This window comes from Nomia melanderi, chromosome 10, assembly GCF_051020985.1.
Source record: "Nomia melanderi isolate GNS246 chromosome 10, iyNomMela1, whole genome shotgun sequence".
Taxonomy (NCBI): domain Eukaryota; kingdom Metazoa; phylum Arthropoda; class Insecta; order Hymenoptera; family Halictidae; genus Nomia; species Nomia melanderi.
The window spans coordinates 1,251,141-1,498,986 of record NC_135008.1 but is presented as its reverse complement, the minus strand read 5'-3'; the positions used below and the strand labels follow the sequence as shown (position 1 = coordinate 1,498,986).

General features: G+C 41.9%; 11 protein-coding genes and 1 long non-coding RNA gene across 21 annotated transcripts; 8 read left to right on the top strand and 4 right to left on the bottom strand.

Moving 5' to 3' along the window:
* The first annotated feature begins 19,903 nt into the window (after positions 1-19,903).
* LOC116433588 (chymotrypsin-1-like) lies at positions 19,904-21,489 on the top strand. Its single transcript, XM_031991829.2, has 4 exons — positions 19,904-19,971; positions 20,345-20,643; positions 20,880-21,125; positions 21,252-21,489. The coding sequence occupies exons 1-4, from the start codon at positions 19,932-19,934 to the stop codon at positions 21,393-21,395; spliced, it is 729 nt and encodes a 242-aa protein (XP_031847689.2). The 5' UTR covers positions 19,904-19,931; the 3' UTR covers positions 21,396-21,489.
* Positions 21,490-25,425: 3,936 nt separating this feature from the next.
* LOC116433679 (chymotrypsin-1-like) lies at positions 25,426-27,581 on the top strand. The gene is made up of 4 exons (XM_031992041.2): positions 25,426-25,543; positions 25,828-26,132; positions 26,701-26,946; positions 27,345-27,581. Exons 1-4 carry the CDS (start codon positions 25,495-25,497, stop codon positions 27,486-27,488), a joined length of 744 nt encoding a protein of 247 aa, XP_031847901.1. The 5' UTR covers positions 25,426-25,494; the 3' UTR covers positions 27,489-27,581.
* Positions 27,582-28,671: 1,090 nt separating this feature from the next.
* LOC116434676 (chymotrypsin-2-like) lies at positions 28,672-30,334 on the top strand. The gene is made up of 4 exons (XM_031993269.2): positions 28,672-28,742; positions 28,996-29,300; positions 29,568-29,822; positions 30,191-30,334. The coding sequence occupies exons 1-4, from the start codon at positions 28,694-28,696 to the stop codon at positions 30,332-30,334; spliced, it is 753 nt and encodes a 250-aa protein (XP_031849129.1). The 5' UTR covers positions 28,672-28,693.
* A 1,746-nt stretch (positions 30,335-32,080) lies between these two features.
* On the top strand, positions 32,081-40,302 carry stmA (Protein EFR3 homolog stmA). 2 transcript variants are annotated; one of them, XM_076371792.1, is made up of 17 exons: positions 33,162-33,381; positions 33,473-33,730; positions 34,896-34,972; positions 35,409-35,524; positions 35,745-35,907; positions 36,132-36,284; positions 36,360-36,466; positions 36,548-36,691; positions 36,792-36,870; positions 36,941-37,076; positions 37,173-37,444; positions 37,520-37,692; positions 37,793-38,153; positions 38,231-38,430; positions 38,519-38,618; positions 38,693-38,848; positions 38,940-40,302. In XM_076371792.1, exons 4-17 carry the CDS (start codon positions 35,430-35,432, stop codon positions 39,090-39,092), a joined length of 2,292 nt encoding a protein of 763 aa, XP_076227907.1. In that variant the 5' UTR covers positions 33,162-33,381; positions 33,473-33,730; positions 34,896-34,972; positions 35,409-35,429; the 3' UTR covers positions 39,093-40,302. The 2 variants fall into 2 exon arrangements, with proteins under 2 accessions (XP_031847153.1, XP_076227907.1); XM_031991293.2 differs by lacking the exons at positions 33,162-33,381; positions 33,473-33,730 and adding an exon at positions 32,081-32,378.
* Positions 39,708-41,609, bottom strand: Fkbp12 (peptidyl-prolyl cis-trans isomerase Fkbp12). The gene is made up of 4 exons (XM_031991347.2): positions 41,376-41,609; positions 40,993-41,040; positions 40,513-40,699; positions 39,708-40,304 (listed from the first exon to the last, which is right to left on the bottom strand). The coding sequence occupies exons 1-4, from the start codon at positions 41,410-41,412 to the stop codon at positions 40,247-40,249; spliced, it is 330 nt and encodes a 109-aa protein (XP_031847207.1). The 5' UTR covers positions 41,413-41,609; the 3' UTR covers positions 39,708-40,246.
* A 165-nt stretch (positions 41,610-41,774) lies between these two features.
* On the bottom strand, positions 41,775-44,451 carry LOC116433337 (DGAT1/2-independent enzyme synthesizing storage lipids). Of its 3 annotated transcripts, none has more exons than XM_031991344.2 (6): positions 44,016-44,451; positions 43,457-43,595; positions 43,286-43,380; positions 42,841-43,202; positions 42,567-42,770; positions 41,775-42,496 (listed from the first exon to the last, which is right to left on the bottom strand). In XM_031991344.2, exons 1-6 carry the CDS (start codon positions 44,020-44,022, stop codon positions 42,389-42,391), a joined length of 915 nt encoding a protein of 304 aa, XP_031847204.1. In that variant the 5' UTR covers positions 44,023-44,451; the 3' UTR covers positions 41,775-42,388. The 3 variants fall into 3 exon arrangements, with proteins under 3 accessions (XP_031847204.1, XP_031847198.1, XP_031847189.1); XM_031991338.2 differs by having other exon boundaries at positions 43,478-43,595; positions 43,821-44,446; XM_031991329.2 differs by having other exon boundaries at positions 43,821-44,438.
* Positions 44,452-44,976: 525 nt separating this feature from the next.
* On the top strand, positions 44,977-48,483 carry LOC116433333 (E3 ubiquitin-protein ligase MARCHF5). The gene is made up of 7 exons (XM_031991315.2): positions 44,977-45,231; positions 45,906-46,127; positions 46,240-46,393; positions 46,489-46,697; positions 46,775-47,093; positions 47,169-47,334; positions 47,409-48,483. Exons 2-7 carry the CDS (start codon positions 45,947-45,949, stop codon positions 47,565-47,567), a joined length of 1,188 nt encoding a protein of 395 aa, XP_031847175.1. The 5' UTR covers positions 44,977-45,231; positions 45,906-45,946; the 3' UTR covers positions 47,568-48,483.
* LOC116433371 (2-aminoethanethiol dioxygenase) lies at positions 47,931-50,744 on the bottom strand. The gene is made up of 3 exons (XM_031991372.2): positions 50,358-50,744; positions 49,813-50,149; positions 47,931-49,724 (listed from the first exon to the last, which is right to left on the bottom strand). The coding sequence occupies exons 2-3, from the start codon at positions 50,110-50,112 to the stop codon at positions 49,332-49,334; spliced, it is 693 nt and encodes a 230-aa protein (XP_031847232.1). The 5' UTR covers positions 50,113-50,149; positions 50,358-50,744; the 3' UTR covers positions 47,931-49,331.
* A 483-nt stretch (positions 50,745-51,227) lies between these two features.
* LOC116433365 (uncharacterized protein C2orf42) lies at positions 51,228-55,113 on the top strand. Of its 2 annotated transcripts, none has more exons than XM_031991358.2 (7): positions 51,228-51,378; positions 51,803-52,191; positions 52,264-52,587; positions 52,671-52,890; positions 52,960-53,165; positions 53,246-54,164; positions 54,270-55,113. In XM_031991358.2, the coding sequence occupies exons 2-7, from the start codon at positions 51,805-51,807 to the stop codon at positions 54,428-54,430; spliced, it is 2,217 nt and encodes a 738-aa protein (XP_031847218.1). In that variant the 5' UTR covers positions 51,228-51,378; positions 51,803-51,804; the 3' UTR covers positions 54,431-55,113. The 2 variants fall into 2 exon arrangements, with proteins under 2 accessions (XP_031847218.1, XP_076227908.1); XM_076371793.1 differs by lacking the exon at positions 51,228-51,378 and adding an exon at positions 51,436-51,728.
* A 567-nt stretch (positions 55,114-55,680) lies between these two features.
* On the top strand, positions 55,681-58,736 carry bic (bicaudal). Its single transcript, XM_031991905.2, has 4 exons — positions 55,681-55,947; positions 56,523-56,894; positions 57,219-57,345; positions 57,428-58,736. Exons 1-3 carry the CDS (start codon positions 55,870-55,872, stop codon positions 57,327-57,329), a joined length of 561 nt encoding a protein of 186 aa, XP_031847765.1. The 5' UTR covers positions 55,681-55,869; the 3' UTR covers positions 57,330-57,345; positions 57,428-58,736.
* A 110-nt stretch (positions 58,737-58,846) lies between these two features.
* On the bottom strand, positions 58,847-246,773 carry 5-HT7 (5-hydroxytryptamine receptor 7). 6 transcript variants are annotated; one of them, XR_012999549.1, is made up of 9 exons: positions 245,810-246,773; positions 188,369-188,927; positions 174,308-174,635; positions 166,090-166,385; positions 164,708-164,951; positions 161,752-161,976; positions 75,750-75,794; positions 71,040-73,136; positions 58,849-65,642 (listed from the first exon to the last, which is right to left on the bottom strand). XR_012999549.1 is itself a non-coding variant. In XM_031991850.2 (8 exons), the coding sequence occupies exons 3-8, from the start codon at positions 174,434-174,436 to the stop codon at positions 72,501-72,503; spliced, it is 1,575 nt and encodes a 524-aa protein (XP_031847710.1). In that variant the 5' UTR covers positions 174,437-174,635; positions 188,369-188,927; positions 245,806-246,773; the 3' UTR covers positions 58,847-72,500. The 6 variants fall into 6 exon arrangements, 5 of the variants coding, with proteins under 5 accessions (XP_031847710.1, XP_031847701.1, XP_031847714.1 ...); XM_031991850.2 differs by having other exon boundaries at positions 58,847-73,136; positions 245,806-246,773; XM_031991841.2 differs by having other exon boundaries at positions 58,847-73,136.
* LOC143174998 (uncharacterized) lies at positions 168,418-208,877 on the top strand. Its single transcript, XR_012999550.1, has 3 exons — positions 168,418-168,511; positions 168,616-168,677; positions 208,789-208,877. It is a non-coding gene; the product is annotated as an uncharacterized LOC143174998 (long non-coding RNA).
* Positions 246,774-247,846: the final 1,073 nt, after the last annotated feature.

Genomic DNA, 247,846 nt, shown 5'->3' with positions numbered 1-247,846 from the left:
GTAAGAAACCAGAGGACTGTGATTTTCGAGATTCGAAACGTCCGTGATTGTTGCGTCGCAACCCGGCAAGTGGAAGAATTTATTTTATAATTCCTCAGAAAAGCATCCCGGCGATTTTAATGATTGTAAAACACGAATTTTCGAATGGGTCGTTCTCACTCGTCCGGTAGTTCTAACGTTAATGCACACGTGAGTGGATGCACCGCCGCGGTCTCGGATGGGTATTACGTATAGAGCGCATTCACACTATTGAAGGTACGCCGGCGTGTTTCGCCGGAGAAAAATGTTAAACGCAAGAGGGATAGTTTCGGTAAGGAATGTAAGACGTCCTCTTACATTCGACCGGACGTTCTTCTCGGATTTAGTATCATTGGCGGCAAATTAAACGGCAGCTCTCAAAGCGACCGAACGGAATTAAAAGCTCCGCGGACTTGGTACACGCAAACGAATTCTAATCGAACCAATTAAATTCGCGAAACGACTCTGTTCGATTTGTTTTGTCGTCGGCGCTGTTCAAACGTTTCTGTTTCTCACCGTCTCCACCTAATTTCCGTCGATTTAATGCATCGGTTCGTGCTCGAGTCAATTAATCAAAGAATTTACGCGCAGTCCCCGTGGTTTCTTTGCCCCCCTTCCTTCCTTAAACCTTCGAACGCTCGTCCCCCGACGCACGTTGTTAGATACCGCAACGCATGAATTTTTAAGTGCACAACATCGGCGCGGCTTGTTAAATTTCACTCGAACGTCTCGTTTATTCGAGAATTCAACGGGATTCTTCGCTTCTGATGCAGAATCACGTGAAGATTTTACTGAATTGTCATTTGTATATTGAATTAGGATCTGTAATAAATGTCTTAGAGTCTTTCTAGATCTTTACGAAACTCGTAACAATGAAAAATCGTATCTAAAGGCCTCTTCATAGCTTCTGAAGATTTGAACGTTTAGCAATTCGTTATTGGCAATCGATGAGCGCAGTTGTCGGTCGACTCGTTAACAAGAAAAGTGAAAAAAAATCCCCGTAAAAACGGCGATCTCTCATCGGAGAAAGTCGGGCCGAACAATAGCGATATCTTTACATAATCGATGCTCGTATCGGTATATAAGAACCGACTCGTCGATAGCGCGGAACGTTAGTCACCGGCTACTTGTTACTTGGCCGCGTAACCGGTGACACTGCAACGCGTGCACGCGCTCGTGTGCGCGCACGCTCGCAAACGAATCCTAATTAGGCCAGTTAAATTAACCTGAATGGCCGGACTCATTAACGGCGACAGCGCGTATGACTCGCGCGTCGTGAGAACCGCTATAACGGCTTGAGCAATGAATGGAATTCGTGATTTATTTCGTCGCGGATAGCGTTTATTAAATCGCGACGGATAAAGGAGGCGGGCGAGATAATTATATTGTGCGAATTAACGAAAGCAACGGGAGCGAAACACGCGCGCGCGCGCGAGCCGAGCGTCTCGTCTCTCTTTCGTTCTCTCTGTCATTCCCTCGCGCAGTCCGCGCCCGTCGTTAATTGAGGTAAATCAGAGAGCCAGTTCGTTCGCGAAGTTGCACTTTCACGCACGAAATTTCCACGGAACGTATAAAACCTCGGGAACGACCGTTATTTGCAACTGTAACGATAGCTTATTCGAGTGTCCACTCGGGAGAGTTTCTTTTAACGTGAATCGGTTTGTACAAATGTTTCACGGTACTCGTTATATTTAATCTCTTCAACTATGATCATAATAACACTGTTATCTCTAGCACAAGTCACCCCGAAACTTCTAACAATCGTTCAACCGCTAACAAAAATACCTTACACCCCGAATTCCTTAGACAATCCAGAAGAATTCTCCGCGTTCAACGATCCGCGAAGACCTAACGCAACGAACTTGATTCTAGAAAGCAAGGTCAAAATCACACGCAAAAAGCCGGACAGAAAACATACCATAAAATCCGTCGCGCACCGAATCGTTCCTAAGATAATCCCGTCGAGACATATTCCCAGAAAACCTATCCGCTCCGATGAAGCTAGAACCGTCCCGTCCGTCCGTGAATCACCGTTTCCACTTGAGGTCTAAAACCAATACGAACGGCCCGTGATCGTCGATTATCTCGCGAACGGATCGTCCGACGAGAAAACCGTAGCCCAGATTTTCGACTCGTCCCTCGGTGTGCTATCGGTACAGAACACTCCCGTTTCCGGCGCGATCATCGCCGCTTGGCCGCGAAGCGAGGAAAGATCGAGGCTCCAAGGCTGAGCGGCGAGAGCCATTCATGGTCCGCTGAATAAGACGAAACAAATGCAATCGTTACGTATCCGTGGAGGCCCGCTTCCGCCAGCTAAACAAGAAACTCATACAGAATCCGTGCGGCGAGGATAGGCGCACACAATACACGTCCAGGCTGTACCGGCATCTCGGGGCTCGCGCGAGGCGCTGCGCAACCGGTGCGCCTCTCCAGAGGGCATAATTCTTTGATCTCGATTTTTGTCCACTCTCCCTCCCACCCTGCCCACCTCCGCCTCCTCCCCCGCCGCATCCCTCGCCGAGGAACCCTCGGTTCGCCGGCGAACGTTGCGCATCGTGCGCCACCCTCTCTCCCCGCACAGAAAATTCAAGACCGGTTAATCCAGATTAACTTTGAGCCGACGTGTACATTCGTCGGTGAGCGCGCTCGCGTGCGCACACCCGGCACAAACGCGGCTCTCCGTGTGTCCGTGCACGTGCGCGCATGTCCGTAGAGGCGAGCCCGAGCCTCGATCGGGAGTAACGATCTTCCGCGATCAAAATGCAACGATACTTTCCCCCCGGAGCACTCGCCGGACCTGTCTTACCGCTGCGCCGTACTCTTCCTCCGCGTACAGATCGCGGACATCCCACACGATCCCGACGATATTCGACGGAAAAATTTGTTTTCGAGTTCTGGGTCACGTCTGCGACGTGACCGCAGGGTTCGTGGGGTTCCAGGCTGCGTTTCAATGGTTTCGGGGAGCGGTCGTGTTGGTACGGATCGTTAACTGTTCGCCTGCTCGGCTCTTCGGCGCTTTCGCGCCGGTTATTTCTTTGTGATAGGGATGAACGATGTTGAAAGGGATTATTGGTCATTGAATGTTCGATATTCTCGATTGATCCTTCGAATTGGAATTGAGTCGCTGAGAACCTGATGCAGATTGAGTCTAGAACACAAATTGGGAAGATTCCTGTCTTGACTTGTGAAATGACTACAACAGGAGCTATGAAGGGCTTTCTCACCTAGATCAAACGAAGACACGAGTTATCCTTTAATAACTGACAGGAATGTTATTTATTCTATTAAAATTTACCCCAGTCGACTGCGTTGGTTTCTGAGCGACTCGATTACTTTCTCCAACGGAATATTAGAAAATTCTAAACCGTAGCTTTAACTTTGAACGCGTGATGTTAATAGGTGTCTTATTGTTCCGAATTCTCATCGCACTGATATATTATATATTTCAATGGATAGAATTTGGGTTTTACCAATCATTCTTCTAATGCTCTCAGATGCGTGATTCGGGTATTAAAAAATGTTCGATTGCTTTCGGACAAATCGTTCGTTCGAAGATTATGGATTAATTTAATTAGGGACAGGTCGTGGACGGCAATGGCGACCTGACCCGAGCCAGCCACGGCATTAATTCAATTGATCGAGACTGAAATTTCCGTTTAATGTGTGTGCGCCCGGTGTGCCTATCGCGTATAAAGTCGCTGTATAAGGCATCGTTCTCAATATTAATGATGGCAACGCATCGCCGGTAATGAACACATGCGCAACCTGTCCCGCCCACGTGCGCACTCCGTTTTATACGCATGAAACGACATTATCCGGGCAGTGCTGTATCAAGGCTTTCCCCCAAGTTCGCGGGGAATTGAACTATTAGCCTGATTACAATAATCAAAGCTTCAACTCCGGTTCGTCTTGTTACGCTGAACTTTATATTGTTCGATTAATCTCGGCGGGGACCATTTAATCGCCAATAAACGGCGAACCGAATTCCCCTCGGGAACGACGTTCACGGGAAGACCAAAACGAACAGTCAATTGATTCGAAATTACCGCTTCAATCCCTTACCATACAATGACGAGTAACACTCCGGAAACTTGTCCCTATTACTATTCTTCCCTAACAAAAACTTCAATATTTACTTTCAAAACTCCATCGTAACAGCTGTATTAGTTACCCTATCTAGTTACCTTACTGAATATTTCCATTCGACATCAATCTTATCACAACTGAGTCGCTCAGAAGCCAATGCGCTTAACTTCCTGACATTTCCCAATTTCCTAAATTTTAACCAAATAAATATTATTCTTTCTACTTATCAAATCTACTCTTCATTTTCTCCAGATCATACAGCCCTTACAGCTTCCGTTGTGCAATCATTCACAAGCCAAAACACCTATTCCCGATTTTTCTTTATAGAACCGCTTCCGAAGCCAGTTGAGACTCAATTATTCCCAAGCAACGACCGACCGTCGATTACCAACCATGGAATCCTACTGCCGGTTCGCCCCGCATCGAAACGCAAACCTTCGTCCCCTCGTTATCAAAATTCTGGGCACCGTGAATCCGCGAACGGCGCAGTGCCGCTCGGCCGAGAGGAGCACTCCTCAGCGCAGCGAGGACTGCGTGCGCGTCGGCCGGATTTTTTGCCCGGTCGGATCATTTTTCCGATTCCGCGGTGGTTGCGTGTATCCAATTTGCGATTTTTAAATTCATCGGAACGCGGCCAGCCGCAAAAACGCCTTTATTGCCAACAATGCGGGGTGATTACGGCCGGGCATTACAAGACGAATCAAATAAAATGGTCTCCCGGATGGCCAGCTTGTCCGGGGGGCTGCCTCGCCCGTCGCCGCCACCACCCACGGTATACACGCGGGCCCCGGTCTATCATAAAAATGGCGGGCGGCGGTCTGATTCGAGCCGGCGACAAGGCAGCCGCCTCTGGGCAGCCGTTGCTGCTTCGGCTCACTCTCCAGACTTCTATTCCGCCTTTATTATTTTCCGCCTGCGCTCGTTGATCGATGTTCCCGGTGGACACTGGGCCAAGCACGCTGAATGGCAGAGCTGCGCGGAAAGGTACTCGGCAGTTCTCTGTCGGGATTGGAACGAATTTCGAAGAAACATGTGTAGCATGGTTCGCAGAGAAAATTGCAGAAGTCACGGCAAAAGTCGAAACTCTTTAATTTCTGCTAGTGGAGGTTATTCGGAAATTTGTAACGTAGAACGGACCATGTGTCTTCCAAAAATTATGCAAATACCTACCGAGTTTTCGGTAAATCAAAGCGCTGAATAGGAAATCTTCGCGTCTTTGGGAAAGAAAGTTTGATGAGTTTCCATTTTCCTCGAAAACGAAGGACCATTGTCAAGAAAGCCACAAGGGTGTTCCATTTCTAGAGTTTTTATTTGTAAAGCTTCATTCAAGAACTACTTCTATGTCTGGCCCTCTGCTTGTGAGACGACTATAGGTAATCATATCAACGACAGATGTCTCCTAAGTGAAACCGACGGAGCCGAGGGTTAAACCAAACCTATCATTTACCAGGATTCAATTCAAAGCTACTGGGACCGATGTCGAACAGCGTTGAGCTCGACCGTGACGCGTCGTAAAGATCCCAACCGGCATACACGAGTCGTTAGTGAAAATGCATAGCGTCGATCGGAAAGTATCTATGCGTAATTTTCCGAGACGACATTCCCGTCGAGTTTTAACTCTAGCTTATTCCGTGCGCTTTAATCACTGCCGTTCGTGTCCTCCGGAATACCGCGACCCACTTCATTACCCTCAAACGATTCATCGGCACGGATGTCTACGGACATTAATGCTAGAGTTACCGAGCAGTCGAAGTGCCTTCTTTTAATTTCTGTTAGAAACTCTAGAAGTATCACCTATCGAGATTTCGATTAATTTATAATTCAGTTCGCGTATTACGAGAACAACGTCTGATAATTCTCGCGAGCGATAAAAACGCGTGCAGAAAGTGAAAGGCCGCGTTCGGCACACGATATTCCTGGAAAGTACATACCACTTCGCACGGTTTAGCTAATATTAAGCGACACTGATTTCCGTGTACATCGATCAATTAGAATCGCGCGTCTCGATCTTCGATATCGAGCACCTTTCGAATCATAACAACGTCCGAAGCGCTACAGCTTTCTCCGGCGTCGGGCAATCATGATAGCGCATGACGAAATAATTAGCATCGATGGACGCGATCGCTTAACGCTCCCTTAACGCGTTAACGCTGTCAGCGCGCGGATTGGTCGTGAACTAACGAGGGACGAAAAACATTCGCCTGTAATCCTGGAAGTAACGGTTGAAAATTCGAGTCTGGAGATCGGTTCGCTCCGTAAAACAGAGAGCAGAGAAAAGCGACGCATCGGTTGTACATTAAAGGAATGTTTGTTATTTTTATGAACTTTGTAAAGTCTAAGAGTTACCGAAGCGCATTAACAATGATATTTTGAAAAATTCAGTGGAGTTAACCGATTTGAACGAACGACTCAATTCAGAGATGTCGAGTCGGATGATCGTTATCATCTGCCAAATGTATTGCACAGTTATCGATCAAGTTGTCTGCCTCATCCCGCAATCACCGGTGAAACTTCTATCTACAGAGCCGATCATTTCGGTGACGTTACCTCGTCCAGCCGAAAGTTGAACGGTGGCTTCGACTTTGACCTCCATACCGATATCACCGAAGATACTCTATTTATACTCGTCGCGGAGATGTCTCATCGAAATCTCGCGGCACTCGAGACAATTCTATTACGCAATGATTCCGAGAAACACTCGAATCGCCGTCGCTTCGGTAACAAGCGAAAATAAGATCCACGCAATATTCCCGCTACAATATCGAATTACGGCGAACAAGTCTCTGAATTTATCGATGGAAGCTCGCAAATCGATAAAACTCCGTAGTGGCATTCAATCGACTGATCAAGCTGGTTTCCGCCAATAAAAATGTCAGCGAATCGAGTAAATTGCCGTGCACGCGGTGGAAATAAGTTCGAGCCCCACTATTCAGGGACGAATCTAAACGAGCCGGTTCACCGGCATAAAGGAGACATCGGAAAGCGTTGGTTCATGCCGCGGATGTAGAATCCGGGGCGAAGATTGATGCGCGGGAACTGAATTTCATCGTCGGTGGATTCTTTTCAGCACGGCGCGCGCGCGCTCGCGCGTCGACGAGTCGAGATTCTATTTAGACAGCATGGGAACGTTCCTGAATCATCGTTGATCGACACCCCCGAGCGGAACGGCGCGCGTTCCTCCGGCGCTATCCAGCTCTTCTTCCGTTACGTTCGAACGGTGCCAATATACAATCAATCGCCGGTATTCGCGTAATTGATACCCATCCACGGTGTAACAAACGACGTTGGCCACGGTATTCGAAAGCACTTTCATGACTGGGCCGATCGTGGATCATTTCTCGAACTTCGAGATAGATACCACTCCCGCCGGGCCCGGCCGGTGCATCGAACCGTTGATATCTATTTCTCTTTTGTGTTCCGGCTAACGTCTAATCATCGAGCCAGACGGATCACCTTTTCCGATCGCTTCTTTTACGATGGTACATCATCGTGCCGTTCTATTTCTACATTGTTGCCGATAGACGGGTTTTCCTGTGTTCACGGGATATTTCAGAGTACTGCGCATGCGACGCGTGTGGATTTTATAGTGTTCGTCAGAGGAATCTAGATTCTACAGTAATTCTATTTTTCCGATCGTGTTCTAGAATATTTGAATTTCCACGGAGATTCGGAGTGTAGTTAATCACGCGCGCGTTTCTCGTTTTACATCCTCCTGTGCGTACGCATCCTTTCGATGTACATATTCCGCGGTCGAACACCTGGAAAACTGGTTTGCACATTGTGGACAGTCCCTCAATCGCGCATTCTAGAAAACTCGGGTTTTTCACGGTGTCGGGAGATAATTCCATAAACACCGCATCCGGAACGGACGCTAAACATGAAGGACGTGCTTAATAATTCACATTCGTAATTACGAATCGAATGGCGGAACGTTCGCCAAACTCGCACCGGTCGATACAACGGGTTCCGCGCAAGACAAAACGATCCCTCCGCGGCGGCGTCGTTATTAACAAATTTCTCTCGCGTTCCCCTCGATCGACCCTCGATCCCTCTCATCAGGGACGGCGTCTCGAGGAGGAGAGGAGAGAGACCGGGCAACGAACGGCTTAACGAGGATTCGCAAATAAATATTCGCCCGGTGCAACCATAAATAACGGGATGAATTAATTAGAATTCTCCGGTCGAGCGGGTGACGCGACATTAATCAAGCGACATCAATCAATACCGGTGCCCCAGCCGAATAATAGCGCGGCGAGCGGGGATCGCTCTCCGGCGCTCGTCCGTCCGCTAGGAAAATCGTTAATTAACGCGTGGCTAGTGTGGCCTTGTTGGGTGGTCCGGGCTGAAATAAAAGCCCGCACGTCGCTCGTTTATATCTAAGATATTAATACGACGCTAATTACCCGACGGTAGCTTCGGCAGCAGCCGGGAACAGCTGCGTCGCTGCCGCTGCCGCTGCCGCTGACGGACCCCAGCGTCGGTAATCCTGCGGAGTCGTGCAATAAGGTAGAGGAGAGGAAGGAAAGGGACGAAAAAAAGCGGGACGGAGACGGAGAAACGGACGGAAAAGGAGGAACAGAGACGGAGGGAGGTAGAGAGTGAAAAAAGAAACAATAACGCGGGGAATACTCGCAGCGATAATCAACCAATTCACTGGCCAATCAGTGTTACTCAATTTTTTACGAGTAAACTGGATATTCCGAAGGTGGAGGACGCGCGACCCTCGCGCGAAGTGCCGGCCAATCAATGCCGCGCACAAATTGCCAGACTGTAATGACAATGCAACGGACAACGTTCGAAGGTATGCTTTTCTTTATACGGTTCTCTTGCCCGCCGTGAACAGCCTCGCTAAACAGCCGTGCAACATTCTCACCGCTTCCATTTAAAGCGACGCACGCGCGCGACAGGGCTTGTCCTTTGGCTTTCGGTGAAATCCTGTCGAAAACCTTCTGTTTTCAATTTAGAATAGGAATATTTCTACTTGTTAGTAGCTTTCAGATATCGTGATTGATATTTTTATTCTTACTGTCGTTTAATAATTCTTTGGTACGATTCTCATCTCCATTACCTAGTTACTCTGAACATTCCTATTTGACAGTCGCGTTGCATGCTGTAAGTTTCCAAGCGATTCGAAGATAACCGCAATGGCGAGCGCCATGTCGATAAGCCCGTCTAAATCCGAGGCATCCGAGGTATTTGAAAGCTCCGGTGTAAAGAATACAACAAACTTGCGCGCACGATTGTTTGCCGGACGCATCTGTTCGACGCGCGTCATCCGCTCACGAGCGCCGACAGCGTTTCGGAATTCTCTGAATTCAATGACGATTCAACGGGGACTATTAGCCGGGAGATAGTCGCGTCGCCGGGGAATAAAGAATACTATCAACTCATCGTTGCTTTTAACAACCTTGCTTTGTGTTTCCCCGGCATTTTTCCTCTGTTCGATCTGAAAGTGGCTGGCGCATGATACGATTCACCGCGCGGAATGACGTGGACAGTCTTGCTGGTCGATTGGCTCCGGCCTTGCATCAGGTTGAATAGCAACAATGATAATGATGACATTGTGCGCGGGCCGGTATGTTGGTATTAAAGCTGTTACGACGACACGATTTGGGTTGGCGCCTTGTCCGGCAACACCCGTGAGCAATGACAATCGTTATTGTGAGCGCCGCGGGCCGCATAGTCGTTAACAGACCCGTGACTAGAATCGTTCAAGAATTATTCATCTCCTTCGATTTTTCCAATCGACGAGCTTGCCGTTTAGCGAACGAAGGTAGCCTGGTAATTCGCGTCATCGCGTTGCTACTCGTAAATCGATCCGATTCGAGCGAATCCTTCGATAGAGAAATATTCCTAAGACAACTGTAGATAACTGATAAAACCTAAGAAACTGAAACAACTAAAGTAGTAAATGATAACATTGTTCAGAAGACGATCTCGGAAGAAATACGGGAACTTTCTATAGATACTTCAATAGCAACCATGAAATAATCCAATCGAAACGACACGAAACGAGTACATTTCTCAACACTGGAACAACCAGCATACCGATTGAACATGACGGACTTAGCATAAAAGAGGCATATGACCAACATCAATGAAAGAAATCGTTAGTTCCCATGGCAAACGATTCTACACGATTCTACGATAGATGCTACAGAATATCCATCGCGTTTATCGAAAGCTTTTACTCGCGTATTTCGACGAAACTAAACCGAAAGTTCAACAAAAGCTTAACACTGGCAACAATAGGCGTTGTTTTACTCCCGGTGAAAGTATCCGCTCCCTCCGCAGCCGTCCTAGAATTCGTATCCTCCGCGTGCAAACGTGCGCGAACGATGTGTATAGAAATCTAGCTTCTTTATCAGTAGTTATTAGCAATTATCTTGTTGTTTATTACGGAAGGCGGTCTTAACGCGGCGGGGCAGGGGTGGCAGAGGGTTAGGCAGAGCTATCGAGGAGCAAGAACATAATTTTTCGCGTTGGTAAAAATCGGCCGCGAACAAAACCTGTATTCTCGCGGGCATGTACACCGCTAATCCAGGTTACACCGGCTTACCCAAACGGACGTTCGTGCAACATTTAATCGTTACCTTGGACTTTAAGAAGCTACCCGATTTGTCCCGGTCGGGCGATCGATCACTCACCGGCGCGGCTCGTTGTTTCGCAGCCGAGCCGGATGATCGCGGGTGTAATTACGCTGATCGCGCGGCGCGGCGCGGCCGTTCTCGGACTCGCTTTCACACCGCTAGGGCATCTCTCCCATCCCATTCGATCGGATCGCTTCGTATTGCCGCGCGCTCATCGAACGTATCACGCACCGGCCCCGCGCGGCGCGGAGAGGAGCGGTTATTCAGCTCACGTCCCTCATGCTGCCGTGTATGAATGATAATTCGTTGATCCCATAAACTATTAATTTCAGCCGCCCCGGGGCATATCGATAATCGGAACCCGCGCCGCGCGGCTATCAGCTGCCGCTCGTCGGCGTTTCTTTTCCGCGGCGCGCACGGAACAGGTAAGATTCTTTCGATCAGCGATGCCAGAAATTTCGCTGTAATACCGCCGAGGAAAAATAGAGGAGCTCGCGTATCAATTTCGCGGAGTGAGCCCCGACAGGACGCTCGCTGGCCGCGGACCGGCGCGGGCTTAATTGATTTAGTAATCCCCATAAATTCCGAGGGCTCGTCTAGTCACTTTTCGAGCTGTTTATTAGTCCGCCATTATTACTATGCTGCCGCTATTATTATTTATTAGGCTGCTGTCCTCCTTCCTCTCGGTTCTTTTGGGTACTCGTTCCTTCGATATTTTGGAGTTCGTTGTAGCTGCGATTTATCGAGATCGTTGGGTGTCTTAGGTGAGTATTAATTAAGTGGAATGATTATTTGAGAAAAAATGACGCTGGAATGGAATTAGAGCAAAGTCGAAATCAGAGCAAATCGCTGATGCAGATAATTGATTGGAGAACTCAGGAGAGAATCGAAACCTTCGACCTTCTCGAGCGTATTTTTCTATGTCGTGTTTGAGAAAATGGAAAGTCTGGTTGCGATTGGATGAGTGTTTCATTAGCGTTGCACAGTGTACTCCAATGACGCGGGTCATCATGTATTTACATCCGGACACGTTTCGCCTCGGACTACGGACGACAATGAATTCCATCGCAAACAGTCGTCGGCCATCGCTCCGTTTGCTTTGCTACAGTCAAACTCAATTTGGCGGGACACGCTAATCATCCTTTATATATGCAGTTTAGGATCGGCACACAATGACCGGTCACGGCGAATTCCGCGAAATTCGACTCGCGAGTCCATATTTAGCCGCTGATGGCAGCTCCTTTGTGGAAACGGAGACAATGTCGACGGTTTAGCGTCTTGACCGTCGAAGAAGATTTCTTAAAAAAGAAATCAAGAACAGATTTTGACCCGTCCGGTGGTTCTCCCGTTAAATTCAGTTGACCCGTCAATGTCCCCAGCGTTCGAATGACCGCGCGTCTCTCGCGACAAAATGGCAGGTCTGCCGCATTCCTCCGTAGAACAGCGCGAGATGCGATCTCCTTCGCGGCGGCGCGCAGCTGGAAAACCACGGAAACCTTGAAGCGGTTCAGTGAATGAAAGCTCGGGAAAGCCGACGAGAATGGAGCGTAATGCGTCGCGTTTATTGCCGGTGTTTATGAACTGTCGCGGAGGCGATAATCTTCAAAAAGATGCCGACGCGTCGCGACTCGGCGCGACAGAGGATGCCGGTAGGTAGGTTCCGTTGCGGAGGGGAGTTGATGGTAGGTTGCCGTTTTCCGGAAAATACATGTATTAAACGGCCACGCGTTTTAAGTAGTGAAGACGTGTTCTCGCCGGGAGATATACCGATACGTCTTCCTCGTTTTATAACGCGCAGATAAGAAAGTCGTGAGGAATCGTCGGTGTACAGGCCCGGCTGAAAGTATCCGGCGGCCGTTCCCGCGAATTTTCGATGTTCCCGGCGACGATCGCGCGCCGTGTTTCGTGTAAAACGATCCCATTCGATTTTAACGGGCACCTCGGGACGGCCGCCGATCGAACCGCGAACGACATAAACACTGGAAGGGAAACAGGAGAATCTTTTACGGCGGAGTGTATGATCGCGCCATTACGAAAATAGTAATCCTGAATAAGACGTCAGTTAGCCGGAATTGCGCCTAGGAAGACGTTCCTTTGATCAAATTGCCAACTGCGCGCCTGTCCCGGGGAAAACTTCCTCGCCGAGATAAACATCGAAGTTTTATTTAGAACCTCTCGTAAAGATCGGTATCTTAATGCACAATTTTGTACGGCGAGCGTATTAAAGGCTCGAGGATGCGGTGGTGCTTCTTTCTTTGACTTCAACTTCATTTTTCAGCGAGCACCGATTCGACGCTCGGTTAATTGGCCTCTCGCCGCAGCGACTTTCAATTCGACGCGTGATCCGTTCTTTTCTTCGATGGGAAATCTTATGGGACTATTGTTCTCTTTTTGCAACAGCGGGAATTGAGAGCGAAGGTGTTTGGAGCGTAGAAAGTGAAACGATAAGTAAACGATAAGTAGTGTTCATGGTAATCGATTAATGGACAGGTGATTCTGATAATAATGAATCAAAAGTAGTTTCGACAGTACTAATTGGTAATCACGATGGTAATAGATTCGGAAAAGTAGCTTCGCTAATAAATTAGTTCGAGTATCAGATCGTTCCGTCAGATGGCTCGAATAGTTTTACAGTCGACCTCGACTCGTCTCTCGGAACGCAACGCGTCCAGTCAGAGGTCATCGCTGATTGATCTCGCGAGAGCAGTCCAGGAAGGGGTTGCGTTTTCTGGCCTTTCGAAAGAATCCGATTTTTATGGCCGGTTACCGCGAACCTCTGCAGGAATCCCGTGGATTCCACGGAGAGGAGTCCCCGGCGAAGATTACCGTCGACCGGGAATTTCAGCCGCGACGACCGCCTGAATGAGTCCACCTCTCGGTTCTCGGTGTTTAGGCCCGAGGCGCTATAGGTGGTCCACGGTCGGCAGGTTGCGCGCTATCTTCGCTGGAACTGGTGCAAGTTCATTCACCCACGGTTCACACCTCACTGGACACAATGCCGGCGTGTACCCGAGCCCCTCGGGCACGCTAAATTTTTCTCCTACTTTCTGGATTAATTGACACGTCCGCCGGTGAATCGCCGCTCGTCAAAATATGGAAATTTTCTCGGTGAAATGGAAGGTCATTTTCCATAGTTCGTTTCATCTCGAATCTCGGATCTAAACTTCAATACTAACGACTTCACGTCATCGAGAGAATTAATTTAACAGTAATTGACGACTTGACTGGCGAATCAGCACTCATCAAAATACAGTGGAAACAATGTTCTCAGCAGAAAGGAATCTACAAAGATTTCTCATAACGATTCGAGCTTCTCAAATCTGAGACCCAACAGATCTAACTCGCAGAATCTCGACGTTCGATTGAATTACTAGAACAGTAACAGTACGAAATTCCGTTTTCCTATTATTCAATCAATTCACGTATAATTCAACTTCACCAACGTTTTCTATATTTCAAAGAATCAAAAGAATTCAAAGAAACCTTCAAAATCATCACGGAAAACAGGTATTCCCTCCATCGACCCCGCCATACGATTCAAACCGATTACCATTATAAACACACCTCGCATCTCGGCGTCGAACACATAGTATCCCCTCGTACGCTTCGCGAAAGGCTTAACAGCCCAGAATTCTTCGCGGCGGCGACCTCTATAAACGCACAATCACCCGCAATCTAATCATCGCGCGTAGAATTCCATTTGGCATTTTTCGCCGGTTCGGTTCGTGTGAAATGATCGCCTGCCGGTTAGCGGTACGCGCGGGTAGCCGGGTATACTTGTTAGGTGCATACCCACACTTCGCTCTGGTAGGCCGGGGAAGAGGGTTCATCGCATCGCGCCGACTTCATTGAATAAAGTATCCGTCGGCCAGCGCGGCTCGGCCGACTCCGGAAGTCGGTAACACGTCTGATTCCGCTGGTAGGTTGCATAATCGTAAATCGACGGCGGCGGAGAGAGGCGCAACGGTAACCGGGGCCGCACGGTCGATTTCAGATTTACCTCGGTACAGATAAACAGGTGTAAAATTCGATCGCGCGCGCGTAGAGCGGGCCGGCGCGGCGCGGCGCGGCCGTATTAAATTCGACGGGGAAACTCGTTACGGCGCAGTCGGCTTAAAGGTGAGCGTCATTAACGACACGGTCCGTAACTCTGCTCGAAGCACCTCGCGTTATTCCCTTTTCCGTGGGTCTCTCTGCCTCGCTAGGACACACGCACGCGCGCACGGCTGGCGCGAGGTGCGAAAGGTTTGAGTATTTCCTAATGAATGATTATCGCGAATCGGTTCGCGAGTGCCCGTCCGTAACCCCCCGGTTATCGGCGCGGAGTTATCGGCTAACAAGTTGTACTCCATAGAAACATAGTAATCCCCATTCCGGTGGTAGAGATAAGAGGCCCCGGTCGAAGTAACGCTATATACCCGTTGCCCTATCTCACCCCTGGCGTAGCGCTGTGCTCGAGACGATCGTGAGCCCGGAACAATTACCGTCAGTTCCTGGGAATCTGGCACTCGTGACGTCATACCGCGGATACAGTCGCTCCGAGAATACAATTTTTGGTTGGAAAATTCGCGGAGTGCGCCTTCGAATCTGACCACTTAGAGAGTGCCAGGTTCCTTGCAACGTACGATATGTTTGACTGGTCTTCGAACGATGGAACAATGGGATTTAGTTGAAGAAGCCTTGGGAGATTAGAGGTTGCATAACAAAGTAGGAAGATGTGCAAGACAGAACTATCGCACCAGTCGAAATCGTTAACACTAGAACTACCGAGCATTTAATACGACTAATATGTGATCCATAAAAAAATTATAGCAATAGATTATTGCCTGTTCTTTTAGGCATTCATTACACTATTCAAATGAAACTATTTATCTTCAAGATCATTTGAATTATTGAATGCTTTTAACGGTAGTTCTAGTGTTAAAAGCGTTCGGTATCCGAAACGAAAACCAGTTCCACTCGAGTAGTACCATAAACACCTCTAGAATTCGAAGACAACATCGCTACAATGTTTATAAGGATAACACGTTAATCACGCTAAACCCTGGGTAGTTCCAGCGTTAATTTCCAATTGAAATTCATCTATTTCCACCGCGTCACGCGCTATCATTCAACCGCGAATAGAAAATTCAGGATGTTCCACTGCGCGTCAGCAAATCACTCGCGAGCAATTCCAGGTAGACCGCGATTATTCAATTACGGGAACAGTAACACCGCGCGTCCGCGACTAGATAGGTCCGCGACGGAGGAGAATCGAGTCTTTGACGGACCGTTGGGCCCACAATGCCCTTGTCTAGAGGGTGGACGCGCGGAAAGGACGCTTTTCACTGGTCGCGCGTGAACGGTGGCATCGGGGCTCCAACCTGTCCTCCTAATGAGCGAACGGCCATTATGCGCCGTCGCGGACGCGTCAAACCAAATGTTTGAGCACCGTTTCCTAGTAAAGGCTCAATAGAGCCCGTCCATCGTTCTGTCATCTCCGGCCACTGTGAATGGAACTGGCCCCGCGCGCCGGCTTGCCGCGGCGTTCGCGTTATGCTGCGTTTACGCCGACCGAACGACTGTTCGCTTTATTCAGCTTCGAGGAAATTTTACAAGCTGAACGCTCCTGCTTGCTACCCAATTGCTGCTCGTCTGGGTTTAAAAACGAACGAATGCTGCGTTGTAACGCGTCTGTTAGGTGCAGAAAGAAATTCGGCGGCCTTTCGACGATAACTTAGTGGTTGGTCAGATCGTCTGATTTGAACTTTGAACTTTGATCGTTTGAATTTGATTATGGAACTTCGATCATTCGAATTTGGTTATTTGGACTTTAATTGTTTGAATTTGGTTGTTTGAATTTTCATCATTTGAATTTGATTGTTTGAACTTTGATTATTTGATTTGAACTTTGACTTCAATTATCAACTGTCGGCTTCCTGCGGTGAATAACCGAAGCTCCTCTGATATTCTGTAAGGCTTGCGGGCCGAGTAGAGCGAAAAGCGCGAGGGTAGGGTGCGTTCGCACGTTTTCCTCCGGTTTGCTCCACCTAATCGTCGATATTTGGTTTTGTTATGGCGCGGCGCATATTCCCTGTCTTAAAGGAGGAGTTACCTTCCTTTCTACGAGTGGCTATAAAATCTATGCCTTATCCGCCGCGGGATTGGTGCTCATTGGCGGAACAGTGTAAAAGAACTGTCGTAAAACCGAATGCAAAGATAGATAAGGCTAACGGCCGATCGGCGTGCCGCGCGTGTGTCATCGAAAGTTCAGCTGAATGAAAGGTAACCTGCGTGAAGGAATGATCGTTCGCGTCTGCTTTATACTTAATTAAACCGATCGAAACGCTCGGTTCAATAGTTCCCATACATTGTTTCGTGGTCCTTATAAGGAAAATCGTTAAAGTTAGTTAAAAACGAGAGTTTTTCTGGGGTGAACAGCTGTGCACTTCGCTTAATAAATATAGAGGACACAACAACCATTGTTATCTTTTAATTTATAGATTATTCACAATGCCTCGCGATATGACTGGCCAATGAGCTCCAATTTCTGAAAGAGCGCGATGCGTAAAAGCTTATATAAGGATTTCATTGATAAATCGGATCTGATTTCATTCATTTCGTGGTACTACGGAGTACAAAGATCCTTCAACTAATTCGTTTGTTAAATCACTGTCACGGAATGAGCCGAAATGCATTTCGAAATAGATTTTCCTCTGGTTAATCGAGTTCCCAGCGTCCCTCTCGTTCGCCGGCCATTTTACGGGGCCGCGTTTGGATCGTGCCCGCGACTGACACCGTTCTCCACCGTTCTGTGTATCTAACAATATTGCCAATCGATTATCTGTGAGAATCGATGCGTGATTAATTACCGCGGAGGCATTGATATTTAATGAACCCAGCGTGCACGATATATTGAAACGTAACACTATTTCTTGACAGCGATATATTACTAATTGCTCGCGTGTAATGGATTCTCCCTGGCCGAGTGGGTGTTAGATGCAATTGTTCAGATAAAGTTCAATCTTCACATATCCGGAAGAACATTAGAGGATTGAGAGTTCTATTGATTGCCCGCGATGAATGTACACGGTGACTTTGAAGTAACGTATCGCGCGGAGAACACCGTTCGCACGCTTCGCACGAAATTTTCTCGAGAAACGCGCGTTCCGTTACAACCGCCATTTTATTTTTTGCGTAATCTTATCCTTCTAGGAACCGTGTATTTACTTGACTCAGTTTCGTGAACATTGTACTTACGTGCCAATGGAAATCGAGGAAATGTCCGCCGAGACAGAAACACTTGAGAAAATTAATCCCACGTCTCGATCTTCTTATCCGTTAATTGTGGCGTTGAGATAAGAATTCCAATTAACGAGCTATTCAACTTGAAAGAGGATAAATCTGTAATGAATCATAGATACTTAGTCGTAGATACAAAATTGTAAAAAATGAATAATGTGAAATAGTATTTATTATTAATCGAAAAGTTATTATCCTTTTTTTTTATTGAAAAGAGGCTTAGAACCTTTTATGGTCTATTGTCCAGTATACATGGTTACAATATCTTATTACTAGCTTACTATTTTTAGTGGTGTTTTGTTTCTCTTAGTTGTCAGCCGTTATTTGGGGAGTTTGGTTTTATTTTGTTTGTTACATCTTGATGTTGGTTTCTTTCCAGAATTTATCTATTATTCTTAAATGTTTGAGATTTGGTTTTTCAAGGATTGAGTCTATTTGTGACGGAAGTTATTATCCTTCCGAATATAAGTAACGCGTGCCATCTAGCGTCCCAGCCGTGCACCCGCTGGATCAACGATGGGATAAGGATACTAAACGAATCCTATCCTGTATCTGTAACACTTAATTAAATCATTCGTAACAATTACATCTATCAATTTATCCGAACAACCATAATATCTCAGAAAATTACATATTATTATATTTCATCGTTACTGTGTCAGTAATATTTTCCTTTCGCAATTGACACGTTAATAATTATTTCTACTTAACTCAACATTAACAACATCCTGTCGTTCCGAATTCAATGAAGCAAGACACTAACGAAGCGAAAAAAAATCGTGTCTCTCCTAAATGAGTCATCTCCCGTTCATTCGACACTGTTATCGCCGACACGCACTCGCGTCAACCATTTTGCGGTCTCGCACCTTTCGCAATTGACGCGTTAATAAATATTTCTACTCGATTCTACATAAATAATGTCCCATCGTTCTTAATTCAATTCGCCGCGACATCGACGGAACAAGAAGACCGTGTTCCCTCGGAATGAGTCGTCTTCCGTTAATTTGATATTATTATCGTTAACACGCACTCGCGCCAACCGTTTTACGGCCTCGCAAGCCGAACACCTTTCGCAATTGACACGTAAATTAACAGTACTACACGGATACGCGTCCCTCCGCTTTCCCACGTGTTTACCTAGAGTCGCGGCGTCGATTTATCGTTAATGCGTCTGTCAACGGACGCGGACCGAGTGGATCATTAATTTAAGAACCGCCGCGGCCGCGGACGATATCAGCGGCGAAACATGTAAAACGAATAGGCTTAAATCATTCCTTCCCACGATTATGCAAGTATATCTGGGCTATTGCCAACCGCACGCGAACTATCGTGCTCGGCATCATTATTTCCCCCCGGTCGAGCATTTTAAACAAGAATTCGAATGCGTTTAACGTCCGATTCCTTTCGAGAATCATCGACATTTTTACGCCTCGGACACGTTTCATCCTGAACAATGAGATGAATCATGCCACGGGAATCTGATAACTATTTAAAAAAGCAATCTGACGACTTCATCCTTTACAGACGAACATCGACATTTCGGCGAGATGAAATGAAGTTGCAAACGAATGATTTAATTACTCGAACAGCAAGAGAGCGTGTAGTTTCTGTTTCTTTCTATTGTTTAAGCAATTGATCTATAAGTTAGCTTTTCTGCTGAGAGTTTTGTATATTTCAAGAAATCTTCGTTCCCAATGGCTCACGAATGATACGTAAATATTATTAGCGGTTTAAGGAATATTTCCTTTTGTCGTAGACAAGTGGTTGGTGGGGCTATCACTTGCCAGACATCAATGAATCGTCTGGCCAGTAGGGTATATTTCCGGTGTTATCACTAGAAACCATGCGCCTCTCTCATGATATTATAATCGTACAAGGAGTATATAAAGACTTCCTTCATGATTCTTGTCAGTATTACTTAATATCAAACTAACAGAGTCGGTGTTAATCACAACCATGTATTCTCTTCTCTCTTTATTAACCTTAGTCGTATTCGGTGAGTGTCGCAAGTCGATTTTTAATTATTTTAGTATAAAATGTACAAAAACTTGTATAAAATAAGTTAGTTAATTAAATATAGAAAAGATATATGAACTTTTCTTTTAACCATTGTTTTATATTTTTCTTTGTGACTATCTAACGCTAGATTTACAGACGATTAATCCACACTTCATTATATTGTTCCTAAGAAATTACGTATTTATTCATATAAATCGCGAAAATTGTAGCTTCGAAGCCAGAGTATTACAATGCTTATTCGTATAATTGCACGAGTTGAAATCAACTTAAACTTTCCTAAATAATGTTAAAAAAAAATTGGATATCTAAAGGTTCAATCGATTCTAATGATTAAAATTGAACTTTTTCAGTAACCGCGGACGGTCGCGAGCAGCTGGTCGGTGGCAGAGACAGTCAACCCGGTCAGTTTCCGTACACCGTGTATCTGAAATTAAAGGGCAAACCATTCTGCGGTGGTGCTATCATCGGCAATCACCATGTTATCACCGCTGCGCATTGTATATTGAATGCAAACAATAAAACGGAAGATGTGGAAGTGGTGACTGGAACCATCCATCTGAACCAGGGCGGCGAGACTCACCGTGTGGCTGGCCTTTACCCTCATCCCTACTACCCTGACTATCTCGACAAAGATGTCGGCGTGATCAAGGTATTTATCGTGCTTTCCAATATCAGATCAACCCTTTACTAAACGAATCTTTCGTTCGAATATCCGTTTTACACATCAAATTCCAAGAAAATCGAAGTTAATCTTCGGGACTAATGAAACTGAAAACGCAATCGCCGAATTTGATAGGACGTGCATCTACGAAAGCTCGAAACAGATTACGTTGATTCAGTCGTTAACAATTTCTTTTAATTTTGACAACTCGTCGAATGTTACAGCTTGCCGAGCCAATCAATTTCAACGCGAATCAACAGCCGATCGCGCTTCCCAGCGACAGAACGCCGGCGTTCGTTTACGGCACTGTGAGCGGATGGGGTGGCACGTCTTCCCCGCCAACCGCGATGTCGAGCTCCCAGCAACACCTGTCCGTCAAAGTAATCGACACAATGGTCTGCAAACAAACTTCTGGCTTCATCATTAGCGAGATCTGCACTTTAAACGGCCCCGACAGCGGTACATGCCTCGTAAGTGTGAACAAATCCTCGCAATCTCGGCTTCTAAAGCTTCGCTGATAGAATATGTTACTTATAACTATACTGCAGACTTTTATTATGAAATTTAGCTCATCCTTGTGTTTCTGTTGATTTTAGGGTGACAGTGGCGATCCATTTGTTTACAACAATGCAGTCGCTGGTGTCGCGTCAAGAGGAGTTCCCTGCGCCCGTGGACAACCGGATATTTTCACTAGTGTCTACGACAGTCTCGAGTTCATTCAAACAGCAATGGCATATTAACGACGACAGCATCATTCGCGTGATTCATTCACTATTTAAATATTTATTTCCAAATACTGTACTCATCGCATATACAACCGTCCAGTTTACAATACTTTCTACATAATAAAGTATAACTGATCACAACTTCGTATCATTTAAAATCATGTTATCTTTACTATCTTCCCAAATTCTTCGAATAATTGAGTCGCAGAAGTCAAGGCGGTTAAGTCTTAATATTTTCTAATTTTCGTCAGTTTCCATGGAAACAAAATTCTTTTCGATTGTTCAAGGATTTACCTTCGTTTTTCTCTAGATCAGGAAACCCCTCTTATCGCTTCCGAATACGTTGTATAATCATTTGATAAGCAACCATAAATTTTCATGATTTTTACTTTCTGGACTTAATTATATTGGCTTCTAAGGGACTAAATTATGTATTATAAATAATTGAGCATAAAAAGAGCACTCAAACGAATGAAGTAAATCTATAGTTCATTGAACGACGTTCCTAAAATCCTGTCGCAAATATCGATTATCCGTATCGCCGTGTATCTGTTAAGATTTCAGCGCGTTGTAGATAAAGGCCAGGTTGTCGTAAACGCGTACGAAAAGATCTGGCCGGCCTTTCTCGCAGAAACCGCGCGATGTTACGCCAATGACTTGGTCGTTGAGAACCAGTGGGCTCCCGCTGTCGCCCTGGTTGAACAAATAAAAGCAACATTAAATAAAATGGAGTCTAGATATCGGTGATCATCGGATTACGGTTGGTTCAGTATGAATCGCGATCTCTTAGACTAGAATGAGATCGTTACTGACTAGTGACAAACTTTCACAATTTTACATATGTGGCACAAAATTGTATGGATGACAGAGATTTCTAGTTAATCAAGGAATCAATTAGTTATCATTTTAACAACCGGTTTCTTGTTTGTTTCGCAATTATTGATATCTTAGAAGCATTGAACGTTCCAAATGATTTTGAAAGTAAATAGTTTCATTTGAATACCGCAATGAATATCTAAAGAAACTGAGCATAATCGATTGCTACAATTTTTATGAGTATTACATGCTAATCGTATTAACCCTTTGCACTCAAAGCAAAACTATGAAGTTGAATATTTGCCATTTTAAATTAAACTTTGTATTGCAATGTGAAATATTTAATTAAAATAGCTTTGTTGCTTAATTTATCTGTGAATTATCTGTGAATTAATTCATCTGTGAAAAACTTTGCAAAGGGTTAAATGCTCGGTAGTTCTAGCGTTAATCTCAAAGTGAATCGAAACAGAATTTCTTTCATACGCCGCTGGTCTGTAAATTTAATGATATAAAAAGATATATAAATAACAATCACGAAGAATTGGTGATTTCGTTTACTCACTGGACAAACGCCGTAATTCGACCTAGTCGACGTACAGATATGTTGTCCATGCTCGCGCTGATAGTACGCGTTGCATTTATCAGTGTCGATGATCCAAATGTACACGTACTGCTGTGCGTTCGTTAGTCGTGGTGGTTTGGAATTAGGAATTTCCCCCCATCCGACCAATAACGCGTAAGTGTTCGTCGGCGGCTTGACCTGGCTGAGTGCGATTCGGTGCTGATACTGATTCTCAACGATAGGATCTTGCAGCTGAGATAAGAGAGCATTTATATCAGTAACCTACTATTTTTAAACGTTTATCGTCTAAATTTAACACTACTATCGAAAGTGCCGAAGGACACCTGAAATTTCAATTTAAAATTACTCTCTCAGTTTAATCTCCTCAATCGAATTTTGCACATGTTCTATAATTAACTTCATACTCGTCATTGGAGAAGTGGAAAGAATTCAGAATATACGACTAAACTAAATAATTCTGAGTGAACATTTCAAAAGGTTTTACATTCGATAGAAACATTGTTCGATTATCTTCTCTGTGTATCTTCTAAATGCATTATATAATCATTTCAAGAGCCGAACATTCTGAGAAGTGGAAAACTCAATTCAGAGTATACGACTAATCTAGATAATTCTTCGTCATTATTTCAAACTCTGTCTACCTTCGATAGAAACAATGTTCGATTACCTTCTTTGCATCTTCTAAATACATCGTACAATCATTTCAAAAGCCATTCACTCTCAATTATTCCTTCTTACTCAATCGCATTGGCTTCCCAGCGACTCGATTACAGAAACGATTCAACGATCGAACATCGAAATACGTGAAGGACACACCTTGATCACGGCTATGTCCAGTTCGTCGACTTTAGGGTAAGCCGGTGGAACGACGAAACGAGAGGCGCGATGAAGTTCGCCACCCTGGTCCAGGAGAACAGCGGAAGTGACAACTTCCACGCTGCCGGGGTTGTTCACGTGTTCCGTCAGGCAGTGCGCGGCAGTGAGTACGTGAGTGCTGTCGAGGATAGCACCGCCGCAGACATGTTGGTTGTCCACCCTGACGGATACCACGTACGGGAACCAGCCGAGCTGAGAGTTCACGGGGTCCTTCGGCTTTGTGTCGCCCGCGTTCACTGAAAAATCACTCGTAAAACTGTTACAAACGTGACCTATTACGATTTGAACTGTATTCGAAGCTGACCTGTCCTTGGATATCGTATTACACGGTGTGAAATGTTTCTGGAAAGGACAGAACGGAAGATAAACTGAATACAGAGAATGGTTGATTAACCCTTTGCACTCGGGAGGTGATTTCCCCTTGTCAAAAAATGTTAAGGATTTCTAGTGAGAAACTCCCGAGTGCAAAGGGTCGAAGATCATGCTTCAAAATGGTTAATCAATCGTTGATTGATTCATTCGTTATCACAAGGCACATTTGTATTTGTATTTGTAAATAATCGTATATTTAACGGTTGGAAATATAAAATGAGAGATCTGTGTTTTTTATAATGAGACTACAGAAAAATTCTGTATTATTCGCGGATGGAATATATGTTTCGCCTTCGAGATGTTCCTAAAATGATTTTCATTTTTGGATAAGACATATTCGGTGCAAAGTACGTACCGCAGACGATATACAAGAGAAAAGTAATCAGCATAATGCCAGACTATAGCGTCAACGAGAAGCGCGATCGCAGTTAATGAAAATGACCAGTGAGAGCTTTATATAGTATTATAGTGAAGCTGAACCTTGAGATGCAAATGGTTACTGATAACGGTAGACGTGCTAGATTGTCGATTGAAATAGCATATTGTTCGATGGAACTTAAAATTTTATTGATTTTCAAGCGAAACGTATTCGTCGAGTCTAATTAAACGACGTGTCTACCTACAGTTGCGTTAGCTGTTACTAGGAAAATTCATGCTTGTTCATTGAAAACAGAAATAAACGTTTTTACCAATGTTCGTATAATAAGTCCGAAATACAGGGTCGAAGATTTCATCTACGGACGTGTACGAGCAATCTGCTTAATTAATTTTGAATGCTAAGTACTGATAATGCATCTGTAATTCTCTGTATCCGTTTCGTATCGATTGATTTCAATTGCATGCGTATCTCAGTTAAAATTCGTACGATTTTCCCCAATATTGGGATACGTGGTTGTTAATCAACTTTGTAGCGACAGCAATTTAACCCTTTGAACTCCATAGGCGCCTCTCAGTCGCCATTCGATTTGGCACAGAAAATTATGAGGTGTAATGTGTAATGTTAAATTTTGCGCGATGCATTAATATGTGAAACATTTAGATAAAACAGTCTTTTTATATATCTCAGCAGAAAGTGTGTTGGGTATTTTTGGCAGAAAATTCTTGGAGTGCGAAGGGTTAATTATTAACTAACGTTAATACGGAATCCATGGGAACATTGTAATTACAGTAGCGTAGATAACATGCTGTACATAATAAATGAATCTTTGTGCATAGTTTAATCTAAAAATTAACTATTGGAATAAGAGAAACTGAATTGCGATTGTGACAGAAATCTGACGAACGTGTTTATTTATATGAATGCAGAATATTGAGTGTTGTAATCAAAACATGATTTTCCTGATACAACTAAAGCAATCTAATCGTTAATCGATCCTCAGATACCGCGCAATCTCTGCTTTCTGTACCAATGCAGTATATAAACTGACAGCGATCGAGTTCGGTACGAGAAGCCTGACAATATCCGCCATGTTCTCTTACTGGGTGCATCTATTTTTATTCGGGCTCGTGGCGTTTGGTAAGTTTCACTATTCATCTGGAGATTGAAAATTAAAGACAATCATTTAAACCATTTGTCTTCAAGAACTCGTCATAATTGTTTGCTCTAATTGTATCGTACTTTGAAACGCGCAAAAATATTATTAAAGGAACTCTGTTTCTCAAAGAATAGACTCTGCAACGATAGAATATCATTTCTTCCATGGAAATATAGGAAAATCAGAAAATATCGAAAGATTTTGATATATATAGGAAAATCAGAAAATATCGAAGGATTTCGATGTGTCTTCGTTTCTTTTCCAGCCGATGCCAACGACCGGCAGCGCATAGTAGGCGGAAAGAATGCTTCGGTTGGCCAGTTCCCTTACATGGCGTCCCTGAGGGTGAAAAACAAGCATGTCTGCGGTGGCGCGATTGTTAGCCCCAATTACATCCTCACTGCAGCGCACTGCGTGGAAGCTGCCAACAATAGGGGGAAGCTCAGCGAGGTGACGATCGTCACCGGAACTATCTATCTCAACAGCGGCGGTGACGTCCACGCTGTCACGGCTATGTCCTATGACCCTGGCTACAAGAACGACCTTGACAAGGATGTCGGTATAATCAAGGTAAAGACGTCCGCACATTTCACGCTAGATTTACGGATGTTCACTCTACAATTTATTATTCTATCGATCCTAGAGAACTACTCGCGTGTACGTTATAGATCGCGACAGTTGTAGCTTCAAAATGCATTGCAATGTAAATTTTCGTAAACTTGAAAGCTCCTTTTATAACGTCTGAATATACTGTAGAATATTTCAGAAGATTAACACTAAAACTACCGAGCACTGCAATTGACTTTAAAATTTCGCTACAGAAACTCCGAGAGTGCGTCTCTTCAGACTTCAATTGATTCACAATTCAGTTTGCGTAGTGCTAAATGAATTTAATAATTTCTCAGAGAAACATCTGTTACCTTTCTAATAATTGCAAAAAGAAGACATCAGGCATGGGTCATTTGACTCCTCAATTGTTCTCTTTTGAATTTAAGTCAATAACACAACAGAATTCAACGGAATGATTTATAAGAGAATTCAGCTTAGCGATTAATACAATTCAACCTACAATAATTCATTTGCAAAATTCTACGAAGCTACTCAAACCCAAAGTGTCTAACCAACGCGTTCGTTGCAGCTCGCCCGTCCGATCACGTTCAACGAGAACCAAAAACCCATTGATATCGCCACTGAGAGACCACCGGAAGGGAAATACGTCACTGTAAGCGGATGGGGCCTTACGGCGTACCCCTCCCCTGCTCCCCCAGACAATATGCAGTACCAGTTCATTAAGGTGATCAAGTTCAGCAAATGCCGTTTCTACTTCCCAACTATCACTACTGCGGTCTGCACGTTCCTCAAAGTGGACGTTGGCGTATGCTTCGTAAGTATCAAAAACTTAAGCTTCATCGTCATGTACACATCCCAAGGAACTCAGCTTTGTAACATCGAGTCAAACTACTAAGAATTTCTTGACTTTTCAATTTAATGAACATGAACATTAACGTTTCTTCAATCGAAATGAAACGTTGCCTTCTTACTAGCATCTACTAGGTGAAGTAAACATAGATCTATGAATATAGCTGCCTTTCCAATGAATTTTCAAGTAGTTTTGGTAAACGTGGCTGCAAAAGAATCCATAATGGAGGTTCAACCTTCTGCACTCGAGTTTAGTTTTACCGCGTCAAATCAAAATGGCGACTGAGAGTCACCTCTCTAGTGCAAAGGGTTGATAACTCCAATTTTCACTCTCGATCAACGGTCCGACCTTATTTTCTTCAGGGAGACAGTGGCAGTCCATTGGTCTACAACAATCAGGTGGTCGCCGTGGCGTCTCGCGTGGTACCCTGCGCGAAAGGATATCCGGATCTTTTCAGCAGCACCGCCGACAGCATGGGCTACATTCGCAAAGCGATGTCCGAATGATCTCCTCGAACCAATCACGAAATCGACGACACTGCGAACACGACGAACCTTTGTATTGTACTGGAAATATGTGAAATATAACGTTGACCTTAAGATGTTTGCCTCCGCTTCGATTGTTCGATTTAATCGTGCTCCCTGTGCGTGTTAATGGCGGATAAGACGTAACGGGAGTTACGTGATCGATCGTATCTAAGCTGTTTGTTTTGGAAACTTCGCATACTGTCGAGATAAAGGAAATATTTCGCCGTTGGCAGTTAGCTCGTTGCTAAATCCGAAACACTCGTGGCTATAAATAAATTGCGAATCGAGATGTCAGATGGAAATCTCTTTTGTCGAATCGAGGATTTTAGATATTGCTAATCAGAGCTCGAAGTTTTGTAACGCGTAATCTGTGGAGCTTTAGAAATCGACGGTTCTTTCATTTTTAATTGAAATTATGACGATTCAATGATGTCGACGTTATTTCTAGTTAATAGACATAAATAGAAATCGACGGTTCTTTCATTTTTAATAAAAATTATGACGATTCAATGATGTTGATATTATTTCCAGTTAATAAACATAAATAGAAATCGAATATCTGCTGAAATCTGAAACATTCCCCAGAGTGGAACCTCTCGAAGCAATCGTTGCGTTATCGTTTAAAGAATCTCCGATGCAGAAACAAAATACCTCATTATCATTTCTGATTATTTTCGAATGTGAAAAATTGGTACAAATTCCAAACTCGTCAACACTTCTCTGCACTCGGAACAGTTGTCTTAAAATGAAGAAGTCAAGGTTCTTGATAAAGATTGTATAAATTAATGTTTAAGTTTATCTAAAAACTGGTGTCAACCATATTTAAATGACGAATTAGTCAAACTGATATACTTCCCAATGAGTTAGGAAAGATATCAAGGTCGCAGGAGGTATCTGGATCAAATGTACTCACCTTGAAATTATCGCATATTAATGAGTAGTGAAAAATAAATAATCAGTATGCATGTACTAATTGGTTCGCCTCATGGTTTCCTCGATTTCGCGCACCTGGTGATTTCGTCGTTTCGCCTAAAACATTTGTCTCGCTATCTGCCTCATGCATAATGTTATCAATCCCATCTGCCACTCAAGGTTCAGAATAAACATGCTAGTACTATATAAATGACCTATCTTTCCGTCCACATCGTCACAGTTGTGATAGGTTTTCCGTGATAGTCTCAACCATGGCTCGCAACTTCCTCACTCTTTTGTTACTCGGCAGCGTTGCCGTTGGTAAGTGCACTATACCTATCACTATTGACAGCTACTACATAAATATTTCAAGTCCTCTATACGAACAGCTACTAACGAGAAATTAAATATTCATTTTCCATCGATCGATTTAACCCTTTATGAACGAAGATTCTTTGAAGTATTCAAAACCTTCAGCAGATGAAATTCGATTATGCATCACTCGCGTAATTAATAGAAGAAAAAGGAATGCTGTTATGAAATAAATAACTGTCGAATTATTCTGTTGCCACAGCGACCGCGCAGAGCCCCGAAAAGTTATTGGGAGCGAGCGACGCGCAGCCGGGCCAATTTCCTTACATGGTGTCGCTTCGTTTAAACGGCAACCACATGTGCGGCGGTGCAATTATTAGCCAGTACCATGTTCTCACCGCCGCGCACTGCGTGAAAGCCCTCGTCGATTACACGAACTACGTCTCTGTCGTTACCGGCACTATCTACCTTCACGAGGGTGGCCAGAGCTATGGTGTGGCCGCCATGTTTACTCATCCAGGTTACAACCCTGGCAGTCAGCCGAACAATGACGTCGGTGTGATCAAGGTGGACACTTCTGTTCTCTAATGTTCATGGAATTCGATCGAATTATTCGATAATTTTACAGTCAAATTCTATAGTTTCCTAACTTTATTTAACTTTATTTTGTAAAAACAAGAACCGTATTTGATGAATTGCAAATAATCCCACTTCAAGACTTACTAAACGACAAAAGAAAAAATAAGCAGAATAAAAGGCAACACGTTGCTAAGTGAAAAGTGGGAGATCTCCCCATTCGGTTGGCATAGTGTTGAGAAACTCTTACCTTTACAGCTAGCCGAACCCATAAGTTACAACGAGTGGCAGCAAAGCATACCCCTTCCCACTGCCGACCCACCGGCCGGCAACTACGTCGTCGTGTCCGCTTGGGGTGAGACATCGCCACCCCCGTACGGACCTCTGCCCAACACGCTGCATTACGTGTACCTGATGGTCATCAGCTACGGGGAATGTTCTCGTTACCATGAACTCGATGTGTCGAGGAAAGTGGTCTGCACGTTTGACGGCGTCGGCATCGGCTTGTGTCCTGTAAGTACCGGAAATGACACGATTTTGCAGAAATTTCAGTTTTGAACAATTGAAACGTTGAGCTTATGGTGTTCCTAAGTCAATGTTTCGGAGAGATCAGTCCTTCAGCCTATTTTATTTTATATTTATATTTATATTTATATTTATATTTATTTTATTTCAATATTTCTCAAATTGATGCGTTATACAATACTAAATATCAAATTTTATAGTTTTGCAATGTGAAATTAGGTGGTGAGAGTCACCTCTCGAGTGCAAAGGGTTAATAACGAAGTAGTCAGATCGATCAGAGTTCAGAAAGAGATCACAGGACAAGGGGTTGAACGTTAAGAATAAATAATGATTCTCGTTTTGTTGCTGTTTAACAGGGTGACAGCGGCAGCCCGGTTGTTTACAACAATCAAATCGTCGGCGTGGTGTCCCGTGGAATTCCTTGCGCGCGCGGCGTGCCCGACGTGTCCACCAGTGTGTACGACACCCTCGATTTCATTCGCGCAGCGATGGAATTGTAATTAAAACTAAAATTAAAATTGATGAATCATAATGGAAGTTTCGTAATTCTTATAATTTAATTGTAATCTTCCGATCTTATATCAGGGAATCATTGGTAGGGGGTTTTACAAGATTTCAAGAGCGTCCAAGTGTTTCCATAAAAATTGGCTCGTTAACGAGCTGAACTCATCGTAGCTCTAATTTATACAGTTCAAACACCGATAGCATCGTCTAAACATTTTACCGATAAGTCAGCTGGTTAAATAACGGGGGCATCAAACGCAAACGAAACGCCTCGTTAAATTGCTCGCGAAAGTGGGTCGTCTACAATGGAAACAAAAAGATCGATCCGTTACGCACTTCAGTTAAACAATAACAATGCACGATAGACATCGTTCTCATGATAAATACATGCTTCGCTATCGGTTCGAACGATAATGGCGCAGAAAAACTTCAATTTGTCGCGAAGCATTACATTCTGAAAGGCTTTCAACGGATTGGTTTAATTAACTGCGTGATCTGGCCGAGGCAACGGCGATATAATCAGATTAATTACTGTCGTCGGCGAGCGGTGACGTAATCGATACTGTTCCAATGTCCTCGCCGTCTTTGGTATGGTAGAACGTGTGGGTCAGCCAGATGGGCCCACTCGTCTGCGGTGCCCATTACGGAACCTCTACCGCGTGCTCATTGACTCACGCGATATCTGAATTTACGATATCGTACGTACGAATGACCGAATAAAAATCTATCTGCATCGAGCGTCGATTATTTCAAGCCCGACGTCCAATCGAAACGACGATGCTCGAATTCTTTAGCTGAGATTAACGCTAGAACTACCGAGCATTTAATACGATTGATATGTAATCTCTATAAAAATTGTAACAGATTATTTTCAGTTTCTTTGGATATTCATAGTACTCGAGTGAAACTATTTCCAAGATCATTTCAAACATTCGATGCTTTTAAGGTATTAGTAACTGCGAAACGAACAAATCGAAACCAGTTGTTGAAACGATAACTAGTTGATTCTTTGATTAACTAGAAATCTCAGTTATCACAAGCATCCTATTAACACTAAAACTACCAGAGGGGTCAAATGACCCATGTGATGTCTTCTTGCAATTATTAGAAAAGTAAACGTTTCTCTGAGAAATTATTAAATTCACTTAGCACTACGCAAATTCAATTGTAAATCAATTGAAGTCCAAACAGAAACACTTTCAGAGTTTCTATAGACCATTGTTCTATAACACCATTCTTCTTTCCAATAGCAACTTGTTGCTAATTAGCTCTAGCCACCGTAGAAGCTCTATCAACCATAAAAACACCGTAAAAAGACCGTTAACGCGTTAAACGCTAGAATGTTTTATCGCATATCTCCATTTACGAGTCGCTTACGAATTCATTCAACATTCCTCGCGCATTCAACCATCTCTAACATCAACAATCTCACAGCTCTCAAATCTTCGAAATCGATCTTAGTATCTTTCGACCTAGAATCGGCCACTGCGTGATCTCGCAGATTGCGATTCTTTTCAACCAGATGAAGCGCTCGGTATCTAGCGCGGGGCTGAGCGTTCCACCCCATTTTGGCATTGATCTGACGGACCGCGGCCGTGGGGACGGTTCTCGTTCGCAGAGTGGCGCCATGATCTCGGCCACCCTCTCGCCCTCTCGCCCTTTTCGCGCTCCGACGACCCTTCGCACAGGCGCGCGCTCGCCCCGTGACGTAGTCAGGGAAAGTACTGTCAAGGGTGCCCTCGTGCGCCGAATGCGGGTTAGTGGGGCACAGACGTCCCGACGCCGAGCGTCGACGTCGCTCCTCCATTGTCGGAACCGATCTCCCGGACGCTTCATCCCCCGTCCGGAAGCCCCCGCGCGAACGAGTCTCGTCGGTTCCATACGGAAAGCAGTGATACGTCCGCGACAGTGTTACCACCGGACAAAACCACCCATGGGATACGCGCGGAGTCGGAGCCATGGCTATGATCAGATGCTGCTTCGAAGCGGAGGTGCCGGACGTCTTCGAATCCGTCATACTGAAGTGCACTGACCCTGGCTGTGAGTACCAATCGCGGTTCAATCGAACGGTCGGGGGTGGTTTCGCGTCGACACGTCGACTCGCGCGATTCTCTGGGGTTTTCTATGGTGTCACTGTTGCTCGATCGTGTTAGGGGTAGTGGGAATTCGTGACGATGGTAGAGGAAGCTGCTGATTTTACGAGTTTCTTATTGTAAGTTTTGTGAACGTTTCGAGAGCTGTCTTGCGACGTTTCTCAGTGTTTCTCGCGATTCGTTGAAACTGGACACATGTGACGCCTTTGGACGTGATTGTCAGATTTCATTGTAATTGCTGGATTGGCAGTGCATGAGATGTCTTCTGAGAATTAAAGTATAACGCGAAGTCGAGTGAAAAGTCTAAGTGACATGTACGTTCTATTCTGGTTCGTTCCTAAGGATGTATTCGAACATCTGTAGACTCTGTTCTGAATTATTTGTCATTAGTTCAAGAATATACACGATCAATGAAACCGGAGTGGATCGTTCCGTTCTAAATGCTTTCGGAATCTGTCTCAAGAATGCGAAAGTATGAATTGACATATCAACTTTAATTTCTGAACGTCACTTTGCGGATGCTGGCGCTGATGCTACAGTAGCAGTGCTTGCTTTAAGATTTTCAGAGAGTTGTATGTTTGATGTGAAATTGTAGCTGCAATCGGTTCGAATTATCAATTATACGCGAGCGAGAATAATGTCGAGATAGAATTTATGCCGTCGCCACGTGTGATTCTGCGAACAGGCCGTTATTATTGATTTCCGAAGCCCTGTGTCAACATCCGGCATGTCTTGCCTTCTTATACTCCTTCGGCTGACGGGTGTTCTCGCAGTTCCCTTGGAAATGTTCCATTGAACGTCGCGAACGTTACATTACACCGGGGAAAATACAATCCCACCCACTCGTGTTTCAGGACATTGTATAACACGCAACGGGAACAATTTCTGATACACTATACTCGGCATTCGTTGCATATTTCGACGAATAAAAGAGAAACGAACGGATGCTGGTATTTATACGATTTTTTCAATTATTCCTGTACGCCCACTATACTGTTACGTCAAATTTACTTTATTCTTCTCAGACTGTTTCCCTTTCAGTTCAGTGTCATGCAGCGTGATTGGATAATTTTAAAAATAACTTTATATTTAATTCGTTTTTATCGATCCTACGCTAGACATCTAAAAGTTACGAAAGATTCGGAATAATTTGCAATTAAAAGTGCATCTAATGGATATCAGATTAACTAATAAAGTTTAACGAAAAATGTTAACAATCATAAACACAAAAGTGAATGGTGGCGCCATCAGTGTGAACATACAAGAACACGCTAGAGATACAATTATCCACTGAGCAGGGTAATTTAGATTTTAATTAAAACTTCATTTAAAAAAGATGTGTATAGATATTAGTACACATCAGTAGAACTCGATGGAAGTCGATAAATATCAGTGAAAGTCAATGATAGCGTACATATGTCGCTGGACGTCAAGGTCACTGAAGGTCAATGGATATCTATGGGTATCAAGAAATATCAATGAGTATCAATAGCTTTCACTTTGATGCCAGATAGATTTCAATCGAAAAACTTAGAGGGGAAGACTCTCCCTTGTAGATGCTAAGGGACATTTTTTTTACCCCTGAAAGATTCAAGAAAGTGTCTTCATTATAGATACTAAAAGGTCAGATGAGATACTGATGCTGAATGATCTTTAATGTGAGGGAAAACATGCAGAAACTCGTAGATATCAGAGTATTGACCATAATCCCATATAAACTTGAACTTCACAGTAACTGGGAGGGAAATTTACCCTACAGATGTCAAAGGGTCAAGTAGGGCGCCGGCGCCAAGTGACCTCTGACATGGGAATACACGTGGAGATATTTATGGGTACTAAAATTTGACCCATGTTAGTTTAAGGTCTTCAATTTAAGTACATCTGAAGTTCTGAATAATTCATTAAATATATTAGCATGAAAATAATATATAAATATTGTAAAGTTATCATGAAGATATTTACGCAAGTGGAATAGCGGCATAATATAATAGTTTCATGACGCCATCTATAAAGAGTTGCTTGAAACTGTTTGACAAATAGTTTCCAGTTTTTTGTGGTAGATAGCGCTATGGGTTACTTCTAATGTTTCTATTATTTCGGGAAATATTTAATTATACAAAACCTGCTGTATATATTAACGTCGTAATAGTAATAGGACTTCGTAAATAATTTCTTGATGTTCCTTCAATTAATTAGGGATGTAGTATTAATAGTTTAAGGCACGTTCTCACTGGTTGAAAACTACACTCTATTGATATTATCAGTCGATCGAAGTCCTTTCGCGTGTGTGTAGCGATTCGATCCTCTTGAAATGTTTGGTAAATATTGTAATTTTGCATTAAAATTCATAATTCTTTCGTGACGTAATCTTCTTGGTTACGTTTCACTGTTGTTCGTTGACTGTTTCGTACAGTTCATTGAATTGTATCTTCTGTCAATTATATATTTTTTCAAATATTGTTAGGTTGTTGCTGGTGCTGTTCTGCTTTACGTCCACGATACAAAAGACTCGTTGACAATATTTTCCCAGTGAATCCACAGGTAGAGTTCACTATTATTTACCTACTCCTCGATAGTTGCACAATTTTCAATAATTAAAGATATAAATACATTGTTTTATTGTTATGTAATTCATCACCTATATACAGTAGACTAATGTCAACAGAATTGACAGTTCTATGCAAATTTGTAGCACATACTAGTAAATACAATTATTTCTCTACTTATGATAACATATCTATCTTTTTGATTCATTTGTTATTTGGAAAAGAAACACTTTTCTTTGTGATTTATGTGACTAATGTGCCTTTATAAGTATTGCTGTATCGTAAATTTGCAATGTAAAGTTGACCGTCAACTTCGAGTGTTACCTATATAGGTGTAATATATATTTATTTTTCTCAAATTTACTATTTATAAATATTAAATTATAATAATGTTCACTACAGTAGATAATATAATATTCTTCTATAACTAGGATGGACTAGTCAAGAACAACATGGAAAAATTGACCTTTTATTCATTAAGTAGTCCTGAAAAACTAGATAGGATTGGAGAGTACTTGTTTCAAAGGGCTTCCAGAGACATTTACAGGTATGACAATGATCCAAATGATAGATAATCATGCATTATTGAGCCAATAATTACAAAACATGCATACTCATGTGATTAATGTGAGTTGTTTGTTTCTGTTATGGGCAAGTCATAACAATAATTGTATATTACAATCTTGAAACTGTATATTTACCATCAAGATATATGTATCTTTCATATTTAAGCGATACAATTAATATATGTTTGTATCTACTAATAGGAGAAGAAATGGATTCGTTGTTATTGCTATGGAAGCAATGGATATTCTTTTACTAGCATGTCATGCCCAAACTTTAAACTTATTTGTTGAAAGCTTCTTAAAAATGGTACAGAAGCTGTTGGAATCTACTGATCCACAATTACAAATATTAGCTACACAATCTGTAAGTTCAAATAAGTACTGTTATAATAATAATTATTATTATTTTTGTTATTATTATTGTTGTTGTTATTTTTATAATTTTTATTATGATAAAGATTGATTTATGATCATTAAAATTAAATGCATTTTGATGTGTTGTAGTATTGTTATCTTTTGTTGATTTGTAAAGTAATTATATTTTCGACATCTTTGAATTCAGTTGAACAAAGTGCTGGCTTCTTCCAGTTTGTCAGATTTGCCAACATCGAACAAGATACGCCGTCTTATCACACACGTTACGATTTCTTTGTATCAAAGTTCTCTGCAATGTGCCACTCCAATAATGATGACCCTGCGATCAGGAAACAAATACAGTTAGCCGGAATTCAAGGCTTACAGGCATGATTTTCTATGCTATTTAGGTACATAGGTTGTATTTTAAAATTCATTGATTATTAAACATTTTTTATACAGGGCGTTGTTAGGAAAACACTTTCTGATGATTTGGTAGAAAATATTTGGGAACCTGTTCATATGGATAAAATAGTTCCTTCATTATTGTATAATATGCAAAATTCCAGGTAATATATTCAAAGAACATGAGTTGTATATAATGTCATTTTATTCTTATGCTATAATTCTATATCTATCTTTTCTAATAGATATTCTAATAAAGAAGATGCAACCCCCGATAATCCAACAGAAGAACGATCCGACCCACCACAATTTGCAGAAACATGTATGCGAGAACTCGTAGGGCGGGCATCATTCGGCCACATTAGATGTGTTATTAGGCCTGTATTAAGGTTTGTGGATGGTTATTTCAAAAATTTAAATTGTCATTTACTTTTCAACATGATAATAACTTACTTATGTATATATTCAAGGAATAAAACTTATTTACAGACATTTAGATAATCATCAATTATGGGTTCCTAATTATTTTGCAATTCATACATTCAGAATAATTATGTTTTCCATTCAGGTTAGTAAAAATATATTGAATAAAATACAATGTTCAGCAATGTATAAAAACATTAATATATTTGTTTTAGTCTCAATATTCTTACACAGTTGTAGAAGCCCTAATGATTCATCTTGATGATCATTCTAAATCATCTCCGAAAATTCGAACCAGTATTGCAGATACTTTATCCAAAATTATTTCAATTGCAGCTGGTGAAAGCGTTGGTAAATATCAATGCATAGAAGAAAAAGGAATATATTATTCAAAACGTATTCTAGCCTATTAGAGAAATGTTTCTTAACGCATAAATTCTTTTCAAGGTCCATCTGTTTTGGAAATAATAAATTCTTTGCTAACTCATCTTCGAATTAGTGTAACAAGAAATCAGTCATCCAGCTGTGATGAACAGTTGTATCAGGAAGCTCTCATTAACGGTTTGGGAGAATTCGCAAATCACCTTCCAGATTATCAAAAGATAGAAATTATGATGTTTATTATGAGTAAAGTTCCATACAGTCAACCAGATCGTGCAGTCTCAGTTGGGAAAGGAGACGTGTTACTGCAGAGTATTCTTTTAAAATCTCTTTTAAAAGTAATCCACACATAATGTAATACATCCAAGTAATAAGTGTTCATGTTTAAATACGTGTATTTTATTTGTTCCCAGGTTGGCACAAAATATCAAACAATACATTTAAATACAACATTCCCGCCTAGCTTCTTGGAACCATTATTAAGAATGTCACTCGCAGCAGATGCTGAAATGCGACTTTTGGTACAAAAGATCCTTCATACATTAATTGATAGACATTTAAATAGCCCGAAACTTGCAAAACCTACGTAAGTCACTCTTAACGTACCTTAAAAAATGCTTATTATTTACAATTCAATTTTATGTGAATATTTATGAACATTCAATTATCGTATACTTATTAAACAGGATAAATGTTGCACCCCTTGATCTTACCATTGAGAAAGCATCTAGACCAGACGTGATCTTCATTCGAAAACATGGTCCAGAAATTTATTTAGCATTATATGAATCATTAGAATTGGCAAGTAATATGGTCGAGAACGTGGAATCTATATATACAACATTGGCATTACTTGCTGTAGAATTAGCTTCAGAAGAAACGATATTAGAGCTGTTAAGACTGGTATTGAGTCTCCAAGATTTAGCTTTAACGAGTGGCCAAATCAGTATTTCGCTCAAATTCAATTTGCACAGCATTGTCATCAGCTTATTGGTACTCATATCCTATGTTTGTAATATTACATCACTCATGGATTATGCGAACAAAGTGAGTTACTATTTACTTAACACATATTATATATTTTGCTGATATATTATAACTTGATTTTATTTTAACACTTTAAGCTTGTAGAAGCACGGCGAAAGGAAGCTCCACATCTTTTGCCTGATTTACAATCTCAATACGATGCCGGTTTGTCATCTAGAGTAGCACCGGCTTTGTTAGTTGATCAAACTATTTTAAGCGAATGCTTAAAAGGAGCTGGTCTCGATAGCGGAAAACTGCAACAAGGATCTGGTTATAGCAGCACGTCTCTTCAACATCGGTAGTACAAATAATTTTAAATATCCCGGCTATTTTCTTATGGCGTTCAAATTTATTATTATAAATTCATATTAATTAATTACTTTCAGACATTCGTGGGTTGATAGTGCTGGACGGAACTCGTTGGCCGATATTAATTCCGGCGGTACAGAATTGGACAGCGGTGGTTCATCTCCAGGTGTCCAAAAGGTATGTTCTTTTTATTTATAGTTGTAACGTACTTTAAATTCTATATTGATTCCGTTAATGTTTGTATCTTATAGAAACTGCCAGGTGAAGAGTTAACTTTCGAAAGTATGAAGCGGATTCTGACAGAGAATAATAATAACCACATCATGGAGGAAGAAAAACGAATACAGTTGTCACACTTCTTCAGAAATGCACCATTTCAAGATTTGGTATCGAAAACACAGCCAAAGGTATGGAAGCATACATTTGATTAGCATAATAAGGAAATGCTTTATTTATAAAATATGTAAACTGCGTCTGACATGTCGAATAATTTCACAGCATGACGTTCTCCAAAGTAAATTGTCAGAAATATTCAACACATTATCTGTTGATCCGCGTAATACGTCTCAACCTGGCGGGCCACCGACGGATACCAAACCAAATCAAGCACCAGCTTATGAAATACATTTCCCAGAATTATTTGTTTATTAGATCAGCAATGCATTAAGTCATATATTATTCTAATTGTTACGCGTTAATAATAATTTTATTAAGTTATTTATATATTTACATTGAAGGAACATAAAAGGATTCTTATTTTTTACGGATAGAACATTTTAGTAACTTTAAATTATCCACACAATTAAAATATAAATGTATATATTTATTTTTAATTTATGAAAGAGTTAACAATTATTTTTATATTATAATTTGTAATAGTACTTCAAACGAATGGGAGAATGTAATTGCGACATGAAATAATTAATGATGCGTAACTCGCACCATATTTCTATTTACGTGACTTGCGTGAAATAATATTACTGATATATTTCTGCATTTCTGACATTACTGATAAGATGAATACCGACACACTGAAACATCGTTTCATCGGAAAGTTTGCTTATCGTTGCACACTGCTTGTGTAAGTTATATACAGCTTCATCAAAATTACAGGAAATGGGAGTGTGTATATAAAAACATACCATTATCACAAAAGTGTTACATACTCATATAAATTGTATTTTAAACGAATTAAGCTTGCGCAAAACCATTTGGATCTTTTTGAAGGATAAATGTTAACTATGGACTAATAAACATATTCACAAATCAAAACAAGACAATTTATTGAATTTTTGCGTGTAAAGGTCCATCTATTACAATATCAGTACAATTATTCTTCTTTGCATTATTGCAAGATTTTGTACAAAATATCCAGGTGATTGTTTACCAAGTACTAAGTTATTGGAATGAACACAGATGTCAGATTATATATATCAAATGTTTCAAGATTTATTTAATTCAATTACTCATAATAAGAATGCTATTATGTTAGCATCGAACAGAGTAATATAGTTGAGGATAATTTTATCCAGATATAAAAGAATACAAGAGGTATTCATACATTCCATATCAACTGGTTGTTGGGCATTTGTGTATAATTGTAATTTATAGCTTATATAATCGTGCAATAGTGGAACATAGAATTAATGTTTTAAACTTTTTCCATTCTTATGAGCAATCGAATTAAGGTTAGTATGTGAGACATACCACTCGTACAATGACTACTTAAGGTAATGCAATTTGAAGCGTTTAATTATCAGTGGTTCTGATGTGTGTAGTCAATTTGGTATACCCTGATAAACTCTTCAAGGTTCCACCTTCAGTAACTCCACATCGAAGATAAGAACAGCATTTGGTGGAATAGTGTGCCTTTGTCAAGGGTAATATAACAGAATATATTTCGTATTAAATAAATCAAAAAGTCTTCCATGATACTGAGACAAATACCAGAAAACATTAATACGAATATAAATTTACTAATAAATTACCAGTCAATTTGTTGCTATTTCTATCTAAAAAAAATTACCAGTACCAATAATACTATAAAGATTTACTTTATATTAAAGGATATACTCCAGGATGTCCTCGGCTACCATAGGCAAAGTCTGGTGAGCAAGTTAACCTAGCACGCTCTCCAACACACATTTGAGCAACTCCTTGGTCCCACCCTTTAATAACTTCTCCTTTACCTATTTTAAACTTGAACGGCACCCCACGGTCCCTGCTAGAGTCAAATTTTTTTCCATTGTCAAGGGTACCTATTGAACGTGCAACAAATATATGATTACACATTTTTGTAATGGGTTTGCAACAATGATACATAATTCTACTGTTAAATAACATATACATTTATATAACTTTTTATATTTTCACTTATAATCATGACTTGCCTGTTTACAAGCAATTGTACAACTATATTATACGAGAAGTTCAATATTTTATTTTCATTCTCAATATTCGTCAGAACATTAAAAAAAGATATTGATTAGTTTTACTGTTTATTTTTAACGTATAACGCAATATAAAGAAGTTGATAAACACGTTTACCTACCTGTGTAGTGAACAACTACAGTCTGTCCCTTTTTCGGATATGTCTGGCCTGTACATATGAAACATTGCTCTGAGAAATTTTACACTATAAATGAAAAGTATTAAATACTAAAATTTTATACAGTCGTCGAGCATATTAACAAACGCTCGAAATCACCTTATTTGGAAGAGACTGTAGACGAGACATGCTTTTCATAGAATTTCAGGTTGTAAATAAATCCGCGTCGATGTGACTGCGGCATATTTTAACCAAGCCGCGATTTAAAAAGATCTCATCGAAATAAAATAGGAGGTAAATGAATGAAAGTATAAGAAAAACAAAATGCTATGAAAATCGTACAAGAAAAGTGAAGAAACGTAGAATATCGAATACAGAATAATTACCGTCCCCAGGAGAAAGAACTTCTACATCCACGCCCATGATTACGTATTTTCTGCCACTGAAATTAGTTCCTCTGTGAAGAGGCGAGTAAATTTAGTTACGAAAAGCCGGGCGGTTTGTACCGGTAAGTAGAATTCACATAAACGTGGTCCTTGTGGCTGTAAAAAAACGATGCCAGTCCAATGCTGTTCGTTGAATATAACAATGTATCCACAGATACCCTCGGGAAAGAAATTTTAACTGAAAAAGCCGCCGGTAGGTTCTCTGCTGTCTCATTACTTCCGGTTAACATACTGCGATCAATGTCAATATTTCCGATTGTGGCAAATTTAAAATGCGTTCCTCTGTTCACGCTCTATTTTGCTCCCTTTAAACAGTTCTCGGGAAACTACCTTACTTGTTTCAACAAATGAATTAAATGAACGTTTACAAAACTTATTTTTATACGTTTTATTATCGTTTTATCGTATAAAATTAATAAAAAGTATAATTAAGTTAAGTACAATATGCGACATTGTATGGAATTGTAGACAGATCACAACTTCACCACATAAGTAAACAACAGAAAACATTTTTGAAATAAATAAATAAATTTCTATAAAAGGTCCCGTGGATCATATAGTTATAAATTATAAATATATATGTATATGTATATATTACTTACAATATGTTCAAAATTGATCTAAATTCGAGTACATTAATCCAGTACTTTGTATCATGAGTTAAAGCAGAATTTGTAAAACACCTATTTAACAGTTAAATAGATAAATAAATTCTTATACTTTAAAAATAAGTATTACGCAATTTCACCGGTGTAAGTTAATACCATGTAGCCTATACAAACGTAACTTAAAATGAAAACAGAACGTTATCGATAATTAATATAAAATGATTAGCTAGCACCGTAGTTAAAAAATATAAAGTTTGGAACCTTAAAAATGGTATAACAATTTTTAAATGCATTTCCGCGTCATATGGTATAACTTAGAGAGATAATACTGAAGTAAATAAGAATCTATGATTTCTTTTTATCTACATCGCGTATTCTTTCCAACAAAGCCAGTGATATATTTCCAGGTATTCTCTGATGTTCTTTTATTAAATCATTAAGTGCATCAGCAACCTGAAAATAATGATACATTATTGCATCATATTAACTATCAGTTGCAAATGAGTTTGCATTTTTTCATTACCTTCAACTGTAACTCCTCTGGTGTAAGACTGGCGTCATACGGGATTGGTTTGCCAACATATGTTGTTAATTTAACCGGAAATCCTCCGTAAATAGGTACAAAAGGAAATCTTGTTGCAGCGTATATTCTCAACCACATTCTCCTACCCAAACTTATGGTTCTAAATGCTTCTCTAACATTTTTTGTAAATAAAGGTATAATGCACTGTTACAAAAATGTTAGTGATTCAGCACAGTGCAAGTAAACACAAGAAATATAAAATAAAATACCATACCACTTTGGCGTCTAGTGCAACTTTTGCAAAACCTACTCGTTTCTTCCACATCAATTCATAATAAGAGTCTCCAAACTGAGCTTCATAGACACCTCCTGGTGAGATAGCAAGCATGTTTCCTTCTTTTAAAATGTTAGAACATGTTTGTATAGTACCAGGAATGACTTTTAGTACATCAGAAATTATGGACCATCCAGGACATTTAAAGAGAAATCTATCTGCTACTGTATGAATTAATTTTGAATTTAAAAGTAAAACTTTTGATATAAAATAATAAAGGTCTATTGGGATTGCTCCATGGTAATATACAAAAAGTACTGGTTCATCTTTTGGTATATTCTCCAATCCAACAACTTCATACCCTAAAAAACAATTTAAATATTAGAATATATAAATACATACATGAATAGCAACATTAAATAGTAACATTAAATTTATAACATACCATACCATATCCAGCCATGAGCATCCCAAACTGCAGCTACCACATTGCGAGCTGCATTTCTCCAATCAGTTCCATACGCATTTCTTAGTGTGCCTCTATTAAAATAAAACACCATAAGCAGACGTTTAAACCTTTAATTCGTTAAACACATTTGAATTAATAAATACATACCTATGTAACTTATATACATACAAGATCAATGCTGTCAGGTATAGTAATACAACAATCACAAGTGGTAGTAAAAATGTTATCAGAAGTGGCATCAAAAGCCATGATAACCAAAGTGTAAAATCCAGATCAATATATTCAACTAGAAATATTTCATACATTAATTATTAATACGAAATGTGATAACAAAATGTAAAATGTATAGATAAATGAAATGTATGAATAACATTAATAGAATTGAATTATCTAAACATGCATGTCACACTCTATAATATTATTGCTAATAGTTCTAATGTTTGTGTTGTGTTCTGTATACATTTATAAAACAATGTGTCTCTCAGTAATATATGTAAAATAACATTTTTACCTATAATATCCTCTAAAGTTTTTCTTAAGTCGAATACCATAGAAAACATATTTAGATTGTGAAAAGAAGTGAAAACGGGAGTAAATACACTTTTATAATTACAAAATGCTTGGTACTGCTTTTAAAATCAGCCACATATTTACTAATGTCAATGCAGAAATGAAACTCCAATTCTTAACTCTGTTCCCTTTATACCTCTCATTTATACTCTGGAATAATTATATCCAGCCGTTAATTGCATATGTAAATATCTCACTATGTTTGAACTGTCATCCTATATTATTTTCCATAGCTTATTGTTCTATACTCCACAGAATTATTCGTAAGTCATTTCATGTATTTATTCATTGATTTTTGATTAATATTTTCCTTTAATATGTAGTATTACATATATGCCAATCTATTTATTAAAAATTTAGTGCAAACAATTACAGTTCCCATAAATCAGTAAATGCTAAGTGAATATGATATGCCACTGTCAGTGCAGGTGTTGGGTTACAGCTACCTTCACACATGTCAGATTTGATTAATGAATTTAGTAGATAATCATTTTACAATAATTTCTAAATAATATACCTTAACATTTATATTTTTACATTAACATATCAAATTACAGTAATTAAATATTTTTTTCTTGACTATTTCGTAACTTTAATGTCTATAATTTAAAAAACTTTGTGAAATTGATTATTTTTATTAAATTAAACATAGTACCGTGATTAATACAATATTCATTTATATTTAAATAGTCACTAATTTTAGTAATTATATTTTATATTCATATTAAATTGTTTCGAAAACATTGTATGATATACAAAATAAGGTAACAAGAAATCAGTGGTGACTAACAAAAATTTGTCCTAATATGCTTTTGAGATAAGGAATTTTAAAAATACATAGCATGAAATTAGATCATCACAGAGAAAATAAGATATTTAAATTTTACAAATTAGAAGTACCCAATTTTAAAGTAACGCAGAAAAATAATATAGTCATGAGTTACTAACTATCAGAAAAGCTAAAGTGAATTAAATTATTCTGTTATGCTTATTTTCATACACGGTAAAAATTATATAATACATATTAAAAGAGCTTAAACCAATGTGAAGTTTGGCAATCTATTTCAAAAGCGAATTTTCGCTTTAAAATATTGGCAGTACGAACAGCAATTCACGTAACTTTTGACCATTGCCAATATTAGTACAAAAAAAAGAGATGAACCTATTTGTAAGGTGAATTTCAAAAACAACAATTTTTTCAGAATTGTAAAAAATCAATAAAACCTTCTATATATGCAAGTTTTTTATATTGTTATGCAGTCACTCCTCGTTGTTATTTTGCAATGATGTCAATGATTTCGTCATTTCGTCGTAAATGTGCAACAGTGAATTACATGTGAATGTTACTTCAGGTATAAATTAATGTTTTTTTTTAATTTCGATACATATTTTTATTGTCAGTGGCCTACGGTATTATTAATTTTATTTTTGAGTTATACACAGAATAATACATACTCAATCGAAGAATTTCTTCGTCATAAACAAATCGTTTCGATACGTTATAATGTAGTTTATAATGACATGCGTTTAACCAGTCGGTAAGCAATTTTTTAACAACGTATTGCTGGTTAAAAAAGTGATCCTGTATTTAATATTCCCGTATCGTGCTTTGATGTGGCAAAATCAATTGTTTAACGCTACAGTAATTTTGTTTAAATGTACCTTCTCTATCAACCTCTAAATTTAATTTCACCATTTTGTGATAAAAATAACAATGTATTTACTGGTGAATAAAAATATGCAAAAAGGTAAATGACCTTTAAATTAAACATGTTTTAACATACTGCAAAACCATATAGTGTATGTGCATAGTATCAAGAAATATTCTTGCAATTTAATGCAAGTACCTGATATCATAACATATGTATATACATATATGTAAAAGTACTGTGTTACTGTATAGATATATATGTGTATTCTGAATATTTTATTGGTTTCTTTTAACGTACTATCAAACATATTGTTAATTCATGGTGTTTTAAAAAATATTAGACAACAAGTGTCTTAACATATGTTCCATTTACAGGTGTAAAATGATAACAAAGTATTGAAAAACTCTTAAACACAATGTCAGACAACGATTTGTTTCGCATTTATCAATCACGTGGGCTTGATCCGCCTGAGAGAGTAATAAGCATAGGGTATTTTCGTATAAATGAGCCTAATGGTCTTCCAAACATAGAAGTAACTCTAATAAGACATCTTTCTAATATAAGGTCGGAGAGACAAGCCAATGCATTGAGTAATGGTAAAAATTATTATTTATATATTTATTAATAGTTTTAATAGAATAGGAGTATATACAATTAAATAAAAATTTGGGTTTAATAAAGTCACTAATGACTGTTTATTATTAATAGAAGTACCCAATGCTCAAGCTGAGGAGGTTGTACCTACTGAAGAGCCATTAAGAGAACTTACAGATGGCACACAGTCAGCAAGTGATGTAACTGATGGAGCATCTTCGCCAAATCATCCAGAAGTCAGTGCACCAGCAGCAAATTCAGATGATGAGTACGTATAGTACTTTATATCAATGTAAAATGTAACATTGAAGAAAAAAGATTTAAATATACCTATATTGCATAAGTAATTTTTATTCAATATAGCAGGAGATATTGTTGGGTATGCTTTGCAACGGATGAAGATGATGCAACTGCTTCATGGGTAAAACCATGTCATTGTCGTGGTACAACAAAATGGGTTCATCAGGGTTGTATACAAAGATGGGTTGATGAAAAACAGAAAGGACATGCGGGCGCTAATGTAGCATGTCCACAGTGTAACACAGAGTACATTATTGTATATCCAAATATGGGTTTGTTATTATTCAATTTTGTTTTATTCGTCATTAATTTAAGTGGTATTTATAATAAATGTATCATAACATTTCAGGACCGTTAGTAGTTGTGTTGGATAACATTGATGGTGTAATTTTCCGAATTTGTCCATACATAGCAGCCAGTATAGTTGTAGCATCTATATACTGGACGGCCGTAACGTATGGAGCAGTAACTGTAATGCAAGTAGTTGGATATAAAGATGGATTAGCTATGATGGAACAAGCTGATCCTTTAGTGTTATTAGTTGGTTTGCCAACAATTCCAATATTATTGGTATTGGGTAAAATGCTAAGATGGGAAGACCAAGCTCTTAGCCTTTTCAGACGACATGCATGTAAGGTTCCTATTCTGAGATATTTACTACCCAATAGGTATGTGCAGATATAACTATGAATATTTTAAATAGATATTGAATACTTTAAATTAATGTATACCTGTTACTTTAGTTATTCTAGTGATGATAGAGCTCAATTTGAAGACATACCACCTATGAGCGATCCAGTATCAGCGACGCGTATTCTTTGTGGTGCACTTTTACTACCCAGCATTGCCAGCATATGTGGCAAAATATTCTTTGAAAGCATACACTCCAATTTTCAAAGGACGTTACTCGTACGTGTTAAATACAGATTTACTATTAGTAAATTGCTTGATAGTTAATAATATTCTTGCATGAAATTTTACAGGGTGGTATAGCATTCATAACAATAAAAGGCGCATTCAAAATATATCATAAACAACAGCAGTATGTAAAACAATGTCAGCGTCGTATAATGGATTATACGGATGACAACATTGCATTATATAGAAGACAACAAAATTCCGACACCAATCAAACAAGTTAAACATAAAGTTCAAAAATAATATGCTATACTAAAAACATTTACTTCCTCAGATTTAGAGGATTTAAACTTCTTAGTGTACTTTTATCGTAAAAACAAATGTCCACTGTATAACTTTTATGTAACAATGTAAGTTTATGGGTACTATGATCAAATTTAACAAATACGTAAGATATATACATATATTTATATATTTATATACATGAATATATAAATACATATATATATATATTTGCATATGAGAATGGGAAACTGTCATTACATACATAATTCTGAGAAGCAAATTATAATATGTGTCTGACATGAAACAATTAATTGTAAGAAATGTTATATCTCTTAAATGTGTTAGTAGAACAACAATGTCTGTTCATTCTTCCTGGAATAGTAAATAAGGAATACAAATTGACTTATACTGATGATGATTTTTAGTGCAATTCTGTTTTTTTTTTATTGCTCCAAACTAAATGTATTCACTGCAACATTTTACACAATTACGGATGTCCATGGTTCAATTGGGAAGTACATTTTTATAAATAATCGTATTTGCAAAGATGAAAATTAACAATTGAGAAAATGGTGAAGTATTATTTACTATGCCAAAATTTTATACTTTTTGAAATCTAAAATGCGCATATTTTTTCTATATTCAGAAGTACCTAAATTTACTGTTTAAAAATTACTCAAAAGTTTCCAGCTATGGAGAAAGAGAACAGATTTATGATTCATATATATGTGATCATATGGATCAGATATTAAATCATATATTACTGTATGCAGTATAGTTTTATAAAGGGAGCATTATTTTATGTAAATGTTTTATTTTCTGTAGACCTACATAGGGTAGTGAAGATTGATGCAAATCAATAAATTGTATTGTTTTTCTATACATGAATAAATATAATGTCATTTTAAACATTAATCAATTTACTTAAATTTTAGGCATATTTACAGTAATTACTTCCAGAAATGTTATGCCTGTTTAAAAAGAATTAATGTACAATATTAATACTTAGATACTAAGGGAACTTCTTAAAAAAGAATTGTATAATATATAAATATATTTATTATTATGTTACTTTTTCGATAATGTAAGTTATGAATAAATTAAGTACAATACTTATTTGCAAAATACTTTACCTAATTATCTTTGAACATTGTAAGTATCCTTTTTCTTTTATAAGTACCACATAAGAAGTTAAATTAAAAAAAAAAAGGTATAATTTTTACATCATATAAAGAATGTATTCTGTTGTACTTAACGCATCTACCTTTGTACAAATAGAATTTTTGTCATTTTTCTATAACTAGCGTATATTTTTTTACCGCGCTTTGCACATCAATCGTATGTACTATAATACATTTTTGTTTACATTTCAGTTTTGTGTGCCAAGGAATCAGTAAATTTAATATAATTACTTAGTTATAACTTTTTTAATAATTAATAGGTAAATAAAAATGCAAAACAAAATGCATGAGATTTATAAGAAAAAGGAAACAATTTTGGTACATTTCAAAATATCAGTAAATAAAATTGAAAACAACATCATAAAGTAAAAAGTAACTTCTGTCATATAAAACTTATGCTTTACTTCTAACTTATAATGAGTTCCTTATTCAAAATAAACAATAAGAATTTACATTCAGTTAGAAGTTAAATAATCATAACAATTCTTAATACAATCAAATTGTTCTTGAGTTGTAAATCATTGTTGGGAAATGTACAAATTTTTAACAAATAGAACAGAGGACATGTTTTGATGTTTCACGTCACATTAAAGGTGGTCCTGTGTATTTCAGACTTTCAGAATCAAAGTTAGGTGGGCCTTCAAAAGCTAATAATTTGACTTCTTCAATAATATCTGGTAAATCAGTAGATAATTTGGAACTAATAGTTTTGAAAAATGTACATGGTCTTGGACCATTTCCAGAATCATCCTCATCGTACGGTGGACTAAGAATATCTAAAAATGCAGCAGGACCTTCAATGCATGAAATTTCATGTAAATTTTTGTCTTGTGGTGTAAGGACACAAGCAGGTGAATTACTATGTAAAGATATTGGTCGATGTCTAAATGCTGCTATTTCTTTATTTAATTTGATTATATGATCATCATTTGTCTTCAAAGTATAACTGTTCACTTGAACTGCACCACTAATTACCTGGATATACATACATATACATAATATAATTAGAAGCTATCGGTTTACATAATATGTATTTATATCAGCTTACATTTAATTCACATACCTTTAAAAACCCATGCATTCCCGGGTGATCATGCATTGGCATTGTAACTCCATGTTTCAGTATGAAAATTGAAATAGTTAAATCTTTATTTTCAAATATATCAATAACACACATTGGTGCTGCCTGTATTTGTATAAAATCAAGAATTTGCTTGTTTAAATTTACATCTTCGGCTGTGATTTTATTCATTAAATTCCACAATTTATCAAAATTCTTTTGACAAAGCTTAAATCCAACGTTCCTTCGTCCGTCGAATGTTTTCAATGCTTGTTTCCATAATATTTCAATTGCCGATGCCATATTTATCGAGTTTAGATCACTACTTTTGTAAATTCACCTTAGGAAAATTATATTATTGTTTCAATGGTTTATTGGCGAATTATTTAAAAAGTAATAGAAAATAAAATATAATCCACGAAACATCATTAAAGGATTAATCGTACGTAACCTTAACTATCATAGTATAGAATTTCGAATTAGCGTACAAAACAAAGGTTAATGAAATTATCGATGATTATAATTAAATAAAATGTTTCAATAAATACCGTTAAATTACTATGCACGAATTCTATTCACATTCAATGTTCTGCCCAAAAACTTCATTGAATAAGTATTGGGAAAATTGATGAAATTGTCGCTCTTGGAGGTTACAGAAGATGATAGATTTCACAGTCACTATGTGTAACAATACGTTCATTGATATTGCAATTTTTCAACAATAATAAACATTACTGATATATACACCAGTCTTTTTGAATACTTAATATTTGGTCCGTACTGATACCTTACATTTGATACTTGACTACACTATGCTAAACATGGCTGTGTGATTTGATATCAACACAACTGATAATGTAAACATAAACAGAAGCTTATCTGTCTAAAATCACTTCTGTTTGACATTTTTATAAACAAATTTTATACATTTTACATGAAGATAGTAGCATATTAAAGAATTACTTCAAAAAATATTGAAACTATCGTTACTTTCATTAATTTTTGATATGGAAAATCATATTTCAATGAATGCATTTGAAACCTATTTAAAAAATAGAATATTTTTGTAAATATTCGGCAATAGGTATATACAAATGTATGCTGTTCAATAAAGTATGTAAATATTGTTCAATCTATTTATTAATACATTTATTTAATTTTTACTCAGAGGCTAAAAAAAAGACATTCCCACCTATGCTATTACCTTGTTCTATGGTGCAAATCATTTAAACTTCTGTCTTTGATTTTAAAATAATATTTTTAGCTTTTATAATAAATGATATTGACGAATGCAATTATAAAAGCAATGTGAATATAATACCGCGAAGAAAATATTCATAAATTATTACATATACTGTTAGAAATGCATTTTTCAACCTATATGTATTGGATTTGTAAATTTGGATTAATGTTTCAAGAAATAGTGCCCTCTATCGTAAATGTTTGCAATTTAGTACTGAGATGAGCTTTATTTATTTACTATCGGAAGCAAACTATCCTGGAATATAATTTATTAGTGAAAAGTACATAAAGTTTTTACGTATTATAATTATTGATTATCCTGCAAAGGTAAGAAACAATTAAAACTTCGTAATACTTTTAACTTTTATATTGCTCAACATTTACAAAATGTGTCATATTAAACAATATTTAGACATTTAGATAGGGTTTTACTAATACTTAAAAAAAATAAACAAATAAATTTTCTTCTGTTTTTTATAATTTTTTTAATTTATTTATTGTTTTGGAACCTTATGTATTTCTGTTTATAAATAGACTTCTTGAAGTAGACATAATTGTAGTTCAGCAATTTATATTAATATTATTATAAACATGTTTTCAGTAGCTGATTAAAAAAAATAAATAAAATTATAGAAATAATACATTTATAATATTAAATTAGTAGAACATAGTATTAGGTATTAAATAGTTCAGCTATATAATAATTGATAATATTTTAAATGTTAATAAATTGATATCTAACTTTCAACAGCTATGTCCAATGAAGAGCGTTTAAGGAAGCTTTTATCAGATTTAGGTAAAGCTACATTACGTGGAGTTCGTAAATGTCCAAAGTGTGGCACTTATAATGGTTCCCGTGGCCTGTGTTGCAAAAATAAGTACTGTGATGCAGTGTTTAAAGAACCTGGTGAAAAAAGGAAATTATCTACAGAAGCATGTAAACTTATGACAGGCACAACAGCTCAAGTTTTTTCTGTTCGAGTGCGTGATAAAGGTCCAGATTATCGTGGATTTGTTCAACTTCCATTAATAAATGCAACCATTTCTAATGAAATGACAACCCTAATTTCACAGTCTACAGCATTATGTTTTGTTGATAGTTGTGAAAGAAGTTTTGATACTAGTGTCCTTAAATGTCATGTAAGTTTATCAAATAATGTATGTTCTCCTTAATTATATTATGACCAAAAATTGAAGAAACTTTCATTGCAGGAAAAAAATTCATCTGACATGCCTGTTTCTACGTGCCAACACATACAGGCAGCTTTAAGGTGTTATGCGGAAGCACAACCATTAACATTAAGGAATTCTATTTTATCAACTTTAAATGTAAACAATGAAATGAAACAAGAAATATGGTTATTGGCTACAGAAACATCAGGACCTTTAGTGCAACGTGTTTCTAAAAATATCATGGCTGTGAAGTGTAAAGCTTCACCAAAACATCCATTGGGTTATCTTCATTTTTCTCTCTTTGTTACAAAGTTAAAAGATAGAATGGAACATCGTTACTTTTGTTCTTGTTCCGCTTTTAAGGCAAGTAGAAAAAAACCAATAGTGTGTTATATTTTGAAATGCATACTGAAATGGATATCATTAAAGGTGTTTGAAATTAATAGGGTGTGGCAAAAACAGCTGGAGAGAAGGTAGATTTAGGACCATCTTCACAGAGTAAACGTTGTGTACATTTTTATGCATGTATATGTGCATTTGCTAGTGATGAAAAACTGTCAGAGGAATTTAGTTATTACATAAATTTAGATCAGACTGATTTAAGTATACCAAAACCATTGACAACAATGTTACAAAATAGTGAACAAGAAAAAATAGTTGGTATTGGTAAGAGAATTAAATCTAATTAAATTTTATGTTTAATGTAAGAAGTATCTGTATTGTCTGAAATTACAGATCTTGATGGGTTGACTACTGATGATACAGATACACATCTTTTGATATTTCGAGATGATACTTTAACAGTGCAAAGTTTAGATGGAAATAGATTGGATTTAGATTCAATGAATTTGGATTCTACAATATTACCACATAGTATTGTTGAAAATATTGAAGTAGAATGTGATCGTACCTTATTAGAAGATAATAATATGATACCACAGGTAAAACTTTTGTATTTGAGTAAATAAATACAATGTTATTTAGAAAGTGGAATATAAAAATGGTTTGTTTTATTTTACAGGTTCACAATTTGGAAGTAATTAATCAAAACAATGTCCAAATTGGAGGAAGTACAGTGAAAATATTGGAAAATCAGACGGCTATAGACTCTAAATATAACGTGCTTAACAATAGTCAGTATATCTTAAACGATAATAACATAAAAATATTAAATACTGGAACTTTAAAAGTACTCGACACAAATGCAATTTTAGACGTGAATAATATGAAATTAATTGATACTAATACAGTTTCAAACACCACAAATATGAAAGTATTAAATAAAAATGTACTAATACAGTATGATACTGGTAGTGTATCAAATACTGAAGGCAGTAATATACAGCAACCTATTTCAACGAAACGTAAGAGGGATGATAAACCTACAAGCACAAATACTACAAGTTTGAATAACTTAAATTCGATAGAGCCTCGGAAAGCAAAAACAAAATTGCAAATTGTTAAAAAATATCAAAATCCTTGTGAGGATTTAGATGAAGCCAACATAAATTTGTCTTTTATTAAATGGTTGGCGTCTATAACTGAAAGAATAAATCAGACTATGCACTTCCAATTCGATGGGAAACCCGATCCTCTAGTATTTCATGTACCACAAATATTTTTTGATTGTTTACGTGAAAGGATATCTTGTGGCGGTAAAAAGAAACGATTGCCAAATTCGACGACAGCGTTTGTCAGAAAAGATGGAGTACCATTGGGTACATTTACCAAATACACCTGGCAAATAACTAATATTCTACATGTCAAAAGTATTTTTGAAACACCGCTTATACCTTTAGAAATAACAAGAAGTTTTGTACAAAATGCAGATGGTACATATGAATTGTATAAACGAGAGGAAACGGAAATAGATCGATACAAGAAAACTAACAATAATGCACTGATTAAGCCACTAGAATTAAAAACATATTTGAAAGTTGGTAAGAACCGTATATATTTGATGAGCTATTACTGTACAAATAAGTAAATATTGAGGATATTTATTTATTTTCAGATGTAACAAAATTTATTGCTTTATTTTACAGGAAATACTTCTCCTAATCAAGTCGAACCAACACCATTTTTAATTGAGTGGATACCAGATATATTACCAATATCAAAAATTGGTGAGCTTAGAATCAGATTTGAATTTGGTCATGTAAAAAATGAAACAAATCATAGATGGAGGAAAATAGCCTTACTATAAAATTATTAAATGAATAATTTTGTGATAATTGACTTTGTATTATGAAATTATTATTTTCCTATTATTAACGATTGTATAGAATATTTTGGACGCGATTTTGTCTTAAAATGAGGAAAAGCAAGAATAAGTATGAAATATAATTACAAATGTTGTTTGATATACTTCTCGTACTAAAGAATTCAGTTGTAAGAATTCAGTTTCCATTATAAAGGCAATAAAAGAGATAAATTTTAGATAAAGTTGATGTTTAAAAGGAATACATATTGCTTTTATCTGGAAACAATTTTTAAATTGTTTTTAAAGAATTAAAGACTGATCTAATTTTATTGTATTTTTCTTTTTTTTTTGTAAAAAATTGAGGAAAAAGTGGCTTTTCTAAGTATAAATACTTTCTTGATATTTGGTAAATATCAATTTTACTTAACATCGTACGATCAGTATCTCCTGTTCATTGCTTAAGAATGATGCAATATTTTTTTAAATTAATTTATTGAAAGTGACCATCAAGGACTATGTTAATATTGTTGTACTAAATTAAATATTATTGTATAAGAATGTGACATATTGTAAATATAGATTTTAAATTGAATGCGATTATGTGAAACTGAAAAACAAATTTGCATTATACAATAAAAATTCACTTGTTTGATGAACTTTAAAATAAATTATATATCTAAGCATGTTATTGTAATTTTTTCTATGGATAATTTATTTAAACATTTTCATCAATCGAATGATTACATTCTTTCACATTTTTATACGTTGAACATGCAGATTACTATTTTATTTTATGCAAGGAGCATTAACTTTGTCGCAGTTTAAAATTTCGGACATTTTGTTCGCGCCCTAATTTTAAACAAGTTTGATCAATTTTCAAATAATTGTTATAATTTTTATTCGTCGATTTATTAAATTTCTTACTTGGAAATAGTTCTCATTATCTTTTCTCGTGTCTGTAATCTACACATTTTTCATTCTTAGTGAGAGTCTTTATGAAGTTTTTTGTCTAAAATCGTATATCGTAACATGATGGTATTCATAACCTCCATGCTCAGGCAGACTGTTATATAAAATCATCATTTCTGAATAAAAAGACTGTCCTAACGAAGCAAAACTTCTCGTATGATATTCTGATTTATTTAATTAACTATGATTGACTTTAAGTCCTAATGGTATTATTAATATTTGCTTGATGCAGTGTTTTGAGCCAAGTTTCGAACGGAAGTGTTGCCCTTCCGGAAGCTGTCTCTGACGTAAAGAGCTAGAGAAGCGTACACTTCCATTTTCTCGACCCTCTCGGCGAACAGAGAGCACGTGTTTGCTCGCCGGTCGTGTTCAATTCATTTTATCGTATAAAACTTTGCGTCAGATTTGTAATCTGCTTGAGCGTGGTGGCTAAGGATCTCTGAAGCTTCTGATCTCCGTAAAGACAGGTTAACATGAATCCTGAAAAGTTGAAGAAGCTTCAAGCTCAAGTACGAATCGGCGGTAAGGGAACACCCCGACGCAAGAAGAAGGTATGTAGATATATTTCAAATGCTAACATGAATATACCAAATTCACATTGATTTCGATAGATCATGAGTCTTCGTGTTCATGGAAGTGCACGTTTTAAATGTCATTCGTGCAACTCGTGACTTTGCCCATTTTTGAAGATTGTTCTTTAATTCGTGATCGCTGATTATCGTTTTTCGCATGACATCAAAATTTTTCCAGCGTACTCGGCAAGACACCCTACTTTTATGTTTATAAATTGTTCACAAATGTTCCCCCGTTCGTGACGCTGGTTCTGTGATTATCGTTTTCCATTTTTTACGTGTCAACTTACATCGTTTGGCTTTATTGCCCGCTCGTGTACAGAATTTGGGATTCCAATTCTGATTTGCACTTTGTTATCAAGTTTTATGTAAAATGTTAACTTCACGATGTTTATGACTATAATAAAGTACAATGTTTCATATGTCCCGACGAAACGGTATGTTAAAGATTATTCATTTCTCAGAGACAAAATTGTATTGTTGGAAAGTGATTGTTTAGGCTAGATACTATTTTTCAGATCATTGTCATTTGAATATGTCCAATACGTTTTCAGGTTGTGCATGCTACCAATGCTACAGACGATAAGAAATTGCAAAGTTGTTTGAAAAAACTGTCTGTAAACACAGTTCCTGGTATCGAGGAAGTTAATATGATTAAAGATGATGGCACTGTCATCCATTTCAATAATCCAAAAGCTCAAGCTAGTTTGTCTGCTAACACATTCGCTATCACTGGACATGGCGACAACAAACAGATAACTGACATGTTACCAGGTATAATCAGTCAGTTGGGACCTGAGGGTGTAACACAATTGAAACGACTAGCAAGTACAGTGTCTGGGAGTACGGTTGGTAAAGCAACATTGGAAGAAGATGACGAGGTGCCTGATTTGGTGGAGAATTTCGACGAAGCCAGTAAAGAGGAGGTAATAGAACAGTACAGTTAATAATAATCATATTTATGTTATACATTTCATACAATACACTTTCAATGTTGTAGGCACAACTTATCATTAATAATTAGATATGTATCAAATGGGTATAATTTTGGGCTGTATTTTTAACAATTATGTTATTTGATTCTTTTCTTGATAAATATTATTCATGTATAATGTAAATTAATGTTACCGATTATCTATTTACTCTATTGAAAATGTTTTCCTATCATTATTGGTAATTTCTAAAATTATTTTAGCTAATGAAACTTTTCCAAAGCTATTTGTAAATTAAAAATTCATATAAACTTTAAGGTTGCTACAAAAAAGGAAGCCGATGAAAGTGATAAAGCGGCTGGTGATAAAAAGGAATCTGTTACGAATGATGAAAAGAAAGAAGCTCCCCTAGCTACACCTGAAGCTTAAAGCATTCAGTGTAGAGGTAACTTTATAGTATGAGTATTTAAAACTGTCATTTGAAAGGGACAAAATGAATGACTGTTCTGCATCTTCTTCTTTTACAGATGTTTCATACAACTAACAGTTGTAATTGACAAGTTGAGAAATACAAGTTGCAAAAGCAATGCGTAAACAAAGTATCACCACTATACATACGTTATAAATATTTGTCATACCCTATGATAATGCTATATGAGTAACAGTTATCAAGAAAATAAAAACAGCTGTTACAGAAATCAAAAGTTTCTATGAACGATGTTCTTTTTTTTTTGTTGCATTTGCGGATGATAGATTTTGCTCTGAGTCAGTTACAAAACTCTTGCATTTCCCAAATTAAGATTGTGTGACTGTCATGAACCGTGTATATGAGGTCCAGTGTTTCAGTTTTAGACATTTAATTCAATTATTCATTCACACGAGATGCGATGTGAAATTGCAATTTTTATCTCGATCTTATTCATAGTACACTATTTTCACTATCACGTTGTGTTCACATGTGTTCTAATTTTAACGGTAAGAAACTTAAAAAATTTATAGGAATATCGGTTAATAAAATAAAATCAATTTCCCGACTAACGATAACAGTAATCTTCCACCTATTCGCAGCGACGTTATATAGGAGGAGAAAATTTATATAGAATATAGAAAGAGTAAAAAAAAAAAAAATGTGCGGAATATTGAGGCACCTCTATTTTAATTGACGGAATTAATAGCGACTGCAAATAAGAGTAGTTTTTCGCTGCAGCTTTCCAGCATGGAAAATGAGGTGTAATATTTTGTAATGTAATCTATGGAATAAATTCATTTGCTGGAAATGCGGTTTTCTACTTAAAAATTTCATGTTTTTCTGATACAATTTAGTCGTAATTTGTCGATATTTATATTTTCATCTATAGAATAGATCTGTAATAACAGTGTAATTATGGAAATATATACTAATAAGAGCTACCCTGTATAATAGTATCAGTTTCTCAGCATTTCTCATTAATAATTTGTTTCTCATATATTTCCTCGTGTGAACCTGATTACGTTAATCTATCCTTTTTTTCATCCGATGCGTTTATATTCGTTCCATTTAAAAGAAGAAAACAAAACACACACACAATGAGTCGCACATTTAAGCGGATTTAATTAATAAGGTGACTGTTGGAACGTGTTAGATGTGTCTATATTAAGAAATACATCAATCATAAGGCGATCTTAATTCTGTATTGCATCTTTTTTTTTATATCCATCGATGAATAGTGGAACACGCGTCACAAATTTATTCTAAGTTATTTACCTTCACCGATTAAACGTTTACTATTAACCAATGCTGTATAAAATTATGTTATACAATGATATCAAAATATATGGTAACAATTGCAAGACAAACGAGCTGTAATTGGTCTGACGAGGCGACGTCTTTATCCACTTGAACCAATTTAAGTGTTAGGTAGATTAATCAACCTCAAACAACGAATAACTACCGTTTCCAAGTTCGCCGTACTATCTCTGGAGTAATTATCAAAGGTAAACTTTCGCATCTAATTAATAAATATTCTATGAATTATTTATTCCCAATTTACTCATTCCACTTACAAGTGTACAATTTTTCTATCGTACAACGGTACAGTAGATTTCGACTTTCAAACTTTCAAAACAAGGGCGAACCATTTTGAATTTTAACATAGTTATTTATTTTACTTTTAGAAAATAAAAATATCAAATCCGGCATTACTTACATTCGTCAAAAATTAAAATAATCGTCTGATCAAACTGTGTCCGACGAGGAACACTTTTCTCCCCGATACTTCGCGAAGTTCACATCTCTCGTCGAAGAGAAACTTCCGTCGTTTTTTCTCGGCTTACCGCGTCTTTCGTTACGAACTTTTTCACTTTACTTATTCTTGTCCGCTCCGTTCGCCAATGAAACGAATTGCAACGGAAAAACCCAGGGGACGGAAAACGGTGATGGATGCTTCGTTTTCCTTGATCATTCGTGTAGTTCGTTTTATTTTCAACCATTCTTTTTCCCGGTTAATTAGGCAGTCCTTGTAAAACGCGAATTCAAAATTTCAAAATCCTCGAGTAGCCGTTACAGAATTTTCTCCGAGTTTTTTGCTTCAAGGCCAAAAAGAACTTGGCGCATTGAAAAACGAAAGTGAAATACGGTACGAGATGCAATATTAGACGCATTTTTTCTTTTCGGTTTGCATGTATGCGACACGAGACGACCAATAGCAGAAGTTGCGGACGTGCATCTTCGGCGCTCATAAATTTTCAAAAAGTTTGTTACACGAACGCCCCGTGCCACGTAAATACAGGGCGAAACTCCGTTACCCGACGTTCAGCAGCATGGGAAATTGAGACGTGAGTGCACACCGCTTTCGTCGAGCGTTACAAATTTAGGGCGATCAGCTTTGAGGGGTTTCCCTCGGATAATTTTGAAACCGGGCAAAAACACGAGCCGCCTCGTTCAATGTAATCTACCGATACTAATCGCCGTTCAAGTTATCCGAGAATCTCGCTCGTGTTCGTTCGGCCGGAACGGAAAAGAAACCGATCGCAATCACGGCGGGCGTACTTACGCACCGCGAAATTGCCGTTTACAACGCGTGTTTTCCTAACCAGATGTCAACAGTCAATCAAAACGCTTGAATCACAGCCGCAATTTGTCGTTCGCAGTTCCCCGCAAACGCTGCGTTTGCTCTCGAAATACCTCGAGCACCCTTTTGATATATTATGGTCCGCTGTATGGTGCCGTTGTGCCATTTTACTCGCCTTGCCGCAATGCGCGCGGCCAGTGGACGCACATTTTTGAATTTTCAGTCGTGGGAACCTGATGAAAACCGCGTAATGATTTTACAGGTCGAATATAGGATGTTCAAGGGATGATGGGAGTACCGGAAGTGACGCGTAACACGTGAACTATGAGAGATATTAGCGGATCCTCGATCTCTTAGAACCTTTCTACCCGTTACCTTTCAAGCGAATTTTCTTTTCGACTTGTTACGAAGTAATCTAGTTTCTCGCTATTAACTGCTAATAGAAATCCACGATCGTCGCAGACGGGGTGTGCAATTAGTCTTTCAGATGGTCCATTACCTGGCGTAATTCGTCTGGAACCGGCGAAACAGTTTTCCGGCGAACGTCTCGAGCTGCTCTCAGGGGAAAATAGAAGGACAGAGTTTCGTTCAGTCATTACGATATTTATTTTAGAATATTCGTAGACCCTCACATCGACCCGTTTCTATACGCTGGCGCGACATGAGCACGAGGTCATACATAAAAAGTTTCTGCTTGTCTTGATGTATTTACAGAGAATTAATCACGATTGCGCTTCGAGAGTTTGACATTCACGTGAGAACGCTCGGCCGTCGCCGCCACCGACGCGACCGGCCGGAAATAATCGGTCCAATGTTTAATTTCATTCGCGCGAGGTTAACTTTGATCTGTCTGTCTCCGTCTCCACCCTCCGACCCACAGTGCGGCCAAATGGCCGTTCGCCGGACAAAACTCGATAACTTCGAAAGTACCAGTGATGCGAACGAATGCTTCGGACAAAAGTTGCAAGGTATAGAGCTACATATACAGTAATTATATTTTTTTTTACAATACAGGGATATTATAAAGTGTTTTCGATGACAGAAAGATACTTTACGTTTCGATTCCAACGTTACGCGAATAGAGAAAGAGTTCATTCGCGCGAAATGTTTATTTTTCAAATGAAAATCATGTTGGCAACGCATCGGTGACCTATTTTAGTTATCCCAATAGTCGAATTTCAGAGTTTTGCCCACAGGCGACCGCACTGTGCGACTAGTCCTGCGTGTCGGCGAACACGAATCCGGGAAAACTGAAACCGCGTCACGACTCGCGCGCACAGTGACACTTTCGACGCCAACTTAACGAAGTTATCGATATAGTATCAAAAATACGCATTGACAAAATTATACCCTTTGTGACTCTTCTATTGTGCCGTTCTTTTCGTCTCCTTTTTGCAGAGGGAACCTCGTTCGAGCCTCGGGCAGAACTTCCGGATCAACGCCGACCCCGAATGTAACAGGAACCACGGTTCGTCGTCGTTTTTCGACGCGAGCGTTGCTCGATTGTCTTCCGTGTTCCACTTTTCGGACTTTTTGTTCGACTTGGAACGGTGATATTGATAATTCTTACCGGGGAAGTATTGTCGGCTCCCGGTAATCTGATAACGATGCATCCGGCTCTAACCATTCAACGTTTCACTCGAATATTCTTCCGTGTCGCTGTATTATCGTGGTTTTTATAGAAGAATCGTGATATTGTTGAAGATAGATTTTGTTATATCGAGAATTTTGGATTGGACTGATTTGAACGAGTGATTTGTTCATTTGAAATTAGGAAATTTCGGAGCCTACCTATGTTATTTGGTATATTAGAACTTATGATATTCGTTCTTAAGTGAAACTGTTACTCAAATTTCCCCAGTAAGTTGCTTTTGTTAGAACGGAACTCGACTTCGGGATACCACCGATCGAACATTGATCGTTCCTTCTGTTCCGCCGTCGTTCGAGCGTCCGTAAATTTTGCCCGATTCTCCGAACGATGGAAGAATGTAAAAAAATATAATGTAAATGTCCCGTGAAATGATTAGACACTGTAAACGTCGATTTTAGTTTTCGGCAGATCTTCACGCTTACGTACGAAAGCAGAGATTTATGTCCGAGTTCCTACGTAGACATATCCTAAATGTAACGCGTTACCTTCTAATTTTATTCCCTAAAACATCATTAGCTATGACGACATCGATGACGCGCGTGTCTCGTTTACACCGCACGCACGCGAATCATTCGCAATCCTGCTAGTTCATTGACAATTCCAACGGAAGAAAGCCTACGGAAAGTACAACTGAAACACATTCGAATAATCGTTTCGGCTACCATCATTCTTGATCAATCGTGCTGAGGACATCAGTCGTCTCGTGTATTTACATCGAAACCGTTTTCATTAGCAATCACCGATAAATTCAGTTACGGGACAGCGTACAGTTCGCATTTCGCTATCGTGATCGGAAAATCATTCCATTATTTAGGAGAACGAAATAATAAAACGAGCAGTTATCTTCATTTGAAAGTGTTCTCATCCGGGGATTAACATTAAATTTGTTTGAAGTTCCCGATTACCCTGCTACGGTAATTTTGTTGAGCTTGAAACAGGACATTTTTACGTATCATTGTTGCGTTCGTTCTTCCCTTCGCTTTATTGCTATTCGGTAGCGATCGATGCTTTTACAAAACGGTCGAATCGAGTGAAAGAGCAAGCTTGACCGTGGAGAGTGCTTCGGAGCGCGTCGAATCCTCCATTAGGCGTGCGGTGGAAGCCATTTTGTTTCGTTCGCGGCCGGAGTAGGTCCGTCCTCCGTTTCCCGCCAGCGGATATCGTCAGCACTACTGAAGTTGATGATTATGTTAACTATCTGCCTAGGTACACCTAGTGTTTTTTAAAAATTACATCGAGTTCACCGAGACTTCAAGGAACAAATGTACACCCAATCGATCGTCGAGGACTTCTCGCGGCGAACGTGTGTCCGCCGCTGTTGTTTCGCGTAAAGCGAAGCGTCCGTTCGCGTTCTTATTTAAATACATAGTCGAGTTATACACATTTAACACAGCGATCTCCGATCATACATGCTTTGGTTTTAGCGGTTTAACTTGTTTAATACTCTAAATTCTTTCTTGAGCCTCGTCGAATTCTCTAGGTGCGCGCCGGCGAGATTGTCTCCGTTACCTCCCCGTCGACGGGGATCACGAGAACGCCGTTCCCGCCGTGCCGGCCGACTTCGATTAAACACTTTAATGTAACGTACGTACTTTTGATTTGTGTCACATACAAACAGCTCGCGTTAGAAACGTCTAGGATTGTCTAGCTAGTGATACGTCTTCCTTCCCTGGTTCGGAACGGTACAGTTCTACTGTGAGATTGTACGGTCGGGCGCCATTGTTGTGGTTTCAGGGATGCAAAGCCAGGCCGGAGACTGTCTGAGTAACTCGCGTTTCCTAAATCTAATGAATACGTTGTTGCAAATAACAATCCGTTCTCGAGTCGGGCACGTTTGAAAAGCAACGCTGTCGTTTGTTACCCGAACAAAAGAGTGCCCTGGAAACGCGTTACTTGGACGATTCCGAGCGTAAAGTCTTCTCGCCTGTTCTTTTCGTTCGCCGCGGAAGAGAAGTTGGTATTCGGTAAATTTTACTTTATATCACGTTATGTATATCGATAGGAATTATATCACAATTACCTCCGTTCAATAGCTCGATTGTTCATGATTTCGCGACAAAACCGTTGTGTTCGTAGTTCGAGGCGAACGTTCGATCGCTCGATTGCTCTTACGCGGGGAATTTCGACAGACAGTCTCGGTCCTCAATTTAACCCTTCGTTTCTTACAATTATCGATATTTCCGCCTCGCGTGCTTCATCTCGGTTTGTAATTTCCTCGATATACGGCCTCGTCCGTTTGGACCGTCTAAAACATTCGAACGGACTCGGAATTAAAACGCCGGGAGAGCTGGAGCGAACGGGCCAGTGTAAATTAAAGAAATTTAAAGCACGGTATAACCAGGCTAATCTGGCGCAAATGAAGATGAGGCTGCAGCAGGAGGTCCAAATGAAAGAACACAGAAAAAACCCCGCTAATCCGGAATAATCGGGAATGGAAGGGAGACGTTTGAATTAAGAAAATCTTCGAGCAGAGAGGAATCTTGCTAATTCAAATGCAAGCAATTGTTCTAATGGAGCAACGAGGTTCCGGAGATCCAATTCTTTATCCTAATAACTAAGCGCGGAGCCAAATGAAAAAGTTTTAATTACGTGAACGCGTAATCTGCGTCGAGACCTCGTCGCCATGCATTCGTTATCAACGAGAAGAAAGCGAATTATCGTAAAACACGAAATTATATTACATATACCTCTACGGAAAGTTTAATTGTTCTTTACTGGATGCGATATATCGAAACGAGGGGCTAAATGAATAGATCAACACGCTAATCATCAGGGCAGATTGCGAATAATTTTCTGACTAACGAGTGAAATTTCATCAATTTTTCATGTCGTTCGGAACCCTTAACACTTTGAGCAAGTAGCGTTTTATTTCATTATCCTTTATCTTTGTTATACTAATATTAAGCGCGTCACTGAGTAATCTACCATATCGTGTCGAGTTCAATCTGTAATTTTCTGCAACGCCGCACGCCATTTTGTCGGTCGAAGCGCGCGAAAGATGTTCCAATTTTGAATCTCGTCGCCAGCTCATTAAACGCAATCGGTGTATTACTCGTCGACACGCTCAATACTCAGGTTCCATTTACAAACTATACGAGAACCAGTATCAGAAAAATATTTCTTCTATCCTCCGATAATTCTTTGATGCGGTTTACACTGATTTGCGCGCGACAGGTCGGAGAATCATAATTCTACACTTACTCTTTCTACGACTCCTAGGCAACGCGTCCGAGAATCCGCTTAACGCGCCTGACTATTACCGTGTTAATTGATATTACGTTTAATCCTTCATCGGGTCGTAACTTTAAAGAGACGTCGCGTCGCCTCGCCGTTCGACGCGTTATTCGATTTAACGGCACGCGTGACGCGCGCGATAGATTTAAAAGTGTCAAAGTGGAAATTACCTTTAACATTGCACACCACGGAAACGATACACACTTTGATCTCCGGAATATATATATATACGCAACAAATGAACCGACAGCGACAGCTCGCCTCGCACGCAACAATATCCAACGTACACCTTAAACTCCGATCACTTGCCACTCTCAGGTAAAATAGAATTTCGTTCAAACAATACTATCTCATCGTCGAGTGCAATAAACGTACAATAAAATATTCAATTCTAGTGCAACAATATATATAAATATATGTATACTATGTATAATTATACGTGTAACATTCCTATGGCTGCAGGATGAAACTTTACAAGCCGCGTTTCCCAGAAGTTTTCCTACGCGACAGAAATGAATCGCTTTTGAAAGATTTCTTCTCGCAGAATGAGAAGACACGAATATCGAAACCGGGAAAGCGACACTTTAAAATATCAATTTCAACGATTTAACAGGGAAAACTCGCGACTTTCATCGTCTCGGCTCGCAACCACAGGAACACCGGTTAACATTCGTAGAATTCTCCGCAAAGTTTCGACCCGACTTAAACCATACACTCCTCGCACTTCGAAGAAAATCATCCCTTTCTGGAAACGATGGCCGTCAACTGGAATTACGTTCTCCCGTGTAGCACCGTATATAGTTGTACCTACATATTAATACAATATTTATATAGTTCTTAGAGTGTCACGTGTCTACCAGCGACGCGATTTCCCCCGACAGTCCATTTATAGCTCGCGTTACGATTTTTCCGCGAATGGAACTGGTATTTCAAGTATCCGCCGGTGCAAACGAGTTGACCCGCGGGCGTACAAAGAAACTGCGCGTCCCTGGATCCGTCTTGTGTCGCGTTCAGCTCGATCGAAATCATTCCAGTCTCGTGAAACGTTTACTTTCCGTGTAACGCTCGCGACACGAGTTTGCCGAAGCTCTTCCAAATAACGGAGTTCTGTTGAAAAGGAAACGGCTTCGTGAAATAATTTCCCGCGAGGGAAGCGTTCGTTTATGAATCGACTCTGAAAGATTCATGTTTAGAATTCGAACGGAGTTATCGCTTTCCCTGCACTTGCTTTGATTTTTAACTGTTGTAACACATGAATATCAGTACTAAATATCTTCACTGTCACTCAATTGTTACTATTACAAACCTTTAGCCCAAAATGTCAGAAAGTGTCTATTCTTCGTGGTTCAAAGAATTTCTATTTCCGAAACTGTCTGTTAAATCGTTACTATTAGCAAAAGAATGTTCTAGCGTTTATAGTTCGTCGTTTAAACGAAGAACCGATCTCTTCACAAGTTCAATTAACCGCCGAGGCGATTCCCCGCATCGAACCGATGCAAAAACGATCGCGCCGCTCGGGTCGCTCGAAAATTCGCCTGAAAATCCATCGAACGGCCATTACGGCGCACGCGGTTTTGCGCTCTGTTCGATGGATCGGGCACGGTTGTTTTGTCTCGCATACGATTAACGTGTATTGCCCTGGTTTCGGAGCCAGCTACACGTTTATGGCTCTTCAGCAGCGCGGCTTTATTACCCGCCTGCCCGCGAGCCTTCCCTTCTTTAGCTGCCACCTTAAAAAGATCCAGGTCAGGACACCACGCGTTCCGCGGCACACGCGTCGCGTCCGTTTTCCCGTTTTCACCGTTCGCTTTTTCGCCGGCTGCCAATTCCACGATTGGCCGGACGCGTCCCGTACGCACACCGACACGCGAGGGCCGTTTCGCACGTTCGAACGATTTTTTCCTATCAATCGCGAGGCTTTTCTCGCGCTCTTTTATTCTCGGCCAAGTTTCGTCGGAAACCAATCAAACACCTCCCGCGTATGGAAAAATTCCGATCGCTGTTTATTTCGAGAACAATTCTGGAATGTAGAACATGGTAATTGATATTATTTGAAACACGTGGCGACTAAAGGGGATATTTCATCCATTTCGCATCCCGAGATTCCTTCGGTCGCGATCTGGTTTTGAACATCTTGGTCTGTGACCCTGTCGAACAATTTTATTGTTAAAGATTTGTTAGAACAAGTGAAGAATTACATATTTTTCCAATGGCTACATTTATATCGGAGATGATAATTGATAGAGAAACCATGGTTAATCTCGAGTCGAATGAGTGGAATGAGGTTTACGTTTGCTAACTTCTATTTGAAATTTTCCTCGACAATTGCTTTCAGTCGTAGATAATTAACAAATCACCTTTTCCATGCAGATGGGCTCTCGAAAATACGCGATTCCAGAAGTGGCGGCGAGCCGCTATTATCATTATCAGGTTAATTGATTTCCCTCACCTTCGGGCCGGTTATTCCAGTTCTTTAATAGAAGGTTCGCAGGACGGTAGTCATTTCCTTTCACGGAAGAATTTCAATTGAAAGACAATATTGTAAGATTGCGTGCCGCCGGGAATGATATTGGACATGCGATCGCGAGAGGGAGAAGAGTGCACCCGTGATTTCCACGGCGAAGAGTCAACCTCGCCGGTGTACAAACAACATTAACACATCGCTGACCGCGCGTTTCTCGCGAGCGTGTAGTGAACTTTTCAAATTAAAAGTTTCGCGAACCACGGAAGACGTTCCAAGCGAATAAACAACGATCCGACGGTGATGACTCTTTATTTCCCTTTAGTTTCCATGGAAAGTCTAGTCGTTTCACTTTTCAATGCGTCGTTCACGTTACAATATACTGATAAACATTGCGAACGGGTAAGCCAAAAGGCAATAGAAAGTTTTCGAGTAAAACACGCAAGGCATCGAAATTGTTCTTTGAACTCTGAAAAATGCGACGAGATTTTCCGATCAATCTAATGTAACTTGACTATAAGAATTAAGAGACAACGCGTTGTCGAGAGAAATTGGACCTCTTGCCTCATTTTGGTAGTTTGAAACTAAATCTGCTTTAAATCGAATGTAAATAAATTAAGTTATTAAATTAATGAAATTCTTAAATTTATTTTGCTCTCATGAATATTTAATCGTCGCAGTGAATATAGACCGACAGTGAACATAGAAATCTTCTCTCCGATGAATAATTAACAACAGGGCTCCGAAGAGGGCAGGTGCCAAAGAAGCCGCAGGATGAAGGGTCAAAGGACACAGCGGTTTTTCTTGTTCGGTGTTATTTCTGGCGTTCACCTTGGGCGGCCGAACGCCTTAAAAATCCGAGCCGCAATCGCGATCGTAAAGCGAGCCTCCGACTGTTCTTATCGGCGAGGTTTTCGTACAGCCGCGCGGCCGGATTTCACGCGACCGCGTTAAAATAGTTTTATCCGCGGGAAACTTTTGCTTTCCGTATCTATGCGCAACTATCGTTATTACCTTTTAAACTGGACTTTAACTCGTACACCGTAAAGCAACGCGCTCGGAACAAAGTTTTACGCAAGGTCACCGCGATTGTTGTCCACGATAAACTATATCGCGCTTTTGTTACGACAATAACGCTGTTTCTACTCCTATCGCGTTTTAGGCAGTCCTTTGCTCGAGAATTCCTTCGTTACGAGCTGTTCATTTGCCAAATCGATCGAACCTACGGGATATAACGGAGAAATCGGTAAAAGAGATCGCGTGCCTTTGCTATAGGAACAAAAGCAGTTTAGCTAAGCAAGTCGAGCGATATTTGTCGTAAAGATTGTCGAAATGCATGAAGGTTGCATTAGCAATGCATTCTTCGCGAGAAATTAGTCGATTAGCAGCAGTTTTAATAGAATCTCTTTTTCCTTGCGTCAGGCCGTATTGCTTCTAAGATGGAATCCAGCAAGCGACGAGTTTAGCGATTAGCAATGAGATTGACGATTGAACTGACGCAACGCGAGTGAGAGGTGTTGCGCTCGTTTGATGCATACGCGCTGGAAACGATACAGCGAGCTCGTAAATTAGACACCGATAGCCTCGTTCGGACAAGTCCATCGGCAGTGGGAAGCTTTATTATCCGAGTATGCATTTTACAGTGTGCTCGATAGAATAATCATCTAACTATTCTGTGAAACTGAATGTTCGATCATCAAGCGTCTAATTCGGTTTCCACGGAATTTATAAACAGAATCACGGGAGAAATGTTCTTTTATCCTTCTTGTCGCGTAAATTACCGTGCAAAAATAATTCCACGAACATTCCAATGAAAACACCGTCGAGGATACCTTCAATATTTATCGTAACGAGTGTTCGAGGAATTTCCGTTGTAACGGTAATTCGTTTACTCCAGGACGATGACTGTTCGCCGGTCGCTCGGAGCAAGCGCGGACGCGGCGATAAATAAATGGCGACACGTTTCATATTTGGATATATATGTTTTTTATGGACTCTGTAAACTCGGTTGTTTGCCCGGAGAGTGGACTCCCGTGGACAGGTACGGCGCACCATAAACTTTTCATTCCGGCGGAACGAAAAATTCGAAGTTCACGCCGGTCGCATTGTCTCGCTGGCGACGCCGAGGATTCAATTCCGCCGGCTTCCGATCGATCGTGGTCCCTGGCTCGAGGACCCATTTCCTGAAATTCCTCGACGTCCTGTTACCTTCTATCCTAAACGTCTTCCGCCGGTTCTTGTTGTCGTCCCAGAATTACCAAGGCAAAGGCAACGGCGATTGACCCGGTATCGGTGGACGATTTTTCAGGGAAAGGTAAGAAACAAGGTTTTTAGCGGTGATAATCTTCCGACGAAGGCGTGATTGATACGCCGCAGCATCCAGCGACCCAATTACGAAACGCTTTTACCTGAATTAAATCGTTTATCGTGGAAACTAACGATTTACTTCAGTGACGTCGGCTGTGCGCCTCTAATTTCTAACGGGGAATTAACTAAGACAATTTTTCTCGAGTGCTCAACTACCGGTGCTTTACCTTAAACGTTTCCTTTACATCGACTTTCTCTAAATTCTCGATTATACTTCTTCAACGCATCGTGTCGATGAAGATAGGTGCGAAAATCGGTTGGAATCTCGGGAAACGCGTTCTTGCAGCTTCCGCGAGAGTGTGTCACTTTTTAATGAATTTTTGCGAGTAATTATGAACGAGTCGCTTGGGACGAGATCCTCTTGAATCGTTTTTACCGCAAAGATGATTAAAGTTTCTAAGAATTCGATAAGTTATTTCGATTAGAAACCAGCTTGGGAAATTAGCCTCCCCTTTATTTCCTATCGAGCGAAGACTCGTCCGTTCGAACAGTCGAAGTCGCTTTTCTATTTATTCGGAGCGGTCTTTATCGTCGGATCACACGGCAATGTTCCTTTGCTCGCAGCTCCCTGCCTTACTAATTGTGAGGATAGTTAACGATTCAAATGGGAAGTACATTTTCCGTAATAGCACTCCAGAGGTGCAAGAAACCATCTCGACGGTTTTACTACCCTCGCGCGTCACGGGTAATTTTCCGACCGAGTACTCGATCCTCAATTGACGTTTCCCAATGGTATTTGTTATTTGCCCGACATCCTCTTCCAGCTCTGGATTTTCTTCCGTCGGGCGCGGTTGCCCGTCCACAAATTACGTGACAGAATTCAGTATTTATTTCGAAGAGAATCGTACGCCTCGATTTGTATCGCGCCGCGACGCGATATCCGCGAGACCCGTGTCATTCTTGACGAACTAATTTAAGGGACACTCGCGAAAGTACCGTTTCGTTGAGAGAATATTGCGAATAATCGATACACCCGGTGAATGGTTATTAAAACATTGATAGGTGCTCGGTGCCTGCGTTACCGTACGAATTAATTCATATTGATCCCCATTCTCTCCGGAATCTAGTTTGGAAACGCTTAATAAGATTCATTTAACCGAATCGAAACGAAGTCTATTATTCTTAACAAATGAAATAACATCGTTTCCCCGGGTCGTTGTTTCCAACTCGCGTTTGAGTTTAATTTCAATCGGTGCTCGGTGATTTTAATTATTCGAACGGATACTTTGATCACGTCGCGTCGGGGATTCGCGTCGAAAACGCGCGCAGCTTGGAGCCGGGCTTGGAAATTCGTGTGCAATGGTAGACACGCTTCGTACATTTAGATCGATTAAGTCTCTAGCTTCGAGAAATCTCTTGCCTACTTAGTTACATACCGTTCGAGATTATCGACGTAACACTACACACATTACTTCTGTAACTTTTGTACAATGGTTTACGGTACTGGCCGGAAAGCAGCTCGGAATTGATGTATCCACGGGTGCAGTTGACGTTTAAAAAGGAATAAACGAGGGAACATGTTAATTCGAGTTGAAATAATACACGTTGCGCAATTTTAATAACAATGTCGTTACTTCTTACGTACACTCGTAGCTTTCCACTCGCGTGGGTTAGTCTCATCATTGTGGACAACGCGCTGCTGGTCAAAGGTCGAGAGGTGGTGAAACGAACGTTCATTTGTTACGCAAATTTCACTTATTGTTAACGCGCGTTTACTTGGAAAACTCTAGAGTCAAGGTACCAGTAATTATATCCACGGATGCAGAGGTGCCATGGAAAATATTGCGCAGCCAGTTTACCTTCTGTTAGCACCTTTCGCACGGAACGGAAAAGAAACAGAGATGCGCATTATTTTCAAGGACTTCGACGCTTTGTCTGAGAATAGTTTATTCGACAGTCTCTAAAAAATCATTGACCACCGACGAGAATATAACCGTTCAATAATCACCGCGGTTTAAAAGGCGAATCAACAAGTGGACTCGATTAGCGCAATCCAACAACCATTGTCACGATCACTGATTAATACCCTGTCATCTATACCTCATCGAAAACCGAACATTTCCAGCGGAAACCTGCAGCGTCGAATGGTTTAGTACACAAGTTTGCTCGTGCCTTACGAGTACACGGCCGTCGCGGACGAAGTTTCGCCAAAATCGAAAGCAGCTCGAAAACTTCCGACCAGCAGCACATGTTGTCGCAACTCGGTTACCGTTTGCAACCTGTTCCCTTCATTGATTGCAAACCCGTCTGTACGCCCTCCGAGCCGCGTTTCGGCCATTACCGCGCGATCGTAAGGTATTCAGGAGCGCGGGACGCCGCCGTTCACAGGGCCTGGATACATTAAGCGAAAGACGTTCTTAATTATCAAGCATCAAAGGTTTCCTACGTGCGTCCCCTAACGAGGGGATCGCCGAGCGCGTCAGAGACCCAAGGGGAACATCTCTTTGGTAGTTTAGCCTCTTCGCGAGCAGCGCGAGGGTCCCGAGTTCTTCCCGCCATTGTTACGCGCCGGCCGCGACATGGCCGCGCGGAAAATGGCGGCGGGCGCCATTCGACTCTCCGCGCGGAAGAACCGGCTGCCCCTAATTCGCCTAAACGGTTCTTCGGTTATCTTCGAGATCGTCCGTGTCAGGTCACCGGAAACCTATCGACCGTAGAAGCGGGATCGCGGAACGATCCGCAACGAAGACAGCTGTCGGTCTGCGATCAAGACGCCCGACCCCGGGGCTCTCGAGTGATTAATTGACCAGCGTGACGGGTGCTCGGCGAGGCAGCGCGCGACGTTGCGTCGCCGTGGCGGACCCATCCGGAAAGTTTCAGAACGGGTTCATTCCGGATCACAGGAAACTCTCGTTGGGTACGTTCGCTGCGACGTCGATCGCCTCGACCCCCTGATTGTCGAGGCGCTCGCCGGCGTCCATCTCGCCCGCCTTGATCTCGTAGTTGTTGACGGGGTCGCCGTACTGGCTCTGGTAGAACTCCTCCCTCATCATGTGGTTCAGGTTGCTGCAGCGGAAGTAGAGGATCTCGCGGAACGGCTTGCGGAAGTCCCTGTTCAGTGTCGCGTAGATGATCGGGTTCAGGAGGCTGTTGCAGTAGCCCAGCCAGAGGAACAGGCTCGACAGGAACGCGGGTATCGCGTCCGGGTCGGCCAGGAACGGTCTGACCAACGCCAGCACGAAGAACGGCAGCCAGCAGACGATGAACGCGCTCATTATGATGCCCAGGGTGGTGCTGGCCTTCCGCTCCTTGGCCAGGTGGAACCTCAGCTTCTTCTGGTGCGGCGAGTTCGTCACGCTGCACGTGCTGTTCAGGTGGTTCCTCACGATCGTCGATTTCGTCGACGTCATCGGCGGCGTGGTCGCCGTCGACGACGAGAGGATCGGCTTCTCCAGCTTCTGCAGCATCGGGCACTGCGACTCGTTGCTCTTGCGCGGCCCGCCGGCGAAACAGCGCACCGCGTGGCCGCTGCACTGTAACAAGAAGGATTCCTCGTTAGTCTTTAGCAGTGGCCGATACCGATGATCGATTCGCTGATCGTCATCGAATATTTTCATTTCTTGTCGAACATTCGTTGCACCTTCTCGGTTTCAAAGCGCTCTGAGAGTAGACTTGAAAGCATTGTTCTTTTTTAACGTTTGTCTATAGTGTCCCTGCTCTGTCTCTAAGGATCGTTTAAGTTACGAGGAGATGAACGAAGCTTTCGAGTGAATTGTAGGTACGCGATTCGGTAGTTCGTTTGAAGTTCGAGTCGGTCGTGTGTATTGAATATTGGAGAGGTCAATGGAATCGATGAATATCGATGAAGAATCGGCGATAGGTCTATTCTGTCTATTGACAAACGATCGATGAATTTTGAATCATCCGGCGTGTCGGTTAACGCGAGACTCAGTCGCGGCGATGAATATTCGAGCGAATTCCTTGCACTTGAATCAGAACTTCGAGAGGGTTTCACGTGTTCGATAGAGGAAACGATTCGACCGGGTCGACTTTTCGGCTAGTTTGAGGTCGGTTCGTTGCCCTGAAAACCCAATTGGCTGAATCGCGATCTGCACGAACAGGCACAGGCTCTACGGCCGCGCTCCCTCCCTCCGCCTCTCTCTCCCTCTCGCGAGGATAAACAGATTAGTCCATTGAAACTCTGACGAGCTTGATTGCAAGGTCACTTTCCTGGCTGACTGACAATTAGCGAGAAGGAAATCCGGAGGCAATCGGCGAATTTGTCGCTCGCTCGATCTATTACTCCTGTAATAGACTCCATTATGTAAACGTTCGCGAGCCTCTGCGAAACCATGCACAAGAATGCCCACTTTACAAGCGTAAATATTGCTTCTCAGCTCGCACTGTCCCTCCTAGCGCTAATGGTTAAATAAACAAGCGACGAAAAGAAGCAAGAATCCACCGCGAGATCGAAATTTCTCCGAAACAATCTCTAACGGCGTCTCGACTTGTACTAAGATCTCTTGCTACTTTACTAATCCTTGCGATTTTCGCTAATTACAAAGAAAATACATCGAAAATGAACCGTTTAAACTTATTTAGTGGTTCCAGCCGCGATCAATCGAGAAACAGGGAAACGCGATTTCGATTCGCGACACGAGCGAAAATATTTTTGACGAGCTCGTTCGTGTAGGTGCGAGCTGGAAGCATGGACCATCACGTCGATGAAAACGCGACGGTCTCAGAGCCGCGGGGAGTCGGCTGAGAAAATTGTCGGCGCACAAACGAACCGAAATGCAGATTAGTTTCGCCAGGTCGACCCGGCTGACGTTCTTACGAATGCAGATGACATTCGGAATAATTGAGGGGAACGAAAATGCCCTGCGGTGGTTTAAGACAGTGGTTCTTAACCTCCTTCGTTTGAGCAGACACAATCACGTACGTTTACCGATTCAAGGAGAAATCAAAGAGCACGCGTGATTTTTGAATTTCGAATAGCGATTGAAACTGTATTTTCTAATTTCATCTTGCTTAAGATAAACTTATTGTACTTGTCATTAGATAATTCCATCACAAACCCACGAGAGACTTTCGAAACTGAATTCCACGGTTCGCTGGTTAACCCTTTGCGATCGAATGTCCGCCTAATAACGATTTCAAACGGTCATATCTAAAATCGACAGCTGCGAATGCAATTATTCTATTCAGAAATCGGTACACAAGCTCGTTCTTTCCTATTTCAAATCTCAATACTCTTTCCTACTACTTAAATCTCAACTTCTTATGGAAACAGTTTTCAAAGGTTCGAAGACGTCTCGTCCGCGAAGGGTTGAAAATAACGAAGGACCCAATTCTCGGTCGGGGCCCGCAGGTTAAGAACCGCTGGTTCAAGACGCGGAATCGGCAAGACAGAGAAATCCGGCTTTACGAGCTCGGTCGCTACAAACCTGAGACCACGGTGTCCGACGTCGCGGACCGCGCTGCCAACCCTCTCGGCCTCGCGCCGGGAATTACCGTCTGCTCCCCTGATTATTTTTACCGGCGTGCCCGACCCTTTTTTACGCCCTAATTTCATGGAAGATTATAATCTCGTGGATGTTTAAATCCGGGCCACCCAGTTCCCGGGCGCAGTCTCTTTATGCGAACGAGAATTATTGCCAGGCGAGATCCGCCCGGCGGAATGGCGGACGCCGCGGCTCCTTTGTTTCTTTCATCTCGGATGGAACGTTTGATGGATTTCGTTCTTGCCCCGGTGCAGCGAGAGCTGGTTTTCTACTTTGAAATCCGTATCAATGTTGTTTAACAAAGGGGCGAACCATCGGAACAGTATTTTTCGAGCGCGCTTGAAATGTAACAGGAAAATTGCAAGTGCCTCCGTTTGCATTACATTAGTGCCGATAGAATTAGCAAGATTGGCAATGCTTTGTCGCTTTCCTCGACTTTCCGTGTTCGGTTTTGAATGAGGGTATTGTTGAGGAAAGTCGTGAAAATTACTACGATCGTCGAATATGCAGCTACCGCGGTCTTGCAAACGAAGTTAGGCCAAGTCGAGCGAAGCTCGTCAGTTGAAAGCAGACTAAGCGTAACGCTACCGTTCGACTAGCAACACAACAACTGATAGATTGATATTAAGGGGTTTCTCTTACCGCTGTCATATTTGCCTGCGTATCGCCATGACGATTCGATCGTATCTATAACAAACGTTTTACGAAACACTTTCAGACTCAGCCATGTTAAATGTGGAGGAGCGTCGCTCTACAAGCTGCGATTTCATAGCGAACGGTATCGAACGTCGACAAATTCGTGACGGGACTAAAGAGAACGAGAAACACAGTATTCGCTGCACGAGTAGCGACAGACTTTCATTGGTCAATGCTTCGTTGAATTCGTCGATCGTTAACTAATTCTATTGAGAATATTCCTGCGATAATCCAATTCAAAGTTAATTATGTTCCAGTAACAATTATATTTGCCCATAACAATGGAATTCTGTGTTTCTCGAAAGACCAGCATGCTAGCAGATTTTAATGAGATTCGACGCGTGATTACGCCAAGACGATAATCCCAGAAAGATCAACATACGACCAGCAATCACAATATTTGCTCGCAACAGGGGAATACCGTATTTCTCGTAAGAGCGACATGATAGGGCTAGCAACACAGTAACGAGTATTGACGCGCGATTATAACGAGCCAATACCGTATTCCCCGGAAGATCAACACGACAGGGTATCGACGCAACAGTAAGACCACTCGACGCGCGATTACAACGAGGGAGTGTGCCGCTCTCCTCCAGAAAGAGCCGAGCGGAGTCACGAATTTGTACGAGCCGCCGCGGTTGGATCGTTTCCGTCTGCGTTGCGCAATCTACGGGGGCAGGCATGCATCGCTAGGCTCGGATGATCGATGCGTAAGCCACTAATCTCGCAGCGTGTAATCCCGAAAGCTTGGGCAAATGAAATTGGGTACGGTGGGTACGTGATCGGGAACCGGTCGCGCATCGGTAACGGGTTCACGGGGCAGCGCGTGTATTTAAGTAGATCCCGATACCCGAAACGGGCTCCGACCAATCGATCCGACCTCCGCGCGGCCTCCCTTTGTCGGGAAGACGATCCGTTGATACTACGTTTGAGGAAGTAAGATTGAAATTAATGTAATCGATATTTCTCTTTGTTACTCACAATTCCTTGAAAGAAAATTCCAGTGTCATTCTATGTCAACGCGTGTTTTAAGGATCGATGACAACAGAGTAACATGCAGTTTTCCTTCGAATAGATTGAATGATATGTATGTTCGTTACATTCGCAATCAGGGATTTCATTCGTGATTCCGACAACGAAGGAATATTCCCTGTGCATCGACGGAACACGTAACGAGGGAAATCTGTAGCGTAATCTTTATGCCTAGGCGTTGCGATGTAGCTCGGAGTTGTTCGCGCGAGGGTCGTAAAAAGTCTAGCGGAGTATAAGCGGGAATTATACGGCCGAGAAAATAAGATGGCGCTCGAAGGTCTCCGGCTCGCGTTGATTAAGAAAATGCATTTGGCAAACGATGATCCAGATTATTCCGTATAAATTGCGTAAACGTTCGTCCAACGCGGCGCATTGTTTACGAACCATAAGCTCCTCGGTACGCCCACCTACAGTGCTCGGAAGTAACGGGTCGCAAAAGCTTTACGCGGGGATAAAAACTTTACAGCCGGCGTATCGAACGACTAATTTGCTGCGATCCCCGTGATCCATATGCACGCGTGCCCGGAATCAGAGCAACATGTCGCGAGACGACCGTAAAACTTTGCGAGAGAATATATCACTGTATGCTCCTAAAAATGTATATCTTTCTATTGTCGATTGTTCATTGAAATTGATTAATTCAACCCTCAGCACTGCAGGTTGTCTTGTAATCGAAATGCTACAACGTTTCTTCCAAAATCTGGATGTGCGGAAAATCGAACAATTTTAGGGTAGTTTCCTTAAGATTCATTCGAACATTTAATATCATAACTGATGCAACACTGGAGCCTAGAGTTCAAAGGGTTAAATGATCAATCGACTGCGCCACTCTATTCTCCAAGAAATCCACTTCCATACTCATTATTACTTCTCAATTATAACTCGTAAATTACGATACAATTCACTTCCCTTAGAAAGCCTCAAGAAATAAGAGAACAAACGATTCATTAACACGTTTTAATCGCGAAACTTTTAAGATGAAATTCTTTCAAATCAATTCACGAATTATGATACTACCCAGTGTCGTTTTTTAAACGATCCATCGGTTGTCGTCTCGCGAAATTGTCGCGGACGATTTGAAATCTCGTCGGACACGTCGCAAGCGTATCCGGAGGTTGTCCGGAAGATTTCAGCCGGAAATCCTCGCGAGACGCCGCGTCGTCCGCGCCCTGAATCGTGATGGATGGCGCGCGCGCGGGGCCGGGCTCGAATCCCGATGAAAATTCATCGCGCCGAGGTAACCGAACGCTGCCGGTCGGACCTCGAGTGCGCGCTCCGTGAAATTTCTGGGCGGAGCACGTCAGGACTGCGCGATGAGATGCATTTCGGAAGCAGGGGTACGCGATTGCTCGTAAAACTAACCGCCCACGTGCTTAAATAATAGATTTCGTGCACGTTAACCCTTTCCAGTCGAATGACGCTGGAACGGTGACTTTGAGCTGTGAAATCTGAGATCGAAAGTTGCGGTCTAATCGTTCTTTTTTAATATAGAGAGCACGTGATAATTTAATTTCATTTTCCTGGCTTTCGCGGAGAACTTTTCGGAAGCTTGATAGATTCTCGATAAGGGTTGATGAGGATTAACTCAGAGATTTGGCAAACTATCGCGCGAAGAACGCTGTTTTCACCGATTTTTCACGGATGTGTACGCTAATTTCGTTTATTAATCGTTTCATATGGAGTGATATATTTAAAAATCATCTAGTATATGTAATGCAACGAGACTATCACGTTACAATACGTTTGAATTCGTTTTTCAAAGTATAAATCTAAGTATTCAAAAAATGATCGTAACTTCAAATTTCCACGAGGGTAATCGAAATTCTCGCGTAACTGCACGAGCGAGTTATGTACAAATTGCGCGAAGGAAACCACGAAAACGGGTACTCGATCGTTAACAGCGAAGCGAGATCGTCTGGGAAGTTTCCCTCGCGTTACCGATAGATAGTAGATGCATAATCGAAGCAGGATATTTCACGTTTCTACGTCGTGTTACAGAATTATGCAGAATCCGGTAGAATCCCGGTGTTCGCCGGGATCCATTCGAGAAGCGGCTAACGAGTGTCGGCATTGAAATCGGTCGTCTTCATCAAGCGAGCGTCGAACGTTCAATTAATATCTTCTAACGACTCCGCCGGATGCGCCGGCGGCCGTGTAACGATCGTAGATAGAGTCGGTCGGCATCACGAAAATCGTTAGCTCCGGATCGCCGGGTTTGTCTGTCATAATGTTTACACGAGTCCTGGCTAACGGCGCGCTCGCAGCTAGCAGCTCGTTCGATTACGCTGCTGCACGGGTCGCGCGTGATTTTGCTCGACAAGCTGCGTCGCACCGTGAATGTCGTGTTAAACACGATTCTCTGTTCGTTTAATAACTCTGCCACTTTGTAATCTGCACCGTATCTTTAGGGTAATAAGCAAATGCGAGGAACAATAGAATTTTGGATAGTAGTCTTGATGCTTTCACGGCCTGGAATATTATTACATTCATTTTTGGCTTTCGGTTTCTTTTTATATTGATTGCAATATTGAAGTTAGTTATTTTCCAAGTCATTTCGGGTTTTTAGCGCATTTAAGATACCAATAGTTGCGAAGTAAGAAACCTGGGACCCGCCATTTTGTCGGCAGCGCTTGTTCTAGCGTCGCAGATCAAAAGAGGTTATGTAGGACGTTAATGGATTCGGCTAGATATAAGCTACTTATGTTTCTTGCGTCGAAAAGACTTATAGTTTACCACGTATTATAGCGGTAACATCTATTTACTACGTTAAATTACTATCTTAAGACGGGAAACTTCCCCGCGGTCGACCCTGTACAACGAAAGACGCCGGACATCGTCGGAAACGCTCGGAGAACGCTTCGGATCTGCGTCGAATTCGTCTGAATCGAACCGAACATCGTTAACCCTTAACACGAAAATGCATTCACGGCTGCGCCAGTCTTCGGGTGACAACTCATTCGCCGAGCTAAATTGATTTGCATTGAGATTCATCGAATGAACCAAATTCCATTAAGCTCTGCACGGTTCGACCAGGTCGGGGAAGGCATTGCTGCCTTTCATCTTCCGTTTCATTCAATGAATTCTTTCGATCTCGTGAGATTTTCATTAGCTACGGTTCATTAGTCGATGCGTTAATAATACGATACGTTCATTATGATACATTCCCTCATTAAATCAATTTCTATCGCAAGCAACGAAACAAATCCAGTTATATTTTCATTAATTGCAAGACGAAGAAATCAGGAACGAATGATTTTGATGCACCTGACAGTTTCAGTGTTAATCCGCGACGCAGTTTCCTTCCACGTTTAGCTGAAAACCGTCGAAAAAGCCGAGCCGCGCAATTTTTTCCATCCCCGGCCCGTTCTCGTCCAATTTATTCGTCGCGCGTCTATTAAAGCCGGATTTACACGGCGAAAAGGTGGCCGCGCGGAGCGCGAACGGTCCCGCGCGTAATTCACCCGTTAAACCGTCCGACCCGCGAAAATTGGCTGGCCGACTAACCGCGCGTTGTCTCTCGACGAGGAAATTGATGTGAATCTATGATCAGTGCGGTGCAGATCCCCGCGCGATTTCCAGTTTCCTGGATCATGCTTAGGAAAGTAGAATCACGATGGAAAAGGGTCCTCCGTAATAAACAATTAGAGTACCTCGTGTGTTTTCACCAAAAGTCATACTAAATCTTACTCGTTCCTTTGAATTCAGCCGTACGATCTGGTTTTTCTAGAATTCTACTCCCATGTAACTTTACCTTATTCATATAGAACATGTCTATATAATTATTGAATTGATAAACAAACAGGAACAATACTGACACTCGATCGTTCACGAATAGCACCGTGTAAAACGCAAAGACGACCAATGATTTCGCACAGAAAAATGAATTTGCAATGCGTCAAAATGAATACGGGGAATTTCTACTCCCATGTAACTTTACCTTATCCATATAGAACATTTTTATATAATTATTGAATTGATAAACAAATAGGAACAAGACTGACACTCGATCGTTCACGAATAACACCGTGTAAAACGCAAAGACGACCAATGATTCCGCACAAAAAAATGAATTCGCAGATGAGCAATGCGTCAAAATACCGTTAATAATAATACCGTTTGCGAAGTGAACTTGCCACTGGAACAATTAATTCGCAGAGAATCGATACGTTAAGATGAATGCGGAACGCGGCGTCCTGCGTCTTCATTCGCGAACGCGCGGGAAAGACTTTTCACTTTGGCCGCGTTTATATACGGCCGCGTGTAAATCTGTCCCGTTTTCGTGGCCGCGCGCGACGCCGGCCCGATGGAAAACAGAAAATATTACCGAACGCGGATTGTAAATTGGAATAATGCGTCACCGGAGGTTACCGGGCCGCGGTAACCATGCTTCCGAATGGATTTAATCTCTTAAAGCATTAGTCGCTGCGGCCGAGTTCTACGGCGACCTCGTATTTCCATCGCTTTCGGGATTTATCAATTCTGTTTTTCCTGTCATTCCCACGCGCCTATCTTCGTTCTACGTTTGCCCTTTTTTTTTCCCCCTCGCGGATCGAAGCACGCGTGCGCGCGCTTTATTTCACGCGCCCGGCGAATGGAAAATGTCGCGACACGGGAATTCTATTATGGAAACTGGATCGCTGGAACCCGTTTTTCGTGGCTATTGATTCTATGGGAGCATGAATAGTGTATTAATATGAATGTTAATTATGATTAATATTAATGTTACTCGAATAGTAATGGCGTCGAAATGTAGAAGCCTGCAACAAATGTGAACTTAAAAGGGGATTTGTGTAATATTCGTTGTCGCGGTGCACGTATGTTTCTAGTGATTATAATTATTATCGTCATTATTCGAATAGTATTAATATTGACATAACAGTACTATTATCGATAATATTATTCGAATAACAATGACGACACAAAGTCTAGCGCGTGTAACAAACGTGAAAAAATTTGTATAACATTAACCCTTTACTCGAAAGGCGACTCCCAGTCGCCAGATGATTCGATAGAGCAACTTTATAAACTTTGATATTTATCATTACCCTCTGTATGCTGCATTGATAGTGAAATATTTCAAGAAAATAGCTTTAGTTCCTTAATTCATATGTGATTTCTTAATAAATTCATTTCAAAGTATCTCGTCTACATCTAATCAGAACGTATTGGATATTTCAAGTGAGAATCTCTCGAGTGCAAAGGGTTAGTCATTGTATCATCATTATTATTTGAATGATATTAACATCACTCGAATTCACATTGAGTGTCGGATGGACTCGTTTCCACCGAACTGCGTTCAGCGTTACTCGATCAGGATCGAAACGGAAGAGGCGGCTACTTGCTTGGAATTCCAAGTGCGCCGGCACCTTTGTTTCGCCGAATGTTCGCGTGGAAACGAAAAATGGAAATTTATTTGCAACGTGTGCACGCGCACTCCTTTATCGTTTCATAAACCGAATTCCGGGGCCCTTTGCGTTACACCCGGACGTTCCGTTAGGCGAATCCGAGAGCTCTCGACGCAGAAATGAAAGCGGGTGTCTTCGATGTAGAACCGGGGACATCCGATGAGATTTCATGTCCTTTCGCGAACGGAACCGGAAACTGGTATAAAGGGTGGTAATACCGAGGAGATATTAAAGGAAATGACACGAAATAATATTAAACAAACGCTCGAAGAAAGAATTATTCGTTTATGAAAGTGTGTAACATTGTCTCCTTGTATCAGTCCCTCAGAAGTCAATGTAGATTTTTTGATATTTCATGATTTCTCTAAATTTTCATGGAATAACATTCTCTTTAGTTACTCAAGGATTTACTTTTTGAATATTCAAACTGACTTAACGAGAAGTCGTACATAAATTAAAGAAAGAGGCTATTTTAATATTTCACATGTCGATGCATTGTACAAAGTTTGATATTAAATGTCAAACTCTATAATTTAGCTGTGTCAAATCAATTAAATATCCTGAGTATCTTATAATCGTTTCAGAAGCTGAAACATCAATTTCAATTTTCGCTTTCCGGATTTAACTTTGAACGACAGATGTAAGGGAATAATGTTACAATTTTTAAGAAATGAATAATTCTGTCTCGTCGAACGATTCGGTACATAAAATATCGAGTAGCCTGCGAGCATTGATCCACGAACGGACACCGATCTTAAATCCGTGATTCCCTCGAAAATAATCTCTGCTGTGCCGGCAGGATGGAAAGGAAATTGCGAGGATCTCCAGGATCCGTTTTCGGTCTGATCACGGTTTCTCAGTCTGGCTCGCCGCGGGTTAAAACGTTAACGGATAAAACATTGGCCGCGTTGCTGCCTTTAGACGCAGCTGCCATGGAGGAGATCGATTGGAGCCACTGGAAGATTCTTCCTACTTTTGTGTGATGAATCAAGAGAAATTGGCAACGAATAGTCGTCAAAGACGTCGAGGACGTCGCTAAAGAATTGATTAATCCTTAGCATTCCAGATTGTTTTGTAATCTATCAGCAATTTGTTAGCGAAAATTAGAAATGTAACATAGTAGTTTCTTTAAGATTCATTAAAATATCTAATATTATAACTGGTGCAATATTGGAGCCTACAGAGTTCAAAGGGTTAATACTAGAACGCTGAATTTTTATAAAAATTGAATAAGAAACTAATATCTTGGACAAGAGTTGTAGAGTCCAATGATCGTTTCGATGAAAAATATCGATGTAAGGAACTTCTGTTTATTATAAGGTTATCCTAACAATCGAATAATATTAATATTTGCTTCTACAGTTAATGGAATAGGAATTTCGTCTTCATGTACCAAAATATCATTTTGCCTACTATTGGCACCCAAAGCCGCTTTAAAAATTTGGTTTCCATGTTATTATCATAAAAGATTATCGACAATTGTAACAATTACATACTCATATATTATCATAATTACACAAACTTCATCACTTCAGATCGGTTTAATCCAGTTCCATTCAAGTTTCCACAGTTCCAGTACACTTTCTTGGTAACACTCGAGAATCCCGTCGCAGCCAAAGGGTTAAACGAATGATAATCATTAAAAGTGGAGCAAAAGTGATCACTCACACGTGTGCGCGTGCACGTAACCCACAGGGCTGAGCTCCTAATGGATATCCTGCGCTCCATGAATGCAAGGATCGATCAATAAAGAGCGATGGCCTCGAACAGAGTAACCTTCCCTTCGCAGTGAGCTCCTCTCTCACCCTCTCTCTCTCTGTCTCTCTCTCTCTCGGCAGCCTCTTTCTCCACCGCGAGAGAGAGCGTCGTTTGATTGACGGGCTCGACCCGATACAGGGAATCCCCTTAGAAAACAGCGTAATTTGTTCGGGGACCTCGCCGCCCGCGAGCGTGTTCCGCCCGGCCGATTCAATGTTAATCATTCCGTAATGAACACTAATGTCCGGCCGTTGATCGCGTTAAATCATGAACGGAGGATTCGAGCGTGCCGCCCTATCCCGATCGCGTTAATTATTTTGCGATCAGCCGAAGGAGGCTTTGTAGACGCGAACTGCACGGTGCTATGAAAGATAGGATTCCGGATAATTAATCAAATTTTTCGAGTCTCCGTTGCTTACAGAGAATTCAGACGTTTTAGGGAGAAGTTGTTAATTGTTGCTTGCGCGATGGGATTAGACTGTTTTCGGTGTTTCATTGATTTTGAACGTTTCAAAGAGTTTGGAAGTTTGGAGAGCTTTCGAGTTGCGGAATTTGTGGATTGCGTAATTAACCCCTTGGCGTGCTATTTACTCTCGCCGCTGAGCTCATGTGGCGCGTGTGCTCTGAATACTGCGGAAATCGAGAAAACGCTCGATGGGGAATAAATAACGTTCGTTTACGCGTAATTAGGCGGTCGAAATGAAAGTTTCTCCCGGCCGCGGAAGAATATTGTAACAGACGTGACCAATGACGCGAGTAATCACAGTTCAAAGGCTATATTCGGAGGAAGTTCGCCGGACTTGGCTGTTTTCCCGAGCGTGAATTCTTCGGTAAATTGGCCGATCCCTCACGATCGTTTTTCCTAGCCCCCGTTGTTCTTCGCGGTTCCTTTTCATTAATGATCACCGGGAACAAGAGATATCGCCGATAGAAACGAGCGAAGCTTGCCTCGAGAACCTCGATTTCTACAGTTGAAGAGATTCGCGTTATATTATTCAGAAATGTTTTAGAAAAATCATTTCTGCCACTCGATGATTATTCTTTTATATATCTTCTTTCTTTTCGGATAGAATATTAATTAATTGATCATGTTAACACGTTGAATGTCATGGAGGTCACCGGTGACCCTCGACCAAATCGAATTACTGTAGTTCACTCAATGAAACCATGATTATTTGAAAACATTTCTATATTATAAATAATGCTAACTAATGTGGTGACATTCAGCTAGATGAACCTGCAATAGTAACAATGCAGTTCAATCTAACAATCGTAGTTTTATCGTGTTGATGTATTAACTGTCTGTTGGAGCAATTTCGAAAGTTGTCTTTAACATCGGCAAGATTTACAGTGTAAGAAGTCCAAAGAATTTTTCCATTTATCAATGACTTCGTTCACAGGGCTCGAAAGGAAAGCAATTTTAATGCAACCGTAAATATTTCTGAAACGATCTTTCAATTCGTGTAATTGTTTGCGCGCGTGGCGCGTTCACAGCACATCCAATTTCGTACGTCAATCACGTTAACAAGTTGACGTTTGTCGAGAAACAAGATGGAATGGTGCTATCGTTCCGCGAGGTTATTAATGAATTTTCTCATTGAATCTGTGTCGCCATTTAATTCGACGCATCGGAATGAAAAGCTTTGATATTCGATATTCGCGCGATGTATTAATTCGCAAGATATTCTAATGACACGATTTCTGCTCGACTTCTCTTCGTAGTGTCGTTGAGGAATTATGGGCATTTCTATCGTGTTAATGATCTATTAACGTTTCTATTATTTCATTAATATTTCTATTATTTTATTAATATTGCCATTGTCCTATTAATATTTCTATTAAATTAATATTTCTATTATTCCATTGACATTACTATTATTCCATTAATATTCCCATGGTTTCTATTGCTATCGTATGAATAGTCTATTAAGGTTTCCACTAGTTCATTAATATTTCTATTGTTGAATCAATATTTCTATTATTTCATTAATACTTCTATTGCTGAATCAGTATTTCTATTATTTTACGAACATTTCCATCGTCCTATTAATATTTCTATTCCATTAATATTCCTATTATTCCATTAACACTACTATTCCTCCATTAATATTCCCATTATTTTACCTCAATATCTCTATTATCCTATCGACAACAAATATACTCAAAGTTCAGCGATTTTCCATCAGCGAGCAAAGAAAAATCCGTCATTTCTAAGCACCGCGTAGAATAGGATCGAAGAAAAGGTCCTCGCAGGGCCTTATCTGGCCGCAATGATAAAGCGAAGGGCGGCCAGAGCGAGTGGTAATCAGGATCGTCCGGAGCGACTTGACTTTCGCGAAAGATTTATGACCGTTGGTGATTTAGCGTGCCCAAGCACCGGAAAATCTAGTTAAGGGGGATCCTCTTATTTGTCGAGCTTTTTGCTTCCTCGAATACACCGCCGTGTTGCGCGTTGTATGAATTACATCGCGCAATATCGTTCGAACTTTCTTCGACGACTATCCGTCACGTTCGCTACAGTTATGAAATATTCGACCATTCCATCGATAATACAGTCTTCTTTTCGTCTAATCAAGATAATGAAGAACAATCTGCGGATAATGAAACACGATATACTTTAGATCGGAATTTCGTTTGCCCGAGTTTCAAAGGATAAAAGATGTATACGAAAAGTTCTACATTAGCTATTTATCATTTATTTATCCTGGGATCATCTCGTTTCATCGCAAAGTTAAAATTTCCATCGACGAGGCAAGTTATGCTATCGACGAACAGCTTCGGCGAGTTTTCCATAATACACCGCGGGAAAGTTGAAACGTTGCTGGTTATTATAAGATATTATAAGATTCCGAAATATTTTCGATGCTCCTTCGGCCCGCAAGATTTCCATTTAACTTTGTAATTACCGGGCTGTTGATCTTCATGGAAATTCCGATTTTTCCGCGGCAACTTCCCGAACAGGGATTCGAACGGAACATTCTATCCCTCGGTAAGGGCCTCGTTAAATTGAAAACGCGCCAAAACGAAGTTTCCTTCCCATCGCGAGCCAGTTAACACCCGAACACTCAAGTTCAATTCCTTTTTTCATTCGGCCTTGTAAAACGTTTGTAAAGCTATCGCTGTCGAGCCACGAGGAACGCAATTAATTATTATTTCCGTTAGAGAACCAAGTTCAACTCGATGAACGTCGATTCGCATGCGAGAAACTTCGGTCCTCTCGTTACCGTTGAAGTAAATCGATATTTCCAACGGTAGAATTTAAATTTAATCATCATTCGAGTCAATCGAGTTGTTCGAACTCTAAATAATTGTAATTTCGATCTTCATCGAACATTTAAATCTCGTCGACGCATCCACGAGTCTTCGTAGGCAGGATTTACGTTGAAAATCGCGCATCGATCCCAAATAACGCCAGAAAATATCGTTCTGTCTGCCGCTAGAATTTAAATTTAATTATCAATCGAGTCAATCGAGTTGTTCAAACTTTAAATAATTGTAATTTCGATTTTCGTGGGACATTTAAATCTCAACGACGCATCCACGAGTCGTCGAAAGCAGGATCTACGGTGAAAATCGCGCATCGATCGCGATCGACGACAGAAAATATCGTTCTGTCTTCCGCGGGAAATCGGGAAATATCGTATCCGGGTCCCGATCGACCGCGAGGAGCCGTTGGCGGCGTAAAAAGCGAAGTTGCGAACCGAGAGACCGCCGTTATTGGCGTCCTCCTCGAAGAGACCGTGATAAATCGTCGGATTTCGAGAAATGTATACGCTGACGGCGGTCGCAACTCGATCCCCCCACGCCCCTTCGACCCTTAACCACACTGCGCTCTTACCCGGGACACCGATAGGTCCCTTTCCATACAGAGTGGTTAAAAAAGTTGGCGCCGGGGCTCAGGAGTGTGTGTTATTCATCAAAACAAATAAAGGACCTTGACAAATCGAGGGAGAAACCATTAGTTCCGGAGTTGTTCGATCATTCTCGCTTGAAAGCCGAAAGTATAAATGTAAATAGACCAACGGAGAGTTATTTAACCCCTTATCCTACATATCGTGTCAGACTCGTGAAGATTTCAAAGAGAATTCAAGAAAAAAGATATTAGTCAATTCGTTTGAATGCAGATTATATATTATTCTTCTGTTATCAATGATTATACTTCAGAGCATTCGCATAGAATAAGACTGGAATTTTCTCTTATTTTCAATAAATTATAAGTAACAAAGTTGGATCACAATTCAGAAAGGAATCATAGGGCAAGGGGTCAACGCAACTAGGAATGAAATTACTGTTAAAACCGTGTAGTAGTGGGGTGTCCAGAATTTAGCGATATTTTGAATTAAATAAATATAATTACTTTGTTAACCCTTAGCACTCCAGATAGTTTTGTAATCTATCAGCAACTGCAACTAATTTTTATGGTATCTCTAGTGAAAATGAAAATTGCTATAACATACCTTCGATATTTTAGTAAAAATCTAATTAGGGTAGCTTCTTTAATTCATTAAAATATTTAATATTATTCCTGGTGCAATATTGGTGCCTACAGAGTTCAAAGGGTTAATTTTAGTTCGACATATTTTACGCTATCAAACGCGGCACGGAATTTTTTGAACGCCCTGTAGATGATGCGGCCTGGTTAAGGTTGTCGCCCGCCCACTTGCCGCTAGAGCATCGCCTTAGTGGCTTGCGGTTTGTGCAACGTGATTCTGGCATGGCCTCGGCTACGGGCCGGGGGTGTGGGGACACATTGCGACGGAGATACAAGGGGACGGGGGCGCAGTTTCAACCGAATGGCTCCATATTTCCGTATATTTCGCCGCGGGATGACCGTTATACGCCGCGGAATTTTCTCCGGCGACGCGACGCGAGCCGCAATTGTACGCGTAACTCGTGCCTATCTCGGCTACCTGTTCCGCTAATAGAAACTTTATTCGCCTGGCCCGGGATTCGAGAGAATAATATTCAACCCCTTCGAATCTGACGCCAACTATTTAGACGTAGAAACAGGAATCATTCGACAGGTTGCTGGAAGGAACAAGGATTATTTTAGACGCGTTTAATGGATTTTATGGGAAGTGAATAACGTTGTTTTTATTGTGAATTTTTAACACGTTGACTGCCATGTCATCGATGACCGGAGCTTCCGAATTATCCGACAATAATTACAATTTGTCGGATAAGTAACGTCGAATGGAAATATTTCGTAGCGTACATTATTAGATAACAGTGTAACGTAAGCATTGCGATATTAAATAATAAATAATTGTTCCTCTTTGTCTTTGCTACAAAAGGATAAGCGATACACAAATCTCTGAAATTTTTCTGGCAGTCAACGTGTCAAGGTGTGCGTAAAATGTAGAAACAGATGGAATTATTTTGTGGCTTGATGGAGGAAAACAATGTTTATTTTAATTATAATAATCGGAAGTTTCTGGTGTTTGTATGTTAGGTTCCTAAGGGTAATGTGGAACATTATGATTTCAAGAGATATTCGTGTTTGTAGACTTTCTGAGGATTTTCGTAGAAGTCACTGACTTGCTAGTAGTATAAGTCAACCATTTAGGCGGCACGCAATTCGTCGCGGTAAATATTCGCGAGATAGGATGATCGTCGAAGGGAAATGGAGGGAGCTAAGAATAGACGTGGCTGGCGGGCCAATAGAGGAATGAATTGTAACAATGGTCTTTCTAGTCATAATCCGTTATCAGGTCTTTACGGCGCGATAAGGAATTCAATTTATCAGGCGTAATTATTAGAGATTCCGTGTCGAGATGTTTCCAGGAATCTCGAAATGAGAAGCAGATATTCGTGACTGACGATAAGAAAGTTGGCCAGTGGACGAATTATCCTTTCTTACGTTTCATTTCGACACTTAACGCAATTACTGTGATGTTAATTACTCATAGAATCCGCAAACATTCGAATCACGGTGAATTGAAAACACTCGTAGAAAAATGTTCACTGAAACATTCACAATTCGTTAATGGAAAACATCGAATCCTCGTTTCCCTTTGAATTACTTTAAACAACGAAACTGCTAAATAAACGAACGACTAAATGACTAAATCAGTAAACCGTTAAATTTCCAAACAAATGAATCGTTAAATAGATACATTACCAAGCCACCAAACTAAATAAACAACTCGCGAAGTTCCTAAATAAATACATCACCGAATTACTAGATTACTAAATAAACGAATCACTGAATGATTAAACGATCAAATAAATAAATCGTTGATCCACCGAGTCGTCAAACGAACACACTACCAAGTCAGCAAATAGCTAAATAAATAAATCACCAAATTCCTGACTGAATAAACCACCGAATCGTCAAACTCCTGAATCCCGATCAACTGCTAAACTAAATTATCTAATCATCTCGAACGAACACATCGTTTTTCGTCAAATAGTCCGCGGAGCAAACAATTTCCCGGCGGCCTCGGCCTTGATCTCGCGTGAAGTCCCGTTTATGGGTGATTAAAATCCCGGCGAATTAAGATTTCACGATAGGCTCGGTTGTTTATTAACGACGAACGATTACGACCGTCGATACCGGCCGCGCACGCATGGGAAGCGAATTTATTTTCACGGTTGCCGATCAGATAGGCGAGTGGCGTGTCGGCTTAACAAAAGAGTCCCGCATTAACGTAGTTTATCTAGTATAGGCGGCCAAATCAGATATTTTCCTATAGCCCGCAGCGGAATCAGTTTAGGGGAACAGATCACGCCAACCTCTCGGTTTGCTTCTCCGTTTCCGACGGTTCCCGTCGCAGCTGTTATTTCCTTGGGAAACGTCCCGATCGTACCTCGGCCGCCGCCGCTTCCTTTTCCCGACTTTCAAGGTTCATCGAGATAAACCTCGCGCTAAAAAAAGCACACCTATCTTCGCCACGTGTAACATCCAGCGATTGCAACGGAACTTTCGCTAGGATCGTTCGCCTTGCAACAATTTTATTCACCTTTGCACTCGGAAGGCGACTGTCGGTCGCCACCTGATTCGACGCAGCAAACTTATAAAATTTTCAATTCAATATTAAACCTTGTGTAATGTATCGACACATGAAGGGTTAACCCTTTGCACTCGGAAGGCGACTGTTAGTCACCATTCGATTTGACGTGGTAGAACTATAAAACCTGATACTTAATGTTGAATTTTGTACAATGCCTTGAAAAAATGTTAAACATTTCTAGTGAGAAACTTCCGAGTGCAAAGGGTTAAGATTAGCTCGACGAACGGTGATATTTCACACACCGATGCATTATGTACAGTTGAATATTGAATATCAAATTTTATAGTTCTACTACATGAAATCAAGTGGTGACCGAGAGTCACCTCTCGAGTGCAAAAGTTTAAGCTTCGTTTAGAAAAGACTTGGACAAATTGGTTTTCGGATTCTCTTCCCCTCGAATTTTTCTTTACAATATTTCTCGTTTCCCAAGGTTTATATTAAATACCGTGAAAAAGTGTTACACTGACACGACGCGGTCCACGGTATCAGAGTTATGGTAATTTCCCAACGAGACCCTTCTTTCTTACAGTAATTTCGTTCCGAAACATTCCTCCGGGAAAGTTCCTTTCCATGTAATTTCGCAGGGGATTCCCAGGGTCATTTACGGGATTACGATTGCAACGTTCGCGGCATAATTCCGCGGGAACGTCCCTCAGAAACGAATGGTTTCAATCGTCTTCTCTCATCGTCGGGACGCTTAAACCGCGCTGAATCCCCTTTTTCCCATTGAAATCGCGAGAATTTCCCTAACGCGCGGTCGCCCGTCGCGCCCGGCAATCCCGCGAGCGCGATTATATTTCATTAGGCCAATCGCATCAAGTTTCACGGATAAAAATTTCATTTGCGCGGCTCATTCTTCGCCACACATGTTCCTAGGTCCCTTCGCAGGAATAATCAACGGGTAACTGCTCTTAAACCGGGAAGCTTTACCTTGCCAGCTTCGTTTCTTATATTCTGCATCTCGCTTCGTCCCGTTTAACCGCGTTATCTCAATTAATAAAGCGCCGCGCGCTTCGTTACTCGGAATTTACAGTTCTCGTTAATACGCTAACAAGGGGAGCTAATTTACGTTTAACCTCTGATCTCCGACTCCTTAATATACTAATGCATCAACAAACTGAATATATTAATCCTGAATATTATTTACAGATTACTAATTAAAATCAACCTATATTATCCGACGTACTCAACGTAGGTCTTAAAATAGAAAACGAAACAGATCGCTCGTAGAAAAGAATTTTCTATTCTTCCTCATTAATCGTTATATTAACTCAATATCACTTATCACTAAATCCCCAAATAACCAGAGAAGATGGTATAGTAATCTATTAGCAATTGCAACTAATTTTTATAGTGTCTCCAGTGAAAACGAAAAATGCAACATTCCTTCCTTTTATTTTCCTTCTCAGTAGAAAATTTGGATGCGTGGAGAATCGAATAATTTTAAGGTAGTTTCTTTGATTCATTAAAACATTCAATATTACAACTGGCGCAATATTGGAGCCTACAGAGTGCAAAGGGTTAATCGCCAATTATCCATCGGTCGCGTCCGTCGAACGGAGCATCAATGAGATCGCGACTCCCACGACGGAAATACGAAAAGATTACAGCGATCGCTTGATACGCGCGTCGTGTCCAGAAATAAATCAAGTTCGCCGCGAAATGTGGAGCAATCAAGCTGATCCGATACGGCTCGCTTAATTTAATATTTCATCCCCCGCCGCTGCGACCCTTCGCCCCGCTCGACGCGTTCCTCCTCGAGGATACCTCCTTCGCTCGGTTCTCCGATCTTTTCTTCAGCTTTTTTTTTTCTCATCCCTTTCCCTTGTTATTATCCCCCGGACGAAAGGCGCGCTCCGTTTTTCTATTAATAATCCGGGTAGGCTTTCGTGCTTTCCGTTAGACTTTCCATCGGCCGTTCTCGCGCCAAAGATCGCCAACTTCAGCGTTCCGCTCGCCACTTCCAAGGCCGGGAAGTTATTCTTATGGCGCTTCTTTATCCTCGCGTGACGGGTCAAGGGTCAGGCACGGGGCACGGGGGGCGCAGGGAGGGATCGAGAGATTGAAGGCATGGTAGAGCGATTATTTTCGGGGATCTCGGGTGAATTTCTCGGTGAGCTCTCCTTTTCTCGAGCAATTAAGTAGGTTCTTCTTGTTTGGATTTCTTTTAGATTTTAATTGGGAGACTCGCCTGGCAGTGTTTCATTTCGCTGGGAAACGACTGAATTTGTAATGTCTGTGATGTTTGTTCTTTAGTGAAGTATGTTCTCTTTATTAAATTGTTGTCATTCTTTGTATTCTTGATATCGAAGTATCGATAGAATTCGGCTCGTGGATCTAATTCTTGGTCAAACTGAATTTACGAATTGAATTTCTGGAAGATACAATATATACTTATGAGAGCCGATCGATTAGAAGTTTCTTCGTTCTAGATAACTCGACACCAAAAGAACCACATACACTTAATAAACCTGAATTTAGAATTTCCAAGAGATCCAAGATACGTCTACCGATCGATACACATTACATTTTCCTCGTCCGAGACAACTCGACACCAAAAGAACCGCGCACGATTAACAGAAACGCGACTCCCGGATTAAGCTCCCGATCCTAGCCGCTCCTAAACACGCGAATTCATTAGGCGGCAACGAATTTCGGATCCACCAGTTCCGCGTGCATCCCCTTAATTAGAAGTTTCGCTCTCATCTTTAATACCGCGCGATCACGTAACCGTTCCCGGCGTTCGGTCCCCTTTCAAACGCGCGCGGTCGGACAACGTCGACTGCACTTCCGGCCACGAGGTCCCCGAGGCGCAAACCGTTGCGCGACTTTGACCGGTCGCCCTCCTTAATGCCGGCGGATACCGAAGTGCAAAGGCCGGGGTCGCGCTGCTTGATTAAATTTCCATTTAACGGGTTTACTGCCGAATTACCGTTCGCTAAAGACTCCCGCAGTCGAAACAATTTTCTTGTTCTCTTCACCGTTTATTCTCTAAAATATATTCATGAAAGATAAAGAAAATTTTTGCGTAGTTTTTTTAACGCTGATTATAAGTAACCAGGTGATCGCGTAGACGAACAAATGACACGCAGTTTTAACCCTTTGCGGACGAATGTCGACGTTTCGGAAATGAATTGTTTATATTTGGAAGACTAAGTCGGATATTGATTACAATTGATCAATAGCGAAAAACTTCCGAGTGCAAAGGGTTAACTGATCGAAATAGGACTGATCGTTTGAGTTTCTACCTGTTGACTACGATAGCGCGATACGAGAGCTGCGATGCTAAATAAGTAATCGCTTCTATTCATCTGCGCTGCATAATATATTTCGATTTAGATTACACATTCGCAGCCAACGTTCAGCATACATACAGCATACAACGCAACCATACATAGCTACGTCTCCATCGAATTTCAAATTTATTCGATGCATTCGGAACGATAGCATCGTACAGTTGCGTTTCGATAACGATCTCGTCGAAGATTATTTAATGCCGCGTCCCGATCAGCTTTCAATTACCGAGATCCGTGTTTCATCTGCATATTTCCAGCATCTCGCGTGCGATCAACGGAAACTTTCGATTCATTCGCGTCTCGTTCAGCAAATTGTTGTCATTTGATCTAGCTACAATGTTTCAGGAAGTAATTCGAAGTATACAAATGAAGGAACAATTACAGGAATCGATAATATTCATGACATCATAGTTCTTTTTCGAAAATTGCGTCATCTCTCCCCGATTCACTCTATTTACGACAAAGATGCGAACGGATGGAAAACTCGTCTGGGTCAGAAGTTCGTTCGAAAGTCAGTTTTCAAAGTCAAGCTGCCGGTTTCCGTTCGCTCGAGTCGATTTTATCTTCGGCCGGCCGAAAGGTCGGATAACCGAGGAATCTGGTTCGAAGCGCAGATATTTCCCTTCGACTGCGCGGCTCCCGGGATTCGTCTCACGTTCGCATGATTTTTCGGCTCATCGAGCGCTATTCATTGGTTACTGGACCTGGAAGGCACGCCGTCAAACATCGGCTTACGGAATGTAAATCGCGGGACAGAGTTGCATGCGACGTGGACAAAATGGCGGAGCGATCGCTCCGAATATGGCGCGATGTACGTTGGTAAATGGCGTAAGAAGATCGAGAGACAATGTGTGTTGAAATAAGTTATAGTGGAATGTAGTTTTCGGATGCAGTTCTAGCATTCGTGAAATTAACCGATGGAACGATCGATCAGTAGAATAATCGATCACGAGAATAATTGTGAGTAGAATGATCAATCAATAGAACAATTAATCAATGGAGTAATCAATCAATAGAATAGTTGACCAGTAGAACAATCGATCAACAGAAAGATCAATCAATAAAATAACCAGTAAATAGAACAATCAATCAGTGGAATAGTTAATTACTAGAATAATCAATCAATGGAATAGGTATCAGTAAAACTATCAATCAATAGAATAGTTATGAGTAGAACAATCGATCAACAGAAAAATCAATCAATAAAACAACCAATCAATAGAACAATCAATCAATATAAAATAATATCTTTTTTCTCTCCCGGAGTTTCGCAAGTTGGTAAAACTAACGGTCCACTTGATTTACGATCGGTTAAAAAGCACTCGCAAAGAAGATCGCCCGAACCTAATAGATACACGTCCTCCTTCGACAGATTTGTGGGGGTGAAGGGCGCATTATACTAAACGTTATTGCAAATCTCGCAACAAGAATCCAGCCGCGCCACGGAATTCCGAAAACAACCGTCTGGACGGGGGCCAGCTTTCCTTTCGTAGTAATGAATATTCTTATTTTTGGCCGCGCGATGCAATCCTCGCGCTTCCACCCTGCATGCGGATACCCGGATGAAACTTCCGGGTCACGAATCGATTCAGCCGAGTAATGGAAACTTAAAGTTCAATATCTTCCATTGCGTCTCGACGTATACAACCTATAAACACACAGTTTCATCAAAACCGGCCTATACTCGTTGAAAAGATCCTCTTATTACCATTCCAAACATAACATTAACCCTTTGAACTCTGTAGGCTCCAATATTGCATCAGGAATGATATTAGGAATGAAATTTCGATGAATAGTCATAGTCCCCATAGAAAACTGAAAACTAGTGGACTGCTACGAAGTTCTACTGCTAATTACTGAACAATCATACGTTACCAAAAACTAGAACGAAAGACACTAATAAAACTGCTGTACGAGTCGTTCAGAAATCAATGCGGCTTCAGAAAACAGAAAGTTCGAACACAACACACGCGTTTCGAACGCCCCATCGAGTCTCGAGATCCCGCGAGCCGATTATTCACTCCCGTTTTAGATTCTTCCGTGATCAACGTTTACGACTTCGCGGCGAGTTCGAGGAACGAGCTCCGGGGCAGATTCTTTTCGTACGTGATGCTTTCACGGGACGGAAAAAAGGAGAGACGCGCGCGGCAAACCACGGCGAGGTTACCCGACGGGAGATAGCGTCCCTCGGCCTCGGCGCCGGAAGTTAATCGGGAACCGGCCGGCGCGACCGGCACCGGCGGATCATTAAAGAGCTTTCTTCTTATTGCTTCCCATGCGGGAGGATCATCCTCCGGCGGCAATCGCCTTCCTCGCGACACCGTATCGCCGGTGCTCTTAATGGGACCGCTACGCTTCTTTAAGTACACTCCGCAGTGGTCCCGGAGTGTTATCTTTCGAGAGTATCGCCGGATCGTGGATGTTAAATATTCATGGCTGTCCGAAGTCGACGAGAGCTCTGCTTCTCTTATTAAATGGATATTTCGTGTTTGCGGAACACGGCTTGTGCAGTTCCTTGATGGGCGTCGAGTCGGATCATTTCACGCGTGAATAATGTTTATTGCGGAGATTTACGAAGAAGTATCGGAGCCGTTGTTTGTGATTCAACTTAATTTTACTGATTAAAACTCATTTTTTACTAGCGACAACAGCTTGGACTGATCTTCTCTGCAAGGTAGTTTGTGCAGTTCTCAGATAGGCGACGAATCAAATCATTTCACGCGTGAATAATGTTTATTGCAGAGATTTCTGAAGAAGTATCAGAGCCGTTAATGATTCAACTCAATTCTATCGATTAAAATTCATTTTTCACTAACGACAACAGCTTGGACTGATATTTTCTGCAAGACAGTTTGTGCAGTTCCTAAATGAGCGTCGAATCAAATCATTTCAGGCTTGAATAATGTTGCACAGATTTCCAAAGAAGTATCAGAGCCGTTGTTTATCATCCGACATAATGCTTCCGATTAAAATTCATTTTTCACTCGCGACGACAGCCCGGACTGATACTTTCTACAGGACACGATATATTTACCCTTCGACTGTTCACGAGCTACTGTTTGCGACACTCTATGATTAACTACGCTACTGTCCAACAGTTTCGAGCACCTTCCTCTCTTTTGACAGACGGAACTTTTCCTCGCGCACCTATGTACAGGGTGAGTCGCCGGGGATTGGAACTTCAAGTATTTCCTCTTGTTTTTAGCCACGCGTACAAACTTTTCAGTGAAAATTTGTTTTTTAGACGTGAATATCGCGATAGAAAAAGTTTCTGTTGAATGTCACCGATACTTTTCTTTCTTTGTATTAGATTATACGATCTGGAAAATTATAATTTCGTGAAAAACTCGATCGAGAAGAAAATGTTTTTCTTCGTGTATCAATCCTGTATCATTTTTAAATTTTGTTTCGCTATTAGGAGTAATTCGTTCAAAGCGATCTGCAGGTGAATTCAATTTTTTTTAATAGAACTCCGTAGTTTCATCGCGCTGTATTCCAGGTTCTAGTTTCAGGTGGCTCACCCTGTACTCGGAACCGTTACAAATGTTGTTACAGCGAAGCAGTGAATCCAGCTATCAGAGGAGTGTCACGGGCAGACGTTTCATAAATTTTCAAAGGCGGCTCGAAGTTATTTCCGAAGAGTAAAAGGAAATACTTCGCACTGCATTAGTAAGTGTCAATTCCCCGGCGTTATGATATTCCTTGTTGATCCCGGAACGTAAACTTCCCTTTATAACTTCTGGCTCGATGCTTGCCTATCGCGACAGAGGGGATTCCAAGTGGAACTCCTGGTGCTTTCAGAAAAATTATAAATTACATCTCGTAAGATGTAATAACTCTAACTGCCGAGCTGAAGTCTCTTTCTCGTTAAATTATAAATATAATATTATCATTTATATTATCAACGTAGAATTTTGTTTCTTATCGTTGGTCGTTGAAGGGAGTGCAGCTTCAGAGGGCACGATTGCGAATGAAATAAAATAAAGTAAAACTTTAATGCTGATATTCATTTTAGCCCTTTATCGTACGAAGTTTCGCTTGTGTTAAATATAATATTAAATAGAATATTAACACAAGTAAAACTGTAATACTGATATTTATTTTAACTTATCAAAAATAGAATTCTACGTTCATTGTAAATCTACGTCAGATTAAATGCAACTTGCAAGAGAGAGAATATATTTCACGTCAATTCGAAAGGGAAAAATACATTCGTTAAATTCGTTCGAAAGTTCAACAGTCGATTAACAGTAACATGAAAAGTAAACCACGAAATTTGACTGCGCAACGAGAAAAGTTCGAGCCGCGTGAAACTCGCTTAAACACTCGACGGTTTTCTGTGTCCATGATCTTGGTCATAACTTTCGGCCGCAACTACGAGGTCGCGGAGTTGTATCGCAATTTCTTTCGCGCGATGAGAAATTTTGTAAACTGTGCGGCTGGCAGCTAACAAAACGGCCACTCGACGTTTCGCCCCTCGACAACGGCGCTTCCCGGTACAATTCGCGACGACAAATTTTTCTTTTCACTTTCACCGCGTTTCCCACGTTTTTTGCGCGCGCGAGAGCTACCATTAGCTGTCGATCGGGCGTCCATAAATCAACGGGACAGCTGTAGTCGTATCGACAATAGCTACCGGGGGAACGGCAAGTAATCGATGTCTCGGTGTCGGATACAGACCTCAGTGCCCGCCGAAAGTGAAATTAAATATTCGTGATTAATACGATCGGGCTCGTGGCTGCCGCTCGTCGCTCAATCGCTGACAGATTCCACTTCTTCTTTAGAATCGATGGAGCCGGTTTCGTTCTTTCTCGTCGGAGATGCTTTGGTAACGACCTAACTGAAATTCACTAATAAGATCACGTGTAACGACGATCTTGAGAAAATCTAAACTACGTTTGCTAGAATAAGTAGAGATAACACGTAAAATGTACAACTCTCATAAAATATATTTAATGTTGAACTTTTTATAACGCCTCAACACGTGAAATATTGGAACGAAATAGCTTTGTTCCTTAATATACTTGTGTTTTTCCCTCGAGTTAATTTTAAAGAATACCCTCTCCGCCTGATTAAAGTATGTTAAATATTTCTATCGAGAAATTTCCGAGTGCAAAGGGTTAAAAATACCTTAACCAACGCTAAAAATTCTAGATAAAAAGGCTTTTATTTTCAAAAGATTCTAGATGCTACAATAATATATTACGTAAAGTTTAGAAAATTTCAAGTTTGATCCCTATATAACTACTCTTCCCGTAAATGCTATTAGCGAAAGTGTTAATATCTCCGTCCCATTCACTGGAATCGAGCATCCGTTATTCCCACCGTCGAGAGCCATTTTCCAGGCATTTTCTCGCGGAATACGCGGCGCGTGTCCGAAACGTCGGGCGAAGTTTCGGCGTGGATCCTGTGTCGGTTCTCGAAACACCAGATTGTTTTGACGACACGCTCGCGCCGTGATACGCAAAGTGTATTTAAACATCCGCGATAACTGGACCGTGGATTTTCTGTATTTATAGCGGCGCGATACGTTCCCAACTCGAACGGACTGAACACATAAACGGCGGATGAATTATTAGTTTCAGCTTCAACTTGCTGCACGGGTCCCCTTCCTGACGCGTACAGTGCCGATGACGCACTCCCGCGTCGAGCGAAAGAGAAAGATGCTCGTATCAAAGCTAACGGGAGACCGAGAACGCCCGTGAAAGAACAATTACGAATTAATTAACGCGACCAAGTCGCGCTGCGAGGCGAGTGCGCGACCGGAAACTTTCGCTTTCGGATAACTTCGGCTTTCCGGCTAATCGAATCAAAGGGAGCGTAACAATGTTCGGCCGCGCTGCGACCGCGTTGCATCCGAGCTAAAACGAAAGTTCTTTAAAGTGAACCGCGACGAATCTCCGGAGCAGCGAGTGCGGTTCGTTGATCGCGGTTTCTCGAAAACTCGATTGAATTTTTGCCGTTCCCCGGGAAAAAACGAGGAGGAAGAGCTTCTCGCGGAGTGCTTCTGTAAAGTTCTTCGTGAGAATGTCGAATTTAGTTTCTGTGAAACGTTAGGTCCGATTTATGGGGCGGATTATGCTAACGAACGTCGAATCGCGATTTGATTTGGAAATTATGAAGTCTTGTATGTAATATTGAGCTTTGTACGATGCATTGATATATGGAATATTGAAATAAAATAACTTTCCTTCTTGATTTATGTTTCCTCGTTAGTTAGTCTCAAACTATCGTCTGTACCTCGTCGAAGAATACATTTCTAGTGAAGAACTTTCGAGTCCAAGGGTTAACACTAGAACTACCGAGCATTTCATACGATTGATATGTGATCTCTATAAAAATTGTAACAGATTATTTTCAGTTTCTTTGGATATTCATCATACTTGAGTGAAACTATTTCCAAAATCATTTCGGATATTCAGTGCTTCGAAGATATCAATAATTGCGAAGAAAAACTGAAACTCATTTTGACTGGTTTAGTTCTAGTGTTAATGAATCGTGTGTAAAGTAATTGACTGTAGCAAGTCGGAGTGGAAGATAGCATGGACGTTTCATTGGGAGATGAAATATACTTTGACGAAAGTTTCGAGTGCAAAGGGTGAACGGTCGCAGTTCGCAGCGGAAGAGTTCAGGGTTAATTAAGCGGGACGTACTTTTGTCGTTTTCCGCTCGCGTTCGCGGACTTCGGCGGCGTCGTCGAGTCGACCTATCAGCTATCCCGTTCCCAGCGAGTTCTTTGAGAATGTACGGCTTTGATCGTGCCACGCGAAATTCGACGTGTACCCGGGGGAAAGTTTTAACGACGCTCCATTAAGGAATTCGCATAATACGCCGAGTATTCCGGTGTTTTATGGACTCGTAAAGGCCTCGGCCGCCGGGGCAGTCGCGTACGGCCGATAAACATTCAAATTCTACCGGCAGCAAGCCGTAAACGCCGTATCGAACGCGTCGGCTCAAAAATATTCTTGGAAACGCTCGCTTCAAGGTTCTCGCGGCAAATCTTTCTCGCGCCGCTCGAATCGCGCCTCAACCCTTTGCACTCCGAAAGTTAATCTTCGACGAGATCGTTGTCGAAACGCAACTGTACGATGCCATCGTTCCGAATGCATCGAATAAATTTGAAATTCGATGGAGACGTAGCTGCGCGTAGCTGTAGATCGAGTTGCTGAACGTTGGCTGCGAATGTGTAATCTAAATCGAAATATATTATTCAGCGCAGATGAATAGAAGCGATTACTTATTTAGCATCGCAGCTCTCGTATCGCGCTATCGTAGTCAACAGGTAGAAACTCAAACGATCAGTCCTATTTCGATCAGTTAACCCTTTGCACTCGGAAGTTTTCAACTAGAAATATCTTAATACTTTCTAACGAGATAAAGACGATATTTTGTGAAACCGACTCGAAGCGAAATCGCACGTACATTGAACAAAGCTAGTTTATTTCAATATTTCTCAAATTGATGCGTTATGTAAGGTACGATATTAAATATCGAATTTTAGTTTCCACCTCTCGAGTGCAAAGGGTTAAAATACCAAAAAAATTCATTTAACCACATCGGTGCCCGAGCGACTGATACTACGGAGCTCGAGCTACAGTTCCCGAAAAATCGATCCCCTCCGTGGCTCTCGATGCACGACCGCCGGGCTGGATATTAAATTTCCTTCATAGAGATTCAGGGAGAAAAAGTATTCCGGCCGGTAACCGGAAGACGCGCGCGTTGCACCGTAATTGCATTTTCATAGACGATAAGGTTCGCCGGCGCGGCGCCTAATCCCCCGTTAACACGGCGATTCCGCGTATCCGTAATGAGCTTGCATTAAGACGTTGCACACGATGCACCGTAGGAACGCTCTTTGTCAGCCACAGGCATCCCACGATCATATCAGAGAAATGCGAGCAGCTGCGAATGCACACGGCGCAGCCGGGCTCCCGTCCAGATGCTACGAAACGATTTAACCGGAACGCGCGCCGTCGAATTGCACGGAACCGATTCCGAATTGACCCTGCGACACCGTGTCCGCGGGAGTTCTTTGAAAATTTTACGAACTCCTCGCGTAAAACCATCGAACAACGCATCGAATTCCTAAAAGTACTATAAAAGTACGCATTGACTTCTGGGTGAACGATTGAATCATTCACTCGCCGCTTTGAATTTTAAACATCGAAATCGTTATAGTCGTGTTGTTTAATTGCAATTAAATGCATCCTATTGGATTAACTTCGTTTTGTAGTATGTTTTATTTAACTATATTGTAAAGTGAATGGTATTTTTCGTAAGAAATGAAATTCCTTTAATTAAGAGGTAAAGGAAACAAACGTGCTCGTTGCATTAAGCAGATACTAAATATTAAGTATCTATCAAACTAATATTTCGTTTCGGTTAATGTTAAAGCGATAATACTCGTATTTGTCTGATTTAATTGGAAGTCACTTTGTGGGATAAGCCGTTAATGGCACGTCCGTTACGAAATCATTTAATAGAGGAAATTGAATAATTGGAATAAAGATTACACGCGAACGAACGCCGTGTTTATAATCGTTTAATTGGCACGGAATAAGTAAGAACGAGGAGGGTATTGAATTTTAATTGATCGGTCGTCCCGTTTGGGAGACCGTTCGATCGCATTTCGGGAATCCGTTTAGACGGCGCAGCCTTGAATAATTCCAATGAAATCACCGGCCGAATGATCGCAACCTGTAAGCAGGTATCCCGTTTCATTCGAATTCAACCGGAGCCGAAGCGTGCAATCGGAGACTCGGAATTGAGCAATAAATTGGAGGAATTCCGGTTATTACGTGTACGCGCGGCCCGACACTAACGATAATAATAATAATAGTCTTGTTGTTGTAATTACGGGAGATACCTTCGTAAACTAACGAGCGCGGCCGTGCCGTAATCGCGGACCGCAATTTATTAATGGATATTGCGTGAATTTTGCCAACTGTTCGCCGCGCTTCGTAACGGACTATTTAGCGGACGAGTTATGAAGCGTTCCTTCAAGATTACCGACGGTCAACGTTATCCTCTTTAACCTACTAATTACAGTAATAAATATATTCCACGGGAAATTGAAGTATTAATATTATACAAATATTATGAACATTTGGATCCTTTACGAAGACTCTTTTCCTTTTTAATTTTTAATAAGGATATCCAATATGTCTTTCACTTGTACTTTAGATTGGTTATTGATTAATCTATTGAACGATCTTTCAGAAAAATCTTCAGGTATCTGATTGATCCACTGCCAATGTTGTTAAGCTTGTAATTTCATTATAGATCGCGTTCTTTTAAGGAATTAATATAATTAAGCATCTGATCGTTCTGTTAACCGAAAAGTTAAGCTTATTAAACCAGTATCTTTTTAATAATAGTGATGCAATGAAGCAATGATCTTGATTTTCAACGCGTCCGACCAATTATCACGCGTCGATCGATCTTTAGGTCGGGTTCAACGTGCACGAAAAAGTCGTGGCAGTCTGTTATCGACGTTCCATGAGCAACAAGGCGGCTATTGACTGTCAATGATGGATCAGCGAGCTGGGAAAAATAATATTCGCTTTGGCCCTCGGACTCGGATAAAAAAATTTCGCCGGCGCAATTGGCAAATCGCTGTTGCATCACGTTCGTTGGTACTGCGAGCAATCCACCCACTGGGATTAAATATTACACAGTTCTACTCGCAAAATCCAGTCAAAAATTCGAGGCAACACCTCTGCTCATCTTGTTCATTAACAAGTATCCTTACTCATCTGCCAGAAAATTCAGGTGAAACCGAAACGTTCAGCTACATAACTAACTAGATCACTCATAATTAATCCCATTTTTCTCACGAAATAACAATGAACATTACACAAAACGACCAAAATTCGGAGCAACAGCTCTGCTCATCTTGTTCATCAACAAACATCCTTACTCATCTGCCAGAAAATTCAGGTGAAACCGAAACGTTCAGCTACATAACTAACTAGATCACTCATAATTAATCCCATTTGATTTTCTCACGAAAGAATATTACATAAAACGACCAAGATTCGCGATCAACGTGTCAACCCCTCGCATTAATCGCATCGTAGAAAAGTACCCAAGTTGCCACTTCCCAAGTGTCCTCGAATAAATAATCAAAGCCGCCTGTCAAACAGTAATTACATCAACGTCGATGGAATCTCCAGAGCGAGAGGCCAGGACCACTTTGAACCGCAAAGGGTTACACAACGGAACGCATCGGCGAAAGGGTTGAAAGTTCCAGGATCTCCGTGCAAATCGCGGCAAACAGAGCCTCGCCCGTCGATCCGACGAAATTAACCAGCCCGAACGATCCCGTCGGCCCGGCGAGGGCCGGGAACAGGAAGTCCCGGCGTGCAGCTTTCGAAAAATATTAGTTTTCGATCAAAGAGATAGCCGCGACGCGAATCCCGGCCGGAAAACGGGTCGAACGGCGCGGCGCGTCGGCGCGGGTAATCCCGGCCGAGCGGAAGCGCGAACAGAATGCTCCTCTTTTTCCGCGGATCCCTTTCCCCGCGGGCGTAATCTTCTTACGCGGCGCAACTGGTGAAACGAAGGAGCGGCCGGGATCATTTCAATTTCCGCGGGGGCGTGTCGCGCGAAATAATCAAGCGCGTAAAGCGACAGCGGCGAGCGAGCGGGGAAAGGGGGACGGGGAGGGGAGATAGGAGGAAATGGTGCTCGGGAATATATCAATAACCGAACGGTACATTTTTCATCGCGCCTCTTCCCTCGGAGCGGTAATTTCGTGCAGCCAGCGTGCGGGGGCGGCGGGGAAACAGAGAGAGATAAAAAAGAATTGGCCGCCGGAGGCTTACAAAACGTTAAAATCGCTGGAAAATTGGATCAGCGCGATTTGCGACTGGCACGGCGCCGATCGATCCGTTCCACGCCGGAATTATAACCGTTTCAGCTTTTTCAGCTGTACGCGATGCCTCGTTATCACCGTCGTTCGTTGTTTCGAACGGGCAACCGTCGTTCCGTGCGATTGTCTTCGTGGCAGCGCGGCGGTCACGTTGCGGCCACGTCGAAACGTGTGTTACTGGCTTGCATCCAAAGTTTCTTAATCGCTTCCCTTCGTTTTAGTCGACTTTGAGAATCTATTGGTTAAAAATGTAGAAATGTATAAGGTGAACACTGATTTTCGCAGTTTTGTGGAGTTAAGCGCTTTGGTTTCTCAGCGACTCATCTGTTACATGTCCTTTTATTTTTCTATAGACTCTGGGTGCTATTGTTGCAAGATTTTTAAGGTTTTCGAGATTTTCGAGATTAGCTGTATGATTCTTCGAGGACGATTGTCGCTGAAGATTTCCTGTCAACAATTAGAATTCTTCCTCTTCTTCGACGCAAAACGAAATCGATTGGTTGGATTCCCGATTCCTCGAAAGCACTCGCCTCGAGGTTGAAAAATCACGTTCCCCTGAAATCGCCGTTAGCCGATCGTCGAACGGCGACACGTGAGAAGGCGACGGCGAGATAATTAATCGAGGTCGGACGCGTTAATGAAGCTTGCTTTGCCGAGCAAGCGGTTTACACTCGAGCCAATGGGGAAAAGGTATTAATGACCGTGCACTTTCCACGTGTTCGACAATAATGCCGCGTTTCCTTTGAAAAGCTAAACCTGTCGAATCTTTTTTCTTTCTTTTCGTTTCAATTACCAGGAACCACTATTCCGAGTCGGATAAGCCGTTAATTACTTTATACCATGCGTTAATTAGAGAGGATAAAATAATTGATTGCTCCGATAGGGCTTAAATGTTGCTTCGCACGCTACGCCGCTGGAAGCTCGTTCAAATGCCCATCCTATTCAGTCTCGTTGCGTGAATGGTTACATTGTTGCATTATCTCTCTGTATATATCAATATATATATATATATATATATATATATATATGTATATACATATACATTGCCGTGTATTTTAATAAAGGTCTCTCGCGTTTGATATGCGAGAGATTGAATTATACAAAAGACTTTTTCCCTGATAATCTTTTCGCCGATCGTGTTGCACGTGAAATTAACGTCCCATGAATTTCCGATGGGAAATTCGACGTGCGCCGCAACGGTTCGTTTCATAATGAATGATTATGTAATTAATACAATGCTTCATATTTAATGGCTATTCTCGGTGGCTAGTGGACGGCAAATATTTGATCGGTTACGATGTTCGTGAATCGACCGGCCGAAAAATTGAAGGATCTGTGAGCTTTCGATGCGATGACAAATGAAAGTGACTCAGAAATGAGGTTTACAATAGGATTCCTGTTATTTTATTGGGTATCTAACAATTATTGCAGATTTTTAGCTAAGAACTGAACACTTGGGAAAGTATGTTATATATTAACCCTTTGAACTCTAGGCTCCAATACTGCACCAGAAATAATACATATTTTAATTTAAATATCATAGATATTTATCATAATATTACATCATAATATAATAGATATTATAATTTTAAACTACCTTACAATTATTAGGTTTTTACACATCCAAATTTTGCACTAAGGAAAATAAAAGATCGAAGAAATGTTCTCAATTCTTTAGCGGTGTCTTCGACGTCTTTAACGACTAATCGTTGCCAATTTCTCTTGATTCATCTTCTCTTTGTATGCTCAACATACTCCAACGTTCCTCTAACTTTCCCGAATATCCGACGTCCCTTTCACGGAAGAGCTCTAGAAATTTTCGAAACAGATCGATTCGGTCGACGACTCGTCGATAATAAATTCCTCGCGGCCGTTTAACTCGAAATCGAAAACGTTACACCGGAGTGAAGGCGCGCTCGATAGTTTCGGCTGGAAAGCCGGGGAAAAAGAGACGTCCGACAGGCGACTCGTCCGTTCCCGTTTTAAACAATTTTTTCCCTCTCATATCCGACCGTACGCTCGAATATTCTCGCCGCGGCCGAAACGTTTGCAAACTTTTGTTACATTACACCGCGTCGGTGTGTTTTAACCAGTTAAGTGTGGAGTTTAGTTCGAAAAATCTCCCATTGTGCGCGCAATCGAATCGAATAATGAAGTGTACGCTCGTTAAATGCAGGTCGAATTCACTTGAAATATATCCTAACGAAAAACTGAAGCGAAACGAAGGAGAATCACATGTTTGTTCGAAAAAGTGCAGAACGAAATCGCAGACGGTGACCAAAGGGAAAAAGAAAGGAAAGACTGGCAATTTCGGCGGCTGCGTTGCGATTGTCGATCGACGTTCACATCCGGCGAACGAAGTTGCGTTGAAATCATTCTTTATTGCGTACACACGCAGCGGATTGATGTCGGCCCTCGATAACAATAATTAAGTTTAATGTCATCTCTGCGGCTCGATGCATTTGCATGTAAACGATGATCTATGGGACGCGCGTAAAAATTGAACGTTTTGAAACACGGAAATTGATTTTTCCAAATGAAAATTGATATATCGCGTCCACTAAAATTTTTAATGGTGTATAGCTGTTAAAAATGGCCGGAACAATTATTTTGAGGCATTGTTCGAGTTGAATATTCGATTCTATGGATGATTATTCAACGGAGATTATAAAGAACTTTCATCGCAAGCTCAGTCGTTGTTAATATCAGATTTACGGAGATTGGACGGGAATTGAGTATTTTAAACACGATTTCGTAAGAATTCAGACGATTTTGATCGCCGCAGCTGTATGAATCCGCATTATAGCTCTCTGCTCTTGACACATTAATTTCCGCGATCGATACGAAGAAACGTGTAGTCTTCTGGGAACGATGGAATCAAGCGTAGAATAAATATCCGCGAATCTAGTGTTAACCTTAATACTAGATTTACGGAACGAGTCGATTTCACTCGCACTGAATTTTATAAACATTATTCGGTAGACACTTGTCTGTTTTTAACCCTTTGCACTCGGGAGTATTTCGTTAGAAATATTTAACATTTTAGAAATATTTAACATTTTAGATAGATCTAGACGAAGATATTTCTTCAAATTAACTCAAAGGAACATTGCAAGTGAATTGAGGAACAAAACTTTTTATGGCAACGAAAGAATGTTCTAGAAAGTGTGAGACAAGAGCATCTGAGTATATAAATAGTATATAACTTCTAACAAAATTCCCTTTCTCCTACACTACGTGGAGTGCAAAGGGTTAATTCACAGTGGTACAATGGCAAAGGTGATTCCCTAACGATTCAGGTTTCCCGATTTTCATTCTGCCTGTTCATACCGTTCAGATTCGCCAACGTTCATTCTCCCTGTTTACTCCAAGCTCGCATTCGCGAGAGGTTCGTCCGTTTGAAACCGCTGATAGACTCCGCGTCGAAAATTAAACTAATATTTACCGAGCCGGCATTCGGCCGATCCATCAAAGTCTTCTTTCGCCGCGGAAAAATTCTCGCCGTTTCATTGTCCCGAAGTTGACGCTCGGCTCGAGATTAACTCGCGCGCATCGGCGAGGAATCGGGGACGGGCTCGATTAAAATCGGCCCGGAGGATCGAACGTTCGTTGGGATTCCGTCCATCGCGTCGTTTCGATTTTCATTGCAGTCGTTCAATCGCCGCGCTCCTGGGACTAACTTTTTATTCCTGTTCCGTTGTTCGACCCGCGATTTCGGCGGACGGACTCGAACACGATTACCCTTCGACGTTTTTTATTCGACGCTGCGAACTGGTCGAACACCATTCGATTTCTCACTTGTTCGCTCGTGACGCTTCCGACTAGATTAAATTATTTCCTGGTGGCTTAATCATTTTAATATCGTGATATTGCAGTGTTTCCATTATTTAAATGTGTGTGTAATATACACATATTAAATACGCATGTAGCAAGATTTAATATAAACACATTTAAATATGTGACATGTTTAATACAGTCACTTTTCATTATCTCAAGTGCAATTATTTCTCATTTATTTAATAAGGTTGACACGTGGAATGCCACGGAAATTTCGGTCGCATTTTGCTTGTGAACTGTATTGAGTTTTCAAATAAAATATTAAGTTATATTCAAGTTTTTTAAATTTTGTATATTTTGATATCGTTTCTTGATGCTCTCGGTGCTTTGTAACGTATACAGCTATTCTTGATCTTGTGTCCCTTAACCCTTTGCCCTTGAGAATATTTTCCTCAATAAATATTCATTATTTCCTGATGAAATGTCAGTGATATTTTTTGCAATTAACATAAAGAAATTTAAGGGTTAAAAATATTTTGTTACAAAAACTAACGTGTACATGTGACACTGAACGTGTTAATTAGCAATTCGTACGTGAATAATTACTAGCCACAACATTGATAGTAACCGCGCAAGACCAGTGTACCCATCGCACAATGAATCCGAGATTTTTGCGCCGCTGAAAATTCAATTATCGAAACGTTGATCTCGATACAGGAACAGATCGCGCGATTCCGAGGACGCGACACGGGCAAAGCCAAGTCGCAGCGGAAACGAATCTTTTTAATCGATCCAGTTACGCGGCCCCTCGAATTATCCACTTCGAAAATGAATATTTCGATCGGCGAAGTGAGATTGCAACACAAACCAATCCGCACGGATTTATTTCCGAGCCGGCCGGTCGGCCGGCCGGCGCAGGCGTTTAATTACGTTAATGGATCGTTTGTTTCCTTTCTTTTGCGCCGGGGCACTTTTTTATGCTAGTTTATTTGCGCTCTGCGCGAAACAAGCCATCTACTGCGCCGACGATATTTCGTTTGCTCGATCTTTAATTGATTGAGTGCCGCGAGACACGCTGAATGGACCTCGCCGGCTCGGACAAGTCCGCGGGAACCTGTTCCGCTCGTTCGATGTCGTTATTGTCGACACGTTCCGATGATAGTCACTTCACGCGAAGCTGCGCGAATTATTTTCTAAACGACGAACTCGTTGGAACTTTTCACTGCGTTTTATAACGCGTCCACCGACGCTAATTTACGGCTTTGCCTCGACCGCTGAAACTCTGACGATTTTGGGTTTTAGTGGAACTGTGGAAATCGATCTAAATAAAGTTGAAAACTGATTTACTTAAACTACGTAGTTCTTTTTTATTTGTTACTTTTTACTAAGCTCGTAATATTTTACTCTCGACAATTTGCAAATGCAACAAAATTGTCCATTCTACTTCAGGTGGAAATTTCAGTTGAAGATAATACATTGATAATAGCAAAATAGTTTGCCTTGATCCGTGAGTAATGAGCAACTAATTCTCGTTAAATTAGTTTAGAAATCTTCAACGCCGGCTGATATGATATCAAGATCAGAGCTATCAGCGGAGAGCTGTCGAGATTTCAATGCACCGGTGCATTTCTATTTCGAAGAAGAAATGATATTCAAGGGAAACGATATTCAAAGAAGCAATCCTAAATGGGAGCTATCTCTGAGCTGCAGCGTTAAATAGTTCTCTATTGTAATAATTAACGTCACCTCTCGGCGATATTCCGTCCTCGGTTTGCTTCGATTGTGTCGTTGAACGCCTCCGTTCGAGCGACAAATTGCTCCCGGCGCGCGGAATTCTCGCGTAAACCGGGCCGAACTTTCGCGAAGTGGCTCGGAACGATTGGCCGGCCGCTTTCAGGCTACACCTGCGTTTACGGCTGACTTTTAAACTTCCAGCCGGCTGAATCGCGGCCTTTTGTCCGAAAATGACGCTTCCTCCGCCCTCGAGATCCCTCGTCGAACCTGCCCACTGATAATTGCTGATTAATGTCCGACGTTAATGCCACGCGATGGCGATCGGATCCAAGGGGAACGATAACGGACCCGGATAAAAAAACAGAGTAAGAAAGAGAGAGAGAGAGAGGAGGAAGGGGAACGCAGACTTCGAGGAGAAAGGTGGAAAAAAAGATTGCGTTCCGTGCGAATGATTTATTGCCTTCCCTCCGCTCCTTAATGCAGCGACCGGAATTTTTGCAAACCCGTCGCGAATGATTTTCGGATTTGTCGCGATGAATATTAATAGCGAGACTTTCACTCGAATTACCGATCAGCCGGCTCTTTTGCAGTTTCGCGAAACGTTTAGATCGTCGTGCAGCGTCAAACAGTCGTTTTCTGTAGAAAATTGAAGAATTTAAATCCTTGAGAACTCTTCGGTTCATTCGGATACAGCAAATTAGCAAAATAAATTAGAAGAGTCCATGAACATCTTCGCGTTCGAGAGAAAAAGCGTCGCGATCGACGACAGATGGGCCGAGGGACAGATCCGTTTCGTTTCAGTATTACTAAACATCGAATGTCGTGGTTTACAGCGTTGGCAATAAAACGGTAATTAAAATTCGGGAACTAATAACAGTGAAACGGTTTTATAGCGACGTTAATAATCAGTGGATCGCGAACGAAACAAGTTCCGGGACGTCGAACGACGCTCTTCAGCGGTCCGTTCCAATTAAAAAACCTATCGCTCTTACCGAAACACCGTGTATTTAATTCATCGGACACTCGGCGCGTCGCCGTTCTTTTTTCATTCGCCCGGAAAGCTGTAACAATGGATTCGAAGAGGCAGCCGGCGTGCGATCGATCGTTTCGCAATTTGCGGGCGCAGCCCGAACTGTCTCGTTCCCTGCTGCGACGCCGCGACCTGACCCGTGCACCCTTCTCCCGATTCGTTGCCCTGCCTATCGCGATTTTGCTTATTATTTACAAAAAGACTCCACGATGAGACATTCGATGAGTTCAGAGTGCGTCGCGGAGAGAAGGCTCCTGGGCTGCGTCGATTTTGTCGGAAACGCGTAGAACCGACTTAATGTACGCCAAACTATAAGAATTTTATGATTATTGCAACTGAATTCCACTGAATTTCATTCTGCTGTGTTTGAACATTCATTGCCACGTCGATTTCGATGATTTTTAAAGATGTAGATCTTGGTACTTAACTTTGAACTACAAACTAACACTGGCCCTTAGAGTATAGTGTCTCGCGCTCAGAATTTCAGAGAAACGAATTACAATTACAGAACAAAGTGATATAAACGCATCAGACAAATGACGCAGCATCAAGCGGAATAGTACGAGATTAAAGAATTTATGCAAAATGCAGCACGATCGCGTCGAAGGGTTTCTTTTCGAAATAATCACGATTTTTCTGTACGGTTCGAGTAAACACGATCACGTCGCGACGTCTCGCGAGCGGATCATGCGACGCGAGAGGCTAATCCGCCGATGCAAATGATCTCGTGACGTTATTATGGAAATGATGGCTCGTTACATTGTTGCCCTTTCGCGATTACGTTCGCCCGCTTATCGGGCTGCGCGCCCGCCTTCATCGTCGGACGTCCGTGCGACGATAATCGCGTCGTGTCGCCGTCGAGAATCGAATGCTCTCGATCGGCCGGACCGGAACCGAACGATTTCATTGGGAAAAACCACGAAACCAACGGTGCCGACGCGTTCGATCGCCTAATCAACGATCATCGAATTATTCGCGCAATCCCAGCGAGTTTCTTTAGGAAACAGAAGTCAAGTTGTTCCACAGCGATTACACATTTAACTCTTACTCTTATTACTCTTTCTTAGTATAAAATTTGGATGTGTGGTAAATCTAATAATTTTAGGGTAGTTTCTTGAAGATTCATTCAAATATTTAATATTATAACTGGTGCAATATTGGAGCCTACAGAGTTCAAAGGGTTAATATTAGTTATGAAGCATGTAACTAAAATCTTCCAAGAAGTAACGCAGAACATAAATAACAGAAAAGACAGTAGCTTTAAATTTACACAAAAGTTACTTCAAATTCAAGAGACACGGCGATCAAAGCGTTGAACCACGACTCGCGTGTCAAGAGCTTAATTATAATGTTAATTCGAAACCAACGAAGGAGCCGTCGACGTTTCGTAAGCGAAGAAACCGGTGTATTCTCGCAGAACAGGGAATCGCTTTGTTCAATTCGTGTCTTTCGGATCCGAATGCGCGTGAAGGGTTAAAAATACGGACTTCGGTGGTCCCTTCTGCAGTTCGATTTATCTGAAAGCGGAATCGACGAGTGTATTCCGAAGAAGAAACCGAGCGGAACCGCCGTGAGCGTCCGTTCAACGAATGAGGATGCCTGTGCAACGACTGAAATTCACTCGACGCGTTCCGCACGTTTCCCGCGTTATCCGGGAAGAAATGGCTTTCGTTTCGGACGCGGGGATGGTTTCCGGAATTTATGGGACCGGACATAAGCGTTCCCATCGATCAGTTGAATTTTACAATCGACTCCTGCCTAGAATCGCTTACGCGGAACGATAGTATAAACAGACATTGCCTGCGAACTGTTACGCGTAATGAATAACACATTGCTAGATGACTGTCATCGAATCGAACTACGTGTCTTAGATGAAATAAGATTTCCTTAAATAACGTTTTCTAATTAGACGAAGATAATATTTTCTGAAATTAACGCAAAGAGAAATCACAAGTAAATTGAGAGACAAAGCTGTTTTATCCCAATATTTCACGCACCGACGCATTATACACGGTCCAATATTAAGTATCAAATTTTATAATTTTAAAGTAAAGAGTTAAAGCTTAAATTTCTAAAATCTAAGTAAATGAGCACCAATTCCTCTGGGAACAACAGAATAATCCGTACAATAAATGTGAAAAAATCAAGAATTCATCGCTGAAAGAATTGGTATCGTGTCAAGCTTTACGATGACGCGTATGATCGTCAAGCACAGTTAACCGGTTAATCGGGCCGGAATCTCGACGTCGAGATCCGAATTCCCTCGGACGAAGAAGGATTCCTCTGTTTCCGGGGGCGCGAGAACGACGTTGGCGGCGAGCCAGCCGCCCGCCGCGCCGGAATTCCGACGAAATCGAATAAACAAATTGCTCCGGGGACGCGATAGTCGGCGGCCCGTGTATTTCACGCGTAAATACACGCGGCGCGGGCCGAAGCTGACCGTCTGACTCGATATCCCGGGGAAATTAATGGCACTCGCGCCGCGGCGGATGAAAAGTTTATCGGCCGGTGACATCCGCGCGGTCAGTTACAGGAAACATTTAACGGAATTTACGACGGCGCCGATGCTCCTCGAGTTTTAATAGAACCGTAAGAATGTCGGGGCCCGCCCGGATGAAATATGGCCGCCGTCCACGCCGAATACACAATGGCGGCCGGCGCAGGCGGCGCGCTCGCCCGCGGGAACGCCGCGGGAAAGAGTTCCCTGGGAACCGAACAGTTGGGTAAATATCATTTTAACCCTTTACACCCGACCGACCCTCTAAGGCAGCGTCGCGCGAGCAATACAGGAAGTTTAGTTTATCACTGGGAACCCCCTGCAACGCGACGTTCCCGCGGCACGGCCGCGAGTTACGGTTCGCGCGAAGTTTCGAGAATTCAGGCGATACTTTTGATGAATTATTGGTTTCACCGTTTGCGGAGGACTCTTTGAAGTGTACCGAACCTTCGGCAGACGCTGAGTTATGTATTGCTTGAATAAAAGAAGAATGCACTGGTCTTTGGATGTTTTAGTAACCAAATCGCTTGTGCGACTTAGTGTTGCAAATATGAAAAATAAAAGAAAGAAACGATGCACTGGTCTTTTGCTGTTTTAGTAACTAAATCGTTTGTGGAATTTAGTTCTCCAAATATGAATGTTTAATCTTGGTAATATGTAGTTCGTCGGTGAAGGGTTAAGCTTTGTACGATGCATCGATATGTGAAATATTGAAGCTAAAGTACGTCTAGATGTTTTTGTTCGGAAATTGCCGATGACTGTTATATATCGACGATATTGCTGCATTGCGTAGGCTAGATTCTTTTGTACCAGTGTATAGAAAATGATTAATAAACAAAATTAGTGTACGTTATCTGCGTGAAATAGGTAAAAAGAAAATTCTTCGCGAGATTTAGCCGAATCTCCGAACGAATTTCCAGAGTAAGAGGTTGAATATTGAATTTGTCGAGTACATTTGATTTATAGAACACTTAAGAGTAGAATGCAAATGATAGAACGGTATTTGCAATGGCGAAGCCATCGTTTTCCAGCGGTTGAGATTCCGTAGCGCAGCGCATTCCGGTCACGAAGCTTTTTGCGATCATTAGACAGTTATCTTATTCAGCGGATCGTGTCTTCTACAACTTCTTATCGCCTCTGACACTGAAAAACGGCGGCCGTCAGCGTTTTGTTCGCTCGCAAGAAATTCCAACTGAACGGAAAGTGCCAGGCAACAATGTCGCGCTGGTCGGACAAATCCTCCTTCCGGTTTCTAATTTCTAAACATCGTGCTTGTTACGTCCGACCCAAACCACGAGCTTCCTGTAATTATTTTCCTAAACTACCACTGTAGCTCCAAGCATTTCTCAAATCTTCAGATCATTTTCAAATTTATTTCCCGATTGAGACGAGTCTCTAAAACATTCCACTTAAACTGTCTTCCAAAGAATGAAGCAACCTTTCGAATAATTCCATTCTACAATCAAAAATTTCCAATTAAACGTCAAAATTCTATTCCATTCGGAACCTTATTCGAACCTTTCGATGTCTCGAACGACGTCGGGAATATCACGAAGCGACAGTACAGATTTCTTTCCATACGCCACGCGTCGCCTCTTTGAAATCGTCGCCATTTCCGATACAGATTTTCATTTGAAAAATAACAATTTCATGCAAGTCAATTCTATTCCTCTATTTATACATTGGAATCGACACGCGAACTATCCATTGTGATTGAAAAAGCTTCGTTTAGCTCTATACCTTACAGCTTTCGTCTGAACTCTTTCTTCGCATCACTGGTACTTTCGAAGTCATCGAGAGTTTCGTCCAGAAAATGGCCGCGCCGTGCGCCCGTCAGCCATTTCCATCTAGAAACGGAACGTCTGCCGCGAGATATTATCTCTTTTGATGTTTTTTGAAGCGAGTATCGCAGGAATATCCCGGGAATCCTGCGCTTCCGATGGCTCAGCCGGGAAGTTCCCTGATTCTTTGCAACTTCCGTTACACGCCGCCATTTTGCTCGGGGATTCCCCGACTTCGCGTCGTATTCCCTGCGACGTTATTATCTTCTTCATTTTATATACCGTGTAATACCTGCAGTATATATGTGCACGGCTACACTGTGTATAAATTGCTTGGCAGTCGAAGCTCTTTCCGCTTTCATCTTTGCTGCTCCGTTCACCGGGGCTAGAATCGGAGCATCATCCAAATAAAATCTGCGAACGTCTCCTCAAGAAAGAGATCCCCCGGGAACGTTTCTTTGAAGCCAGTCCCTCGAATAAGGGCACGTGAGCCATTATATCCTAACGAAAAGTCGACATCGTACCAACTTCGGCTCCTTTTCCATTCTTCTCCCTTATTTTGCGTTTAAGGTCGCGTGCACCTTTTAGGGTTATCAGTGGCTACCCTGGATTGACACAGTGGAGTCGAGTTTCTTTATATAGACACCTTTAGAACTGATTTTCATATAGAATCAAGAGAAATTAATGAAAATGAACCGTACCGATGCATCATCGAATAAAATAGTGGTAGTACACTACTTTTCTGATAGAAATAGGTTAGAAGCAAAGGTGTATATATGCCTGTTACGGTTTTAACCCTTTGCGGAAGGGAATTTTTGAACTCTTAAAAACTCTTTCCATAAGAAATTGAATTATTCACTGAAATCTTAAATATTAGAAGCAAAGGACACCACGTGTTCAGATTCGCGAATGAACGTAAAGAAACGCGAGGAGTCGGAGTATTTCAGGAATCGGGCGCAAAGAGAGATTAATCTCGGGTCGTTGTTGCACGAGAAAAACCGTTTTACAAAAATGCATCATCCGAATGCAAGGGACGGACCTCAACGGAACGAAATACCGAAATACCCGGGACACGTTCTCGCGAACGGCGAGAGGATTTCAATTTACCGCGTAACACTGCGGTGCGGCGGTTCGCGATATGTATTATGCCGTAACTCTCTGCCCCGGCATGCAAATGCATTTTTCGGCAGTTTATCTCTGCCGCCGCATTCGGGGAAGCCTGAGATTTCTCCGCCGCGAGAGATATCGGCCTCGAATTTCCAATGAAAAATCGCTGGTTCCGAAAATCGAAGGCGCGGCGAGAAGTCAACGGTGCGCGATCTTCGAGCCGCTTCGAATAAATATTCGTCCGAGTTTCATGTTTGAATATTTATCACGTATTCAGGGACACTTAATACCACACCGCGGACCTCCATGCATTTATGGGGAAAATGGTAGTGGAAAATTGCACGCAGTGCACGCGACGCACAGTCGATCGTTTTTCAATGTTTTTACGTCTGTTGGGATAAATCAGATTCTGTTTTCATAACTAGTGGAGAACTTTTCGTGAATATTGTTATTACTGGAAAAGATATATTTCAAGCATTGAGATAGAAAGTATACAATTTTCCACAGCCAAGTTGAAAATAGAAATGCTACTGATTTCCACGTTAAACGAACCAGTAAATAGTCTACTTCCAATTGACGCAATGTTTCATCGTCTATACAAACGATTACTGAATTGTAAAATAATATCCTGACGGAAGTTCAAGTCGCTTAACACTTAGCCAACCGAATGGGGAGATCCCCTACTTTTCACTTAGCAACGTATTGCCTTTTATTCTGTTTATCTTTCCTTTTGTTATTCAGTAAGTTTTGACGTTGGATTATTTGGAATTCATCAAATGCGGTTATTTTTACAAAACACAGTTCCTAACCGAATTAACTGAACGAGTTCAACTGAAGATAACGAAGGATTTCGTAATTATAGTTCTTAGGTGGTCGGAAGTGTTAACAAAAAATGGAGAAGCACCCTAGGCGTGTAAAACTCGTTAGCCTGCTGTTTAAATTCATTCGAATATTCAACGAGAATTTCGCGAGTGCGTTATATTCCGGTTTCCCCGAGGAGTCGCGCGCATTCACGGTTATTCCTATTCGTAAACGAATCCCGGAGTTCTAAGCCGGTCAGACTTATCCCTTACTTTACCACTGACGTCACATCCTATTCGATACGAGAGGGCGAGGTGAAAAGGCGCCGCCGGAAACGGATCGAGCTCCGCGCGGTGCGGCGCAAAAAGAAAATATCTGTTCATGAATATTCGAGCGTGTGCGAAGGACATTATTACACGCATAACAAAAGAAAATTGTCAAAGAAGAGGCGCATCGCGTATTCATGAACTGAAGCTGCCAATTCCGGTGTTGCCCTTTGAACAGCGAGCGCGAGGACTGTGACAGTGCAGGCCAGAAGTGACGTGTCGGATCGATTCGCAAGTTCTGCCGTGCTTCTGGCTGGATTTTCGAACGATGGGAATTAAGATTTCGGTATTTCGTTTAACACGTTGAGCGCCACGAAAATCTTCTCCGTTTTTCCTTTGACGCAGAGAAAAACAGGATGATTATTCATTATTCGGCGTTACAATGCTTGCATCGCGCTATTATCAGCTTAATTACGTTATTAAACGTTTCCATCGGACAACGATTGTCTTGCATGTTACAATTGTTTGAAGTAATTAAGATGTGTCCGTCACGGTGACCGACGTCGCTTAACGCGTTAATGATTCATGTAGCTGCATTATCTACGTTTCGGAATTTCAGAGATAATTTGTTTATTTCACGAGTACAAAATCGGTTCCTCGCTATAATCTGAAACGATAGAATTCGTTTAGTTGAAATCACCGTATTGTCTATTAATGTTTGCGTTCTTTCATTGATCAGTATTATCCAGTTATTTACGGCACTACCACATTCGAATTTCTAGTTTGAATATTCATTCGTGTATCAATATTATAGTATCAGTCGCAGGTGTGTTGTTTCGGAGCATTATTACCGCATTACTCTCCTCGCGGCAGCCATTTGCGACTTCAAATCGAACGCCGGCGAAAGTATTCAATTCCAGAAATACGGTCGGTTCTAGCTTCTAATTGAAAAGCAAATCATTCGCAATTATTCCTATTATTAAACCATTCCGATCTCTATAACGTTCAGTCATCTTCGAGCCAGTTATCTTCGAGTTCAGACTCTTTTATTCGATCATTTCGTTCTAACAATTTCCCACGTTTCCTGAAACGAGTTCCTACGACTCCCCATACAGTCGACGCACATAAATCCGTCGAGAAGTCCCGTCCCGCGGAAATCGCGTTGCTTACGGTGCTCGGATCGCTATGAAAGCAACTTATCCGGAACGCGGACGTCGAATCGCCCGGAGCCGAACGCGACGGATCGTTCGTCTTTGACCGGCGAGCTCTTGGGGTCGAGCCCTCGGGGCCGATACAAAAAGGGTAACGATATGGAAACTCGTCGCGCCGGAATCCATAGATCATCCGTCCCCGCGGTTGTCTGTTTTGATGGATTCGCGCCTTGTTTGCTTCTCCCGTGATCCGTGAATCGGTTATCGATTCCCCGCGCGTACGCTGGATCTCGTCGGATTCTCCTGCTACATTTCACTCGAAGTATTCCGCCGCTTCGACGCGAGTAGCTGTGCGGGGAAAATTTCTTTTCACGGCGGAGGGCGGCGCGGCGTCACGCGCAACCACGGCCGCGCGAGACGCACCGTTCGGAGCGATAGGTTTCCTCGCCGCAGAGGACTCTCTTCGGATAGACGCGTCGAATCCGCCGCTAGTCGTCCGATCTTTATGCGAAGCGATGTCTCCGAGCGTCCGACGGAAACGTGCTCCGACGGTGGATGATTCTGGCGTGTCGCCGGGGAACGATGTAATTAGGCTTGATTGTAGTCTGGATTTGTCGCGTTCGTTGATAGAGACGGGGTGTTTGAAGTATTTGCTTTCTTTGTTTGACACTGTCGCTGTCGTGTCAGCCGAATGTGGGACACTGTTTTTTATATATATTCGAAGAAGTTCCTTAGTGTCGAACCGAAATTTGAAGTCAGAAGCCAATGCAGTGAAATCCAGTGTTAACACTAGGTTTACATTTATTTTAGTTTATTCTATTGTTCCTGGGGAAGTTGATATTCGTGAATTTAGATGTTGGAAACTGTAGATGTAGAAATAGACAATCAGAAAACCGAAACATTTACCAAATAATGTTTGTAAAGTTCAATCTGCGTCAAATTGACGCGCTCCGTGGACCTAGTGTTAATATAAAATTTATATTATACAACGTATTCAGAGTCTATGAGCTTCTGACCTCGAACAAACGAAGGAACGAGTGAATTCTTGAATGATTAGAGAGAATATTATTTATTTCGTTCGAATTTATTAACCGCATTAGCTTCTGGGCGACCCAATGTCCAGAAAGAGCGAAGAATAGGTGAACCCGTTAGTAGCCATATTGGAGACAGCGGTGAGCAAAGGATTTGGCTAGAAGAATGAAGCACAAGGAAGAAATGTTTGTCCGCGGCTTATCCGTTCGTCCCAGCGGAATTGATAAAGGATATCAATATGCACGCGGAAATCTCCGGGTTACCGGGGGCCGGCTCTCCTCTACCGAACTTCTATTTCACCGCAAATCCTGCCACGAATTTAGAGACGCTTAGGGATCTTCTTGTAAAAGTCTTTCTCCTCTCCGCCGGCCAGCCCCTTTCTCTCTTTCATTTTTAGACCACCCGTAAGCTCGCGTTCCCGTGAGAACCGAGGACAAGTCTTGCATATGCGATTTAAAGCTGACAGGGGACAGTTTCCGTGAATGTAACGAGACTGAATGCGCGTGTCACGAGGAAAACAACGTCGCGCGGTTCCCGCTTCTCTTGTGGTTTCTGGGACTTAGGAGAAAGAATCTTATATTTTGTATCAAAAATACTGCGCAAAAGGGCGGAAATGTTCATCGTGACGTTTCCGGTAACTCGCGCAGACGGAATACAGTCTGAGCAATTCCGAAGTAGATTCGTACTTGGGAAGTCGGTTTCAACTTTGGTCGCTTTTTAAGCTCGATCGCCATTTTCAATGAATTCCCGTGATTACTTTTCATCGAAACTACTTGCATATTAAAGTATACACTCGAAGCTATAATTTCATATACTAAAAGTTGAAGAATCTTCGAGTCGATCATTCAGAAAATCGATTCGATCCCCGAAGTTCGAATCTAGCAGTCATCTTTGATATTTACATATAATTTCCAATGGTTCCCCGTAATTCTTTCTTATCCAAAGCACTCGCAGATTGAAGTACGTACCCAAAGCTTCAATTTCACGTACCGAATGTTGAGAGAGCTTTCGCGATAAGAGGAGCGGATCCCGTTCCGTTCCGTTTCGTTCCAGCAGGCTCCGTCTTAGGCGACCAGCGCCGTTCGCGTCGCGATTCCACGGATTTACGGCGGGGAGCAATTTCCATCGATTTTCCGGGGGAAACGCCGCTGATAAATGAAATTCGGTTGACAGTGTTCAGCCGCCTCCTACGCTCGTCCTCCCTCCGTCCCTCGCATAACCGGCAGACGGGTTTTTGATATCGGGTCCGACGACACGTCGGGGACGGTGGCTCTGCATTCCGTAACGCTCGCTGTAACTGCTCGCCGCGCGAAGATTTATCGACGCCGCGGAAGTAAATATGTTCTACGTGTTCGTAACCCGATTCTGTTTCCTCGTCTTTTCGTTTGTTATTGATTTTTCAGCGGTTCGAGAGGCTTCCCGATCGTTTAAACTGAAAGTGAAACCTCATATCTATGCGAATCGCGTTAAATTTAACCCTTTGCACTCCAATAAGTTGTCACTAGAAATGTTCAGAGTGTTTTTTATGAGATGCAGATGACATTTTTCGAAACTCAACGAGGAATCTAAATAAGGTGAACAATGGTATTTTATTTTCAGATTTATAGTATCGACAGATTACTCGAGACTTAATGTTGAATACGAAATTTTACAATTTTCATGCACCAATCAAGTGGTGAATATGATTAGTTTGTTTAGAGTGGAGAATATGATTTATATATTTAGAAATTGAAATTTTTAAAGGCCACGGTTTGCTCATGGATGATTCGGAAGATTGTTGTAGCTATTTTGGGACTTCGGTTTTTGCTGTTTCAATTTCCCGATTGCTTGAAATATATTTCGCCTTCACGAATTAAAGGCACATTATATTATTCAGAATTCCAGCTAGAAATGAACGTTTCCCCATCACAAATTGACGCGCGACACGCCGAAAATTGAATCCCGATAATTTCAGAGTGTTGCATATATTCGGAGACGCCGGGACGATAAACTGAATAATTCCGGAAGGTGAAACGCAGAATTCAATTATCGAATTTTTCGTTTGATTGCCTCCAATCTGTCGTGTCGCGTCTGACGCGCGGAAAACTGACGGAACGTCCGTCGAACCTCGTCACGAACTTACCGGGCTATTACCTTCTCATTTTTACGTTTCTCGCTGAATGTAATAATCTTGAAACATCCTTTGCCACTTCGACGACGCGGTGAACGTCGATAACGAAACGTGATTTCCGTTGCGTCACGATTAACTGCGTCGTATTTTATAAACTTCCCCCATTTATCAGCTTGATTCTTCATCACGAGTTACGTACAGCTCTGAGAACATTCCAAAATACTTACTACAGTCTCTAATTCAATATAAAAATAGCACTGTGGCCAAATTTTCATTTCGCTTTGCAACAGAAGCGAAAAATCGCGATGAAGCCACGAAGAGACGAGCCGAACTTACGTTTCGCTTCGATTTCAGAGCGCGCGTCGAGTTTCAGTGAATCGTAACCGACATTATTTCCGGCGAAAAATATAGTGCGCCCCGTGAAGCTGCACTTTTCTATAAAACCGTCGATTTAATCTGTATTCCGAGCCACGGATGATCAGCGGCGAGACCGAATACCAATGACGAGCGTTGACAAACTGGAAACGATCCCGCCTGCGAAACGAACAGCAATTTCTCCGTGGCCGTAAATGGAGCAGCCACGACTGGCTGCGACATTCCAGTTTTCTAGCTACGCCGGATGACGTGGTAATATATTCATGAAGTGTCATCGTATCAAATTGAAACTGTAATGAAGGAAACCGATATTGGTTTTCCACTGTCAAATACGATCAATTTCCTGGTCTATTTAGGAATCAAGGCGAGCGTGTTTGCACGCTGATTGCGAACGCGAGATTAGAAAGCGCCGATTTAATGCGCTCGTAGGTTTTTCGAAATTTCCTTCGGAAACACGTATTAAATCCATTCGATGCTCTATACATTTTTAACCCTTTGCACTCGGAAGTTTCTCGGTAGAAATATTTGGACATTTTCTGATGAAATATAGTCGACATTGTTTGAAACTAATTTAATGATAATTCACAGATAAATTGAGGAACAAAGCTGTTTTATTTAAACATTTCACATCGCAAAATGTAATTTTAATCTAAAATACTGAATATTCAACTTCATAGTTTTGCTGTATCAAATCAAGTGACTGAGTCACCTTTCGAGTGCAAAGGGTTAACTCTAGAACCCGTGAATCTGAAGAATATCGAATTCTCTAAACATTCCATAAGAGGAATGTGTTTCGATTCGCAGAAGCGTGAATTCTATTGATAATTGTGCCGTCGAGGCACTTAGGGAACGCGAATCGGTGTGTCGGAACGGAAACGTTCCGTAAAAGCGCCATAGATAATGCGGCTCGGACGGTTCGCGGGGATTGAAACGCCGCTGAAAGAATTCCTATAGAATCGGTCGCTCGAGTACGTTTCTCCGTTGAAATATTCTCTGTCAGCTCGCTCCGCGAGCTCGGTACATCTCATTCCAGTTCCGCCAAATTGTGTTCTCCTTCGCTTTCCCGGAGCCGAGCCGCCGCTTGTTGCCTCCGCCGTTATATCGCTTGTCTAGTCCCGTAGTCATTTTTATTCCACGAAAACTCGGGAGCCCCCCGTCGCCCCCGGACGAGTCGCATTCTCCATTATACCGCCCTGAATCCTTCGCTGAGATATGCAGATCATCCGAATTCCCGTCTCATTTTCGTAAGTGTCTCCGCCGATATATCGCGGACCCTTCGCCTGCGAGCTTCTATCATTCCGCGATAGCGTTTCCGGTTTCGTGTACCTTCCTCCATCATTTCTACTGCTTTCTCTGCTGCTCGTTTCATTTTAGATCGCCATTCGTTTAAATAGACTGCTGATATTTAACCCTTTGCAATCGAGAGTATTTTTCTCGATAAATATTCATTACTTTCTGATGAAATGTCAATGATATTTCTTGCAATTGACATGAAGAAATACCTTGCATGAATTAAGTGACAGAACTATTTTATTTCGATGTTCCATGTGTTCGTATATTATATGAAATTTAATATTGAACTTGTAATTTTACAATTTTCTTCGGTCAAATCAAATGGCAGAAGTAAGTGGTAATTTGTAGGCTGAGTCGAATGTTTAGTTTGACAGTGACACTGATTTAAGTTTAGTTATTTAAGTAGGAGCTTAAGTGAGAAGGCGAAGAAAGATCTTGATAATCGAATGATTTCTGTAGAACGATAGGCATCGAGATTTGAAACAGTTTTAAATAGCAACTGATTTTCTAATATCATAAATGTAATATTAACAATATAAGCTACCAATGTTTTCGTTTATTTACTACAATCTTTACAGTGTAATACTCGAATGATTCAAAAGATTTGGAATAAGCAGCTTCGATGAAAAGTTGACTAATCACTGTGCAATATTATGTATGAAAAATTAAATTCCGTGTAAGATTCTTATCTTTCCCTCTGTATTTTTTCTTGCTCCGCTATAATAGGGGATGAATGCTTTAAAATACATCCTCGACGCTCGTTGCATCCCTTAATTGACTTTTACCTGACGGGACGTCTTAAGAGATCATCATCCACGGGATGTACGCTCCGCGGCGGGGGATTACGAATCCTCCCTGTTCCTTTTTCATCGTTTATTGGCTTGTGTGATCCTTTATTGCGGTATCCTCTTAACTCGCGATTCTTGTGGCTTGTAAGAAGACGATTGCCAGCCAATAAAAGTAGCCGGGCAACTTCATCACGACTTATAGGCAACATTCATTTGTCTCTAGACGTTCTTTATTCTCTTCAAATAAATACGCTTTCAAATAATGTGCTTTGTACCGAAGAAACTCATGAAGATTGGAAATATTACAGAAAGTAAATAATATCAGAGAGAAGAAGGAGAAGTAAATGTTACAGATGACAATTTTGACAACGATGATACTGAAAGAAAAGACAACAATTCAAGAAATTTCTGGATTCTCCAGACACATTTCGTTTAAATAGAATTTTAATAGATTTCACAGCAATTTTCTAGACAGTGAGAACCTGATTTATGTCAGAATGTTTACCCAGTATTCAGATCACCGTTCGTAACCTTCATTTCACTTTATTTTCACCGAGGACTGTTTTAGGCAACGATTTTCGGCGTGATCAACACCGTATACGTTTCAAGTTTCACGGAATCCTTTCCGACTGTTTTTGCCCGGGCCCGAACCGAGTAAACAACAATGCAGCTTTCTCTCGCAATCCGAAACGTCCAAAACCTGCTAGAAAAATCAACAGAGGACAATTTAATTTTTGAATTACCAATGCTCCGATGAAAGACGTTTCTTGTTCGCTGACTCAATGTTTCCTTCCTCAATTGCAAAATTCGATTCTCCAGTTTGTTCAAACAAATTCGAGCAAATCAAATCAGTGACTTAAACAAAGGATCAGTTAAGGATTCAATCCATCGCCAATTATTCTCTCGTAGTTTACATCTTTAATGCAAACACGAAAAATCTCAACGCAAAAGGAAACAGATTATTCTCATAGAATACACGTTTTCCATGTTTCAGTTTTGATTAGCGTACCTCACAGTACTGCCTTATGAAGGATCGAATAAGGCAGCTTAATCTAAACGAGCTTCAATTGAATACAATTTCGTCCGCGAAGGGTTGACCGAATAAAATTTGCCGCAAACAATGTCACGAAAGCTTCGGAAACGCGACACGAGTCTGCGACGATGGATATTTCGAAATAATAACGCGAGCCTCGGCCTGGAAGGGACCGTGATACGAATTGGTCTAGCGTTAACGGGGTTTCCTTCGCCGCCCACGATTCCGCAAAGCTTTCGAGCCGTTTCCGGCTCGCGGCTGCTGGCTCGTATCGCGCCGGGGCCACTTTTCCCTTTGTTCCCGTTTCGCAGTGCGCGCTCGTCGATATCGAGTATCTTCGAGGCACAGCCCGTATCTCGCCCCAGCACTCTATTACTCGTTCTCTCTCGCCGGGTTTTTCGGAATCGGGCACACGCGTATTTCGAATAACAATCCGAGCTATAGTGTTGCAAAACTGAAAGCTGCAGAGGGTTGAGTGCGAAAAGATGGAGTCTTTGTACTCGAAGACTAGATGCGGAAATATTAACCTTGGATTGAAGAGTGAACTTTGACATTTAAAGGGTTTTGAGAACTGTTGTTGTTTTCAATGTGGTATTATATGTGTGATTGTTGGAAGATTTCCAGGCTAGGGTTGAGCTTTCGAAGCTTCAGTTGAGTATTGGAGCTTCGAAGACTCAACTTTAAAGGTGAAGCTTGACGTTTCAAAGTTGAACTTTGGAGCTTCGAAGACTCAAATTTAAAGGTTGAAGCTCAACTTTTCAAAATTTAACTTTGGAGCTTCGAAGACTCAACTTTAAAGGTTGAAAGTTGAAGCTTCAAAGACTCGACTTTCAAAGTTAAGCTTTGGAGCTTCGAAGACTCAACTTTTAAAGTCTAATTAAGCCTAATCCAATCTAAATTCGAGCGTTTCAGAATAATTAATCGAAACGAGAAACATTTCTCTCACATCTCAAACGAATTTTCTTGAGAAGATATTAATGCCCAGCAAACGACATCCCTAATCTCTATAGCAACTCGATCGAACATCCTTTTTCACATGGAAACACAGGACAGAGTTCAAGGAAGTATTTCTTCTCTTGTCACCGTATAAAATTTCTTGGCAATATTACGCGGGTCCGATGGCCGATAAAACGAATTCACCCGGCACGAGAAAGGCCCTGAAAGGGAATTTCAGCGGGCAAGACGAGCGGGATCGAGTTTTCGACTGTTTCAGGCACAGCGGCGCGGTCGATAGATCCATAAAACCTATCGAATACTTTCCCGAAACGTTTCCCCCCATTTTTTGTCAGGCCGCGTAAAGGGTACCTCGGGTCAAAGTTCGCCTTTCCGGCCGATCGATTAAATCATCGGACCGGAAGCATCAATTCACCGTGGCGAAAGGAATTTCGGTGAATTGATTACTTCGCGTAATTCAATTACAGGTCCGATTTAATTATGAGCTTTGAAACACGAGTAACGTGGCTCACCGTTATCCGTGGAATTTCGTTAATAATTCGATGATCTCTTGGTACAGCAGTTAACGAACTTATATATTTTTTAATCGAGAAATCGTTCCTCTTCTGCAAACAATTTGTTTCGATTATATTTCATTATATTGTATAATCTTATTATAGCATTGAAACGTGGAAATGACTTGAGTCGTTTATACGAAGTTGATTTACTAGGAATTAACAACAGAAAATAGTTCTTTATCATTATTATTACTATATGATTTTTTAATTATTACTATATAGATACATTATATATTGTCATTTTAGAATAATAATGCAATATCTAATTCAAATTCGAAAGGATCCACCGACGTTCATATTTACCGAATGTCATTCAAGCTTTCGTCACGAGCGTGGCGCGATAAAAATCATCGTTTCAATGCATAAAAATACAACCGCTCTTCTACTTTCACTGGTCTTTCACCAGTTCTTTTTTAAGCGGCACGCGCAATTTAACGTTAACACGGGCGCCGGGAATTAAGATATTAAACGCGCTTTTCGGGAAACGGGCGGGCCGGATTTCTGTAATTTTAATTAATAGGAAGGAAGTTTAATTTGAATTTTAATTAACGCGGATAACAGGGCGCGCAAAATATTCGGACAATCTCGCGGCCGCGGATGCTTATTCATCGCAATGGGATTTTTCTCTCGGCGATGGAATCTTCTGAATAAAAGAGCATCTAATTATAATATTGTTCCGCTCGTTATGAATATTCGTCGCTTCCCGTCCCGCTGGAAGGCTCTACGGTTCGTGTTTTTCGATACATTATGAATATTTACTTCCAATTATGATGACAAATCATGCGGGCATCGGGACGACGCCATTATGATGATTTCCGTGTACATTCTCGAATATTTTCATGATACTGGAACGTTTATAATAGCGTACGATACTCGAAACTATCTCGATCGAAGTTTAACGAGTGGAATGCAGATCATTAACCCTTGTACTCCAGAAGTTTTTCACCGGAAATATTCAATATTTTCTAATGAGGTACAGACGACATTTTCCTAGATTGAATGAAATCTCACATGAATCGAGAACTATTTTCTTTCAATATTTCCTGCATTGACGCACTATACAAAGTTTAATACTAAATATCAAAGTTTACAGATTTGCTGTGTCAAATCATTTGACTTAGAGGCTCTAATTTTCAAGAATTTAGAAACAGAATCACGATGGAACAGTTTTCTCCAGTGAACGCTACAGAAAGTTGGATATTTCATATATGCTCGAATTGGAATTCTGCATTTTCCAATTATTCGTCTGTTAATCAATTTTCCAATCACTTCTATAGTTCATTTTCTACAGTTCAAGAAAACAACGTAGATGTATCGCGACAAACGATTCCCGCGTCGTTTATGCGCTTTCTTTTGTGCGCGTCGGCTCTAACGACGCCACGCCGAAGTTTTTCGTTTCCTTAATTACGACGCAAAGTAATTGGAAAGTTGATTAAGCTTCGGCGAAGATACTTTCGCGCACCGCGTGCCTTTATCATTATTATCGTCGAGAGACAAGCGACGCGCAGTCTAGTTATTTTTGCTCAGTCATTCGAGCAACGCAGCCCTCGACGGCGTTCCCCTGTACCGGAAACCGTCCTATCGACGTCGTGCTATTTATTCCATCCGCGAGATACCGTTGGCCTCCCTTCGGGTCTCATTACCGAACAACACACTCCAGCTCCTTTTATTTCTTAATCAACCGCCGGAGCAAAGGAACCTTGACTTTTCACCGCGGAAACCCCGTTCGGGGAATTAACCGCCTCGCGACTCGCCCCGGCTCCGTAATTAACATATATTTCGCGGGACGATACGTTTCTTTTCGCCGCGATCCGTCTGGCCGACGTTTCTTCGACGGGAGGACCTTGTCCATTCAATCTTTGGAAACTCGGTTCAATGGAAATCCGATTCCACGAGCGAATTCTTCGATTCAACGTCGAGACGCAAACATTCCTCTCCGTTTTTCGTTGTTTCCCTTGTTAATTATTGTCTTTCTCGACTTACTCTTTCAGTGGAAAGAGACGTATAGTTGGCAATTGGAGAAAGAGATGATACCAACGGAAGATTAAGTTAAATATGAAGTATTTCCGTCGAAGACGTTTTAACCACTAGCCAAAGCGATTAACTCCGCGAAACAGAAAGCAGAGAAACGTGACGCAGTGGTGTGCATTTAAAATTTAAACATAGCGTGTTCTTCAAGTGATATATTATTATTGGGATTTCCACATGACCAACAGAATTTTTATTTCCCGGCACTAAAGCCGGTAGCGAGGAAAGTTCTTTCAATTACGAAAGGTTAATAGCCAATCAAACATTTTAACGATCGAACTCGAGGAAATTCGAAAAGTTGGGTTAATCGATCTGACCAATGGATGGCTCGTCCATAAATGAAGTCATTTGGAAGGCTATTTCCCTTCTTTCTTCTGAAAAGGAAAATATTTATATCCCTTTCCCATTTCCCTTCCAGAAAAGGAAAATATTTATAATATATATGTTTCCCTTCTGCTTCTTCTGAAAAAGGGGACCGTCTATTAAAAAGTGTCCCATCGCGACGTGACGTACGGAGAAAAGTAAATCCGCCAATGAAAGTATCGAATTCCTTTCCACTTCGGTATTTCCATCGCGCGATTATCGTCCCTTATCCCGGTATCGCGTTTCCTGCGGAACCTTGAGGGCCCCGGCGTCCGAGCGTCGGATGGAACGCCAGAAATTAGATAACAATACGGCTCTCGGGAAGGATAAAAGCCCCCGCAGCTATTTTTGCCGGTTTTATTTCGCTGGTTTTACGTTATTCGATTGGACGCGCCGACAATGGCCGGGGGATGGATTTCATTCTGACCCGATTCCTCGGCAGTGGGTGGCTCTCCGCGAAAGATAAATCGTCGCCGCGCGTTAAGTGAACGCGCTCCTCTTCGGCCGCAGCGCGCGCGGCTCCTACGATTGATAACTCGAAGAATTCAATTAACGATCAAAAGCGAACGGCGAGGCGAGACGCGGACGCCCGAGCACATTCGTCGCCTTCGAATAATTGCTCGGAAGTGGGCGATCATCGTTTCAAGGAAGAACCGTGACGCGCGCTTCTCGTTCGGCCGAGAGGCCGGCGGAAAGGATGCTTTCAAGTCGAGCGGAACGGACAAACGATGAGCGAACGATGGATAATTTGCGTAGAAAGAACAGTTGCAACGGGAAATACCAATTTCAACCAGTTAACTGTGGAAAAATGGAGCGTGTACTCGTTGAACGCAGGACGATTGCACGTAGAGTGTATTTCAATGAAAGATCGAAGCGAAACGAAGAAGAACACGTTAACTGGTTAACCCTTTGCACTTCGGGCAATTTTTAATGTGATCTTTCAGGGACTTCGAGATTTTTATTAGAAGTTACCAGCTGTTTCAGGATTTACAATGGCCCGATCGCGTAATGGAGGATTGAAGATCCTGCTTTGTCGTTAAATGAACAATAGACGCAATAGACGCACTTTTACTAGGTCCAATGCTGCGTATGTAGCAACAGAAATTATTGTTTTCTATAGCTTGGTACGTTAATGGTTAAAGTTATGTTTTCTGGAAAAGGATGTCGTTAAGAGTTAAGAAACAACCATTCGATTAATAAATGAGAGCTAGGCTCGCGGTTCCTGCGAGAATCGGAGTGGAAATATTGATACGAAACGCTGTGATTCGTATAGACACGTGTATCTTCCACGCAAAGTTGTAAATTATCCCGAATGGATTGTACTGTAAAGAGAATAACGTATTCTCGTGGCGTGTGCCAGGCAACGATCGATTCAATTTCCTCGTGATATTTCACACGAATTTCCACGTGATCCGTGCTTCACGCGCGGAATTACACTCAACGTATCGCGATACTCGAACAATATAAATTCCACGGAGGGAGCCGAAGAAACGAAAGGCTCCTTTTGAAACGTATGACGAAAAGGTCCCTCGACAACTGTGCTTGCTGCCATTCCCGTGTATCGCGCGCGAAGAGTTTAGCGGAACGTTAAGGGGAACCGCGGCGGCACAATGGCGCGGCTGGGGAACTTCAAAATGGCTTCCCCCGAAAGTAAATCGACCGTGGTGTTCTCCCGAAACGCGACCAAAGATTTTTTCCTTTGAACGGAAAATCTTTCCGCGAAACAGAACCGAGGAATCGATGTTTTCGTGTAAAAGAATTGCGCGTTCGATTACTGCCATTAGCAGGATGTAAAAGATACTAGATGAAAATTCAGTGTCAAATAAATTTTAACCAAGGGTATCAATTTCGGGGAATAATAAACTCAGTTTCTGCGACGTGAAAATTTCGAAGAAAGCGGAATGTCAATAGAATATAAATTCCACTGACTAGTGCGCACAAAATGAAATATTTTCGTATTGACTACGGTCCACCGTCGGGCAGTTCCAGAAATTTAATGATCGCTTGATCCTCGTGTTTTTGATTACGGACTCGCAGGTACCTTGGGTGTTGCTAAAAATCCTTTATAAGAGGATTAAGTACAGAATCCATTTCGCAGAAGTAAAGTACCCCGACATTCCTTACATTCTTTCAATAGTTAAATAGCCACAGGTAATAATAGTGGGGATTGATAGCGAGTGCGACCGGAAATCGCCGAATATCGCTGATAGGGGAGGAAAAATGGGAAACAAGGGGATAATGATTCCGAAATTTTAGTATTAGTTCACCGTGAGTCGCCGTTCGCGAAGGAGCTCTCTCCTCTATCGTCGTCTAGATAATCAGTCAGTCTCGCGTAGTTGTGGACTTCGTGCTTTATTGAACAGTGTTAGACTTTATTGAGCAGTATTGGACATTTTGAACAGTGCTAGACTTTGTTGGACAGTATTGGATAATATTAAACAGTGTTAGACTTTGTTGAACGAAATTGGACAATGTTAAACAGTGCTAGACTTTGTTGTATGAAATTGGACAATGTTAAACAGTGCTAGACTTTGTTGGACAGTATTGGACAATGTTAAGCAGTGTTTGCTAGTGTTAATTAATGCTGAACATTGCTGAACATTGCTGAACATTGCTGAACATTGCTGAACATTGCTGAACATTGCTGAACATTGCTGAACATTGCTGAACATTGCTGAACATTGCTGAACATTGCTGAACATTGCTGAACAATGCTGATCAGTGGTTATCCAGGATCAACCACACTTCCCAATTTGTTCGGAGTCCTGTGCAGATTGTGTCAACGATCGGTGAGTCGCATGCTTTCTTTTGCTTCGGTTACCGATCATGTCATAGGGCGAAAGGTCCGCAATGGCACCGGTGACTGGTAGCATTTTAGTAGTTTTTGATTTTGCGAGTACAGTGACCTCGGATATGTTTTATACCCGAGAGTAGTGACATTTCTGTATGTATTTATTAGATAGGATAGGGTTTTCTTGTACGTCGCGTTTGAAGTTAATTATAGAATTTGCATTAATGTGATTTATTATTGAATTCTAAGAAGAAGAAGTTCTGTAGTTTCGTTCATAATTATTCAATATAAATGTTAATGAAAGTAAATGAAAATATGCTGATATATTGATTATATAAATGTATTATTTTGTCTCTGGTTTCTTATTCTCAAATATCAACTAGAATTCTAATGATTAATATTAACGTTTGTTCGCATTGAAGTTCGTCTAATTGCGTGAATGAATAATGAACAATGTACAAGAAAACAATTCGCGACAGGCAGACACGCGAGTCGAAGTAACAATGTTGAAATACTTTTCCTTCGATTTTAAAAACGTTTGCTTCGACGAAAGTGTTGCCTGAGGGTTTTTAAATATTTCTCATTTATTCAGATTAGATTAATTCTCATGAAAATGTTGCTCAATTGTCATTCTTTCTTTATATTTCAAATTTTATTACTTATTTCTCTTTGAAGGACAATAAATTTCCATTTCAAAATATGTTCTTATCTTTAAAAGATTATAATCATTTTTCTAAATACTTCGAGTCATTTTTGGAAGAAAATTAGAAAATCTTAGCCCGTTAGAGCTTGCAATTAACAATTTTTTAGCTAGGATTTTCAGCATTAATTACTTCTTTTTTCTGCTGTATTTAAATATATAAAAATAAATCTACCACGAAATAGGTGCGCATTATTGTGTTCCCTTTTTGTTCGGTCGAACACGATAATCAACAAATCTGAAAATTTGCATCTTGCAATGTTGGATCAAGTTAATTAAATGATAGTAGAATATCAATTTCAATGAATAATGCTCATAAACTGAAATATTTTGACAATGGATCGCTACGTGTGTGATCGATTCCAAAGATCGATAATTCGGGTCTATGGTTATTAACCTGCAAGTATTTGGAGACGTTCTTTTATGGATTAAACTAATTTATAGCTGCGTTTATGAATGAGAATCGAGTTAACAGAACGAAGCCATTGATTTATCAGCTTTGAACATGACTTTTCCAGTCTTTCTTTCTATTAAATATACGAAATCGTTCTATAACCATTTCAAAAGATTGACAATCCTTTTTGATTTGTTGATTATGCTGGTTCGACATCGAGCAACTTTATTTAACAGGAATGGCAAAGTGCCGAAGAAAGCAAGAGGCTATATGCCGAAGAGGCCCCGACAAAATGTCGCTCAAGAGGGCAACTATCAATGGCGCTCCATTTTAGCATGTAAATGGTGCGTCATTCTCATGTCACTACTTTGTCACTGTACTCACATTAATTATAGTAGTTGTAGTTGTAGTTGTAGTTGTAGTTAGTTTGGGCTGGCCACAGCCGCCCCATCGTCCAGCAATAATGGGCATTTCGCGATTTTTAATTAGCGTTGCGAATAATGTAATCGTGATTTTGATTAAAATCAATTTTAGTTGTTCTCTGAAATAATTTTAATGATAGAGTTGCGTACGCAGACAAGTCGCGTTTGATAAGATTATTGTAATGCTCAATTATAGTTTGATATTATGTTTTCGTGGTGATAGCGTTGCGATTGAAAGAATAATCGATTTTGATGTTGTATAGTGTCGCGATATTGAATGATCGCGGTTTGTTACAATTGTTTTTGTAATTACAGTTGAAATATTGATCGAATGTGTTTCTTTTAGTGTTCGATATTTATTGAACGTGTTTTCTTAGTGGTGCGACATTTATTGAACGTGATTTTTTAGTGTTGCGATTTTATTGAACGCGTTTTCTTAGTGTCGCGATATTTATTGAACGCGTTTTCTCAGTGTTGCGATATTTATTCAACGCGTTTTATTAGTGGTGCGATATTTATTGAACGCGTTTTATTAGTGGTGCGATATTTATTGAACGTGTTTTCTTAGTGTTGCGATATTTATTGAACGCGTTTTCTTAGTGTTGCGATTTAAATAATGCCCAGAAACATGCTGGAACCATTGCTCGAACCGCACGTTGGTTCGCAGTGGCCAAAATGGCTGCATCTGATGCTTGCAGTTTAAAATGACTGCATCTGGTCCTTGCAGTCTAAAATGGCTGCATGAAATTCCCCACATAGAGTTGCGTAAAAAGAAATAAAGGTGCACGGGTGGTTTTTGTATTTTATACAGAATAAATTAGAGTTGTGGTTGACGAAGCACCATTCGCGTTCGTGTTTCATATTCAATTCATCGTTTTATAAAATAGCTTCGCGAAATAACGCGTTTCTCAGTTATTTTATATCTTTGAATCAAATCGTATAATGATATTGCGAAATTTGATGTCCCCGAAAAATATTTGGAACCAAGCGTTGGTTCCCAGCAGTTGCATGATATTTTTTAAGCATGTCACAATTATTTTGATATCATCTGACTAATAATTATGGTACTCGTATGTTAATGATTGTATTTGCGTTATATGTATATGCGTTACTATTATTCCACATCTATTGTAAACTACTTTACTTACTTCTTATTTATTTATTAGTATTATTAGACTGTGAACTTTTATGCGAATTAAAACGTTTTCAGAATATAATTGAAGACATAGAATTGCAATAGAAAATTGTTTTTTCCAGCAAATATTGTAAAACAGCACCAAGATTTGAATATTTAATACTCTTATGTTTCTTCGTATTTTGCACATTCCGTGCAACTTTGAAATTTCCTACGAACGCATAAAAATTCGCAATCTATCGATTATTATTTAAGCTATTTTACATTTATCATTATTTATTATATATTGTTACTATAAGCCGGATATCTCGCAGAAAGAACTTTGTAATAACCTTTTGCTTTTACAATAACTGTGTCAGACTCGCGGTGAAGATTTCAAACAGAGTTTAACCCTTTTTATTCACAGTTGTGATTCCTTGTCAATATATTTTTCATATAAATTATATTACGTTGTTTTCAATATTATTAGTAAGAATCATTTAAACCGCTCTCTACAAACTAATTATTCCTTCAAATGCATTTCAAATCAATTATCATAATACAGAGTTATCGAGAAAAAAATGCAAAAGAAATTCGGAGTGCAAAGGGGGTTAATCATAAATATTACTCGATTCTTTGGAATACCACTTAAATATTCTTCTATCATCAATGATCACACCACTTGATTCGATGCAGTAAAACTATAAAATTTGATATTTAATATTGAACTGTGTACAATACATCGGCGTATGAAACATTCTGATAAAAAAGCTTCGTCTCTCAATTTACTTGTGACTTTTCTTTGAGTTCATTTAAAAAAGCATCGTCTTCGTCTAATTCGAAAACGTTGAATATTTCCAGCGAAATACTTCCGAGTGCAAAGAGTTAACGCCAAAATAATCGTATCGATCATGATTGAGAAAGAAACGAAAGAGCAAGGGGTTAATTCGCGAACAGGAATGGGTCCCTCGCAGCAACCTCCTCGTGGTGGGCCTGGAAACCAGCATTATCGCCGATAGAGTAATTCCTGTCGAGGATAATGCTGGGCCGATCGGCTGCGACATTGTATAATTCATGTACAAATGTAGCGAGCAGTTATCCTTTAGAGTCATCTATCTCGCTTGTCTCTATTTATTCCGATTCACGTTGCCATGTTGTGCAAGTGATTCAGCGCTGTGGAACTGGCCGGGTTCACAGCGGATTGCTCGCGTCACCCTGATTTTGCTGCTTTTTAATCAGAGACTTCTTCTTTGACTTCAGCGTGAAACGAATCAAGGACTTCTTTCTTGCTTCGTATTTCTGTCCTTTTTTGGCCCGATAATTGTTCGCCAGCGGCGACCGATGTATAGTTTTCTAAGGCTATTATACTAAGTTAGAAATAAGCGTGCGAAAGAAGACGTCGATCATCCGCCGTGGGATTCTTCAATTTCAGGCTCAAGAAAGAAAACAGCCGTCGTGGGATTATTATTAAGTGCGTTAAAAATAAGTGCGTTAGTGATAAGTGCGTTAAGGCTAGGCTAAGTTAGAAATAAGCGTGCGAAAGAAGACGTCGACCATCCGCCGTGGGATTCTTCAGTTTCAGACACAAGAAAGAAAACAGCCGTCGTGGGATTATTATTAAGTGCGTTATTAATAAGTGCGTTATTAATAAGTGCGTTATTAATAAGTGCGTTATTAATAAGTGCGTTATTAATAAGTGCGTTAGAAATAAGCTTGCGAAAGAAGACGTCGATCATCCGCCGTTGGATTCTTCAATTACAGACTCAAGAGAGAAAACAGCCACCGTGGGATTATTATTAAGTGCGTTAATAATTGCGTTAGTAATAATTGCGTTAGTAATAAGTGCGTTAGAAATAAGCGTGTGAAAGAAGACGTCGATCATCCACCGTGGGATACTTCATTTCAGGCTCAAGAAAGAAAACAGCCGTCGTGGGATTATTACTAAGTGCGTTAAAAATAAGTGCGTTAAAAATAAGTGCGTTAAAAATAAGTGCGTTAAAAATAAGTGCGTTAAAAATAAGTGCGTTAAAAATAAGTGCGATAAACATAAGACTTAGACGTAGAACGTGGTAGACCTGGAAACTAGCGGCATCGCCGACAGAATAATTTCTATCGAGGATGCTGCTAGGCCAATGGCTGCGAAATTGTCTACATATGACGAGCAGTTATTCTTTAATAAATTATTAACTAATTAGTTAATTAATTATTATTTACTTAATGTAATAATTCCGCTTATTTCTCCTATTCCGGTTCACTTAGCCATGAATGCAAGTGGATCGGGCCGTGTGTCATATCAGCCATACTGCCGTTCTCGTACCTCGGTGTGACCGAATCATCGGATCATGATGGTGGAGTCCGGAATCGGTAGCCAGTTGCCGGTGTGCACTCCGTGGGTAGGGCGACCGGTTCGCCTGACCCATTGAAGCCGTAAATCGTAGCGGGAAACCTACTTCTTTGTAATCCGTCTCTAATCCTCCCTGAGGACGGGGCGTGGGGAAGTTAATGGGGGAAGGCGACGCCGGTGGAGATCATCTTCTGTTCCGGTGACTAGGGAGCATCGTAACTCGGCACGGTGGGCTGACTGGTCTGATCGCGGTTTGCTTCGCGTCACCCTCATTTTGCCTGTTTTCAATCAGAGACTTCTTCTCTGATTACTCGAATTATCGAATCATGGACTTCTTCCTTGATTCACTCCCTTTGCTTCTCGGCCCGATAATTGCTCGACATATCTGCGATCATTGTAATAGTCTAAGTTATCTAAGCTAAAGTTAGAATTAAGTTTGTAACACCTGACTTTGCTCTTGCTGAAACAGAGACTTCTTCTCTGATTGGAATGATCGAATCAAGGACTTCTTCCTTGATTCACTCCCTCTACTGCGATTATTGTAATAATCTAAGTTATCCGCTAAGTTAAGTTAGAATTAAGTTTGTAACCCCTGATCTTGCTCTTGTTGAATCAGAGACTTCTTTTCTAATTGGAATGATGATCGAATCAAGGACTTCTTCCTTGATTCACTCCCTTTACTGCGGTGATTGTGTACTGTAGTGTAAGTTAGAAATTAGAAGTTAAAGATAAAAATAAGATTTAGATGTAGAACGGGAGGTCGGTGGAATTGAATTTCCATCCACCTCCCAGGGTCTCATTCGCAGCAACCTCCACGTGGTAGACCTGGAAACTAGCAGCATCGCCGACAGAGTAGTTCCTATCGAGGATGCTGCTAGGCCAATGGCTGCGAAATTGTCTACATATGAGGAGCAGTTATTCTTTAATTAATTATTATTTACTTAATCTAATAATTCCGCTTGTTTCTCCTATTCCGATTCACTTAGCCATGAATGCAAGTGGATCGGGCCGCGCGTCACATCAGCCATTCCGCCGTTCTCGTACCTCGGTGTGACCGACCTCATCGGATCATGATGGTGGAGCCGGAATCGGTACCCAGTTGCCGGTGTGCACTCCGTGGGTAGGGCGACCGGTTCGCCTGACCCATTGGAACCATAAATCGCCACGGGAACCTACTTCCTGTAATTCGCCTCCAATCCTCTCTGAGGACGAGGCGCCGGGGAGTTAATGGGGGAAGGTGGCGCCGGTGAAGATCATCTTCTGTTCCGATGACTAGGGAGCATCGTAAACTCGGCACGGTGGGCTGACTGGTCTGATCGCGGTTTGCCTCGCGTCACCCTCACTTTGCCTGTTTTCAATCAGAGACTTCTTCTCTGATTACTCGAATTATCGAATCATGGACTTCTTCCTTGATTCACTCCCTTTGCTTGTTGGCCTGATAATTGCTCGACATATCTGCGATCATTGTAATAGTCTAAGTTACATCCGCTAAGTTAAGTTAGAATTAAGATTGTAACACCTGACTTTGCTCTTGCTATCAGAGACTTCTTCTCTGATTGGAACGATGATCGAATCAAGGACTTCTTCCTTGATTCACTCCCCTTACTGCGATGATTGTGTAATTTAAGTTATTCTTAATTAAGGCTAAGCTAAGTTAGAAATATGCGTGCGTTAAACATAAGATTTATACGTTGGAGGAGGGAGGTCGGTGGAATTGAATTTCCATCCACCTCCCGGGGTCTCCGCTCGCAGCAACCTCCACGCGGTGAGACCCGGGCAACTGACATTATCCTGAGTAAAATATTTTCTGTGAAGGACTATGTTAGGCTAATTGGCTGCGATAATTTTGTTATTTCAATTTTAAATACACAGGTATCATCGGCAAGTGAGTATTCAGATTATTTTTACGTTTCTGATGAATGACGAAGGGAGTTGTTTAACTTGTGTACTTTTCAGCTTGTTCATTATTCCGTATAATTAAAATAATTGGAAAATTGATAACTTTTTCAGCTTGTAGACGAGAAGAATTGTAAGATGGTATTTATTCATGTTATGAAATGTATATTTTATAGGTAGAAAAATTTCATGAATAATAATTTTCAATATTCTTATAGGAAAACAGCTTTTTTCGGGGAAAGAGTAAGTAAATTTATCAAATGAAAGTAAATTGTGTACATTTGTGGTGTTAATATTGTATTGTACTTCAACATTGTGTATTCTGTTTAATATTCTGATGAATATCTATAAGAAATTATGAGTATTTTATTCATTTATGTGTATTTATTTGCAGAGACTCATGCATATTCATTGTATCTCATAATGTTAATTTAATAATTGATTATCGAGTGCGAATTTTTCCAGGAAATCATGCGTTCTTAGTCTCTGTATAATCGTGCTACGATTCAGGAATAATTATCATCTAGACCAGGAAGAGTTCATTCAGTTAATTACGTTAATCGAACATTTAACCGAACTAATTCGAATAACAGTTAGTTCCAGTTCACCGGCGACTCCTTGAAACTCCAATTACCTTCAGAAATTCTAAAATCCCGGCGGACCTGCCGAGCAATAGTCAAAAAATACGAGCGAAGGCTTCGTTACGAAAAAGTCTCACGCGCGGCTGCGCTAATCTCCCGAAAATTATGGAATTAAAACTATTATCGCAGTCATCGTGCTGTTTAATTTTACAAAATATCCCAGCTTATGCTTCTATGGAATCACCGGTGAATTTCATTACTGGAGCTGTTCTACATTGTGAAAAAGCACCGGACGTTCCTCTGCTGGTGATAATTAACCATTTGCAGACGAAGATTCGCTGAAGTACAAAGAACATTTGCAGATTCTATCAACTTTAGATACTGAATACATAAAAAATGTACAATAAGAGAACCATCTACCGATTTCATCCTGTTTTAATCCCTCGGCGTACTATTTACTTCCGTTACTAAGCTCAGGTACCATTTTACTATCGACAGTTTGTAAGAAATGCAATAAAATTTTCCACTCTACTTCAGCTGGAAATTTCAGTTGAAGATAATACATTGACAATAGCAAAACAGTTTGCTTTGATCCGTGGGTAATGCACAACATTGACTCTTTTTAAATTAGTTTAGAAATCTAATGAAATCATGTATTTACAACTTGCAAACATGAAAGTTTCACCTCGAAACCATCGCAACAGAATCGAACCCAACGAAACTACTCCAAAATAAGCACATTTATATAATATACGACTAACGAAAGTTGTAACCGAATTAGAATTCATACAGTACACCGAAAGCAAATATCTAAAGCGCCTTTAGACGCCAGCAGCAGTGAAAGGGCTAAGTTCACTTCCCCACAAACCTCGCTTCAAAGGTCTCTGCAAAAGTGCATACCCCTATTCAGTGCAAACATACAGAAACCGATCCCATCCACTGTTAACCAGTTCCAGTGTTAACAACGCGGGTAACGAAGTCACGTAGCCGAATAGTTGGCAAAAAGTCGGGGACTCGGTGTTCGACACGGATAACCGTTGATCGAGATCGAAATCCGGACAAGAAAAGGGCGCGGGGAAGAAGGAGAAACGCGTCGGGAGGAAATCCTGGGCGGCGATGAGTTTCTTTGAGGCGGCGAGACGGGTTCTCCCGTTCGAAGTAATCTTAAACACGCCTCGTCCCGGGCCGGAGGGTGCTTCAAAGGGAAGAGGAGCCAGAACTATTGTCGGCATCCTGAGATGAAGGGCCTTTTCGTGACCGCAGAAATTAGACCAGCCGCGGCGAACGGATCAATCAATGCAACGCGCAGCCTGGCCGGATCCCGGAGAGAGAGGAAGTCCTGCGACCGCCGCGGATCGTGATATTGGTTTCGCCCCGGTCGACTCGGCTCGTCGCGACGCCGGCGACCGTCGACCTCCGAAAGTTCGGCACTGTCGGCGTAAATAGAGGGACCGTGTATCCGGCCGCATCGAATTTTCATGGAAATGTTTTCGCCGAACAGCGAAATCCTTTCGAGCCTCGAGTCGGCCGCGCGCGTTTATCGAAACAATTCGGCCGATTCATTACCGAAATGGGCCCGGGTATCTTGTAACTGTAAACACGTCGGAATGTGATTTATCTGGTCTCGCGGAGGACGCGCTCGAGGAGTGTTGCGTGAATTTCATTGGAATTAATTGTAATTGTTTTCTCGCGTTGGTAGGAAATAGCATTGATCACTTACAGATGTTTAAGTATAGGAAATTAAGCTTACCCTAAGGTATGTGAGTCGGCGAAAATATTTTACACTTTTTATACGTGCGTAGCTGAATAGGCCACCCTATCATAACCGCTGCCAGCCATGTTCCGTTAAGGCTTGTTCGGTCAGCGCGGCTCGGAAAAGAAATTTCGGATTAGAAATTCACGATTCTTCCCCTGCAAAAAATCGAGGTGACGTCGGAGAAGGGAATTAGCTCCACCCTCGAAAATAAATACGGCGGAAAGGCGCGAAGAAGCCATTACCAGTTTCGCCTCCGAACTCTCATTTGCGTTAATAAATACCTTGCAAACGTATTCGCCGCGAATATTCAATCACCCCTTACACCGCGACAACGGTGTTAACAGGGGAATTTCGTGAGTTGAATGTTTTGAAGGTTTCTGAGTAGACTGTTTTCAATGCGTTATTCTGTTCGGTGATTAGCAGTCGATATGTCATTATGGTTAGCATTTGCTGCGTAATCATTGATATTTGGTATTATGTGCACACGCTATTAATTATTAATTCAGATATGATATAGGAAAGAAAATGTGATAATTACAATTCGAAGTTACCTACGTATGTATCAGTAGAATTCCCAATCAATCGGAATTAATTACAAGCGAACGGTCTTTCCTAACTCGAGCACCGATCATATCCTCCCCGGGATCCCGTCAATCTTTCGTCAGCCGTGCTCGAAGTGTATTTTTTCTTTCTCTCGCGTTTTTTTCGACTCGTCCGCGCCAGGTAGCAAGAGGCAGAGATGTATTCAGCGAGAGGAGAGGAGAAAAAAATTGAAAGCTGCCCGTTGTCCCGGTGTTCATTGTTCCCAGGGGTCTTCGTCTCTTTTCATATCAACCTTTCAGCACGCGAATGACAATCATGACCGTGTCCGACACGGGTTTTCCACGAGCCGGCGGGCCAGGCTCGCCGTTAAACCCCCGAGCATGATGGACGGCACGGCCAGGCACGGTTTAATTGCCACTAAGGATTCGGATTAACGGAAACGAATATCGTTTTGATTAGTCCGCCTCGTAAATAAAAGCGCTTTCCCGTGGAGCGGCGCCCACACGCGCGTGCCGGGATTTATTGAGCCGGCTCCATCTCTCGACGGAGATTGTCATCCCCGCGGCGAACGTTTTTATAATTTACGGGACCTGGCGAGCGCGGTTCTTGAAAAAACAACGGGAATATGCGTAACCGTTCGGCGCGGTTGTCGGTATTGTGGTATCTGGAATTTTTAACGTAGGTTAAGGTATTTTTAAGAAGGGTGGATGTAAGAATAATAGATTACAAAACAACCTGAAGTGCCAAGGGTTAATCGCAATGCTTCATAATAAACGTAAAGTATAAGCATAGAACTCTTCTCCGTTTCGAACGGATTACGAATAAGATATCTGTATTAACCAGTTAATCGCGTTCGATGAGTCATAACACTCAACGTTATTTCCTAATGAATTATGAATGATAAATGCGAAGAGATATAATGCGAAAGGTTAAACCTTGACGTAAGAAAGGAGTCGTTGGATGATTGTGCGATTTCTGAGCTAGAAAGTGGATTTTCGGTGATTTATGGAGAGACAGAAACGAATTTGTGAAAATTTTCTGTTTCTGCGGTCCGCCGGTGTTATCGGCGAAGATTTATTGGAAAGGAAATTGACGCTGGAAGTAAGTTTGTTAGATCGTAGGTTCGAAAATGGATTCTTGATGATTTATGTGGAAATAGGAAATCTGCGAGAACTCTCTATTTTCTTTGGTATAATCTGAGTTATCGGAATATACGAGTTTCAAAGTAATCTCACTTTGAAGTTATTTTTAATAGTTGCTGATAGTTTACGTCATTCGTTGGGGACTCGAAATGAGGAATACATTCGTCGAGCGAAACTTAATGGTGACCGATGACCCGCGCGATCTTGACCAAAGCAGATTGTTCTTCCGCAGCGGTCGAGGTTAATCAATTCATCTTTCTTCATTAAGTTTCTCGTTCGACTGTCCACTATAGCTTGCCCAATGAATGTTGCGCGATGATATTCGAAACAATAGGAGCTGTTGCTAGTGTCGTTCTATATTAGTTTGTAATACCGTGCATAGTTTCTGCAAGGCACTGCATTTTAGTGCATTCTAAAGGATAAAATTGACGCGAAATTTCTTTCGAAAGTTGTAATTACTTTATAACGGCGAAAAACCCCGTGGAAACTTCGTTATTGAAATATCATAACATTGCGGGAATTGCCGTCGATACTTTAAATATTTATCCGAACTCATTGCACGGTTGATCTTTTTTTTGCAGCTCACGATTAAGTTCACGAGTGAAATGTTTGAGTTGGAACTTCAGCGAAGGAGCTTCAACGGCTCGGATTAATTAAACTGCGCTACATACTCGCGAGAATTTCTATAATAAAGTGGAACGGCGCTGCGGACAGCGCGAAGAAATTTCGTTTACTTTGCTCGCTACGCGTGTCTTATTGTTAAGTCAACTGAAACTTTCCGTGTTTCGCCGATTTACCGTTCGAACGAGACTCCGACTTACTTTCGTTTACTGTTTCCTCGCTATCCTTTCGTGCTCGCGATCGTTTTGTCTCTTCGACGTATTGCATCTGCAATGGCTTGTCGAGTTGAGGGAAACAGTCGTAAATACTCGTTACAATCGATCAATCGAATCGCTCGCGCAAAATATAATATAAAAAATGTAACGAAGATTAGTTGAGCAGCAAATTCTTAAAGTTCATAGATTCAATGTTCTGCTTATTTCAATTTGCAGTTAACGTAAATATTGGTAAGAAAGCAGTAATCAATAATAGTAATTAAAGATATGCTAGTTAATATATTAACCTATCTAATTTTCAAAGTAACCTAAGCCACAGCAAATGAATCGAATTCGAAATTAATCTGTTTGCAAATGAATCATTATTCTATTCGATTTACAGTGGATGTACAATATTCTTTTATACAATGTCTTTCATACGTCATAACAAAAAGTTCTTCAAACCTTTCTCTAAGGAAAGTTCCAAAAACGATCTGACCGAGATGTTTCGAGCGTCATTACTTCGTAGGTTCCAGAGAGCGTTCGATTCGCCGAATGGAAATTCGAAATTTATTCTCACGGCGATACGATGCCGGGGAGAGATCGAGGAACGAATATTCAGTTTATTAAAATTTCGAATCGAATCGGGTAAGAACGTTCGATCACGTTCGCCCGAAGCTGTCGCGCGTTCGACTGATTCGGTTTCGAATGATTATTATCCGCGCCCGAGTCCCGGTGAGCGGAGGGGAGCCGAACGGAAATCCGGAGGACGATATCAGATGCTGAATTTCGCCCGGATAAGGAAGAAACTTCTCCCGGACGTGGATTGAAAGAATAAACGCGGCGAAACGCCTTCCGGAGCAAATCGAAATTTCGTCGACGAAGATATTTCCGAAAAGTTCCCGGCGATCTATGGGTTTCATACTTTTCTTACGGGAAATCTATGGGAACGCTCTCCTCGCGAAACACGCGGAACATTGGACGTCCGTTAATTTTGGAATTCAATATTTTCAAGTGCAATATTTTCCTATCGACAATTTGAAGAAATACAACAAAATTTTCCATTCTACTTCAGGTGGAAGTTTCATTTGGAGATAATACATTGATCATCACTTTGATCATCACTGTTGATTAACATGAAAAATCGTTTGATCATTTTGATCACTGTTGCTGCAATATCTACAATTAATAAAGTATTGCGCTGGGTTGTGTCTGTGTTCTTTATTATTTTATACCTACTTTCAGCTGATTTGTAAAGATACATTGAGTAATCAATGAACAAAATGCTAGTTATTTATTCCCCATACTGTCCAGGTATTCACAGTTTGCATTTATTTATCACGTACCTGTTTTCCAACAATTTTTAAGAATATATTCAGTATCGATAAACCGTGGAACATTAAAGAATTATGAGAATATTCGACGTCTTTTTATTTCGTCGGCGAAAAATTTATTAAGCAGCCGTGCACGGTTTCTTCCGTGTCGCGCGACGATAAGAAAACAGAATGTTTCCAAGTTTCTTTGGACAGTTACCGGCGCGGGTGTCGGGAATCGTCGACGTGGATCAGTCGAATTTTAAACATCTGTTCGCGTGATCGATCGGCTATGCCCGCTCAGTGTCCACGGCGAAGGAATTTGCCGGTAATCGCATCCATTTTTCAGCGACCGGAAGTGATGGAGCAGTTGGAGCCGGAGTCTTCGCGGAGGGTGAGTAATCGTTGCTTTTTGCGTGGGCTCAGCCCGTCAAACTTCGGAAATGTATAGAAGCGGCGCAAAGTGCGGCCGTCTATCGATAAAACCCGAAAATTCGACTGTTCGCACAATGGACGTTGAATAATTTTTAAAGTCAGCAATATTCCTATTTTTAATTTGGTCATGCAAGCTTTTGTTTACCTTCAATCGCTTATACTTGAAATATATCTTTTCCTACGATAATAATATTCACGATGACTTTTATAGTAATTAGAAAAAATGGTAACTTTCGTAATGAAGGCTAACGAAATGAAATATGAATTGTAATATTGCGACAGAAATTTGTTGGAATATATTCGACATCTATATCATTACCAACTTCAAGTGACTGTAGAACAAGGATTCTCGGCTTTTTGATAAGTTATGATTGGCCTTTCAATAAGCTGTAATTATATTTTTAATGAGGTACCATTTAATCCTCAGATTGGGAATATTTTTTGTTCCAAAGCTAACTCAAGTGCAGTTTATGTAATGTTTGAATGCATTGTTACCAAGAAAACGGGAACATTTTAATTAATTTAATTATTGTTCGATGTATAATATTCCACTCGCAAGAATTGATTTTATACCCTGTGTTTCTATCATGCGAGAAGATTTTTCTGACCTTTAATCCCACGCGAAACTGATCCTCGATTCCTTGGAGCAACACGCATTCAGAAAGCAACCATTTTTGCCGTTCCCGAGTGTCCCGGCCGAGCCGGTAATTGCCATCATTTCCCGTGCGGAGCGTAGAAGAATCGGTCATTCATGCGGATTACTGAACCGGAACACGGAGAGCCGGGAAACTTCCGTTTCCACGGCAATTCTTCTTCTCTAATCCTAATATCTCAATAGCTATCCTTTACTACCCTGGAAATTGTTACTAAGACCTCGACTCTCGCTCGATTTCTTCTCTGAAAGCACAATTCCGCTTCGAACAATTATTCCCTCGGCTATACGGGGTGGGACGATAACTTCCTCCGTCTCGGAATACTTACAATACCTCTAAAAGTTCACGAAAATATTTCATTACAAACTTCTTTTGTATTATTAAAACTTACAAATACCTTTGTAACCATTTCCATCGATTTTCCTATTAATTAGCAGATCGCAGAAATTAGCGTTTCAAGAACACAGGATTATAATATGAATTCGCATAACTGAGTCAAAAAAAATCGATTGCAATTCTTCCGAAATAATGTTTAACCCTTAGCACTCCAGATGGTTTTGTAATCTATCAGCAACTGCAACTAATTTTTATAGTAGCCCTAGCGAAAATGAGAAATGTTATAACATTTCTTCGATCTGTTATTTTCCTTCTCAGTGGAAAATTTGGATGTGTGTGTGTTTAAGATTCATTGAAATATTTAATATTATAACTGATGCAATATTGGAGCCTACAGAGTTCAAAGGGTTAAAACATTCAACATCGAATTGGCGAGTTCCATAAATCTAGTGTCAACGATGAAAAATGTAGATCGTTGGACACTGAACACGTTGATCAACGTTCAACGGTTCCTTAACGCGTCGGGATAATCAAATTCCATGGTTCCATCGATAATAGAAACGAGATATCGATAAATCGTCGAGGAGATCTTATAAAGTTCGTTGATTTTTATTCCACGCTCGATCGATGGAAATTATTACGACGACTCGCGCGCGGAGAAGAGTTTCATCGGGCGTTCCGGCGCGGGCCGCCTGCTTCGTCGCGTAATAATAAACGTTTTCCAATATTTAATCGGACAATGACACATTAATCACTGCAAGCAGCGCGGCGGGCCATTCATCAGTCACCGGTGGCTACCTATCGGCTGGCTTTTTCCCTTTTACCCTTTTTCCACCGCGAACATGCGCGCGTAATGAGTTCGCGGCGCAGCGTAAATTCGCAGCGGCCGCAACGGCACTCATTTCCCGTCACCGGAAGTCGCTTCCATTTCTCGCCGTGTCGCGGTGAAAATCATAAAACAACCGCCCCCGCCGCTTTCATACAGTCCCCGTGTTCCTGTCAATCCTGATTCCCATTTCGCGTTGATAAATATCGAAAACGTCGCGCCTTTGATAGCGCTCTCCCTCGGAAAAAAATCGTTCTTTCTGTTCAGTTAATTGTGACCACAATTTCATTGAGAAGATTCTTCTCTCGATACCATTTCGCCTTTCTCTGTTTCCACATTTCAATGGAACTTTTTTGGTAACTTTGGAATCTTCCAAAACCTTGAAAAAATGTCTTTCTGTTCAGTTAATTGTGACCACAATTTCATTGAGAAGATTCTTCTCTCGATACCATTTCGCCTTTGTTTTCGCGTTTCAATGGAACTTTTTTGGTAACTTTGGAATCTTCAAAGACCTTGAAAAATGTGTCTTTCTTTCTGTCAATTGAGAGTAGAATTCCATCCTGAAGATTCTTTTTCAATGCCATTGTTTTGCTCTTCTTTGTTCTGACAGTGTTTGAAGTGCACAAGAAATGCATTTCCATGGAATTTTTTTCGAGAACTCTCCTCGAAAAAATGTCTCTTTTACTGTTAATTGAGAGTAGCATTTCATCGCGGAGATCTCGTTAAAAACACCATGATCGTGTCTTTTTATCGCGATAACGGTTGAACCGTTATATTCAATGTCCCTCGACGGAGTGTTCCCCATAATTTGAAAACTGTGTCTCGAAGGCTAATGATATTGCGGATTTCCTGAAATTTCTAAAGGGAAAAACCCTCGAAAAATAGAACGACCGCGCGGTCCCTGCTGCAACATTCACCAGCTCGCGAATTCGCTGGTCCGGCGAGCGTTAAACATTAACGCGCGGCGCAAAAAATGTACAAACTCTCTCGGTTAACTTTCCGCCCAAAAATGTGCTGTACACTGATAGGTCCGTTTTTGCGTGCGAATATTTTGCCGCGTCCAGTTTTAAGGTTCGATTTTCAAGAACACATCGATCGGATTTGTCGGACGGAAAAGTGTTGGCTGCGGTGCAGTCTGTTTGTAGGATATAAAAAAATGCATGGATTTATCGAGCGGATGAAGAAAAAGATTAAATTTACATTCGAATTCCGATGAGCCGTTTTTTCCGGTATTTCACCAGAACTTCTTTTCAAAGTTTGTTACGTACATAAAGAACGCGTGTGAATTACGGGAAAGATACAGACTTTAACACCGATATATATTTTATATTTAATTAATAATTTTATAAAGTTATTTTACCTCGGTAATTTCTGTTTGCTCGGTAGTTTCCGGAGACAAAAGAATTGTAAACGCATGCGAGATGAAGGCACGAGCTCGGCTAAAGCGAGGTTAGCAATAATTTCGAGCAAAGTCTTTAACGAACGTTCAACGAGTCAACAGACACTTTAACGCTGTTTAGAGACTCGCGATGCACGTGTCCTGCTAATAACGACAGAGAAGACAGAAAGTCAAAGAGACGCAAAGTAGGAAACTCGCGGACGGAGCCGCAACTGCTTTTCGTTTACGGGGCTCTCCGAGCTGAAAGTCTGTTTTCGGGGGATACAATTAATTAACGCGTAACGTGTATCAAAGCCAGTAATCCAGTTACGCAAGTATTTAGTTCAGAGCCGATATAGTAAGAGCCTCTCGTTCCGAGCCCGAGTTTTGGGAGCGGCGGGCGCGCGCGCGCGCGATCGCCGGAATTTCGCTCGGAACTTCCAGCGACGCAATTCCCAACTTCGCGTTGTTTCCCCCAAGTTTTAAAGGGTTTCTTTTTAAACAGCGAAACGTTCGAGCGCCCTGCTGCTGACACTTTTCCCGCGACCGCTGCGCTTTGTTAATGAAAATGAGTTCGTTTCTGCCGTTCCACTCGGAATTTCGGCCAAGTGCACTCCGTCGCGTCACATTTCGACCGTTTTTAAAAGCCACTTTCCAATTACTCGCTGTTTCCCAGAAATCTCGGAGATCACATTCTATGGAATGATCTTTGCCATTCGAATAACAATCCAACGAAATCATCCACGATGGAATCTACTTCATCTAAGAAAATATACTAATCTCAGACTTAAGAAACGAACAATTAGCCAACGTTTGAATTTCACACGTCGATTAGGTATCACTCGTTGCAACTCAATCCGATTAAATAAAGAACGCCGAGCGTAAAATTAATCCCCGAACAAAACGAACGCTATATCGCGAACTAGAAATATCTAGTACGCGAACTAACGCCAGGAATCAAGTATCCAGCGGGGAAGCCCCGTGCCAAGGGAATGTATTCTTAAGGGAAACATCGAAAGTTACGGTGACAGTGTCACAAGCAGAAACCGTCGAAGCGAAAGATTAAATAAACTCGCGGGAGCGGCGGGCGAGTGCTAAAATTCAATTTCCCGAAATGAAGGTTTAGCGGCGGGAAAAAAAAAGTTTATCCCGACCGTTCCCGTGTAGACTCTCCCCGCGAAATCGTCCCGCCGCGTCCGGCGATTCCATTTCGTAAGTTTGTTCTTTCCGGTGTTTATTATTTATCCTGGCGCGCCGAGGCGCGCATTAACGCGAGGATTAATGCCGTCGGACAATAATAGAATATTAATCCCTCGTTGGAACCGGGTTTTTACCTCGTCTGGATATAAAGTAGCGACATTAAGCGCGGGATATCGCAATGGCGCCGCGCGGCTTTAAGATCGTAATTCCGATGTTTTGTTTCCGCGCGATAAACAACCGGAAGCCGGCCGGGAACGGTTACCGGTAACGGCACACGTACAGAGTTCTTGCGGCCATCTTGCGGCTTCCGTTCCCTCGCGGAACCGGCCCGTAATTATTAATTAAGCGGATCAATTCTGCGGATTTAGCTTATCGACGCTTCGCCGCCGACGCTCAGCCCGAAAATCTGCTTCGATTTGTCGTTCGACAGGAAAATCCTCTTGTAACATCGGCATTATAATATTCGTGGTAAACGCTGTCGAAGCTTTTCTCGATTTTAGATTATTCTTGTCTTTTCTGGTAGTTCTTAGTGTAATCTGACAACTGATTTAAGTTTGAATCTAGTTTTTATTATTCTTGAGAAATGGTACTGAATATACAACAAAAATTTGAGTTAAATTGTCATGTTTTTACTTTACATTGTATTCTAATTGATAAATAGGTGTTCAAATTGATCAATAATTATTGGACAAAGTATTATTACTCTAGAGTATGATTTTCAAAAATATTGAACGGTAACCCTTTGCACTCGGATGTTTTACTAGAAATATTTAACATTTCGTTACGAGGCGAAGACGATGTTCTTTGAGACTGATTTGAAGAGAAATCGTCAGTACATTGAGGAACAAAGCTGTTTTATTCCAATATTTCACGTATCGAGGCATTATGCAAAGTTCAACATTAAATATCATATTCTATAATTTTACTGTGTCAAATCAAGTGGTGACTGAGGGCCAAAGGTTAAAGCGTAATGCTTATCGATGCTTACTACTACCTATACATTTTGGAACAGGGCAGAACGATTCGTATCCGTGGTAACTCCGTTGTACACGGCAATAAATGAGACTGACATCCAGATCGCAGTTCCCAATTATCGATCATCGCGGTCCACGGACGTCGGAGTTCGACATCGATCCGTTCGGGTCGGGAAATTTAATGCGGCCAGTCGCGTCGTTGTTCGAGAAGATGGTAAATCCCGTTATGAACGTCACCGGACCAGCTAAATTACGACAGCTTCATTAGAACGAGATAAGTTTGATTAACACGAGGCTTCCGTTGAAATATGGCCGCCGTGTCGGGACACGGAACGCCGGGAAAGATGGCGAATTACCACGGAGAAGAGTTCCTTTCCTCTACACCTCCCCTTTACGTGTATCATTGCATCATTTCGAATCCGTCTTTGAAAGTAATCGAAGATCGATGTACAACGTGACTGTGAAAAATATAATTGGATAAACTATGAGATAATTGTGCTATTAATAGCACAATATAACTGTTTGCGGACATTCTTCGATATGCGTCTGCAAGGGGTTAATAATACAATGATCAATTTACAATTTATCCAATTACATAATCAACAGTTCTATTACATGTTAATACTCCACAGCTTCTAGAGGCACGCTCGGAATCCCGTGTTAATCGAATACACAGGAATCAATTAATAATCGGTTAACATTATCAATAGGTTAATAACATTGATACGATCGACGACGATTACACAGGAAGATCTCGATCGAACGCACCGTTAGGTATCGCGATCGGAGCGTCCACAGCCCCGAAACCGGGTTACAAACGGATTTTACACGCCTGTTTGTCCGGCGGAATTCGGCCCGCGGCTCCGCCATAATGAGGGTAGCGTACTCGTAAAGCGGATTGCGCAAATCGTCTATTTAAAGCGTGAACGGACAATGTAGCAAATGCAAGGGAGGCATGTACCGAGTACACGAATACTTATGTTCTTAGGCAGCACGGAATAAACCGTTTGCCGCGCGTATCGACTCTCGCGTTCCGCATCGATTTCCCTTCGCTTTCGTCTTATTTTCTTGTACCATTTCCATCGAACTCGCATATTTCTCCCGGTTAAAGCAGTCCACGATAAATAAGAACTTACTCCGCACGGAATAAAAGAAACGGAGAGCATCGGTTGAAATATACACGGAGAGCTCGCGATTATTCTCCCCCGATTATCCCCCCATAAATCAAACCGATCGTATTATCAATTCGTTACTCTCATATCGAGTCGCAGCTGCTTTTTCAACTTTTTCCTTACTCCTATCGAACCAGAGTTAAGATTAATATTCCTGTTTCCGTTACACGCGAGAAATCGAAAACCGATGATCGCGTTAACGCCGAGCATATTAGACCGTCAGATTCGATTGCAGTTCCGACCGGTAATATCGAATGCCCGCATTTCTGGCTGAACTGGCGGATTTTCTACGGCTTCTGAGCACACGAGCGTGTACACCAACCGTCTAATTCGAATCTGATACATTTCGAAGCCGATTTTTCAATAAAACAGTGCAATGATGGAGGATCGAGCAACGGACCGCGCAAAAACGCGTTCAGTCTTTGAAGATCCGCAACAGTCGGTCGACGAAGAAAAATGGGCGCCTCTTATTGGCCCCGAGGTTCGCGTCCGCAGTTCTCGCCGCAAGAAAATTAATTTGACTCGCAGATGAATCCGCGAATGCTCGTTCGGAAAGCAAACCCCGCCCCCGGCGCAATTAGGAATTCTAATTCGCTTCCGACCAGTGTTTTCCCACGTCGAAATTTATATTTTCGCGGTTCGAACGCCGGCGAAACTGATCTAACGCGCGACCTTCGATTAACCCTTTGAACTCTGTAAAGAAACTACCCCAAAATTATTAGATTTTCCTCACATCCAAATTTTGCACTAAGAAGGAAAATAAAAGATCGAAGAAATGTTGCATTTCTCATTTTCGCTAGAAATACTATAAAAATTAGTTGCCATTGTTGATAGATTACAAAACAACCTGGAGTGTTAAGGGTTAAACGATTCGCATTGAGATCTTTTGACACTTGTCAAGGAATAACATCAGAAATTCGTTGCAATGGGAAATTGAGGGTGAAGACGGCAAACATTCTCGAATTATGAAATACTCCGTAAGTATTGATTACAGTTCGTGCGCGAGCGGGAGCTCGGGACGTTTCCCGAGTCGTTATAAAGAGGAAAAGGGATTCTTACGGTGATATCTGAAGATGGATACGCTGCAGCAAAAGTAATAACGACGGGAGAGCGACATAGAGACAGAATCAGGCGGGAGAGATGTAATGCGCGGGTATTGCATTACGCTTTGAAGTTTTGCATTGTGCGCCGGCTGAGCTTTTAGTAACGTTAAACAAGTGACATTTTAATAAAGGAACATTCGGATCTTACGTCGGGTCAAACGAGGAAATGGGAACGTTCCTGTGGATCGTTTTTCATACTTTTCTTCGCCACTTTCTTGTTACGATATTATCAGAATGCGACGTGAAATATTAGACGAGGAAATGGTAAATAATTATTTATATGTATGTTATACCAGAGAAGCTTTCTCGGAGTATTTCAATTAGATTCACAGAAGAAATATAACTTCCAGCAATTAGGAGGATAACGGTGGTCTGAACGCGACAGATTTACAAAGAATTCTGAATACGACTCGCGCACCGATAATGTTCCGTTCCCCATAGATTTTTCCGTGCACCGTCGCCGAGAGTCGGTTGAACCGTTTACACAAAAGCGTCGGTCCAACCGGTGCAATCGCGTTTCAAGTGGCTCGCGTTTGCTCAAAATGGACCGAGAGCCGAATGATGAACGCTCGGATAGGACAATAACGGCAAACTAGGTTTCCCGTATCGCCAGAAACATCAGCGCGCGGCCACCCAGGGGTCCGCTGCAACCTGCCTGTCTCTGCTGTATGAGCGATGGAACGTTCCTCTGATAAACAGCCCAGAATCAGAAGGAACACGCCCTACAGACGATTTTTACTTACAGTTGCTTGCAGCGATGCTAATAATTGAACTGCGGAGTTTTAGGCGCTTATGGGACATTTTAAAATGTATTACACAGGATGCACGCGACAAAGAATCACGGAACATCTTAAATATAACAGTTTTTGTAAAGATTGTTGTCTTTTGGATAATTTCTTGGCATATTACTATCTAATTTTGAGGCTAGACCTTCCTTGGTTCAATCGGAGCCAATTTTGCTCCGTAAATAATTGTAAAAATTGAACACATTAAATTATGCACCTTCACTTCATCCATAATCGCTGGATCTACTAACGGATTTTCACTTTTTTGAATATTCAAGTCGCTTCTTCGAAGGAAAGACCTTTAGAAAGCAAGCAAATGTTGAAACTATTAAAAAATCGATTAATAGAGTGCCAGATTCTTATAAAACTGGAATAAAAAACTAGAAACTCGGACAAAATGTAGAATCGAATGATTGTGAAATACTGATTACTAAAGAATCTCTGGTTAGTTGAAGGTAATCCCAAAAATCACATTTCATATGTTACAAGCTGGTAAATACCTTCCCAAAAATTCGCGCGACTCCCAGCGAAAAATGTTTTCCCGGTTGGCAGACGGTATTTCAGTCTGTTTCCGCGATTAACGGGGAAAGTAACCATTAGAACCGGTTGCACCGGCGTGCAAGAAGCGACAATCGGGTCAGGGACGCGTTGTTCCGGCCGTTCGGCCGGGAGCCGGGGATATCTGCTTCGAAGCTTGCGACCCGCGGGACAATAACGCGGCCCGCAATTATCGTAACATCAATTAGCCGGTCGAATTGACAGCTACGCGGCCGTTTCTCGTGCCGTTAGTTCCCATCCCTGTGATTCGCGGGACACCCCGTATTGCCCGCCGGAAGTACAGCGATGGCGTTCGCAGGGGCGGCTGCTGGATACGAGCTGGATCGCCGGGCCACGGTGAAACGAGTCGGAAGCCAACGCGTTTGGCCGAGAAAACAGGAATTCAGAGAATTTTGGCTTTGGAAATTAACCCTTTCCACCCGAAAATTATAAATTTTGGCATTTACCATTAACCTTCGTATACTGCATCAACGCGTGAAATATTGAAAGGAAATAGGAATCCTCGAATAACTAAAAAGAATGTTATTTACTCTATTGAACTTTACAGAAACCAGGAAATATCAGAAGATGGAGTTAACCGCGTTGGCTTTCTGGAAATATTGGGTCACCCAGTAAAATAATGTACTTTGTTGTATATTCCTCTTATCTAAGCTGAGATAAACAGGCAGATACGGAACTTGCTTTCGATCTAGATTAACTTTCGAGCGAAGCTTTGAGATCTAAATGGAGATGGATGAAACTTTTTCACGTCTAAATGAAGATGGACAAAAGTTTCCGGAATCTAAATGAAGATAAACAAAACGACTTCAAATCTACATTGATTCAACCATTAAGATAAACTGAAGTTTTCCAATCTAAGTTAACCCTAGATAACTAAATTAATGTTACTGTACCTAAACATTCGACTCATAAACTACGACTTAAAATGCGAAATTTCGTTTAAACAAGAACACGCTCAGCAATCATCCTCGTCCATCTTGAACAGAGGAAGTACCGATCCTCTAATTCTCTCGGTAAAAACACACGAGCAATCGATAGCGAAGAAACAAATTTTCGGAGCCGTAGTTCGCGGCGTCGATTGAAACGATACGAGCTACACGAATTTCGCGGCCGTTATCGTGTGCACGGTTCGATTATCGCGTTGCCGGGAAAATTCCGCGAACACCTTTCATCGCGCGGGTTTTTAATTATCGCGCTCTGGCGATCGAGCGCCGTCATAAATCTGTCGGAGACGGTGGACCAGCGTCGGCTCCTCCGATAGGAGCGGAGAGCGAAGCCCGATAAAGCCCGGACCGTGCTGGCCGTCGGCCAATAATTCGTGTAAACGCTTGCTTTCGAAAATATTGAAGAACTGGACGTCCCGGCGAGCAACGCGGCACCTATAGTTCCCAGCCCGGACATCGGCCGCGTCTGCCACGGCTCTTTGCGCTGGAAAAATGATGCACGACGGCTGCTCTCGCGAGCCTGATCAAGCGCACCACTTACAACCCTCTACTAAATTTGCATCGCGAAATAACTTACGTTAACACGTTGAACACTCGAGGTTTTTACCAAGAAAAATACAGAAAATTCCAGAAATATGGTATCGAATTGTTGCATTGAATTCGGTTGTCGCCGTTGTACGTTGGTTTTGCTAAGCGTTACTGATTCATTGAATTATTTATAATGTAGAGCAGGTTTCTTGTTCTTTCTAATTTTTATAGTATTCCTAGATCGATCTTTTATTTTCCTTGTTAGTACAGAATTTGGATGTGCGGAAAATCGGATAATTTTAGGGTAGTTTCTTTCATATTTTTCATCGAAAGAAATGAGAGTTAATTTAATTCAAGACGAGTCGTAAGAGAGTGTCATTGAATGTCCCCTTAAAAAATTCTCGAAATGCAACCGTCGAGGAGAGGAGTCGGTTGCATAAACGTGGCCCACAAAGATTTTATCGGGCAACCTAATTTGAAGTTTCCCCGGATAACTCTTCCGCCCCGTCCTCGTTATCATTCTTCTCCTCCATCTTTGCACCCTCTTTTTTCTTTCATCGCTCCCCACGCGTTAAGACCGACGAGATTACGACTCGATTCTTCGAATTCAACAAGGGCTCCGATTCAACCCATATCTAGAGCACGAGGAGGGCTCTCGTGGCCTCTCGTGGTCGTTTATTACTAAATCCGGCGACGACATTCTCGCCAGACATCCGAGGAACACCTTGTCAATTCGAATACTCATTACTTGTCCTGCAACGATCCTTTCAGTTTCCATGATTTATTGACGTTTCGTATCGACACGCCTAAAGAACAATTTTGCGCAGCGATATTCGTGGAATTTATTATAAATTTCGTGAACGAGAAATCATATACGTTAATATTAATGTTATTACCATTATCATTATTATTATTGTTATTATTATTAGTATTATTTTCATTGCATATAAATTTCCTTTGGATCCCACGATCAAACTTCATTACATCCACGAAGAAAATTGAAGCGCGAGATTTCATTCCGTAAGACTTAATTAAACGCAGCCGTTGAATACAAAATTCCGAAAGAAAAAAGGGAAGAACGACGCACGGAAATCGCAAGAACTTTGAATTATCCGAGACGCGGCGCAGGAAACACGCATTTTTCGTGCGCCGTGCACTCTCAGCTGATGCAAGAGCGAAAAGCCCTTCGGATAATTAAAAAAATCCGAATTGTTTTCGACACGACAACTTCCGGAGGTGTCGGGGCGAGAATCCCCTGCCCCGTTCTCCTTTGTTTTCTTTTTAAAAAGCGCGCCCGGCCCGTAAAAGTGCGCGACAGTGTCACAGCTGCTCCGACATCTCCCTCTGAATTTCCTGCATTTCCGTGCAACGCGGGAAAGGTGAATTTATGGCATGTTCCATCAGCCGGGCCAAGAATTCAACGATAACGAGGGCGAAGCAGCGCTTTTGTCAAACCCGCCCGGCCCCCCTTGGTTTTTGTTTGCTGAATCCGGACGCGGCCGGAAGTTCACCGGGATCTTAATTCCGGGAACCTCGAGCGCCGACGATTTTTTCGAAATACAGTCGTCGCAGCCATGGAAAAAAACGGTAATTTGAAAATATTCATGCGTCCGGCTTAACTCTCGCGTGCATGATGTCACAGTTTAATGGACATTAAATATTTCGGTTGGAATATTTAATAAGTTTTGAATAATATTCAACAGCTTTTGAAATGTCATTCAAGAATTTTTGGAATAATATTTAATACAGGCTCTGCACTGGTCATTATTATTATCATTATTATTATTTGAAAATGTCAAATTGAACTGTAACACGCGAACTCGAAGCAAGAAGTATTGAACTCGCATATTCGTGGAATCCGGTTTATTAGAAAACTCGGTGTCGCCCACGTGCGAACTATGCGATATCCCCAGGCGACACAAGAAATAATTTTCTGGCTGCCGGCCTCATAACTTCGTCACCGTAACTACGTTTACAATGTTACACATCGCTGGAAATATGCGGAGATGTTCGTCTAGTATCCAGCGAAATTTTAATGAACTCCGACAAACATAGTGCGAGGCGTAATCTCTCGTAATCCATGAATAATAAATCCAACGGTATATCTATGTAATTAATAATACAGGAACTAATCTGGAACAGTCATTGCAATAATAAAAACACATAACATAATTGAAAGAAACATCGATGACCTTGATCTCTCAGAAAACGACCTCCAAGGAAATATATACTCCCATTGTTACATCTTTCAACCGATTTTCTCGAATTTTCTGCGCAATTTCCCCGACACTGTATACTTCAATTTCTCCATAACTGACGGGAGATGATAAAATAACAATTATTAATTAACAACCATTGTTATCTTTCGTTTATTCTTTTTCCAAGCCGCGAGCGTCGTAAGCGATCAAATATTTTCGCAACTGATTGAAACGTTAAGTAACTCAATTAACGGTCACGCGTGCTTACGCTTCGAATGAAAAATATCGGGCGTTTTAATGGAATTTTTCGCCGCGGATGCATTTGTACGACTAAGGGCGAACTTCTTCGCGAAAATGGGAGTCAGGTGTGAAGCGAAATTTTTTAGCGCGAACCTCGAGACGTCGTACCTCACGGAGAACCAAGTTCTCGCGTAAAAGAAGTAGCTCGAGGACGTGGAATAAAATTTTGCCGGTGGAACCCGCTTCGTTAATGAAAAATTCGAGTTCGTACTTCGACGGGGTTCGCGCGAGATCGCGCGGAACTTCGCCGACGCGAGTGGTCCGATCATTACGTAGTTTCCACTGTTTGTCACTCGAGTATCACCGATTTATTTTTCTCGCTGGAGCAACCGGTCTCTACCGATGCGCGCGAGGCATCATCTATTAACGTTGACCGACAAATAATTCACCGTTCCCCGGCAAATACGCTGTTCACCGTGAGGAAGATAAAAAAATTATGCTCGCTCAATTCTCCTGGATGCAGCGTGCGCGAGGTTTATGCAAATTTTTTGGAACCGGAATAAAGACGGATGATACTTTGTACTCCTTTTGGAATAATAGAAACAGTGCTGGAGAATATTCCTAAGATAACACTGATGTTCTAAATACTACTGTTGCAAATAAAATTATGTAAATTGGGTCGAGAGTGTATGGGGAAAATGTGAAGTTATGATTCTTATGGAATTAGTTGAATAAAGGCTTGAATTCCAAGGGTGCAGGGGAAGTACAGTTCAAAAGTGGGGGGAATTGTGAAAGAGGAAAGTATTTAAGACACGTTAGAACAGGGAGAAAATACATCGGGTACTAAGGAATTTCTCTTACCCATTCGTATAATGTATTAAAGGAGTAACATTTAATAATTGAATAATTGCTTTCTGCAAACAGAACTGTACAAAGCAACTGGGAATGTTCCATTGTTATTGCTAAGAATTGAATTTAGAATTCTTAATAATATCTAATAATTAATAACAATAGAAGAGATTAATTTTCACTGAATCAGTGACATAATTCCTTTGATCAAGAGAAAGTATTATAATTACCATTATAAAACAGGATCAAAGTGTGCGATATACCCACGCAACTTGTTCATTATGATTCAACGTCCCTTTCCCGATTGAATGGATGGTACTTTCGCAATCGAGAGAATGTAATTCTCATTCAGAGAGTACGATCAAAGCGAAGAAAAACCTGCTGCATATTAAACGCGAAGGTAGCAACGATACCGAACTTCCCTTTCCACTGACTGCGTTATTCCGTCCGCGGGATTTAAACGCGTTCCATCTTCAAAATCCGCAGCGTTCTAGTCTCCCGTCGAAGGGAGAACTGTTTTTCATTCCGAATGAAATATGCAATTACACCCGCGAAAAACGGGCCGGATATTCGACGAGATGCCAGCGACGAGGCTACCCCCGGGCCCTCGCGTTACGTAAAGCAATCAATCTACGAGGATTAAAAGTATTCCGTCTTCGGAACTCGTCACATTCTATTTTCCCAGCTAAGAGAGATGAATTTCCTTCCGCGGCGCACGAAGTATGCAGTTCAACTGAACAAAGAGGGATCGGATATTGTACGAGAAGACGGTAACTAATTTTCTTAAATACTTTAAAAGCAAGTCTCGTTTTTAATATAAAAGGCAGGAATCAACGAGATTTCCTTCGGAAAGATACGAGTCAGATAGTTTGACAATAGTCTTCTCAATCCACAATAAACACTAATTTCCCAAATAGCGTAAACCCAAACTGCACTTGTAAGCGCAGAAATGTTAACAGCTATACGCATCAGAAACAAATCTCATTTCCAGACATAGTTGCCAACCTCACTTAAAACCAATAGTTTCCAAAACGATTAACGTCGAATAAGCACGTTTCCCCGACGAGACTCTCGAACTTCCATCACTTCTCTTCACGATAAACCGAATCATACATCAAAGTCCTAAACACTAAAAGAAAATAACCACACCTCCTTCCCTTAGTCGAATAATTCAATTACTCATTTGCAGTTCCCGATTCCAGATATTCAAGCTCGAAGTCGCCATTACAGCGACATTCTACATTAAAAGATTAATAGCATGCTATAGTAATGCTCGCTTAAATTCCACAATCACGAATCCCAACAGTGAAAGGTCAAAATCACTGCAAATTCAAATTTCCTGCGTCTTATATTTCACGCAGAACCTCTCTGACCCGTGTCTACTCTTTCCCTTCATTCTATTCATTTTCCCTACACCGAGCTCAAGACAGTGAGTGACTGGCAAGCTAGAGTCGGCGCAGTGAAATTTACCCGAGCAGCTTCTGTGGAATTCAAACGAGCACCACGTAAGAACCGTGACACAATAACGAATGCCCGTTTCCTTTTATCTTCCACGGAAGAACAAGTGTCCCATAAGAAGCCTTCTCGCAGTGATCGCGTTGACAAAGGGAGAGAAATGAAAGGAATGATCGTAGACAGCGAAATAGTGGTCTCGTCGAGAGAGGACCTCAGCTAATCGCGGGCCCGTTCAGTCGACAAGCGGGGCGAAGCGGTGCGTAAGCGTGGGCGTGAGTTGGCGGCACCGATTCGTCATCGGTGACTCGAGGGAGCTTAGAGGAAGGCTGGGGAGGGAATGATTTGTCAACGGGGTGTGCACCGTTCGCAAACAGAAGGAGAGCCGGGCCTCGTCGTCTGCGCCGACGACGACGACGGTCCGTCGCCGTCGAATCGATTCATTTACTCACCGTCGTCGAGGCGCTGGAACTTCGGTGCTGTTTCACGGGAGGGCTTCCGTGGGTCGCGTGTATGTCGGTGCTTAATTGACGGTTCACAGGGACCGGGTGGTGGTGGTGGTGGTGCTGCTGCACCGCGGGCTCTATGTCGAGATAGCAATGAGCCTCCAAGTGGCTCTGCGCCCTCCTCTCCTCCAGGACTATCTTGCGCGCCGCGCAGAATATCTTGTAGTAGACCTGAAACGCGATTCGTCTTCAACCGGGCTGCGAGATTAGATACCGTTCTACGGTCTACCTCGGCTGCAATCACTGTTTACGTGTTATCGTCGGGGATACTTGTTGTTATTCTACCGGAAAATATGTGGGTCGGGAGTAATTAAACCTTTACGGACGAACGTTCTCTGGAATATAGAAATCTGTCGGCAGATGTAGATATATTATATATCGATTGCTTGAACAGTAGAATAATGGGAATACGCGCTGATCTCTTGATATTCGAGTAATCAACCCTTTGCACTCGACAGGCGCCTTCGAGTCGCCATTTGATTTGCCCCAAGAAAATTGTGAAACCGAAAATTCAATATTAAATTTTATATAATGTATTCATCTACACAAGACAAAAGTACAACTGAAAATCTTAAAGTTCTCATCACCTAGATTAAGAGCACACCCGAATTACGAAATACAAGATTCCAAGGTGTTACAGAGTCCGACGAAAGTTTAATTGACTCCTCGTTGCTTCGTAAAAATCCTGATCTCCAGAAACTTCGGTGATCCATAGAAGCGTCCATAAGCCGGCATTCGAAGATAAACAAGCGAAGGATCAGGCAGTTCCGGCGGGATAGATCGAATCACGACGGAAAGGTTACAAATTCTCGGTTACACAACAGGGCAATCAGCGGAGTCCACAATTCCGTTTTTTCCCCCGTTGATTCCCGGGCGTTCCCGATTGATTGGGGGTTTCGCGTGTGGTAAACACACCCATGAAAATAATTGGCGGTCGCAAACCGCGCCGGGGGCGCGCCTCTTCGCGGCCGCGGGGAAACGTTAACGTGAACTGACATAATAACAGAGGAATAATTGCCGCGCGCGCGATGAATCATCTTCGTTGATCGCGGCGGTTCCGCTTTTATCGGCCGGGCGTCGCTTTAATTAACGCTGTAAAATGTGACGCGTCGCGAGCAGCGAGCCGCAAATTGCCGGCGAATCCCGCGCGTGTCACGGGATATTCATTAAAACCGTAAACGACCTTTTTCGCGCCGTCTTTACGGGGTAAACATTTGCGGGACACCCGAAAACGCGGAGCGTTCCGGCCGAAGTGGCAGTTAAAAATCCGAAATATTTTATGAGCTAATAAAATAACGGGGACCGTGATCCCCGTGGGAGCGAGCCGGGCGCGGCTGTTTTATCTGATTTTACTAGTCAGCTTCGTACGCTGTATTCATCATCCTCGATATCCTACGAGCGATCCGGGTAACGTAATACACTTGCTAATTCATTAATCAGGCTCGACTAGATCAAGATAACTAACTTGGCTGCTGGTCGATGCATTATTAAATTTCGATGGCCCTCTAATAAGTTTACAGTGTCGGCGTCTCTATTAATCGAATTAGGGTTAACAATTCATTCACCGTGTCCCGATACGAGTACTTTAGCTGGCTGATTCTTAACCCTTTCGCTGCGACGGAGTTTCGCGTCGACGAAGGAAGTGTATTGAAACTATCGAAATACTGGGTGAAACGACAGAACTTTGATTTTCAAGTTGCAGAGCTGTATAAATGTCATAAGCGGTAGAGTGTAAAGTGCTGGAATAGATTTATAATGAACATCTTCGTTGTGAAAACAAACGTGGATACTTCAAAAGTAAATTCCTCGATCGATTAGTCGGAATTTAAGACTATTCCCGGTGTTCCGATCACGAATTCTTTGAAACTTCCGCCGGGCTCGAGTTCCCGAATACTTCGAATACTTTGCGCCTTGCACGGCGTTCATTAAACTTCGCTGAAGATCTGAAGAGTGTTTCTGATTACTACCCTGCACACTGAGAGGTCATCGTTCCCGAAGCGTCCGATCATTAGTTCTCAACTACTTTCGACGCGTTTAACAGCACTATACGTTTAACTAACATTACTCGGCGGAGAATAAAGTTTCTCTTACACGACGTATCGTTTCCCGGAGAACGAAGCGCACACGTGAAAGTATATTTCGATAGATTCATTTTCCTACCATTTTATACCGACGATAAATTTCAAATCAATTCATTTCGCTGACTATTTACGGCTATCCAAATTATTTCGCGCACGCTACGATCACAGTGCACCCTGTGATTTCTTCATAACCGTGCTCGCTGAGATTACTTTTCCATGAATAATTTACCATAAACGAAGAATTCTGCGTTCATCTATATCCACGTTCATTTTCCAACCTAACGACTGAAAGATAACGATGCATTTCAAGTTGAAAGACTTGTGCGACCTTGCCTTTATTAACCCCTTACCCTATGATTTGCTTCACAACTACTGAGGCACTCACGATTTACCTAAGAAAAATTCTATGCATATTCTATTAAGTTGTAACGTATGCAACGATTTCTAGGATTAGCTTAAAATTTGAATTCTTTAGTAATCAATTATAATTCAAAAGAATTTCCTAGTTAAATTCTTTTTGTCAGAAGGCAAGGGGTTAACTTCCGTTTGACGAACTTTCTTAACACTAGAACTACCGAGCATTTAATACGATTAATATGCAATTCCTATAAAAATTGTAACAATAGATTATTTTCAGTTTCTTCAGACACTCATTATAGTACTCAAATTAAACTATTTATTTTCAAAATCATAATTGCTAAACAAAAACATCAAAACCAGTCATTTTGACTGGTAGTTCTAGTGTTAACGTTCAGACGCGGCATCGCACAGCAGCAACAATGATAAATGATTAGAAATAGGAACCAAGGGAGGAGCCTCACCTGGATCATGACGAAGAGAGGGATATAGAAGCTCAGCAGAGTGGCGTAGATCTGATAAAAGAAATTCTGACAGACAACGCAGTGCGACGCCCCGGTGTCGGAGTAGGTGTGCTCGTTCCCCATAATCAGCAACGGCGGCAGGCTGATGCAGGCCGCGCCCAGCCACACCAGGCTGACGTAGACGATCATCCGCCGCGGAGTCCTTTTCACCCCGTATTTCAGTGGCTTCGTTATGGCACAGAATCTGCGTCAGAACGGCGAGCTTGTACAAGGCCGGGCTAACAAATTAATCGGCGGCTGATCAACCCCTTAACTCTTTGTCCTATGGGTTCTGTTATAACTTTTCTGACTATGGTAACTTCTGTCATTGATAATCTACCCGAAAGTACAAAAGAATTCCCGATTCATTCGTATCTACGTGTAGAGCGTAACGATTGATAATATGAAGATAATTTTTAATTTGTAAAAGATAATTGAATGACACTTGGTTTTTCCAATCATTTCAGAAGGAAACGACGAGATTGACTTGATATTCTATCGTCTAAAAGGAACTATAAGTTTTTAATTGAATTTGTTTGCCGGTTGGTTGGAACTTCTGTTTCATAACAGCGAGAAACTTGATTAACTTCTCTGAATTATAGGGTATGGTTTTTCTGTGAAACGAGAAGGTTTTATCATTACCAATCGAACTGCTATAATTTGTTGTTTATAAGCAAATGACAAGAGTGAAACTTGATTTGAAGTCTGAGCAACACTGTTTCGTGAGAAGGTTCAGCAGCTAAGGGGTTGAACAGAATCCGGGTTCCCTCGCCTCGTCAAACGGATAGAGGAGACCCTGTTCCACTTCGTCCTGCCCGTTTCCTTGGTTCCATTGCAACTCGCGCGAAGACGCGCCCTTAAAATCGCCGTAAAGCGGAGCAACTAGTGTCGAGCGTAAAACGAACGACAAACCGTTTACTTCGCGTCGTGAAATTATCTGCAGAAATGATCTGTGTCGCGGATAGTCGAGTTTACAGCTGCAATTTTTGTGCTGGACATCCCAAGTGATCTCTTTACAAACCATACAAGAAATATACAAACAATTAAATTTAACTGCTTTTTACCAAGTGTTGTCCATTAGAAAATATCAAAGTGACAAAGAAATATTCATAACATTGTCCAAAGTATAAGTAGATTAATCTACTGCATTTAAATAGAAGCCGAGCTTAGGAATCCTCTAACAACGATCATCTTTCCCGTGCAATTAAATGACGTACAAGTAGAACGATTCAGACGTGAACATTGTTCGTGCGCAGGGGTAGGTGGAATTATGTTCGAGACAGCCGATCGAGCATGGGGATCTAGTTTCGCATTAAACTTGTGGTACCACGGATACCACTCACCGATCGACGGAGATCATGCAGAGGTTCAGGATGCTGGCCGTGCAACTGAGCACGTCGAAGCTAACCCAAACGTCGCACATAATTGCGCCGAAGGACCAATTACCGGAGATCTCGTAGAGCAACGCCATCGGCATTACCAGAAGAGCGACGCAGAGATCACTAACTGCCAGGCTCACCAGCAGGTAGTTGCAAGGTCTTCGCAGCTTCCTAACGAGAAACACGGCGACGCAGACCAGTATATTGCCGATCACGGTTCCGACGATGATAGTACCAAGCACCAGGGCGATAAGTATTGCCTGCAACAGAAGGACCAATCGAAATATTAGATTAACTCTCTAGCCGAATTTTCTTCCATGATTACAACAAAACCTATGTAGTACAAAATTAATAAATACCCACATATGAATACGAATTAACAATGCATTCAATAGTTTTCATAATTTCATCAAACGAACATACTTCTCCTTTCAGATAAATATATAACACACTCGTTTGTAATAAAATTTTGGATTTCCTCCTAATTGATCTTCTCTTAAATGAAATATATACGTAGAAGTATTCGATTCGCAAAAGGGTGAATCTCGACTGCAAAACCTATGCAACCATAAAGGGTGCAATGACTATACTCAAGTAAAATAGGAGAGTATTGCAAGGATTATGATCCACTTCGCGTCGAACACGAGCATACGCGAAACATCGCCCCGTTCGACCGTGGCTCACCGTGAATGCAATAATAAGAGTGTTTACGGACAACGCTCGAATCAGATAACTCTGTTTTGTATACGCGCGAGAAAGAGAGAGGCCGACGGGGGGAATGAAGAATGCAATCGCTCGTTCGATACGAAAACAATTCCGCCTCGTTCGCCGTATTTATTCATCGACGTCCGAGCCCGCTCGCCGGCTGCTAAAACATGCGACCGTTGTTCTACAATATTAGAATCAGGGAACATTTGTCGCGACAGCAAAATGTTCGTACGCCAACACGTTGATTTCTATAACAACGTAACAATAAAGCCAATGTTTTTATTTCCGTCCGTTCCGTACCGTGATCCTGTTCGCCTCGGTCTACCCCGACAACAAGCGGGAGTAAACAGTAGATGCGCGAGGAGATATTGACTGTGATTTTCATCATGTACTATGCATCGTAACGTCGCAGATCCAATCAACCACTTGCAAGTTATTATGCAAAATTGCATTCCGCCGAGACTTACGACGACTTCTGGCGCATTTGCATATAGAACAGTCTGATGCGTCGAGTGTAGACGTCGCGACAGCCTATCCTTGGTACGCCTACGATCTTTAAGACAATATTTGATCGTCTACGGAAAATTGCGGTGATTAGCGAAATGTAGTGTCTGTACTATGATCACTACTGGGAATGATTTTTTCCTGTGGTTTCCAATGGAACCGAGAAATGATGTGAATTCGATATTTTCTTTAGAAACACGCAATTTCGAATTCCACGACGAATCATATGTTATCCGGCAGAAGTTGAAGCAAAGAGAACTGCTTTCAATATCAGTTGAGCTGTACTGTTCCGCTCTCATAATTAAAACATACGCTGTGTAATCTAACTTCGATGAAGTTTAGATGTACATTTATATAGGGCGACTGTAGTTACCGGGCCGAACTATAACTTTGCTCGGGACCAAGACAGAAAACATCATAAAGGAAAAGTTTGCTTGGCTTCATTACTTCTAGCTTCTTCGAGGAAAAACCACGTTGATAAGTTCGCTAATTGCCTTTGCGAAGCGCACTTGCACGTTCTGCTAATGTTATCAATACTGGTATATACTTGGATACTATCAACATACAAACTAACCCTAACCTTAACCAACTATAAATAATCAAATATACAGAAAATTAGTAATATTTAAGTATAATTATTACAATTACAATGCAGCCTTCCAAAGATGAAACTGCTATCGGTATTTTTCATGTTCGTCTCTTCGGATTAACTGATTTTAACGCAATTATTCACAGCACAGTTCTTCACTCTTCGAAGGCCACGGGACGAAAGCGGGAAAGAAGGATGCGCGCGAAGAATGTTTAAAAGCGCGGGAAAGTTGGAACTGTGACATAAAAATTGAGTGTATGATATGTATACAGATTGAACTTAATCTTGTTTGAAAGACTACTTTTACCATTTACATATAACTCGATTGTAATATAAATGTTAGAATATTTTTATTTATATTCCTAAAGCTATTAATTTACTCGAAATTGTGTTCTGGAATATTCCCGCGCACGCGCATTGGATATCCTGGAGTTCTGCGGCTATGTTAACGGGACACGCGTTGCGTGCGCATCCTCGCGCATGCGTGCTGTAATCCCGCTTCGAAAAAGTGTCCCGTGTGTGCAGTGCGTGGTTAACAGTGGCAAATAATTAAAATCTAGTGTAATTATAAACGTTAATACCATGGTAAGCATACTTCATATAATCTAATTAATGCAGAACAGTTCATTAACCAACAAATCGTACGTTGATACCCATGCTACAACATTCGATGTCATCAATATTTTCAGATATCCCCATCGACCGTTATTCGTCGATTCAACCGGTCCCTGGGTACACGAGAGTATTTCGGGTAAGTACACTATTTAAATGGAAAAATAAGCATACTATTTCAATTGCACAATATCAATTACGATAATTCCAATCATACAACACCAACTGTAATGATTAAACTCCTTATGAAACACCTATAGGTTCCAAAAACTAGAATCACATTAACCTTCACGCGACGCCATATTAGCACTAGAACTACCAAGCACTTAAACTGACTTTAATAAATTTTTTTATAAGATTTATAACCGTGTGTTAATTAAGATTTCAGTTCGTTTAGGTGTTATTGTATTAGTTGTTAGGTGCTATTGTATTAGGTATTACTAAATCAGCTTCTTTAACGATTTCTCAAAGAAGCATCTATACTTTTCAAGTAATTGTATAAAAAGAAATCAGGAAGGGGCCATTTTGACCCATCTGGTAGTCCTAGTGTTAAGTAGGACAAATCTGATTAAACATAGAAAATAAATGCGAGGATTGAGACGAATATCGAGGTTTAATTAACCTGTAGCTACTGTACTACAGTGGCTTCCTTGCACATCTTTCTGAACGTTACTGTATAAGTACCATTATAGCACAATCCTCTCTGCCATCGATAGTAGTGCACATTATGGTCTACTCTAACGTAATTGCACAGTGGGACATTCTATCAGTCTCCAATCGCACTGATATCATATTTATGACACGCAGACCGCGTGAAACCTTGCTATACAGAGCTATAGCTTCTAAGCTAGCAGATAAAACGTTAATTTCCATTGTCCCCGAGCTATTTCGGAGGTGATTGTTTATTTCTAAGATTGCAACAAGCGTCGCGGTAAATTGAACCACAGTTCAGTTACAAACAATGGAGCCGCGTTATAAACTGTGGAATTACCTTCGCGATTAAATTGGATAGCATATCAAACGGGTACAGTTCCATTTCAGATGATCTTTCGCGCGGCGACCGCCGCTGCGTCCGCGCGCGCTATATTTGCCGTCCGGCTTACTGCGGGCCGGTGTTCTCATGGGAAAAATTACGCGCGTTATTACCGGTTCCGCGTGGCATCCATCATCGAATTACAAAACGTTATTGTTGGAACGGCGGCGGCCGCGCGCCGCGCCGCGCCATATTTTCACGCCCGATCTGTGGCCCGGCCGCGTAATAACGGGTCGCGACCCCAGCATCAATCCCGGAAATCGAGAAATAAACGGCACGCACCGGCGGAAAACAGCCGGGACAAGTTCCCATCGGCGGAAACGATCGAATCGCGGCCACTCGGCCGCCGATTCGATTAAAATGAAAATCGTATGCAATCGCGGGGACATGTTTGCCTTGTTATGCCCGCGCAAACTGCCCGCCTCGCCAGCTGTCGCTGAATTTTAATCCGCGGAGATTTCATTTCTACGCGAAACGCTCCTCGGGCGCGGCTAACAGGAAAAAGAGTATCGTTGAGCGGTTTTTAATGAGCGCTGTGCCATGTGGATCAAAGTTTGGGGAAATGAACCGTCGAGAAATTGCTTTGGAGGATTTTATTCAATGGATGTTTAACTTAAATGTCGAGCAGTAACACTGATCGTCTCTTCTCTTCCATTTATGAAAATTTACTGAGATTCCGATTCGCGTATATTCTAGTTTAGGTTTATCCTATCACTTTGTTTATCCTATCAATATCAAGTCTGAACAGAAAATTGAAAGTTAATCTACCTGCTCATCTCCAATGTTAACCCTTCAGATACATAATTTAGCTTCATCTACGGTTTCGTATATTTAAGAATCTTCGACCGCAAGGGTTAAAGCATTCTTCCCGTAAAGAAGTAGATTACGGTGTCAGTGGACGTCAGTTCGGTAGCTCGAGATCCAAGGCTTAATGCAGAAGCGAAGAGCAAGAAGCGCCTTAATGCTCTCAGGACATTCCGCGCGTTTTCACTTTTTCAAGCGGCGTTTACCTGTTAAGTGGTTTTTTCCGATGGGGCTGAGCGGCGGTTTACGGGCCGTAACAAATCCACGGCGGCACAAAGTTCCCGGTGGATCGGGATCGACGGCGCTCGCGGCGGTTCTCCCATAAAAAGACGCGCGAATCTCTTATTTATTACCGATGCATGAATATTGAACGCGCGCCAGCGTGATGAGCCAATAACCTACTTTGCCCATGCATGATTCAAGCATACGCGCGCTCGATATTAGCCGTAATAAAAGCGAGCCACCCCTTCGCGTCGCGCGGCGCGGCCGCTCCTGGAAACACCCCCGAATTCGACTGTTCGCCTAACGAAGATTGAACAGTTGTTAAATATTTCTAGTGAGAAACTTCCGAGTTCAAAGGGTTGGAAGTAGAAACATTGCTGATTTTCAAGTTTCTTGACAAAATAGAGGCGATATTTTTTGAAACTAACTCGAAGGAAGATTACTAGTATATTGAGGAACAAAGTTGTTTTATTCGAATATTTCACGTATGAAGAAAGTGGTGATTGAGTGCAAGAGTTAACTTGGTTATCGAAGATTTCGTAGATTCCGATTCCGATTACTGCCATCACTCGCTGCCATTATCCCATTAATGCTGCATCGTTTGCAAAATAACCGTGAAATCTGCGAGGACAAAGATTCTAACTCGATCTCCGTCGTCGATTTTAATCCAACTTGGAAGATTGAAATCGAAGATCGAATTACTCCATAATCGTGCCCGTGGCAGGCTAATTTCGAGGAGCGATAATTTGACAAATTAACGAGTCCCCGGTCGACCAATTAATTCGACATCGATTCGACACTTGGAAATGTCTTTGTCGACGTTTTTCCCCCGTTTTTAAGGTATAACGTTAATTCCTATCGATGCGTTTTATCTTGTTAATTGAATGTCCCAGCGCGCTACGATCGGGATCAAAAAGCGGGCGCTTTTAATATTCGTAACGAGATGAATTTGTTTAACAGCGACACGCTCGTTGATTTAATTGGGAGGAGTATCCGGCGCGTGTACATTTTTCGAGTAGCTTAATAGAAAATCACCGGGCCGGCTCGAATATTTAATCGGAAACAAGAGGCACTCTGCAGAAACGTTCGGGCGAATCATCCTCGAATTCGAAACGAGCGTTACGCCGGAAAAAACCGATACGCGTCGACAATCGCGCACGGTGTATACTGTTTTGATTAAAAACAACGGTGAACGGGGTCTTTTAATCCGAGCCCTACTCGACAATCTTTTTTCCCTTTTTTCTATTGTTCTCGTTTGGGAAAAATGCTACCCGTTCCCGATACTATGCGTCACCCGATCGCGAGCTGTAACTACTTAGCTCTCGTCGCTTCGTTGCTGTCGGACCAATGAAACGGCATAATTTACGATACGCGCGCTTCAATTATCTCGCGCTAACGCCATTATGAGCGTCAAATGTCGCGGTAATATTTCGAATCGGATAATCCGAGAGAAAAACGAGGCGCACGGGTATCGATTAACATCGTGTAAAGCCAACATCTCCATCGAATTGGAGGATTTAATGACGAACGCCGGGAAATCGGGAGCGATGTTGACATCGATGGTGGAAAAATTGAACTGTGCTCGTTCGATGAGATTATTATACGTTTATAAAATATATTGGAATCTGTAGTAAATATATGGCGAAACATAATAAAACGTAGGTATATTTAATGAATTGACACGTACAACCTATTTATTACCTATATTTCACTATACTTTATGAACGCCTGATTTAATTAATACGTAATATTTCAATATGTTAATTATTCTATGTGTTATATACGATATTACACATTTCAAATAAGGCCACAAATTAAATCCTCGAAGTTAATAGGTCTCGTTACGTTCCCAGAATCGCTTCATAACGACGGACTCCGAGTTTAACAATGGCCGGCAGGTTCCCGCTCGAGATTTCCATTTCTGTCACGATTTCCGAAAAACTCCGCGTCGCGAAAGGGTCAGCGCGTCGCGAGCAGCTTTATCGAACGCGGACAGATTTCGTTCTTTTTTTTTCGCCGACGCGGAAATAGAGTCCCGAAGTAGATTAAGAATGCATGCTCCATTGTTGCGCGACGCACAATGCGCTGCAAGCTGTACTCCTCGGGCCGGGGTCCGCCGAGAGAATTTCAATGAGGCCGGGACGGAAACGCCGTTTAAAAGAAAGGAAAGAAATCTACAATCCTGATGCGGAGGGTATAAATAAGAGGGACAGAGTAGGGAATTCTATTGCGCGCGGCATAAACATTCCTGCTTAAAATTCCATGCGCTTGTACTCGCCTGTAATTTCAGTTAAAGGGGTAGTCCGATACCGCGGATCAGTAAATTGGATGACATTCGGGTCGGTTACGGAAATATCCGAACAATAATTCTTCGTATCGTAATATTAATCTCTGTATTATGTAAATAATGTGTTTCTTTATTTGAAACTTTATTCGAAACGATCTAAAATGTAGAAGCTCGACCTTAAGACTCTAGAATTGCCAGAATTTATTCGAAAGTTTAATGTAGTTTAATGTAGTAAAAAAAATTAAATTTCGAAAAAATGAAAGTATGGAAGGTTTCTTGTTAGATTTAACATTTTTAACCCTTAACATTTTGACTGTTACGTCACCTGAATTCGAGTGACACCATTCTTAAACTCGAACGTTCATTTCCTTGGCGACGTGTCGAACGAACTAAGTTTGATTGGATATGTGATCTTGACTCTTTAGTTTCCTTGGTATTAAGGAAATTGTTCCGACCGCGTAGGAGTTTTGACGAGCGTTTACTTGGCAAGTCGAATTGTTAGCGGAGAGACAGTTATAATTTTTAAGGGACAATATAGATTGACGAGATCCACGAGATAGAAGAAGATCCCCAATCCATTACGACCTTATCCTTAATTCCGCCGTTACAACGTAGCAGGGTAGTAATCAGGCAAAAATGATTTAAAACTTTGCCCGGGCTCGCTAATAAGAGCTTCCTTCGCTTCGCTCCCCAGCGTCAACGCGAGCTAAACTAATTATATACTTATCGTTAACAGCACGGGTTTCAAAGTTCCGACCGCGAGAACTTCGACATACGACAGCCTCATGCATCTTCTTATTACAAACATAGCTGAAATAATTATTCACGCTCTTTACGGTAATCTCCACTCAGTATCCTCCCGACATCGGCGACCGTATCGTTAAACGTAACGTCAGCCTCGTTAACTATACCGTAACTACTGAAAACTCTGTCGTGAATACTGCGAAAATGGAGAGAATACTAAGCCAAACGAGTGGCGCACTTGAAATTACAATATTCTCAATATTTCTAATAAACACAGTCATTCCCATGAAATTAAAATACACCTCATTTACATAGAACCAATTCACTTATCATTTTACACAAGCGATTCGTTGCGTTCAAGTGCCGCAACTCCGAAGATCTGAAATAATAAAACAACGCACCCGATGGACGTCTCGGGCGGCCATTTTCTTCGGGCAGACTCGCGTCACGTAGCGCCGCGCCGCCCCAGCGACACAGAAGCTGAAAAGTAGCCACGGCTGATTGCATTACGGCCCGCGCGGTTATTAAGTTCGGGCTAATGGATACGGCCGCGTGAGCTGACAGATTAAAAGACTGCTGATCCCACGGGAAGTGGAAAGAAGTTTCGTAAGGGTGGTTCGGCGTGGCTCGAGAGATTGAGGAGGGGGGGGCCGGGGTGTAGCTCGGTCATCAATCTTACCTGCGTGGCCGTGTAGGGCGAGTTTTTGCCGGGAAATCCTCCGAAGAAGCCGTCGACGTCTCGTGTGGCGATGGTCGTCAGGTTTAGAAGCAGGGTGCCTTCCGTGGTGATTACGTCCTTCCCCTCCATACGACCCTAGTCGGCAGTCCGGAGCATCCGAAGCGCCCCCCTCGTCGACGGCTACGTCATGCTCCTTCTCGCCTCTCGACCATGGGATTCCTCGGAGGTCGGTCAGGCCGTGCATGGGAATCGAACGAAGATTCCTCGACCCGTGACCCGCCTCAGCCGCTCATCGCGTCACCCCGCGTCCGATGCTGTCTTTCTGCCACTGGAATTCAGAAATAAAGGCAGAGTTGTAGAATTGTCCTATTATTAGTATTGCCTATGTATGGCTGGGGCAAAAGCCAGTCGTATATTTGTGGAGATCTTTTGTTTGCTGTTGCATCGTAACGGTAATTTGGCTTGATTTGCTACCGTCCGTTGCAGGGAAGCTGGCACTCTCGTCTGAGTGGTCGGATCCGAAGCACGCCTGATTGGCTGAGACGCTTACGCCTACCAATCGGCTCACGCCAAGAGCTCTTTCCGGACTCGCAATTGGATTTCTCGGGGGACTGACTCCGCCCCTATGACGTCACGAGTGCCAGGTTCCCAGCAATGATGGTATTGTTCACAGACGTCTTTTCACGTCTCCGTTGAACTGAAGGAGATACTTTCTCAGATGTAGTGCCAGTGAATTGGTGAGATTGTCGAGGTTGTGGTTAAAATAAGCCAAAACGCGATGTAAATCGAGCTTTCGTTTATTATTTTTATGTAAGTTATTCGCTACATATGCGTAAGAAGCCTAAAAAGTAGGAGTTATGAGGTCCACCTTAGAAAAAGCTCGAATGCGAGAGATGAGAATCGATTTCATGAAAGATATCAAATATTTCCATAAATTCCGCTTATCAACGACAGAGAGTAGTCGAGGCGGTTTCTACGCAGACTAAATGAAAGTCCTAATTGCTTGGCCGATGACATTATTAAGAAACTCCCGGGATTAAAATCGAAATTAAAGGGAAACGCGAGAGCAATAAATCATACGGTCCTATCGGGTCCGGCTCTCGTTTTGCCATTCGGATTATTCGAATTCCTGAAATAGCTCGACGCTACGTGCTCCCTCCACGACGGAAACCACGAATACTCGAACGAAGGAGATGTAGATTCGACAACCGCTCGCAGGGAGAAAAGTATTTCCTAATGAAACTCGATCTGCCCAATAATTAACCGTGTGTCGTGAATTCCGAACGACTTGATCTAAGAAAACGATCCAACAGGTAGACATACGTTATCTTAAGAAATAATGGCTAATTATCTACAACAGTAATTACCCACCGATTTGAATGACCTAGAAACATACTCTCGAAGTCATCATTCTGAACAACTAGTCCCTACACTTTCAACCCTCAACTTCGAGAAATGTTTTCACCCTTCAAAGTGAGATGATTTCCTTGAGAACTGTCTCACACGAGTTTCATGAAAATTGAGCTGTTGAAAACGTTCCCTTGTTAGTATTCCAAACATGAAAATTCTCCTCGCCGAAATGCAGACATTCGCTCGGTAAGGGTCGAACAGAATATGTGCAGCACCCTTAGAGTCCATCGAATTTCCCTGGAATTTCTTGATTCCCACAATACATCGGTCCCGCGAACGATTTTCTAACGCCTCGTCATTCTTTCCCGATCTTCGTTTCAACAGGAAAATCCAATCCGGGGAGCCCGAAGCCTAGTCTTAGGGTAATCCCCGAGTTTCCAGGCCGGCGTTCAGTTTATTACTTTCGATCGGTTTCGGCGGGCGTATTCAGGCCAAGTAGGGCCAACAATTTCCGAATTTCTGAAACGCACGACCGGTCTCTCGTACGCGAGGGCTTCATTTAACTGCAGCCACCGTTGCCTTCGATAAACCTTTCGAAACGGGCCGGCACTAAACCGTTTTTAACCCGTTATCCGTTAAGTTGAAGCACGGGGGCCGGCGCGAGGCTCGGCGAGCGTTACGTTCTCCTAATCGGGACGCCCTAAGTCGGCTGGCAGCCGAACGGGAGGTTCGCCGGCGCTACACGGTACATCGGTCTCGTTAATTTCGGAGCATCCTGATAGTCGGTTTCGATCGTACCTCGGTTCGCCGCAGTTCGGACCGGAAATTTATCCTCGGCTTAAAGGACGCGCTAGTGGACTTTAAAATAGAAGTTCATGCTGTGCTTCGGTCGAATGAACCCGGGGGAACAGTCTCGAGAAAAGAAACGGTTTGTCAGCTGTGGAGCTCAACCGAACGAGCCAATTTATTCCGAACGTCTTGTATTATGTATGAATACGAGATTATTCATCTTGCTAACCATCACTGATGTCTATTAAAACCTCCAGCAGAGGAACTTGGAGTATATATTAAACTCTGAAACGTTATCCGAGCGATTGCATTATTCGTTTGTAACTTTGTATCACAGATATGAAAGCTTGATGTCAATATGACGATTCGCCGTCTCAAAGGATTAATTACCGAATACGCTATTAGCAGGGAAATAAGATTAGGCGAGATTCGACGAGATTCAGCTATCAAACCTAATGCTGATGTCACGGGGTAATCGGCGCGTTGGCTCTAGCGATTCCGCGTTCCACGGTTGATTTATCGTTCAATTTCGATCGCGGCGTCGCCCGATTCAATAATCGTTCGTTGTTTGGCCAGCTCAATTACAACATTAATACCCGCGAAGGATCATGAAGCGTTGCGCGAGTCGGCGGGGCGGGCGGTCGGTTTTTAATGAAATTCCCTCGAATCTCCGAGCAATTTTGTTAATATTTCGCGATACCTTTGAGCCACGGACGCTTGGCCGGCAATTATCTAAATTGAATCTTTCCGCCGAAACTCCTTTGACGCTTGTATCCGGCCGAACGGAATACCCTTGAGCCGCTGACCCTTTATCCCGCGATGGATGTTAATATATTCGCAGAGCAGGAACTTTAATACGCGTTATAAAGCAGCGGTTCCCTGTGAAATGATTCCGCGCATGATTCCTCGGAACGAAACGGTCTTAACCCTTTGCGGACGAGAATTTCTGAAACTTTTGAAAATCATTTTCATAAAGCTGAGCTATGCATCGGAAATATTAAGAAAAAGGAGACCACGTATCAATCTCTCGTTAATTAAACGATCAAATTATTCACTTCCAGCTTTCGAATTTAGACATCTCGTCTTCATTATAACGGCAATGAAGATTTGAAACTGCGCGAGAATTCAGTCTACTTAGCCGACGATTCGATCACTCGAAAATTCAACATCAGTTGAAGAATGTCTCCTCTATTCGTTTCTTTTCACGAGAACTTCGACGCTCTCGTGTGTCATGATCAATGATTACAAACGACCGTGTCGCTCGAGTAGAACCGACGCAGCGACGACGTCGTAGAAACTATCGCTGATAGGATCAGCCGTATCGAAGCCGGCGTTCACTCTTGATGGTACATATTCAAGGAGGCCGAGCTACGGCGGCCGGAACACTGGAATATTTCTCTCCGGGAATATGTAGGGCGTTCGGCGTAATAGGTTCGCCGAGGACTCGCGTATTCTTCGATTGCACAAAACTCTCGGCTCAATTATAATATACTTGGCACACTTCTGGAACCATTAACGCCCATTCCCGTCGAGCGAGCCCGTATTTCGTTAGCATTCTCCTCGTCTAAATTGAATTCGCGTGGGTAAAAACGCGATTGTAAACGGTACCGCGGGTAAACAATCAGTCGCTGGAAACGTTCGCGATACGGAGAAAGTAAACGAAAGATTCTGCCGTTGTTTGATCGGTGCGACTTTACTGCTGCTCCAAGGTTGCAAGGGTGATCGAAGAAACGTCTGTAGACACCCAACTTCTTGCCCCGTGATTTCTTTTTCAACAATGATCGATGCAACTGCTTCGTCGTTGATAATTCATAGAAAAGAAAAATCTTATGCACATTCTACTCCTACGTTCGCCCTAAAATATGACGAATCGTTGTAAAGAATTGGATGATAAAGGTTAAATAACTGGATCACATCCAATTTCGAGGTACATTCATCACTATCATAATTGATATTCCATAGGAAGCGATCCGAATAAAACGATAGCAGCACAGAGTTCTTCCTATTCCCCTAAAATCGATGCTCCATACAGAACAGACTACCGATTTATCGTCAAAGTGTTATTTATCGCTAGCTGTACTTATGGCTTCGATGAAACAAATTCGTACAGCCGAACGAGACTCACCGGAAGCAAGTTACACACACCCGACCGTGTTCCGGCGTGTGTAACGTTGAAATATTCCCGGCACTGTTGCACGTTCGGCGCGGAATCGAACGATGAAATCGCGCGTAAATAGATGTTACAGACGATTACGGATTTATTCGAGCCGCCGCGGAGCATCGACGCAATGCACACGGCAGCGTATATCGGCGCGGCGCTCGGAATCGATGGAATTTGAATACAGACGCAGCGCCGCGGATATCTACGCCCGAGTAACACGTTCCCCGTTCTACTTAACCGAAAATTTCCACCGTGCCGCGGATTCAAGTGGTTCGCGTGTGAATCTGGTATTAACGTTATTGTAGGCGATCGACTGGCAATTTATCAAATCAAATTTCCACCATCACCCCATCCCTACCCCTCCGCCGGGGCGCATATGAAGCACCGACGCATCACGCCGACGTTCCCGCTCGATCTCTTTCTCCCTCTTTCTCTGGCCTACTTTCCGAGTACATCGAATTCGTCCATTTATTATCTGATCAGGATTCCCCGCGCGATCGCGGGTCGAACGGGCAAAAATTCGTGCGCCCGGCGAGGGCAGCCAACAACGGAAACGTCGAACGGTTTTAATTCGATTCGAAGGATACGGAACTTTCGAGGTTTAACGAGCTGCTCGTTCCGAGTGGCAGCGGTTTCTCGAGATGCGCGTCGACGTTTTACTCGTCCGAGATGCAAGATTTTACGATGTTCCTCGGAACAGCTCGCACTTGATTGCAGTCTTCCGGGAGATCAAATTGTTTTTGTTTTCCACTTTCCGCCCATTAAAGTGTCATCGCTGTTTATAGTAGCTTCGATGCGGGAAGTGTGTTGACCGCAATCCTAAGGTTATTACGAGGAAACGAGTATTTATTCGATATTGCAATTGGAAATCACTTCTCCTTGTTCACGGTGAGAATGTGGAATGTCCCGATACTAAATATTGGAGAGATCCGAGGTTCCTTCGCAGTTCAGCCGAAAATGATCGCCGCGTAAAGACGTCGCGGCGAACTTCGTGAAAAATGGGACACCGTGAGCCCGGCGTAATTCATTAAAGCGCGCGCCGCCGGAAATTTCACGGGGAATCAAGGGACAGGGAAAATGCGAGCCGCGCCGCCAAAAAGAACAAAGGCCGTCCAAGTTTTCGCATTAAGCGGCACGCGCACACGCGCATCGACGCGCCCGCGCCGCCCACTTTATCAGGCTGTATCACATTCATTATGCGCCGCTCTGCAAACGCGTTACACGCGCACACGGGCAAACACACGGACGGCCGGGCTGTACTGCAAATTGCAAAACTCATTTCGAATTCATTCCGAATGCGAACAAATATCAGACGAGCTTTTAGTTCGAATTACCGTGAACTAACGCGACGCAAGACCGTCCCCGGAGCGCGGAGCTTCCGCCGTTAGTTACTGCAGTCCACGGCATATATGACTAAACTTCGCCGGGCAGGCACTTCCGCCGCGATCAACTGCAAGTTAACGTCTCGCGAGAAGATTTCGAGCGATCCCCTTTATGAAGTTTCGCCCTTAAAAACTGCCAGCCGCGCTACGACCGGCGAGCGGGGCTCGTTTGCGACTTGGAATCGTTCCAGGCTGTTGTTCGTTGCGAAATAAGCAGCTACGAGGACGAGGATTGATACGTTGCATTGCAACGGTCACACCGTGCACGTGTCTCCCGAGTTTTACGCGTTCTCGGTAATCTAGATTCGCTTCGAACGATATTTTCCACCCTAAACCTGTGCACAACGCGACGCGAGCACAGCAATTGACTGGCGATTCTCCATACGTGTATTACATACATAGCAAATTTCAATATTACAATCATTAGAACACCCGTCTAATTGCTCCCGATATTCTAAGTCTAGAATATACGACTCTCATCCCACAAAGTCTAGCCAAGTATGCTCTAGACCGAAGATACGCGATATTCCTAGAACTCTACCTGCTCTCCTGAATTATCACCGACAAAACAGTCGTATCGATCACAATCGGGAAAGAAATCACAGGGCAAGGGTTTAGGAATAAGCCTGGCGGTAATTCGTCATCGAATCAATTGTTACGCTCGAATCGTTTGCCCGACACCGTTGACGTATTGCCAGCCGCGCGAAACGAAAGAGGCTCCCCGGCGTTCTCCGGTATCCGTTCGTTCTCCGTTCGCTTTATTTCCAACCGGTTGGCAGATTACTTCGACGATATTCGGGCCGATCGATGGGGACGCACGCGAGAGCCGCATTACGTGCCACCATTGAAATAAGAGGAACTCGCGTTACAACGACACGCTAAGCGGTTCTAACTAACGGCTGGAACCCTTCCCGGTATAGCCGGCCAGTCGCTGGAAGTGCTCGGGGCTGGAGTTCGGTTAGTACCGTGGAACCGTCCCCGGATGGGATTAGATCGTCCGATCGCTGTTTATAACTTACTTTTAAAAGGGCTAACCCGGCCGGTCCGAGCACGGAAGCCGCGCCGCCCGGATACGGCGGGCGATAATTATCGAAACGGAATGCCGGCCGGCTTCCGCGGGACAACTCGAAGGAATCGGTCTGCGAAAGTATCGGCGAAGTATCGCGAACGTAATATCGATCTCTCGTCTTGTGGGTTCATGGAATTATGCTGTCTGGAGCAGTCGCTTGGAAGTTAATGAATTATTTAGCTGATTTTTTGATGCTGTTTGAGTTTTGTGAATTTTAATGTGGAATAAATGGTATTCGTTTCAGTTCTCTAGGCGGCCTTGAGGGATTAAACGGCGAAAGTCGATTCTATCCGCTCCCATCTCTCTTGTATCTGATATTTATTAAGCGTTCGCGCGCGACCGCGCCGGGATCGGTGATAAACTCACCGGAAACTTTCTGTATGAACTTTCTGTCGTTCCCAGGACCAAGAAGGCGATAAAAGCGTCGGATAAATCGCCGGAAACAGAACACTTTATTAACCCCTTTCATCGTTTCTCTTCTTCTTCTTCTCCCTTTGCAATAGCATCGCCGCGTTTGTTCGGTCTCCCTCGATTTAACCGTGTTCCTGGTTTTTCGGGGACACTTTTGAGAACGAGCAGGACACGAGAAAGTAAACTTTGATATGTATTGATCGGGTTTCGGAACGGTGTTGAAATTCGATTAGAATTGAGGATCGATTATGTGGAAAGAGGTAGAAATCGGATAACACATTCAGAAATCTCTGATTTTGGTTGATATTTCCTTTGTCCAATCGAAAGGGCCAATTTTGCTGCAGAAGTTGAACACGTTAAATAATGGAACTTCCTCATCCCCCATATTTTCCAGATAATACTTTCAACTTTCCTAATGGTTTCGATTTTCCGACAGAAAACGACGCAGCGGACATTCCCGAATATTTCCAGCACATTCATTACCGCGAGCAGCGGCGGAAAGCCGCGTTTTTGTTTCGATCCTGCATTAAACAACCGCGACCTCGCGAACAGCGAACACATAAATTACCTACATGATCCCCGAGTCGAATGCGCACGAACACGCGTGTATTTTTTCACCTGTGCCCTTTAGTATGCAACGAGTCTCAAGTACAAACAGGCTACGTTTGCATATTTCCCCGATCGAATTCACGGTGATTACAGTTTGCCCTCTGAAACTTCCACGAAGAAACATATCCGATATTTCACGGATGACGATCAACGAAACCGATAAAAGTTCGATCGATTCGCTTCGCGAGGAAAAGAAAACGTTTCACCTTTAACATTAGAACTAACCAACGAATCCTAATGACTCATTCGAAACACCTTGTTTCGCAACCTTCGTTAAAGTTAAACGAATTCGTTACTATCATCTCATACGATCATCGCACTACAAAGAAATCAATGTATAATCTGAAAAGATCTCTGCACAACTACACTTAAATCAGTCACCCTGTAGCTAAACACTAAGTTATATATTTAATCAGTAGTCTATTTAGACGAATGTTCAGTTATCTACGGTTAAATGTTCCACAATTCCAATCTAAAAGTCGAGCATCGGTTCAACGAGATACTTGGTAAATGGTTGCTCATATCTCGATCGTGTTTAGCGAGCGGGTCGAGCCGCGGGCGAGAGAAAAATATGCGAAACTAATTACGGAAATTTCTCGTGTATCATCCCGTGTAAATTCGACGGCGGAAGAGAGCCGCGTCGTGCAAGTGCTCGTATCCCGCGGCAACAACGGGCCTTGAGTCAACAACAAGATTAATTATTTCCCGCGTTCCTCCATTTTTTCGCGGACTCCATACATTTTCATCAGCGCTCGGTCCCGTAAAATATCGTTCCGCGGCCGGGAATGAGTAATGGCGTTCGTGCTTATTCATTTTCGTGCGCCGCGTAACCGCAACGGTTGTCGTGTGTTAAACGTTTCATAAAAATGCTTCATATTTTTTCATTCACTGAACACCGCGTCCACGTTACACCGGTAAAGGACACTCGAAGTTAGCGTTCGCGTTCCTCGGGACACGCGGCCGCGTGTATCGCTTTACATCGAGGCCGCGCAGTGCAACGGACATTTTTTTAAATAATTCGTCGAGGACCCCGACGCGTGCAGATTTCCAGGGAAACACTGATGCTGGTATTACCTGGTGCCTCGAACAACACGTGCGCGTTGGGATCTTGTTTCGCTAATCGCTACCAGCCGCGTGTGTTCATTTTTCTTCGTGCTTGAATTCCAAATGTGGAACAGGAGAAATACTATTTATTCGAATTTCTCTTCGAAGAGGGAAATACGCTGAACAATAGGAAGATACAGAAGATAATGTAGGGTGCATTCATGCATGTCACAAATTCATTATATTGTATTTATATTATATTATATTCAATAGTATTCAAGTGAATCTATTTATCTTCAAGATCATTCCGAACATTCAATGCGTTCAAGCTATCGATAATTGCGAAACAGAACCGAAACCAGTCACTTTGACCTATCCGATAACTCTAGTGTTGAACGGTCGGTAGTTCCAGCGCCAGCGCGTTCGAAAACCATCCGCAATGCTTCGAATTTTGAGTGAAGCACGAACGAGTGTCAATTGAAACGTTACAAACGTACTTTCGCAGTGTTTACGAACCGGTCTCGCTAGGGAACGGTCGCGCGTTCGTACTGCAGGGATCGAAAATCGACGACGAATGACGCTCCACTCCCGGTTTGATGATGTAAAGCGAGCATGGCCGGCGGGTTCGGACAGAGTATAGTTCACGGGAGTTGCCCCAGGTCCCGGCGGCCGTAAAGAACGCTTTATGAGCTTCCGAAATGAACCGGCAAAGTTTAACCGGTTGCGCGTCGGTGTTTCACGGTCTTCGTTTTCCTCGGCCACGGTTCGCCGCGGACGTGAGCTCGCTCTCAAACGGAAGCTAATTTTTGAAAACTCTTCCCTCGACGCCGAGCTCGTGGTATACAGTTACCGTCCGTTGGAAACCTGGCACTCGTGACGTCATAGGGGCGGAGACAGTCGCCTGAGAAATCCAATCGCGAGTCTGTAGACGACTCGTCGCGACACTCGATTGGTGGGCGTGAGCGCCTCAGCCAATTAGGCGCGCGTTTGAATCTGACCAGTGAAACGAGAGTGCCAAGTTACCTGCAACGAATTCTTTATAACTCTTTCTTTACGATATTGTTTAAGGCTTTGAAATATTCTAGTTTAAATTGATTTTCTGTGAGTTTGATCTTGATATTGTAATCATATCCATGTTAATCGAATCTAGAATATTCTATACAATTCTATATTCTATATTCTATATGATTGAAGTCGAAAGAACCGAACAACATTCACAATCGGTTAAGTAATCTTTCTTTCAGTATATTTTTCAGTAATCGTACATAATTTCTTAATCGAATCTGTCCGAATTCAAAGTATACGAGTCAGAGACTTCGATACTACTCGTTGAACATGTAAAGTATCGTACGCAAGTGGTCGGGCTGATACTTTTGCGGGTAACTGTAGGTAGCTACATACATAAGTACGTGTACCTTCGGTGCAACCTCGCGGAGAAGGTGGAGCGAGCGAACGATCTCGTGTCTGGCTTCTGGGAGCACTTAGCTCTTAATGTATCTGCGGCTGATGGGCGTATTGTTTGGCGAATTGAGCCGGGACCGAGTTTTAGGTAGCCCCGCGATACGTTCTATATATGGTAAACAAGCTTAAGAGGCTTTTAACAGGCTTCGGCGGGGATTCAGAAGAAAACAAGCCGTTTTCTGGACAAAACTCGATAACTTCGAAAGTACGTACACTTCATAAGACGTGACTCGTGATACGAACAAATGCTTCGAACAAAAGTTGTAAGGTGTAGTGCTAAACAAATGGTGGTTATATCACCCGGGGAGAAGTCTTCCAATTTTCGTCCCGTTCCGCCGTGGGACTGTAAATTGTAACACGTCCACTGTCTAGGAAATCTCGAGTTCACGTAACACTTATTCTTTCGTGGCGAAGACGAATAGGAACGAGTGTCAGTCATTCGCTAGTGCAATCTTTGCATTGCAAGATTAACTCTTACAGAATTTCAACATATCCCAATTTTTTAATCGCTGATAATTCACCCTTTACAGTCGAAGTCGACGCTTCGTCGAAATGAAACTTCCATATTTGTGAAACCAAGTCGTAAACAAACGATTTAACTACTCAAACTTCTTTATTCTCTATTATTTAAGCATCCAATACATAATTTAGAAAACGTATTGAGCGACTCGAGAACGATTTCACCTGCGTTAGTTCGTAATTACTGACAACATTCGCAACGAACCACTTCCAACTATACACGCGCCGATTACACGCATTCCCAGTTACCATCGTTCCAGCTGATTACGAAATTACTTAACGCGTCTCGGCTGCGGCGAGCACATACTAAATACCGCGCGAATGGGTTAACGAGGAAAATTCATGGAGTCCCCGGGTCTCGCCGGCTCGGCAATTAAGGGTTAATCGACGCGACCCGACGCACGAAGAATCCAAACGCGACGAACTCGCGAATCGATAAGGGATTATCCCGTGAACGAGCCAGTTCCGCGAATGGAATCGTTATGATCGCGTCGGTTCAAGGTGTCGTACGAAGTTTCCGCGCGGAAAGCCACGGCGTCGGCCGCCGGGACCGGCGAAGCTCGAACTTAAGAGCAGTAAAGCGCTAATTAACGTTGCCTAGTCACGGAAGGCACGATCGTGACCCGCGGAACGCGCGCGCACCGGCCAGACCCCTCCACTCTCGTCGTTTTCTTTGTCGTGAGCCGCGATTACGCTCCTATCATACTCGCCGCGAATTTCGATCCGGCCGTCAATGAATTCGCGGAATTGCCGTTCCACCTTAGTCGCTCGAATCGCCATGGTTTTCTATAGATTCTATCCACGTTGCTATGGATTAGTGTTTTTTTACATGTTCCATGTATCGATGGACTATATAAAATTTAATATTGAATTCTAAATTTTATCATTTCCATGGGTCAAATCAAATGGCGACTGACAAACTTTCATGCCTGAGATGAAAATTGAAGTTAACCGATTACTTGATTCTATTCGCCACTTTGAGTGCAGAATGGAATAAATCAACAAGATGCCAATATTCTGATATGTGACTTTAAGGTTACATGGGCCTACAGAGGATTAACATAGAGAAATCATGATTGTTTCAGAGTTAACTTTGGATTTGTCCCTTTATCTCCGTAACGAGTGTTTCCGTATTATTTCAGAGCTCGTTTTCGCCTTTGTGGATCGCTGTAACGTGAATATTTAATTGTTTTTATAACGTTACGCTTTATTTTGGTGTACTCAACGGTAAAGTTCGCATAAAAGTGGGCAGCAACTTCTGAATCGTCTGATGAACTCATTCGCCCGATGGTCGTAGAATATTCCAGCCGTTGGAAGTATCAGTGTTTCCGGTTCAGCCGTTGCCGAGCGTCAAAGGTTCGGATTTGCATTAAAGAAGGCACAGTTTGTTACATCGAATCAAAATGAACGTACCTTCGCTGAACACGCAAATGACGCACGATTCTGGATTGCTTGTGCAGCGAACGGCGCCGTTTCATTGACCATTAACCCGTTCACGCAGTTTCTGTTCAATGTATAGTGAAATTGCTTTTTCAAAGCGGGGAGAGAGCAGAAATTTAAATAATTCCTTTAAATTGCGTCTGCCGCAAGGAATTTCATTTGTACAGTTATTTCGTCTAGTTTCAAGGTGGTCGTTTTAACAACGGAACCATTAGTGTACTCCCAATTAAATAGAAAATTAATTATTATACGTCAACATAGTAGTCGCGTGTTCGGTTAAACAATTCTGAAAGCAATCGAAGGGATTCTTGACACGGCCGCATTGCCAAGGAACTCATTAACGAGCACTTGCAATTGAATGTATAATTGGTTATTGCACAATAACATCGTTGTACGCTCAATTATTAGATAATTACGAGAATAATTAGTAATTCGTCGCTCGTCTACGGTGCGATGTTCAGTTTTCAAAATTTACAGCTAGTTCCGAGGAAAAAGAGCGAAGAACAGATGAAAACCATGAAGCTGTACCGGTTTCTTATTTAATTAACCTCTTGGCGCACTATCTACTTTCGTTACTAAGCTCGTGTAATATTTTACTATCGACAATTTGTAAGAAATACAACAAAATTTTCTATTCTACTTCAGGCGGAAATTTCATTTGAAAATGAACAACACTGATTCTTGTTAACCCACTATGGGCCGAATTTTTGTTCACGATTATAACAAAATCTATGCAGTACAAAATTAATAAATATCCACTAATTACTTAATTTTATTCACCACTTTGAGTGCAGAATGAAATACTCAACAAGATGCCAATATACTGATTTGTGTTAAGTTACATGGTCCCACAGAGGGTTAAATTAGTTTAGAAATCTTCATCGCGAGTCTCACTGGTCGTTGTACGGCAAGGGGTTAAACGAAATCCGAGGATAATGTTCAGACTATAAAATGAACGATGGAATTTGCGGGACTGCGTCGAACCAGAGCTCTCTCGTACCTGTTCCGCCGTACGGCCGAGAGATCGGACCCCTATAATTTCCGTACTAAGTCGGTCAGTCGCGATCCAACTGATATTTGCACAGACAGAATATATCTTGTTTGCAGAACTACGCGCTTAGTAGGTTATCGAACGTCTGATTTATATATTACACGTTCTTCCTGCGGCATTAATTGTTCCGCTCTTCCAACCGGAAACTTATCTTCTTCGAAAGACGTTTGAAACGATGCCAGAAACGCTTATCGAAATCCTCTGCTCGAACAATTAATGGAGTATCATTCTTAATATATACGTCAACCCTTTTAAAAAAAAGTCATGAATTCAGCTCTATCTTCGGTCGACCTCCCAGTCGAGGTTCTGACACGTCCTTAACTTCTTAACCCTTTGCACTCGAGAGGTGACTCTCACCACACGATTTCATACAGTCAAAATATAAAATTTGATATTTAATATTATACTTCGTATGCATCAATTTGAGAAATATTGAAATAAAACACCTTTGTTTCTGAATGTACGTATGATTTTTCGAGTTAGTTTCACAAAATATCGTGTTTATCTCATTAGAAAATCAAATATTTTTAGTGGTAAAACTTCCGAGTGCAAAGGGTTAACATTAGGTTTACATGTACCCCAATTACCTACTATCAAATTTTCAGTTTCCACAATCTAAATAAACGAGCATCGATTCTTTTAGGAATAATAGAATGTAGTGTACAATAATTGCCCATAAACCTAGTGTTAAATACATCAATATTCCATTTGCACCCTATACATCATTCTCCCACCCAATAAATTCCATAAACATCCTACTTATCGATCAACTTACCGAAGACAGACGGCAGATGCGCATTTTCGGCGTGCAAGCCGCGTTGACTGGTCCACGTGGGTCCCGCGTCTGATCATCGACGCTCGATCGGTTGCTCCTCAATCTCTCCGTATCGCGGGCACGCGGTCGATCGCGCGTTACGTTCCTTCGGCTCGCCGATTCGCCCCGAATTTACATGTCCGTCGTTTTACATGATAATACCGGCGCGCCGATCGATCGCCATGAATACCGTTCGCGCGTACGGCCGCGTCCGAGGGCCGTCCCGGCCGGCGTGAACGATAATTCACCGGAAAAAACGGAAGCCTCGTTTCCCCGCGGAGCCCTTATGCGCGCGAAACATCGCGGCTCGTCCGTGTCTCGCGTGTACTCCTCGGGCGATCGAGATTCGCGAGCACCAGCGAACGATTTACAGATTCTCGCGGCGTCTTCGAGACATCTCCTCGGCGTCCCGGCCTCGATAACGGGCATCAGAGCGGCGTCCACTTAATTCAGGCAAATATTTCCTCGCTGCGCCGGGATATCCTGCCTCCCACGGCGACCGGTAATGCACCGGGGCTGCCTGCAAGCACAAAGAATAATATTGTTTTAGAAATTCCCCTCCGGACGCTTATAGACGTGACGCGAGGCGAGACTCCGCGCGAGGACGGCTTTGATTGCTGATAACTCTGGATCGGAATGAACCAAAGGTTTAAAATAATTTTACGTGTACAATGTTACGTTCTCTTTTATTTTTGGTTCTAACGAGTCAAACTGATATAGGTAATTTCATTGATTAGGTAACGGATAATTTCATATTCGAGAAATAAAGTAGATACAAGATACAGTGACGTATGTACGTGATATATAAAGGTCAAATCTAAAGGATAATAACGTTTTCTTTTTCTTCATGGTAGGATCACACATTTCTCACAAAAGGTAACGCGAATCCGTCTTCGGAACGGCGCACATGTGCTCCGAAAGTCGAAAACTTTCTTGTGTACTTTATAAATCCATAAAGTTCGAGGGTTTACGGTTTCTCGAACCCCGTGACAGCTATCGAGGAAAAATTACTGCAATAAAAACAGCGCGAGGGTTCAGGAAAACTTGTTCCCATTGTTCGAGTTGATACTTAAATAACCGATATTGTATTATTGCACTTAATTCATTGAATTTTTAGTAAATTCTCCGTTGATATAGATCAACCGAGTTCCAGTGACGCGCAATCGCTGACTCCCTTTCTATCGAATGATCTCTCTCTTCCTCTAGAATTTTTTTATTTCTCGTCGCTAATTATGCGCGAACGTGACGAATTTCGCGGCAGCCGATTCGAAATTTGAATAAATTCAAGCCGGCGGACGATTCGCGCTGCGGCCGCTGGAGCCGATTCGGATTTATCGGGGAAATATTTTTCGCGGCGCGGTTCAAACGTAGAAAATCGTATTTTACCGTGGGAATTCGTTATCGACAGGTGTCTAATTAATCATCGTGATGCTTTCGGTATTCGCCTCGACGCAGATTATCATCGAAATTCGCTTTCTCGCGAGTGAATCCCTGCGCGCGTCGAATTTCCAAAGAAAATCTCGAATGCACCTTGAGAACTTCAATTGCAACGTTTCTTTTAATATCGATGTTTCATAATTTCACTCTAATACTACAATTAACATCACAGTTCTACCGTTTTAACAGTTCCACTGTTTAAATTGTAACAATTGCGCATAATTCGATCGAAGTTCGACGATCATCGACTCTGAAAAACTTCGTGGAAAATATCAGGTGTTCAGTAACGCGGCCAGATAAAAATATTTCACGGTAATGAATTCCCGGAGCGGTGTTTGAACGAGAAATTAATTTCATGGTGTGCAGAAGCGACGAATTAATTAAAAACTACGCCCGGACACCGTCGCCGAACGGGACGCGCGATGCTATCGGCCCGGGAAAAAAATGTCTGCGTGAATTCCGCTCGCGTTTTTTCGCCGACTGTCAGTTTAATCGGCCGATGGACAGCGCGAGCAGAAATTCTATGAACGAATATCACGATTCTAATATACTAGGGAATTCTAGCGTAAAAATAGCCGACTCGTATTTTAAGCGACAAAAGAGTTCGACGGCGAGGCAAACTTTCCGCCCGAAATCGACGGGAATTTTGTACAGTGTATTTTTTAACGGTAGAAATATTACGGCAGGATGTTTATTTCATTCTTCTCCTTTCTATTCCTCCGGCGAGAATGTTTTTGCCCCATTTTTATCCGCAGAATTGATACCCAGCGCGGAAATAAGATTAAATTGAAAGCACGTTGTAAACGACCCATTGGAAGGTTTTCTTGCGAGAGAAAACGATTCCCCGTGATCGACGACAAAAGACGCTGCTATAAGGAGGATTTTTCAGTTTCATAGTCTCCGTTGAAAATATTTTGAACCGCGTTCGCTTCGACTGCTCGATTAATCAGAAGTCGAAGATAAATCGAAGGTAATATCGGGAGTAAATGGGAATCGTTCTCTTCGATTATATTAAGTTAACTTGTATATTTTACGACTGCCTTAATTAAATCATCCATTTATTTGTTCACATGACTGTATATACTATAATAATCTCAATACTTTCACAGTTTCACGATTCAACCCCATCGTGAAGTTTTCAAGCGGAATTTAAATATCACTGGATTATTTCACATCCAAATTAACTATCTTTCTATTACCATACTTACGTATTACTTAATATCTTTAGTAACTTCACAATCACCTGTTCCTTTTCAATAATTACAAAAGAATTCAACAATGACCCCATTCGATTCATTTACTAGTTCCACTGTTAACAAACAAGCTTAGTGTACACACCCGACTAAAACATAACAGGTGAAACGAAAACTCCTCGCGCGAGATCGCCTCAAATTTCTGAATTAATCATCAGCGCGAGAGATTAACGAACAAGACGATGGAGTCTCCGAGAGTTCAGGCCGATAGTTAACGGTAAACCCGGCTCGGCCGATCAGGAGAAAAATTCGGTGGGCGTGTCGACCGTAATTCCCCGCCTAAGTTGCTCGCGGACGTGTTGTATTTCCTTCTCGCGACACGGCTGACCCCGGTAAGACCGATCACACCGACGTCGACCACCGTAATCCCTTCTGATACTCGTTTCGATCAGCGACCATGGACCGGGGGCGGGGGGTGCTCGAATTTTATGGAAATTACCGGGAGACGGATTGGCCACCTGTGTATACACGCGAAACTTCCGAACGAACTGGGCAAACTGTTAATCACTGAGAAATTCCGTTAATTAACGGAGTCGTTAGGTTGATTATGGAACCCTTCGCTGGACAGCAACGTACATCAACCCTTTGCATTCGAGAATATTTTTCGCAAGAAATATTCCTTGTTTCTGATGAAATATCAATTGTAGTTTTTACAATTAATATAAATAATACCTTGCATACATTAAGCGACGAAACTATTTTATTTCGATGTTCCATGTGTTGGTAGATTATAGAAAGTTTAATACTGAATTTTAAGTTTTATAGTTTCGTTGGGTTCAATCAAGACAAGAGTGTTTCGATGGTGTGGGAGTTTAATTTGAAAATACAATCATTAATTCCGTAGTCGTAATAGGGAGAGTCAAAAAGTCAATTGCAAACGATCGAAGGGAGAATAATTTCCAGTGAAATTGTTGAAAGGTGCGTTTCAATAGGTCCGGTGGAAATATTGTTAACATCGATAAGTTTGATCGATTCTCCCAGCGACAAGGGTGAAATGTTCGTTCAGTCGATTAAGGGTATTTGAATAAATACGGGGTTCAAAATTCAACGATATCGCACGCCGAGCTGTCACCGTTTTATTCGATTATAAATAACATTGGAAAGTAAATGTTATACTAAAAAATTTCGCTTGTTTATCTCGATTATTCCCGATGACGTCGGAAAGAGAGAGAGAGAGAGAGGTTGAACGTTTTGTCCGATGAAATTAACGTCAGATATTATTTTCCCCGTTAATTCGCGGCGGAAATTTGACTTTTAGCTGCGTCGGGCAAGTGAATTGCACGGGAGATCGGTTTATAATGAATTCCATGAATAGCAACGGCCGTATATCCGGATGATAATACGCGCTAGCCAACCGATAACGTCCACTGAATAATTCAGCCGAAAATTTTCTTCTCCCGGTGTCGCTGTGTCGACCTGAACGGCCGATCCACTTTGCGAGGCTTTACATCGTCAGTTTACTCGAACTCGAGTGGAACGAGTAACCGATTTCCGCGACGCGTCCCCTGCCGGAACGGGATCACGCGTCGGAGATCATTTCCTTGGATCCTCCAAGTGCCTCCTTCGGCATCGTATTATTGGGTCACCGCATAAATAATGTAGCCTTGGAAAACTCGAGTTATTGTCACTTTAAAATTCTTATTATAAGTCAATTAAGCACTAAAATTCTTATTCTATACCGAATTTGGGCACAATAACTTTCTTTATTGAATTATCAAGTTAAATATTACCTAATTGCAAGTGATAACGTTTGTCGTTCAATTAGACAGTTGATTATTAGTTACAATTACTTCAAGTAATCACTTTTTTCAAATTGAGGTAAAATTCTCCTTCGAAAATGATCTCCATCGTTATAATTAATATAGATAGATACATTTCAATATTAGTTATTATAACATTCTACATTACTTTCTATATTTCTCATCTAAATCAATAATTCCAAGTACAATTAATTAACTCTAACACACTATATTATCAACTCTATTCTCACTGAAAGTCCCGATCCAAATAAACCGTACAATTTATTTGTAACGCGCCGAGTTCAACAGAGAACTGATTCAAATCCTAAAACCAGTATAAACATGGAACGTTGTAAATTCATAAAACCCGAGGCGCAGCTATTCATCAGCAGGGAATCGCTTCTGTGTACGATATCTCGAACAGGTTTTACGTTACTAGTATATTTCCGAGCCGCTATTCGGCGTGCTCATCGTCACGTGATACACCCGACTGCTTACCACTTTTCTTCGCCCAGAGCTGATCCCCCGGCCGCGCTTTATGGGATTCCCGGTTGATCATAATACAACCCACGCTAAACGATGTTCCCCTTTCCTATCGAGAAATATATAAATCTGCGGTCGGTGAATTTCCATCGGATCCGTACTCCATATTTCTCGATTCTACGTATTCATTCTTATTCGTATTTTCCAGCGCGTCGATCCTCGTGAGCTGGCCTCGATTCGAATCGTCTGATACTCGGAGTGCTTCCGACTAGTTTGTTTATTTCTGTCTATTCCATCTCGCGTGGAGTCTTCGATTTTACTGATTTCACCTTTTACCAACGAGTGTTTATTAATATTCTTCATAGATTACTGTAGTAGTTAGAGACTAATTCCGATGACTGTTCCCGCTCAACCGGCTCGAAGCGGAAATAGAATCAAGCTGTCGCGTGGGAACCTCGCGATTCTTTGTATCGCGCCGCCCAGACGACGCGAATTGAATTTTCCCCTCGCCGGCACGTGAAAGGAAGAAACACCTTGTTCGACAGTAATCAACGATGAGATTTCATTTGAGCTCCTTGCAGATGAAAAGAGCACATTCGCTCCTCCCGAAGGTAGCTCCCGTAATTACAACTCGCCCGCGTTAATCCTTTGACACGGAGAATGAATACTTCACGTGTATTCTGTTCCGTATCTACACGGTGTCTCGGAACTGCCGCTTTCCAAGAGAACCGTGAATCCGCGGGACTTCGTTCTACGATAATTGAGATTCTTGTTTATTCAAGCACTGTGCTCCGGTTACACAAGCCTTGATCATTGACGAATGCTACGAGATTATAGGTGAGACAAATATAATACGCATTCGAATTGCATTTGAGAATCTCGTCTAATTTTTATGTCAAGCGTCCGAGAATTTCAAGTAATACACGAATAAATGATTATTTTTCCATTGTAGCAATATGTAAATTTCAATACTAATTTTCTCTTGGAAAGATATGATAACACTAGAACTACATTGCTTAAAATTACCTATTTCCGATTAATACTTCTACAATTACTGGAGAGCTACAGATGCTTCTACGAAGAATACTCATCGAAACTAATTCGGTAACAGCAAGACCGAGACACGAGTCAATTGGAATTTTTAAATTTGTGAAATATCAATTTCCATCTTCCCCTTTTCCCTAGGACAAATATCTTCTGTCTCTTTATTTCACAATCTTGCTGCAGAATGTTCTAGTCTCGAAGTTCCAGTGCACCGTGTATACGGTTGCGAGTAAGAGCCCAAAGTGGACGCGAAAAGGTCATCCGAGCCATGTAATTGAAATTCACGGAGAAATTCCGTCATACGTGAGTCCGCATACACCGCGGCGGATTAGACGTTGAGTAGCTGCCATTGACTCGTAATTAGACAGCCGTGTATGAGGCATCTTATTCCAACTAGGTACACATTTTATCTTCGCCAGATTTTCCTGGCTATTCTTAGTTTCCAAGGGGACGTTGCTTCTTCGAGCAACCTTCGGATAACACGACGACGTCTTTCGTGTAAACGGTGAGCTACGAGGAACAGGACGTCGAAGTACCTTGTTTTTAAAGGGACAATGTTTCCGAGGATTTCTTTGAAAATAAATGTCATCTCTACTTCGACGATCGATTACATCTGAAATTCTGGAGTTCCAATCGAAGAAATGGCATTCTTTGTAATTCCTTGCATTCGGAATACTCTTTCAGTAGTGAATTAATTAGTTAGCAGAGTTCCATGTGAAATATGAACACTGAAACTATCGAGCGCTTCAATTGACTTTAAAATTTCGCTATAGAAACTCCAAGAGTACTTCAGACTTTCATTGATTTACAATTCAATGTGCGTAGTAAATGAATTTCTTTAATAATTTCTCAGAGACACCCTTTTTACCTTTCTAATAATAGCAAAAAGAAGACATCAGGTCACTTGACCCCTCAGGTAGTTCTAGTGTTAAATATTCAACTTGATAGTTTCGTTATCGAATCAAGCGGTGTCACCTCTCGAGTGCAAAGGGTTAACAATGCAATGAAATTCCGAGGGTCCAATTCTGTTTTTCCTCGACGCCGATCGACGCGTTACACCGCGCGGCGCTTCGTTCCGAAAATTCCGCGATGAAAAAGCGCAAGAAATCGTTAGAAGTTCGGCGTGCTCGCGTCGTACTTCACGAACGTCGCGGCAACTCGCGGAGCTTTTTACCCGACCACTCCCGTCGCCGGGCTCGAACTTTCCCGTTATATTTTCCCAGGCGCCGGCAGCGTCGTTACCTTTTATGGACAGCCTAAAGGCACACTCCACTTAAAGCGAGATTAGCGGCGGCGCGAGTTATCGGCGAACAAGGGAACAACCGTGGCGAGCTCGAATCGAGACAAACGAGCCGATTAAGCGATGTTCCGCAGTGTCGGGGTGAATCGACGGACGATCATGCAAATTCGATCCTTTCGATGGTAATTTACAGGAACTCGATGCACGCAACAGCGAATACTCTATTTTATCTTTCAATTTTAACCCTTTGCGAAGGTTTTTCATTAGATAGATTCAACGTTTTCCGATATACTGACGACACTCTTTGAAAAAGTAATGAGAAACATATATTAATTTGCACAGAAAATGTTGAGCATTTCCATTGAAAAACTTTCTTTGAAATATAGAAAACCTTCAACAAATGAGGGTTAATTATGTATCAGTTGCTTCAACAATGGGAAGAGAGGAAAGTACTGATTTCTTGTTGTTTGAGTAACTCAATCATTGCGACTTAATATTCCAAATATGAACAATTGATCTCGGAATGTCGACGTTCGAACGCAATGAGTTAATTGCAGAGATGAATTTCAATGCATCAAATCAATCAAATTTTGATATTCTCCTCATAACGAGATATTGAAATCGATTTAGTAAATTACTTAAGTACACAGTACTCGAAATAAATGGCACCAAGTTTCGAATGATACAATCGTTTCATTAATAAAACGGTCTATCAATTCTCTGAGCTGGATTCTCAAGTCAAATTCAATCAATAGTTTCCCCTTCGATTCCCTCGAACGTCATTCGAGTTTTTCTTTCCCAGTTACGCAACAGTCCTTCTGTTTATCAGTTTCCCCAGCGAACATTCGAAATATTTCTATCCGATGTCTCCGTCTAAACGTAAAATCGATTGTCCTAAGTCGCAACAATCAAGGTAAAAGTTTCCGCGAAGGATCCTCGGGAAACTGCAGCCGTCCGAGCACAATAAATTCGCAAAACAAACGATCAAACTCTGAATGAGAGGGAAGCATTCAGCTCCGACGAACTTTCCGCCGTTTCGAATTTCAATGCGTCCGACGGACGCGTAAAATGCCGCGATATTCGTTCGGACGCGTATTTTCAAATGAACGTGGGGGCGGAAGGGGAGGGGAGGTATGTATTATTTCACCGATTCCCTCTGTGGTTCTCGTTTTACGCGGTTAATTATATTGGCGAGCGAGCGAGGGGCTCGAATCACGTTCGCGCAATTATACGCGGCGCGAGAACGATGAAGCGGCAACGATGGCCGTTGGGTTTCCATTCTTTTTCATTCGGCACGCGCTTGAAAACAATCGGCGCGTTCTCCGCGCGAGAAACGATTCGACTAATCATGCTCGGATTCTCCCGTGGGATTTCACCGGCGAAAATTAAACGAAATCCCGTTTCCGCGGCTTATTCGTTTCGTCTGGCTGCCGCATAAAATGTATCGGTTATTCGAGCATCGATGTAACGTCGTTTCGATCGGAAGTAGAAGGTAATGTCGAGATCAAAGTTCAAGTAAACGAGTTAGGACTCCTTTCTCGCGTAAGTGATTACGACGTAATTTCAAAAAAACAAGGAACTTGTAAAGAAGAACAGTTTTAAGTAGAAAATTATAAGAAAAGTAATCTACAGATTGAAAATCATGCTCGATCTATCACTTTCGTTGCCCGGTTGATCGATACCGGTATCGAGTTCGAGGCTCGATACGCGAAATCGACCGGTAAACGTTGAAATACGCCTGCACCGTTTCGCTGACAGGTTTTCACTATCAGCCTCGTGATTTACGAGTTTCCTGGGCATTTTTTTCCCCGCCGTTTTTTCGCCCGTCCGGCCGGTCCCGCATAATTCTCCGAACCGCAGCATCATCCGCACATCGCCGTGCACTCGCGATAAATTCTCGCTCTCGGAACTTTCTTCGATACTAACCGAGTAATGCTCCGTTCTACACGAGTACCTGAATACATCTACCGAGTATTTACAGCGTTCCCCGAAGGATTCGTTGTTTATTGCTGTGCGCGCCACTCGCGGAACAGATAAACCTACCGGAACTTAACGCGTTCGCGAACAGTCACACAATCGTGGAAACCGACATTTTATAATTTGGAGAACACTTTTATTGTATAGAAAATTCAATTCTTCACTTGTTGTGTCTGAAATTCTAACACGTGAAGTGTAAGAAGTCGATGGAATTTCTTTTGAAAGTTAGCTTGGATCTTATGAAGGTCTGTCGTGTTTAATAATTTAAATTCAAATTATTATGAAGATATTATCGAAATTCAAGCTCACGAATGCACGCATTTTTCGATTTTCATCTCGGTTTAATATGTTACATCAATTCCGTATAGTAATATAAGATTACGCTACAAAGTATCCAAATTGAATTTCTGACTTGGATTCGTCTTCATTCCTTTCATATTTGAAGAACCTAATTACAATGTCGCAATTTAGGAAACTAGTTAAGCACAGAATTATAACGAATTCACCGGTTTATTAGTGTATTTATTATTACACGACCGTACCCCTAATAATTGTCGAAGTTCTAGACATTCCTAACTCGACTAACGGTTCGAGTCGCACTTATCGCCGCGCAAATCTTTCCGGAAACTGTCCCACTCGATCACTTCGATTTCACGGAAGTTACATCAGGTGCGGCCGCGTAACGCGATACCGAAATATCGGACGTGGATGGGGGGTGGAACTAATGTAGACACGCTGACAAAATAAATGGAGACGGAGTGGGGAATGTCCTTAAGCCCCGGTGCTTATGTCGGATAGCACTCCGTTAGAGTATCGCTCGGGTGTCGGCTTTCCCGAGACAAATGGCCGGTTGCGTTTGGTCTTATAGAGATCGTCGCCGGTTACTTTCCCGCTCGTTCCCGATGGCGGACTGTATCCGTTGGCTTCGATGTCTCCACTTATTTCTTATCGGCTTTGCCACGGCGTAGCCGGAAAACGCGGCCTGGACGCGTGGCAAACAAACTAGGACAGACCGACTAATCCGATACTATACAACGCGACGCCCTGAAACACGACACCCAGCTTGCCTCCACTTCGATTGATTCGCTTCAATCTTGTACAGGGGGAAATGGACGATACACATATCCTTACGGAAATATCTGATAGGGGATGCGTAAGTCTTGTCGAGGGAATTTTTGGTGGGAACATTCGACGATGGAAATGATTGACAACGGAAAGATGCTCGCTTGGATTACTTGACATGTGTGTAGAGTGCTGGGAGTTTTTATGTTAGGCTGTTGGAGAAATGTTTCAAAGTCGGTGTGGGGTAGGAATTCGGATTTTTGAGTTTTTAGGTTTTTAAATGTTCGAGTCTTCGAATCTTCAAAGCTTCAAATCTTCAAAACTTCAAATTATCAAATCTTCAAAGTTTCAAAGCTTCAAATCTTCAAAGCCCCAAAGCTTCAAAGCTTCAGAGCTTCATAGCTCCAAAGTTTCAAAGGTTCAGAGCTTCAGAGCTTCAGAGCTTCAAATTTTCAATGCTTCAAAGCTTCAAAGCTCTAAAGTTTCAAATCTTCAAATATTCAAAGCTTTAAACCTTCAAATCTTCAAATCTTCAATCCTTCAAACCTTCAAATCTCCAAACCTCCAAATCTCCAAATCTCCAAATCTCCAAACTTTCAAACCTTCAAGCCGTCAAACCTCCAAACCTCCAAACCTCCAAGCCTCCAAATCCCCAAACACACAAACTTCCCAATGTTTCAATTTCCCAAATTCAAATATTCAAATGAGACATTCAAGAATCCGTACACACGCAGAAACTTAGTGCCAAAGTTAGTTCCGCGCGTGAAGCAGCATACGAGATACAATTACATTTAATCAAAGTATTCTGTTTGTCGAGATTATCGAAATCTCCCGTGAATCCACAGAGATCAGAGCCTCCACAGAGATTCCCGTTAATTTTTAATCTATCGTTACCCGATAAATTCCGGCTCGTCCGCCGGAATCAAAGCCACTTTTGCCCGCGAATACCGTCGTGTAAGCCGCGTTCCACCCTTACGCGGCAATGTGCCTGCCACGTTACAACCAACAACGATCGTGTTACGGCGCATCACGTGAATTGGTCATAATGCCAGATGACGAGAGTACGTGTGCGCCGTTGCCGCCGCCATAATTGCGTGCCGGTATTCATGTGTAATAATGAAATTGTGCCTCGCTCTTGAACAATGGCCGAGCACTGGGGCGTTGGGCCGAGGAACATCTTCCGCGTTCCTCGTGTAACTCGACGAAAACCGATTGTTCACGCGTGAACTGAATCGGCGTTACGAATCGCGGGACAAATTATACTTTAACACTAGAATTAACGGACTCAGATTATTAAACCGTGGTTCGTTAATAATTCAGACTACTAAGTCCTTCATAAATAAATTCTAAAACAGTAGGTAGAAAGACAATTCAATAATAAACACACAATTCGAAGATCGGTATCGGTTAAATTGAACCTTCAAGTTTCATTCCCGCGAAAACCGAGTTCGGAGCGACGAAATTTTCCCTCGCAATTCTCGCAAGCAATGACCTCCGACCGTTCGCACCCTGTTCACGCGTGAACGCGCGCAGCCGTGCTCGTTCGGCCGGCGATTTTCCCGGTGAATTCCAATTATTTTCAGCAACGATCCCGCGGCGCGGCGCGGTTTCTACTTCGGAATCGATTCGCCTGATTGATGAGGACACGCGGACGGATTCCTGAGCCGCCGCGCGCCGTTAATTGCCAGCGTTAGGTAACCGGCCGGAATATCTGCGATTCAACTCGAACGACTACAGGACCGGTGGAACTGACGTCCGCCGCCGCTCGAGTTTCGAATTATGATCACTTCGACCACTCGCGGGTCCAATTAACGCGGCGAGCACTAGTTCATCGGCTTCCGCCGCTGAACTTCGCGTTCCTCGGGATCCTGTCCGACAACCGCGCCGAGAAAGTCGATTGTCTTTTCAACAGCGCGCTCACTGCCACGGGAATCTTGAGCGTCACTCTCCTAACAGAGATAATCGTCATTGGAAACGATTATTCATCATCGAAAGCTTCTTTTCTTGCTGGAAATCGACGTCTCAACATTAACCTCTTGCTGGAATTTAATTTAGAGATGTGAAGTGTCGCGCGAAGAATTTGGTTTTCACCTATTTTACGATGTGTACACTAACTTTATTTATTAATAGTTTTAGAGTGATATACAAAAGTACAGCGTGTTGTTTAGACGCCATTGGGATTTTCGGAACGAAAACATCTCGACGCGCGTGGCGCGTCTTTGCAGCGCGAGAGGACGAAGCGACCGCTCCCGACAAAATGGCGGGTGAGTTTTCTTGTTGCGCGACGGTTGGTAGCTTAGAAGTGTTGGATAACCGAAACGATTCGAAAAATGAATAGTTTCACTTTGATTACGATTTTGATAAGGATCAAGTACTGATTGTGTTGAATGCCGGGTTGTTCCAGTGTTAATTGAGCGAACGAAATGAATGATTCGCTTCTCTCTTCTCAAGTTCTTCAGATTTCATAAATTATTTTATATCTTGTGTCCATCTGGTCAGTCCGATTACTTTTCGATACGCTCCCGTACATCGCGAGCTAATTGATCCCAGTCGAACAATTCGGAAGCACTGCACCGACCGAGGGCAAATTGCACGTCAAACAATGCTACGCGCAGCGGCTCGGACCTATCGGGACAGGCTAATTGAAAAAAAGGATTAGGTCGAGCTCCCGAGGGAATGTTGGCCGTCCTTCTAACTTCTCTCCAATTTCCGAACCGGTTTCACGTGCCACGGATCAACGGGAGGTAAGAAGCTTCCGGGAATCGAGTTCTTTGAGAATAAATAAATCAGCGTGTGGCGATGATCTGTCGATACAGAACAGAGGAAGGTAATTTCAGAAGGAATTTCGGAATATTCGCTCGATCGAATGACTGGCGGATCATTCTAAGAATTGGAATCTCTAAAAATGGGAAGTCTTTCGATTAAAATCGAAAGGATGAAGAAAGTTATCAGACATTTGTGAAATACTTATTTCACGAACATCTACAATCATTGAAAATATGAAATGAAGTTTGAAACTTTGATTGTTTAACTGGAACTACATTATTCCAGGAAAAGGTAAAGAGGATTAAGCAGTGTTACAATGAAACTTCGAGTTGGCTCACTTTCGATTGATCTTTCGACTCGGACTTCGTTGACCCTGGACAAATCATTTTAACTGGTGCGATAGTTCGAGTGTCTACTTTTAATATTTCATTGCCATGAATAACGAATGCAGTTGCTTTTCGATAGCCCAGTATATTCCCGGCCGCGAAGGAAAAGGGCAATCGAAGAAGACGAATAGATCTGCCGGCCGTGTCGCCATTACAACGGATTTCCCTCGCAGCTGCATAATACATCTTCCAGCGCCTTAATCTTTTTAATCTCGCCGGCTTAGAACTAACGGCGGCCCGTTCAAAGACGAGTGAGACGCAACACGACAGCCTCGATTTATTCCGGCCATTTTGATTCGCTAATTTCCGACGGACCGATCGTTATCCCTGAACGATCGATTCGCTTAATGAAACGAGTAGAAAGTTTGAGAAATAAATCACGCGTGACAGATGAAGTCCGATTTTCGGGATCAAATTTCGCAGTCGCCATATTGCTTTTATCCCCAAAAACGAAAGCTTCTGTTTGATTGACAGAATTGCCAAGCAGTTTGGACTAGTTTTAGCTTCCTTTTCTAGAAACTGTGATAGTCATTGAGATTTCGATCTAATCTTAATTTATTCAAGTTAAAAGTTTCTCATTAGAACAGGTGGACCTTAACAATAGCGATGGAAGTAATGAGAAGAAATATAATAATGTGTTGATTCGTCTAGCAATTCCATTGTTAACATTCTCCATTGAGAAACTCAGTTACAGCGTCGGTTAATTATAAATTCGAAACGGTAGGTTCCAAGAAAATCTTCCAATTTTGTTAGTAAGAAAAGAAGGTTGAGTCTAAGAATAGAACAACGTTTCCTTCGCGTTTGCTCGAAGTTCCTCCGGAATGTCCAACGATCGCCGGCTCGCAGCTGCGACCGCGGAAGATCGTCTCGATCGCGCATTATGATCTCTTATCCGGCGGCGCCAGCCGAAAGTAATCAGCCGTATCCCGTTCCCGAAATCATCAATGCGAATCTCGAGCGTCGCAACCTGCTCGACTCCCAGTCCGAGCCGCAGATAACCCGCGCGAAGTTCAACAAGTTTCAACGCCAGCTTTTGCCGATCCTCCGAGCGTAATACTAGTTCTGCTGCTTATCTGCCACTCGGGACTTAAACTGCCATCCATTCTGTCGAATGAACGAATCATGGTTATGAAGTTCCTCGCACTGTCGCCTAATGCCTTGTAAATTGCTTCTTTTCTAGAAACAATGCGATTTTTGAGGTTTCCGATGATAGAATAAATCGTTTTCTTCATTCATGGAAAGTGATCAGCAGATCGCTGTTGAGATTGATGATGTTTGATAAATGAGAGGAAAAGTGTTGTCATTTGTTGTAGAATATTTTAGAACGTGGATTGTGGAACGGAATGTTAGAATATTAATTAATTCCATTTGGTTCGTGTTTCGCGATTGCAGAGCGTACGAATGCATTTTCTCGTGAAAATTTGGATTCGCAGCGACTAATGTTTGTACGTGCTACAAGGTAGTAGTCTGGTAACGTGACGCGGTGTAATAATTACTGTTGAATCGGACGCGTTTGCAGCCGCCCGTTTAAACTTGCGCGTATCAATCGTACAATCGTGTGTACGCTGTGTAACTAAATTCCACCTGGATTTGGCGATACGCCACCTGGAATTTCATTGACTGAGTCCCGCAGCAGGCGGATCACTATTGTCTTCGTATTAACCCGCGCCACTGTTGCAGACATCACAGACGTTCCCTAATACGGTTAAGCCGCGCGAAAACCATGTCGGTTTCAAGGAAAGTCATGACCAGTACCGAACGCCACGTCGAACACGAACGTCGCATCTGTGAATCCGTGAGTTACCGTGTGTTGGTCTCTTTTTAGGAATGGCGATCTGTTCAGTGATTCAGTGGTTCGAAGGTTTTGTAGCTTTGAAATCTTGAGACTTTGAAATTCTGACGTTCTGAAGCTTTCAAACTTTGGAATTTTCGTATTCTGAAAGACTGAAACTTTGAAACTTTGGAATTTTCATATTCTGAAAGACTGAAACTTTGGAATTTTCATATTCTGAAGCTTTGGAACTTCGGAATTTCCATATTCTGAAAGTCTGAAACTTTGAAATTTTGGAATTCTCATATTCTGAAAGCCTGAAGCTTTGAAACTTTGGAATTTCCATATTCTGAAGCTTCGAAACTTCGGAATTCTGAAATTCTGAAACATTGACACTTCGAAACTGAAATTTCTAACCTAAATTTCGTCGATATCAAGACAAATACCTCGCAAAGACTCCTAACAGACGCACATATCAAAAATACAAAGATTCCCCGTTATTCCATGGAAAACTTGAAAATTCAAACTTCAAGCCACTCAAATCGGAAATAGATGTACCAATAAAATGAATAAGTAACGAATGCGTAGCCATTTTCCCAAAGGAGGACTATCTGCTCGAGGAAACTGTGCCGCACTTTGTATTTACTCTTCGACTTCCGCGATTCGAGGCTGATCGCAGCTCGAACGACCTCCCCTTCCCGGTCGTTCCCAAGTTCTTCGGTGAACTTCCATTTTGCATAGGCTACAGCGATTCGCTTGAGTACGGGCCGTTATAACGCGCCGCAGAGGAACGATTACACCGCGGAGGACTCTGCAAAGGTTACTTACGGTTTTCATGGTGCGTCTCGAGGCGGTCGCACCTGCGAGAGTACACCGAGTTGCAACCCTCCGCTACGCTCCCGAGTAATAAGCGTCGAATTTTCTAGTTCCGAGAGTCGCTTCGAGTAATCGCGCGATACTTCTGGGAATTATTATTCAACGAGCACGTATGTTTCCATCTCTATAACTTGTACCATCCAACCAGTTTAAACTTTTCCTCTGATTTGCAATATTCATGAGGTGATTGTCGTGGAATTGTTATAGAGATGTTGTAGGGCAAACTTTGGATTCGTATTTAAGACGAATCGAAATTTAAGAGCTCCAGTTGAAATCAAATATTTTATTATCAATTGTTAATCATCGGAGATTTCTAGTAAATCAACGATAGTATTCCATTTTAATATTTATATTTCTGTTTCAAATTTTAGAAAGAATTTTCATGTGTAGCTAATTTATGAAGTGAGTGATCGAAGATTCTCTGGTAGGAAGGGTTTCACATTTTTTATGGTAAAATTTCGTTATATTGTTTGAATTCTGCTAGCAGATCCGAGAGTTGAGAGTGTAATTTGTTTATTTTGAATTTAATACGACGAAGAAACGATCAGTTTGAAATAGGTCGGTCACGGTGACCGGTGATCAATTAATATACTCGGTGCCATTCTATGGCGTGTCACTAATAAATAGTCTTGGGTTATCATAGTCAACACCGCGGGCATGCAGCTGTGTCGATCAATCACCTATCAATCGAACCAGGCAATTCGCACGTGCAACGTTGAACCCTGTTTCACATAATACAGCTAATTTCCTGTGCAATCGATTCTATGATGAATAAGGTTAATCCGTAATCGTGTTCATAACATATGCAAAATATTTCGCTGGGCGTTCGTGTATCAATTACGGCCATTTAATAGACCATGCATGCATCTATTTTTCGATTAAATAGACGAACACGAGAAATTCAATAAAAATTGTAGAATAATTTTCTTTGAAATATGTAAATAATATTCAATCTGCTAAAAAATATTCAGTCAATCGCAATATCTATTCTCAGCCTTAAAAACAATGTAAAACATCGATCTCCAATTAATTTCGCATTACATTTATTCGTTAAAATATCAAATGTCCTGCATCGAGATACACGTTTAAGTAGAATCATCCCACAATGGTCAGACACAAAGAACACTTATCTCACTTAGGAACAAGAATACCCAAATTTACTTTTTCAAGTAGAATCAAGTGAATTTTAAGTTTGAATTTTCAATTACCTCAACATTATTAGTAAAATATTTAACACTAGAACTACCGAACACTTAAACCTTTATAAAATTTCTTTATGAATTCATTAAGGTCCCAATTGATTTATATTTCAGTCTAAGTATTGCTAGATCAGCTTCTCCAATCATTCCTTAAAACATTGTATCTTTGCAATAATTGTAAAAGAAGAATTATTTATTGCTCATATCCACCTGGTAGTTCCAGTGTTAACTGATGTCTTTTTACAATTATTAGAAAGGTAACAAATGTTTCTCTGAGAAATTATTAAATAAATTCATTTACTACGCAAATTGAACTGTAAATCAATGAAAGTCTGAAGTACTCTTGTAGTTTCTATAGCGAAATTTTCAAAAGTCAATTAAACTGCTCGGTAGTTCCAGTGTCAACACTGCAAGCCATCATTAGGATTGCACAGTTAATTTCCATTTCGAGTGAGAGAAGAAGGGAGCGTACGAAAATCGATTTATTATTGAGTAAACAATGTTAAGTGAACAGCGACACGGTTGTAACCGCGAACATATTACCGAAATAACGGCAATAGTAGTTTTCACGGCGCGTTCGAATTTAATGCAACGTTAACGGCCGCGTTTACGCCGACATAATGTCGCAATCATTAAAGGTAAGTACGCCGACGTTGTACAATCATTATCTTCCAACTCCCTTCGTAACTTTGCATCGTGTAACACGGTGTTTTATCACGCACCCGCCACTTCTACCGAGCGTGTGTAACGAACGTTTCACCGCGCTAACGAAGTATCGTTGCAGTGAGCATTATAATCATCGTTAATAATTCCACCGTGTCGAAACGCGCGAGCGTGAAACTGACGGAAACACACTAGCTACGAGGTCCCGTTGCAGCGTCGTTAAATCAACGATCGTAAATCGCGTTTTTCTGTCAACGCATTATGCCCGTCGATAAATCAGCCATTACCGTCTCCTCCCACCGGTAATATAACTTCGAAATGTTCGTCAAGCTTGTCTTTTTCACGAAACCACGCCGAGAATTCGAGGGAAAATGATATTACCCAGGCACTAGGTGCACTTCAGTTTCACTTGATACGCGGGATATCTGCGTTTACTCTGGTGTTACAATATTCTCGCGTGAATTCTTTATCCTCGAAGGAACAGTCGACGCGAGAATGTGTTCAACGCTAAATCCACCGACCAGTTGAATTGACTTTCCGAAATTTCTCCATAGAAACACCAAGAATGCGTCTATTGAGACTTTGACCCTTTGCTGACGAATGTCGTCACTCAAACAAATGATTTAATTACTAAAACAGCAAAAGATCAGTACATTGTTTCCTGTTTCTCTATTATTTAAGCATTCGATGTGTAATTTGGCAGGATCTGCCTTAGTTTCGTATAATTTAAATAATATTCGTCCGCAAAGGGTTGATTTGCAATTCATTTTGCTAAATGAATTTCTTTGTTCACTAGTTTTAGCGTTTAATATGGAAATCCAAAGGAATATCGTGAAATCGTCACGAGAACGAAACGAAATTGCATTTCGTTTGGATTCAAGTGTTTTGTAGACCGACAAGAGTAAACGATAAAAATTCGATACTTCGATTCGAGGGTTTGATTCGGTGATAAAAGGGGCGCATCGAAGTGTTCTTGCTTCGCCTTGTTTAGCGTTTGAAACGCTAATGAAGATTGATTGCGACAAACGCGGCGCGCTCGAACAGGAAAAGAACGCGAATCGGATTGGGTTCTTTCGAAAGCGGGAACGGCAATTCCGTCTAACGACTTTTAAATGAATCGTAACGTGATTATGATTTGAGAATGCCGCTCGGAACGGCCGCTGCTTTCGAAGTTTTTCGCGCGGAACTCCACTCCCGGTTTCCGATTGCTCGCGAAGAAACAACAATGTTATGCATATTGCACAGTGTATATTGTCTCATCTGAATTCACTTCCTTTTCACAATGATTTCTTGTATTAGCTCTTGAAAGTTCAATTTTCAAATGTTTCACGCTGGAATTACCTAGTGTTTAACTATCATTAATTAATATTACTTCCTTCATAACAGAAACGAACGCCACTATCAATAATTATTAATAAATTCAACTTTCCAGCTTTCAAATTTCTATAGAATAAATAATACTCTTCAGTTCCTCAAGCACTCATTCTTTCCTCCTTCATCTTCAAATCAGGAAGCCCTACTTTCCCTACCTCAATATTCCACAACAACGTCACAAGAAGACATTCATCTCAACTTTCCTTTCCTCCGCTAACCGCATCGCCCGAGCGACCCGCGTCCCGATCATCCGATAAACAATCGAAATTACTGTCCACGTCCCGGCCAGCAGTTCCCAATAGCCAAAGAAAATTCCGACGAGTTTTCAAGAGAAGCTCGAAAACAAAGAGAACAGGGCCGAAGTACGAGGAGCAAAAAAAGGGGAAGTAAATAAATCCGCGACGCGTGTGCCGGTCAATTGTGTGTTGTATTAAGAATCGTCCGCCCTCGATATCGACCATCGACGCGTGCTCGTGTGCCCCGAGCACCCTTTCGATATTTGGCGCGGCGAGGGTTGAGAAACGCTCCTTCTTTCCCCCCCTGTTCCCTCGTCGCTCGGATATCGTCGCGTAATTGCGTTTCCCGGCCGCGCGACTGGACGTTCCACGATTTTTCTCTTCCCTCCGCCCAGTCGGTTTCCCTTCCATCCCCCCTCCGTTCCCTTTTTTCTCTCGTTTTATTTCGACGTCCGTAATTATCGGGCTAATTGCAATCTCTCCTCGGGAGCTCCGTTCTTCCGCCGAATCGAGAGATATTCCCCGTCGCAGCCGCGCGACGCAGTGGCTAGAAAACCGTCGGTGTTTTCAATCCCGACGTCAGAACGTCGTGTAATCCGGCCGATCGAGATGAGCCCGACAATCCTATTTTCCGATAAATTCGATCGAATAGCTTCCCCTCTTCTTCTTCTTCTTCTTCTTCTTCTTCTTCGCTCGCCGGGCGAGGCATTTTATTTAATTACCGCCCGTGGAACTCTTCGCCCTTCTGGCCGAGTCTTCGCTGTATGGAGCATCCTCGAGCTGGGAAATATTGGCTTGCGATAAATATGTTCGGATAAATATGACTTATTGAATATTCTTTTCGCGCTGTTAATCTGTTTTTGTCGCTGTTTCAGTGGCAGTTTCGTTGTGGAAGCTGGGACATGAGATGATTGAGATTGTATGATGGAAGACGGACTCTAACGCTTGAAGCTTCGAAGATTTGAGGTTTGTAGAACTCTACGTTTTGAAGCTTTGAAGATTTAAGTTTTATAGAACTCTGAACTTTCAGTATTCAGACTTTATGGTGCAGCTTTGAATTTTCGAAGGTTCAGCTTTGAAAGTTGAATCTTGAAGCTTCGATAATTCGAACTTTGTAGAACTCTAAGTTTTAAAGCTTTAAAGATTCTAGATTTATGGAACTCTAAGCTCTCAGAGCTCAAACTTTAAGGTTGAGTTCTGAATTTTCAAAGGTTCAGCCTTCAAAGCTGTGTCTTAAAGCTTCGACAGCTCGAACTTTGTAGAATTCTGAGCCTTTAAGCTTTAAAGATTTGAGCTGTATAGAACTCTGAGCCTTCAAGCTTCGAAGATTCAAACTTGATACAACTCTAAGCCTTAAAAATTCAGACTTTAAGATTCAATTTGGAATTTTCGAAGGTTAACGTTCGAAAGTTGAGTCTTAAAGCTTCATAGACCATATTTTATACGTCCCTTTCATCACTCGAGTGTTTTACAGCACCGATTCATCTTCCCCGTTCGACCAAATGAGTCCATAAAATATCCAAAGTGTCGCAGCGAAACAACTTTATAGAATACTCTTCAATACGGGGCCACGGAGATTCACGGCGGTCCGTGTAAAAACGTATTTCGATTATAAAGCGAAACAACGTGCGGTACATCAAAAGTCCGCCGCTCTCGTCCTGGCGTCCAGCGATAAGAACGGTCCGAGCGGATCGTTCTCGCGCGAGATCAACGTGGGCGCGATTAATTTTCTGTTTTGCCCAGCGCGAAATGTTCCCCGCGTCGTCGACCGATAATTAATAAAAAACTCGTACGCGCTGGTTAGCGATACCGAGGTTCTCGCGCTTCGTTTTTCACTGTGTTTCTCATTAAATAATATTTCCACCCTGGTATCTGCGTCGGAGTTACTCAACTCGAATACAATTTAACGCGGTATTTCGTTAATTTATTCTAGAACATACAACAAACGCTGAAATTCCACACCTAATACGATTACGATACGAAGGATTACAATGAAAATTAATAAAGTACAGAAATTAGTAACTTCTCAACTGCGAACGATGCAATATCTGCATCGGTAACAGTTTATCGAAAAAAGAACAGATAAAAGGCGCTTTATTTTTCAAAAAATACAAGATAGATATACAATAACGCCTTTATGGCGAAGGCTAATCATAATATCGAGCTTAGTTACAATTATAATTATTTAGGACCGCTTAGTTACAGTCTTGGCTACAATTTATCGAGAAAAGAATATTACACTCCATCCATTGCGTTTGCTCTAAAGTCTGATATAGTTCGTAACGAACGGATAATATACAATTTGGACGGAAAAGGATCGAGTAACGTTTCAGCTCGTTAAATTTTATAGGAAATCTTCAGCGCGAGCTTAACGCGATATTATAAGGCGAGGGGTTAAGGGTTAATCCGGCACTTGATCTTTTAGCTTCGCGTTATGTGGAGCAGTAGGTCTCGAGCTTCCCGAATCCCGACCCCATAGTTCCGTCGTGATTCCGAACGCATCGTTGTCAATGGCTCGGCCGCGTTATAAATGATCTCAGTTTACGGGTCGGAATCAAATTTCCCTTGATACACGATGCAGCGAGGCTGAAAACGAAGGGGGAACAACTTCGATCGGTTAGTTTCAGCGCGGGGAGGAGCTAGTTCGAACAACTTTCGACGGGACATCGTCGAATATAATATTACAAAGGAGCCATCTTGTCAATGAAAATGTCCGGCGTGTCTCTCGCGTCAGGTACAGGCGATTTTCAATTTAATCGATTACCCTTCCTTCACGGTCTATGTAAACGTTTGTCCTCGAAGTTGTAGTTGGTTCAACCGGTGTTGTGTGTATCGAGCGTTCGAAAATGGCGCCTCGAGTGTCGACCTTCCGTAGCTCGATGGAACCCATAGGGAAATTTGAACGTTTACAAACTCTAACTATTAATCATCAGCTGTCGTTGCGTTCGATGAATTCCTAATGGATCATCGATTTTTTCCAGATACAAAAATGGTCAGTTTTGGTGCTTCAAGGAATTGAAGCTTCTATTGTGTTTCTAGAATGGAATTTTTCAATGAAGATCGTTGGATGACACAATTTTATAGATTTCTTGCCACTCTGTTAGTGCAAGTGTTCTCACAAAAATATTGTAAGGTACAGATCTAAACACATGGTGATTACATTTTGTTACATCATGGGAATATTACGAAATTTCTTCAATAACAATGGATATTCCGCGTTCCGATCGCAACGTAATATAAATATAGGAACCTAATTTACTCGCACAATGTTTCCTTTCAAATGAAAAGCATGTTACACAGCAGAGGCTACTTGGCGATTAATTTTCAATTCTCATTACGCGAACAGTCGAATTTCGAGGGTTCGTCCACAGGCGGTGACACTGCGCGACGACCGAATTGTTTTTTCCACCGGACGCGTGTCCCGACAACTCTGTGCTCCGCGAAAATTGAAAACGACCATCCGCTCGCGGACACGCTGGCAAAACGAACGCGTCGCGCCGGCTCGCCCCAGGAATCAACCGTTTCGAATCAAAGTAAATACGAATGGAGGCGGAATTGGCATCTGACGTTCCGGGCAGAACGTTGCCGTGTCGTATTGATCTGTTCCAACGGCACGCCTGCTTTATGAAAGGTCGTTTACTGTCAAACGTAACTCATTAGCGGCTCGTGTCGCGGAACGGTGACGGCTGCGCCGGTTCAGTCCACTGTTTACGCGAAACATCGCGTTCCATCGTCCCGGTAATAACGCGAGCAACGAATTCGGGCCGTTCGAAAAATATCGGGAAAATCGATTGTAGGTGTCCGTGAGTGACAGAAAATACAAGCCCTTCCACTTCAATTTTCTTAACCCCCTGCCCTATGATCTATTCTCCAACTGATCGATACAATTTCATCGCTAATAATTAGTGAAAAAAGAGAACAATAGATTAAGTACAGGGTTACCACTAATTGGGCACCACGAAAGACATTACCAATCCTGTATCCTCAATTATGAGAATGTAAATTAAAACTTGATTCGTATTCTTCTTGCACGGAGAAACGAACGTATTTAAAAATCGAGTGCTACAACTTTGCTGATTCTGGCGAAACAATATTCTTCAGGAATGAACCAATTTATTCATGCATTAAAAGTTGCCACAACGTCGGTGCCTCCAGAACGAGAAATCTAACGTTCTCCTCTATTTATGTCTTTCGCCGGAGAAGCCGATCGGCAACGTTGCGAGATTAAATTACAATTAATTGCAGGATCGAATAAAGCACGAGCAACACGCGGTCGCGCGTCAAGCGCACGGCCGCGCGCGTATCGGAGCCGTAATTGGTTTTCTCGACAATGAAATCCCACTAACGCGGTTTTTCTATTGTCCGCCGCCGCGATCCCGTTAATGTAATATTATATATAAACAGCTGCCACCTCGGACTGCGGTGTGTGTCGGTGACAAATATTTACGAAACCCGGCGAGCGGTGCGTCGGCGCGCCGATACGAAAATATTTGCACATTAGTCTGATCGAAACAGAGAGTGAAAAAATCGCGGGACTACTAGGGGAACACTGAGTATAACAGTAATATCTTTTACGTTTGAATTAAGAAATCTCACATGCATTGAGGGAGAGTACTATTTTCTTTCAATATTTCGTACATTGATGCATTATACAAAGTTTGATATTAAATATCAAAGTTTACAGTTTTGCTGTGTCAAATCATTTGGCGACTGAAAGGGTTAACACTAGAACTATCGAGCATTTATCTAAAAAGTCGTAAGAATAAATTACCGTCAGTTTCTCCGGACATTCATTGTAGCATCGAGGTGAAACTATTCACTTTCGAAATCATTTCGAACATTCAATGCATCGTAGACACCGATAATTGCGAAACAGGGAAACTGTGATCAGTCGTTCCGACCGGCACGGTAATTGTAATGTTAACCTTTGAATATATAACCAGCTTCCAACGTTCAAATTGATCATAACGATGATTCCATCGTTAACATCCGACGTTTAAATGTACGATCATCGCAGCCATTGATGCGCAACTGTCGGGAGAATTGATATTTCATATCGCAGGGTTTAATGTGTCATTCCGCGTGAACAATATAATATTCTTTCCGATTTGTCGCATTCTTCCATAAATACGACGACGAATTCTCGTTAATTACTGCATCAAACGGAACAAAGATTCGAGCGAACCAGCGCGTCGCTCGTCGATGCGAACGTGAAAAATAAATTCCAATAATTCGCCCGGCGTGTTTGCGGTTCGTGTAATTTTTAATGAACATCCGATTAATAGGAGCGAGCGTCGCCGCGGAAACGAAGCGATTCACAGCGTCTATTTATTTTATTTAAATAACCGCTCCGTGGACATCCGGCCGCGCGATCGCGCGAGACGGGACGCCGTCGACGCAGCGATTTCACAATGAAATTCATTTCCCGCGATGTCAACGGCGCTTCGTAACTCGACGACAAATATCGGATCGCGCCGTTTCCGATTCGCCGTACGCGAACGTACGTGAATATTTGAGTCGCTCGGAAGCCGACGCGGTTGAGTCGGGAAAACAGAAATCGAGAGCATTCGTGTTTCCCAACACTGGAACTACCGGATGGCTCGAAATTTCTCATTCGTAACAGTGATAAAGAAATACAATGAAATAATTTCATATTATATTTCTTTCATCTCCCGTGTTTTAATCATCCGGCATTCAGCGTGTTAATTCCTCCGTTTATTCGCCGTGTTTACGTTCCGCCCGCCGCTTTTTTCCGTCAATTATCCGATTTCCCCGGGAAAACAAGGGGAATCTTCAGTCCTGCATCGCAAATGACGATAATGCTGTTTACAAAGCATACAGTCAAGTTCATCTTATTTTTGCTCTACGATTTTAATGGAACCTCGTTAATAATCGATCGAAAAAGAAAAGAATTCAAATATATTCGATATCTGTGTTTGTTCCTATGTATAATATTTGATAACAAAAGATACGAATCACTAAATTATTCTAAAGGCACACCGAAGGTTGAAACGATAGTTGAAAACTGATTTGCGGACGAAACGGAGGCGTTTTATTTAAACATTTTCATTGAACCGTTGACGAGGCGAAATTTCCGGCGAATAATAAATGAAGCAATTCGGAAACATCGGTAAAAATGTTTATTATATCCACATTTCAATGGTGAATTGTGATATTATTCGAACAACTGCTCGGAAAACATGGAACTTTCTCCGTTTGATATTGCAAATGAACATTTCATATTAAGCGCGCGCGTTTATTGACGGACGTTTTTCGCGTTCCCGTTGCTCGGAGCGGGATCGACTGTCGAAACGAGACCAAACGCGCAAAGAACCTCGAAAAGGGAACAACGAGGGATGCGTACGCGTGGGAATTAGAGGGAACTTATTACTTAGTCGAGAGCCATTCGTGCCGCTGACACTAATTAACCTTCCAGCCGAGAGAAGCCCCTTGTACTTGCCTCGTTAATAGTTTTTAATTTCGCCGGGCCGGCTCTTGACGTGTTAGAGGACGATAAAGACACGCGAAACGGACGCGAATCTTTTCCTCGCTTCCGAGACAATCTGCGATTCTATTAATTCGACAATTAATTGTTTCCGAGACACGACTCGCTCGCAACTTTCGGTTTCGGGTGGAAAACGAATTAAAAGTTCGCCTCGGAAAGGTGAAATATGCTAACGAACCGGGAGTCCTTCAAAACAAACGAACCTTTTCAAAGTTTCGATTGGAAATCGATTAGAAATCGAAACTCACCGAAGTTCCGCGAATTCTTCGTGTCTCCGTTCGTTTCGGAAAAACCGAAGTTACGCGCTCCGAAGACAGACGCGTTCCGCGCGTTTCCGTCGAGTCGACGGCGCGCCAGGAATTTATTAAGACTTCGTCGAAACGCGGGGAATCGGCGGACGAAGGATCGAACTCCAGTAACTATGCTTCCCGCGGAAACGACTGAATTATGCGAGATCGTTCCCGGTGTTTGCGTTCGCGCCCGATTCGCGCGTTAAATATTCAAGGCGCGGCAAATATTCCGGCTGAAATTTGAGCCGCATATCTGGCAGGAAATTAAGAAGGGAAATTGAATTAAATTCGGCCGGCAGGTAACGGGGGTTCTCCCTAGGGCTTACCTGCGCGCCCAGTTTACAGCGGACGAGTAATTCGCGCAGAGTAATCGCGTTTTCCTTTTTCAGCGACGCGTGTTCGCGAGCGTTCTACAATCTGCGCGAAGAAAAGTCGATTACTTTTACGCGTGCTTCTATTTGGAACCGTGTCGTGCGTACAACGTGTACAATGTTGACATGATTTTTCTTTCCAAATTTATTTGCGCCTCGTAAAGGTGCTAGCGAAATAAATGATGGCAACGCGTGTGTCAAACGTGCAGTTGTCTTCAGTATTGAGATTTTTAAAGTAATTTCCTGTGAAATTTCGAAGTTGTTCGAGGTCACTTTGACTCATCTGAGAATGTTTGTTTGAAATTATTTCAATTATGAAGGCGTTTTCGAAATATTTTCAATTAAATCCGTGTATTTGCACAAGTAGAACATTGAAAGACTCTTCGAATCTCAAGAATCGTGTTCTAATTTTTATGGAAAGCTGAGAATAAGTCACTCTGATTAGTAGTTTCAGTGTTAAATACGAAACAGAGATCTATTAATTACTAAGCTACACAAATTCTGAAAACGTAGATTGAAAGTGAGAATCTTCAGCATTGAAACGTCTACTAAAGATATTTATGTACGAAGATCTTAATATTTCCCAGTTGAAAATCATGAGCCGCATCGATTGACAATGACTTCATAGTTTCACGAGATACAATCTACTAGGAAAGTTCTGTTCCTTAAAATACTCCTTCCCTAATTCGACCGTTACACGTCGAATATTTCTGGCTATTTATTACGACCCAGTATTATCATCAGTATCAATTAAATGCTGGCTGATTACGGGGCACGAGGCAACGCTCCGCGCTCGTCGATTCGTTACGCTGAAAAGCGGCGCGAACACCGCGTGGAACAATACCGTCGTGATTATCAATCAATTCTAATTAAACTCCATGAATTTCATTCGTTGCAGACGTTTTTATGGATCGCGGGATGATTTACGAGGCCCGCGGGAGGTTCGCGTGGCACCGGACTGTTCGGAGGAACCCGCGATTGTTCAATTGTGTCCCGTAATTCGGACGCGTTTGCGATATCGCTCGAAGGATTCGAACATCTGATCGACGGACATTTCAATAATCGTTTACCGAATCGACCGGACGAACTTCGAGGCACTGCGCTCGTGCGATCTCGAACTTTATACAAATTCGAGAACCGTCTACTGCCCGTTGTCACGAGAATCGGCCCTATTCCGAAGTATTCTCATTATCTTCGATGAAATCTTACGTTTACGGACGAGAATAACCTGAAATCGTTAAGGGTTAAGCAGATTTCCATATCGTTACTCGCTAACACGCCGCTCCTCCTCGGATAACGTAAAACTTTCTCCATTACTCCATGGTATTTATAGAATGACACATACCTCGATTCTCCGTTGAGTTTCTATCCTTCGTCTACGTCTAAATTAGCCTTCGAAGCGTCCTCGTTACTTCGATTACTCGGTTATTCTCGATGTCTCGCGCGGAAACACCTGCACCCGCGTCAGGGTCGTAAAGAGTGAAACCGATCCCGAAGCAGACAGGCTTTCCCGTTTACGAGGGACGCAGGAAAGAAGCGTCGCTCCGCGTTTCCCGTTACGAAATTTATTGTACTCGTGAAAACGTCGCTCCGGACGATTTAATAAACACCAATAACTTTCCCGGGTGTCCCGTGAACACGCTCGATGTGTTCTCCGCGTGCGCCGCCCGCATTCCCCGGATGGCGAGTGTAAACAAATTTTACTGTCAAATATACGACCTCGCTGAATCGCCTGTTCACCGACCTGCGAACTTTCATCGCTCCTCTGCATCCGTGTCCTTAGATCGCACTCGCCGCTCGCAATTACAATTCACAATTCTATTTCACGTAGAGAAGTCTGGTTTCATCGCAGGAATCATCGCATTGCTCCGGCAAACTTTCGACTACCACGAATTTCTAAATCTTTCGCAGAGGTCATTCGAAGGTCATTCGTGAGTTGGAATTCATTAACACTAGAACCACGAAGCATTCATCGATGTCAATAATTGCGAAGAAATCGGGAATCGTGTTGACAATTAAACAATAAATTTTTCTAGACCAAATCCATCTAGTAGTACCAAGTACAATACGCAGAATATATAAATAATCGACACGCGCATCGATGACCTCGTAGATTTGCAGAACGCGACCTTGAGCAACGGGAATTGATGAAACGCGTAGCAATTCGAGCGAAATTAATAAGCGCCGCTGGAATACGAGTCAAGGGAACACCCGTTCCAGCAGACTTTAACGTTACGTCGGTGAAATTTAAATATTATCAGGCACGCGTCTACTTTCCCCGCGGCTCGGCCGGTTCATACATAAAATATCAACGGCGACGCAGCGATACATCAAAGTCTGACGCGCGCGTATCGGTTTAAAGGAATTAACTTCGCCTCCACGCTCTTACTTCGATAAATAAATTAGACGTCGTGAGTCGGCGGATCCGCGGCGAGCGAGCGAGCGTGTGCCGGCCGGAAGCGACGAGGGAAACGGTTCGTTTGCGTTACACGTGGACGTCGCGCGACCCTGGCGAGCGAGGGCCTCGGAATTCTCTGGAATTCGAGGTGTGACGGAAAGTATCGAATTGTCTCTGGTATTCTGTCTTTTGGATTCCAATGGGGTCGTGTGTTTCTTCGGAATAATTAATCATTGGCACCGGTTTTGCGAGAAGGTCGAAAAGTGATCCTTTCGTTCGAATTCAGGAAGTGAATGACGCTTTGTTTTTACACAGAAGAATTCCAAATGGTGAAGATGTTTAGTTTTTTCCATTTCCAAGCTGGTAGTGATAGAAATGGGAATATAGTTAGAAGGGAAATGGATGAATTAATTGTACTTGATTCTGTTGATCGATAAGCTGTTACTTTTAGGCAAGCGCAGAACGCTTGGCACTCGAATCATTAGAAAAATTATAAGAAATGAAACAGAACATGATAGAATATCGTTTGGTTGTTTACAGGAATTTTAATTAATCTCGTCATCTCTTTTTTTCGTGATTACTGGAAGGATTGCACGATTCTCTGAGAAATTACCGGAGAAACTGCTTCAGAAATACGCGAATATGATTGCGAATCAATAGGAATCTCGACAGATTCGCTGACTTTCCACAGGGAAATGTCAAAAAGTCAATTTGACTGGTGGATAGCTTTATTGTTAAATCCATCTCTCGAGAGAGGCCGACGTAACCCGATCAGGTATTTTTCCGTGTATTAAAAAAGGAATCCGTAAGATTCGGATAGAAACGCGATATTGCGATGACGGGACGGTATTACAGTATGATGATATTTAATGGGGCCGATTATTCGGAACTGCATTCGATGGTTAAATATAATTGGCTTCTTGTAATCACAGCTACCGCAGTTTCATTTCAATGACTGCGTATTAACGGAGAATTAAACTGTCGCTTTGCGCTGAATTAATTAATGTCCTTGCGCTGGGAAAAATACGATAGCAATGAAACAAAAGCTACAGGCTTGGACGTAGACCTAATAAGTTCTCAATATATATTTTTCGATCGACTGCTGATCAATACACAAGCATTATCCACGAAAAACGTCAGTGTCCAAAAAATTTTACCTGTCCATTCTCCTCTGCTTCCTTCGTCCAGAATATTGAATACAAACTTTGTATATCTGGAAGATCTAGTAATCTTAAGGTAGTCTTCTTAAAATTCATTAAAATATTTAATATTATAACTGGTGCAATATTGGAGCCTACAGAGTTCAAAGGGTTAAGCAATCGACGAATACCAGAACGCTGGATTCTCATAAAAATGGAATAAAAAAGTAGAAACTATGTAGAATCCACCGATCGTTACTTCGATGAAAAATATCGATCACCGAAGGATTTCTGTTCTTTCCAAGGCAGTCCTAATAATCGGAGATTTCGTATGTTACAAGCTAATGCATTGCCACGAATTATTTTTATTGAATCGAGCCGCTAATCGACGCGTTATCGATTCCCCCCGGGTCGGGCCGCGTGCCCTCGTAATTTATCTAGAAGTCGATGAATCACGATGGCTTCATTATGCGAGCCCCGGCCGCCCTGCGAATAGAGAGGAAACTTAATAACGCGGTTCCCTTCCGTAATTAACGATCGGATTCGGTGCGCGCCGCATCGCATCGCGGGGCGGCACGATGTTTGTTCGAGAGCTATTCCTTCCGCGCGATAAATAATTCGCCGGCGATACTTTATGATAATTACTCATCTTCAACGGCCGTTAATTAGCCCCGCAGGTCGCCGGCGCGGTTCCAGCCATCGTCAATGTTTCAACGTGTCGGGACGAGAGGTCGTAATGAATTATTACTAAGCGGTGAATTTTACGCCGCAGTCCTCGACGATTCGATACGCGGAAAAGAGGGTCGTTCGGGAACTCTTATAATCCATAGAAAATTCAAGTCGCTTTTAGCTAATGTTATACTCGAAACATCATACTTGAGAAATCCTAGTGTCGTTTACTCGTTTTAGTATGGTAATTAAGTATTACTCGTTTATTATCGATTTCGGAGAGAACGTAACTATAGAATGACCATTAAAATTCTTTTCTTAATGAATTATTAACGATACAGTACTTGCATCGATCATAACCACAAAATAAACCATAAAGCAAATTCAACGAGAACCCATAAACATTGAATTACTTGTATTACTTATTTATTATCGATCGTTTCGGAAAAGACATAACAATAGAATGAGCATTAAAATTCTTTTCTTAATGAATTATTAACGATACAGTACTTGCATCAATCATAATTACGAAATAAATCATAAAGCAAGAGATTGATCTAGAATCCTTCACAGAAGAGTCGAAAAATTCAACCCATAAACATGGAACATTGACTGTAAACCTTCGCGTGTCGATAAGCATCGAACGAATACGATGAACATCGCCGGATGTATCGTCCAATTAGTCGATTCCTTCTCCGGGGAAACACGAGTAACCCCGTAGCGGAAAATGCCGTCGTATTGCACGTCCCGGTGCACTTTATACGCGCGGCGCGAAGTATATTACCGGCGAAGAGCGTTTTCTCGTGTCAGCGCGGTGCTCGCAGCACACGCGAGCTGCCGCGATATATGAAACGCAACCGGTTGCACACCGCGACAACGACGCGAAACAAATCAAAGGTTCACCGATACGACTCCGCGAATTTATCGGGCTTTAATGGCTCCGGCGATAGTTCGGGACAGGGGAAGGGTTCCATCGTTTCCCCATGGAAAACGATATTTCGAATGAACCGATCGATTAACGCTTACGAACAGTTACGCCGTAGAACAATTCAGAGAATAATGGAATTTCGGAATTGTATAGTTTGCTTCCTGGAACAGATGGAACTTGAATCATAGTTTCCTGGAAAGTAGAGAGACTAGTTTTCAACGTAGATTTCTTTTGAGAATCGGTTTTGAATCATCTCGTGACTATCTCTTTAACACTAGAACTACAAAATGACTGTTTTCAGAACTCTCCTAATTTCTAGAAGTTTTCTAGAACCAATACAATAAATTGTAGAACGAACGTCCGTAAATCTACCGTGAAATTCGTACGTCGGAAGTCTGAAAATGGAAATTCTTGCCGGTATGTTTCAGAAACGTGATATTTCACATACATCACGGACGAATTGAGAACAGCGGCAGGGTTAAATCGCGTCCGAGTGAAACAAGGCGTGATTGTCATTCGCTCGCGAGGAAGTGCCTATCGAAAAAATAGGAAAAAAGACAAAATATCCGCTTTCCGACACTCGAGCCCGGTTTTCAGTGACGTCCCCCGCCCCTGGGCGCCTACTCGCGTAACAAAAGCATGCCACCGACGCGCCCTTCGGCTCCTCTGTCTCTGTTCCTCTCTGTTGTCGCGAACTTTATCGCTTCGTCGATTATTTCGAGGCGACAACCTCGTCCCGAACGTCGATCGCCGATGAAATTCAAGCGACGTTACTTCGAGCATCATCGATCCTAATTATCGGCCAGAAAGTCGATCAAACTTTTCTCCCGTTCCCTGGCTCGGCTCACGGAATCAGTTAACCTCTAACCCCTTGCCGTACAACGACAGCCGAGACTGATGAAGATTAATTTAACGCTTCACGGTCGATAATTTTTTAATAATAGAACTTCATCTGTGAAGCCGCGGAATATCGGCTAAATATAGAGGGAAGTTTCCTAGGATTTTTCGTACGTCGCGATAACGGAACGTTTAACGAAGGATTTTTAACCCTTTGCACTCGAGAGGCGCCTTTCAGTCATTTTCTTTGACTCAATAAAATGGTAAAATTAAAAATTCAATATTAAATTTCATTGAATGTATCGACATATGGAACGTCGAAATAAAATAGTTCTCTTACTTAATTTATGCAGGGTATTTCTTCATTTCAGTTGTAAAAAATATCATAATGAATATTTGTTGAGAAAGATATTCTCCAAAAAATTTGACTCTTAGAAGCTGTGACCCGATACATCTATTTATAAATCCATTTTTCAATTATTCAGGCGAAAGAGGGAAATTGTTCTCGAAGAAAAATTCGGATGACTTACTCGGAAGATAAAGCGAACGGGGTGAATTATGTTGCGTGGCCTCCATTTTTCCGAGGCATCGAGCACACTTCTCGCCGGATCCCTGACAACTACTCTTACCAGACAGAGAACGGCCGGGAGGTGGATAATGGAATTTTCTAAGGTAAACTTGAAGCCGTTCCACGCGCTTTTCCAAGTACAGATTTAATAGCGTTCGATCTAACGCATCCTTCTCGAGGAGAGATTGTGTCCCTCGATGGAAATTCTTCGTACCGTCGCGCCGTTAAGGCTCGACTCACACCAGCGAGCAAAAGTACTGTCACCTTACGCTCCAAGATTCTAACCCTTAGCACTCCAGGTTGCTTTCTAATCTATCAGCAACTGCAACTAATTTTTATAGTATTCCTAGCGACAATTAGAAGTGTGGAAAATCTAATAATTTAAGGGTAGTTTCTTTAAGATTCATTCAAATATTTAATATTATAAGTTCCACAGCTAAGTGTCTTTACAAAAAAACGAGATTTCTCGTCACCAGTGCGCAATGAGTTGATATTCGACACTACGATGCTCACCAGTGTGAACCAGGCTTAAAGCCCGCCCAGCCCCCGAGGAAACGGGGCAAAGAGCTCGGACGCGACGCAGGAAATGAAGCTCGCCGAAAATGGCAGCGAATTTTAAATGCTTTGAACTGTGTTGCCCTTTCCCGGGTCTCGCTACAAAGACCATTCAGATGAGTACGAGCCGTTCGGGTGAACGATTAGGGAGCATCGGAAAGTTTCTGGAGAGAGTCGACGTTAGTTCATTCAATTACAGCTTAATACGACGCTCTATTTATTTATTCGAGAATATTTGGTAGTCGTTCAAATGTTACCTTTAAATGGTACAATTGTGATACAAATAAATATAGAAAAAATTGTTCAAACAGGTAGAGGTTGCAATATAATAGAATGTCGAGTCTGACTCGACATAAGACTGCTAAGGGTTAATGAGCACGTAATTATCAGTTGCTTGCAATGTATTCGCTCGCACGGACAAAGAAAGAATTTTGAACGGCTCGATATAATGTGTATCAAACTTTTAGTTCGAGCCTCCGTTGCGGGCCCGGAAGTTGACCGTTAATTTGATCACTGTGTAATTGCCGCGTTATTAGTCCGATCGTTAATTGGAAAGCACGGTAACGCGCGACGCGGGAAATAGGGAAAACAAGAGGGCGCGGGGGCGGAACAGGCTGACCGAGCCCGGCGGGGACAAATTGACGTCGTCGATTGAAATTTAATGTCATTGATATGCGCGCATGCAAATCGGCCGGTCGGGTCGACGTGCAAACGTCGCGTCAACCGCTCGACAATTAATTCAGGAAAACCGGGCAAAACTACCGGGCAAACCAGCAAGCAAAACACATTCCGCGCGTGTTTTGTTCTTGCAGATCGTTCCGCTCGGCGACCGCCGATCGAGCTTCCTTTCGCAATGAACCGGTCGAATTCTGCTGTAAAATTATTTGGTAATAATACACCAATTAGTTAGTTACTTTATGTTTAGTGGTACACAGTATTATAAGTTAGAAGTTATTCGTAATATTCAGGTAAAAATTAATTTAGAAGACTAGATGTTACTTTTGAAGGCAATGTCCTATCGAAAGCGGGAAATTCTCAGGTAAATAGTTGTTCAAAGTTTCAAATGAACTCATTTCGTTGTAATATAAGGGTAGTCAATGTGGTAGATGATCCAGATGACCTCAATCCCTGTCGACAACCAGAACCTACGCGATTATCCGAAGTTTATTAGAATATTTCTGAAATTCTTCGTTTTCGAGAATAGAGGTAAGAATGTTTGGAAAAATGAAGACTTTAAATTACACGAAACTGCAACATATGAAGCTAAATTGCACATCGAATGCGTAAACAATGAGAAAAAAGACACTGTACACTGCTTTCTGATTAATCAAGTAATGAAATCATTCGTCTGCAGCTCGGCATTCAAAATGCGGCAATTTCGTGTCGCGAAAATGTCGACATTCGTCCACAAAGGGTTAATTCTCATTGGTCTAAAATCGACCGGCGAGTTCCCGGCGCTGGCTCGACCCTTAAAAAGAATCGATAGCGCCGCATCGCGCGTGCATTCCGAGCCCGACGGATCCAGCCGGGATAAATATCGGGGAATCACAGGGAACAGAGGATATCGCGAGCCGTATTTTCGGTTGTCCCATTTCAAAGAGGGCCGTTGCTCGCGCACCTCCGATGTATCGGATATTTCTAAAACTTCCGAAATACTGGTATTCACTTCGAGACAACGGCGAAGGTAACGATAATATTTTCGAAAGAATCTTGAAATATGCACGCATCCCCGTGAACTTTAAACCCAGATAAATACGCAGATTGCTGCGAAAGTTTCGTAATCTCTCGATACGGGGATTTATCGTATTTTCGAGCGTTGCATTCTTAAGGTCAGAAGATACTCCGTACAGTTGAAAATGTATCAACGGTGACGAAGAATATTTTGGCAAGCGGTCAAATGAAATTAGTTTAAAATTACTTATGACTTTTCTTATACTTTGACGAAACTTTTGCAGCCACGCAGTTGAATTTATATATGTGTACTACTACTATTATTATTATTATTATTATACACATATAATAATAATAATAATAGTAGGAAGGCTTACGAAACGATTTGTTCAACGTTAATTAGTACCGAAGATCTTCAAGCGAATTTAAATTCCTAAGAATAGAATTGGGAGAAATGGAATTTACAATTGAAAATGGTTCTTCGTGAGAAATATTGTAAAACGTTACACGTTGAATATTGAATTCGTTAGCGCATTACGTGGAAAATCGTACTCCTCGTTTCTCCCGTGAGTGCATGAAGATCCTCGGTTTGTTAATTAGATTCCGACCGAAAGCGAAGTGAATCCGAAAGGATCACGATTCTCGATCGTCGGACGACACCGATCGGATTGATAATTTCCAGGCTTATCAGGTTACACGTTTCCAGATCACGACCGAAGCCAGCTACTTCATGAACACCGGTCGAAAGTTGGAGGGCCAGTTTCGGCACTTCCGGTTCAATTTTCCCACTTTGAGGACTGGTAATTGCGCTACGTGAAATCACGTGTAATTGAGCTAGCTTCCATCCCGTTCTCGTATATTAACGAGCAGATAATAGCTTCTTGATAACTTAATTTCTCCGTTCGCGAAATCGACGCTTCAATTGCAATCGTGAAACACCGATCGATACTTAATCGTCCCGCTGTCACGTGATCGCCACGGTTCACTGCTATCCGATAGGAGACCACGGTTTTTCTGTTTCCCGGAGTAATCATCGGGAATACTATCACTTTTCGCTGCGTTCTACTTCGAATTAATTAAACATCGAAACCAGACTTGATTGGCTTTTTCAAATAAATCCACCATTGATTTATGAATACAAATAACGTCGCATTCTCGGTCAACCCCTTAACCCTTTGCACTCGGAAGCATTTCGTTCGAAATATTTAACATTTTCTAACTAGGCACAGACGATATTTTTTCAAATTAACTCAAAGAAAAATTCCAAGTGAATTGAGAAACAAAGCTTTCTGATCTCAATATTTTACACACCGATGCATTATATACAGTTCAATATTGAATATCAAATTTTATATAATTTAGAGTCACCTCTCGAGTGCAAAGGGTCAATACTCGCCCAATTACTATAATACAACATACTACACTTTCAATTCAAAATGTACATAATAATCACATAATTATCCTCCTACCGCCACAAAGAAAGCAAGATCACTTTCCAGTAACCCAAATGATAAAACATCCCCTCGCATCTTGCGATCTAATCTCCACCGTACGAAGTTTAAACCGCAACGCGCGTCGTTGAGAAGAGGAGTCTGTTCACGTTTATCCGTTTAGCTCTAAGAAAAATGTAAGCGTCAAGGGTTAAAGGGTACCAGCCGAGGAGGACAGGTCGAGAGCGAATAGAAAACGGCGCAGCGGGTTGGACACCGGAGATAGGAATGTATCGCATAATCCAATGGATTTACGTGAACCGGGATTAAGGTTACGGTGGCGACAGTAATTAATGTCTTGACTGTAAGGTACACAGGGCGTAGCCGGCGTACGGCGCGCGTCTAAATTCACCGGCGGCTTGATTAGAGAGACACAACGCGGCGCGTCCTTCCGCCCAATGAAATTCCCGTCCATTTTACCGTCGCGACGACGGGCGGTAACCAATTCTATAAAAAGGCGGCTGCCCGAATGAAAAGGGAGAAGTCGAAGTTTCGACGGAGTTCGTTCCGCCGTTAAAGGGAGACCGGCCTGCAGCATTTCCGCGATTAAAGAACTTCCGACCGGTAAACTTCGATCGTTAATATTATCCGTGGACTACGGTATTTATGCGTTCCGATTGCAGGTACTGCTGTGGTATCCAAATACGCGGGACACCACGAAACGAGAGCGGGGATTAACCCTTTGCGCTCGAGAGGTGACCCGGAGTCGCCACTAGATTCGATATAGCAAAATTATAGCCTTATATATGTGGTATCTAGAATTTTTAGCGTAGGTTAAGGTAGTTTTAAGAAGAGTGAATGCAGAAGATAATGAAGAGTGAATGAAGAGTGAAGCGGACCCAATGAGTTGTACTTTTTACGCGTTGTCCGTGTTGTTTCCATATTTTATTGAATACATATATTTATTCCTAGCTCTCGACTACTCAAGATCCATCTTTTCATTATCTATACTATAGTAACACTATACATATAACATTATACTTTGTATAATTCATCGATATGCGAAACATTCAAATGAAACAGCATTTTGATTCCTAATTTCCGTACATTGTCTCATTAGCTAGTTTCAAAGAATATCGTTGATATCTCTCTTTCTCTCAGCAATGTCGAATGTTTCTAGAACAAAGCTTCAGACTGCAAAGGGTTAAGGGATCGTTAGCCCCGGAATCCCTTCGAACTCGCAGCACGGTTCCAGGCATTGCTCGGTTACGGGGATATTGCGAACACGTGCAATTTCGGTGTTCCAGTGGTCTTCGGGTTGACAGGCCGAAATCCGGCGCTCCCGGCACCGTATCTTCTCGGACTTTGTAGATTCCCAAAGGTGAGATGCTTAGAATTTGTGGGTTCGAACCAGAACTCTGGGGGTTTTCGAGATATCGGACTCTCAGGACTTTCAGGATTTCCGAAATTTCAGATCGTTCGAATTGTCCAGATTTCGAGGTCTCGGTGCTCTCAAAAGTGTCAAAGTTTTAGACTCTCGGCGCTTTCAGATTATCTGATTGTTAGAACGCTCAGAATTCTCGAAATCTCATGCTCTTAGAGCTCCCAAAATTCTCCAGATTTCAGACAGTTCGAATTGTCGAACTTTCAGGATCTCAGCGCTCTCTGAATCATCAAACATTCAGATTCTCCCGATGCTCAGAATCCTCAGAATTCTCAGAACTCTCAGAATTCTGAAATTTTCCATTTCACGAACTCTGAAGATTTAAGATTCTCGAACCGTCAACCCCTTTGACGTTCAAACTCTAATTCTCAGGCCTTCAGAGTTTAAAGAACTCTCAGAACCCTTAAGCATTCAGAACGTTCAGAACTTCTTTCACTATTTCCATATCCTCCGTCCACTTCCAAAGCATGCCTCGCACGTTCTGTTACACCCTGTAGATACCTCGAGCGTCTCTAGGAATAGCAACTGAAATCTTAACTTTCCATCGATCGAAACGCGCACGCCACGCACCGTAGGGTAAAAGGAAAGACGGTTCCTCGCACTTACACCGTTTTAATTAAGAGCCCTCCGAGGACTCTCAACGCGGAGCACTTAAGCCTGCAGTTTAGCACTGATCCACCGCCTGCTCTTTGCATTCCGAACAGCGCCTCTGCCCGAGCAACGCGATTAACCAGATCAAACGGCTGGCCAGCGTTTCTTTAACCCGGGAGGAAAAATTATTAATCATTCAAACGGTCGAACGTTCACCCTTGACCCCTCGGAAACGTAGTTGTCGTAATGATATATCTATATAAACGTAGTCATCCTATAAACCATATTTAATATGTTAATATTTATTATATATTTCATATATATATATTATTAAATATTTCAAGATATCCTAATGAGGTACAGACGACATTTTATGAAACTAACTCGAAGAGAAATCTTATTTCTTTTTTGAAATACTATTTCAATATTTCTCAAATTGATGCACTATAGAGGGTATAATATTAAATAACAAATTTCATAGTTTTCTGTATGAAATCAAATGGTGAGAGACACCTCCGAGTGCAAAGGGTCAAGCGCATCTCCGTCTCGAGGCGTCTCTCGTTACGATTCGCCGGGACTTGACTCGTTCCGAATGTATCAAGGGAAGTTCTCCGTGTTTAGCGAGTCAAAAGTTCCCTTCGCGAATATTAAACGGTAGCTCACGGTCCAACGGGTTCGCGGAGGCTATCTCGATTAACGGGACGAGCGTTGCCCGGCTGGTTCCGTTCAACGGAACTTCGACGAAAGAAAAGCGCCGTGGAAGACCCTTCTTTAACAAGGAGAAACTTATCTAATTACTTAGAAGGGACGTCTGAGGAAAAATCCCGCGAATGGAGAACTATGATTCCTTAATGGCACGTATTCTTCTTTCAGCAATTTTAATATTAGTTCAACATTAGTATTAATTAACGTCGCAGACGAATGACGTTTTAGCGAAATCTCGTGTTCGGAATATGAAGTCGCAAACTCTTGTTTCTTGAATATCTACGGTATTTAGTTTCCTCTTTTAATATTATTTATTTTATATGTAATCTAGCTTCATTTGCTGACGATGTTTTGTTCGATGAATCTTCTGTAGTTCCGAGCGTTCGAAACTTTACGAAAGCATTCGACGGAAAAAAGACAAAGAAAACTTCCCGTCGCGATTGCAATAGACGGTTCGAAGTAATAGAGAATAATTTATCAAGTCCTGCATGGATTCCATAGACTCGATTAATTTTTCACTGCGCCGCACGTCGACGTCGGATGTTTTCCTTTTGTTATTCGGTTCGAGTAACGGTTCAAGTCGGTCACTTGAATTTTTCATCGACGAAAATATGGAATGCATTGTTCGGCCATGGGTCCGACGTCGTTGAAGGGCGTTTCTCGAGGGTAACCATTGGAATGTTAACCCTTTACGGACGAACGTCGACGCTTCGAGGAAAGCGAATATTCATATTTAGAATACTACGTCGCGAACGAATAATCTTCGAGGAAAGCGAATATTCATATTTAGAATACTAAGTCGCGAACGAATAATCTAATTACTCATACAACAAGAGAGTACATAGTTTCCGCTTCTACTATTGTTCAAGCAATCGATATAGAATTCAGCTTCATCTGCTGAAAGTTTTCTGTTTCAAAGAATCCTCGTCCGCGAAGGGTTAACACTAGAAAGTCAAAACGACTGGTTCTGGTTTTCTGGTTTCGCTATTATTGATATCTTCAAAGCATTGGATATTTGAAATGATGTTGAAAATAAATAGTTTCACTTCAGTACTACAACGAATGTCTAAAGAAACCGAAAATAATCTATTGTTAGAATTTTTATAGGGACCGCATACCAATGGTATTAAACGCTTGGTAGTTCTAAGAAATATTTTCGAGGTAGAGCGACGTTAGCATTGGGAGAGAAATATTTGAACAGGGCGGAGACACGGGAACCGAAATTACCCGTTCATCGCTCGGCGTAATTACGAAGGAATTGATAAGCGACGAAGCGCGGGGAAGCCGCGGCGAAATTCTGAATCGATTCGCCGGCAAACAGATTAGAGCTCGCGTCCACGCTCTTCTGAAACAAGTTGTCGCGCGTCGGAACGGTCGGATTAATGTCAGTTCCTCCCTCGGGAACACGCTGGATTGCTCCCGAATTTCAAGACAACGGATAATGAAGAAAATTATCGCGAACGAACGGACTAATAGCGGAACAAAGCCGCGTTTGCGGACCGCGCAATCACTCAACTGTTTCGTCGTTTAGTTTGTTCGCTCAGTAATTAAATAGGAAATTTCCATACATATATTATATTGCCCCATGATTAATGTCGTTTGTTGTTTTACTGAGGTATTTTTTGAAGATATTTCAAAAGTTATAGATACATTAACACATGCGTATTAATAATATTAACAATATTAGTATTAATCGAAGCCTCGAAGCGTCGAAGATTCTCGAATTTCCATTGAATATCGAATCATAAACGCGATTAGAGAACAGCAATAGAGCCGTGGCTATTCGGAATCGTAAAGCTAATGAGAATAATTCATCTCCGACGATGCGTAATGACCGAAAGGTTTAGAAACTAATTACTCCGGTGAATGAAGCATAAGTAATATTAATCTAAACGAAGCTAACAGTCTCGACTGGATATGTACATATAAAGTATATACTAATGTCTTTGAAGAATCATGAAATACTTAATATAATTCGAGAAGGCGCCTAATTAATCATTTTCCGCCGCTTAAAACGCCGCGGCGGATCCCGTGAGTCACTTTCCCATCTTCCTGTTGGTAAATATAGTATTTGCGTAACGTAGAATCCACGTACAGGGTGTCCAAAAATATCGAATCTCTTTGAAGAGTCGAAATTCGTCTGAAATTCGAACAATGGAAAATAATTCTATTTCAAAACACCTGCTTCTAGCTTCAATATTTTAACATCATTATTTCACTAATATTTTCATCATTCAAATTTTCCGTAGTCCTTATCACTTGTTTATTACGTCAAGTCTCATATATTTTCAAAATCTAGAATTCCCTTAGGAAAAACAAAATTTTTTACGTTAAAACGAGACGAAATCGTAACATCTAGAAGCACCAGCATTAAACTTCAATATTCTAATATTTCTATGTTACATATTTATATATCTTTCATTATTCTTGTAACAGATACAACACAGTTTATGTCGATTCTAACCTGAACTTATTTCAATTTCCGCGTTGACTGGGAATCACGATTGCTCAGTGAATTACCGGCGACTGGAAGCTGCGAGTAGTACAATTTTCTGTACCGTTTGAAAGTGGGAGATAAGGAGTAAATACCGGGGGAAACGATTTGCCCGCCGGCGTCGTAAGTGTTACAATAATGGCATGTAAACGTCGTTAACACCTGTTACGGAGTCGTCTCCCAAGCGAATGGGATACGAACCGGACAACGATTCCTTGTTCCCATATCACCGGTACTTCCTTATCTGTAGCCTCGCTTGTTAACACTTTCATTGCCACGTCGGAGATTAATCACTCATTAACTTTACAATATTGTTTTACGAAATTTTTCAATATCCCGAGTATCGCGAGGCTCGAATCGCCTCGGAAGGCAAGCCGCGTTTCGACGGAAGCTAATCGCGCGAATTATGTAAACGCTGTCAGGAGATTTCGCGGACTTCGAAACAAACGCAACTATTAATAACGTAACACGCGAATAACTCGATTCCGTGTATTATCACGAAGTCAATTTAACTTTGAACGCCGTTATAAATTATGCCCTCGATCATGACGCGATTATTCATTGCGAATTTCCAATTACGCCGTCCCGGCCGGCGCGGAGCGCTGTCAAATTTTGTGTTGTCAGTGCCGCGCGATGTTAATCGTTTCTTCGATCGCGTGGTCGGCTCATCGAAATGGCCGTTTCAATTGCTGTTGCTTGATAAAGTGTCTGACCACTTGCTTAGACAATGTATTTCACGTGTTTCGCGATAAAATTGAAATTAGATACAATTTACATTGGTGTACAGCTTGATTTATTATTATGTACTATATATAAAAAGCGTTATAGTAGAAGCTTGATTATCCGAACTAATCAGGACAGTCGATATACTAGAACCTCGGTTATCCTAATTAGCTGGTATTTACCAACGTGGGTCAGATAATCAATTAGTTTGAGAATTCACGTGATTAAGACACAGGTAATCGAGAGGTCGAGTAATTAGATTTCCGAGCAATCCAGAGATCGAGTGATCGAAGTTTGAATAATCAAAGTTTGAATAATTCGAAGATTGAATGGTCAAGGTTGGAATAATTCAAAGATTGAATAGTCAAGGTTCGAATAATCCAATCTCGTACAATTGAAACACTGAACAGACAAAGCTTAGATAATCCAGAGACGAGCCAATCAAGATTCGAACGACCAAAGTTTAAATAATTCAAAGATTGAATAGTCAACGTTCAAACAATCCAAGTTCGTACAATTCAAGCGCTGAATAGGCAAAGCTTAGATAATCCAGAGACGGAATAACCAAGGTTCGCATAACGAAGCCTCGGATAACGATACTTCCCCAAGTATCCGTATTATTCTGTGCAATACATACTTTCCCCTTTCCCCGTTCCTCCGGAGTCGAGAAAATCCGCGTCTCGCCGTAGGATCTTTGTTTCCCGCGGTGAAAGCGCGCGCGAAAGGAAGAAGCTTCGAAAACCCGTTGCCGCCGGCGAAAACCGTCGTCCGTTGTGAATGCACCGCGCTCCACGCCGTGCCGTGACCTACCCGGGTTAAAGTGATCTATAAACACTTGTTTAATGGGCTACGGAAGCAACAATATATCTTCCGTGGCACTTTAGGCGCGCCATTCAAGCGACAATACGTCACATATACACGTTGAACGCACTAAATTACACTACGCGCCGCGAGCGTGCTGATGAATTATTAAATTGCGCTCGGACCCCGGTGTTCCGCCGCGATGCGCGTTATTTACAGGGTTTTCTTTTGTTGCAACCGGCCGCATCGGAAACGCGCAATCTCGCCGGCTCGCCGTGGAAGCTTTCCACGCGGCCTTCGAATTACCCGCGGACTTTTCAATCGACTCGTCTAATATTTAAATCGATCAATATTACGCGCAGAAATTAATACGCCGAATAAATATGTATTCGACATAATTACCTGAATACATTCTCGTCATCAATAATCGTTCACCGAGAATTGTTCTATTTACCCGAACGATTAATTATCGTTTTGCCAGTTGAATCGAATCGATCTGCTTAGTTTCTTCCATGTATTTTGCCCGCCTTTGTTTATCCCATTAATTTATTGAACCGATACGCACGATTCGAGCGACAGAGAAATATACAACGAACGTTCCCAGGTGGATCGATGCGCCGTCGAAAGGTATCGGACGTTTCCCGTTCGTTTTTCCGTAATTTTCGTATTTACGGCACGTAAATGTTCTATATACCCTATAAATATTCGAACGTCCCGGCGAACGTTGCGCATCTTCGGCCACAATCTTTCTCATTATTCCTTCCGCACGAGGCAGAGACGGAATCGCTCGCGGAACGACAACACGCGACCATAAATCAAAGCGGAATACATTTTTACGATTAAACTTCTGTCCGGCCGGCGCACCGGTAACTTAATAATCGAATTTCTTCCGTCCCCCCGGAACTTCCCGAAATATGCCGACGCGTTTTATCGTCGCGCGTTTCGCCGCGAGCTCGAATCTTGAAGGAGACCGCGGAGCTTCACGGGAATCTTCGGTTTTCGCGAGATAGAGGAAGAATTGGTTCAAGTTCAAAAGCAACGTCGATGGTAATGTCCCTTTGCAGTGCATTGTCCTTGGTTTTCCACTGTGAAACGTGTGTCAACTTTACTCAGTTCGATTACACTTGAATAAATTATTTAAAAACATCTGCAAATGACCTTATCAATAGACGAAAATATAATTAAAAGCAACAACAGCACAGGACGATAATCAACGAGCAAATGAAGAAGACACAGAGGAGAAACGCGTTCTGTCGCTCGCCGGACGTAGCAATTAACAAATTGATGATCCTTCGGATCGAGAGAGCGGCGACTGTGTCCGCCACAAAGCGCGCACGTTGTTGAATAATTGCTACATCGGTCGAGGCTTTAAACGGATAATGATCAGCCTAAGAAAGAACTAAAGGAGGAAAAGGAGACGAAATAACGAGAAAGAACAAGAAAAGCGTAAAAATATCGTAAAAATTGCAGCTTCATAATTAGAATATTACTATTAGACTTAAACTGCTACTAGATAATGGTTAATGAGTTCAGTATCCGTGAAATCGACGGGTTCCGCTAATTTGATGTTAATCGTTGACGCGACAAAATGGTGGTGGGTAAAATAATTAACACGTAAGACACGGAAACGCGTGATACACTCTGCCACCGACACGACGCCCGTATTTTCGTATCCGCGGCTGAGAGCCGCTTTATCTACCGCCCGTTTAAAGAGGATACGCCGCGGCGCGCTTCCGTTTCCTTAAAGCAGACACCGCGGATTCGCTCTGCGGTATTTACCGAACCGAAATTTGATTTTCATGAATCAAACAGGACACCCGACTCGTCTTCGCGAGAACTGGATCGTTCCTCGATGATGGTTCGCATTTTGAAAGTCACTGAACACTGAAATTCGATGATTTCTACTACTTTTCAATAGAATAATTCTTTATCGTATTAATTACTCGTATATTATAGATCTTATTACAAAATAAACTGGAACATTATTAAAAGTAACAAGCGCAGAATAATCAACGAACAGATGAAAACACAGAAGAGATAAATTAATAATCCTCGAGAGGCGACTTAATATTCTCCGCTTTAAATATATTTGTTTATCATGTTGTTGCATTTAATAATGAATTGAATGCCTGATCATTAATAAACGAGCAAATGAATAAACATCTCAAGGGAATCCTTAAAGTCTTTACCGAGGCAATCGGAATAAACCACTCATTAACACTAGAAGTACCGTGCCAGTCGAAATGACTTGTCTGTTTCGCAATTATTGATATCTTCAAAGCATTGCATATTCGAAATGATTTTGAAAATAAATGGTTTCACTTGAATACTATAATGAGTGTCTGAAGAAACCGAAGATAATCTATTACTGCGATATTCATAGCGATTACACTTCAATCGTATCAAATGCTCGGTAGTTCCAGTGTTAATGCCGCGTGCAACGCGTATGGTGCACGCTGAGAAGGCCGATGATTACGCGGAAATCATGCATTTCTCCGCGGGCCGAGAGTTTACCCATTCGTAACTATTATTTACACGCGCCTCCTTCCCGCTGGAACCGTGCACCGTGAACTCCAGATAAGAGGACGCGGACGAAAAGATAGAGAGGGAGGACAATGAAAACGAGCGTGCAATAAAGAACGGCTGAGATAAAGGAATAAACGCGCGCGCCCGCGCGCGTGCAAAAAGGACGAAACAGGAAAAAGGATGGATGAAAAACGGTGTAGAGAAACGTTCATAACTATCACGACGCGGATCTTTGCGCGGGCTCGAATCCTTCGGGATATAATCTAGAAAAATGGAATTCCGTAGAAAACAGTTTCTGCCGCGCGAGTATCGCTAAAAGCGCCGCGCGCTGAATATTTTAAACAGTTTTTCCTTTTTTTTCATGTTACGTGCGGTATATTCTACGCGATTTTGCACGGTAATTGTCCCGAGTCACGGCTCCGCTTAAATGATACTAATGCGAATGTTAGGTTGCAACAATAACTCTCGCGACGTTCGTGTTTATGCTTCTTGCCTCGGCGCTGGCCGATGCAATAGAATCTAACCTAGAACTTCACTCGAATCTTCGTGTACGCCTTCCTACGTTCATCAGAAATCGACGGAAACCTCGTATCACGTGATTTATTGAATTTATATATTAATTAAACAAACGCCGTCACGTTTCACGCAGTTTCTTAACTTCTTCACTTTCTGGATCATATAACCACCGTAACCGTTCCACGCCATCAAATGTTCGTTAAACTATTTTAATAGACACAAGGAGCTACCACCTACTCGAGAATTAATTTACTTGTCGATAATTCCAATGGCTCCAAAGAGGTTAACGCTAAAACTACCGAAATTCCTCTATGGAAACTCCTAGAGTGCTTCTATCGAGACTTCAATTGATTCACACTTCAGCTTACGTATTTCTAAATGATTTCTTAATCATTCCTCGGAGAAACATCTATTCGATAATTGCAAAAGAATCAGGAATGGGTTATTTTGACTCGTCTGATCAATTTCGCCAGAAGATAGACAAAAACGTCGATCACAACGCCTGCCTCGACTCGTTGAAAGTCATCAAAATCCCACGAGTTTTACACGTTTCATTCGAACCAGTAAACACCCTCGAAGCATTCAGGTTTCCCATAGACGCGAGAAGATCCAGAATCTGGTAATTATGTATCGCTCGTGGGAACGAGCGTCACAGCGAGACAAATCGGGTCGGGGAACGGTCGCGCCGGGCTGCGTAACAATGGCGGCGCCCGCTGGAAGAAAGACGGCCATAAATAATGCGCATCTTATTTGGACCGCTGCGTCCGCGCTCGAGGACCCTGGCCAAAGTGCGAAATTGTGTTGTGAACGCATAGATTCCGGGGCATATACCAGCAGGTATTGTCTCCTCCATGTACAGGGTGGTTCAAAAGTAGCTACAGCTTTCATTCGACGAAGAACGACAGATTTATCGTAACTGTTCGACGAATATACACGTCCATTTTTTTTATTTTATCGCGCGCAGAACCAGAGGTTTTTCCAACTAAATTCCACAGTTAACTACGATCGAACACCATAGGACTCCGTCCCACGTCGAACTGCGTAAAAATTTGACAGTTATCACCGCAACGGAACGTAACGAGGGACACGATGCAGCGATAGGACGTTTCAATCCCTTTCTTCGAGGTCATGACGATGTTTGCGAGCAGTTTCTTACACCCTCTTCCATCGAATGAAACACGCTCCGCTGGTTGTGACATATATAGCCTCGAAACACCTTGTGTGTACAAGTGGGCGTCAACCGAGCGGAGGTAAAGCGCGGAAATATGCTGAATAGGCTGCCAGCGTGGGTGGTATCGAGGGAAGGTGAAATATCAAGCGAAAATCCTGCTCGCGCGAGAAAACGGAGATACTCTCGATCGCGGCAGGCGTTGTGTTATCGGCGGGCCGCGGATCTTCGCGCGTTCGATCGTTCGAAACTTGCGACACATACGCTATCGAAATTCTGCTGTGTTCACCCTTATCAACTGTTTAATTCGCAGAAAAGATAACTGCGTGCTGACCGCTTGTTTGAAACTCTGAAACGTGCGCGTCTCCTCTCGCCGAAATGTCGTCCGGAAACGGAACATTCCATCGTTGAACAATGATATTAACACATTGTGTACCGGTTAATTATCAGAAAATTAAATTGTACGGATTTTCAGTGAGATCCACTTATATATCTATCTATAAAAAATTTAATATTTCTTTAAATGCTATGGTAATTATCAAAGTTATATAGCTAAGAGTCTCTATATAAAAACGAGATTTCTCGTTGCCAGTACGCAATGTGTTAATACATAGAAATATCAAATATTAAAAAAATATTAAAATATTGAGACAGTGCTCACGAAACGCAAGGGAAATGTTTTAAAAACCACGATGTATAAATGAAAAATTATAATTCCCAAAGTCGGAGCGCAGGGGAATTAATAGAAAAGTTGAAATATTTTCAGGATAAATGTTACGTCGTTCATTTATTCGCCCCGTCACTCTACGCGTGTCACGGCGCGGGATTAACAAAGTTACAACATTATTAAAACCGAGGGAAGACAACGGTTACAAATGCTGCTCCGATTTATACAGTTCCATGCGCGGGGCGCGCGGCCATCAAGGAATTTCGCGTTTGCACGTGGACAGGGATTTTTTGTTGTTGCAGTGTTAACCTACATACGTCAGTTCGCGTACACCCGCGGATACGGCGGGGACGCAAAGTGAAAAATTGTATAATTATTTAAATGAATATTTCGGTGAAATACGACGGTTCCCGCGGAGCGATAACTTCTCATTAAATGTTCCCCGTTCGCGCCGGTACGGGGACGTCTCTATTAACCCTTTGCACTCGAAAAATTTGTCACCAGAAATATTCAGTGTATTTTTATGAGATACAGACGACATTTTTCAAAACTCAACGAGGAATCTATTCGTAAAATAAGGGGAACAATCGTATTTTATTTCCACATTTCACGTATCGACAGATTAATCAAGACTTAACGTTAAATACGAAATTTTACAGTTTTACAATCGAGTGGTGACTGAGAGGCACCTTTCGAGTGCAAAGGGTTAAATATTCGGAATCACGGTGGACCGTGAATCTCTCCGCGGATATACATTTTTGCGGGCCGAATGGGAAAGGGACTTTTTCGAAGTTCGAAGGAAAGCTTGTCTACAACGTGGCGTATCGCCGGGAACATCGGAAACGTTGTAATCGCGGTTTAATGGTACGTTTCCCGCGTACTTTCCATCGTGCTCGGTAAATGTTTGAGCTCCGAGCGGAACGTTCCTCCCGATAACGCTTGGTAATTTCCAGCGCGGACTCTCAAAGGGTTAGAACGCGTTTCGAAAACGCGCGGAGGGCTCAGCGAGAAAACAAGGGAGCCCGTCCTCCCGTGTAAAAAGTGCATTGGATTTCGGCTCGCGGCTCGGATAGCACCACCTGAAATCGATCCGGAATGGTGTAAACGCTTTGCCGCGATTGGGGAAAATAGAAATGGGTCAGAATATTTCAATTAAACCGTTCCCCGCCGTACGGAACGTACAAAATGCGCATTTACCGTGGAAACTTTGCTTCATTGTGTCCGCGTGGAAGGACTTTTGAATGCTATGGGAAAGTTGGTGTTCTGGCGAATGATGAGTAGGAAGAGATTGCGTTGCGGTGTGTAAGAGTTTATTGATATGATGGTATGATCGTGTGATTGTATGATGAGGTGGTAGTGTGATGGTTCAGTGGTATTATGGTATGATTGAGTGATAATATGATAAGGTGGTAGTCTGATGGTTTGCTGGTATTATGGTATGATTGTGTGATATGATGAGGTTGTAGTTTGATGGTTTAGTGGTATTATATGATTGTGTGATATGATGAGGTGGTAGTGTGATGGTTTGCTGGTGTTATATGATTGTGTGATGGTTTAGTGGTATATCATATTTATGATATGATGATATGATGTGATGATATGATACTACGATAACATGAATTCACAAATTACAAATTTGTCACATACGTTGCAAGTTCATGTTAGAAAATAATATTGCGATACTATCATAGTATCAAAGCATTACAATAACACCGTACAATAAAGAAATCACACTACCGTCGCAATAATTCCCAGAAAAAAGAGAACCAATCACCGGCAAGTAAATCGATCCCCGTTAATGATGCAGACGGCTGCGAGCAGAGGAAAAAAAAAAGGAAACGGAAAAAGGAAATCATCGATCGAATCAAAGTAGAAAGTTCGCAGCGACTGTGCGCGACTAAAACAAACAGACAGCGGGGAACAATGCGAGCACTGGCGTTACGAGGGGCCGGCGGGAAGTAAACATTGGAGATTCGCGGAATGAGGTTTCAACTAGCACAAAGTGGCACTGTCGATAGATATTTGTAGCGACGACATTTTGCACCGTAACGCAAACACATGATTCGCCGGGTATAATACCGCCATGTTTCGCATTCATAAATGTGCAAGCGACGAGCTGCCTTTTCGAGTGTGATCGATCTTTCGGAACAACCAAGAAATATACTCTTTCCCTCTTTCTCTTTTTCTCTTTGATTCTATTCTCTCTGCCTCGTTGCAAACTTTACTTATACGTTACGTACTCTTCGCGACGGATCTTTTTTATCGTTCAATTGTCACCAATTGCTACGATTACCTTTCAATTCAATATTTACTTACGTTACGCTCGATGCACACTCTGGGTCAAGTTTCGATCCGCTCACGGCCAATTATTATTCAATTGATTAGAATGCATGTGTTCACACTACGAATCCCCATCGACTGTATACGCATTTACGATTTTCGAAAAGTACTACACAAAACAATCGAATAACGGGAAATATATGATACAATAACGAGAGATCAAAACACATATGTGAGTATTGTATATTAACCCTTTGAACTCTGTAGGCTCCAATATTGCACCAGTTCTAATATTAAATATTTGAATGAATTTTAAGAGAACTGCCTTATGATTATTAGATCTTCCAAACATACAAAGTTTGTACTGAGAAGGGAATTAAAGGTCTAAGAAATGTTCTAACTTTAATGTTAACCCTTTGCGGACGAATGTCGACACTTCGAGCTGAAACTTTCATGCTCGTAATACCAAGTCGCAAACAAATGATTCAACCACTCGAATAGCAAGGAATCAGTAAATAGTTTCCTCATTCCCTATTGATCAAGCATTCAATATCTAATTTCGCAGAAGCAGAAGGTTCTCTATATTCTAAACAACCTTCGTCCACAAAGGGTTAATAGTCAAATGGAATCGCCGAGTGTCAATGAAATAAATACCACTTCGAACGCGTTTAATCGTCCCCCGATCAAAGAGAACAGCCAACAATGGACAACGAAGTCTACGCTTGGAACATTCTTGAAAACGTCTAAATAAATCAACGTTCGTTTTGCGTCGCGCAAACGCGTCCTGGCCTTTTGATCTCCAGCTTCAACGTCCTCCCTTCGCCTTACAAAGGACGCTGCATTATTCACGGATTAATGAAAAATTTCGCGTTAACCTCTTTCCGAGCAATCGCATTAGATCTCTCGATCCTCGATCTCTCTGTCAAATTTCTATCCTTACGTATAATAAGATGAATCACTTTTCTTTCCTAATTGAAGATGACGCTGGTCAGTCATTTGAGTTAGTTCTGACTAAGCATTTAATAAATTTGTTCAACTATTGAAAGATTAGATACTAGACAATATAAACATCAATATTTCGTTATTCCAATGATTAAATCATTCGTTTGCAGCTAACGAACTTATCGAAGCTAGAAGTCTCCATTATAGCATTACCAAACGGTTAATATTTCGTTGTTGTCATTACCATCACTAGCATAATTAATATTTTATTATTGTCAGCATTAGTATCACTATCATTACTAACATTTGATCTCTTAAAAACAGAGATAGCCCATATAATACGTAAGTCCTCTAACTTTCGGAGGTTTACATTTCCAATGTCATCATTATTATCACTATCACTACTAATATTTGATCTCTCAAAAACAAAGATAGCCCATATAATACGCAAGTACTTTAACTTTCACAGGTTTACATTTCCAATGTCTCCGGAAATCGTCGCACTGTTCAGCGAATCGGCGAGAAACGGCGAGAACAAACGAAACGGCGAAGGAACGTTCGCGCGGCCGGACCAGGAGGATTATGAAAATTCGGATAGAGGAAGTTAACTTCTCCCCGACTCGGCCGGCCGGAATGATTGATGTTTAAAGACGCGGGTCTCGTTGCCGGAAAGAATTGGCTTTCCTCGAGCACACCCCAGCGTTTCAATATTTACGGAAAAACGAACGCAGCGCAACGCGAGAGAAAGGAGTCGAGGTAAGGAACTTAAAACTTGAAATTCTCTAAACCGGCACCGGCTTGATCGGTTCTCGCGAATGATCCTGTTTGTTCGAATGTTACTGCGAGATTCGGAAACTTTAGAAATCGATGTGAAAAGTCTAACCATTAATCAAAAGAATACACATTAAATCTATAATTGTTACTCGTTTCCCGTACTCGAATAAGTAATCACGTTAGTACCTTGCCGCGCGTTGCCTTAAAAATCAAAAATAATTCAAGCTTCGATCTACAATCGTTTAATCTCCATTCCATCGTCGTATTCGCCTAATTTCATAATCAGGCATAAATTCGTGAAGGATCAAGGATATACGATTCCCGATACGCATAATATCCCGTCCCGCGAAATCTCGTCGCTGTAATGCTTAAAGGATCAGAAGAAAAAAAGAGAAACGTTGAATCCGCGATTAACCGTCGCGACGTGCAGTCTCAAAGGGGTAATTAAAAGCTTCACGGGAAACATAAGTTCGCGGTCTCGCGCGATCACGGAGGGAAAGCGGCGTTAACGCGAACCTCAAAGAAACCGAAGTGCGCGCCTCGTAAAAAGTTCCCATTAAGATTTCAAACGTAGAGCCGGCTTAATATCGTCCAGTCTCTCGTTCTCGACGTTAAATACCCGGCCGCGGTTCCTGTTCCCCGTGAAATCTCGTTAACACGTCCGCGGATATCGCGCGTCGGGACAGACGTATATTTGACTGATGGATCTACGTCGTTATCGGGCTATCTCCAAAGTCGTTAATCGCGGACGAATCTTTCGTGTGTCGTGAACGATCGGGGAAGAGTCCACGCTCGAGTGTTTCACTCGTGAGCAACGATAACAGATATTTACGTAGTACCGTAGTTTTAACCCTTTGCACTCGGAAGTTTTTCATTAGAAATATTTGAACATCTTCCGATGAGATAAAGACGATATTTTGTGAAACTTAATATTAAATATCAAATTTTATAGTTTTTAAGTGATTTTTTAAAATAACACATATTTAAACACCATTGATACCACATTTATGAACTTCGATACGCGTCTGATCAACGCGTTGATCCAGTGTTTTAACGCTTAGCCAACCAAATGTGGAGATTTCCCACTTTTCACTCAGTAATGTATTGCCTTAAATTAAAAAACCAATTAATCGAACAAGTTCCATCGAAGATAACGAAGAAGGTTGTAGTTACAGTTCTGTCTAGACGGTCGCCTGAGTGTTAAGAAGAAAGGGAGATTCGATGATTTTAGAGGAGCGTACGTACTTTTCTAATAATTTCTAATAATCGTAATTTTAGTAACCACGAGTGTGAATGTCTTTCGAAGAATTCCCGCGGGAAACGCTGTAAACGGGATGGAAACCTTGTTTTCCTTTCCATGGGAAAATATTCCATACGCCAACGGGAATGCCTTGGTATACGATCTAAGAGAAATCTTCTTTATGCAAATAATCATCGACAGCAGAGGGATAACATCGCTGGTGCGCGTCCAACGGTAACGTGCCGGAACTTTTCCCTTTTCCCGGGAAACATTCGGGATATTTGGCACCCGCAGTGCTTTCTACGAGTATTCCTCATCCTCTCCCCAGTCGGAACGAAAAGCTGTCCATTCTGTCACGCGAGCAACCCAACACGCGAGACCGTGAGTTTCAAGAAAAGTTCTCCCGGCACTTTTCCGCGCGGAAATTTCCTAGCAGTTTCGCTTCTATCGTCGTCGTCGTCTTTACCGTAACCAACAATTCAACGGGTTCCTCGGCGAATAATCCCAATGAAAATAGCATCTCATCGTTGATCCTCGTTAACACTAAAGCTATCGACTTATTTCCAATTCCTCATCGAAATCGGAGCAACACGTTCATTGAGATCCGAAGAATCTCCTACTCTTATCTTTCTACACATACAAAAGAATTTTAATTCTCTTCATAATTTAAATACTTGCAAAATAAAAACGTTGACGTCTATTAACCCTTTGAACTCTGTCTCCAATACTGCACCAAGAATATTAGATATTTTAATGAATCTCAAAAGTGAAATTCGCAGAAGTGACTTATACAATTGCTAACAAAAACAACAATGCTTCATTTAAACCTAATACAACTCAATGACATTTACGTTTATCAAACCGTATCAGAAACCTTCGCCTCGAGTCTGACGATATTGCAAGGCAAGGGGTTAAGGGTTAAAGAATTCATAAGAAACTATATCGCTCACGAAATGAGCTAATGTAGAACGGTTGTTTTCGAGCGAAAAGAGAATAAATCGACGCGACCTCGGTCGCCGAAGGCCTAACGGCGGCGCATCGATTTTTCCGGAAAAACGTTACGCCGCGAGAATTCGAAGAAACGAAACCGAGCGATTCGGGGAAGGAATCCAAAGAAACGAGCGCACTTCGACAATGTCGTCTATAGCACTGGCTCCGGTCCCGGCTGCGACACGATTAAATAATTAAACGGTGGAAATGGAAAAACCGTTCGGAACGTTCCCTTTGATTCCCTATCTGTAATCGAGCCCGCGAACGCCGGTGCTTCGGTCGCGAAACGTCTCAATAAATAATCGTTCCCGTCGGTGACGTGTTTGGTAACGCTTTGACGAGCGAACACCTCGCTCAGCGTTTTTAGACGCAGCTTTAGCTTTTAAATATCAAACTCGACGTCGATGCACGTCGCGCTCCCTAGGTAGCCTTAAATTCGACGCGCGATGCGTCGACACTGGAATAATGAGCGTGTGATAATTCATATTCTCTGATTTTTGTGAATTTTCATGGAACAAGTAATGTACCTATAAAACTCAATGCAACTAACAGAAAATAAATAACAGTCCCCGTAATTTCATTTCAATTCAATTTAAGTAGGATGGACAATTTTGTTGCATTTCGTCCAAATTGTCGATAGTAAAATGGTATTGATACTTCATCAGAGAGTAATGAATATTTTTAATGAAAAATATTTTTGAGTGCAAAGGGTTAAACCTTTGCACTCCGAAGTTTTTCACTAGAAATATTTCAACATTTTCTGACGAGATGAAGACGATATTCTGTAAAACCGACTCGACGAGAAATCACACGTACGTTGAGAGACAAATCTTAGTTACTTCAGTTTAGTTAATTTAGTTTAATTATTTTAGTTTACGAAGTATAATGTTAAATATCAAACTTTATAACTTGACACGAAATCAAGTGGTGACTGTCACCCGAGTGCAAGGGTCAAGATACCGATAACTGCGAAACAAGACCGCCGAAATCCGTCGTTCCGACGGCCGCGACAGTTCCAGCGTAGTATGCAGACGTCGAATTCGCGGTTCGACGCCGTTATCGCACGCCGCGCGGAGATAGCGGTGCGAAGTCACACCTACGCGACGCGCGCCGGCCATCAAAGTGATAAGCAGCCGTCGGCCGACCTCGACACCCAGCGACCGATTCGGGGTCATCGATAGGAGAGCCCTCGAGAGCCTCTAGCCGCCGCTTCACGGAGAACTCGCCCGTGTAGGAGGAACGCCGTCGACGGAACACGCGCGTCGGATTTTCCCGGTGCATCGGCACGAACGGGGAGGCCTTTGAAAAACATTTCCCTCGACAGGCTCGGCTGGCATTCCGGAGCGCGGACCATGTGCGCCACGCCGACGATTCGGGGAGGTCAATACGAACCAATTTCCTTTCGCAGCGTTGCAACGCGATTTTTATCCGGCCGCCCGCTCGACCCCGTTCGCGCTGTTCCCTTTGCCAGGGATCGGCCGTCATCAGGCTAAACGTTTAACCCTTTGTAGCGCGATGGACGTCGGTGATCAACAACCTCTCGCGTACAAAAGACAACGCTGTGGGCGACGGTTTCGGTGAAACTACAATCGTCCAGCCCTTTACGGACGAGGATTGGGATGTAGAAAACTTTCGGATGAAGCTGAATTGTATATTGATTGCTAAGAGTCGAAATTCCTTCGCTTTATGATCTGAGTAAATCATCCGAATTTTTCTTCCACAATTTCCTTCGTTCGCTTGAATAATTGGGAAATGGATTTATAAACAGATCAGGTAGCTTCTAAGAGTACAATTTCCTTGTTTCATTGGAATCATTGAAAGATGAATTTAGGAAAGAATACAGATGTATCGGGTCAGTTGGTTTCGAGTCGAATCTTCGAGTCGAAACAGTGGAATCTCTTACTGCGAAATGGCGATTTTTGTTAGGAAATTGTATTTATGAGAGATATTGTCGAATAGGGTTAAGTGAAACGAGGAATTAGGGTTAGGGGTTGATCTTAGAGATATTCCCCTGAACGTTCCAAGCGAAGGTCATATCTTGTACTTTGCAAGATGTGCTCGGTAATCCACCCCTAGACTCCTAGATCACATTGATCCCTAAAAAGTTTCGGAGACACCCTAATCTCCTTCAAAATGCAAGCAATTTCCCGAGACCCTTCTCCGTCAGTTTCAAAGTGTTTCGCAAAGATATGCTGTCTAAGCTACCCAAGCAACGCCAATACAATATCGATATCCCACACCCTGCGAATAAAGCAGTACCAACGAAGTACCAATAAAGCAGCCCACACCGTAACATTAACCCTAGATCACTGAACTACATTCAACCGACGGCGCGCCGATCCGTAAACATAAGTAGCAATAATTTAGACGCCTCTTCAGTGACCTAAGCTTAACCCCTTGCCGGACAATGACGAGTGAGACTCGTGATGAAGGTTTCTAGACTAATTTGACAATCGATGTTATTCATTACCCACGGATCAAAGCAAACTATTTTGCTAGTGTATCTTCAAATAAAATTTCCACTTGAAGTAGAATGGACAATTTCGTTGCATTTCCAAATTGTCGACAGTAAAATGGTACAGAGCTAAGTAACAAAAGTAAATAGTACGACAAGGGGTTGAAGACAAGCCACGCATCCCCTAACAGCAAACCGAAGGCAACGAAACTCACGTACCCGCTCGCAGCCTGGACAAGCGGAACTCCAGCCGAGGAACGCAGCCTCCGAGGGTGTCCAGGTTCCGGGAATCGATCCTCGATCGGAGCACCGATAAACACCGTGTCGAGTATCACCAGACCGTGCACATCACTCTCTCGATAAATGTTTCAAGGACACTGGCCGCTCCCACCCTCCTTCTCCCGGCAGACCGGAAGAGCAACCGCGCGATCGAGCGAGAACGCGGCCAGGTGCGTCGACCCCTGCGCTGTCCACCTGCCGTCGATCTTTCTGCCGTCACGCCGACGAGGAACCCTGTCGAGCCAGCAGTCCTTCAACCCCGACCGACCCTCGACGTCTACAAGGCTTCCAGAAGACACCGGGGGATGATCGGAGGTTCCTCTTGTCCAACCTTCGTCCGATCGGATTCACCTGCTCGCCCCTCGGAAGGATCTGACGGGCTGAAAGGTCCGAGCGACGGAATACCTGAGCAACCACCTGCACCCTTCGCGATCCACGGCCACCCTCGACACCGTGTAAAGTCCGTCGTCGACGAGGATCCACCGGATTATCCTCTTACAGCGGCTCTATCCCTTTGATCTCGGGCGACGCCGACACACTTCATGACCGGTCACACTGGATTCTCTTTCACGGTAGTCCTAATGTTTGCCATTGGATTTTCTTTTGTTTTTTTCAAAGAGTTTCTCGAGGAACACCGATTGATAGACACGATTTCCAGAACGGTACGCCGTGCGAGCGCAGTACCGCTCTGTTTGTATTTCGTCCTGTTGCTTCGTGTCTTCGCCGCTGCCTCGGCACAGGCCAGCGGGAGAGGGCGAGGGGGTGGCACGCCGAGAGGCAGAGAGAGACGCGCAGAGCGCCAGAGAGAAAGAGAGAGAGAGAACGAGAGAAGGGGAGGGGAGAAAAACGGATGTGCTCGCGGGCTTGCGGAGAACGTCGCGACACCGACAACCCGGTCGGGCGTTCGTCGTACGACTAGACCGGGTTCTTGCCGTTGACCCGGACCCGCCTCGCGGCGCAAGCGCCGCGCCGCCAAATTACTGCCCTATCCGGAAAACCGTCCAATGCATGACGCAACGTATCGTAACGCCCTGCGCCCGGCGTGCGTTGTTTTCCTGCGGCCCGCTGGCCGGCGTGCGTCTTCGGGAACCGCGGACGGGCACGCAATTTTTCGCGCCACGCGACCCGCTGCCCGACTGCGCGCGGGTCGAACGGCCGACGGGACTTTTCGACGTGTCGATCCTCTCGCGGCTGATCGAGACGCTCCCGAGTCGGGAGCTTTTCTTTGGTTGTCTCTTGCGTGGTAGGACGTTGAAAGTTGAACGCTGGAAATTCGGGTTTGGTAATTGGGAGTTGAATGTTGAAAGTTGAAAGTTGAATGTTGAATGTTGAAAATTGAAGTTGAAAGTTGAAAGTTGAAAAGCTGAAGGTTGAAGAAGTTGAAGGTTGAAAAAGTTGAAAGTTAGAAGTTGGAAGTTACATATTGACAGTTGAAACATTGATTCATTCTGATACAACAAAAAGATAATATAACGCGACACTAAAAATTAACTGGTACACGTGTGTCGAATTTTCAAGGCGAAAGGACCAGCAATCATAATTACTACCGCGATACGTGCACGAAATCTCCATTATTAACGAGGTCGAGGCCAGAGGAAATTAAATTATTAAAATGTGCTAATTAATAGTATCAGTATTAACTACAGCTGCGAATAAATCATTCTTGAAACACAAAACCGGATTCGAATGAATACCGCGATTATTCTTGTGCAAATCGACAGTCGTGCGTTGGATTTTCCGATTGAAATGTATACGAAATATTGAGCTCTGTTTCTATAACAAAGTAAACTGTTTAATACCGCAGTAAACTGTTCGACGAACGCACGTGGTAAGACAATACTCCATCGCATATATAGCTTACATTCTTATCTGCAACATGAAATTTGTTACTGAACAGAACTATAAAAATGATCGCCTATAATTCTAACAAAACATCTATAAAAATAACAATAAAACTTTGCAATGCAAGAAGAACAA

Coding starts and splice junctions, on each gene's coding strand:
- LOC116433333 (XM_031991315.2), top strand. CDS start 45,947: ATGTCAGACAACGATTTGTTTCGCATTTATCAATCACGTGGGCTTGAT. Junction 46,394..46,488: donor GCAGCAAATTCAGATGATGA/GTACGTATAGTA, acceptor TATTCAATATAG/CAGGAGATATTGTTGGGTAT. Junction 46,698..46,774: donor TATTGTATATCCAAATATGG/GTTTGTTATTAT, acceptor ATAACATTTCAG/GACCGTTAGTAGTTGTGTTG.
- LOC116433588 (XM_031991829.2), top strand. CDS start 19,932: ATGTATTCTCTTCTCTCTTTATTAACCTTAGTCGTATTCG. Junction 19,972..20,344: donor ATTAACCTTAGTCGTATTCG/GTGAGTGTCGCA, acceptor GAACTTTTTCAG/TAACCGCGGACGGTCGCGAG. Junction 20,644..20,879: donor AAGATGTCGGCGTGATCAAG/GTATTTATCGTG, acceptor CGAATGTTACAG/CTTGCCGAGCCAATCAATTT.
- LOC116433371 (XM_031991372.2), bottom strand. CDS start 50,112: ATGGCATCGGCAATTGAAATATTATGGAAACAAGCATTGAAAACATTC. Junction 49,725..49,812: donor GAATGCATGGGTTTTTAAAG/GTATGTGAATTA, acceptor ATGTATATCCAG/GTAATTAGTGGTGCAGTTCA.
- LOC116433337 (XM_031991329.2), bottom strand. CDS start 43,869: ATGTTTTCTATGGTATTCGACTTAAGAAAAACTTTAGAGGATATTATA. Junction 43,381..43,456: donor TATGTATATAAGTTACATAG/GTATGTATTTAT, acceptor TTATTTTAATAG/AGGCACACTAAGAAATGCGT. Junction 42,497..42,566: donor CAGAGGAGTTACAGTTGAAG/GTAATGAAAAAA, acceptor CATTATTTTCAG/GTTGCTGATGCACTTAATGA.
- LOC116433679 (XM_031992041.2), top strand. CDS start 25,495: ATGTTCTCTTACTGGGTGCATCTATTTTTATTCGGGCTCGTGGCGTTT. Junction 26,133..26,700: donor AGGATGTCGGTATAATCAAG/GTAAAGACGTCC, acceptor CGTTCGTTGCAG/CTCGCCCGTCCGATCACGTT. Junction 26,947..27,344: donor TGGACGTTGGCGTATGCTTC/GTAAGTATCAAA, acceptor TATTTTCTTCAG/GGAGACAGTGGCAGTCCATT.
- 5-HT7 (XM_031991850.2), bottom strand. CDS start 174,436: ATGGAGGGGAAGGACGTAATCACCACGGAAGGCACCCTGCTTCTAAAC. Junction 164,952..166,089: donor TGCATGATCTCCGTCGATCG/GTGAGTGGTATC, acceptor GTTCTGACGCAG/ATTCTGTGCCATAACGAAGC. Junction 161,977..164,707: donor CTCTCTTCGTCATGATCCAG/GTGAGGCTCCTC, acceptor ATCGCGTTTCAG/GTCTACTACAAGATATTCTG.
- stmA (XM_031991293.2), top strand. CDS start 32,297: ATGGCTATGATCAGATGCTGCTTCGAAGCGGAGGTGCCGGACGTCTTC. Junction 32,379..34,895: donor GAAGTGCACTGACCCTGGCT/GTGAGTACCAAT, acceptor AAATATTGTTAG/GTTGTTGCTGGTGCTGTTCT. Junction 35,908..36,131: donor AAATATTAGCTACACAATCT/GTAAGTTCAAAT, acceptor GGCTTCTTCCAG/TTTGTCAGATTTGCCAACAT.
- LOC116434676 (XM_031993269.2), top strand. CDS start 28,694: ATGGCTCGCAACTTCCTCACTCTTTTGTTACTCGGCAGCGTTGCCGTT. Junction 28,743..28,995: donor ACTCGGCAGCGTTGCCGTTG/GTAAGTGCACTA, acceptor CTGTTGCCACAG/CGACCGCGCAGAGCCCCGAA. Junction 29,301..29,567: donor ATGACGTCGGTGTGATCAAG/GTGGACACTTCT, acceptor TTACCTTTACAG/CTAGCCGAACCCATAAGTTA.
- bic (XM_031991905.2), top strand. CDS start 55,870: ATGAATCCTGAAAAGTTGAAGAAGCTTCAAGCTCAAGTACGAATCGGC. Junction 55,948..56,522: donor CACCCCGACGCAAGAAGAAG/GTATGTAGATAT, acceptor ATACGTTTTCAG/GTTGTGCATGCTACCAATGC. Junction 56,895..57,218: donor ACGAAGCCAGTAAAGAGGAG/GTAATAGAACAG, acceptor ATAAACTTTAAG/GTTGCTACAAAAAAGGAAGC.
- LOC116433365 (XM_031991358.2), top strand. CDS start 51,805: ATGTCCAATGAAGAGCGTTTAAGGAAGCTTTTATCAGATTTAGGTAAA. Junction 52,891..52,959: donor AGAAAAAATAGTTGGTATTG/GTAAGAGAATTA, acceptor CTGAAATTACAG/ATCTTGATGGGTTGACTACT. Junction 53,166..53,245: donor ATAATAATATGATACCACAG/GTAAAACTTTTG, acceptor TTTATTTTACAG/GTTCACAATTTGGAAGTAAT.
- Fkbp12 (XM_031991347.2), bottom strand. CDS start 41,412: ATGGGCGTGGATGTAGAAGTTCTTTCTCCTGGGGACG. Junction 41,041..41,375: donor AGTTCTTTCTCCTGGGGACG/GTAATTATTCTG, acceptor TCATATGTACAG/GCCAGACATATCCGAAAAAG. Junction 40,700..40,992: donor TGTAGTTGTTCACTACACAG/GTAGGTAAACGT, acceptor CACGTTCAATAG/GTACCCTTGACAATGGAAAA.